At 41.1% G+C, this 261,222-nt stretch overlaps 5 protein-coding genes and 2 non-coding genes across 19 annotated transcripts; 2 read left to right on the forward strand and 5 right to left on the reverse strand.

Moving 5' to 3' along the window:
* Positions 1-441: 441 nt before the first annotated feature.
* On the reverse strand, positions 442-48,399 carry ZNF565 (zinc finger protein 565). The gene is made up of 6 exons (XM_066242205.1): positions 48,155-48,399; positions 20,780-20,830; positions 10,311-10,384; positions 5,308-5,434; positions 4,252-4,347; positions 442-2,033 (listed from the first exon to the last, which is right to left on the reverse strand). The coding sequence occupies exons 3-6, from the start codon at positions 10,317-10,319 to the stop codon at positions 763-765; spliced, it is 1,503 nt and encodes a 500-aa protein (XP_066098302.1). The 5' UTR covers positions 10,320-10,384; positions 20,780-20,830; positions 48,155-48,399; the 3' UTR covers positions 442-762.
* Positions 48,400-48,577: 178 nt separating this feature from the next.
* On the forward strand, positions 48,578-70,979 carry ZNF146 (zinc finger protein 146). 2 transcript variants are annotated; one of them, XM_066242223.1, is made up of 3 exons: positions 48,578-48,722; positions 62,573-62,667; positions 67,932-70,979. In XM_066242223.1, exon 3 carries the CDS (start codon positions 68,716-68,718, stop codon positions 69,592-69,594), a length of 879 nt encoding a protein of 292 aa, XP_066098320.1. In that variant the 5' UTR covers positions 48,578-48,722; positions 62,573-62,667; positions 67,932-68,715; the 3' UTR covers positions 69,595-70,979. The 2 variants fall into 2 exon arrangements, with proteins under 2 accessions (XP_066098320.1, XP_066098321.1); XM_066242224.1 differs by having other exon boundaries at positions 48,607-48,722; positions 62,576-62,667.
* Positions 70,980-101,094: 30,115 nt separating this feature from the next.
* Positions 101,095-101,170, reverse strand: TRNAV-GAC (transfer RNA valine (anticodon GAC)). The gene has a single exon. It is a non-coding gene; the product is annotated as a tRNA-Val (tRNA).
* A 7,213-nt stretch (positions 101,171-108,383) lies between these two features.
* ZNF567 (zinc finger protein 567) lies at positions 108,384-168,455 on the reverse strand. Of its 4 annotated transcripts, XM_066242163.1 has the most exons (7): positions 168,370-168,421; positions 166,633-166,811; positions 164,785-164,857; positions 163,884-164,010; positions 115,322-115,448; positions 114,979-115,065; positions 108,384-110,715 (listed from the first exon to the last, which is right to left on the reverse strand). In XM_066242163.1, exons 5-7 carry the CDS (start codon positions 115,362-115,364, stop codon positions 109,004-109,006), a joined length of 1,842 nt encoding a protein of 613 aa, XP_066098260.1. In that variant the 5' UTR covers positions 115,365-115,448; positions 163,884-164,010; positions 164,785-164,857; positions 166,633-166,811; positions 168,370-168,421; the 3' UTR covers positions 108,384-109,003. The 4 variants fall into 4 exon arrangements, with proteins under 4 accessions (XP_066098260.1, XP_066098258.1, XP_066098257.1 ...); XM_066242161.1 differs by lacking the exon at positions 163,884-164,010 and having other exon boundaries at positions 168,402-168,455; XM_066242160.1 differs by lacking the exon at positions 163,884-164,010 and having other exon boundaries at positions 168,370-168,415.
* A 35-nt stretch (positions 168,456-168,490) lies between these two features.
* LOC136312605 (uncharacterized) lies at positions 168,491-191,153 on the forward strand. Of its 5 annotated transcripts, XM_066242228.1 has the most exons (5): positions 168,491-168,736; positions 169,207-169,294; positions 172,036-172,121; positions 181,034-183,439; positions 190,162-191,153. In XM_066242228.1, the coding sequence occupies exons 2-4, from the start codon at positions 169,290-169,292 to the stop codon at positions 181,543-181,545; spliced, it is 603 nt and encodes a 200-aa protein (XP_066098325.1). In that variant the 5' UTR covers positions 168,491-168,736; positions 169,207-169,289; the 3' UTR covers positions 181,546-183,439; positions 190,162-191,153. The 5 variants fall into 5 exon arrangements, 2 of the variants coding, with proteins under 2 accessions (XP_066098325.1, XP_066098324.1); XR_010727020.1 differs by lacking the exons at positions 169,207-169,294; positions 190,162-191,153 and having other exon boundaries at positions 181,034-184,296; XR_010727021.1 differs by lacking the exons at positions 169,207-169,294; positions 181,034-183,439; positions 190,162-191,153 and adding an exon at positions 172,553-172,804 and having other exon boundaries at positions 168,491-168,654.
* ZNF382 (zinc finger protein 382) lies at positions 185,340-214,922 on the reverse strand. Of its 5 annotated transcripts, none has more exons than XM_066242199.1 (5): positions 214,821-214,922; positions 212,666-212,738; positions 207,482-207,608; positions 207,112-207,207; positions 185,340-187,183 (listed from the first exon to the last, which is right to left on the reverse strand). In XM_066242199.1, exons 2-5 carry the CDS (start codon positions 212,672-212,674, stop codon positions 185,763-185,765), a joined length of 1,653 nt encoding a protein of 550 aa, XP_066098296.1. In that variant the 5' UTR covers positions 212,675-212,738; positions 214,821-214,922; the 3' UTR covers positions 185,340-185,762. The 5 variants fall into 5 exon arrangements, with proteins under 5 accessions (XP_066098296.1, XP_066098293.1, XP_066098294.1 ...); XM_066242196.1 differs by having other exon boundaries at positions 207,482-207,633; XM_066242197.1 differs by having other exon boundaries at positions 214,719-214,848.
* Positions 214,923-223,116: 8,194 nt separating this feature from the next.
* LOC136313759 (U6 spliceosomal RNA) lies at positions 223,117-223,223 on the reverse strand. Its single transcript, XR_010727202.1, has one exon. It is a non-coding gene; the product is annotated as a U6 spliceosomal RNA (small nuclear RNA).
* Positions 223,224-261,222: the final 37,999 nt, after the last annotated feature.

Genomic DNA, 261,222 nt, shown 5'->3' on the forward strand with positions numbered 1-261,222 from the left:
CAGTGCTTAAAAATAAACTGAGGCCTGACCAGGTGGTATCGCAGTGGATAGAGCGTCGGACTGGGAGGCGGAAGTACCCAGGTTCCAGACCCCGAGGTCGCCAGCTTGAGCGCAGGCTCATCTGGCTTGAGCAAAAAGCTCACCAGCTTGGATCCAAGGTCGCTGGCTCCAGCAAGGGGTTACTTGGTCTGCTGAAGGCCCGTGGTCAAGGCACACATGAGAAAGCAATCAATGAACAATTAAGAAGTCGCAACGCTCAACAAAAAACTAATGATTGATGCTTCTCATCTCTCTCTCCATTCCTGTCTGTCTGTCCCTGTCTATCTCTACCTATGTAAAAAAAAAAATAAACTGAGGAACAGAGAAACTGCATCATTTGCCCAATGCTATACGGCTAGTAACTGGTAGAAATGTGATGTTAAGTAAGGTATAAGGCAAAAGGCACATTCACAAAATATTTTAATAGGGTTATTTTCTATTTGGAATTCTCAGAAGTTTAATACATTTTGAGTAGTAAAAGAAGACTTTACATTCACATTAATACTTTTTCACCTTAAATTATCTGATACCCAGTAAACAGTGAGTGTGAGGCAAAAATTGAGTTTTCACGTTTATTAAATTTTCTTCTGGTATAAGTTGTCTGATGTTCCACAATGGAAGTGACAAGTGAAGGTTTTCTGATGTTATACTACATTATCTAATATCAAGTCAGATGTGAACTCCATTTAAAGGCCTTCTTATATCTCTAATAGCCAAAGCTTTCTAACCAGTATGGATTCTGTAGTGTTCAATGAGCTGTGCACCAAGAATAAAGGCCTGGCCACATTCTCTACATTCATAAGGTTTGATACCAGGATGAATTCTCTGATGTTCAGTCAGTTGTGAACTACGAATAAAGGCCATTCCACATTCCCTACATTGATAGGGTTTCTCACAGGAATGAATTCGCTGATGATGAGTCAGTTGTGAAACACGAATAAAGGCTTTCCCACACTCCTTACATTCATAGGGCTTGTCACCAGTATGAATTCTCTGATGTTGAATAAGGTATGAACTACGACTAAAGGCCTTTCCGCAGTCCTTACATTCATAGGGTCTGTCACCAGTATGAACTGTCTGATGTCGAGTGAGCTGTGCATGCTGCCTAAAGGCCTTTCCACATTCCTTACATTCATAAGGTTTCTCCCCAGAATGAATTCTTTGATGTCGAGTAACTTCTGAGCTATGAATAAAGCCCTTTCCACATTCCTTACATTCGTAGGGCTTCTCACCAGTGTGAATCCTCTGATGTACAGTAAGTTGTGAATGCTGTCTAAAGGCCTTCCCACATTCTTTACACTGATAGGGTCTAGCACCTGTATGAATTCTCCGATGAACAGTAAGTTGTGAGCCACGAATAAAAGCCTTCCCACAATCTTTACATACGTAAGGTTTCTCACCTGTATGAGTTCTATGATGCAAAATAAGTTGTGAATGCTGTCTAAAGGTCTTTCCACATTGTTTACATTCATAGGGTTTGATACCAGTATGAAGTCTCTGATGCAGAGTAAGTTCTGAAGTACGTCCAAAAGCCTTCCCACACTCCTTACAGCCGTACGGTTTCTCACCTGTATGAATTCTCTGATGTTGAACAAGGTGGGAGGCTCGGCTAAAGGCCTTCCCACATACCTTACATTCAAAGGGTTTTTCACCAGTATGAGTTTTCTGATGTTGAATAAGGTGTGAGCCACGGCTAAATGCTTTCCCGCATTCATTACATTCAATCGGTTTCTTGCCAGTCTTATTGCTCTGATGTAGAGTGAGGGATGTGTGATGCTCAAAAGTGGGTATGTTTTCATATGTGATTTTCACTTGCTTGAAATAGCATTTCTGGTTTACCTGCTGTCTTTCAAATTGGTGTCTGTATTCCCAATCTTCTCTAAAGCGAGAGCCCTCAAAACCACAGCATGTGAGGCTTTCCATCAGCTCCCAACTGAATGTCTCTACTTCAAAAATATCTTTTTGTGGTAATTTCTCATACCTGGACTTCAGATCTGAAAAATATTTAAGAAAATAAACAAATATAAGCTGTTCTCTTTTAAGAAAAACAACAAAAATTTTACAGTAGACTAGAATAACAAAGTAAAAATAATAACCATAAAAGGTGAAGAGCTTATATTGAGGCAGGATAGAAAGGAATTAGGGGAAACTCCCTCAGTGGAATGAGGAGGTAGCAGTGGACAGCAGTAAGTGCTAGGTCCTCTCACCAGAGCCCCAACTTCCACTCACAGTCAAAGGTAAACGGCTTATGGCAGGAAACCCCGGTAGTGGTCACAGAAGTCAGTACCAATAAGGACTAACACCAATAAGGCTAAAATATAATACCAATACCACAATAAGGCTGAAACTAGATAAATCCAGGATGTAGGAAATATTTATCAGAGAAAGACCCCAAAGCTCATTACACTATCATTATAATGGAAACTGACACCACAAGTAGAAGGGGGACTGAGGAGGAACAATGCCATGACGCTTCTGAAATAACCAGTTAGGGACAAGGTCCTTCCCAACCAGAAGGCAAAGTCAGAATTGGGCACCATAAAGTTCAGAAACAACCTATTCTTGGAAATACACAAAATCCCAAGAACTGACTGACCCAGCATGAAACTCGCTTGTGAGTTTGTCCATGACCATATGGTCATGTGTATTCGCTTCTTTCACAGTTTGCCCTGTGAGACTCAAAACCAGGGAGCAGTGGGCAGCTCAACCCCTGATCCAGTCTCCAGGAATCCACAACCTAGCCTCTTTGTCTCTACCTGAATAAAATTTGCTTTTGCTCTCACTTGAACTTGTGCTTGAATTCTTTCCTGACTGGGTCAAGAGCGTGGAGGTCCCAGACTATGCTGGGGCAGGACCAGCCCTGAGCATAGAACCGGTCCAGATGTCTCTGTGTGATTTCTAAAAAGCACATGAAGACACAAATATGATAGCTTATATGGTGTCAAGAGGGCACAAAAATCCATTAAGCCAGGGATTCTCAATTTTGATAGGGGGCAGCATCATCCAGGAAGCCTGTTAACAATACAAAAAGTCCAAGAACCACTCTAGATTGAATCAAAACCTATAGGAGTGCCTGACCAGGTGGTGGTGCAGTGAATTGAGCATTGGCCTGGGACACTGAGGACCCAGGTTCAGAACCCCAAGGTCATTGACTTGAGCGCGAGATCATAGACATGAATGACCCCATGGTCACTGGCTTGAGCCCAAATGTTGCTGGCTTGAAACCTAAGGTCGCTGGCTTGAGCAAGGGGTCAATGGCTCAGATGGAGCCCCCCCCCCACCGCTGTCAAGACACATATGAGAAATCAATCAGTGAACGACATGCTACAACTATGAGTTGATGCTTCTCATCTCTCTGTACTTTCTGGTTTGTCTGTCCCTCTTGCGCATACACACTCTCTCTTTCCCGCTAAAAAAAGTTTCAATACTGTCTACCAAGTGTCAACTTATAATATTTGCTAACATCTATTTAGTGGTCACGATTGCCTGGCATTGTTGTGGGAATTTTCACATTATTAACAAATACAAAAGCCACACAGTAACTACACATGATACTACTTTTATCCCATTTGCAGAGGAAAAAACTGAAGCACAGAGAATGTAAATAATTTCCTGAAATTCACAAATCTAGTAAGTGGCAAAGCCAGGATTTGAACTCAGGCAGTCTCATGCCAGAGTCTGTCCTCATCCACTTCACATCCTTACCTCTGAAAAGTTAATATATAGAGGAACTGCTGAATTAGGTAAAGTGAGAGAGAAGGGGGTGAGGGAGGGGGAAAGCAGATGGTCATTTCTCCTGTGTGCCCTGACTGGGGGATTGAACCTGGGACATCTGCACGCCAGACTGATGCTCTATCCACTGAGCAAACCATCCAGGGCCAAGGAAATAAGTATTTTTTAAGGGATGAAGAAACTTGCAAAAAAAAAAAAAAAGGGTCCCATGTAAAAAGGCTGCTCCTGGGGAAAATGGGCACAGCCCTCTTTGAAATGGGATGAAAATGTGAGAGAGAAAGAACAGAGCGGAGTTAATGGGAGTAGGCAAGGTTTCTTGGGAGCTGAGGCCGACAAGGTCTTTGATCTTCCTGTCTCGGGCTTTTATTTTCCTGTTTTTGGTGGAGCTTTGCGGGAAGTTGCCCGGCAATAACTCAAGTTACTGTTACCAGCTGACTCATCCACTGGGCTATTATTCCCAATGACCTTCCCCTTGCTCACCTGGGCACCATGGTCCCGTTATATCATTTGCAATCATCCAGGGTTCTTTCCCTTGCTCCAGTAAGGAGATGACATCAGGCTTGGAAAAGGAAAGTCCTATTTATAGGAAGAGAAATGGGGAATGATGACGCTGTTCTAAAGTTCACACATAGTCTCTTGGTAACGAAGGAAGAGAGGCGATTACATAAAGGAAGGCGTTAAGGTCATCCAGAGGATGGGAAGAAAGCACAAAGCAATTCTTTTGGGGACAGAGAGCAGAAATTCAGCTAGAAACTTGTAAGTCTCCCTAGAAATCCACCACAAGAACCAGAGGGCTAGTCTTTTATTTTTTTTTTATTTTTTTTTTAATTCATTTTAGAGAGGAGAGGGAGAGACAGAGAGAGAGAGAGGAGAAACAGAGAGAGAGAAGGGGGGGGAGGAGCTGGAAGCATCAACTCCCATATGTGCCTTGACCAGGCAAGCCCAGGGTTTTGAACCGGCGACCTCAGCATTTCTAGGTCGACGCTTTATCCACTGAGCCACCACAGGTCAGGCCCCAGAGGGCTAGTCTTGAAGTACACTGCTCACAAAAATTAGGGGATATTTTATTGCTTCATATTCATTTTGAAATGTACCTGAACTTTTGTGAGCAGTGTGTTTGGAATGAACGACTACACTGTTTATTCTCCCTTTGGCCTCTCTTTCCCCTCTAAGCCATTCCTTGCTGTTCCTGACCCCGCTCTGTGCCCTGGACAACTTACCTGTAAAGAACTGTATCACACTGGCTATATTGTTTTCAGCGGGTTTGGCAGCTAGAAAGGATCAGCAGCAGATTAGCAGGCAGGAGGAGACAGAGTTCAGGGTATTTGTTACCCTCTCCATCCCTGCTTTGACCCAGGAGATCTGGAAGTTGCTTCAACTGCTGCCGCCAGCCCTTCTCCACGACTCTCCCTCTCACAGTCTCCCCTGGAGTGTTTCCTCCTTTCACTCCTCTGGTCCAAGTGTAGCAGCCCCCCACTGCTGTGCTCCCCGGGAGCCTTTGTTTCCGTCTGGCCCTGTGTGACACAATATCCTTACCTAGTGAGACCAAGTTACTGAAGTTCTCCAAAGTCACATCCCTATACAAGTCCCTCTGGGCAGGTTCCAGACACTTCCATTCTTCCTGAGAGAATTCTATGGCCACATCCCTGAATGTAACCAATCCCTGAAACAATAAACCCATGCATTATTAGTAAACAGAAGAACTTTTTAAATTTCTTTATTTATTACAAAATATTTCAAAAGAGGGACAAATATACAGTGACAGAAAATGATTTGACTTTGGGTGATAGGCACACAACATAATCAACATTGAAATACAATAGAAATGTTTACCTGAAACCTATGTACTCTTTTAAACAATGTCACCCTATTACATTTCTAAATAAAATTTTAAAAAGATTTCAAAATACACAAAAATAGAGAGAATAGTATATATAATGACCCCCCATAAATTCATCACTTTGCTTCAACAATTAACAAGAGTTTGCAAATCTTGTTTCATCTCTTCCCTTCCTTCCTTCCTTCCTTTCTCTTTCTTTCTTTCTTTCTTTCTTTTTCTTTTTCTTTCTTTCTTTCTTTTTCTTTCTTTCTTTCTTTCTCTCTTTCTCTCCTTCCTTCCTTCCTTCCTTCCTTCCTTCCTTCCTTCCTTCCTTCCTTCCTTCCCTCCCTCCTTCCTTCCTTTCCTTTCCTTTCTTTCTCTCTCTCTCTCTTTCTTTTTGTGTGTGACAGAAATAGAAAGAGGGACAGACACAGACAGACAGACAGGGAGAGATGAAAAGCAACAATTCCTCGTTGTGGCTCCTTAGTTGTTCATTGATTGCTTTCTCATATGTGACTTGACCAGGGAACTACAGAACGAGCGACCCCTTTGCTCAAGCCAGTGACCTCAGGGTCTCAAACCTTGGTCCTCTGTGTCCCAGTCCAAGGCCCCATCTACTGCGTCACCGCCCGGTCAGGTCCTTCCATTTTCTACCTCTGGTGTACTTTGAGGCAAATCCCACATACTGAACATCACAGTATTTCATCCACAAATACTTTAGTACCTAACAAATGCGATTTCTTTAAAGCATACCATATCATTATCATACTTAGTAATATTAACAATAATTTTCTAATAACTACATCAAATTTCAAATTGTGCCAACTTTCTCAAAAGTTACCACTGGTTTATTCATATCAGGATTTAAACAAGATCCACATATTACGTTTAGCTGATAGATTCCCTAAAGTCTCATTTTTATTTATTTTTTGTATTTTTCTGAAGTTGGAAACAGGGAGGCAGTCAGACAGACTCCTGCATGAGCCCAACCGGGATCCACCCAGCATGCCCACCAGGGGGCGATGCTCTCCCCATCTGGGGCGAGGCCACAGAGCCATCCTCAGTGATGGCTCTGGGCCATGTTTGCTCCAATGTAGCCTTGGCTGCGGGAGGGGAAGAGAGAGACAGAGAGGAAGGAGAGGGGGAGGGGTGGAGAAGCAGATGGGCGCTTCTCCTGTGTGCCTTGGCCGGGAATCGAACCCAGGACTCCTGCACACCAGGCTGACGCTCTACCACTGAGCCAACCGGCCAGGGCCCCTAAAGTCTCTTAAACCTCTAAGAGTCTCTTCAAAATTTTTATTGCTATCTATTTATTAAAGAAACATTTGAATCAGTAGAATTTCTCACTTTTTGGATTTGGCTGACTGCATCTTCATAATATAGTTTAACACATTCTACTTCCATATTTTCTGTGAAAGGCAGTTAGATCTGGAGGCTTGACTGATGTATTTTTTTTTATTTTTTTTTTATTTTTTACAGAGACAGAGAGTGAGTCAGAGAGAGGGATAGACAGGGACAGACAGACAGGAATGGAGAGAGATGAGAAGCATCAATCATTAGTTTTTCATTGCGCGTTGCAACACCTTAGTTGTTCATTGATTGCTTTCTCATATGTGCCTTGACCATGGGCCTTCAGCAGACCGAGTAGCCCCTTGCTGGAGCCAGCAACCTTGGGTTCAAGCTGGTGAGCTTTTGCTCAAACCAGATGAGCCCGCGCTCAAGCTGGAGACCTCGGGGTCTCGAACCTGGATCCTCTGCATCCCAGTCCGACGCTCTATCCACTGCACCACCGCCTGGTCAGGCTTGACTGATGTATTTTTGAGGATGGCATGAATATGTTAGAGGTGGTGCTGCATAATTCCTGTAGTGTCCTAATAGGAGGAATGTAATGACTGGTTTTCCCATTTTTAATGAGGTTAAAATTGATGAGTACATTCAGGTTTTAACAACCTAATCCATTCAGGAAAATGTCTTTCAGATGGAAAGAGAAGGGTGTTGTAGGAAGAAGGTGATAAAGCAAGCGAGCAAGCTAGGGCTGACTGTCATAAAGGAAGTATAAGCAAATTTATATGACTAAAGGCCTGTATGCTTTTGAATATTCCTGTGGCTAGAGATAAGAAAGACCTCCTTCTTTTTGATTTTTAAAAAAATATTTTTATTTATTCAGTTTTTAGAGAGGAGAGAAAGAGCGAGAGAGAGCGAGTGAGAGAAGGGGAGAGGAGCAGGAAGCATCAACTCCCATATGTGCCTTGACCAGGCAAGCCCTGGGTTCTGAACCGGTGACCTCAGCATTCCAGGTTGACACTTTTATCTAGTGCACCACCACAGGTCAGGTGAAAGACCTCCTTCAAACAGACGGACTCTCTTCTATTTTCCACAAAGTCTGAAATGAGCAAAATCTAGCTGAGGTCTTATAAATTGAAATAACATACAAAACACACAGCTAACATGGGCCTAGAAAATAATAAACTCTTTTAAATTTCATAACTTGCCTGACCAGGTGGTGGCACAGTGGACAGAGCATCGGCCTGAGACGCAGAGGACCCAGGTTTGAAACCCCCAGGTCGCCGGCTTGAGCGCAGGCTCACCAGCTTGAGCACGGGGTTGCCACGTTGAGCATGGGATCATAAACATAACTCATGGTCGCTGGCTTGAAGCCCAAAATCGCTGGCTTGAGCAAGGGGTCACTGGCTTGAATGAAGACCCCTGGTCAAGGCACTTATGAGAAAGCAGTCAATGAACAACTAAAGTGCTGCATCGAAAAATTGATGTTTCTCATCTCTCTCCCTTCCTGTCTGTCTGTCCCTATCTGTCCCCCTCTCTCTTGCTTGGTCCTTCTTGAAATAAACAAACAAACAAATAATTTGCATACCTTTTTATCATTTTTCTTCCTTGAGATAAAAAAGAGAAACTCTAAAACATCTCCTAATCTCTATCCTAAAATATAGGATTTACAGAAATTTAAAATCTATCCTGGAGACTTGAGGTCCTAAGTAGACTGTGGATCTCAAACTAGGTTATACCTTCCCCTTTCAGATGCACTGGGATCATGCAGAGGCTGGTCTAGTCACAATGTTGGAGAAAGTGGGGCTGAGGGGTGGGCAGTGTGCTACTGATAACGCTGACTGGCATCAGGAATCTTAAGTGTCCTCAATTATCTGGGTTAGGTACTTAGGACAGTCCCATACAATAAAGTACTATTGAAAATGACACTAGTGTTCCCACTGCTTCTGTTTGCTAGACATCATGAGCAAAATTTACCTTAGCAATTGGCTAAGGTAAATTTTATAAGAAAACATATGAATTTTAATTTGCTTATGTCCTATAAGATATAATCATTCCATTATTTTGAAGGTAGTTATATTAAACAATATTTTAAAAGTACTGCAATTATTTACCATCCTTCACTGTCTATTTCTTGATCCTAAAATAAGAAAGCTGATGGGGGGGGGGTGTATTTCAGTCACATAAATGTGGCCCACAACCAATGCATCTTGTTCAACCTCAAAATGAACCACTTCACAGTTATTCATCTCTCATAAATTCCCCTGCAAGACTGAACTTTCTTTCTTTTTTTTTTTTTTAGCGAGAAAGTGATAGGCAGGGACAGAGACAGGAAGGGAGAGAGATGAGAAGCATCAACTTGTTTTAGCATATTAGTTGTTCACTGATTGTTTTCTCATAGGTGTCTTGACCAGGGGCCTTCAGGTGACCCAGTGACCCCTTGCTCAAGCCAGCAACCTTGGGCTCAAGCCAGTGACCTTTGGGCTCTACATTGGGTTATGACTGTGATCCCAAGCCCAAGCTGGTGACGCCATGCTCAAGCTGGAGACCCTACACTCAAGCCAAATGAGCCTGCACTCAAGCCAAGGACTTCTGGGTTTCGAATCTGGGTCTTCAGCATCCCAGGTTGATGCTCTATCCACTATGCCACCACCTGGTCTGGCAAGACTGAAGAACTTTTTTTGTGTGTGTGACAGAGAGAAAGAGAGTCAGAGAGAGGGCTAGGGACAGACAGACAGGAAGGGAGAGAGATGAGAAGCATCAATTCTTTGTTGCGGCTCCTTAGTTGTTCATTGATTGATTTCTCATTCATTGACTGATGTGCCTTGACCGTGGGGCTACAACAGACCGAGTAACTTTTTGCTCGAGCCAGCGACCTTGGGCTCAAGCTGGTGAGCCTTGCTCAAACCAGATGAGCTCTCACTCAAGCTGGCAATCTCAGGGTCTCAAACCTGGGTCCTCCATATCCCAGTCTGACGCTCTATCCACTGCGCCACCACCTGGTCAGGCAAGACTGAAGAACTTTTGATAGTGTAAAATATTTTATGATTTTTAAAGAGGGAACTTTAAAAATATTTAATGAACTAAAGATATTTAATGGTAGAAAAAAAAGAGAAACCACCCAGTTTAATAAAATCAATCAAAGTTAATTTTGGCCCATTCAACCATGGTTCTCATGAGGGAGGCTCTCAAGAGAATATATTTTTGCTACGTTGGTGTTTTGGTAGAAGCACTGTGCACACATATGAACACTGTTGGAGAGGGCCGGTACGAGAGGTGAGGCACCATCACTTATTCCCCGGAATGAAGGACCTGGAAGCAAGTCACTGAATGGGGCTCAGCTGAGACAGGGAAGTTTCAGGATAAAGAATACAAATATTCATATAATCAGGAGGGAAGACAGGCTATTTCAAGGATAGAGGGAATTCCAACTTACCTGGGCCATGGCTTTTAGAACTACCTGACCTGCTCAGATCTCTCTAGGTTCTTCTCTTGGGTAAGGATAGAGTCCTGAAAAAGCAGAATAGGGAGAGAAGGGGCAAATCTCTCATAAATTGAGCTTGCCTCAGCAATCCTAAATAGATGAGCTGAAAAACAAGTGAATGCTCAGTGTCCTTGCTCTGCTTCCCTTGCCCTCCCTTTGTCTCGCCACACAACACTAATGCTAAGAAGTACAGAGTTAACAAGATGCAGCCCCTCCTTAAACCCTAGGAAACCAAAAGATGGATTCCAGGCAGATGTGCTCCAGCACTGACACAGAATCCATGTACCTCACCAGGAGGGATCCTGGCCTGAATAGGTCATCTTGTTCCTGCTAATCTATACCCTAGATAGGGCCTAGATATTGTAGTTCCCACCTGTTCCAAGCAAATCTTCCTTTGCAGCTGCAAGGAGGATCATGACGCAGACTCACCCACTTTACACTCTAATGATGAGGACAATGCCAGCATAGCACTGTGCAGGCCAAACCTTGTGAAAAAGGCTGTGTGTGAGTGTGTGTGTGTGTGTGTGTGTGTGTGTGTGTGTGTGTGACAGAGACAGAAAGAGGGACAGATAGGGACAAACAGACAAGTAGCGAGAGAGATGAGAAGCATCAATTCTTCGTTGCAGCACCTTAGTTTTTCATTGATTGCTTTCTCATATGTGCCTTGACTGGGGGCTACAGCAGACTGAGTGACCCCTTGCTCATCAAACCAGTGACCCTGGGTGAGCCTTGCTCAAATCAGATGAGCCCGCGGTCAAGCCGGTGACCTCAGGGTTTTGAACCTTGGTCCTCTGCATCCCAGTCCGATGCTCTATCCACTGCGTCACTGCCTGGTCAGGTGAAAAAGGCATTCTTAAACGAAGTATTCCAGCTTCTGTAGGCTCAACAGGCAAAACCTTTTGGGTACTTTCCTGGCTCTGGTTTCTCTTTCTAAGTCCAAAAGGGAGCCATTACAACTCATATAGTCTTCGTCAAAGCCTCCGGCCCCAGCTGGACTCATCAGACAGGAGCAAGAAAATCACAGTAATATAGGCATCTGACAAGCATACCTGCACATCCAGAATACTGACCTGAGTGGGAACTCAATCTGTAGCAGCCTCTTAGCCCAGCTGTTATTTCCTACTTAAACCTTCCCTATTGCTTTCTTGCAGAGTATCAATCACTTCCTCACGGGCTGACAGTTGCTGAGGCTGGAGTTCTGTGGAGAATGGCCTATACCTCCAGATGAAGAGATCTCAGGGGTGGTAAGTAGGATAGCAAGACTGTGGTTTCTTTTTAAGAGAGAGAGTGAGAGACAGAAAGGGAGAACGGGAGTAAGAAGCATCAACTTGTAGTTGCTTTCGCTTTAGTTGTATGTTGACTGCTTCTCTTATGTGCCTGAATCAGGGCAAGCTAGTGTCCCTTTGCTCAAGCCAGTGACCTTGGGGCTCAAGCTGGCAAGCTTTGGGATCGTGTGGACGATTCCCTGCTCAAGCCAGCGACTCCTGTGCTGATGAGCCCATGCTCAGAGCCAGAGATCTCAGGCCTTCAAACTGGTCACCTCAGCGTTCCAGGTTGATGCTTTATCCACTGTGCCACCACAGGTCAGGCAAGGCTGGTTTTGATTAGAGTGGCAAGAAGCTTCCCATGGTGGGGGTGTCAGAAGGAAGACTAATTTAATCAATGGGGGTGGTATTAAGGAAAATTTCCTATAAGTTATAGAACATGGTTTAGCTCCTGAAGATCAGAATAGACAGAAAAGGAACAGAAGAGCATGCTGAGCAGACAGAAGAGCAGCGGCAGAACAGCAGATCAGAATATATGGTGTTTGAGGAGCAGTGAATAGTTTGGAATGATCTGCATAGCTTGGGAATGGTCTAGACTAGTATGTGCTATCTAACAAACTTTCTGTGATGACAGAAACCTATACTGTCAATAATGTAGCCATTAGTCCCATGTGGCTATGACTGAGGAACTAATTTTTTACTTAGCTTTAATTAATCCAAGTTTAAATTTAATAAGTCCTAAAAGCTAGAGGAAGATAATACTGGAAATGACATTAAGGGCTGATAAATGAAGGTGAATGAATGAAATAAAATAACTCTAAGAGCAAGGACCCAGTCTCATCAGCCTTGTGACTGGCAACTGCCACGGTGTCTGAAGGATATAGGTGACCAATGAATACTGACTGAATATATAAAAGTTTGGTTTTCATTAATTAATAAGTGGAAGGCCACTGAAGAATATAAAGAAGAAAGTGATAAGGCCAAAATGACCAGATTATTTTATCGGAGAGAGTAAAATAGATGTTATGAGTATCAACTGGAAAGTGCCTGCATTTCCCAAACAAACCAAGGATCTGATCCTAGGGGAGTTAGTGACAGTGGAAATGAGAAGGAAGAGGATGAATTCAGGGATAGAAAAGAAAAATCAACTGGCTGTGGCATCTAACCGGATATGGAGGCAGAGAGAGAAAGAGGAGTCAGGAATTCTTTCATATTTACTAAGTTCCTACCTCAACTGACCTGGTCCTATTTGTGAGGAAGATAATAAATCCAGTCCCTGTCCCCGTGGGTCTCATGTTCTAATGGAAAGAGGTAGTAGTGAATACACTGATATTTCTATTTATATGCCAGGTGGCCAGAGTTCTATAAAGAAAAATAAAGACTAAAGGGCTGGAGAGCTTGGAGGAACAGAGGGTAGCCTGAGAAGGTGACAAATAAGACTGGAAGAGTGAGCAATGTGGACATTTAGGGGAGGTACATTCCTACCAGAGGGAGTAGCACTTGCAAAGGCCTCAGGCAGGAGCAGGCTTTCTTTGATCAACAGATAAAGGAGACCAGAGCCTCTGGAAAGAAGTATATAAGAGAAAGAGGGTCAGAGGTTCATTTGGGTCAGAGAAGGAGCTGGATGATGGATCACAGGGGGCTTGTAGGTCATTGTAAGAACTTAGGTTTTCCCTCTTGAGTAAGACAGGAAGCCACTGAAATGTTTTAAGCCAAGGAATGGCATAATCTTATTTACATTTAAAAGGATCAATTATGAAAAATGGACTAAAGAGAACAAAGGGGGCTGACCTTTGGTGGTGCAATAAATAAAGCATCAACACAGAATGCTGAGGTTGCCGGTTCAAAACCCCAGGTTTGTCTGGTCAAGGCACATACAAAGCCTGACCAGGCAGTGGTGCAGTGGATAGATCATCAGACTGGGACACAGAGGACCCAGGTTTGAAACCCTGAGGTCGCTGGCTTGAGTGCGGGATCGCTGGCTTGAGTGTGAGTGGGATCATAGACATGACCCCATGGTTGCTGGCCTGAGCCCAAAGGTCGCTGGCTTGAAGCCTAAGGTCACTGGCTTGAGCCCAAGGTCATGGTCTGGAGCAAGGGGTCACTCGATCTGCTGTAGCTCCCTGGTCAAGGCACATATGAGAAAGCAATCAATGAATAACTAAGGTGCTACAACAAAGAATTGATGCTTCTCATCTCTCCCCCATCCTGTCTGTCTGTCCCTATCTGTCCCTCTCTCTGTCTCTGTCAAAATAAATAAATAAATAAATAAATAAATAAAATAAAAGGCACATATGGGAAGCAACTACTATGAGCTGATTGATGTTTCTTGCTTTCCCCCCTGCCTTTCTCTTTCCCTGTAAAATCAATAAATAAAATCTTTAAAAGAATATTTTAAAAAAGAGGGCAAAGGGTAGGGGAAGCAGGGAGACCAGTGAGAAGGTTACTGTAGTAACCCAGGAAAGGGGTGAGGATGGTGTGCATTAGGATGGTGGTGATAAGAACTGACCAGGGTTTACATAGTCTTAGAAAGTAGAGCTGACAGGATTTGAAAATTTTAGATATATAACAAAATAAAGTCAAGATGACACAAAGGTTTTGGCTTGAACAATCAAAGTATGAAGTCACCATTTTTTAACACAAAGGCAGAGGCAGATTTTTTTTTTTTTTTTTTTTACAGAGACAGAGAGAGAGATAGATAGAGACAAACAGACAAGAACGGACAGAGATGATGAGAAGCATCAATCATCAGTTTTTCGTTGTGGCACCTTAGTTGTTCATTGATTGCTTTCTCATATGTGCCTTGACTGTGGGCCTTCAGCAGACCGAGTAAACCCTTGCTCGAGCCAGCAACCTTGGGTCCAAGCTGGTGAGCTTTGCTCAAACCAGATGAGCCCGCGCTCAAGCTGGTGACCTCAGGGTCTCGAACCTGGGTCCTCCGCATCCCAGTCCGACACTCTATCCATTGTGCCACCGCCTGGTCAGGCAGCAGAGGCAGATTTAACAGCGGGCGCACTGGGTGCGCATCCTGGGCCCCGACTTCTGAGGGGCCCCCCAAAACCCCAACTTGACATTAATGTAAGGGGCGCAATATTTTCTTCTGTGCCCAGGGCCGCAACCGACCTTAATCTGCCTCTGCACAAAGGACTGTGAGAGGAGCAGGTTTTGAGGGACCATTATGAGTTCAGTTTCAGACCTTAACACTTGAGATGATCACTATATACCTAAGTGGAAACGCCAAGTGTCCATTAGGCATTTGGTTCTGGAGTTCAGGATAAAGACCAAATGTAGAAATATAAAATTGGAAATTACTGATGTACAGATGGCACTTAAAGCCCTGAGACTAGATAAATTCACCTACAGAATGAGTGAAAATATGGAAAATACCTGTATCTGTAAAAAATAATATAAACGAAGCCATTTAAAAATTCAGTTAAAGGGGACATCCCAGAGAACTGTCTTGTTGTCTTACTCCTTATTTCAGGATGTTAAAACCGTGTAAAATAGCCTGGTCTGTGCCAGCGCAGTGGATAAAGTGTTGACTTGGAATACTGAGGTCGCTGGTTCAAAGCCCTGGGCTTGCCTGATCAAGGCTGATATGACAAGCAACCAGTGAAAAAGGAAAGAGAAGCAACTATGAACTATGAGTTGATACTTTTCGCTATCCTCTACCTTCTCCCTTTGTAAAATCTATAAAATTTAAAAAAAAAAAGGAAAAAAAACCTGGGTAAAATAACCTTTGGCCTGGGCCTAAAGCAACACTGTATCCCAGACAACTGTTTACAAAGATAACAGAAAAGCAGATATTATGATTACTAGACTGAAAACGAAAATTAGGAAAGAAGAGAGGGAATAGAGACGAGAAGCATCAACTTGTAGTCACTTCACTTTAGTTGTTCTGATTGCTTCTCATATGTACCTTGACAGGGGGTAGTGGCTCAAGCTGAGCCAGATCCCTCGCTCAAGCAGTGACCTTGGGCTGAAAGCCCACAAGCCCATGCTCAAGCTGGCGACCTCAGGGTTGAGAACTAGGGACCTCAGCATTCCAAGTTGAATCTCTCCACTGTGCCACCACTGGTCAGGCTCAAACCATCTTTAGAGCCTGACCAGGCAGTGGCGCAGTGGATAGAGCATTGGACTGGGACGCGGAGGACCCAGGTTCGAGACCCTGAGGTTGCCAGCTTGAGCGTGGGCTCATCTGGTTTGAGCAAGGCTCACCAGCTTGAGTCCAAGGTCGCTGGCTTGAGCAAGGGGTCATTTGGTCTGTTGTAGCCCCCGGTCAAGGCACATATGAGAAAGCAATCAATGAACAACTAAGGTGCCGCAACAAAGAATTGATGCTTCTCATCTCTCTCCCTTCCTGTCTATTCCTATCTGTCCCTATCTCTGTCTCTGTCACAAAACAAAACAAAACAAAACATTCTTTAGAATAAGGAACACTGTTAGGTTATCTGTACCTATAGAAATGCCTTCCTTCTATTGATGTAATTTTTCCCTTTCCCTTTCTCATAAATGCCCTTTGCCTCTGTCTCCTAATCTGAACACTACTTGGGTTGGGTTTCTGCCTGAATCAATGCATTCAAAATAGCTATTCTTTTTTTTTTTTTACTTATTTTTTTATATTAAGCGAGAAGCAGGGAGGCAGATACAGACTCCCACATGTGCCCTGACCAGGATCCACCTGGCAAGTCCCCTACCAGGCAATACTCTGCCCATCTGGGACCACTGCTCTGTTGCTTAGCAAATGAGCCATTTGAGCACCTGAGGTGAGGCCCTGGAGCCATCCTCAGCAGCCGGGGCCAACTTGTGCCAATCAAGCCATGGCTGCAGTAGGGGAAGAGAGAGAGGGAGAGAGAAAGAGAAAGAGAGAGAGAGAGAGAGAGAGAGAGAGAGAGAAAGTGGAGGGGGAGGGGTTGGAGAAGCAGATGGGCACTTCCTCTGTGTGTCCTGACTGGGAATCAAGCCCAGGACATCCACATGCCAGGCCAACACTCTATCACTGAGCCACCTGGCCAGGGCCAATTCTTTTGGATCTCAAATAAAAGCTTGCTGACACTCAGTTTGGCCTTTTATTTTTAGGTTAGCCAATCCAAACCTGGGGGGCTAAAATTCAGTTAGGGAACAGGGATATGAAAAGGAAAAAAAGAGTCTGAAAAGGAGACTCCACTGAGATAGAAGGAAAAAGAGAACGGGGCTTCACTGGAAGACCAGTGAAGAAAGTATACCGAAAAGGAAGGGGACAACAGTGGCCAAAGGAAAAATGAGAATTCTCCATTTGGCATCATAGAGATCATCGGAACTCTTGACAAAAGCTGATTCTCTGGAGTAGAGGACACAAAAGCTTGGCTGGAGTGGGGTTCAAGAGAGAATGGAAGGACAGGGAGTGGAGACAGAGAGCCACTCCTTGCAGGGAGTACGCTGAAAAGAACAGAGAAAACAGAGATAGAGGTGGATACGGGTTCCAGGCAGGGTTGTTTGTTTTGAATGTAGGAGAAATTACAATACATTTTATAGTGATGGGAATAATCCAGTAGAGAGAAATTAATACAGCAGGAACATAGGAAACAAGTGCTAGAGCAATGATTTTGAATAGGAGAGGGGATGGGAACTAGCATCTGGGTGTTGAGGACTGAATTACAGAAGACCACAGATAGCTTATCCCTGGGGAAGGCAGAGTACATAGGTATAGAAACGAACTGCAGGATTCTAGGGTGAAGTGATGTAGTGTTATTCTTTTCACTTACTTTTATTTTTAAAACCACTCTGTGGACTAAATAAAGTTGATTGCATTTCCCACATTATACAGAAGAAAAGCTAGAATGCCTGAGAGGTTATGAGATTCATTCAAGACCACAGAACTAGCCTGACCAGGCGGTGGCGCAGTGGATAGAACATCGGACTGGGATGTGGAGGACCCAGGTTCGAGACCCCGAGGTTGGCGGCTTGAGCAAGGGGTTACTTGGTCTGCTGTAGCCCCACGATCAAGGCACATATGAGAGGGCAATCAATGAACAACTAAGGTGTCACAATGAAAAACTACTGATTGATGCTTCTCATCTTTCTCTGTTCCTGTCTGTCCCTATCTATCCCTCTCTCTGACTCTCTCTCTGTCTCTGTTAAAAAAATAAATAAAACATTAAAAAAAAAAAAAAAGACCACAGAACTAGTAAAATCAGAGATGGGATAAAATCCCAAGTGTTCTATTTTGCTGCCCATGGAAGTTTCCATCAGAGTAAACTGGCTCCCTGTCATTGCTGCCATTAATGAAGAAATAAACAATCAATCCCAAAGCAGAAAAGGGACAACTGAAAGAGTTGGGGGTTAATGGGAGTAGGAAACTAGATCCTTTAGTATGTAAGTGCTTTGCCACAGGAGACAGTTCTGACAATAGTTTCTTCTAAGAATTATTAGAGCAGGTAGCAGAAGTGTTAGAAATTGGGGGGGAAACATTTATGGGTCAAAGCCTAAGAACACTTCAGAATTCAGAAGAAAAAGACACAGAAGAATGAATTCTGAAAATAAAGGTCAGAGATATGAAAAGAGGGATCCAGAAACCTAAAATATGTATAAAAGAAGATAACAGAACAGCTGGAGAAATAATGAATAATATATTTTCCAAAGGAAATTCAATACTTGAACCTTTAAATTAAAAAGAATTCTTGAGAGCTTATAAAATTCACAAAGAGCCACACCTGGATGCAGCCTGGTAATGATTCTGAAATTGTACTAATCTGTAGGACATTCATTATTCTTAAATGTCCATGGACTATTTAGAACTTAGATATAATACTAGGTATGTTCCATTTGGAGGTTTTGTATGTTCTTTCTGGAATGCTCCTTTACTAGGTAGTCATAGAGCTTCCTTTTCCCCTCCATGAAAGTTTTGCTTAAATTTCATTTCTGTTACCAAACTATTAAAATATTACCCATTGCCATCTCTCTAGCTTTCCCTGCTTTGTTCTTTTATAGCTCTCAGTGCTACTAAATATTGTATAGTGCATTTGCACGTCAATTATTGACCTTTCCCACTAAACTTAAATGCAGGGATCTTGTTGGTTTTTTTCATTATTAATTCCTCAAAACATAAAACTGCATGGGAGGCATCAAACGCTGCAATAAATGCACAAAATCACAATGAAAACCTTAAGATTTTACGATAGTAGAAATTTCTCAGCTTCCTTTTTGTGGTCATACTAAAAGCCAAAAAGAAATTCTAACTTGATAAAATATTTAATGTATAAATTAAATAACTGTAAAAGTATTTCAGATAAATATAATGTATATATATTTTTTAGACACATGATATAAAAGGCAGAAAAACATAAAGATATATATTTGAGACTAAGAAATTCTACCCCTAAATACTAAAATCAAAATGAAAAGGCAAACGATAAAACAGAAAAAAATAACTCACAAGTCTGAAAAACAACAAAACCCCTTCATACATAGTGCCTTTAAAATTGAATTTTCAGAAAAAAAAGCAGTAATTTTAGATAAACGAGCAAAGGCTATGCATAGGCAGTTCACTAAATAATAAAGTGGTTCAATCTATCAAAAGTTTTTAAACTTCAGTAATAAAAAAAAATGCACTAGGCCCTGGCTGGTTGGCTCAGTGGTAGAGCGTCGACCTGGCATGCAGGAGTCCCGGGTTCGATTCCCAGCCAGGGCACACAGGAGAAGTGGATCACCCCTCCCCCTCTCCTTCCTCTCTGTCTCTCTCTTCCCCTCCTGCAGCCAAGGCTCCACTGGAGCAAAGTTGGCCCGGGCACTGAGGATGGCTCCATGGCCTCTGCCTCAGGCGCTAGAATGGCTCTGGTTGCAACAGAGCAATGCCCCAGATGGGCAGAGCATCGCCCCCTGGTGGGCATGCCGGGTGGATCCCGGTCGGGCGCATGTGGGAGTCTGATTGCCTCCCCATTTCCAACTTCAGAAAAAATCCAAAAAAAAATGTATTAAAGCAAAAAGAAAATACCATTTTGTAGTTATCAATTTGGCAAACATTTAAAAGACTGATGACACTCCACAATAACATGACATGAAGAAATGGACACACACAGTAGGCTGCAGCTAGTATAAACTTCCAAAGAGACAATGTTAGTAGAAATTAGACCATTTAGATCAGGGGTCCCCAAACTGCAGCCCACCGGCCGCATGTGGCCCCAAGGCCATTTATCTGGCCCCCGCCACACTTCCGGAAGGGGCATCTCTTTCATTGGTGGTCAGTGAGAGGAGCATAGTTCCCACTGAAATACTGGTCAGTTTGTTGATTTAAATTTACTTGTTCTTTATTTTAAATATTGTATTTGTTCCCGTTTTGTTTTTTGACTTTAAAATAAGATATGTGCAGTGTGCATAGGGATTTGTTCATAGTTTTTTTTATAGTCCGGACTTCAACGGTCTGAGGGACAGTTAACTGGCGCCCTGTGTAAAAAGTTTGGGGACCCCTGACTTAGATGTTCTGATGAAGCAATTCCATACCTGAGACTTTATCCAAAAGATCTGTGTGAGGTATATGCTGGAAGCCCTCAAATTGTTGACAATGGGAACAACTTGGAGAGAACTTAAATAGCCTACCAAAGAGGATTGATTTAAATACACTGTGTATTACTGTATCCATATGATGGAAACATTGTTGTCATAAAAAGAATGATACATATTTTTGCTGATATTAAGATGTTAAAAGTAACAATGTTGAATGAATAATGTAGGTAATAAAACTATGTATGTGTAATGAAAACCTATTTTTAAAGAAAAAAATGTATATATATGTATATGCATATATGTATGCATAAAAGGACTGATAAGCTTTTCAACTGATTTTTAAATTTGTCTATAAGTGTGTAATTATGGGGGATCTTTGCTTTTTTTTTCTTTATTTCTAATTTTTTCTATAAGCATATATTTTATAATCAAATAATAAAATTAATCCCTTCCTCCTCAATGGGGGGATATGTTATAAAAGTATGAATGAGTGGTTCATAAGTGACGAGGCAGATGACTTTGGGGACTTGTATGCTGAAGGAGCTTGGTTTTCTCCATAGTGTTAGAGCCCCTGAGGGGAATATTCTCAAATAATAACTCAAAGCGCCTAACTTCCTACAGAGGAGGTGACCTTTCATATGAAAGGCTTCCTGATTTCTTAGTGTCCACACTCACCTGTGCACAGGTCTCCTGTTAACCCTCTCTCCACAGTTCAGGAAGGCCTTGCTACAAAATAAATAAACAAATAAATAAATAAAAATAAAAAATCACACCTAATTTACAGAAGCAACTTCATATACATATAGAAAAAGAAATGGGTTTTAGCCAGTAGATATTACTAATGTTTCATCACCATTATCCAGTTTTCCTCTCCTTTGGCCACACAGAGGACACTTTTCAGCCCCTTATAGTTAGGCAGGGCCATAAACTGATTTTGGCACAGGAGGCCAGTTCACTGTCCCTCAGACCGTTGGAGGGCCGCCACATACAGTGCTCCTCTCACTGACCACCAATGAAAGAGGTGCCCCTTCTGGAAGTGCGGCAGGGGCCGGATAAATGGCCTCAGGGGCCACATGCAGCCCGCGGGACATAGTTTGGGGACGCCTGGACTAGGAGCTGAGGGGATGTGTGTCACTTCAGTCTGAGGTACTGGAAAGACCACACAGTTCCCTAATCTTTCTATTTCCTGAAGTAGCGGCAAAGGAGGCTGTGTGTTTCAGGTGGTACAGCTATAGGTTGGTGGATGGAGTCTCTTTTGGTCTGGGACCCTGTCTATGCTGGCTCAAACTGGACACGTAACATGAACAAGAAATAAAAAAAAAATTACTGTGTAAGCCATTGAGATTTGGGGGTTGTTTGCTAATAGAGCATAACAGCTTGTCCTACCTAATACATTAATTCAGTTATACTCTGACTATATAAAAATTCAGACTCAGGCCCTGGCCGGTTGGCTCAGTGGTAGAGCGTCAGCCTGGCGTGCAGGAGTCCTGGGTTTGATTCCTGGCCAGGCAGGGCACACAGGAGAAGCGCCCATCTGCTTCTCCACCCCTCCCCCCTCCTCCCTCTCTGACTCTCTCTTCCCCTCCCGCAGCCAAGGCTCCATTGGAGCAAAGTTGGCCCGGGTGCTGAGGATGGCGCTATGGCCTCTGCCTCAGACGCTAGAATGGTTCTGGTTGCAACAGAGCAACGCCCCAGATGGGCAGAGCATCGCCCCCTGGTGGGCATGCCGGGTGGATCCCGGTTGGGCGCATGCAGGAGTCTGACTACCTCCCTGTTTCCAACTTCAGAAAAATACCAAAAATAAAAATAAAAAAAATTCAGACTCAGAGCCTTGGTCAATACGAGAAAAAACAATAAAACAATGGCCCTGGCCGGTTGGCTTAGTGGTGGAGTGTTGGCCCGGCATGTGAATGTCCCAGGTTCAATGGATCTAGCTGCAATGGAGCAACAGCCCCAGATAGTTAGAGCATCGCCCCCTAGTGGGCTTGACAGATGGATCCCAGTTGGGGCGAATACAGGAGTCTGTCTCCCCTCCCCTCACTAAAATAAAAATAAAGAAATAAAGAAAAAAGAGGAAGCTACAGAAATAACAGAGCAAAGCTGTCCATTTCCAACTTCTATTATATCTCAACTTCTATTACATCTCAAAGGGATTTTTCACAAACACACAATGTGAAACAAAAGGCCCTAAAAAGGCAGATTAGGAGTTATGAGACAAATTGATCTGGACCTAACAAAACCATGCACTTCTCAATTGCTAACATCAGATCTTTTTACAAAAAAATTAAAATCTTTGTACAAATCCTTCTGAGCAAAGTCTGGCCATTTATACATCATCTAGTAAAGCTCAAAGCTACCTCTCTAGATTTTTCCTATCTCTAAATTGACAGACATTCTTACTCTTCAGAGACCACGGGTCCTACATCACACAGGGCTTGGGCTGGGGACTGGGAGAAGTTGCCAGACATTAAAGTATAGGTAGCTCCACCTATTCCTGAAAGAACAATGTTTCTGAGTGAAACCTCTAACCAGAACCCTTTTCCCCAATATTTATAATGTGAAAAATATAATAAATCAAATATTAACACAAGACCCTCACATGATTTCCTAAAACATAATTAAACACAACAAAATACCTCCATATAAGTAATAAACTATTATATTTGGATGAAAATTTCTTAAAAAACATCACTTCCTGATCACCAAACAATATTAGTTATTAACAGCTGGTTGCTTTGTGTATAATAACATGACCTTTCTTAACAGCACAAAGAGCTGCACACCTCTTTCATTGATATGCCAACCTATAAATTATCAAAATACTTACCTAACTTTGATGTTTTACTAATTGTATTTCTGACATAATTTAAAACTTTTCCTGTATGTCATATTTTTAAATGTATTGATTTATAGATATAAACATAAAATTTTCCAGTGTACACATTAACCAAAAATCAATATAGAGCTATGGAGATTCTTTGGCAATGTTTAGTATTCTGAGTCAGACAACATCACGTTAAATAAAAGATTTCTATAAAACAGCAATTCTGAGTATTTAAAATGTTCAAGATATGATTAGTGGGAAAAAGCAGATTATAAAACAACTGAGCATCATGTGGTCATATTTATAAAATACATGTATATATCAATACAGAGACAAATCAGACCAAAAATGTTGGGAAGTTTCATCCTTAAAGATTTCTTTGGTTATGCTGGATTGTGAGCTTCAATTTTCTTAGTTTCGTTTAAGTATATTTTTTAATAACCATGCATAGTTTTTTTAAAATATTTTTTTATTTGTTGATTTTACAGAGGAGGGAGAGAGTAGGGGAATGAGAAGTATGAACCTAGTTGCCTCACTTTAGTTGTTCAGTCTACGGCCATACCACCCTGAACGCGCCCGATCTCGTCTGATCTCGGAAGCTAAGCAAGGTCGGGCCTGGTTAGTACTTGGATGGGAGACACTTTAGTTGTTCATTGATTGCTTGTAGTACGTGCTTTGACCTGGCTAGCCCAGGGCATACGAACCAGCGACCTCAGCATTCCAGGTTGATGCTTTATCCACTGCGTCACCACAGGCCCCATAAATTAATTTTTAAATGTGTGCTTTTAAATTCTGTAAATATAAGCTACTCCTCTTAAATAGAAGATGAAAAAGAAAATACATACTTTTTTTAGACAGTGTTCCTTTCGACATGAAATAATAGCTCAGGATATCCTAAAGACAGTTGTATTTTTAAAGGTTTTTGTTGCTTTTGTTGTTTTTGTCTCATCAGCTTCCAATAGTTGAAAACTTTTTGATTTGGTAACTAGATTCATATGTACTGGAGTCCTGCCTAGAAAAGAACTAGTAAAAGGCACTTGGCTATGTCCTCTGTATAGTGATGCTGCTCTTCAGCCCTTCTTGCCAGATGGGTTTATTATGTTTCTGCACCTGCCTTATTTGCCTAATGTTCTCCAAACAGCTACAGAATCATCATCCTCTATCCACTGCTCATACTTTGCATTTCTGATAACCAGAAAGAAAACTTCAGGGGACAGAGGTAATTCAAGGAAATGAATGCATCTCCACAAAGTTCTTATGACATCAGTTGACTTGACTATGACAGATATGACAAGAGCTACTCTGGTCATATAAATATCTCCCTCTTAGAAAGTCCACAGCATACTGTCAGGCTAAATTAGTGCCCTTTATCATCTTTTATTTTGGACATTTGTATACAAGTTTTATTTCCTGTATAACATTATTTGGAATTTAAAACTAGTGACTGTGACTTCTTAAAAGTATTTTGTGTCTCTGATTTTTAGTAGATTTTGCATATTTGCAAATTCTTAATAAATATCTAATGCCTGACCCCAAGGAATTCATTATGAAAACTCAATAAGTTATATGCACAGGAACACTTTTGGAACTATTTCACAATTAAAATATAGAAATGAAAATATTCTTTAGTAAGCAGTAAAATGAATACATTAAGGTGCATCTCAATAATGAAATACTATACAGTGACTTTAAAATGTAACAGTACCGCCCTGGCCGGTTGGCTCAGCGGTAGAGCGTCGGCCTAGCGTGCGGAGGACCCGGGTTCGATTCCCGGCCAGGGCACACAGGAGAAGCGCCCATTTGCTTCTCCACCCCTCCGCTGTGCTTTCCTCTCTGTCTCTCTCTTCCCCTCCCGCAGCCAAGGCTCCATTGGAGCAAAGATGGCCCAGGCGCTGGGGATGGCTCTGTGGCCTCTTCCTCAGGCGCTAGAGTGGCTCTGGTCGCAACATGGCGACGCCCAGGATGGGCAGAGCATCGCCCCCTGGTGGGCAGAGCATCGCCCCTGGTGGGCGTGCCAGGTGGATCCCGGTCGGGCGCATGCGGGAGTCTGTCTGACTGTCTCTCCCTGTTTCCAGCTTCAGAAAAGTCAAAAAAATAAAATGTAACAGTACCACAGTCAATGAATTATTAAATGAGGCAGGCAGCTTACAGAATTTATAAAGTGACACCAGAGTGATGTCAGCAGCATGGCTGCATGAGAGGGTCTCCAGCTTTCTGTCCTTGAAATTACAAGTTGAACAACTCTAATTTAGCAAAGGATCCCCTGCTCACACAAACATGTCTGAGAGATAATATCTGAAGGTGGGCATATCCCAGCGAATAGGGGAGGTTGGAGGGCGGAAGGACAGAGAGGGGTGCCACAGACCTGCAGCGTGGAACGTACTGAAGCTCCAGAAAATTCAGAAGCAGGGAAGGAGCTGGGTTACAGCGTACACACTCTGCAGGCCTAGGGAGCAGAGGGGTAAAATCAACATTCCTGCCTGAGTATTCAGCACATGCTGCAGCTGAACCCAGTGACAGGCAGAGAATATAAAGGTGTGGCAGCTGTGGTTCAGTGGCTGCCATTACCAGGCAAAAAACAAAGCCGGAAGGCACTGCTGTCTCCTCCTCCCTCCCAGAGAAGTGGTCCCAGCAGACCCTGTAGCTGCTAAGTGTAAGATTACAGCACACACTCTCTTGGCAGCCCTGAGGACTAGAGAAGCAGAAACATTTCTCCCTGAGTGGCAGATGCATACGGCAGCTAAACCCATTGGCAGGGCCAAAGACACAGAGGTGTGTCAACTGAAGTCTGGTAGCCACCATTACTGGGAGGAGAACAAGGCCACAAATGCAGGAACAGGCCCAAAATGCCCCCGGCCATCGCAGTGGAGCTCAGAGGAGCCACCTGGGACACCTCAGAGAGAACAGCACTGCTGGTGGCATCTAGTTGCAGGAGGCAGCACTGGGGATCTCAGGAGCCCCATCACCCACCACATTTCTCCAGCAGGGTGGAGCCCTGAGACCGAGACAACCTGGTGACCGAGGAGACACCTATCTTCCCAAGGAAATAGGGCATTTTTCACAGCACAGACACCACCACCCTAGAGATCCCAGGAGCCCCAGCAGTGCAAGTATGAGAAAAATAAAACTTGCACCACTTACTGGAAAAACAAAAGAGCGACTTTACTTACCAACCTCCTAAAATAGTGAAGTGTCAAATATGTTTTTAAAAAGCAGATTTCATTCCCATAAAAGCAGAGACATAATCCATCAAATATGTGCAATCAAGGTAACAAGGTAGCTCAGAAAGATAATGAAGATGCTCCAGAAAATAAACTTAAGACATGGAAATGTGATTTAAAGACAGAGAATACAAGATTGCAGTTCTGAAAAGGATTCAGCTAAATACAAGAAAACTCAGGCAGTTTAATGAACTCACAAATAAGGTCAATGAACAAAATGAGTACTTTATCAAAAAAATTATTGAAACTACACAAATAAATCAAATTCTGGAACTGAAGAACTCAATAAAACAGATAAAGAATGAACTAGCAAGTTTAGGAAACAGCAGACCAGAGAGAGAAAAGAATCAGTGATCTCAAAGATAGAGATCTAGAAATGACTCAGAGGAAGAAGTGAGAGAGTTTAGAGTAAAAAAAGAAAAAACTCTAGGAGAAATGACTCCATCAGAAAGAGTAATATAAAAATAATGGGGGAATTGTGCACCTGAAGCCTATATAATTTTAACCAGTGTCACCCCAATAAATTCAATTAACAACAACAAAAAAGAAACAACAACAACAAAAAAGAATACTGGGTAGGTCCTGGTGGGTAGCTCAGTTTGTTAGCGCATCAACCCGCATGTCAAGGTTGCATGTTTGACTCCTGGTCGGGGCACATACAAGAGTCAACCAATGAATACATAAATAAGTGGAACAACAAATCAATCTCTCTCTCGTTTTCTCTATAATTGATAAATTAAAAAATAAAAATATAAAAAAGAATAATGCATATACCAGAAAAAGAGAGAAAGAAGGGAACAGAGAGCCTATTCAAACATATAACCAATGAGAACTTCCCAAACCGATGAGAAGAACTGGATCCTAGAATCCAAGAGGCTGACAGAAGACCTAATTATCTCAAGCCAAAAAAGGCTTTCTCCAAGGTGCATTGCATTAAAACTGTCAAAAATTAATGACAAAGAAAGAATTATCAAGACAGCCAGGGAGAAGAAGACAGTAATCTAAAAAGGAAATCCCATTAGATCATAGGGTTTTTCAGTAGAAACTCTATAAAATCTAAGAAAGAGTGAATTCAAATATTCAAATTACTGAAAGACTGAAATCTTGGCCAAGTATAATTTATCCAGCAAAGTTATCCTTGTTATCAAATCTTGTTCATCAAACCATACTGTGAAAATTATAAGATATCAATAAATGCTACATGAGCCAAAATATCTACAAATAATTATGTAGGGGCCATTGCTCATGAATCAACAAATCACAATCCACTAAAAGATGTAGACCTATGTAACCAGAACTCCCGGGTGCAGAAATAGTGAAAATAATAAACTGAACAATTTTACAGTAAAAAATGAGTATCAGAAAATTGGTTGTATCAAACATTAAAATATACTAGAAAACTTCTATAATTAAAGCTGGGTGGTAGTAGTGCAGAAACAAACAGACCAGTGGAATAGAAGGCTTGTAAATCAATCAGGTATAAATACATATGGAGATTTAGTATATAATAGAGATGGTGACTTCTCAAATTACTGAGGCAAAGATAAAGCTTTATTTAAATTTTTTATAAAGATTTTATTTATTCATTATAGGGGGGGGAGACAGAGAGAGAGAAAGAGAGAGAGAGAAGGGGGGAGGAGCAGAAAGCATCAACTTGCATATGTGCCTTGACCAGGCAAGCCCAGGGTTTTAAACCGGCAACCTCAGCGTTTCCAGGTTGGCACTTTATCCACTGCACCACAACAGGTCAGGCAAGATAAAGCTTTTAATAAGTGGTGCTTGGAAAACTGTGTAGCCATTTGGAAAGTATAAAATTAAATTCATATGTTATACCAAATACACAATTAAATTCCAATGGACAAGGGGTCGAAATGTAAAAGATGAAACAATACAAGTATTAAAAAAAAAAACACAGGTAAATTCCCCTTTAATCCTGGAGTTAAGAAAGACTTTCAAAATCAGAAGCAATAAAAGAAAATATTGGTAAGTCTGACTGGTGGCTCAGTGGATAGAGCGTTGGCCCAGCATATGGACATTCTGGGTTTGATTCCCGGTCAGGCACACAGAGAAGCGACCATTTGTTTCTCTCCCACTCCTTCTTCCTTTTCTCTCCCTGTTCCCCTCCTGCAGCCAGTGAGTCTATTGGTTCGAGCGTGGCCCAGGGTGCTGAGAATAGCTTGGTTGGTCCCAGGGTGTCAGCCTCAGGTGCTAAAAATAGCCCAGTACTCGAGCATCCAAGGTCCCAGATGGGGATGCCAGGTGTGGATCCCAGTCAGGGCGTATGTGGGAGCCTGCCTCACTATCTCCCCTCCTCTCACCTTAAAAAAATTTTTTTAAATTACATGACAAAAATACCATAAAGTCAATAGGGTGATGAAAAATTATTTGAGTTTGGGTGAAGGACACATAACACAATCAGCAGTTCAAATGCTATAGAGATGTTCATCTGAAATCTATGTACTCTTACTGATCAATGTCACCATATTAAATTTAATTTCAAAATAAAAAGTCAAAGGCAACTGACAAACTGAGAGAAAATATTTGGACCACACACCACAGATGAAGGGCTACTACTCCTAATGTTTAAAGTTTTTTTTGTTTTTGTTTTTGTTTTTTTACAGAGAGAGAGAGAGAGAGAAAGGGATAGACAGGGACAGACAGACAGGGAGAGAGATGAGAATCATCAATCATCAGTTTTCCGTTGCGACACCTTAGTTGTTCATTGATTGCTTCTCATATGTGCCTTGACTGTGGGCCTTCAGCAGACTGAGTAACCCCTTGCTCGAACCAGCAACCTTGGGTCCAAGCTGGTGAGCTTTGCTCAAGCTGGCAATCTCGGGGTCTCGAACCTGTTTCTTCCACATCTCCGTCTGACGCTCTATACCCACTGTGCCACCGCCTGGCCAGGCAAAAAATCTTAACATTGAGACAAAGTACCAAAAAACCTGAAATAAAAATAAGAAAATGACACAATTTATAAAAAAGGTATAGAAATGGCCCTTAAGCACATATAAAAAAAGATGTGCATCAACATAGTACTGGAAATCCTAGCCAGAGTAATTAGACAAGGAAAATAAATAAAAGACATCCAAATTAGAAAGGGAAAAGTAAAATTATCCCTGTTTCAGATGACATGATCTTATATGCAGAAAACCTCAGACATGCCACAAAAAACTGTTATAATAAACAAATTCAGCTAAGTTTTGGATACAAAATCAACACAGATCAGTTGCATTTCTTTGTTTTTTAAATTTTTTTTAAAGATTTTATTTATTCAATTTTCAGAGAGGAGAGAGAGAGAGAGAGAGAGAAAGAGAGAGAGAGAGAGAAAGGGGAGGAGCAGGAAGCATCAACTCCCATATATGTCTTGACCAGGCAAGCCCGGGGTATCGAACAGGTGACCTCAGCGTTCCAGGTCGACGCTTTATCCCACTGTGCCACCACAGGTCAGGCTGTTTTTTAAATTTATTGATTGATTTTAGCGAGACAAGAAGGGAAAGAGAGAGAGAGAGACAGGAACATAAACCCGTCTGTATGTGTCTTGAATGGGGGATCAAACTGACAACCTGTGTGCTCTGGGATGATGCTCTAACCAACCGAGCTATCTGGTCAGGGCCACACCAGTTGCATTTCTTTTTTTTTTTTTTTAATTTTTATTTATTCATTTTAGAGAGGAGAGAGAGAGAGACAGAGAGAGAAGAGAGAGAGACAGGGGGGAGGAGCTGGAAGCATCAACTCCCATATGTGCCCTGACCAGGCAAGCCCAGGGTTTCGAACCGGCCCAGGGTTTCATTTCCAGGTCGACGCTTTATCCACTGCGCCACCACAGGTCAGGCCAGTTGCATTTCTATACACTGACAAAAATAATTCCATTTATGATACTGTAGTATCAAAAAGAAAACAATAGTTAGGAATAAACTTAACCAAGAAAGAAAAAGACTAAACATTAAAAACTACAACACATCGCCTGACCTGTGGTGGCGCAGTGGATAAAGCGTCGACCTGGAAATGCTGAGGTCGCCGGTTCAAAACCCTGGGCTTGCCTGGTCAAGGCACATATGGGAGTTGATGCTTCCAGCTCCTCCCCCCTTCTCTCTCTCTCTGTCTCTCCTCTCTCTCTTTCTCTCTTCTGTCTCTCCCTCTCCTCTCTAAAATGAATAAATAAATAAAAAAAAATTAAAAAAAAAAACTACAACACATCACTGAAAGAAAAGAAAGAATGCATGTAAATGTAAAGACATTCTGTGTTCAAGAATTGAAAGACTTGCCTGACCTGTGGTGGTGCAGTGGATAAAGTGTTAATTTGGAATGCTGAGATTGCCAGTTCAAATCCCTGGGCTTGCCGGGTCAAGGCCCATACATAAAGTGACCACCTTTTTTACAATAAAAAGGAGGACAAAGACCACCTTTTTTACAATAAAAAGGAGGACAAAAATAAATTGAAGAAAACAATATCGTAAATTGTAAAGCCAGTAGCCACGGCCAACATCACAGCCGCCTGGCCCGTACAGGTTTGCACTGGATTCGGACAGATGGTAATGAAACAACGGAGCCAAGAACTGGGTGGGCCATTAGCTTTAATCCTAGCTTGCACCTTGAGGCCAAGAAATACACACAGTGGGAAAACACCTCCCTTTCCATTCAGCGCTCCCAAAGCCACTGACTTATCCGAGTTTCCTAGAATCAAAGGGTTCTACCTCACCAAACTTATTCACCCCTGTTCCCCGTCTCCTTCTCTCTGCACAAACTGGCTTCTCCTTCAGCACTCCGCCATCTTGGCTGCTTCTCCTCTCCTCCACATGGCCTTTCTCTGCTCTCCTCTCTAATGTTAATCTCAGGAACTGAGAGAGAGCAAGTTCCTAGTCTGCCCCATTTTATAGTGTAGAAATCAAAACCTTTAATCCAATATACAAACAAGGAAGTCTTTGATACAAAATTACTTAGGGTGGGAAAGGCATTGATCGAATACGGACATTTACAGATTAGTCTTCCAATATCAAAAAGGAGGACATGTAGGAGGACACTTTTCACAAAACTAAGCTTTAGGGCAGGGGTCCCCAAACTTTTTACACAGGAGGCCAGTTCACTGTCCCTCAGACCCTTGGAGGGCCGGACTATTAAAAAACTATGAACAAATCCCTATATGCACACTGCACTTATCTTATTTTTTTTTTAAATAAATTTAATTACTTGGGGTGCGGAGGACCCGGGTTCAATTCCCGGCCAGGGCACACAGGAGAAGCGCCCATTTGCTTCTCCACCCCTCCGCCATGCCTTCCTCTCTGTCTCTCTCTTCCCCTCCCGCAGCCGAGGCTCCATTGGAGCAAAGATGGCCCGGGCGCTGGGGATGGCTCCTTGGCCTCTGCCCCAGGTGCTAGAGTGGCTCTGGTCGCAATATGGCGACGCCCAGGATGGGCAGAGCATCGCCCCCTGGTGGGCAGAGCGTCGCCCCTGGTGGGCGTACCGGGTGGATCCCGGTCGGGCGCATGCGGGAGTCTGTCTGACTGTCTCTCCCTGTTTCCAGCTTCAGAAAAATGCAAAAAAAAAAAAATGCAAAAAAAAAAAAAAAAATTAATTACTTGGGGACAGGGGCCCCTCCCCACGATCCGCAAATGGCAGGGCTGGGAGTAGGAAGGGAGAGCCTGCGAAGAGGGTGGTCTCGGGGCCTCAGAGACCAGCTCCGTGCGGGAGCCGAGAGGGTTCTGGGACCACAGAGGCCTGATCGCCCAGCGCTGGATCTGTCCAAGAGGAACTGAGCCCGGGACCTACAGTGTCTGCGCCACCAGGGGCTTCCCGCCGGAAGCGAAAGGGCACAGGTTGGCTGCCTCCTTCTGCCCTCTGACCGCCCCCCAACCAGAGCTGCACTTATCTTATTTTAAAGTAAAAAAACAAAACAGGAACAAATACAATATATAAAATAAAGAACAAGTAAATTTAAATCAACAAACTGACCAGTATTTCATGCAGGTCCAGGGAACTATGGACCTGCTTTTGGCTAATGAGATGGTCAATGTCAGGTTCCATATTTGTCACTGCTAGCTGTAACAAGTGATATGATGTGCTTCCGGAGCCGTGATGTGTGCGTCCTGCGTCACCGGAAGTACTGCTGTACGTGAGAGACGCCTCGCTTTGCGGTGCTGCCACATACAGTAGTACTCCAGGAGCACAGGATGTGGATGTGCGGATCTCACTGACCACAAATGAAAGAGGTGCCCCTTCCGGAAGTGTGGCAGGGGCTGGATAAATGGCCTCAGGGGGCCGCATGCAGACCATGGGGCTGTAGTTTGGGGACCCCTGCCTTAGGGTATTAACAACCCTGCCTGCTTACAGCCTGTCCTCCACACCCAATGCAAACTATAAGCGAGCAAACCTATATATCATATTTACAACTTATTTGACCAACATAAATAAGAGACATTTTATTCATTGCAACAATAATACACTATAATATGATAAATGCATAATAAAACCATTTGTAATATTTTATATTGTAATTATGCTTACATGCCTATTAATTTTTAATAATTATAAGAAAAAAGTTATCTAAATGAGTACTTTTCCACTGAATGAATATTTTTTGTCAATGTATCATCTTGTAACAATATATTGGAAATATCTGAACAAGAAATATCCTTCATATTGAATTTGATGTGAATTGTGCTTACCTGTCTGATTGAATATTCCATGAGAAAGAAATAATTGTGAGTCTACGATGTCGTATGTGCCGTGTTATGTTTCAGTAAGAAGTACATGAAGCCATCTGTGCACTCGGCATATTGTGTGCTCTCTCAAGGTCTCCCGTGCACTGAGCACTTGCATCTCATAATTGCGTCTCGCTGCACTGTACTAATCCTTGATGAATCATCATGTCAAATACAGATACGTCACATCACATGCAATGGATCGACTATGCATCGATCGAATACGGACATTTACAGATTAGTCTTCCAATATCAAAAAGGTGGACATGTAGGAGGACACTTTTCACAAAAGAAGGACTGTCCTCCCTAAAGGAGGACAACTGGTCATCTTACACATACAGGAAGCCATGACTATGAGTAAACGCTTCCTGCTTCTTCCTCCTCTTTGGCCCTCTCTCTCTTTCTCTCTCTCTCCCCCTCTCCAAAAAAATCAATAAATAAAATCTAAAAAAAAAATGTTGAAAGACTTTAGAGGCAGGCTGGTATGAACTGAATGTATCTCCCTCACCTCTACCCCCATTTATGTTAAAACCCTAACCCTTAATGTCATTGTATTTGGAGATAGTATCTTTGCAAAAGTAATTAAGGTTAAATAAGGTCATAATAGGACACAACAGAATTAGTGTCCCATAAGAAGGGATAGCAGAGATCTCACTCTCTTTCACCACCATGTGAGGACTCAGCAAGAAGGAAAAACCTCACCATAATTCAACTCTGCTGGCACCCTGATCTCAGACTTCCAGTCTCTGTAATTGTCAGAAAATAAATTTTTGTTGTTTGAGCCACCCAGTCTATGGTATTTTGTTATGGTAGCCTGAGCTGACCAAGATAGATGTTAATACTACATCAAATGATATATATATATTCAATGCAATCCTTACCAAAACTCCAACGATATTTTTTGCAGACATAGAAAATTCAGCCTGACCAAGCGGTGGCGCAGTGGATAGAGCGTCGGACTGGGATGCAGAGGACCCAGGTTCAAGACCTCGAGGTCGCCAACTTGAGCGCGGGCTCATCTGGTTTGAGCAAGGCTCACCAGTTTGAGCCCAAGGTTGCTGGCTTGAACAAGGGGTCGCTTGGTTGGCTATAGCCCCCACCCCCAATCAAAGCACATATGAGAAAGCAATCAATGAGCAACTAACGTGCTGCAACAAAGAATTGATGTTTCTTATCTCTCTCCCTTCCTGTCTGTCCCTATCTGTCCCTCTCTCTGACTCTGTCTCTGTCACATAAAAAATGGCTTAAAGAAAAGAAAAAGAAAACTTCATCCTAAATTTCATATAGAATCTCAATGAATCCTTTTTTTTCTTTCTTCTTTTTTTTTTTTATCTTAGGTGAGAGGAGGGGATAGTGAGACAGACTCCCACATGCACCCTGACTGGGATTCACCCAGCAACCACAGTACTTGGGCCGATGTTTGAGACTCGTGCTATTTTTAGCAACTGAGGCTGACGCGCTGGGACCAAATGAGCTATCTTCAGCACTCGGGCCACACTTGAACCAATGGAGCCACTGGCTGCAGGAGGGAAAGAGGGAGAGGAGGGGTAGAGGAAGTGGGAGAGAAGCAGATGGTTGCTTCTCTTATGTGCCCTGAATGGGAATGGAAGTCGGGACGTCCATACGCTGGGCTGATACTCTATCCAGGTTGTGGATAGAGTCACACATTGAGGCCCACCAGTAAGGGCCTCAATGAACCTTGAATAGGCAAAACAACCTTGAAAAAGAACAAAGTTGAAGGTCTCATACTTCCTGATTTTAAAACTTACTACAAAGCTACCGTAATGAAAACAGTGTGATATTGACAAAAGACCAGCTTTCTAGACTAATATACTATAATAGAAACCCTCATATATATGGTCAAATGGCTTCCAACAAGGGAGCCAAGATTATTCAATGGGGGAAAGGACAGTTTTTCCACTGATGGTGTTGTGAAAACTGGGTATCTACATGCAAAAGAATAAAGTTGGTCTTTTACCTAATTATCACATAAAAAACAGCTCAGGCCCTGGCCGGTTGGCTCAGCGGTAGAGCGTCGGCCTGGTGTGCGGGGGACCCGGGTTCGATTCCCGGCCAGGGCACATAGGAGAAGTGCCTATTTGCTTCTCCACCCCCACCCCCTCCTTCCTCTCTGTCTCTCTTTTCCCCTCCCGCAGCCAAGGCTCCATTGGAGCAAAGATGGCCCGGGCGCTGGGGATGGCTCCTTGTCCTCTGCCCCAGGCACTAGAGTGGCTCTAGTCTCGGCAGAGCGACGCCCCAGAGGGGCAGAGCGTCGCCCCTGGTGGGCGTGCCGGGTGGATCCCAGCCGGGCGCATGAGGGAGTCTATCTGACTGTCTCTCCCCGTTTCCAGCTTCAGAAAATTTAAAATTTAGAAAAAGAATTTAGAATAAAAAACAAACAAACAAACAAACAAAAAAAACCAGCTCAAAACAGATGAAACATCCAACAGTAAGAGCTAATACTATGGGCCCTGGCCGGTTGGCTCAGCGGTAGAGCGTCAGCCTGGCGTGCGGGGAACCCGGGTTCAATTCCCGGCCAGGGCACATAGGAGAAGCACCCATTTGCTTCTCCACCCCCCCTCCTTCCTCTCTGTCTCTCTCTTCCCCGCCCCGCAGCCGGGGCTCCATTGGAGCAAAGATGGCCTGGGCGCTGGGGATGGCTCCTTGGCCTCTGCCCCAGGCGCTAGAGTGGCTCTGGTCTCAGCAGAGTGATGCCCCAGAGGGGCAGAGCATCGCCCCCTGGTGGGCAGAGCGTTGCCCCTGGTGGGCGTGCCGGGTGGATCCCGGTCGGGCGCATGTGGGAGTCTGTCTGGCTGTCTCTCCCCATTTCCAGCTTCAGAAAAATACAAAAAAAAAAAAAAAAAAGAGTTAATACTATGAAACTCTTAGAAGAAAACAGAAATAGCTTCATCACACTGTACTTAGCAATGATTTCTTGGATGTGACAACAAAAGCACAGGCAAAAAGGCAAAAGAAAAATAGGTATGTATGGACTTCATCAAAATTAAAAACTCTTATGCCTCAAAAGACACTATTAATAGAGTGAAAAGGCAATCCATGGAATGGGAAGAAATATTTATAAACCACATATCTCGTAAGGGATTGATATTCAAAATATATAAACACTCCAACAACTCAACAACAAAAAAACAACCCAATTAATTAAAAACAGGCGAAGGATATTTCTCCAAAGATATACACATGGCCAACAAGCATAAGAAAGGATGACCAACCTCACTATTAGGGATATCTAAATCAAAATCACGATGAGCTACCATTTCATACTTAGTAGGTCAGCTATTATTTAAAAAACAAACAAACAAAAACCAGAAAATAAGTGTTGGCAAGGATGTCGGAGAAACTGGAACCCTTGTGCATTGCTGATCGGAATATAAAATGGTGCAGCAGCTGTGGAAAATGGTACGATTCCTCAAAAAATTAAACACAGAAATACCATGTGATCCAGCAAGTTCACTTCTGGGTATATACTCAAAAGAAGTGAAAGCAGAGACTCAAACAGATATTTGTACACCCATGTTCATAACCATATTATTCACAAGGGCCAAAAGATGAAAGCAACCAGTTTCATTGATAGATGAATGGATAAACGTGTGTGTGTGTGTGTGTGTGTGTGTGTATCAGGGGGTAGTCAACCTTTTTATACCTACTGTTCACCGGTTCCACAGTAATGGTGGTTTATAAAGTAGAGAAGTAACTTTACTTTATAAAATTTATAAAGCAGAGTTACAGCAAATTAAAGCATATAATAATAATTACTTCCCAAGTACTTTGTGTAGGATTTTCACTAAGTTTGGCAGAATAAATCTTTATAAAACAACTTACTATAGTTAAATCTATCTTTTTATTTATACTTTGGTTGCTCCACTACCACCCACCATGAAAGCTGGAACGCCCACTAGTGGGCGGTAGGGACCAGGTTGACTACCACTGATATATACACACACAACTGAGTATTATTCAGACTTAAAAAAGAAGGAGATTCTGACACATGCTTCAACATGGATAAATCTTTTTTATTGATAGAGAGTCAGAGAGAGGGACAGATAGGATACTCTGTCTCTGTCTCTCTCTCTCAGGCCTCACTAACAAACAGGCCAGAAGGAAAAAAACCCTTCTCTGGCAAACAACAGCAAAAACGGCCCCTCTCAATGATGGCAGGCAATTCACAATCTACAATCTGACGCCCTGAGGGCTAGCACCTGCAGACTTACCTAGACTTTACACATGTGGTGCTGCCCATACTCATGCACCAATCAGGGAAAGTACAAGTGAGCAAGCCTAATATGATACATTTGTTTGCCCAACAGGTGCACAAAATTAAAGTACTAAAAAAATCTTCCAGTCAAAATGGCAGTGTAGGTAAATGCAATACTGTAACCCTACCACAACCATACCAAAATTACAATTAAACTACAGAACAACCATCATTCAGAACCACCTGAAATCTAGTTGATTGGAAGTCCTACAACGGAATGAAAGAAGCAATATTAAGAATCGTAGAAGGGGCAGAGATGTGGAACAGGCTGGTCCACACCCATGTGTGGTGGATAAAAATGGGAAGGGGGGCCCTGGCCGGTTGGCTCAGAGGTAGAGCGTCGGCCTGGCGTGTGGGAGTCCCGGGTTCAATTCCCGGCCCAGGCACACAGGAGAAGCACCCATTTGCTTCTCCACCCCTCCCTCTCTCCTTCCTCTATGTCTCTCTCTTCCCCTCCTGCAGCCAAGGCTCCATTGGAACATGAAGATGGCTCCATGGCCTCTGCTTCAGGCGCTAGAATGGCTCTGATTGCAGCAGAGCGACGCCCCAGATGGGCAGAGCATCGCCCCCTGGTGGGCATGCCGGGTGGATCCCAGTCGGGCGCATGCGGGAGTCTGACTGCCTTCCCATTTCCAACTTCAGGAAGAAAAAAAAATTGGAAGGGGTAACTTGGCTGCACAGCCCACCCCGCTAGGATAGAGGGATACCAGCACCACACCAGGACTCCCAGCCTAGAGTTCCAGTGCCAGCAAGAGAAGTCCTCTTAACTTCTAGCTGTAAGGACCAGCAGGGATTATAACTGACTGGGACAGAGGGCTGCTGGAGTCGTCACAGGCAGTTCTTCCTAAGGACCCATGCACAGACTTACTCAGACTCACTTCCTCTGAGCTCCAGTGCTGGGGCAGCAGCTTGAAAGAAATCAGGGACACAAGGGTGTGGAGAAAAAAGGAGCCACATGCTGAACCTGACAAGCTCAGGGAAAGCCTGCATGGTGGCCTTGCAAACTCAGAGACCTAAGGTAACCACAGGGGATGTTCTGAAATTAAAACTTTCTAACTAAAAGCAATTTACATAGGGTAGTCCTGTCCTAGGGAGGTATTTTTCTCTAACAAAGGTCAATGCTTACCTTTTTTTGTGTGGCAGAGACAGAGTCAGAGAGAGGGACAGATAGAAACAGACAGACAGGAACGAAGAGAGATGAGAAACATCAATTCTTCATTGCGATTCCTTGGTTGTTCATTTATTGATTTCTCATTGCGATTCCTTGGTTGTTCATTTATTGATTTCTCATATGTGCCTTGACCTGGGGGGTGACAGCAGACAAAGTGACCCCTTGCTGGAGCCAGCGACCTTGGGCTCAAGCTGGTGGAGCCTTGCTCAAATCAGATGAGCCCGTGCTCAAGCTGGCGACCTCGGGGTCTTGAACCTGGGTCCTCTACAACCCAGTCCGACGCTCTATCCACTGCACCACCGCCTGGTCAGGTGGTCAATGCTAACCTTAATAGAGCCTGTTGTCTTCTGCATTTACAATACCTAATAACATGCCTTTAAAATGTAAGAGTAATCTTTTCCTGCCCACTCAGGGTGCAGCCACCCCACCAGAGCAGAAATCAGAAATCAGAAATCCCTTCATTGTACCAAGTGTTTTTTGGTTTGTTTTTTGTTTTGTTTTTACAGGACAGAGAGAGTCAGAGAGAGGGATAGATAGGAACAGACAGACAGGAACGGAGAGAGATGAGAAGCATCAATCATTAGTTTTTCGTTGCAACACCTTAGTTGTTCACAGATTGCTTTCTCATACGTGCCTTGACCGTGGGCCTTCAGCAGATCGAGTAACCCCTTGCTCAAGCCAGCGACCTTGGGTCCACGCTGGTGAGCCTTGCTCAAACCAGATGAGCCTGCGCTCAAACTGGCGGCCTCAGGGTCTCGAACCTGGTTCCTTCTGAATCCCAGTCCGACGCTCTATCCGTTGCGCCATGGCCTGGTCAGGCCCAAGTTTTTGTTGTTGTTATTGTTGTTTTTTAGTGAGAGAGGCAGGGGGAAGGAAGGAGAGGGAAGGAGGAAGGGAAAGAGGAAGGGAGGGGGGAGAGAGACAGGAACATCAATCAGTTCCTGTGTGTGCCCTGACTGGGGATCAAGCTGGCAACCTCTGTGCTTCAGGACAAAGCTCTTAACTGAGGAGCTATCCAGCCAGGGCACTATCATGTTAATTAACTATGAACTATCTTTTTTTTTTTTTTTTTTTTTTTTATTCATTTTTAGAGAGGAGAGAGAGAGGGAGAGAGAGGAAAAAGACACAGAGAGAGAAGGGGGGAGGAGCTGGAAGCATCAACTCCCATATGTGCCTTGACCAGGCAAGCCCAGAGTTTCGAACCAGCGACCTCAGCATTTCCAGGTTGATGCTTTATCCACTGTGCCACCACAGGTCAGGCCCAACTATGAACTATCTTATTCCTGTCTATGTAAAAGAAGTTTCAGTGTATACATTTTTACTTTTTATCCAATCCCAGAGATTTTGTGGCTTCACTTTCTCTCACCTCCCTAATCTATCACCAACCAAATCAATTTCATGTAACCCCCTTACATCTCTATATAAAATAAGTGGTGAAACCACCATTTTTCCAGAGCACTTTCTCAATCTGTTGAGACTTTGCTTCCTAGCTATTGTCAACAGTTTGGCTCAAAGAAACTCATAAAAAATGGTTACAGGTTTGGAAATTTCTTGCATTGACAAAAGAAAAAGCTAAAGGAATTCAAAACCACAAAACTAGTATTATTTGAAATGTGAAAGGGTCTTCTTTAAAAATAAGATGAAAAAAAAGACAAAAAAACCCATGAAGTATAAAATGGCAATAAATACATATCAACCAACAACTGAATCTAAAGAAACAAGATAAATGCGCAAGCAGAAGAGTAACAGACTCGGATATAGGGAACACTCTGATGGTGCCAGATGGGAGGGGGAGTTGGGGGTATGGGTGAAAAAAGATGAAGTGGTTAAATACGAATTGGTTGTTACAGAATAGTCATGGGGATACAAAATACAGCACTGGGAATATAGCAATATATATATATATATATATATATTTTTTTTTTTTACAGGGACAGAGAAAGAGTCAGATAGGGACAGACACACAGGAATGGAGAGAGATGAGAGGCATCAATCATCAGTTTTTTGTGGCAACACCTTAGTTGTTCATTGATTGCTTTCTCATATGTGCCTTGACCGTGGGCCTTCAGCAGTCCGAGTAACTCCTTGCTGGAGCCAGCGACCTTGAGTCCAAGCTGGTGAGTTTTTTTGCTCAAGCCAGATGAGCCCGCACTCAAGCTGGAGACCTCGGGGTCTCGAACCTGGGTCCTTCCACATCCCAGTCCGATGCTCTATCCACTGCGCAACCGCCTGGTCAGGCTATATATATATATTTTTTAACAGAGACAGAGAGAGAGTCAGAGAGAGAGTCAGAGAGGGATAGATAGGGACAGACAGGAACGGAGAGATGAGAAGCATCAATCATTAGTTTTTCATTGCGCGTTGCGACTTTTTTTTTTCAATTTTTATTTTATTTATTTATTTTAGAGAGGAGAGAGAGAGGGAGAGAGAGAGAGAGGGAGAGAGAGAGAGAGAGAGAAAGAGGAGAGAGAGACAGGGGGAGGAGTTGGAAGCATCAACTCCCATATGTGCCTTGACCAGGCAAGCCCAAGGTTTCGAACCAGCGACCTCAGCATTTCCAGGTCGACGCTTTATCCACTGCGCCGCCACAGGTCAGGCCATCGTTGCGACTTCTTAGTTATTCATTGATTGCTTTCTCATATGTGCCTTGACCGCGGGCCTTCAGCAGACTGAGTAACCCCTTGTTGGAGCAGTGACCCTGGGTCCAAGCTGGTGAGCTTTTGCTCAAGCCAGATGAGTCCGCGCTCAAGCTGAGCTGGCGACCTCAGGGTCTCGAACCTGGGTCCTTCCACATCCCAGTCCAATGCTCTATCCACTGTGCCACCGCCTGGTCAGGCAGCAATAATATTTTAATAACTATGTACGGTGTCAGATGGGTGTGGGATTTATTGAGTTGATCTCTTAGTAAGTCATGTAGTGTCTAATCACTGGAGTGTACAGCTAAAACTAATATAATATTGTATGTATTATATGTCACTGTAACTGAAAAATAAAACATGATTAAAAAAAATAAAGAGAACACATTCAGATGACACAGAGACTAAATGAAGGGGCTTCCAGTGGCCAAATTTGGGGCAATTTGAGCAACAAAATATTAATAATGAATTATAATCTATAGCATAACCACAAATCCAATATATACTTATATAATTTAGTAAACAAGTAAATGGAGAGGGATGGAGAAGGAAAATCTCTAACAGTAGGATTCTAACTAGTAAAGAAGGAATGATGAAAACAAAAAAAATCACCATTTGGCAAATAGCTGGTAATAACATTTTCAGGCAAGAATTATGTATGGATTAAGATTAGCAGGTATGAGCCCTGGCCGGTTGGCTCAGTGGTAGAGCGTCGGCCTGGCGTGCAGAAGTCCCGGGTTCAATTCCCGGCCAGGGCACACAGGAGAAGCGCCCATCTGCTTCTCCACCCCTCCCCCTCTCCTTCCTCTCTGTCTCTCTTTTCCCCTCGCGCAGCCGAGGCTCCATTGGAGCAAAGATGGCCCGGGCGCTGGGGATGGCTCCTTGGCCTCTGCCCCAGGCGCTAGAGTGGCTCTGGTCGTGACAGAGCGACGCCGGGGGGGGGGGGGGGGGGGGGGGGGGGCAGAGCATCGCCCCCTGGTGGGCAGAGCGTCGCCCCTGGTGGGCGTGCCGGGTGGATCCCGGTCGGGCGCATGCGGGAGTCTGTCTGACTGTCTCTCCCCGTTTCCAGCTTCAGAAAAAAAAAAAAGATTAGTAGGTATGAGAAATAGGATATTTATATAGATTTCAAGTATTTCTCCGTAAGACATTAATTATAGTGGGAAAAATAGTGGAGCCACTACTGTAATCAAGTGATTAAAGCTCACACCACTCATTATGAAACAAACTGACTTCATGGGTCTCCTGAAATGATACACTGAGAACACATTACTTCTAGGGTAGTCTTACCTCAAATGCATAATCTGAATTATTCATGAGAAAGAATTAAACCACCTTAATTTGAGGAACATTCTACACTGCAGAATTTACACAATTCTGTGTAAGTTCAGTGTCAAAGTCATGAAAGGCAAAGAAAGATTGAGGAACTGTGTCAGATCAAGAAGACTAAAGATATTTACTAACTGCAACATATGATTGTGGATTAGATCCTTGTCCAGAGAAAGGACAGAAAGGGACATTGATAAAATTTGAGTAAGGTTTATAGATTAGTTATTAATCATATTAATATTAAAAGTATATGCAATTCTATTTTTTTGCAACAGTTTTAAGTCTACCACTAATTTAAAATGAAAAGCTAAAAAAATTTAAAAATAAACATTAGGGCCTTGGCCAGTTGGCTCAAATGGTAGAGCGTCAGCCCAGCATGTGGAAGTCCTGGGTTTGATTCCCGGCCAGGGCACACAGGAGAAGCACTCATCTGCTTCTCCACTCTTCCCCCTCCACAGCCAAGGCTCCATGGGAGCAAAGTTGGCCCAGGCACTGAGAACGGCTCCATGGCCTCCGCCTCTTTGAAAAGGTAAACAAGATCGATGAACTTTTAACCAGACTCACCAAGAAAAAAAGAGAGAGTACTCAAATAAATAAAATTAGAAATGAAGTGGAAAAATAACTGACACAACAGAAATACAAAGGATTGTAAGAAAACACTATGAAGAACTGTATGCCAAAAAATTTGACAACCTAGATGAGATGGACAAATTCCTTGAATCATATAATCTTTTAAAAATCAATCAGGCCTGACCAGGTGGTGGCGCAGTGGATAGAGCATCGGACTGGGATGCAGAAGGACCCAGGTTCGAGACCCCGAGGTCGCCAGCTTGAGCGCGGGCTCATCTGGCTTGAGCAAAGAGCTCACCAGCTTAGACCCAAGGTCGCTGGCTCCAGCAGGGGGTTACTCGGTTTGCTGAAGGCCGGCGGTCAAGGCACATGTGAGAAAGCAATCAATGAACAACTAAGAAGTCGCAACGTGCAAAGAGAAACTGATGATTGATGCTTCTCATCTCTCTCAGTTCCTGTCTGTCTGTCCCTGTCTATCTCTGCCTCTGTAAAAAAAAAAAAAAAAAAAAAAAAAAATTAATCAGGAAGAATCAGAAAACCTAAACAGACCAATTACAACAAATGAGGTCAAAACAGTTATCAAAAAACTCCCAACAAACAAAAGCCTTGGGCCAGATGGCTTCACAAGTGAATTCTACTAAATATTCAGTAAAGAACTAATTCCTGTCCTTCTGAAGCTATTTCAAAAAATGCAAGAGAAAGAAACATTTCCAAGCTCCTTTTATGAGGTGAGCATAATTCTGATTCCAAAACCAGGCAAAGACAACACAAAGAAAGAAAATTATAGGCCAATATCCCTGATAAATTTAGATGCTAAAATCCTCAACAAAATATTAGCAAACCGGATCCAACAATATATGGAAAAAATCATACACCATGATCAAGTGGGATTTATTCTGGGGAGGCAAGGATGGTACAATATTCGTAAATCAATCAATGTGATTCATCACATAAACAAAAGGAAGGAGAAAAACCACACGATATTTTCAACAGATGCAGAAAAAGCATTTAATAAAATCCAGCACCCATTCATGATCAAAACTCTCAGCAAAGTGGGAATACAGGGAACATACCTCAACATGATAAAGGCCATCTATGACAGGCCCACAGCCAACATCATACTCAATGGGCAAAAATTAAAAGCAATCCCCTTAACATCAGGAACAAGGCAGGGGTGCCCCCTTACCCCACTCTTATTCAACATAGTTCTGGAAGTCCTACCCACAACAATCAGACAAGAAGAAGAAATAAAAGGCATCCAAATTGGAAAAAAAGAAGTAAACTATCATTATTTGCAGAAGATAATATATTATATATAGAAAACCCCAAAGTCTCAGTCAAAAAACTACTGGACCTGATAAATGAATTCAGTAAGGTGGCAGGATATAAAATTAATACTCAGAAATCAGAGGCATTTTTATACACCAACAATGAACTGTAAGAAAGAGAAATTAAGGAGACAATCCCCTTTACTATTGCAACCAAAAAAATAAAGTACCTAGGAGTAAATTTAACCAAGGAGATTAATGATTTGTACTCAGAAAATTATAAAACATGGATAAAAGAAATCAAGGAAAATACAAACAAGTGGAAGCATATACCGTGCTCATGGTCAGGAAGAATAAACATCATTAAAATGTCTATATTACCGCCTGACCTGTGGTGGCGTAGTGGATAAAGCTTCGACCTGGAAATGCTGAGGTCGCCGGTTCTAAACCCTGGGCTTGCCCGGTCAAGGCACATATGGGAGTTGATGCTTCCAGCTCCTCCCCCCCTTCTCTCTCTCTGTCTCTCCCTCTCCTCTCTAAAAAAAAAAAAAAAAAGTCTGTATTACCCAAAGCAATTTATAAATTCAATGCAATACCAATGACATACTTCAAAGATATAGAACACATATTCCAAAAATTTATATGGAACCAAAATGAACACGATAGCCTCAGCAATCTTGAAAAGGAAGAATACAGTGGGAGGTATCACACTTCTGGATATCAAGTTATACTACAAAGCCATTGTACTCAAAACAGCCTGGTACGGCAAAAGAACTGGCATATATATCAATGGAACAGAACAGAGAACCCAGAAATAAACCTACACCTTTATGGACAACTGATATTTGACAAAGGAGGTAAGAACATACAATGGAGTAAAGACAGTCTCTTCAACAAATGGTGTTGGGAAACTTGGACAGCTACCTGCAAAATACTGAAACTAGACCACCAACTTACACCATTCACAAAAATAAACTCAAAATGGATAAAAGCGTTAAATATAAGCCGTGAAACCATAAGCACCTTAGAAGAAAACATAGGCAGTAAGCTCTCCAACATCTCTCGCAGCAATATATTTGCTGATTTATCTCCACAGGCAAGTGAAATAAAAGAGGATAAACAAATAGGACTATATCAAACTAAAAAGCTTTTGTACAGCTAAAGACAATAAGAACAATAAAAAAACAAACTACACAATGGGAGAACATATTCAACAATACATCTGATAAGGGGTTAATAACCAAAATTTATAAAGAACTTGTAAAACTCAATACCAGGAAGACAAACAATCCAATCAAAAAATAGGCAAAAGAAATGGCAATAGATATGTCTCCAAAGAGGACATACAGATGGCCAATAGGCATATGAAAAAATGCTAAACATCACGAATCATTAGAGAAATACAAATTAAAACCACAATGAGATATCACCTCACACCAGTCAGAATGGCGCTCAACAACAAAACAACACAGAATAAGTGCTGGTGAGGATGTGGAGAAAAGGGAACCCTCCTGCACTGCTGGAGGGAATGCAGACTGGTGCAACCTCTGTGGAAAACAGTATGGAGATTCCTCAAAAAACTGAAAATCGAACTGCCTTTTGACCCAGCTATCCCACTTTTAGGAATATACCCCCAGAACACCACATCAATGATTCAAAAGGAGAAATGCACCCCCAAGTTTATGGCAGCATTGGTTCACAATAGCGAAGATCTGGAAACAGCCCAAGTGTCCGTCAGTGGACAAGTGGATTAAAAAGCAGTGGTACATATATACAATGGAATACTATGGGGCCATGAAAAAGAAGGAAATCTTACCTTTTGCGACAACATGGATGGACATGGAAACTATTACGTTAAGTGAAATAAGCCAGGCAGAAAAAGAAAAATATCATATGACCTCACTAATTTGAGGAATCCAATGAATAGTGTGAACTGAGGAGTGGAACTGAGACAGAGGAGGGATCAAAGGGACCAGAGGAAAAGAAGACAGAGGGAAAGGGGATGATAGGATGGGATAATCCTGAAGGAAAGGAGGGAGGGCGCTACGGGGAGGGGGGCAAGGGAGATGTTAAGGGGAATACAGGGGAGGGGGTATGCATTCGGGGCAACACTAGAATCTATGTAAACACAATAAATTAAAATCAATAAAAAGAAAATTCAAAAATAAACATTAGGGCCCTGGCCAGTTGGCTCAGTGGTAGAGCGTCAGCCCAGCGTGTGGAAGTACTGGGTTTGATTCCTGGCCAGGGCACACAGGCGAAGCACTCATCTGCTTCTCCGTTCTTCCCCCTCTCCTTCTTTCTCTGTCTCTCTCTTCTCCTCCCACAGCCAAGCCTTCATTGGAGCAAAGTTGGCCAGGGTGCTGAGGATGGCTCTGTGGCCTCTGCCTCAGGCACTAGAATGGCTTTGGTTGCAGCAGAACGATGCCCCAGATGGGCAGAGCATCGCCCCCTGGTGGGCATGCCGGTGGATCCCGGTCGGGGGCATAAGGGAGTCTGTCTGCCAGTCCAGTCCCCCCTCCTGCCCCCTTTCTCACTTTGGAAAAATAAACAAACAAACAAACATTAGGTGCGCAGTGAGCAGGGAGGGCTTTTTAGTTTACCTCCAGGGCACCCAGTGATTTACCAAATACTAGAGACCAGGTCATGTTGGCATGGGGAGAAATGGTGGCAAGAAGTTTCAGAGGAAGGAAAGAAAATCACCTTTTAAAAAACAAGAAGGGTTTTAGGGAAAGAAGAAAACCTGATGCACCTTGAACTTGGCTTTTGGATGTTCAATACCAATTCTTTCCTTTTCCTCTCAACATCTCTCTTGGAGAAGAGTAAAGAAAAAGGAATCATGAAGGACCAATACATTTTTTTGAAAAATGTTTTAAATTTATTGATTTTAGAGAGAAAGGGAGAGTGTGAGCAAGACAGAGAAACATCAAGTTGTTGTTCCACCCATCCATGCATTGATTGATTCCTGTATGTGTCCCAACCTGGGATTGAACCCACAACCTTGGTGCATTGGGACAATGCCAAGTAAGCTACCTGGCTAGGGCAGGACCAAGATGTTTTTGAAGGGTCATCTTCCTACCCTCCCAAAGAAAGGAAAGGAGATCAGGGAAGACTTACTATCCTGTCCAATCTGTGTTACAATTTAAGGATTAGGTTCTCACTGAGTAGGGCCACAACTGTCCTAATTTCACATGTTCTGCAGTGATCAGAGCACTGGAGTCACAGACACCTCATACCCACACACTTGGTGCTGCACCAATGGTCAATGTCACACAAATACAAACACAACCACACATTCACTCTTGAGACATACAGGACACAACCACACAATCATAGACATCTGCACATCCTTATACACAGAATCTCACACCTACTAGGACACACAGTCACAATCTCACCAGTGACACAAAGTCACTCTCATGTAGTCACAGACTCTCAATACCACCACCCACAAATGCCCCACCCACCCAAAATCACATACCCACTTAGGGGATACAGACTCCAGCCAACTCAATGTTAACCCGTCACAATTCAACATTCACTCTGGAACACACAGTCACACTCACACAGGCAAAGACATACCACACCCGCACACCTCAAGAGGCGCAACTGGGATGTATATGAAGTGTCGACACACAGTCACACACAATTGCACATAGTACCACACACGGCAATAATATTACAGAAACCATACATCCACCTTAAAGACATGCAATCATAACCCAGACACCCGCACCTATCACACATTTATAACCACACTTCCAAGGACAAGGCGTGAGGGCATGTACACAATAGGGACACCAGCAGTAATACCTTCTTCACAGTCACAAGGACCCCACCACGCTCCAACACAGTATCACACATGCTTACAAAAACACAACCACACACACACCCTGGGGACAGGCAAACACAACCGCACACTACAGGAACCCAACCACAGCCACAAAGACTCATTCAGAATAATCTGGCATCGTCAGCCTGCTACAGCCAGCCAGTGCGCCAAGACTCGAGGCTCTGGACACGCCCCATCCCCGCCCCGGATTCCCAGACCCCTCACCTTCTGTCTCCCCAGGGTCGCGTCCGGGTCCCTGCGGAGCTACCGATTTCGCCACCACGTTGAGAGACGGAACGTCGGGATGCTGTAGACTCTGGGAAACGTAGTCCAGATCCCAACCATCCAGATAAGATGGCGTCCTCGGACGTCAAAATTTGAGCTTGGCTCGTTTGCCACTGCACTGGGAAGACTTCAAAGAAGGAGTCCCTGCTCCAACCCTCTCACCAGGCTTGAGCTGATCTTCCTCCAAGGCAGGGCTATTCACCCCGAGAGCGCCATAATCACAGGACAAGGCAGCAAGTTCGCTGAGAGAGACAGAGGCCGATAACCGACCAGCAAAGCCTGAAGGGAAATGTAGTTCGAGGCGGGAAAAGCGGCGTTGCTGTCGATAGAAGTAATCGGATACTACCGGCCCGGGCCTAGCTGTGGTGACGTTGCGTGCTGCGTCGCGGAGACTTATGGGAGTGCTCAGTTGCTCTCTGAATGCGCAGGCGCAAGCATCGAGTGGACATTTTGGTCTTTGTCCGCTGGTCAGTCGGTCTCTGGGTCCACGTGGCGCAAAATATAGGAGGTAGGATATGGGCGTCTTGGGCAGGTGGGGCGCGGGAGGTGAAAGGGAGGATTCCGGATCTATTGGGGTGCGGCTCCGGGGAAGGGGAGTGGATTTAAGAGCTTCTGGCCTACGGGTAGGGTGGGGTTGGGGGCCTCTGAGAAGGGTTCGAGCGTGTGTGACCCTCAGTTTGACCGGATGTTTGAGGTTGAGTGAGAAACTGGGTGCAGGATTGTGTATGGCTGCGTTTGAAAGGGAGCTATAGGAGACCAGCACTGAGGTCTCCTATAAGATTTGAGCCGCATTTCCGTTGTCGAAAGTGCTGGAAATAACGGTGCCATCTTCCTAAAGCATCAATTTTAATTGAAGATTTGAAGGGGGTTGGGAGCAGCTAAGTGGTAATCTTAAAATGGATTTTTATATAAAAACGCATTTCTTTTCAGTTGGGACAGAATGCAAGTCATCATGATTTCTTTTTTTTTTTAATAGCGAAGAGTGTTTCAAAGGCACTTTTTGTTTGAGAGTGCTAGTTTTAGATACTCTCAGATCCCCTGATCTTTAGAGTACTTAAATAGGTCTACTGAGTCCTAGGCTAAATAATCAGTGTTACACTTTGAGAGGCAGTGTGATACAGCACAGAATGCCCAGGATTAGGGAGTCAAGGGTTTGGGTTCCTAGGTTAGACAGAGTTACTTCCGTTCTTTGAAGAAGACTTAGTTATTGCAATCTTTATCTATGAATCTGGACTCTAGAGTCTAGGTGCCTTACTCCTAAATGAATCGAGGTGTTCTCAGATTGTATGGATTTTGTGAAGTAATGGAGAAAATTACTTCTGTCTGAAAAGATGCTTTTTGTAGAGTCTGTTCACAGTTATCCTTCACATAATGTTTAATATAAGAAATTTAAAGTTTTTGGACATCAAATTAAAATAGACAAACAACAGCAGTTAGAAGACAATAGAAGAAAACCTCAATTTACAAAAGCAAAAAAATTGAGTAAATTTAAGAAACAGGCGATACTATTAGAATTTTAAAATACTAAGGGGTGTAACGTAAGGTGTGAACAAATAAATATATTATGTTTTTAACTAGGAAGATGTAAAGAACTGTATGCAAACTTAAGTAAATTTGTTAACTTAATGTGAACCTAATAGAAGTATCTACTGTCTCCCCCCCCTCCCTTGGAACTAGATAAGCTGAATCTGCCTTCATATAGAAAAACAGACAAGCTAGAATAGCCAGTAAAACTGAAAAAGAAAATAAATTCTGTGGGGAGTTGGGAGCCCCTTGGTAACATATTTGAAAATATGTACCCTTGGAAATTAAAATATTAGTAGCATGGAGCCAGCCTAGGAAGGGCATTTTGACACTATCATAATCACAAATTTTTTTTTTTGAACCAGCTATTTCATACTTGAAAATTAATCCTACAAATGTATGTGGATTAGCACGAAATGATACAGGTACATTGTTGCTCATCACATTAGTTTTTGGCAGAGGAAACAATTCTTGCCCTTCATTTAGAAACTGGTTAGATAAAATTATGGTACATCTATATGCAGCTGTACAAAGAAAGATGAGGAAGCTTTTTACTGTGTTTCCCCAAAAATAAGACAGTGTCTTATATTAATTTTTGCTCCTAAAGACGCGCTAGGTCTTATTTTCAGGAGATGTCTTATTTTTCCATGAACAAGAATTCACATTTGGGCCTGACCTGTGGTGGTGCAGTGGATAAAGCATCGACCTGGAAATGCTGAGGTCGCCGGTTCGAAACCCTGGGCTTGCCTGGTCAAGGCACATATGGGAGTTGATGCTTCCAGCTCCTCCCCCCTTCTCTCTCTCTGTCTCTCTCCTCTCTCTCTCTCTCTCTCTCTCCCCCCCTCCCTCTCTCTCTCTCTCTCTCTCCCCCTTTCTCTCCTTTCTAAAATGAATAAATTTTAAAAAAAAGAATTCACATTTGTTAAACAAAAAAGTCAACATTTATTAATATACTGTAGTCATGTCATCACAAACATCAGCATAACCAGCCAAACTGAATTCCTTCAAGAATTTCTTGTGCTTCTTATTTTCATGTACAACAATCTACCCTGTTTCCCACAAATAAGACAGTGTTTTATGTTCATTTTTGCTCCTAAAGATGCGCTAGGTCTTATTTTCAGGGGAGGCCTTATATTTTTAAGCTTGAAAAAAACTGCACTAGGTCTTGTTTTCGGGGAAATAGGGTATATACTAACACTGGAAATAACTCCAAAAATAAATTAAGTGAAAAAAGCAAAATGCAGAATGTATGTATGCCTCATTTGGAATAAGAAAAGGGAGAAACAAGAATATGTTATTTGTTTCTATTAAAAAATTCAACATACACAAAGCACTAATAAAAGTGGCTATCTCTGTTGGGGGTAGTGGTACAGGGATAGAAAGGACAAAGGCAAATACCTTTTTACATTTATTTTGTAGCCATATGAATTTAGTATATATTTAAAAGTCTGTGTGTGTGTTTTTTTTTTAATTTTTTAATTTATTTATTCATTTTAGAGAGGAGAGGGAGAGACGAGAGAGGAGAGAGAGAGAAGGGGGGAGGAGCAGGAAGCATCAACTCCCATATGTGCCTTGACCAGGCAAGCCCAGGGTTTTGAACCGGCGACCTCAGCATTTCCAGGTCTACGCTTTATGCACTGCGCCACCACAGGTCAGGCTGTGTGTGTGTTTTAAAGGAAGAAATAGGCCGTGGAGCCAGACTGCCTCTGTTACCGCCTTCCTCTGCCACTTGTGCCTTGGTGATCTTAGGCAGGTACTTAAACCTTGTGCCTCATTTTCTCATCTAGTAACATAGAGAAAATAAAAGTATTTAATTTACAGTGTGGTTATGCAGATCATGGAGTTCCAAATTCTACACAGTAGTGCTCGGTCTATAGTAAATACTGAGTAAATGTTAAATAGTCCTGTTATGGTATTACTATCTGCAAGTTAATACTTCCTCAGAAATAGTACAGCTATTTGTACTGTTTCTGGTAGAAATTTCTGAAAGATTTAAATGTGTAGATGCTCTTACTTCCTTTTTAAATATATTTTTTTGGGGGACATTTCTTTTTATAACTGGAATGAGGAAATTAGCTTTCTGTGTTCAAGTTACATTCATCTTAGAAACTCATCACCACTGCCTTCATAAAGTTCTTTCTACATATGATGGTTATTTTCTCATGGTTCTAATTCAAAACCTATGATGATATTTTTCTAAAATTCCAATTGTGACTTTTAGGGAGCCTGAATACATATGAGATGATCTTCAAATTATGTAATATCTGAAGAGACATATACTATATGACAGGGCCTCCATTAATGTTTGTATCTTCCTTTTTATGACAAAAATGTAATGTGTGCTGCTTTACTTTGGTACCATACAAAAGTACATTCCCTATCCTTCAATGGGTGGTATTTTTGTTTTGTTTTTTTTTGTTTGTCTGACAGAGAGTGAGTCAGAGTGACAGGGACAGACAGACAGGAAGGGAGAGAGATGAGAAGTATCCATCTGTGTGTGTGTGTGTATTTTTCTGAAATGAGAAGCCGACGGGCAGAGAGACGGACTCCTGCATACACCAGACAAGGATCTACCTGGCATGCCTACCAGGGGGCAGTGCTCTGCCGATCTGGCCTGTTGCTCAGTTGCAGCTGGAGCCATTCTCGTGCCTGAGGCGGAGGCCATGGAGCCATCCTCAGCACTTGGGCCAACTTTGCTCCAGTGGAGCCTTGGCTGCGGGAGGGGAAGAGAAAAACAGAGAGAAAGGTGAGAGGGCAGGTTAGAGAAGCAGATGGGCGCTTCTCCTGTGTGCCCTGGCCAGGAATCAAACCCCGGAGCTTCCACACACTGGGCTGATGCCCTATTGCCGAGCCAACCAGCCAGGGCCTGAGAAACATCAATTCTTTTTATTTTTTTTTATTTTTTATTTTTTATTTTTTTATTTTCTGAAGCTGAAACGGGGAGAGACAGTCAGACAGACTCCCGCATGCGCCCGACCGGGATCCACCCGGCACGCCCCTGGGCTAGGCTCTGCCCCTCCAGGGCCTCGCTCTGCCGAGACCAGAGCCACTCCAGCGCCTGGGGCAGAGGCCAAGGAGCCATCCCCAGCGCCCGGGCCATCTTTGCTCCAATGGAGCCTCGGCTGCGGGAGGGGGAGAGACAGAGAGGAAGGAGGCGGCGGGAGGGGGGGGGTTGTGGAGAAGCAAATGGGCGCCTCTCCCATGTGCCCCGGCTGGGAATCAAACCCGGGTCCCCCGCACGCCAGGCCGACGCTCTACCGCTGAGCCAACCGGCCAGGGCCAACATCAATTCTTTGTTGTGGCACCTTAGTTGTTCATTGATTGCTTTCTCATATGTGCCTTGACTGGGGGGCTACAACAGAGCGAGTGATCTTTGCTCAAGCCAGTGACCCCATGCTCAAGCTGGTGAGCCTGTGCTCAAGCCAGGTGAGCCCATGTTTGAGCTTGCCAGCTCAAGCTGGCAACCTCAGGGTTTTGAATCTGGGTCCTCTGCATCCTAGTGTGACACTATCCACTGTGCCACTGCCTGGTCAGGCTAATGGATGGTTTTAATACAAATAATTCTTGGCTGAATTGGTAATTTCTTCAGGCATTGAAAAATGATAGTTTTCTATTTTCTATTCCTTTTACGTTTATTTGATTGCTACTTCATATTATTTCAAAATTTTCCTGCTTTTTCTTTTTTAAGCTTCATTTTAAAGTTGTGTTCTAATAAGTACAGCTAGTTTTCTTTGCTATAGTCATCACAGTTTTAGCTCAGTCAGGCTGACTCCTGCTTTATTTTGACATGCCACCATTTAACTTGGAGAGCTTCCTTTCACTTACTTAGGCCCACATTGTTTCTTCCCTCCCAGACCTAGACAAGATAGAGAGGAAATCTAATTTAAACCATGTGTTTGTATTAGTATTTCTAATTCAATGTAAGTAGTTCAGATTTTTACCTAATAATTAGCTTTTAGCTGTATTTTATAGTAAACATTCTGAAACAAGTTAACACAGTACTTTTCTTAGCTTTGTACTGCAATATAAAAGAAAACTGGTTTCAATTTTTTTTCAAGATTTTATTCATTTTAGAGAGGAGAGAGGGAGAGAAAGAGAAAGAAAGAGAAGGGGGGAGGAGCAGGAAGCATCAACTTCCATATGTACCTTGACCAAGGAAACCCAGGGGTTTGAAAGGGCAACTTCAGCATTCCAGGTCAATGCTTTATCTACTGTGCCACCACAGGTCAGGCGAAAAATGGTTTCAAAATAACAATACTGGTAGACACATTATTATGTGAGAAATTTCTTTGTAGTTATTTATTTTTTTGTGTGGCAGATAGAGACAGAGAGAGACAGATAGGGACAGACAGACAGGGAGGGAGATGAGAAGCATCAATTCTTTATTGTAGCACTTTAGTTGTTCATTGATTGGTTTCTCATATTTGCCTTGATGGGGGGGGCGGCTATAGCAGGCCGAGTAACCCCTTGCTCAAACCAGATGAGCCCTCGCTCAAGCTGGCAACCTCAGGGTTTCAAACTTGAGTCCTTGGTGTCCCAGTCCAATGCTCTATCCACTGTGCCACCGCCTGGTCAGGCTGTAGTTATTTTTATCCATAGATAGCATCCCACTAAAGATGTGTAGTCAGTTCTCTGTTAAGTCGTTTGAGATAAATAAATCCTTTCTTTGAGGAATTATGTTACCAAATTAACAGTTGTGTTGATTTGTTTCAATTGTTTTCAAGTTCAAAGACTTCTTTTTTAAAAATGAATTTGATTATTTAGAAGAGTAAAGAATGCATTTTTGATTTAACAAACTGTATTTCATAGATATCTTCATTCTACTCCTCTCCTCTATCACATTCTTCATCTTAGTTAAGTACATTTTCTTTCTTTTTTTTTTTTTCTATTCCTGAAGCTGGAAACAGGGAGAGACAGTCAGACAGACTCCCGCATGCGCCCGACCGGGATCCACCCGGCACGCCCACCAGGGGCGGTGCTCTGCCCACCCGGGGGCGATGCTCTGCCCATCCTGGGCGTCGCCATATTGTGACCAGAGCCACTCTAGCGCCTGAGGCAGAGGCCACAGAGCCATGCCCAGCGCCCGGGCCATCTTTGCTCCAATGGAGCCTTGGCTGCGGGAGGGGAAGAGAGAGACAGAGAGGAAAGCGCGGCGGAGGGGTGGAGAAGCAAATGGGCACTTCTCCTATGTGCCCTGGCCGGGAATCGAACCCGGGTCCTCCGCACGCTAGGCCGACGCTCTACCACTGAGCCAACCGGCCAGGGCAAGTACATTTTCTTGTTTCTTGATTATCAGGTGGATATTTTGTTGGGCCACTTGTGTATATTTATTCTTCTCTCCTATTCTCCATCCTCCTTACATTAAAGGTAGCATACTATATACATCTATTCCTCACTTTCTTCACTTAATATGTCCTGGAGATCGCCTTTCTTAATCATTATCTTTTTTTCTTTGTAACTGCTGAACAAGTAAGATGTTATTGTGTGCATGTATCATACTTCATTCAGTTGTTGACATTTGGGTTGTTTCCAGTCTTTTGCTGTTACTAATGGTGATAATGAGTAATTTTTAAAATCTGCTATTTTGTACTTAATGCAGGAGTATCTTTATTTTTTTAGGTGAGAGTAGGGTAGATAGGCACACTCTCCATATGCACCCTTACTGGGATCTACCTGGCAACCCCATTTGGGGCCGATGCTCAGACCAACGGAGCCACTGGCTGTGGGAGGCGAAGTGGTAGAGGAGGGGGAGAAGCAGATGATTGCTTCTCCTGTGTGCCTTGACTGGGAATTGAACCCATGACATCTATATGCTGGAAGGACGCTCTATCCACTGAGTCACCGGCCAGAGCTTTTTTTTTCTCTTCAGATGAGAGACAGAAACAGTGATAGAAAGGGAGAGAGATGAGAAGCAGCGCGTAGTTTTGTCACTTTAATTGTTCATTTATTGCTTCTAATATATGCCTTGGGGAGGAGAAGGGCTCCAGATAAGCCAGTGACCCTTTACTCAAGCCAGTGACCCCACACTGAATCTGGTGAGCCTGCCTGCCGCTCAGGCTGGTGACCTCGGGTTTTCAAGCCTGGGTCCTCAAAGTCCCAGATCAACGCTCTATCCATTGTGCCACCAGCAGTCAGGCAATGCAGGAGTATATTTAAAGTTGATCTGTGGAAGTGGAGTTACCCATGTAGCTAAGTACTTAATGCTCCCATTAGCCAAGTATATGAGCACCTTTTCTCCCAGAATCTTACCATCAGAGTATAGTGTTGAATAGTTGATTTTTTCCCCCAAAAGCATAAGTGAAAGTTGGTATCTCAGTCAGAGTTTAATTTACATCCCTCACTATGAGTGAGGTTGAGTATTTTCCATATGTTTAGGGGATCACATGGGTTTATCTGGGAACTGTTCATATCCCATTCCCCATTTTTCTATGGGGGTGCCTTTTTCTTCTAGGATGTGTTACATTACACTAGAAAGTTTAGCCAAATATGGAATGAGTTGTAATTTTTTTTAAGTTTTAAATTTGTGCTTTGATATTATTCATAGTAGTTTATTTTAACTATGTAGAATCCAGAGGTTTTTATTTTTATGTATATTTATCAGTTTTTCATTTATGATCATAGAATGCCTTTCCCACTCCAAATTTCATCTATATTTTCAAATCCTTACAAGGCTATCATTTTTATAGGGTTTCATTTTCATATTTATATTTTAAATTCATTTAGAGTTTATCCAGGTATATAGTATTAGGTGTGTATTCAGATTTATCTTTTTTCCAGCTGGCTACCCATTTCTTCCAATGACATTTATTTAAAGGTCTTAACTTTACTATTTCAAGATTCCATTTTGATCATATACTGAATTCTCATACGTATTTAGTCTACTTCTGGATTTTATAGTCTCCTCCATCCTACAGACTATACTTATCTCTTTTATTGAGGCTTTATAATTTTGTTTTATTATCTGTTATAGCTAGTCTTTTATTGCTTGTTCTTTGCAGAGTTTCATAGCTATTTCTGCTTATTTTATATGTAAGGGGAAAATCCTTATTTTTATTGCTATTGCATTCAGCTTATAAAATAACTTAGGAGAAAAGGACATTGGATTTTAACTATATTAAATACTACTATCCATGTACATGATATAAACAATTTCTTTTTGGGGCCTCTGGAGGGTTTTAAATTTTTCTTTATATAGGTCTTAGACACTTCTTAATAAATTTATTTCTAGGTACCTTATTTTTTATATTGCTATTATGAAGGGAGTCATTGTTGTATACAGATAGCTCCAGGGTTACAAACAGGATAGATTCTGTATGTTTGTTCTTAAGTTGAATTTGTGTGTAAGTTGAAACAGGTATATTTACCTATTAAATGCAAGGTGTTTGTCATTTAAAAAAATTATTTAGAAATTAAATTTAATGAGGTGACATTGATTAATAAAAGTACGTTGGTTTCAGGTGAACATCTCTATAGCATTTGAACTGTTGATTGTGTTGTATGTCCATCACCCAAAGTTGAATCCTTTCCCATCACAATACATTTGTCCCTGTTTACTCCCCTCTCCTGTACCCCCCTCCACCTAGTAACCTTTATCTGTGCCTGAGTCTGTTTTATACCCCCATATGTGTGAAATCATATAGTTTTTAGCTTTCTGATTTATTTATTTCACTTAGTATAATGTCTCAAGGTCCATCGTGTTGTTGTAAATGGCAGTACTGTATGTCATTATATTTTATGGCTGAGCAGTATTCCATTGTATGTATGTCTTCTTTATCTTCCTTATACAATCCCTACTGAGTGGCATTTTTGTTGTTTCCAAGTCTTGGCCACCATGAATAATATTGTGATGCACTGGGACTCCATGGTAGACAGATGTTTGTCTTAATACAGTATTTGTTTTTACCTTTCTGTGCATATAAATACTTAAACATTTTCATACCTACAGAACCTATCTTGTTAGTAACCCCAAGGACTGCCTGTATAGGAAGCTTGTTGATTTCTATAAATCAGTTTTATTCCCTGGCTCAATTTACTGAGTAATTGTTTGCATTAAATAATAATTGAGGCAGTAGGCATTCTATCTTTATAAGTTAATAGAAAATGCCTCCAATGTTTTTGCATTGGATAAGATGATGACTTTTGTAATCTGATATAGATTATGAGTACCTATCTATGTAGATTACTGATGCTGCCTGGGTTTTTGGAGATGAGAGTAGAAACAAAAAGTTTAAGGCTGAGGCCACTGCCATGTCTCACATACAACAACCAGGAAAGATCATGTTAATTAAGGAAACAACAATCCCTCCAAACTGTGATACTGCAGTCTTAAAGAAGAAATCAGAACAAAAATAAGATGTCCATTCCTACTGTTTTCTCTCTTCCTCCTTTTTATTTTTATTTTTATTTTTTTTTTTATTTATTTATTTTTTTTTTTTTTTCATTTTTCTGAAGCTGGAAACAGGGAGAGACAGTCAGACAGACTCCCGCATGCGCCCGACCGGGATCCACCCGGCACGCCCACCAGGGGGCGATGCTCTGCCCATCCTGGGCGTCGCCATGTTGCGACCCTCCTGGGTGTCGCCATATTGCGACCAGAGCCACTCTAGCGCCTGGGGCAGAGGCCACAGAGCCATCCCCAGCGCCCGGGCCATCTTTTGCTCCAATGGAGCCTTGGCTGCGGGAGGGGAAGAGAGAGACAGAGAGGAAAGCGCGGCGGAGGGGTGGAGAAGCAAATGGGCGCTTCTCCTATGTGCCCTGGCGGGGAATCGAACCCGGGTCCTCCGCATCTTCCTCCTTTTTATTAGGCAGTTTTTCTGTTTGTCTTGTGTTCTTTTTATAGTTTTGTTTGTTTCTTAAAGTTGTTGTGTCTTTAAAAACACTCGTTATGTTGTGTTTCATTTTTTTATCTGCTTTGTGGCAGTATTTTTCAGATGAGTTTATTTAACTGTAGGAAAATTAAATGATGCTGTTCATTTTCACTGTTTATTAGAGTATCCTTTTATGGACACAAATTACTGTTACTCCTGTTTGTATCTGATAGATTTTCTTAGATGAGTATCAGGAAAACAGAGGCATAATAGCATTCTGTGATTCAAAGCTTATGTGCTGCTTCTAATTTTAAAAGCAAGGGATTTGATTTGTGCACCTTCTCTGACTTAATTATCCTAACCTGGTAGAGGCAGACTTCTGTCTTCATCTCTTTCCCATAATTCTTCATAGTACTTGCCTTTTGGGATGACATATTCACTTTTAGAAGTTGCTAAATCTGGGGACACTCCACTCCCTAACTACAGCAGGTCCTGGAATAATGTTTTCTCCTTCAATGTCCTCTTGTTGCAATGTTGGTAAGATGCCATTTGGAACTGAATTCTTGTTTATATCAAATAGCCTGTGGTAAAATTGGTTTCATTATACATCGTTTTGCTCACAGTCAAAATCTATTAATGATGTTAATTAAGTAAGGACTTACTATAGATTTTTTTTCCTTTTTTTTTTTTTTTTTTCCATTTTTCCGAAGCTGGAAACGGAGAGACAGTCAGACAGACTCCCGCATGCGCCTGACTGGGATCCACCCGGCATACCCACCAGGGGGCGATGCTCTGCCCCTCTGGGGCGTCGCTCTGTTGCATCCAGAGCCATTCCAGCGCCTGGGGCAGAGGCCACAGAGCCATCCCCAGCGCCCGGGCCATCTTTGCTCCAATGGAGCTTTGCTGCGGAAGGAGAAGAGAGAAACAGAGAGGAAGGAGAGGGGGAGGGGTGGAGAGGCAAATGGGCGCCTCTCCTGTGTGCCCTGGCCGGAATCGAACCAGGACTCCCGCACGCCAGGCCGACGCCCTACCGCTGAGCCAACCGGCCAGGGCCGGACTTAGTATAGTTTTTAAACCTACTCTTTTTGCTTCCTCCTTTTTTGTTTAATCTAGTTTCTGCTTTCATCGATTACCTTTCGGGGGTGAGGCCTACTCATTCTGTAGGAAATATTACCTGCAGAGTTTTGAACTTTGAAGTCCCTAGAGTTCTCCTCAGCATTTCCGGTTTTTTTTTTTTTTTTGTATTTTTTTTTCTGAAGCTGGAAACGGGGAGAGACAGTCAGACAGACTCCCGCATGCGCCCGACCGGGATCCACCCGGCACGCCCACCAGGGGCGAAGCTCTGCCCACCAGGGGGCGATGCTCTGCCCCTCCGGGGGGGTCGCTCTGCTGCGACCAGAGCCACTCTAGCGCCTGGGGCAGAGGCCAAGGAGCCATCCCCAGCGCCCGGGCCATCTTTGCTCCAGTGGAGCCTTGGCTGCAGGAGGGGAAGAGAGAGACAGAGAGGAAGGAGGGGGAGGGGTGGAGAAGCAAATAGGCGCTTCTCCTATGTGCCCTGGCCAGGAATCGAACCTGGGTCCCCCGCACGCCAGGCCGACGCTCTACCGCTGAGCCAACCGGCCAGGGCCTTTCCGGTATTTTTGAGGTTTCTTTGCAAGTTCCTGTTTCGGCCTCCTGTTTGGTCCTGCCTTGGCAGAGGTAAATGGAATTTTGGAGGTTTTTTTGTCCCTAGTTTTTTTTATTAGAGTTGGTTACAACTTCTCACTCAGAGTGAATCCTGAGTCTGAATATTTGTGAGTTATTTTTGAGTTAAGTCAAGGACTTAGGATTTCTCACCATTATATAGTTTTTCTTGCTATACCTACCACACTATTTTGGTTCTTGTAGAACTTGTGTTATTTTGGGGTGTTTTGGACCACACTCACGTGTAATTTAGAGTTGATATATACGGTCTCTACCAGTTTCATTAAAGAGGTCATGTGTGGATTGGCTGGTTGGTATTATTCCTCCCTGTTATTCTTGATGTTTATGATCCTCTGCTAAGGCAGAAATCACCCTGAGCATAAGCGAATTCAACTAAGATCATTGGGACTAGAATCTTCATACAACATCAGGGTGGTTAAATTTTTTGTGGACTGGCACGAAATTTCTGGCAGATGGTGCTCGGACAGGCGGTTGAAAAACATTCGCCTAATAGATTTATTTGCATGTAAGTTCCTCAGATTTTGACACTCTGAATTTCCAGAATATCAAACTGAATCTTACTCTTGCAGGTTCTCTTCAGCCACTTTACCCTCTCATGTTTCTCGCTGTACATTACTATTTAAATAAGGCTCTAAGCCTTCTATCTCTGCCACAGCCCAGTACAAGTTGGTGAGCAAGCTTTTTCATGGAACATAGTGTAGTGTGTATGTAAATAGTGGGTTTATTTTTAGTATTTTGCGTTTTAAATATTTCAATATCATAGAAAAGTTATAGTAGTACAGAGAAGTCCCATATTTCCTTTATCCAAATTTACCATTTACATTTTGTTTTTTCACTTTATTTTTCCTTCTCTTTCTAAGTATATTTGAGTAATTTTTTTTCTGAAGTACTTGAGAAGTTTCATACATGCTCCCTTTATCTAAAAATACTTCAGTGTGAATATTTAAAGAACAAGGACATTCATTTTTTTTTAATAATTTTATTTTTTTAATGGGGTGACATCAATAAATCAGGATACATATATTCAAAGATAACAAGTCCAGGTTATCTTGTCGTTCACTTATGTTGCAGGACATTCATTTTTATAACCATAATATAGTAGTCAAACTCAGAAAATTTTGCCCTGGCCAGTTAGCTCAGTTGGTTAGAGTGTCGCCGGAAATGCTAAGATTGTGGGTTTGGTCCCTGGTCAAGGCACGTAAGGGAAGCAATCAGTGAATATACAACTAAGTGGAACAACAAATAAATGCTTCTTTCTCACTTTTTCTGTCTCTCTAAAATTAAGCAATAAAAAAAAAGGAAAATTTAACATTGATTTGTTACAATCAATTAATCTAGTCCATATTCAGATTTTGTCAGTTGTCCTTCTAATAACCTTAAAAAAATTTTTTTAATGAATGAACCTTATAGGACATTTCTAATGTATAGTTTCACTCAGAGTATAATGCAAACAAAGTAAATATTAGGGATCCAGGAAATTTTTTTTTTTTTTTAAGATATAGATAGAGAAATGGAGGGACAGATAGACAGGAAGGGAGAGAGATGAGAAGCATCAACTCATAGTTGCGGCACCTTAGTTGTTCATTGATTGCTTTCTCACATGTGCCTTAACAGGGGGCTACAGGAGAGCCAGTGACCCCTTGCTCAAGCCAGGGACCTTGGGCTCAAGCTAGTGACCATGGGGTCATATCTATGATCCCATGCTCAAGCTGGTGACCTCGGGGTATTGAATCTGGGTCCTCAGAGTTCCAGGCTGACACACTGTCCACTGTGCCACCACCTGGTCAGGCCAGGAAAACATTTTGTGACTTGAAAATTCCTGAATACTATCAGAACAACTTCCTATGCATTGTATCCATGTGGCTTAGTTCTGATAGGCAGATGTTGTTATAGTCATAGATAATGAGTATTGAATTCATCCAGGAATAAAAGACATAGTTAAAATTTACTTAGGAACCTATGCAGGAGTGTGGTGCTAGAGAACAATAACAACTAGTCAGGTAAAGTATGAACATCTTTCCTATGTAAGTAAAATTCTGAAAGTTTCCTTTTTTGGATGTGGGGAGGCTTAAATGGTTTAATGAGTATGGCTTTGAAATTCAGAATTCAAGTAGTCTTAGTCTCTTTATTCATATAATTATACTTTAAGGCAAAAGGTCATTACTTTTCTTTTTTTCCACGGGTCCCTTTTTTTGTGCATCCCTGGAAATTGTATCTTCTTTATCCTTCAGAAGGCCCTACGGACCCAGGGCTCAGTCTTAGTTCTAGGATGGTATTTTGGCCCCAGCATTAACATTCTAGTGCTGTGTCATTTCCTCAATAGCAGGTTATAAACCGGCCAAGCTGTTCATGATCCTCTGGTGGAGCAAAAAGACAAACTGGATGGTGGAGAAAGAAGTGGAAAGGAAACTTGTCCAGGTGAGTGAAGGACAACCAGACATGTTGTAGTTGTTCAGTAAGCATTGACACCTCTGAAATGCTTTTAAGGATGTTTTCTTGTAGGCCCTAGTCTTGGAGTATCACTTGGTAAGAATTCTTTAGCTACTTGAATGATATATCCTGTCATTATTTTTTCTGTTGCAGTACTCTTGATTAGATTCTAGAGGCCAGGTTCCCCTATTATTTTTAATCTGAATGTCCAGACTTTGTACTGCTTCTGTGATTATTCATTTATATTGCTTCTGTGATTATTCTGTCTTTCTTTTCTTTTTTTAAAAAAAATTGTATTTTTCTGAAGCTGGAAACGGGAAGAGACAGTCAGACAGACTCCCGCATGCGCCCGACCGGGATCCACCCGGCACGCCCACCAGGGGCGACGCTCTGTCCACCAGGGGGCAATGCTCTGCCCCTCCGGGGTGTCGCTCTGCCGTGACCAGAGCCACTCTAGCGCCTGGGGCAGAGGCCAAGGAGCCATCCCCAGCGCCCGGGCCATCTTTGCTCCAATGGAGCCTCGCTGCGGGAGGGGAAGAGAGAGACAGAGAGGAAGGAGGAGGGGGGGTGGAGAAGCAAATGGGCGCTTCTCCTATGTGCCCTGGCCGGGAATCGAACCCGGGTCCCCCGCACGCCAGGCCGACGCTCTACCGCTGAGCCAACCGGCCAGGGCCGATTATTCTGTCTTTCATTGGTACCTTCAGTCTCATATCCCTCAATGTTTATAAACCAATTGTAGACTTTATTATAACTAAAGGAACCCAGTAAGCACTAGCAGCAATCTTTACATTAAGAACCCTGAAAGAGCTTTGGTTTATAAAGACTTTAGTGTTAATTTACCTTTTTTAAAAGTAAAATTGAAAAACTTGTAAAAAACATCTACTAACTTATTTTAAAGTACCACAGTAATAATTCTATTACATGTAAACTTATATTACATTTCTTAATAAAAATAAGTTGTATTTTTTGTTGTATTTTTGTGTGACAGAGACAGGGAGAGTCAAAGAGAGGGACAGACAGACAGGAAGGAAGGGAGAAAGATGAGAAACATCAATTCTTCGTTACGGTTCCTTAGTTGTTTATTGAGTGCTTTCTCATATGTGCCTTGACCAGGGGGCTACAGCAGACTGGGTAACCCTTTGCTCGAGCCAGCGACCTTGGGCTCTAGCTGGTGAACCTTGCTCTAATCAGATGAGCCTGCGCTCAAGCTGGTGACCTCGGGGTCTTGAACCTGAGTCCTCCACATCCCAGTCTGGCACTCTATCCACTGCGCCACCGCCTGGTCAGGCTAAAAAGTTTCTGAAAATAGGTTATGTAGTGATGAGAAGAGTGACATTGTTTTGCACATTTGTAAATACAGTATTTTTACTGTCTGGCTTGATAGAAAACATCTGGAATCTCATTTCTGTTGTTGTAACTTGGTTTTTTTTTTAGCAAGAGAGAGAGACAGACAGACCGAGACAGACAGGAAGGGAAAGAGAGAAGTATCAATTCACAGTTGCTGACACCTTAGTTGTTCATTGATTGCTTTCTCATATGTGCCCCGACTGGGGAGTTCTAGCTTAGCCAGTGACCCCTTTCTCAAGCCAGTGATCTTGGGGTTTCAAACTTGAGTCCTCAGTGTACCAGGTCGACACTCTATCCATTGTGCTACCACCTGGTCAGTCTGTTGAAGTATTTTTAAAATTTTTGGCTTCATACAAATACAGTGTTTTTTTTTTTGTTTTGTTTTGTTTTGTAACAGACAGAGAGAGGGACAGATAGAGACAGACAGGAAGGGAGAGAGATGAGAAGCATAGAGTCTTCATTGTGGTTCCTTAGTTATTCATTGATTACTTTCTCATACATGCCTTGACTGGAGGGCTAGAGCAGAGCGAGTGACCCCTTGCTCAAGCCAATGACCTTAGGTTCCAACTGGTAAGTCTTGCTCAAACCAGATGAGCCCGTGCTCAGGCTGGCGACCTCGGGGATTTGAACCTGGGTCCTCCATGTCCCAGTCCAACGCTCTATCCACTGCGCCATCGCCTGGTCAGGCCAGATATAGTTAAAAAGTGAGAAGTGCCTGATATGTGGTGGCACAGTGGATAAATCATTGACCTGTAATGCTGAGGTTTCCAGTTACAAATCCCTGATATGCCTGGTTAAGAACCAGCTACTATGAGTTGATGCTTTCTGCTTTTCCCCTCTATGCCCTCCTCCCGCCTTCCTCTCTCTCTACTCTCAAAGAAACCCCAATCAAGTTAAAACTAAAAAAAAACAAAAACAAAACTCCAAAAGGAAGAAGTATTTTAAAATAGCCTTTTCAGGTAATTGTGGATTTTATTTTGTTATTCCACCAACATTTGACAAATAGTAATTATTTCAGGATTAGCCTCCATATGGAATTTGAAACTATATCAAATTTCTTCATTCTCTTACATGCAATCCATGTTGTAAACTTTTGGTCTGTTTTGAAATGGATTTTGTAACATAATACTTTGGTCAATTGAGTTATGCAGAACTTTCAAATGTAGATATATCTCATATCCTCACCATCAATCTCATTAAAATTTTTAAGAATTAAAAAAACTAAAGTTTTTGGAAGCTATCTCGTGGAGGATACTGATTTTCTAAAATTTTAATTTTTTTCATGAAAACTTAGATTTTTATCATTAGCAGCATATACTATTAGTTTTTTTCTTTATAGGATTACCTTACTTTGTTCTCAAGTCTGCATAATTACAGTTTTTAAGGCAGTTATATATTAACTAGAAAGCCCGGCGGTCATACAAAATGACCACTGTTCTAGATATTATAAATTGTAATTAAAATGATTTGTGCAAAGGTGTCTGCTAATTCAAACTGAATTACCCAGGGCAGGCAGCGAGGACACCCCTTTGCTTAGTGCCCCACTGGGTTTCCCCCTTCTACTTGCTTAATTGCTTAGAGTGCAATGAAGGAAACCACTGGTGGTACATTTCTTTTTTTTTTTTTAACTTTTTTTTTTTAATTTTTATTTATTTTTTACAGAGACAGAGAGTGAGTCAGAGAGAGGGATAGGAACAGAGAGAGATGAGAAGCATCAATCATTAGTTTTTCTTTTTTTCTTTTTTCTTTTGTATTTTTTCTGAAGCTGGAAACGGGGAGAGACAGTCAGACAGACTCCCACATGCGCCCGACCGGGATCCACCCGGCATGCCCACCAGGGGCGATGCTCTGCCCCTCTGGGGCGTCGCTCTGTCAACCAGAGTCACTCCAGTGCCTGAGGCAGAGGCCAAGGAGCCATCCCCAGCGCCTGGGCCATTTTTGCTCCAGTGGAGCCTCGCTGCTGGAGGGGAAGAGAGAGACAGAGAGGAAGGAGAGGGGGAGGGGTGGAGAAGCAGATGAGCGCATCTCCTGTGTGCCCTGGCTGGGAATCGAACCCGGGACTTCTGCACTCCAGGCCAACGCTCTACCACTGAGCCAACCGGCCAGGGCCAATTATTAGTTTTTCATTGCGCGTTGCAACACCTTAGTTGTTCATTGATTGTTTTCTCATATGTGCCTTGACCACGGGCCTTCAGCAGACCAAGTAACCCCTTGCTTGAGCCAGCGACCTTGGGTTCAAGCTGGTGGGCTTTTCCTCAAACCAGATGAGCCTGCACTCAAGCTGGCGACCTCAGGGTCTCGAACCTGGGTCCTCTGCATCCCAGTCCGATGCTCTATCCACTGCGCCACCGCCTGGTCAGGCGGTAACTAGTTCTTTTTTTTTAATTTTTACTTAATCATTTTAGAAAGGAGAGAGAGAGAGAGAGGGAGACACACGGGGAGGAGCTGGAAGCATCAACTCCCATATGTGCCTTGACCAGGCAAGCCCAGGGTTTCGAACCTGCGACCTCAGTATTTCCAGGTCGACACTTTATCTACTGCGCCACCACAGGTCAGGCTAACAAAAGAAAGGAATATAATCAACAAGTGTTATCTTGGAGGGACATCCTACTGAGGTATTTAATGGGCCTTTCAGTTTGTCCAGAGAAAGATCCTTTCATATTTTGCTTGGTTGACTTTTTTTTTTTATGGTACCTTAGCTGAATGTGAAAGTCTCACCATATTATATACAGATTTGATCACACTGATTTCAGTATAGTACCTCTCCCCTGACATCTCATTTGCTGAGTGTAACTTCCATTTCACATAAAGGAGTGATACTTTGTCACTGGGATAGTAGGGGCACAGCCGCACTTTATACAATATTTTTTTTCAACCACTATCCTTTATTTCTTTTCAGGTTCAGCAAAAGACTCCCATTTTCTTAGTCTTTTTGATGATTTGTGGCAGAAATTGGCTTGCTGCTTGACCTTGGCCTTCTTTTCTGCAGTACCTTTATTGTGTTGAAAATCTTCCATTTGCTTTATGTTATCAAAAATTTTGTTCATATTCTGTATATTGACGTCTCCTATCATGTTATATCCCTTTTTCTTGTGAGTTTGGCCCTTTTTCCCTTTTGTCATTTAATGGTGTTTAGGGAAGGAACAATTGTTGGTTATTTCCTTCCTTTTCTTAAGCATCGCTGTGGTAGACAGCCTCAATTTTATATGGTCATATTTTTATCTAAGTCATTACATTTATTGAGAAAGATTATTTTTCAAGAGTAATCTGCCTGACCAGGCAGTGACACAGTGGATAGAGAGCATCAGACTGGGATGCGGAGGACCCAGGTTCGAGACCCCAAGGTCGCCAGCTTGAGCACAGGCTCATCTGGTTTGAGCAAGGCTCACCAGCGTGGACCCAAGGTCGCTGGCTTGAGCAAGGGGTTACTCGGTCTGCTGAAGGCCCGCGGTCAAGGCACATGTGAGAAAGCAATCAGTGAACAACTAAGGCGTCGCAACGAAAAACTGATGATTGATACTTCTCATCTCTCCAGTTCTTGTCTGTCTGTCCCTCTCTATCCCTCTCTCTGACTCACTCACTCTTTTCCCTGTGGGGGGGGGAAGAGTAATCTAAGCTTTGTGTATTAGTGAATATTAATTTTCTACCCAGATAGCCTCACAAGGGTTTCCTTCTCAAAATTTAGCTGGAGACTCTGGTCATGAAGCATCTTGAATATTGTGAAATGGGCTAATGGAGTTAATCCCAAAAAGTGCAGTCTGAAATTTTTATTACTAGTAATGGGAAATTCATAAAGATAATATAAAGCTAACATTTATTGAGTACTTAACCACGGGCCAATAACAGTTCTAACCACTTTGTACATTTCAGTTTTTTAAATAATGATTCTTTGTACTCCATTTTAGGAGAAACCTGGGAAGATTCTGAGCAGATAGAGAGGCAACAAGACTTGGGAGTCAAGTTGCACCCATCTTCAGTAAAGTTCAGACTAAGGAAAAAAAGCAGTGAATATAAGAAAATTGGAAAAAATACTTCCTCTGATCTCAGACCTTATATCTTTGAAGGCAACTTTTCATCTTACCCAGAAAGAGTTTGAAACACAATTTAGACTTACTTAATGATGAGAGACATTGTGTAGGAACAAATCATTCATTTTATTAACTTGGAAATCCTGCCACAGCTTATTCTTTGTAGTAATAACCCTCTTGAAGTATAAATCAGTGTGGAAATGCCTTTAGTTAAAGAAGTTTGAACCCCATCTTGTACCAGAATATTCATACTGGATTCATACCCCATGAAGTTGCTGAATGTGGGAAAACTTGCACTTGTGTCACATCTTATGAAATGTACAAGTCAGGCTGGAGAGAAACCCTGTCCTAGGAAATACTGAAAAGCCTTTAGCTAGATGACAGAGCTCGTTGAGCAGAAGAATCATACTAGACAGAAACCAATGAATGTAACAAAACTTCATTGATTATTAGAAAATTTATACTTGGAGAGAGCTTTGAACTCGATATGCTAAAGTTTTCTCTCAAACCTATCCCTTACTTTACATTTGAAAGGTCATACACAGAGAAGCCCTACAAATGTAAGAAATGTGGAAATACTTTCAGCCAAAAGTAAATCCTCATTCATCAGAAAATTCATATTGGAGAGAAACCTTGTGAATGTGGGAAAGCTTCCATTCAGATGTCACACCTCAGTCAACAAAAAATTTGTAGTGGGGAAAACCCCTTTGCCTGTAAGGTATGTGGGAAAGCCTTCAGCCACAAATCCAATCTCACTGAGCACGAGCTTTTTCATAATAGAGAGAAACCTTTTGAATGTAATGAATGTGGAAAAGCCTTCAGCCAAAAGCAGTATGTCATTAAACATCAGAACACACATACTGGAGAGAAGCTTTTTGAATGTAATGAATGTGGAAAATCCTTCAGCCAGAAGGAAAACCTTCTTACCCATCAGAAAATTCACACTGGAGAGAAACCTTTTGAGTGTAAGGATTGTGGGAAAGCTTTCATTCAGAAGTCAAACCTCATCAGACACCAGAGAACTCACACGGGAGAGAAGCCTTTTGTATGTAAGGAGTGTGGGAAAACCTTCAGTGGCAAGTCAAACCTTACTGAGCATGAGAAAATTCACATTGGAGAGAAACCCTTTAAATGCAGTGAATGTGGAACAGCTTTTGGTCAGAAGAAGTACCTCATAAAACATCAAAACATTCACACTGGAGAGAAACCCTATGAATGTAATGAATGTGGAAAAGCCTTCTCTCAACGAACATCACTTATTGTACATGTGAGAATTCATTCAGGTGATAAGCCTTATGAATGCAATGTATGTGGGAAAGCCTTCTCTCAAAGTTCATCTCTTACTGTGCATGCAAGAAGCCATACTGGTGAGAAACCCTATGGATGTAATGAATGTGGGAAAGCCTTCTCTCAGTTCTCAACTCTTGCTCTGCATTTGAGAATACACACAGGTAAGAAACCTTATCAGTGTAGTGAATGTGGGAAAGCTTTCAGCCAGAAGTCACACCACATTAGACACCAGAAAATTCATACTCATTAAAAACCTTGTGCATACCTTGAAAATGGAAAGCATTCATTAGGATTATACATTTCATAGCACATCGAATAATCATGCTGAAGGAAAGCATCGTGAGTGAAATGCAAGCTAAAAACTTACGGGACACCAGACAATTCATACTGAAGAGAAGGATATTTGTATTATAAAATCTTGTGTCCAACAGAAAAACCTACAGCAAAGGTAATGGTGAAACTTTACATGCATTTCCTCTAAAATTGAGAATGGGAAACATGCTTGTTGCTATTATCTGCATAGATCTGAAGATCTTCACCAATGTAATAAACACAAGTTGTAAGTATTAGAAGTAAAAATACTTTTATGGTATTTTAGCAGAACAGAAGAGTTTCTGGAAATACCTATGCATTTATTAGAATTAAGAATAGGATAGAAATAGCATCAGGAGGTGAGAAGATAATGGGACTTTTAAAAGTGACTTTGGAGGTAACTTTTTTCCTTGGGGAAAAAAAAAGACTGAATTATGCACAAAGGGGATTAAAAACGAATATGGAAAAGCTATATAGTAAAACGGTTATAACCTTGGGAGTAGGGAAGCATTTATCATAAGGAGTTGAAAAGTGACCCTAGCATTTGTGCTTTGAGTTTTTATGTTCAGAAAATTTACCAGCCTGTTTACTGAGGCATGATATGTAGTAGCCATAAATTGGAAACAACTTAAATGCCCATCAGGAATAAAGTGGAAAGAACTTAATGATGGGATACTATGTATTTGTAAAATGTAACAAATAAGATCTGCATGTATTACAGAGAAAGATATCAACAATGTTGGGGGAAAAGAGGTTGCAGAATGATACATCTAATACCGTGACATTTTTGTAAATTTGAAGTAAAACTTCTTTCACAAAATGCAGTACTATATATTGGTAACAGATACTTATATGTATGTATGTTTTTAAAATGTTTTTGAAATGGATTGGAAGGATACAGACCAAACTCTTTATGGTGGTTTCCTGTGAATAATTGAAAAGGGAAGGGGATGAGTGTGGGAGGGGTGGAGTGGGGATTGGTAAGGGGACTTCATTTTTATATGTAAACATTCATTTCTCTTTAAAACAAAAGACTGCAAGTAAATATATATCAAAATACTGGATAGTTCTGGATTGTGGTATATGGATATCTTGTCTTATTTTTTTGTACTTTTCTGTATTTTTAAATTTTCTCAAAATAATGGGAGTGAGGATGGGAACACTGTAACTATAGAAATCATGCTCTAATGGATTCATTCCCAAATGCTAAACTTTTTATAGAAAATATTTCTAAAATTTTATCAATGATGAATGGATAGACTTGTTCTCTATGTAGTATGAAATTATCTATTTTATTAAAATTAAAAAATGATAATAGCATAATCCAAATCTGTTTAATTTATTTTTACATGTTATAGTGTATACTAGATAGTTGGTTCACACACTTCTCACATTTTGGGACATCATCATTAAAGCTTAGAAAATTTTGAGAACTTTTAATTAAGGCTACATGTACAGATTTTATATAACTTGTCTTTATAGATAAAGTTTCTGGAATGTCAAATTTCCTGTCCTGTAAATTTTCATGGGAACAGCATATGCATTAAAAAATGCTTTTTATTGTTTAAAATTTTATTTATTGGTTTCAGGGGGAGGAGAAAGAGATTCAGTTCCATTATGTATATGCATCTATTGTTTGATTCTTGTATGTGCCCTTCCAGTGGATATAACCTGCAGCCTTGTAATATCAGGAGGACACTAGCCAACAGACCTACCTGGCGAGGGCCAAGGTAGTTTTATTTTTGAAAATAGAACTATTCAGCTTCCCACAGCTTCCATAATTTGAGCTAAATACACCTAGATCTGTTATAACCTGCAGACTATTTCATTCCTCCCAGCACTTTGACAAATACAGCTTTTAGCCCCTGCCAGCTTTACTGAAGCATAATTGACAAAATTGTAAGAGTATTTAAAATCTACAATGTGATGATTTGATAGATGTGTGAAGGGAATTCCCCCATCAAGGTCCTGTTTGTTTCTATTACAGAGGTATAGTGGATAAGATGGGTATGAGAAAAGTGATTCATGCCCTGAACAGAATTGTATTGTGTAAACCAGGGGTCTCAAACTCGCGGCCCGTGGGCCGCATGCGGCTCGCCGAACAATTTTGTGCGGCCCTCAGACTAATCCACGAAGTTCAAAATATTTTGGATAAAATTAAGTAAGCCCGTGGATTAGTCTGCGGGCCGCACAAAATTGTTCGGCGGGCTGCAAGTTTGAGACCCCTGGTGTAAACCAATCCTTCCTGAAGATGCTTTTTATTTGCTTCATGTTTGTGTAACAATATAGATGATATTATTAAATGTATTCTGGAATAATGGTGAACATCAGCAATACAGCATTTGAAGTTGATTTCAAAAGCTGCTTTAAAAAAATGGGTTTTTTTGACAGACAAAGAGAGGGACAGATAGACAGGAAGAGAGAGAGATGAGAAACATCAGTTCTTTGTTGTGGTATGTTAGTTGTTCGTTGATTGCTTGTTTATTGATTGCTTTCTCATATGTGCCTTGACTGGGGGGCTACAGCAGAGCGAGTGACTCCTTGCTCAAGCCAGTGACCTTGGGCTTTAAGCCAGTGACCTTTGAGCTCAAGCCAGTGACCATGGGGTCATGTCTATGATCCTTAGCTCAAGCCAGTGACCCTGTGATCAAGCTGGTGAGCCTTGCTCAAACCAGATGAACCTGCGCTGAAGCCAGTGACCTTGGGGTTTTGAACCTGGGTCCTCCGTGTCTCAGTCCGATGCTCTATCCACTGTGTGACTGCCTGGTAAGGCTGTTTTTGTTTTTTTGTTTTGTTTTTTTTAATTTTTAAAATTTACTTTTTTTTTTCTTTTAAGTGACAGTAGGAGAGATAGAGACAGATTCTTACATGTGCCCTGGCTGGGGTCCACCTCGCAATCCCATCTGGGGCTGCTGGCAACTGAGCTATTTTTAGTGCGTGAGGTGGAGGCACCTGGTTTGATGCACTCAAAACAATTGAGCCATGGCTGCAGATGGGGAAGAAGGGGGTGGCAAGTAATGGGAGGGAGAAGCAGATGGTTGCCTCTCCTGTGTTCTGTGATCAAACCCAGGACTTCCACTTGCCAGGTCAACGCTCTACCCACTGAGCAAATTGGCCAGGGCCAAAATTCTTGATTGTAGGGGGAGAGAGAAACATTGATTTGTGTTCCACTAATTTATGCATTCATTGGTTGATTCTTATATGTGCCCTGACCAGGGATCTAACCCAAAACCTTGGCATATCGAGATGACACACTAACCAACTAAGCTACCTGGCCAGGGCCAAAAACAGCTTTAAAACATGTTAAATGCCACAGCATAACTTTATATCTCTGTTATCCTTTTTGGAGGATTGACAGGTAATTATATACCTAGTTATCTGAATGAAACAGTTCGTTCTAGGCCCTGGCTGGTTGGCTCAGTGGTAGAGCGTCAGCTTGGCATGTAGAGGTCCTGGGTTTGATTCCTGGTCAGGGCACACAGAAGTGCCCACCTGCTTTTCCATCCCTTCCCCTTTCACCTCTCTCCTCCCCCCCCCTCTCCTGCAGCCATGGCTCGATTGGGAAGTGAGCTGGCCCCAGGTGCTGAATGGCTCCATGGCCTCCACCTCAGGCACTGAGAAGACTGCTGAGCAATGGAGCAATGCTCCAGATGGGCAAAGTATCACCTAGTGGGCTTGCTGAGTGGATCCTGGTCGGGTTACATGTAGGAGTCTGTTTCTGCCTCCTCTCCTCTCACTGAATATAAAAAAAATAAAAAATTTAGTCCTTTCTAATACGGAGTCCGTCACCCTTTTAAAACGGGTTCCCACTTTTTTTTATTTATTCATTTTAGAGAGGAGAGAGATGGGGAGGGAGAGAGAGAGGAGAGAGAGACAGGGGGGAGGAACTGGAAGCATCAACTCCCATATGTGCCTTGACCAGGCAAGCCCAGGTTCTCGAACCAGCGACCTCAGCATTTCCAGGTCGACGCTTTAAACCACTGCGCCACCACAGGTCAGACCCCCACCCCTTTTTAAAAAGGATGTTGTTATATACTTAATCTTAGAAATTGCACCAGATGTTTGTACAACTTTTAAAAATTGCCTGCATTTATCACTCAGTAGAAAAAACAAAGATTTAGTCAAAAGATAAATTTTTCTAAACTGCTTTTTTCCCTTATCTCTTATGCTTCACTTAGCTCTGAACTCTGCTTTTGTATTTGTGCAGCTTTGGAGTTAACAGAATAAATGTGTGACTGAAGACAAAATCAGGGAATATCTTAATGTGTATAGTTTTGGGTCATTGTCTAGCAGTGGTCCGCAAACCGCGGCTCACGAACCATGTGCGGCCCTTTGGCCCCTTGAGTGTGGCTCAAAGGCCAGCTTAGGTGTATCCTAATTAAGTTATAACAATGTACCTACCTATATAGTTTAAGTTTAAAAAATTTGACTCTCAAGAAATTTCACTCGTTGTACTGTTGATATTTGGCTCTTTTGACTAATGAGTTTGCCGACCACTGGTCTAGGGTTCTCTCCCCTGCCCTGCAAGAGTGGTTGTCTTGGCCTATGGAGAAAAGTAGAGTCAAATTCAGAATTATTTTACTCGGCATGTCAGTAGGCAGATGATCCAAACCCTCTAAGTTCATCTATCTTATTCTACTCTAATTAATAGAATGTAGATGCAAGTGACTCGAATGTTGGACACCAAAATTGCCAGTCAAGATTTGTAGGATAAATCTTAGGACCACAAAATAGCCTCTTTTATTCTTACACCAAGCCCAACAAAATCTGTAGTGTCCAAATGCAGGTCATAATCTAGGCAGTTGTGTCCGTTACGTAAGTGATATTGTCTGCTTTTTTTTGCTTGACTACATATGTATTTCATATTTAAGATGTTTTTTGTTTAAAATATTATGAACCGCCTGACCTGTGGTGGCACAGTGGATAAAGCGTCGACCTGGAAATGCTGAGGTCGCTGGTTCGAAACCCTGGGCTTTCCTGGTCAAGGCACATATGGGAGTTGATGCTTCCAGCTCCTCCCCCCTTCTCTCTCTCTGTCTCTCCTCTGTCTCTCCCTCTCCTCTCTAAAATGAATAAATAGTTTAAAATACTATGAACATCCAAGCTATTTTTTGAAAAACCTGACTTTGTAATTTTATTACCACTGGTAAATAACAAATTTTGTTATATGAGGTTATAACTTGGCATTTGGCTCTTTTTTTTTCAGCGTGTTTTAAACCTTAGTGTTCGTTAGAATAACCTGGAGGGCTTGTTGCTGGGCCCTACCTCCAGTTCCTGATGCAGTAAATCTATGTTGGGGGTTGAGAATTTATTTCTAAGAAGCCCCTGGGGTGATGCTGCTGCTGCTGTGCCAAGGACCACTCTTTCAGAACCGATTTTCTAAACCAGTGGTTTTCAACCTTTTTTCACTTGGAAATTGGTGAAAATAGAATTATTTTGGGGACCACTAAGGCAGAAATCACTCTGAGCATAAGCAAATTTGACTAAGATCATTGGGTTTGTAATCTTCACACATCAGGATGGTTAACTCATTTGACTAGCAGTGGTCCACAGACTGTTGGTTGAGAAACACTGCTCTAAACCATTGTATCTTTCGAATAGCTCTATTGGGTAGTAGACTGCATTTTTAAAATTAATTTATTGTGTTTACATAGATTCCAGTGTCCCCCCGAATTCATCTTCCCCTCCCCCGTGTTCCCCAGTACATCCCCCCTGTCCCCCTCCTTGTAACGCCCTCCCCCCTTCCCTCCAGGATTTGCTTTTCTGCTCTCGTCCCATCCTATCACCCTGTCATCCCCTTTCCCTCTGTCCGCTTTCCCTCTGGATCCTTTGATTCCGCCTCTGTCTATTCCACTCCTCAGTTCATATTGTTCATAAGATTCCTCAGATGAGTGAGATCATATGATATTTTTCTTTCTCTGCCTGACAATATGTATATTATGTCTTCACTTTATACTGGGAAAAACAAGGGGTGACAAGCTTACTGTTTTACATCTACTTACTGGGAGAGTTAATGGCTATTTTGGTGTAATAGATGGGAGAAAAAGCTGCAAGCTTTTTGGACAAATATTGGCTTACTTACTACTTATTACATGCCAGAGATTTGATATATAATGAATATCAAAGCAAAAGCAACATGTTGCTGTTCTCTTGAGATTTTATTAGTGCTCTTGTAAATGATGAGGGCAAGAGTTAAATTTTTGTTTTGTGAAAAACTGCATCAGTAAGAAAGGGAAAAGTGGGATGTAGTTGAAGATACAAGTGTGGAGCACATGCTGTATGTAGGGATGTAGGCCATTATGTAGAACTTGAGGATTTTATTAAGTGCAATGAGACTTGGGGATGGCAGTGATATAACTGACATTTGACAAGATCACATGAGGCTTTGTGAAGAGTGATTGATACGGGAGCAAGATTAGAGGAAGGGTGTCCATTTTAGCAGCTGGAAAGTCACTTAGGCAAAGTGATAAAGGTTATAACAGAATCTACATTGGACATAGTTGGAAATGAATAGTCCTGAGATTTATTTGTAGGTAAACTAACAGGTCTTTGAGATGTATGATAAAAGACATCAAGTACTATGCCAACTATTCGAACTTTGACAAATGGCTAAGATGTTCTAAGCTATCTTTGGAGAGAAGCATTTTGGAAGCAAATAGAATAATTAGTTTGGGGTATGTTAAATTTGACAAGCTTATTTTTGACACTAAGAGCAGATAACTCAGTACCTTTGGAATCATAAACCTCTAGATAGTATTAAAGACGAGATAGCATATGACAACTTAGGGAAAGGATATAGACAAAATGAGAAAGCCTAGGTTGGAGCCTTGGCCCTGCAGTGTAAGTCATGTAGAGGGAAAATGCTGCCAGTCTCCTAACAAAACAGGTAAGATGTCATAGGCAAGATAGTGAGGTGTATGAAGATAGCTAATACAAAATGGGGTAAAATGAGAACAATGTCCTTTAGATTTGGCAATAAGGTGGCCATTGTTAACAAAAGCCTTTTTGGTGCACTGTTGTGGTCATAAGCTGAATTGGAGCAGCGGAGGTTAAATTCATAGGAGTATAGCTCTGCTATCAGCCTCCCTGGATTTGCAGTCTGGTCCTACCATTATTTTTGAGGCTTTATGCAAGTTTTATAACTTTTGTGTCTGAATTGCCCTCTCTCCAGTGCATCTCATAGAGTTGGACTAAATCACATTTTAAATATCTTAGAATAAAGAAAAAATAACATCCCAACCAGGCGATGGCTCAGTGGATAGAACATTGGACCAGGGTGCCGAGGACCCAGGTTCAAAACCCCGAGGTTGCTGGCTTGAATGCAGGCTCAGCTGGCTTGAGTGTCGGATCATAGACATGACCCCATGGTTGCTGGTTTGAGCAATGGCCACTTATTCTGCTGTAGCCCTGGTCAAGGCACATATGATAAAGCAATCAATGAACAACTAAGGTGCCACAATGATGAATTGATGCTTCTCATTTTCTCCCTGTCTGTCCCTATCTGTCCCTTTCTCTAACTCTGTCAAAAAACAAAAACATTCTTAGAATAGTACTTGGAACATAATAAATGCTCAGTAAATGTTTATCATTTTTCTATTTTTTAGCCAGAGGGACAGAGACAGGAAGGGAGAGGAATGAGAAGCATCAACTCATACAGTGTGTCCGTAAAATCATGGTGCGCTTTTGACTAGTCACAGGAAAGCAACAAAAGACAATAGAAATGTGAAATCTGCACCAAATAAAAGGAAAACTCTCCTAGTTTCATACCTATTCAGTGCAGTTTGATGTGGGCTCAAGCACAGATTTTTTAGGGCTCCTTAGGTAGCTATTCCGTATAGCCTCTACAGACTCGTCACTGACTGATGGCCTCAACGGGGTTTCTCCACCAAACTCCGGTTTCCTTTAATTGCTTATCCCTCCGAGTAATGTTATTCCTATGTGGTGGCACTTCGTTATAAATGTGCCAATATTCACGTTGCACTTTAGTCACAGATTCAAATTTAGCGAGCCACAGAACACACTGAACTTTCCTCTGTACCGTCCACATCCTTTTTTATTTGGAAAACACAGAGTATATTTATATTTGTACAGAATACATTAATGACCAAATAAGATAATTTTATGGCAAAGGCATTTGAGAAGCCAAGAGAGGATGAGCCATTGCATAGGTGACCCAGTTACTGGTTAATAGGAACTTGGTTACTTTTCTTTGTGAACTGGAGAAAAAGAGAATGTACGTGTTAGTCCAAGCAGATTTGAGAAGTTAGTGGTGGAGAGAACAAAAGTTCCTATCTGCTTAATTGTTATTGAAATATCAGATGAATTGTTTGGTTAGAATGAAAGAGGAGAAGGAAATGTGCAAAAGTTGAGAAGATAAAAGGACATGTTACACTTATGTGTTAAAGTATGCTTATAAGGTCTCCAAGAAAATATATCTTGATTAAGACTCAGATTTTTCAGTAAAAATTTCTTTTTCCTTATCAGGCAACCCACATTCAGACATCCTCACGAGTCGTGATCGCTCACGAGTTAACTCAGGGGTCTCAAACTCAACTCAGCATGTGGGCCGCAGAGCAAGATCACAGCCGTTGGGCGGGCCGCACTAGGTCTACAAAAGGCAACTGTTACGCAACACTTTTCTCACTGCAGTTGAAAACAAAAAAAAATCAGTACAACAAGCACAACCGTACATGCAGTTTACTCAGTGTCACAAAACGACCAGAAACTGTAGTTCGCATCACAACTGCTGTTAACTAAGCTAATATCTAGCTAGGATGCTAGAGAAATGAAAAATACAAGTAGGCTCCTAGGCTTACTTAATTTTATCCAAAATATTTTGAACTTCGTGGATTAGTCTGTGGGCCGCACAAAATTGTTCGGCGGGCCGCAAGTTTGAGACCCCTGAATTAACTCATGTTTGCACTTGCATTGGCTATTTCAATTTTTGAAACTCAGGGTAATATAGGATTATTGTATTTGTGACTCTTCGCCCTGAGGGTCAAAGTTCAAAAAATAGCACACCGTTCTATATTCTCATGCGGACTCCTTTTCTTCCCACTCCTCCAGGCGTGAGACCGCAAAAGCAATCACAGTGTCGAGCTGTCTAAACTTGAACTATCCTAACCGCTCACAATTTGAACATACATATCAAGGGTATTGTTAAACTCTTTCTTTCTGTTCAATGCAACTAGAACGTGTCAAGTGTGTGTTTCAAAAGGAAAGCACAACAAAACCAGATATATTTGCAAAACGTTGCATACCATTACACATAGGTGATTGCTATACAGTATACCACACCAAAAAAATTACTAAAATATATAATATGTAGTAGATATGTACACAGTTTCATTTAAATTCATTATGTATAAATAAAGTATACTGAAGTATTTAGATTATTTCACTTTCATACTCAATTATGAAAAAATAGCCGGTGACATAAAAGAACTTTTGCATAAAATTGCCAGTCAACAATGTGTTAAGATGTGTTCTTGAACTGCATGCCTTGGGGATTTTTGGAGTTTACCTAGAATGTACTAATGGTGGCTTTTCTCCAGTGATTATTTTTTTACCCTAAGATGAATGTTAGACTTGAGAGACTTATTTAGATACTCTGTCACATAAAAGGAATTTTGAGAGTACGTTATTGAATGAAAGTTCTATATTATGAGATTATCATCCTACAGACCTGAAGATAAAATGCAGATGGCTGGAGGAGTGAACTTTAAGGCAACGCTGCGTTGTTTGTAGAATTAATTAGCAATGGGCTCAGAGAATTCCTGGCAATACTACATCAGGAATCTTCTAGAAAATAGGTTGAGGTGGGTCCAAGATGGCCACAGACTAGGTATGTGTTACACTCACCTCCTCCCAGGACCAAACTAGAGTTATAACTAAATTTAAGGAAAATCATCCTGAAAAACCAACTCGAGCCTAAAGGAAGAGAAGTCTTATAACCAAGGATTCACAGAAGGCGCCACATTAAGACTGCTAGGAAGGGCAGAGACAAAAGGGCTGGTCCCACTCCCTCGGGCTGCGGCTGAGGTTCTGGAGGGATAGTTCAGCTGTGGGGAGAATTTCCCCTGAGAGGTATGACATAAACCACAAGCTGGGCTCCCCATCCTAGAGCACCAGGCTGTGAAGAGACAGCAGTACAGCATTTGGCTGTGAAAAATGGCAAAGTGTCCAGAGAGCTGGGAGTCTTGCAGAGATAATGAACACCCTCTTAAAGGGATTATGCACAAAACCTGGTTCACAGCCACTTGCCTGGGGCTAAGCAGACTAGAGATACTTAAGGAGAGTCTGAGGTTAGCAGCTCTGGGGAGAGAGATGTTGGGGACAGCCACCAGGTCTCCTGTGCTGAGTCATTCTCCAATACCATAGTTGCCATCTTGGGCAGAGCACTACCCTCTGTGCAGCATCAGCCTGAGGGAAAGCATCTGCCCCACAATTGGGAATTTCTCTCCTCACCCTGTGGAGATTAGGTCTTGCTGGTGGTCGGCAGCCTTTGTTGGTGATTAGAGGTCTGGACATATGGGGTGGGTGACAGTGACTTGGTTGTCTGACTTTGAGGCAGGAGCTGTTCCCCCCCACTTTCTTGAGAGTCTGGTGCTTCCACCTCATGGGACATTCAGTGGAACCACTGTCCTGGCTGTTCGCAGGCCAGATCTCTGGGCTCCAGAGGCCCCGTGCCCAATTTCTGGTGGGCTCTGCCCTGCTGAGGCTGGAGCAAAAGTATGGGTCAGACAGACCTGTGGTTCTCGGATAAAGGCTACACTCACCACCTTTCCTGAAGCCTGACAGGCAGCTCCTCCACTGGGGAGATCCATTAGCACCACCTGACTCAACCAGGAGTTTGTTTAGTGGTCAAGCCTAACAAACAACCAGCAGATGGAGACAGATCTTAGGTTGCCATGCATCTTTTGCTGACTTTCCCCTGGGCCTGGTGCTGGTAAATGCTGGCCTTGGTGTGCAGCTTGGTCCTTGTGCACCTAAGCCAGCAGAGGAAGCCACAAATTGTGGATTGCTTGTAGCTTCAAACAGGTTGCTGAAGACCAGTCACAGGTTGTATTTTACCCTGGCCTTAACCAGGTTCCCTCCAAAGAGACTCACAACGAACACACCCAGTGGCCAGCTTCGGACAACATCAGAGCACGATCCAATTAGCTTTACAAGTAGCATATCCAAAGGGAGAGCTGGTCAGGCACCAAACCCAGTTGAAGTGAATTCTGCTTCCTGTGGTTAGCACCTGCACAACAGCTTGCACACATTGGTAAAGGTAAAGCTTCAGAGTCAACTAGCTTAGGGTCGATCACACACACAAGGGGCCAGTAGCAATCAAAACTCAATTACAGCCTGACTGGGTGGTGGTCCAGTGGATAGAGCATTGGACTGGGATGTGGAGGACCCAGGTTCGAGACCCAGAGGTCGCCAGCTTGAGTGCGGGCTCATCTGGTTTGAGCAAGGCTCACCAGCTTGAGCCCAAGATCACTGGCTCGAGCAAGGAGTCACACAGTCTGCTGTAGCCCCCCTCCCCCCAGTCAAGGCACATATGAGAAAACAATCAACGAACAACTAAGGTGCCGCAACAAAGAATTGATGCTTCTCATCTCTCTCCCTTCTTGTCTGTCCCTCTCTCTGTCTCTGTCACTAAATAAATAAATAAATAAAATTAAAATGCCTAAAAAAAAGGAATTTTAAAAAACGACTCAATTATAATAGGAGGGCCCATATAACCCACACAAGGGACTTTCCTGGAGCAAACTCAGGTGATCAAGGAGTCTGCACCACTGGACCCAACAGAACATCTATACTACATAACATAAGGACAGCCCATGAAGACTGGGAATCAGAGATCTATCTAATACATAGAAATAAACACAAAGAGGCAGCCAAAAATGGTAAGAAAAAGGCCCCAAATGACAGAAAAGAAGAAACCTCCAGAAAAAGCTACCTGAAATGTAGATTAGCAATTTAATGAGTATAGAGTTTAAAGTAATGATTATACAAATGCTCAAGGAACAAAGGAAGAACTTCAACAAAGAAATAGTAAGCATGCCTGACCAGGTAGTGGTGCAGTGGATAGAGTGTCATACTGGGATGCAGATGACCCAGTTTTAAAACTCCAAAGTCACCAGCTTGAGTGTGGGGTCATTGGCTTGAGCATGGGATCAAAGACATGACCCCATTGTTGCTGGCCTGAACCCAAAGGTCACTGGTTAAAGCCCAAAGTTGCTGGCTTGAGCAAGGGGTCACTCACTCTGCTGTAGTCCCCTGGCCAAGGCACATATGAGAAAGCAATCAATGAACAATTAAGGTGCCGCAACAGAGTTGATGCTTCTCATTTCCCTTCCTATTTATGTCTGTCCCTCTCTCTGTTAAAAAGAGAGAGAGAGACAGTAAGCATGAAAAAGAACAAAGAAGTATAAAAAGGAACCAATTAGGAATGAAGAATACAATATCTCTGACATCAAGAATGCAGTGGAAGGAATAGACAGGTTGGATGAAGCAGAGAACAAAATCAGCAATTTGGAGGACAAGTAGAAAAAACACCCAATCACAAGAACAACAGAAAGAATGAGGATAGTTTAAGAGACCCTTGGGACAACATGAAACATAACATCCATAATGTAAGGTTACCAAGAGGGAAAAGAGAGCAAGGGATCAAGAACCTATTTGAGGAAATAACCAAAATTTTTCCTAACCTGGTAAAGTTTGAAAAAGACATACAAGTCCAATAAGGAGAGTCCCAAACAAGGTGGACCCAAAGAGACCCAGGATAAGACATATAATGAAAATCGCAAAGGTTAAAAGTTAAAGAGACAATCTTAAAAACACCAAGAGAAAAGCAATTAATTACTTGCAAGGGAGCTCCCATACAGCTGTCAGATTATTTCTCAACAGAAACATTTCAGGCCATTAGGGACTGGCATGAAATAAGGTGATGAAAAGCAAGCACCTAAAACCAAGACCACTTTACCCAGCAAGGCTATTATTTAAAATGGCTAAAGGAGTTTGTTTCCACCAATCCAGTATCACAAGAAATGTTAAAGGGCCTGCTAGAAGAAGAATGACTAGTAGGAGGAAGTGTAAAGAAGAAGAAAGAAGAAGGGGAAGAGGAGGAGTAGGTGTAAGGAAAGAAGGAAGGAAGAAATGGAGGGAGGGAGGGAGGAAGGAAGGAAGGGGGGAGGGAAGAGTAGAAAAAGAAGAGGAGGAGGAAGAGGAACATAGTTAAAAGGATAAAATGGCAAGAAACACATACCTATCAATAAACACTTTAAATGTAAATAGCTTAAGTGCTCCAGTCAAAAGACAGGGTAGATGAATGGATAAGCAAGACCCATATATGCTATATGTACTAGAACTCCACCTCACAATGAAAGATGCACACAGTCTACATGTAATGGATGGAAATAGATATTTCATGGAAATGGAAAGGAATAAAAAAGCTGGGGTAGCAATACTTACATCTGACAAAATAGACTAAAACAAAGGCTATAGTGAGAAATAAAGAAGGACATCACATAATAAGGGAGAAAACTAACATTACATAATATATAATAAGGTTACAATAACCCTGGTAAACATATTTTTTCCTAGTAAAACATTTACACACTCAATGTAGGAGACCTGAATATGGAAAGCAAATCTTGATGGACATAAGAGAGAGACTGACAGCAATACAGTCATAATAGGGGATTTTAACACCCCATTGACATTAATGGACAGATCTTCCAGACAGAAAATCAGCTAGGAAACAGCGGCCTTAAATGACAGTAAGTCAGCTGGATGTAATTGATCTTCAAGACATTTGACCACAAAGTAGCAGAATATACATTCTTTTTAAGAGCACATGGAACATATTCTAGGATAGACCACATGACAGGATACAAAACAAGTCTCAATAAACTTAAGATTGAAATCATATCAAGGAACTTCTCTGAAATAATAGTGTGAAACTAGAAATCAATCACAATAAAAAAATTGAAAAGCACAGAAAGACATGGAGAAAATATGTTACTAAACAATGACTGGGTTAACAATGAGATTAATGAACAAATCAAAAGGTACCTTGAAAGAAATGAAAATGAGAAAACAACAATCCAAAATGTATGGAACACAGCAAAAATCTCAAGTGAATAATCTTTTTAAAAAATACTTATTTTAAAGTAAATCAGAAAAAAACAGGAACTGCATTATTCCATACGTAGGTGGGACATAAAAGTGAAACTAAGAGACATTGATAAGAGTGTGGTGGTTACAGGGGGAGGGGGGAAAGGGAGAGGGAAAGGGGGAGGGGGAGGGGCACAAAGAAAACTAGATAGAAGGTGACAGAGGACAATCTGACTTTGGGTGATGGGTATGCAACAAGTTGAAAGACAAGATAACCTGGACTTGTTATCTTTGAATATATGTATCCTGATTTATTGATGTCGCCCTATTAAAAAAATAAAATAAAATAAAAATACTTATTTTAGAGAAGGTGAAGAGAGAGAGAGGGAAGGGAGGAGGAACAGGAAGCATCAATTCCCAAATGTGCCTTGACCAGGCAACGTCCAGGGTTTCGAACCTGAAACCTCAGTGTTCAAGGTTGACGCTTTATCCACTGCACCATCACAGGTTAGACTCAAGTGAATAATTTAATCTTACACTTAAAGGGATTTGAAAAAGAAGAACAAAGCCCAGAGCACAAATAAATGAAATAAAGAGTAAAAAAAACCCCACAAAAGACCAATAAAACCAAGAGCTGGTTCTTTGAAAAGAAAAACGAGATTGGCAAACCTTTAACGAGACTCATCAAAGAGGGGGGGAGAGAATTCTAGTAAATAAATCAGATTTGAAATATGAAAAGTAACGATACCAAAGAAATACAAAGCATTGTAAGAAAAACTACAAACACTGACCTGTGGTGGCGCAGTGGATAAAGCATCGACCTGGAAATGCTGAGGTCGCTGGTTTGAAACCCTGGGCTTACCTGGTCAAGGCACATATGGGAGTTGATGCTTCCAGCTCCTCCCCCCTTCTTTCTCTCTGTCTCTCTCTCTCTCTCTTCTCTAAAAATGAATAAATAAAATATAAAAAAATTAAAAAAAAAAAAAAAAGAAAAACTACAAACAACTATATACCAACAAGTTGGACAATCTAGATGAAATGAATACATTTTTAGAAACATACAATCTTTTAAAACTGAATCAGGAAGAACCAGTGAATCTGGATAGACATATTACAGCCAGTAAAATTGAAGCAATAATTAAAAAAAAAAAATCCAACAAACAAAAGTCCTGGATCAGATGGCTTCATAGGTGAATTTTATCAAGCATTCAAGGAAGTAACACCTATCCTTCTCAAACTATTCCACAATATTCAAGAGAAAGGAAGATTCCTCAGCTATTTTACAAGGCCAGCATTATTCTAATTACAAAGCCAGATAGAAACATGAAAAAAAGAGCCTGATCAGGCAATGGTGCAGTGGATAGAGTGTCGGATTGGGATGCCGAGGACCCGGGTTCAAAACCCCGAGGTCGCCAGCTTGAGCGTGGGCTCAACTGGTTTGAGCAAAACTCACCAGCTCAAGCCCAATGTCACTGGCTTGAGCAGGGAGTCACTTGGTCTGCTGTAGCCTCCTGGTCAAGGCACATATGAGAAAGCAATCAATGAACAACTAAGTTGCTGCAATGAAGAATTGATTCTTCTCATCTCTCTCCCTTCCTGGCTGTCTGTCTCTATCTGTCCCTCTCTCTGTCTCTGACACAAAAAATAAAAAACTAAAAAAGAGGATGACATCAGAGTAATGGCAGCATGGGAAATACTCTTGATTTCTTCCTTTGAATTTGAACATATTTAACTGCTATAATGCAGTGAAGCAACCCAGACTGGGCTTGTAGGTTTGCCTGAAAGATCTACGCACCAAATGGACTAAAGGTGCGAAGGGTTGAGAAGGGGGACTGAAGATAAAGTGCACTTGTGGTGGGCTCTGGAGAGAAGAGAGGCCTGGTCTGTCAGGTATTTGCCTGCAGGGGCTCTAGAGAGGGTAGAAGCCTGGAGTGACTGAGTTTTTCCTTTCCTGCCATGGCTGCAGAAAGGAAGGAAGCTCAAATTGTCTGGGTTTTGTCTGCAGGATCTCTGGAGAGGGGAGAAGCCCAGAGCTACTGGGTCTCCTGCTGGTAGGAGTGAAAAGGTTGAAGGGCAGAGGTGGAGATAATAAACCAAAGCGGCAGCAGAATGAGGGGTCATAGCCCGCATTCCTGTGGATTGCCTGCAGCCCGCACTTGGTGCAGAGACAGGATAAAGTGAGCTCCCCCCCAGCCTCACAGATTCCGCCTCTCTCAACTCGTGAGTATGGAGAGTGGCAGAGACAGACACCACAGCTAACTCTCCAGAGACACTCTCTCCCCTGAAGAACAGAGGTGCTACATGTCTGGTCCCCTGACCTGTTGAGACATGGGGAGGAGTGGTCAGAGTCCTGAGATCACCATTGCCAAAACTGTAAAGCCACACAGCCTTCTTAACATGTCCCATCCACCAACGCAATTGCAGCCCTGCCTACCTCATTGCAACAACTTAGCAGAAGGAAGCCCAAAAATTTCACAGAGCTAAAATGTGTTATACAGCACCACTGACTAGAAGAAAACAGAACTTCTATTTTTTTTTGTTTTGTATTTTTCTGAAGCTGGAAATGGGGAGAGACAGTCAGACAGACTCCCGCATGCGCCCGACCAGGATCCACCCGGCACGCCCACCAGGGGCTACACTCTGCCCACCAGGGGGTGATGCTCTGCCCCTCTGGGGCATCGCTCTGCCGCGACCAGAGCCACTCTAGCACCTGGGGCAGAGGCCAAGGAGCCATCCCCAGCGCCCGGGCCATCTTTGCTCCAATGGAGCCTTGGCTGCAGGAGGGGAAGAGAGAGAGAGGAAGGGGGGGGGAGTGGAGAAGCAAATGGGCGCTTCTCCTATGTGCCCTGGCCGGGAATCGAACCCGAGTCCCCTGCACGCCAGGCCGACGCTCTACCGCTGAGCCAACTGGCCAGGGCCAAAACAGAACTTCTAAAAACTGAAATTCCTTTCTCTTTTTTTTTCCTTTTCTCTTTTGAATTTCATTTTTTTAAAAATTTTATTATTTTATGGGTGTTTTGTTTTTTATTTTTTTGGATTGTGCTCATAGGGGGTAGGAACAGGAAGCACCAACCCCCACACATGCCCCAACCAGGCAAACCCAGGGCTCTGAACTGGCGATGTCAGCCCTCCAGGTCGATATCCCATCCACTACGTCACCAAAGATAAGTCTTTAACTTGTCATTTAAAAAAATTTTATATTTTTCATTGCATTCTTTACTTTTATTTTTCATTTTTTAGTTATTTTTTGCTAGAGTTCTTAACAATACTACTCTCAAATGCCATCAAGGCAGAAAAATCAAATACCATGGCTACACAGGAAAGAAACATAGTTCAGAAAGAAAATGAAAAATCTCCAGAAAGCAATCTCAACATGGAAACCTTGGAGTTAAACTATAGAGAAATCAAAACTAAAGTTCTGAAAATACCCAATGAGATGAGAGAAAACATGATAGGCAAGTTAATGAGCTCAAAAAACAAATTAATGAATAAAATGAGTACTTCACCAAGGAGATAGAAACTTTAAAAACAGAGATGAACTCAATGCATTAACTGAAAACTGAGGTTGCAAGTTTAGCTAAGAGAACAGACCAGATGGAGAAAATCAGTGACACTGAAGATGGGCAACTAGAGAAGCTAAAGAGAGAAGAAAGCCACTCATGAAAAAAAAAAAAAAAAGTTGATGGAGCTATATGAGAATTGTGTAACTCCATGAGAAAGAAAAAAATAAGAATAAGGGGTCTCACAAGGTGATGGCGTAGTGGATAGAGCATCAGACTGGGATGCAGAGGACCCAGGTTCAAAACTCCAAAATTGCCAGCTTGAGCACAGGCTTGAGTTCAGGCTGACCTCGCTTGATTGTGAGCTTACCAGTTTGAGTGTGGGATCATAGACATAACCCCATGTTGCTTGAGCCTAAAGGCCACTGGCTTGAAGCTCAAGGTCGCTGGCTTGAGCAAGGGGTCACTCGCTCTGCTGTAGCCCTCTGGTCAAGGCACATATGAGAAAGCAATCAATGCACAATTAAGAAGCCAGAACGAAGAACTGATGCTTCTCATCTCTCTCTCTTCCTGTCTGTCTGTCCCCATCTGTCCCTCTCTCTGTCTCTGTCACACACACACACACACACACACACACACACACACACACAAAAGAATAATGGGTATATCCAAAAGGAAGAAGGAGAAGGGAATGGAGAGCCTATTCAAACAAATAATTGATGAGAACTTCCCAAGCCTATGGAAAGAGTAAAAGCCTTGAATCCAAGAAGCAAACAGAATTCCTACAGAATTCAAACCAAACAGAACTCCAAGTCACATGATAACAAAATTGTGAAAAATAAATGACAAAGAAAGAATCCTCAAGACAGCTAGGGATAAGAACATAACATATAAGGGAAATCCCATTAGGTTATCACCAGACTTCTCAGCAGAAACTCTACAAACCAGAAAAGAGTGGACCCAAACATTCAACGTACTGAAAGAGAGGAATTACCAGCCAATAATACTATATCCATCAAAGACATTCTTCAAATATGAAGGAGAAATAAAAACTTTTGCAGATATACAAAAGCTGAGGGAATTTATCACCAGAAAACCCCCACTGCAGGAAATACTCAAGGGAGTATTTGACCAGACACAAAGAACAAAAGAAATCTAAACTACAAGAGAAAACTCCAACAATAAAAACAAGGATAATTTTTGACAACAGTAACATAAAAGAGGAGAGGATAAAGATCTGCAGGACCAAAGGAGGATAGAGTGCAAAAGCGTTCACAAGACAAAGGAGTCTTATATCCATAAAATTTTTTCTCTTAATTACCTAATGGTAACCATCCATTAAAAAAAATTGAAACGCATAGCTTAAAAAAAGAAAAAACAGGAGAAAGAAGTATGGAATGCCACCAAACAAAAATAACTGAGAGCAACATAAAAGAGAGGAACTAAAGGAGACACAGAGCTACCAGAAAACAAAACATAAAATGGCTATAGGAAATCCTTAAGCCTCAATAATAACATTAAATGTACATGGGCTGAACTCACCAATAAAGAAGTAGCAGATTGGATCAAAAAGCAAAACCCAACCATATTATCTGAGCAAAAAATACCTAAAGAAAAGTAGGTGTAGCCATACTAGTATCTGCTAATGCTGACTCCAGGACAACAAAGGTAACAAGAGACAAAGATGGACACTGCATAATGATAAAGGGGACACTGTATCAAGAAGATATAACACTTCTTAATATATATGCACTAAATCAGGGAGCACTAAAATATATACTAACTGATCTAAAAATAGAAATGGACAAAAAACACAATCATACTTGGAGAACTCAACATACCATGGATGGCGTTAGATAGATCATCCAAACAAAAAAATCAATAAAGAAATATCATCCTTAAATGACACATAAGACCAAATGGGTATAACAGACACAGGATATTTTATCCCAGAACATCAGATTATACATAATTTTCCACAGTGCATGGAACATTTTCAAAGTTAGACCATGTGTTGAGCCACAAAACTAACATCAACAAATTCAGGAAGACTGAAATTATACTAAGCATATTTGCTAACCATAAAGCTTTGAAATTAGAATTCAACTGTAAAAAGTAAAGAAACCCACAAAAATATGGATATTAAACAACATAATTCTAAAAAATGCCTGAGTTGAAGAAGAAATAAAAACAGTTCAAAAACTATATAGACAAATGAGAATGACAACATGACATATAAAAATTTGGGGGATACAGTGAAAGCAGTAAAAGGAAAGTTTGTACATTACATGCTTATATAAAGAAACAAGAGACATCCCAAGTAAACATCCTAACATCACCTTTTAAAGAAGTAGAAAAGGAAGAACAAAGGCAACCCAAATTCAGCAGAAGAAAGGAAATAGTAAAAATTAGAGCAGAATTAAATGAAATAGAGAACAAAAGAATCTATAGAAAAAATTAATACAACAAAGAGGTGGTTCTTCGAAAAGATCAATAAAATTGATAAACCACTAGCTAGACTCACTAAGGACAAAAGAAAGAACTCATGTAAATGAAATCAGAAATGGAAGAGGAGAAATTACCACAGACATCATACATAAACAAAGGAACATAGCAGAATACTATGAAAGATTATATGTCACCAAATTCAACAACCTAGGAGAAATGGATAAATTCCTAGAACTATACAATCTTCCTAGAATGAGTCCTAAAGAAGTGGAAAACCTAAACAGACCCACATAAGCAGGGAGGAAATGAAACAATGCTCAAAAACCTCTCCCAAAATAAAAGTCTAGGACCAGATGTATCTACTAGTGAATATTACCAGACATTCCAAGAAGATTTGGTACCTATCCTTCTCAAAGTCTTCCAAAAATATTGAAGAGGAAGCAATACTTCCTAACACATTGTATGAGGCCAACATAACCCTGAGGCCAAAATCTGGCAAGGACAACACACAAAAAAGGAAAACTACAGACCAATATCTCTAATGAATACAGATGCAAAAATCCTAAACAAAATACTAGCAAGTCGAATACCACAATCTATTAAAAGATAATACATCATGATCAAGTGGGAATCATTCCAGGAGAACAGGGATGGTTCAACATATGTAAATTGGTCAACATAACACACATCACCAAATTAAAGAACAAAAACTATATGATCCTATCAGTAGATGTAGAAAAGGGATTTGAAAAGATGTAATGTTTCTTTCTGTTTAAGACATTCAATAAATTGGATATAGAGGAAAAATACCTCAACATAATAAAGGCCATATAGGATAAATCATTAGCTAATATACTATATAGTAAATGGTGAAAAAATGAAGGCTTTTTTTCTAAAATCAGGAACAAGACAAGGCTGCCCACTTTCTCCACTCTTATTCAACATAGTTCTGGAAGTATTAGCCAGAGTGATCAGGCAAGAGAAAAAAATAAAAGACATTTATATCAGCAAAGAAGAAATAAAGGTATCACTTTTTACAGATGACATAATCCTGTATATAGAAAACCCAAAATAATGCACAAAAAAATTTATTAGAGCCTGATCAGGTGGTGGCGCAGTGGATAGAGTGTCGGACTGGGATGCAGAGGACCCAGGTTCAAGACCCCGAGGTCGCCAGCTTGAGTGCGGGCTCATCTGGTTTGAGCAAGAGCCCACCAGCTTGAACCCAAGGTTGCTGGCTCTAGCAAGGGGTTACTCAGTCTGCTGGAGGCCCACGGTCAAGGCACATATGAGAAAGCAATCAATGAACAACTAAAGTGTTGCAACGCGCAATGAAAATCTAATGATTGATGCTTCTCATCTCTCTCCGTTCCTGTCTGTCCCTGTCTATTCCTCTCTCTGACTCACTCTCTGTCTCTGCAAAAATAAAATAAAATAAAATAAATAAAATTAAAAAAAATTTATTAGAAACAATAAGCCAATACATTAAAGTTGCAGAATACAAAATTTATAAAAGTCTTAGTTTCCTCTATGCCAGTTATTAAACTTCAGAAAATGAACTCAAAAATATAATTTTTTTTTACAATAGCAACTAAAACACCTAGGAATAAATTTAACAAAGTATGAGAAAGACCTATATACTGAAAACTACAAAACATTCTTGAAAGAAATTGAAAGACACAGAATGAATTGGGAAAATATTCCATGGTCATGGATTGGAAGAATCAACATAGTTAAAATGGCCATATTATCCAAAGCAATATACAAATTTGATGCAATCCCCATCAAACTTCCAGTGTCATTTTTAAAAGAAACCATACAGAAAATCACCAGGTTTGTATAGAACCATAATAAACCCCCAAATAGCCAAAGCAATCCTGAGGGGGAAAAAAAGTAAATATGGAACTCTCGAGAGGTATTAAACTACCTGACTTCAAATTATACTACAGAGCCACAATGATCAAAATAGCATGGTATTGGCAGAAAAACAGACATACAGGCCAATGGAACAAAATCAAGACCTCAGAAATAAAGCCACATATATATGGACAAATAATCTTCGACAAAGGAGCCAAAAACACACAATGGAGAAAAGAAAGCCTCTTCAGTAAATGGTGCTGGGAAAATTGGTAAGCCACATGCAGAAGAAGGAAGCTTGACTAAAGTTTTTCCCCTGCACAAAAATTCAAAATGAATCAAAGACATAAATATAAGATCTGAAACAATAAATTACATAGAAGAAAACAGGTACTAAACTCATAGACCTTGGCTGTAGAGAACAATTTATGAATTTGAGCCCAAAGGCAAGGGAAGCAAAGGCAAAAATAAATGAATTGGACTATATCAAACTAAGAAGCTTCTGCACAGCAAAAGAAACTGAGAACAAAACAAACAGCCAACTAAATGGGAGATCATATTTGCAAACAACAGCTCTGATAAGGGGTTAATATCTAAAATATTTAAAGAACTCATAAAATTTAGCAACAAACAAGCAAATGATTTAATTAAAAAATGGGGAGAGGACATGGAACAGACACTTCTTCCTAGAAGAAATACAAATGGCCAACAGATATATGAAAAAATGCTCATCTTCACCATCTATTTGAGAAATGCAAATCAAAACAACGAGATATCACCTCACACCTGTTAAGATTGGCTATTATCAACAAGATAGGTAATAACAAGTGTTGGAGAGGCTGTGGAGGAAAAGAAACCCTCATTCACTGTTGGTAGAAATATAAATTAGTACAAACATCATGGAAGAAAATATGGTGGCTCCTCAAAAAATTAAGAATACTGTATGACCCAACAATCCCTTTAATGGTTATCTACCAAAAAAAATGCAAAAACATTGGTACATAAAGACAAATGCACTCCTATGTTCATTGCAGCATTACTCACAGTCGCCAAGACATGTAAACAACCAAAGTGACCTTTGATAGAGGATTGGATAAAGAAGATGTGGTACATATACAATGGAATACTACTCAGACATAAAAAACGATGACAGAGTATTATTTATGACAACATGTATAAACCTTGATAACATTATACTGAGTGAAATAAGTAAATCAGAAAAAGCTAAAAACTGTATGATTCCATACATAGGTGGGATACAAAACTGAGACTCATGGACATAGATAAGAGTGCAGTGGCTACCAGGGGTAGGGGGATATGGGGGAAGTATATAAAGAGGGCTACAAACATAAGGTGACAGGAGGATGATTTGACTTTGGCTGATAGATATACAACATAATCGACTGTCCAAATGATATGGAGATGTTTACCCAAAATCTATGTACTCTTGTTCTTCAATGTCACCCTGTTAAATGTAATTTTCTAAATAAATAATTTAAAAAACCAGATAGTCACCAAGGTAGCTAAGTGAGTGGCCAATAAGTACAAAAAGTTACTGGTTCCAAGCAAGTTCGAAATCCAACAGAGCAAATTCTATTAGTTTTCAATTCCTGTGGCTTGAGACTTTGCCCTCTAGTTGAGTTTCATCCCTCAAGATCCTCAGCTCCTCAGGCCCCTGCCTCTCTGTCCAAAGTCATTTTTTCTTTTTCTTGAAGTGTAGTACCTGTTTGCAATCAATTATCCTTATTAGCCCATTTCTTGCCTCTGTCCTTTTCAGTCCATGGTAGTAGTGTTTCTGCTGATCTAACATTAAAAAGACTTGGTGGGCCTGACCTGGTGGTGGCGCAGTGGATAGAGTGTCGGACTGGGATGCGGAAGGACCCAGGTTCAAGACCCCGAGGTCGCCAGCTTGAGTGCGGGCTCATCTGGTTTGAGCGAGGCTCACCAGCTTGGACCCAAGGTCGCTGGCTCCAGCAAGGGGTTGCTCGGTCTGCTGAAGGCCTGCGGTCAAGGCACATGTGAGAAAGCAATCAATGAACAACTAAGGTGTTGCAACACGCAATGAGAAACTAATGATTGATGCTTCTCATCTCTCTTCGTTCCTGTCTGTCTGTCCCTGTCTATCCCTCTCTCTGACTCACTCTCTGTCTCTGTAAAAAATAAATAAATAAAATTAAAAAAAAAAAAAAAAAAAGACTTGGTGGGTTTCCTGTTTGTCACAGGGATCCACAAAATTAGGAGGATCCTCCAGAGATCATTCTTGGTTGGATAAGCCTATTTCTAGTGTTTCTGCTGAAATGGTTGATTGGATCTGTGAGTCCCACACCTAATGCTTCAGAGAAAGATTGTCCACACCCTCTCTTCTGAGCAAACTTTCTCCAGAGCGAATCTCCTAATTTTAGCATCCTTTACAGTTTAGAAAGGCAGAAAATTTCCCTAATGATCAAGTTTGATTCCCTTTGCTTAACAGTTCCTTCCTCAAATTCTCTTTTCTCTCACATTTTATAATAAGCAGCAAGATAACTGGCCTCACCTTCAGCACTGTCTTTAGAAATTCCTTCCCATAAATATCCAGGTTCTTCAATTACAAGTTTGCTTTTCTGTGCAGATGTGGCTGTAAACAAGTCAACTCCATCTTTGTGTCTTGGATTTCATGCTGTGACCTTTAACCAATCTTACTGTCCTTAGCAAGCATACCAAAGCCTCCTAGTTGAAGATTATCTGTGCTCCCTAAACTTGCACAGTGTAGCCATAAATATTTTTGTTAATAACAGCCAGAAAAGCATGACAACCAAGATAAATATCAAACTGGTGATAGTATCAATTATAAACAGTCATCCATCACAAAACCATAAGGAGGTATGGCCTCTGGCATGTACTGCATTCTTAGTCCCTTTGACATGTCAATCAATTGTACCCAAATTATATCAATATATACTATAATTAAAAAGTACTGTATTATTAGGAGTCTGCTAGTGAAGAGTGTTATGTTGTTTATCTGCTTCAATCCTACAACCCTGTTAAGTAAATTATCCTATAATAAATTCATTATATTCTATGGAGGTACCTGCATCGTTTTTCAGTGTTAAGATACCTTTATGGTAGCATCTTTGCCCAATTATCTGACACTTCACACAACTGTAGGATAGGGATCCAGCCAAATTTTCTGCCCCTATGTAATAAGCATAGTCTTTCCTCCAGTTTCCAATAAATTTTGTCATTTCTTTCTGAGCTCTCACCAGAAGTACTGTTAAATGTTAATATTTCTACTAACATTCTGTTCATTATGAGAAACTTACTCTATCTTGCTCTTCTTCCTGATATTGCACCATAGGCACATTTAACATTCATAAATCTAATAACAATCTAGGCATTTATTGTCACATGGCTTAAACTCTAGCCTCTACCCATTACCAATACGTAAAGGCACTTCCACATTTGTAGGTCTTTGTTTCAGCAAACCCCACTCCCGGTACTAAAATATGTATTAGTTTTCTGTGGATGATGTAACAAATCCCCACAAGTTTTGTGGTTAATAATAGATACAGGAATTTACCAGGAATTCCAACTGCCCTTTTGATGTTCCACTTATCTGTCAGACCTCACTCTTACTCACTGGACTATCGCCCCTGAGACAGAGGAATTCCAAGAAGCTGACCAACCGCCCAAGGAAGAGCATTCCAGAAAGCTGAAATCCTAAAACCGTAAAAGGGAACATACCAGAACTTTTGACACAGTACCCCCCTCAGGCTCTCCTAAACCCTATAAAATTCGCCCCTAATCTGTAACCGGTGCCCTTCTCCCTGGAGAAGTGCCTGTCAGGGTTCCTTTCTTTCTTTCACAGGGTTCCTTTCACTTCCTCTCGCCTGTTACTCTGGTCTTTTCAGACTCCCATGGATTCCAACATTTGGTGCCGAAACCCGGGGCAGGGTAATAATTGCCTGGACGATCCCTCTTTGCCGTCCAAACTTACAACCAGGGGAGCAATGTGCAGCGGCAGCTTGTCCCAGGCTTACTCCCTGATTCTGTTTGGAGGTGTAACTGTATGTTGATTGGCCAGCGATCTGTCCCTGTCCTGAACCCCTGCCGGACCAGAGAAAGGTAAGGAGTTTCTCCCTTCCCTTTCCCCGGTAGGCTTCTATTTTCCACAAAATCTTCTCTGGTTGGACGGTTTTCTCTGACACGCCTCACATTTTGAGGGGTTTTACTTTCAGTCTCAATAGATTGCACAGAAGACTAGGCGCCTAGCCAAACCTTTCCTCTCTCTCTCTCTCTCTCTCTCTCTCTCTCTCTCGGAACTCCCTGACAGGTGGTGCTGACCTCTTTCAGGGACGATTGCCCCAATTGGAGATTTTCTTCTCTTGGGACAGTGACAAAAGGCAGGGATGCCCCCTCTTGCTCACCTGTCTCCATGGTTCTTCAGAGTCTAAGCCTTCCGACCAGACCTTTCTAGGATGTCTCATAAAAAAACCTAAGTTGGGCCTCTCTGACCTTAAGCCAAAAAAACTCATTTTCTTCTGTAACACAGTGTGGCCCCAATACAAGTTAGACAATGACTCCCATTGGCCTAAAAACAGGACATTCGATTACAATATTCTGAGAGATCTAGATAATCTTTGCACCGGACTGGGAAGGTCTCAGAGATTCCTTACGTGCAGGCTTCCTTCTACCTTTGCTCCTGTCCTTAATTTGTGCCACTTGTTCTACACGGAGGCCGTTTTTGGCAAAGAAACCTCACCCTAAAACCTCTGCTCCTAATCTTTCCTTCTCCATGGACTCCTAACTCTCTTTCCCTCCTGCCTGACCCCCGGGGCACCCCTCTCTTGGGACCCCTCTCTGGTCCCTCTGCAAATCTCTTCCACTTGAATCTCTTCCCTCCAGAAAGCCCCCTCCCCTCCCTGCTGAATCCTCTTTTTCATTCACCTGCAAATACCATTCTCTCTTTCTCCTCCCCTACTGGCCAGGGGCCCCTCCCTTCTCCACTGTGTTCTTAAACTCCTCCTCCCTCCTTTCAGATGGGCGGCTCTGTCTCTTTTTCTTCTTCGACCCATCCTCCAACCCTCCTCAGAGACTGACTGTGCCTTCCAATACCCTCGTCCTCTCCCCTCTCCTCAGAGCTCTAAATCTTTTTGACTCCTCTGACCACGTGGGGCCACCGCCAGCATTTTAATCTCCTCCTCCTCCTGCAGATTCTGACCCTCCTTCTTTCCATCCAGCTGTTCACACTGTCCATCCGTTTGCTTTCTCTCTTCCTCCCCTCTATGCTGACAACTCCCTGCCATCTCGAAAAGCTTAAAAAAGCAGTTGTCTATTGAGCTGTGTGAGTAATCTGTTTTGTCTCTTTGTCTGAAAATATCTCTAGTATAATTTGAATTGAAACAAGTAAAGTGCACTCATTTAAATTCCTTAATTCATCATTTGTATGTGAAGTCTTTGTTTAATGTGTAACTCTCTGTTTCTAAGGCCTTTAACCAATAATTACCCACCTCTTAAACCAGGCTTACTCATCCCCATGGACTCTCCCTGCAATACCCCCATCCTTCCTGTTCGAAAACCTTTCAGGGGCTTATCACCTCGTACAAACTTTACACCCAATCAATGAGGCAGTAATTCCCCTTCATCCAGTAGTCCCTAATCTCTACAAGTTACTGTCACACATTCCCTCAAACACCACTCACTTCAGGGTCCTAGACCTCAAGAATGCCTCCTTCTACCATTCCTCTACACCCTGACTTTTACTTTCTGTTTGCCTTTACCGGACACTAATGCAGCCCAGCAACTTACATGGACTGTCTTACCCCAGGATATCAAAAACAGCCCACACCTGTTTGGGCAGGCACTAGCTAAGGATTTAGCATCATGCTATCTCAAAACTAATACTCTCTTACAATATGTAGATAATCTACTCCTCTGCAGCCCCTCCCTGCCTGCCTCAAGGAGACACACCGCCGCCCTTCTTCCTCATTGTGAAGGAATATCACGTCTTCTCTGCTAAGGCTCAACTTCACTCTTAGTCCATAGTCTATCTGGGCATTGCCTTAACCCCCACCACTTGAAGTCTCACCCTAAATCGAATTCAGACCCTCTGCAGTATCCAACCACCTACCACCACAAATCAAATCCTTTCTTTCCTTGGTCAATAGGCTTCTTAGACACTGGATTCCCAATTTTGTTCTCTTAGTCAAGCTCTTCAGTGAGATCTTCTGAGCCTGGCTTTTAAGGTCTATAATGGCCAACGGAGCAACAGAAAAGGCAAATAAGGCCCAAAAGAAGTCAGGAAATACTAGCTTTTGGCATATGCTCTTAAAGGCTCCAGCGCCCTAAAGGGCTTCATAGGATTCCATCAGGGCCCTGCTCCAGAGTGGAAAGAAAGGTCATTGAACTGAAGCCTGCTAGGCTTCCTGGCCCTATCAAGGAACACATCATTGCTGTGGAAAGAGGGACATGAGAAAGGAAGCTGCCCCCTTGCTCTATGGAGGGAGGGTTCAGTCTCTTCTAGCCCTGCTCCAGCTACCTGTGACCTGACCTTGCCCAGCATGCTGGGAATTGCCACTGAAGGCCCAAGGACATTGTTCACGAGCCTAAGGTATTTCTTCCAAGTAGCAGATAAGCTGATTTCATTTCTTGTAAACACAAGGGCCATCTACTATGCCTTGCCAGAATGTTTGATTTTTATTTATCACTCAAAGATCTCTACTGTGGGTATTGACAGTCTGATTTTGTTACTTTATTTAATGTATAGTATCTCCTTTATTCCTTTTGTCTCAATGCCCCATGCCTATTGTAGGCTGGGACCTGCTGCTAATTCCAGCTAGAAGTAGTACACTAGGACTTGAACTGTAACTACAAAATGTAGAAATGTAACCACCTTTTCCCTAAGTACTTACAGGATGTACAGGTTACTCAGCAACCTGTTCAAAGACTGTCCAAGAGGCGCTACCAGCAGTACATCACCCAAGGACTGACTTTCACGTGGACAGGTCCACACACCATGATGCTGACAACTCCCACTGCTGCTAAGGGAGACTCTTTCCTCCACCCTGACCATCTGGAGCTCAGAAACAGAGAAACGAAACTGACCCCTTGTCCTTCTATTCTCTATTCACCTCTCAGCCTGCCTCAGGGGCTGAGAGGTGAATAGAGAATAGAAGGACAAGCCCCAATCAGGGGCTTTCTACTCGTGTGGGACCAACACCTATATGTGTTTCCCTACTAATTAGACAGAAACCTGTACCCTAATCTACCTCACCCCAAATATCAACCTAATCCCACTCCAAGAGCCTCTTCCAGTTCCTAGTACACTACCTGTCAATCTAAGGAGCAAACGAGCTATACGGGTAATTCCTCTCCTTGTTGCTTTAAAATTTTCTATAAAAATAGGTCTAGGGGCAGGGGGACTGGCCACTTCCCTGTCTTATTCCTACTCTCTCTCTCTCTCTGAAGCCCAGCGAATTCATAAACATGGAATTAGTGGTTTCACACAAACAGGGTGTCTTGACTATTGCCTTTCATTAGTCCACTCTCCTATTTTTCTAACTTGTGGACCTTGCCTCTTACGTTTGTTCACTAGTTTCTTACAGAATGGCATGCAGACCTTCGCCAATCAGAAAATTGGAAAAATCTTACCTAACCCTACACACCAACCCTGAAACCTGCCCTCGTGAAACAGAAAAATCTGGAACCCCATAAAACCACCCCTACTCCAAACAATGGTGGAAAAACCCCTTGTTCTCGATGCCAGCACCAATTATAAGACCAATTCTATTTTTTTTTTTTTGTATTTTTCTGAAGATGGAAATGGGGAGGCAGTCAGACAGACTCCTGCATGCGCCTGACCCGGATCCACCCGCATGCCCACTAGGGGGCGATGCTCTGCCCATCTGGGGCATTGCTCTGTTGCAACCAGAGCCATTCTAGCACCTGAGGCAGAGGCCATAGAGCCATCCTCAGCGCCCAGGCCAACTTTGCTCCAATGGAGTCTTGGCTGCAGGAGGGGAGGAGAGAGACAGAGAGGAAGGAGAGGGGGAGTGGTGGAGAAGCAGATGGGTGCTTCTCCTGTGTGCCCTGGCCAGGAATTGGACCGGGACTCCTGCATGCCAGGCTGATGCTCTACCACTGAGCCAACCGGCCAGGGCCCCAATCCTAATTTTGTGCCTAATTTTAATGCTTGCCTCTTTCTTTATCAAGTTCCTGCAGGCTCGAGTGAGAGAAATCTCCAGGATTACCTACAATCAAATGCTTTTACAACCCCTACTCCAATTACCCAATAGGGGGGTTCACAAAGGAGGCCCCAATAGGGATAGCAGGAAGTAGCTCCAGAAGATAGCTGGTCTGAGATAAACCTCCTTCCTGAACCCCATACTTTTTCATTCCCCCCACCTCTTTTCCTTTTTTATCATACAACAGAGTTGAGAAATGATAGATACAGGAATTTACTAGGAATTCCAACTGCCCTTTTGATGTTCTGCTTATCTGTCAGACCTCCTCACCCTTACTTACTGGATAATTGCCCCTGAGGCAGAAGAGTTCCAAGAAGTTGATCAACCGTCCTCTGAGGAGCATTCCAGAAAGCTGAAATCCTAAAACCGTAAAAGGGAACATACCAGAACTTTTGACTCAGTACCCCCTCAGGCTCTCACAAACCCTATAAAATTTGCCCCTAATCTGTAACCGGTGCCCTTCTCCCTGGAGAAGTGCTCAGCAGGGTTCCTTTCTTTCAATAAAGTCTGTTACTCTGGTCTTTTTGGACTCCCATGGATTTCAACAGTTAAATCGTCAAACTGTGGTATATTAAAAAATATATATGATATGTGAATTTTTCTTGATTTAATGATTTGAGCAGGGGGAGAGAGAGAAACATCCCTTTATTGTTCCACTTATTTATGCATTCATTGGCTCATTCTTCTTTTTTGTTTTAAAAGTTATATGCTTTTAATAACATAACAATATAACATAACATAACATAATACAACATAACACTACTTTCACCAACATCTTTCACATTATTCTCTTCTTGACATTTCAAAGAATGTTTTTAAATCTCTGTACTTAAAAACAAACATGTTTAGTTTTATAGGTTGAGGTGAATCACAACTTAAGGGGCTTATCAGAGATGGGAGGTTTCTGTGAATGAATAGATCATTGAAAAGCACATTCTATTGACTGCCTTGAGGCATTAGATAAGTACAACTTATATAAGGTGTATTTCTTTTGTTTTTTATTTTCTATTTATTTTTATTTTTTACTTTTTTGAAGCTGGAAACGGGGAAGCAGTCAGACAGATTCCCGCATGCGCCCGACCAGGATCCACCCGGCACGCCCACCAGGGGGCGATGCTCTGCCCATCCGGTGCGTCGCTCTGTCGCGACCAGAGCCACTCCAGCGCCTGGGGCAGAGGCCAAGGAGCCATCCCCAGCGCCCAGGCCATCTTTTTGCTCCAATGGAGCCTCGGCTGCGGGAGGGGAAGAGAGAGACAGAGAGGAAGGAGGGGGTGGGTGGAGAAGCAGATGGGCGCTTCTCCTGTGTGCCCTGGCCGGGAATCGAACCCGGGACTCCTGCACGTCAGGCCGACGCTCTACCACTGAGCCAACCGGCCAGGGCTATATGTAAGGTGTATTTCTAATCCATCCTTGAAAGTTTTGAAGTTTTATTATGATTTCAGAGATATATTAATGTACACTCAGTAGCCCTTAATATTTCTTAGGGCATTAAAAGGTAATTAAATTGGAAAATGCAGTTGTTTATTTAGGATCTAAATTAGTGGATTATGTGAAGGAAATCAAACCAAGATTTTAACAAAGATAAAAATATGTCTCAGCTTCTTTATTAAGTTTTTTGAGCATTTTGTATATTAGGTGTTACAAACATTATTTCATTTATTCTTCACCAGGCAAGGCTTATTATTCCCATTATACAAATTCAGCATTAGACTAAATATAACCCATGGTATTTAGTGCCTGGAAATGCACAATAACTCATGTCTCCTGAGCACTGCCTTGGCTCTCTCTCCCTAGGTGACATGTTGTCTAAATGCCACTGAGTTCAGTTTGAGATGTCTGAGTTTGTTTTGAGAACTAAAAGATGTTAATAAGTATGCAGATTATAAATGTAAGATTTCCTAGAATGATACCATGCACTGGTATATAAGAAATGCAGTGTTGCAAAAATGACTTGAGTTTCACAGGTCTGGTTGCTTGTCTATCTTAGGCAGCTGTGAGCCCTATCTGGGACACTGGTGATCAAGAGAAGCTAGTGTGGGATACCTAGCTTCTGATTAAATCTTGTATCCTTAGTTAACTAAGTTGAGAGCATAAATTTCATGTATCTGTGTTTGTGAGTGTATGAGCACATGTGTAGTCTGTGCTTCTGTGTGTGTTTGATGTGTGTGTGGTGGATTCTGTGCACATCATTTTGTGGACATGTATGATCAGTACATCATGTGTGGGTGATATGTACATGCATGTGGTTGTGTATGTGTCTTTGTAGTAAGGTACCTAAAAGTTGCAAAATTAATATTGATATTTTAGGAGGAAAGGTCAGGCTTTCCTGTCCTGTCCTTTCTTTGGGGAGGGGAGCGAGAAGAATGTAGAAGTTTCTGGCTTGCAAGGACAATAGGTCATTTAGTTTTAACTATAGAATAAAGGTTGTCTGAGGAACTTCTTTTCTTTTACAATAAGAGACAGAATTTACATACCACCCTACATTGATTTCAGTTCTTTCTCCATTCCTGTAATCCTGAGAGTAACATACCTCTAGGCAAAAGAGGGGAGATAAATACTAAAAGATTTGTAAATGTCTTTGATTGTGTTACCTTAAAAGTTTTAATGTTTCTATGGAGTCCCTAAACAAATGTTATAAGCTTGTGCCATGATGTCATGCTCCCCACAGCCTGTATGTGATCAAAGGTATAGAACCAGCCTCTGAGTTGTATTTGACACACGATTTGGGCCTGCAAATGCCTTGTGTCAGCCATATGCAGCCGGCATATTTAATAAATCTCCTCCTTTAATAAAATCCTTCAAAATTCATCTGGACTTGGTGTCTCTACCTAAACCCGCGGAATTGAGGTATGGGTATTTTACAACATCTTTTCCTCCCTTTCTGTAACCAAATTCACTTTTGTTGAATATATTCTCTGCTAGCTTGTGCATAATCACTTGGCTCTTTTGTAATTTTTGCAACCCTTCATCGAGAGCACTAACTTCTCCCTTTTCTCTCTGTAAAGCCAGGAGCCACGGACATTATTGGACCCTTACCAAAGTCAGAAGGGTACAAGTATGCAGTCACTTGTGTAGATACTGCCACCAGGCTGCTTGCTGCTTACCCTGCTCGTAACCCTGACCAGAGGGCAGTCATACAGGCTCTGGACCGCCTGAGTGCTGCATACGGGCGACCGCTGGTCCTTGAAAGTGACAATGGTACCCACTTCACTGGTTCAATGGTGAGGCAATGGGCTCAAAAGCTGGGGGTGGACTGGAAGTACCATGTTCCCTACCACCCCCAGGCTGCTGGTATCATTGAGCGGTATAATGGACTCTTAAAGCAGGGACTGCGACAGGAGGGGGGCACCGGCTCTCTTACTGGATGGACACGCCGCTTATGGACAGTACTCCGGATTTTGAATGAGCGACCTCAACGGGGGAGGCCAGCTCCAGTAGAGGCCCTCCTGCATCGGACAGCTGCCCCCATTCAGTTGCAGATACGCACCAAGGACATTTTACTCAAGCCAGGTTTCGGACAGCAGGGCAACGTGCTCTTGCCTGCTCCAACAGCCCTTCTTAAAGGACAACGGCTTCAATGGACTTGGCCCTGGACTGTACAGGCCCCCCATCTGAGATGGGTGGCCTTGTTGGCACCATGGGGAAAGGGGCTAGAGGTGGACCTCCAGTTAACTCCTTGGGCAACCAGCACCTGGCCACCTAGGGTAGAAGTGTATTATCCCTTGAGCGCTCAAGGGGACAGCATTTTGAAGGGCACCTTTGTAATTTCTTTATGGCCAATAATGAGTTCTCCTATTTTACTACACATAGAACCAGCAGATGCTGGTGTATTGGCCAATAAGGTTTCGTATGCCCGCTCAGGGCGGCCTCTGGTGCCAGCTACGGTGCTGTCTGCAGACAAAACTCTGGCTTGTATTCTGCCAGAGGGAAAGGATTTGCCTCTCTTGGTGCCACTGACAGCTCTCTCATTTCGCCCAGTTTTTGATCTGTTAATCCTATTGCTGTAGTTGGTACTATTTCTGTTTAGGCAATGTATCCCACCCCTTTTGCTCGCTTTACAATCTAAACCACAGGCATCTTCCATGATAGTCACTGTGCAAGGAGTGGGATGCCAGTTTGTGTAGAGTTTGTATCTGGGATAAGGAAGGAGATGGGGAACAGAGGTGAATAAGTCTGGTGAGCTAGAAACCTTTGATTCTAGGAAACTCGGATAAGTCAGTAGCTTTGTGAGCATTGAATGTGACTGGGTTTTGGAGCCCAGTGTATGTTTTTACTTGCCCGCCGGGTGCAAGCTAGAATTAACGAAAATGGCCTATCAGTTTTTGGCTCTGTTGTTTCTTTACCGACTGTCCGAATCCAATGCGAACCTGCCTGGGCCGGGCTGCTTTGATAGTGGTGGCCCTGGCCGTGCCTCCTGGCTTTACACTCTCCCTTATTTTTCCATCCTAATTTTTAATTTTCTGCTTATTGTCAAACTGTAAAATAATGAAAAGAAGGAAAGTTCAAATCATTGGCTCTTTCTTGTATGTGCCCTGACCTGGGATTGAACTCACAACCTTGGTGTATCAGGACGATGCTCTAACCCAGTGGTTTTCAACTGTTGGTCCATGGACCAGTGCTGATCTGCCAGAAATGTCAGTCCAATTCGTGAAAGTTAACCATGCTGCTATTGTATGAAGACTGTCATGGACTGGCATGAAATTTCTGGTGAACTGGCATCAGTCCATGGACTGGTGGTTGAAAACCACTGCTTTAACCAACTGAACTACCTAGCTAGGGCTATATTTTTAAAAGTTGTATATATTTATAAAATTAAATTTGACACACTTAGCTTTAAATGGAATAGCTAAAAATTAAAAAACAAAAGTTATCCAGAAAACTTCATATCTGCCACTTCTTTGTGTTTTTTTCAGGAACCCCCTCAAGTAGAATAACTTTTTGTGGCCAAACGTTTGTGGAATGTCTCTTCATTGCTCATTTCCACCTCAGCTGAGATTATGTACATAATATATTTTATACATTAAAAGTATATACATTATATATAAAAATATAGTTTATATATACTGCTCACAAAAATTAGGGGATATTTCAAAATGAATTATGAAGCAATAAAATATCCCCTAATTTTTGTTAGTATATTTATATATAGTTTGTATATATAAAATATATAATGTATATTTAAAAACATATATGTTAAGCTTCAGAGATTTGCAGGGGGAGGGTTAATATAGAATTTGGGAAATAACAGAAATATAAAATGTAAAAATAGGTTTAGGATATTTCTTGTCTGCTCTAGGATGTCCGTGACTGGCTTGAATTTAAAAAAAATTTGTTAGAATGAATACAGTAGTAATGTAACCAGGAATAAATATGCTATATTGCTGATTTACTATTAGTCTGACTAGCCATAAAATAGAACTAAATAAGAATGTACTAAGAAAGCTTATAAAGAGTTCCTGTAAAATGTTAAATAGAATGTCCTTATAACCATGGCTCAACATTACTATAGTGTTCAGTAATCCCAGTTATGTATTCTGTAACAAATCAAAAGTATATAATCGATCCTGTACTTTCACTTCTGACCAAGCTCTCACTACAGTTAAAAGGCCTGTCCCCTCTGGCTGATGCACATCAACGGTTAACATCTGAGCAAAATAAACAAACATAGGCAGAAGCCGTGTGCACCTCAGCCTCCTCCTCTTTCTCCTCACTCCCACCATCCTAAAGCTTGCAATTCTGATTCTTGCTCAAGGCCAAGACAACCTGCCTCTGAAGATTTGGGGATACTTGTTTCATAAAATGAAAACCCTAATTTATAAGCTACTTGCTAGCTTCAGTTCCTGTAACAACCAAGGGAAGGACTTGAATTTTCAGATATGCCAGTTCTGGAAGATGTATGGCCTTCAACCTGTTACTTGAATACAGTGAGCTGGTTTGCATTTAGTCCCCCTTAGCAAAGAACTCTCAGCCCCATCCTTTCCGTTCCTTTGTTCATTCTCATTTCCTTCTGCCTTATAAAAAGATAGGTTTTTTTGAGGACGGAGTCCCCCATCTTTCAGTTAGTAAACACCAGAATAAAACTCTTTCCCTCTTATCAGCACCTGTGTGTGTAACTGGTTTTCATGGCGACATGCAGCCAGACCTTTGGGTTATTTTTCCAGTTTCAGCAATGTGTCTCTTCCAATAACACCACATCTTCTTCCTTCCTGTAAGTAATATATATTTTGGTGGGTAAAGTAACTATAATAGGAGAGTAAAAATTAAGTAATTGGGAAACAGCTAAGAACATAAATATAGAGAGATACCTAATGATTACTACACAAATACTTTTATAACTTGTCTACAGAACTTCCTATAGTATAGGACTATACTAACAGTTCTCTTAGGCAAGAAAACAGCCTAATCATATGTGAATTTATCATTGTAATTATAAGTTTAGTTGTTTAAAAACTGTATATTAGTATACCATACTTTCTAGTGCCTCATACACAAAACCTACAAAACATAAATGTTATGTCCTACATATAAAAAATAAAGTAACATATATGCATACAATGTTCTACTGCAAAAACATGGCTATTTTCAGGATAGAATCAGTAAATCAGGAAGAAAAATAGCACATGTTAGGGAAACCAGATAATTTATATTTTTGTGACAATTGTGGAAATACCTAGGAGGGCAAAAACAAGAAAGCATAGAATGTTCAAGTGAATGTGATCACACATTTCCAGTATCTTTGTGGGTTGAAGCTAGAACAAACAGATGCAGTTAGATCATACCTCCCACTTACTATATACCCAGGAAAAAGAGGAAGGCTTGCATTTGGGGTCATCAGTGGTCATAATAATTCTTTTGTTGGCCACCACTGTTGGCATATAATAGTATTTGCTCACCTACAAATAGACTTATTCAAATGAAATAATTCCTAAGTTTTCATAGTTCTGAATATAGAACCTGTAATCTTACCTAAGTGTTGTAGTTATTTTACTATGTTTATCCTGCCTACACTCTTTTTTTTTTTTTTTTTAATTCATTTTAGAGAGGAGAGGGAGAGACAGAGAGAGAGAAGGGGGGAGGAGCTGGAAGCATCAACTCCCATATGTGCCTTGACCAGGCAAGCCCAGGGTTTTGAACCGGCGACCTCAGAATTTCCAGGTCGACGCTTTATCTACTGTGCCACCACAGGTCAGGCATCCTGCCTACACTCTTAAAGTCTCTAAGCATAAATAGGAATTATTAGTGAAAGCTAAATTTCACAAAGTTCTGTCCAGTCAGAAAAGGCATGATATCTTTTATCTTATGTCCCTTTCAAGTTTAAATTTTTATCATGTGTGATTTCCCTCATCATTGTTCTTTTATGCTCTGAACTTATCTGTAAGACCAGGACTGACAAGGATGTTTCCATTTACTATCCACTGGCATTTGCTGCTGCTTTCTATAGGCCAGAGGGCTTGTTAAACATATTTTGTCAGATATTTGAACTACCAACCATTTTCGTGCTTACTTAGATCTGGTTTACAGTTCTACTAATTTGGGATAAAACTTTCTGCTTACTTTAATTTTCACAAAATTTTAATACACACAATAATTGTATGTAGTAAATAGGGATTAAAATTAACCTCAAGAAGAACACTTAGTCACATTGTCAAAGTTGCTGCTGAGCTTACTATTTTCATAGAAAAGATGCCACAGATGCTACTGTTTTAGAAGATTTCCAATTCTCAAACATCAAAACCTCTTCAGTGAGTTTTCATTTGGAATTTCCAGAGATCCACATGTTCTATAAAATAAATCGAGCAACAAAAGGCTTATTTTATACAGTGGTACCTTGAGATATGAACCGACCAACATACGAATTTTTAAAGATATGAGCTGAGAATCGGTCCACATTTTTGTTCGAGATCCAAGTCATGTTTCGGGAAGCTGCCGCTAGTTGGCGCATTGGCCCACGGGTCCAGTATCGGCAGTTTGATAAACGAGTTGACTGACTTACGAGCTCGATTACAGAACGAATTAAATTAGTATCTCAAGGTACCACTGTATAGGCTTATTATATTAAATTAGGGTTGTTTATATATTTTTCATAGTAGTGTCTACTGTGACTACTATACTTCCAAATTTTACTCACCTATGTCCCTTCTTAACCTCCTTTTCTCTAGTATGAACTCTTTGATATTGAATAAGGTATAAACTATGGCTAAAACTACCCTTATAATCATGACAACTATAGGATTCCCTCTAATAGAATTGTGGAAGGTTTCAGCCAGTTAAAAGATCTTTCTGCATTAATGACATTCATATATATATTCATGACTAACAATATTCTCACAATTATGACATCATAAGGATTTATTTTTAGTAGGAATTCTCCAGTTGAATGATTGCTAAAGAGCTTTCTCCACATTGATTACAATCAAAATTGTTACTCATGAAAGAAAATCATTACATGTTGAGAAAGGTCTGAGATGTTTGGCAGCATCCACCATAAGCTGAAAAAGCTTACATACACCCTTGGGTGGAGTAATTTCAGTCCTAGTATAAAATTAAGAGAAATACATACAAACAAATACAAAATATATGCAAGAATATTTATAGCAGTATCTTTATTAAAACACAAAATTATAAAAAATACAAATAACCATCAAGAGGATAAAGAACAATATATTCTTAAAATTGAATAATATACAAAATGAATATGAAAACACTACTGCCACATGCAGTAATGTATGAATCTTCAGAATGTTGAGTGAAAAGGGATGCAAAAGAATTCATGATGTATGATAAAAATATAAAGTTAAAGACATGCAAAAACTACTTCATGATATATAAGCCAGGGAAGTGATAATCTTTGAGGAAGTAACAACTACATTTTATTTCACTAGGTGCAACGAAGAATATAATTCATATTTTATTTGTTATGAAGACTAATGCTTATAACCATTTTTAAAATCTTGCCTCTCCACGTATTATGTATTAAAAAATAAACTGAGTCAGCAGAACTTGAAAACTTAAAAAATTAGATTCACTGCTGATAAAGTTCAGTAACAATAGTCATATCCATTTTTATGATAGTAAACAGTTATGATGTATGGTACTTTAAATTAATAACTATTATTACATTTGTGATTAAAATTACCTTATTAGCATGCTTAAAAAAACTAAAATTTTACAATAACTTGGGAAGAAAGGCTTCCTAAGGAAATCACATCATTTATTACATTTCCATGTTTTCTCCTTTGTGAGTTCTTTGATGGACAATGAGGTTTCTCTTATAGCTGAAGGATTTACCACACTCATTACAAATATAGGGTTTCTCTCCTGTGTGAGTTCTCTGATGTACAATGAGATTTGTCTTCTGGCGGAAGCACTTCCCACATTCATTACATTTGTATGGTTTCTCTCCTGTATGAGTTCGTTGATGATGAATAAGATATGACTTTCTGCTAAAGGCTTTCCCACACTGAGAACACTCATAGGATTTCTGACCTGTATGTATTTTCTGATGCACAGTGAGGGTTGCTTTTTGGCGAAAGGACTTCCCACATTCACTACAAATATAGGGTTTTTCCCCTGTATGAATTCTCTGATGTAGATTGAGATTTGTCTTTTGACTGAAGGATTTTCCACATTCATTACATTCATATGGTTTCTCTCCTGTGTGAGTTCTGTGATGATCAATGAGGTATGACTTCATTCTAAAGGCCTTCCCGCAGTGAGCACATTCATAAGATTTTTCCCCAGTATGTGTTCTCTGATGAGCTACAAGGGTTGTTTTCTGGCGGAAGGATTTTCCACATTCATTACAAATATAGGGTTTCTCCTTATTATGAGTTTTCTCATGAAGAGCAAGGGTTGTCTTCTGGGAGAAGGACTTCCCACATTCATTACAAATATAGGGCTTTTCCCCTGTATGAGTTCTCTGGTGTACAGTAAGGTTTGCCTTCTGGTGAAAGGACTTCCCACATTCTATACAAATATAGGGCTTCTCTCCTGTATGAATTCTCTGATGTAGAGAGAGTGTTGTCTTCTGGCGGAAAGACTTCCCACATTCATTACACTCATATGGTTTCTCTCCTGTATGAGTTCTTTGATGACGAATGAGGTGTGACTTCAATCTGAAGGCATTTCTACATTGTGGACATTCATATGATTTCTCCCCTGTATGTGTTCTCTGATGATCAGTGAGGGCTGTCTTTAGGCGGAAGGACTTACCACATTCATTACAAACAAAGGGTTTCTCTCCTGTGTGAGTTCTCTGATGATCAATCAGATACGACTTCCTTCTAAATGAATTTCCACATTGATGACATTGATAAGGTTTCTCCTCTGTGTGAATTCCCTGATGCAGAATCAATACTGACTTCCGGCAGAAGGACTTCCCACATTCAATGCATATGTGTTTTTTTTCAATATTGGTTGCTCGTCTCCTTTTATTACATTCAGACCAGTTTTCATTTCCATAAGCTCTATGGTGTGTAAGTAAACCTTTTTTAAGCAATAATTTCTCACAGTCATTATATCCAAATGACTGTGCTGGCATTTCCAATTTATGATATTGCATAAGCACTTCATTATGACTGAGAGCCCTACCATGCTGATTGGATTTGACTCCATAGTGACGTGTCTCTGGTTTAGTACTGAAGAGTGATTTCTCATATCCATTATATTCACTATGCCTCTTTCTTGCAGGACTTAGATTACTAATAATTAATTCTGAAACATTTTTAAAAATATTTCCATGACTGTCATATTCAGGAATGAGATTTTCTGAATATATAGGGTTTTTGCTTAAAGAAAATGTCTTGTCATATCCATTACTATTCTCTTTAATCAGTTTTTTGTGACTGATGAATAGGACTGATCTAGAATACTTATCTTGGTGTTTCTTGAAATTCACTAAAAAATCTTCGGCTTTCCAGTTTTTTTCTAGAAAAAAAATAATAACAACTTATGAATTTTCCCAATCTTGTTATAAAAATGAATTAAACTGGGGATTATTATAATATATAAGATCCAAAAAGACTCAAATTACTCCCTGCCTTGGACACAGTAGCAAAATAAAATTTCTGCTTTGGTGTGGAAAAGAAATTTTCAAAATAAGCAATGAATGCTAGTAAGTTTTCCACTTTGCACCAGAACTTCATACATAAAGTGGACCAAACACAAGAATCAGTAAAGAGAAGATAAAAATGGTGGAAGAGGGATTGATGCTTGAATAGGTTGATTCAGAGGCAATGAATTGAATCTTTTAAGTAAGATGGACAAGATTAATATATTTTATAGGGAAAATATTAGAGGAAGGATTAGTTCTGGAGGACACAGATCAGAGCCTACACTTTAATTATTACCCCTAGACTGCAAGGTAAAACATTGCCCATTGTTCTATCATCCCCATCTTTGTAGCAATCAATTAATAATTACAAGCATCAATTAATTTCCTAGTGTTTAGGAAAACTGTCCTACAGTCTAGGCCTAATACTCCATATAGCTGGGAATAATTTTGTCTTGTGACAAAGAACTACGAAAATACAACAGAAAATGTAAAGTAAACTAGGGGTTTATTCACTGGTATATCAGACTATTACTATCAATTCTTTCAGAACTGTTCCATTAAAAAACTCTCATGACTATCAATTATAACTATCTTTCATTTCAATTGTTGACTTACTCTTTCAGGTTTAAAGAAAGACTGTTCAAGTGATTTCCCCAATACAGTAACATCCCCTAACTCCAGATGAGTTGTTCATTTCTGCTCTAGATCATTCCTCAACTTTAACCTTCAGTTCTGTTATAAGTTTAGAGCTATATTTGACTTCTGTTACTTTGCAATCATCCAAATCTAGTGGAACAATGTTAAATCTAGGCTAAAAAAAATCTTCTGCCTTGAGTCCATTACCAGCAATACTAATATACAAAGAATTTATCCTGTAAACAAAACTTACACCCCCTAGTATCACTCTTTATATTCAAACAAGTTTTAAGGGTTGTTCCCATATTTGACAAATCGCAGCCATAAAAAGGTACACTAAACTGTGTATTACAGGCAGTGTTTAATAGAAACCAAGCACTTCCATCACAATGTATATAGCATGGCCTAAACAGGTATATCTGAAAGGAACATATAAGTACATGCTTTCTGAAAAAACAGATATCTCTCCTGGATAGCTCCACACACACTTTATGACACAACTACAAAATACCTAACAGGCTATATCCTACAGCAAAGAAGACTGAAACAGGGGATCTTATCATTGAGGGAAGGAATACTTAAGTATAAACCGTGTAAAATTACATAATCATATCCAAGTACTGTGTGTGTTATAATTCGTGAATAGCAAGGGAATTCACAGAAAAAAAAACAGTGAATATAATGTGGAGTAGTAAAGTAGTTCATGGAGAAGAAATCTCAAGACTGAACCAAAAGATACATAGTTTTTGAAAAGGGAACACAATGCTATGAAAAGTATGGATATTATGACAAATCCTACATCTTTAAAGAAAAGTTAGAAGACTGCATCAAGTGGAATTAGCAAGAATTTCTCACAAAAGAGAAAAATAAAGTTGAAATGATAAGTCCTTAAATGATAAAGAATTTCAATTTCATATAAGAAAATAAATAGGTAACAAGTGATATATCTTGTAGAAAAGAAACTAGAAATTTAAAAGACTATGAAAAATGATAGCAAAGTTAAACTTCAATTACAATAATTAAGACAAAATAAGATATTGCTAATTTGTATAATGTCAATGAGAAATGAAATATGGGATGATGTAGATATATTTCATAGGCTGATAAACAACACAAATTGTAAAGAGAATCATAAAAATGATGACAGGGAGAAAAGAATCATGTGGATATCAAGTAGAAACAGTTAGAAATAGATAATAAAAAAGATTTTAAGAACTAGGAAAGTGCCTGATCAGGCTGTGGCACAGTGGATAGAGCGTCGGACTGGGATGCAGAGGACCCAGGTTCGAGACTCTGAGGTCGCCAGCTTGAGCATGGGCTCATCTGGCTTGAACAAAAACTCACCAGCTTGGACCCAAGGCTGCTGGCTCAAGCAAGAGGTTACTCGGTCTGCTGAAGGCCCGCGGTCAAGGCACATATGAAAAAGCAATCAATGAACAACTAAGGTGTCACAACGAAAAACTGATGATTGATGCTTCTCACCTCTCTCTGTTCCTGTCTGTCTGTCCCTATCTATCCCTCTCTCTGACTCTCTGTCCCTGTAAAAAAAAAAACAAACCCAAAAACTAGGAAAGTTAGTGAATTTAGTGAATTTCACATCCAACATATTGTCACAAAATAGGTGTAGAATTTCTAAAAGACTAGAGTGAAGGTGGGAAAAATATGATCAAGCCCATTTTGAAGCATCAACAAAAACAAAGTGTTAAGTCCTGAGAATGTATGAGATTATTATAATTGAAAGGTTTATTCCTTGAGGACATATCAGACAAATACGACTGGAGAGTCCAGTAAAACGTTAAAAAAAAAAATTTGTAGCCCTGTCTTGCCCAGTGGATAGAGCATTGGCCTGGCATATGAACGTCCCAGATCCGATTCCCAGTCAGGGCACAAAAGAGAAGCGACCATATGCTTCTCTTCCCCTCCCTCTCCTTCTTCTTTCCCTCTTCCCCTCTTGTAGACAGTGGCTCAGTTGGTTCGAGCACATCAGCCTCAGGCGCTAAAAATAGTTTAGTTGATTTGAGCATCAGCCCCAGACAGAGGCTGCCAGTAGATCCCAGTTGAGACGCATGCAAGAGTCTCTCATTATCTCCCCTCCTCTCATTTAAAAATAAAACAAACAAACAAAATACCCCCCCAAACAAACAAAAAACACTTTGTGACTACTCATGCCAGCCACTGTTTCTGGCAATATGGCTACAGTGGTAAAGAAAACAGATCAAGGTGGAAATAATCACTCAGAAAATCAGGATAAGAATGACTTAGTGGCCTGACCTGTGGTGGCACAGTGGATAAAGCGTCGACCTGGAAATGCTGAGGTCGCCGGTTCGAAACCCTGGGTTTGCCTGGTCAAGGCACATGTGGGAGTTGATGCTTCCAGCTCCTCCCCACCTTCTCTCTCTGTCTCTCTCTCTCCCTTTCTCTCTCCTCTCTAAAATGAATAAATAAAAGAAACCCCCCCCCCAAAAAAAAAGAGCACCTGTTTAAAAAAAAAAAAAAAAGAATGACTTAGTGTTTTACACAAAGTGTTGACTTAAAGAATGATGATCAGTCAAATAAAATGAACCACAAAGTTTAATGAAAGAAAATACTAACTGTGAAATTATCAGTCTGGACCAAGGCATGGGAGTTTTAAAATTAATAAGATGTAACCAGTGGTGGCGCAGTGAATAGAGAGTCAACCTGGGACACTGAGGTCCTAGGTTTGAAAACTCAAGGTCATTGGCTTAACTGTAGGCTCGTCTGGCTTGAGGGCAAGCTCACCAGCTTGAGCACGGGGTCACTGGCTTGAGTGTGGGATTATTGACATGACCCCATGGTCACTGGCTTGAGCCCAAAGGTCACTGGCTTGAGCCCAAGGTCTCTGGCTTGAGCAAGGGGTCACTGGCTCAGCTAGTGTCCCCTAGTCAAGGTATGTATGAGAAACAATCAATGAACAATGAAAGTGCTACAAATATGAATTTATGTTTTTCAGCTGTTTCCCTTTCCTTTTCTCTCTTTCTAAATAAAAATAAATAAATAAAATAAAATAAAATAGCTAGGTTTATGGTGAGAATGGGAACTTAGACAAGCATAAAAAACAAGAATGAAGTAAAAAAGAGAAAGACAATGGGAAGCAACTAGAAAGACAAGCATTAACCAAAAGTTTTCTCTTTTTTAAAGATAGATTTAGGAATTCCTGAAAGAAATCCAAACAATCGCAGTGACAGAAAGGGCTGAGAATGCTAGAAAAAGACATATAAAAGATTAAAGGAAGGAAGGCTTTTGACTAAGTCAAGAGTGGCAACTATCTCCAGTAACATCAAACTACTATAGAAAAGAATATATAGGGAGAGTGATACTAGAAAGTTTGCTTTAAGTTAGCAGGCACAGTGGTCATTTCAAAGGTTAAGAGCCTTTTAAAAGACACTCCCAAAATATTTCAAAGTCTCCACCAACCCCATAACCAAAAAAAAAAAAATTATTTTTCACTAGTTTCATCTGCCCGAGAGTGAGAAACTCACCTAAGCGGGTGTGACTTGTCAGTGGTGTCCATGGCTCCTCTCCTCGTTCCAACTTGAGGATCACATCAGGCTTGGTCATGCAACACCCTGACAAGGGAAGATTGGATTAAGTTGGCTTTAATCCACTTGGAAAACTAGTAAGATTCATTTTCAGTACTGCAAATTAAGATACACCTTCACGTAACAATAAACTTAACACCTTGTACCAGGCAAGATACAATCATTCTGCTAACCAAGAAGGATTCATCACCTCTTATCCTTGAAATCCAAGATCATATACTTGAGGTAATTTAAAAGAAAATAAATTTCTGAAATTTACTGAAAGTTTCAGAAATTCTCTCACCCACAGAAATGAGGTGGCAATAGTTTTCCAACATCACATCCATGTATAGAGTCTTCTGAGCAGGATCTAGGTGCTGCCATTCCTCCCATGTAAAGTCCACAGTCACATCTTTGAATGACACTGATCCCTGCAATAAATAGGAACTATGATTAAAACAAGTTGACTAGACATTGGGGACTAGTGCTGATCCTGTTTCTTGGTGACATTCATAGGAAAATTTGTAAAGAAAGCCTATCATTTTATTTTTTGTTTTGTGATTTACATTGTGAGGAAAACAAAAATCAAAGTATAAATATCTGCCACCAAATTTATTTAATAACTCATTCTAAAACTATTTACTATGAAGCCAATTGTACCCCAAAACTGCATTCATTCACTGGGATGTCAAGACATACAAAACACTGTCCCTGATTACAAGAAGTTAGAGGCTTAAAGCATGTAACACCAAGTGTGTGTAAACATAAATCTGAAAAGAGGTGTTAGAGGTAGTACAATAGAAGTATGTACAAGGTGCATGTATATGAACAAGTGCCTGACCAGTGGTGGCACAATGGATTGCGTGTCATCCCAGGATGTTGAGGGCCTTGGTTTAAAACCATGAGGTTGCCAGCTAGAGCGTGGCTCATTGGCTTGAGCGTGGGGTTGCCGGCTTGAGCATGGGATCACTGACATGATCCCAAGGTCACTGGCCTGAATCCTAAGGTCACTGGCTTGAGCCCAAGGTTGGTGGCTTGAGCAAGGGGTCACAGGCTTGCCTTGAGCCACCTGGTCAAGGCACATATGAGAAGCAATCAATGAACAACTAAAATGCAGCAATTATGAGTTGATGCTTTTAATTTCTTTCCTCCTCAACCATATCTCTCTCTTACAAAAAAGCAAAACAATAAAACAGCAGAAGCATTTGTTCAGCCTTCACCGAGGAGGTACTGTGTAGTGCAAGAATATGGTTTTAAAACACATGGGAATGATTTTCAGTATCCAGTGATCATAGTGAATTGGCCAGGGAAACAATCTCAGATAATAATTATAAAATCTGAATATAATATATAATAACCAACTAATAAATGGCACTGAAAAGCAACCAAAGCTAGCAGAAATATCTTTCAAAGACAGCAACTGCAATGGGTAAGCTAATGGCTTTTTTGCATGAAGTAATGAAGTGCAAAACCCACGGCTCTTAAGGCAGAAAACCATAGAGTCCTTCCTTAAAGGTGGAATAGAACAGAAATGCATGGCAGATGAATGAGACATTTATGGATAAATTCTGAAAGTGAGAGAACTATAGAATGGATGAGACCTAAAATTTGAGTATAAACTCTGCCAGATTCTAGGTTGAGAATTAAACTAAGCAATTTTTGGAGAGCTCACAGAGGGCCTAGGAAAAAACAGACAAAAAGATACTAGAATAGAGTTTGAAAAAATAAAAGTGGCCCTGGCCGGTTGGCTCAGCGGTAGAGCGTCGGCCTGGCGTGCGGGGGACCCGGGTTCGATTCCCGGCCAGGGCACATAGGAGAAGCGCCCATTTGCATCTCCACCACCCCTCCCCTCCTTCCTCCCTGTTTCTCTCTTCCCCTCCCGCAGCCAAGGCTCCATTGGAGCAAAGATGGCCCGGGTGCTGGGGATGGCTCCTTGGCCGCTGCCCCAGGCGCTAGAGTGGCTCTGGTCGCGGCAGAGCGACGCCCCAGAGGGGCACAGCATCGCCCCTGGTGGGCGTGCCGGGTGGATCCCGGTTGGGCACATGCGGGAGTCTGTCTGACTGTCTCTCCCCGTTTCCAGCTTCAGGGAAAAAAAAAAAAAAAAGAAAAAAAAAGTGCACCTAGTGATATTGAAATTTCTGTATTTTTTTCTATTTTTTTATTATTAATTTATTGTGTTTACATAGATTCTAATGTCCCCCGTGTTCCCTAGTACATCACCCTGGTCCCCCTTCCCATAACGCCCTCCTCCCTTCCCTCCAGGATTTGCTGTTCTGCTCTCGTCCCATCCTATCACCCTATCATCCCCTTTCCCTCTATCCGCTTTCCTTCTGGATCCTTTGATCCTGCCTCTGCCTCTATTCCACTCCTCAGTTCATATTGTTCCTCGGAATCCTCATATGAGTGAGGTCATATATTTTTCTTTCTCTGCCTGGCTTATTTCACTTAACATAATAGTTTACTTTTCCATCCAAGTTGTCACAGAAAATAATATTTCCTTCTTTTTCATGGCCCCATAGTATTCTATTGTGTATATGTACCACTGCTTTTTAATCTACTCGTCCACTGAAAGACACATGGGCTGTTTCCAGATCTTGGCTATTGTAAACAATGCTGCCATAAACATGGGGGTGCATTTCTCCTTTTGAATCATTGATGTGGTGTTCTTGGGATATATTCCTAAAAGTGGGATTGCTAGGTCAAAAGGCAGTTCAATTTTTAAATTTTAAGGAATCTCCATACTGTTTTCCACAGTGGCTGCACCAGTCGGCATTCCCACCAGCAGTGCAGGAGGATTCCCCTTTCTCCACATCCTGGCCAGCACTTATTCTGTGTTGTTTTGTTGATGAGTGCCATTCTGGCTGGTGTGAGGTGATATCTCATTGTGGTTTTAATTTGCATTTCTCTAATGATTAGTGGTGTTGAGCATTTTATCATATGCCTATTGGCCATCTGTATGTCCTCTTTGGAGAAGTGTCTGTTCATTTCTTTTGCCCATTTTTTGAATGGATAGTTTATCTTCCTGGTGTTGAGTTTACAAAGTTCTTTATAAATTTTGGTTATTAACCCCTTATCAGACGTACTGTCAAATATGTTCTCCCATTGTGCGGTTTGCCTTTTTATTTTGTTCATGTTGTCTTTAGCTGTGCAAAAGCTTTTTAGTTTGATATAGTCCCATTTGTTCATCCTGTCTTTTATTTCCCTTGCCCATAGAGATAAATCAGCAAATACATTGCTGCGAGTGATGTCAGAGAGCTTATTGTGTATGTTTACCTCTAGGATGCTTATGGCTTCATGACTTACATTTAAGTCTTTTATCTATTTCAGTTTATTTTTGTGAATGGTGTGAGTTGGTGGTCTAGTTTCATTTTTTTGCATGTAGCTGACCAATTTTCCTAACACCATTTGTTAAAGAGACTGTCTTTACTCCATTGTATGCTATCACCACCCTTGTCAAATATCAATTGTTCATAAAGGTGCAAGTTTATTTCTGGGTTTTCTGTTCTGTTCTATTGATCTATATGCCTGTTCTTATGCCAGTACCAAGCTGTTTTGAGTACAATGGCCTTGAAGTATAACTTGATGTCCGGAAGTATGATTTCACCCACTTTATTCTTCGTTTTCAAGATTACTGAGGTTATTTGTGTTCTTTTTTGGTTCCATATGAATTTTTTGGAATATTTGTTCTATATCTTTGAAGTATGTCATTGGTATTTTAATAGAAATTGCATTAAATTTATAAATATAGACATTTTAATGATGTTTATTCTTCTTAGCCATAAACACGGTATGTGCTTCCATTTGTTTGTATCTTCTTTGATTTCCTTGATCAATTTTTTTTTTTGTATTTTTCTGAAGCTGGAAACGGGGAGGCAGTCAGACAGACTCCTGCATGCGCCCGACAGGGATCCAACCGGCACGCCCACCAGGGGACGATGCTCTGCCCCTCCGGGGCGTTGCTCTGTCACAACCAGAGCCACTCTAGCGCCTGGGGCAGAGGCTAAGGAGCCATCCCCAGAGCCCGGGCCATCTTTTGCTCCAATGGAGCCTTGGCTGCGGGAGGGGAAGAGAGACAGAGAGGAAAAATAGGGGGAGGGGTGGAGAAGCAGATGGGCGCCTCTCCTGTGTGCCCTGGCCGGGAATCGAACCGGGGACTTCCACACGCCAGGTCGACGCTCTACCACTGAGCAAACTGGCCAGTGCTTGATCAATGTTTTTTAATTTTCTAAGTCTTTAACTTCCTTGGTTAAATTTACTCCTAGGTATTTAATTTTTTTGTTGAAATAGTGAAGGGGATTGCTTTCTTAATTTCTCTTTCAGACAGATAATTTTTAGTATATAAAAATGCCTTTGATTTCTGAGTATTAATTTTATATCCTGCAACCTTGATAAATTCATTTATCAGGTCCAGTAGTTTTTTTACTGCAACTTTAGAGTTTTCTAGGTACAGTATCATATCATCAGCAAATAACGATAGTTTTACTTCTTTTCCAATTTGGATGCCTTTTATTCTTTTTTTTTTTTTTTTGTATTTTTGTGAAGTTGGAAACAAGGAGGCAGTCAGACAGACTCCAGCATGTGCCCAACCGGGATCCACCAGGCATGCCCACCAGGGGGCGATGCTCTGCCCATCTGGGGTGTTGCTCTGTTGCAACCAGAGCTATCCTAGCGTCTCAGGCAGAGGCCATAGAGCCATCCCCAGCACCTGGGCCAACTTTGCTCCAATGGAGCCTTGGCTGCGGGAGGGGAAGAGAGAGACAGAGAGGAAGGAGATGGGGAGGGGTGGAAAAGCAGATGGGCACTTCTCCTGTGTGCGCTGGCCGGGAATTGAACCTGGGACTCCTGCATGTCAGGCCAACGCTTTACCACTGAGCCAATCGGCCAGGGCTTATTTCTTTTTCTTGTCTGATTGCTGTGGCTAGGGCTTCCAGAACTATATTGAATAAGAGTGGTAAAAGGGGGCCCTCTTGCCTTGTTCCTGATCTTAAGGGGATTGCTTTTAACTTTTGCCCACTGAGTATGATGTTGGTTGTGGGCCTGTCATAGATGGCCTTTATCATGTTGAGGTATGTTCCGTGTATTCCCACTTTGCTGAGAGTTTTGATTATAAATGGGTGCTGGATCTTCTCGAATGCCTTTTCTGCATCTATTGATATTATCATGTGGTTTTTGTCCTTTTGTTTATGTGATGAATTACACTGATTGATTTGCAAATATAGCAGCCTTGCCTCCCCAAAATAAATCCCATTTGATCATGGTGTATGAATTTTTCATGTATTGCTAGATCCGGTTTGCTAATATTTTGTTGAGAATTTTAGCATCTAAATTCATCAGGGATATTGGCCTATAGTTTTCTTTGTGTTGTCTTTGCCTGGGTTTGGAATCAGAATTATGCTCGCCTCATAAAAGGAACTTGGAAGTTTCCCCTCCTCTTGAATTTTTTGAAATAGCTTGAGACGGATAGGAGTTAGTTCTTCTTTGAATGTTTGGTAGAATTCGCCTGTGAAGCCATCTGGCCCAGGGCTTTTGTTTGTTGGGAGTTTTGATAACTGTTTTGATCTCATTTGTTGTAATCAGTCTATTTAGGTTTTCTGATTCTTCCAGATTGATTTTTGAAAGATTATATTTTTAAAGGAATTTGTCCATTTCACCTAGGTTGTTTAACTTTTTGGCATATAGTTAGTTCTTCATAGTATTTTCTTACAACCCTTTGTATTTCTGCTGTGGTCATTGTTTCTTCTCCACCCTCATTTCTAATTTTATTTGAGTCCTTTCTCTTTTGTTTTTGATTAGTCTGGCTAAAGGTTCATCAATCTTGTTTACTTTTTCAAAGAACCTGCTCTTGGTTTCATTGATTCTTTGTATTTTTTTTTTTTTTAGTCTGTCATTTATTTCTGCTCTGATCTTTATTATTTCCTTCCTTCTACTTCCTCTAGGATTTACTTGCTGTTCTTTATCTGGTACTTTTAGTTGCAAGATTAAGTTGTTTATTTGAGCTTTTTCTAGCTTCTTAAGGTATGCCTGTAATGCTATGAACTTCCCTCTCAGGATTGCTTTTGCTGTGTCCCACAGATTTTGAGTTGTTGTTTGCTCATTTTCATTTGTTTCAAGGAAATTTTTTATTTCCTCCTTGATCTCATTGTTGACCCATTCATTATTTAATAACATGCTGTTTGGTTTCCAGGTGTTTGAGTATTTTTCAGTTTTCCTATTGTAGTTGATTTCTAGTTTCATGCCATTGTGATCAGAGAAGATGCTTGATATTGTTTCATGCTAGATATAGTTTCAATCTTCTTAAATTTGTTGAGACTCATTTTATGCCCTAATATGTGGTCTATCCTAGAGAATGTACCATGAGCACTTGAAATGAATGTATATTCTGTTGCTTTAGGGTGGAAGGTTCTGAAGATATCTATTAAATCCAGTTGATCTAGTATGTCTCTTAATTCTGCTGTTTCTTTTTAAATTTTCTTTCTTGAGAATCTATCCATTGATGTTAGTGGGGTATTGAAATCCCCTACTATTATAGTATTGCTGTTCATCTCTCCCTTTATGTCCATCAAAATCTGCTTTATATATTTAGGTGCTCCTATATTAGGTGCATAGGTATTTATAATGGTTATCTCTTCCTGTTGGATTGCTCCCTTTATCATTATGTAGTGACCTTCTTTATCCCTTACTATAGTCTTTGTTTTAAAGTCTATTTTGTCAGATATAAGTATTGCTACCCCAGCTTTTTTTTCATTTCCATTTGCATGAAATATTTTTTTTCCATCCTTTTACTTTCAGTCTATGTGTATCTTTTGTTTTGAGGTGCGTCTCCTGTAGACTGCATATGTACGGGTCCTGTTTTCTTATCCATTCAGCTACTCCATGTCTTTTGATTGGAGCATTTAATCCATTTACATTTAAGGCTATTATTGATATGTAGTTGTTTATTGCCATTTTATTCTTAAAGTTATATTCCTGTTTTACTATATTCTTTCCCCCCTTTGTTCTTTTTACAACATGCCCCTTAACATTTCTTGCAGCATTGGTTTGATTGTAATGAATTCCTTGAGTTGTTTTTTTTTTTGTCTGGGAAGCTTTTTATTTCTCCTTCAATTTTAAATGATAGCCTTGCTAAATAAAGAAGTCTTGGTGTAGGCCAGCGGTTCTCAACCTGTGGGTCGCGCCTAAAGCCATCGGATGGCTTTAGGCGACCCCTGTGTTTTGGTCGTTCGACCCCCGCCGGGGTCGCGACCCACAGGTTGAGAACCGCTGGTGTAGGCTCTTATTCTGCATTATGTGAATATGTCTTGCCATTCCCTTCTGGCCTCAAGTGTTTCTGTTTAGAAGTTGAATGTCATCCTTATGGGGGTTCCTTTGTAGGTGATAGCCATTTTTTCTCTAGCAGCTTTTAATATTTTCTTTTAGCTTTGGTATTTTAATTATGATGTGTCTTGGTATAGATTTTTTTGGGTTTCTCTTTAATGGAATTCTCTGTGCTTCTTGAACTTGTGTGACTTTTTCCTGCATCAATTTAGGGAAGTTTTCAGCTAAGATTTCATTGAACAAGGTCTCTAATCCTTGTTCTTTCTCTTCTTCAGGAACGCCTATATGTAGATGTTGTTTCTCTTTCAGTTGTCACAGAGGTCTCTTCGAGTTTCTTCAGATTTTTTTCAGTCTATTCTTTTTGCTGCTCCGCTTCCGTGCTTTCATTCACCTTGTCCTCTAAGTTGCTGATTTGATCCTCTGCTTCACCTAGCCTGATTTTAATTCCTTCTAGTGTAGTCATTTCTGATATTGTGTTTGTCATTTCTGTCAGGTTCTTCTTTATGATTTCCGTGTCCTTTTTGATGCTTTCAATTTCTTTATTGAAGAGTTCATTAAGTCCATTCATTGTAGCTTTGAGATCTTTAAGCATCCTAAAAATCAGTATTTTATACTCTGCATCTGGTAATTTAATTACTTCCAATTCGTCCAAGACTTTTTCAGAGGATTTATCTTGTTGAAGCATAAGACTTAGGCTTCTCTGCCTACTCATTATTCTCTATGACTTGTAGGCGTCTTCCAGCTGTGATCTCCTTACCTAGTAGATCCTCTTTGAAGTCTTGATTTGTTTTCTTCTCAGTTTTCTTAACTCAGTGGTAATCTTGTTTACTGATCTCAGCAGGAAGCTTATTTGAAACTGTATCCAGGAATGCGGTGGGTGTAACTTGAGATTCTGAAGGCCCGATCTGCCAACTTCTCTCCGGGGCCGGGTTGCTTTCTCCATTTCAGGAGATCTGAGTTACTGCCCCTCCACCCCAGTTCCTGTTTTCGGCTTTGTCTTGTTGCTCTGATTGGAGCTGGAGAGCTTTCTGGAGGTGGGTCACCCGGAACCACTTTAGGCTTGTGCTGTGTTGAGGGATCAACCCATCTCCCAGCTATGCGCGCCTCCACACTAGATGAGTCAGCTTCTTAGGCCATCCCATTGCATTCCTCTGCCCGTCACCATCTGTCTCTCTCTCCCCACTTTCATTTGGAAGACAAGCCAGCCCTCTCAGCAGACCTCATTCCCAGATCCCCAGGCAAGTGGCTGTGATATTTTCTGCTCTTCTCCTTGTAATGAGAGCCCTTCTGGGCTATCAGTCTCACCCCACCTTCACTCCTGGAAGCAGGGGAGCCCCTGCACTGTGGCTCAGAGATCCCTAACAAGCTTGGTGTGGCTTTTTCTTTGCTCCTTGGTTTTTGAGACCTGTTCTTTTAATCCAAAGTTGGTTTTTCATGCTGATTGTTCCTATATTAATTTGTAATATAGTAATCCAGTTTGGTGGTGTGAGCTGGGAGTCTGTGTGTCTGCCTACTCTGCTGCCATCTTGGTTCTCCCTCTTATTTTTTTTTTAAATGAAACAAGTATTTGAGCATAGGTCGATGTGTCTCCAAAGCTTATGGTCTTTACTTTTTAAATTGAATTTATGGGGATGACATTGCTTTACATAAACATACAGGTTTCAAGTGTACAACTCAACAAACCACCATCTGGCCATGCCATTGTGCGCCCTCTGCCCCGAGGAGTATCTCTCTCTGTTCTGATTTTCCCCACCTCTGCCCATCTTTACCTAGTCCCCACCCCTTTTCCTTTAGGCCATTAACACTTTTAACTGTGTCTATGTGTTATGTATGTTTTTTTGACTAATCTTTTCACTTTCTTTCATCCAGTCCCCCCTAGCCAACCTCCTGCTAGCTGTCTGCCTGTTTCATGTGTCCATGCCTCTTAATATTTTGTTCATCAGATTCAACACATGAGTGAGATCATATGGTATTTTCTCTAATTAGCTTATTTTACTTAGCATAATAATCTCCAGGTCAGTCCATGCTGTCACAAAAGATAGGATTTCCTTCTTTTTATTATGACTACATAGTACAGATGTACCACAGCTCTTTTATCCACTCATCTACTAATGGGCACTTGGGCTATTTCCAGAACTTGGCTATTGTAAAAACACTATAATGAACACAGATGTGCATATATGCTTCTAAATGAGTGTTTCAGGATTTTTAGGATATATTCCCAGGAGTAAACCAAAAGGCACTTCCATTTTTAATTTTTTGAGGAAACTCCATACTGTTTCCCACAGTGGCTGCACCATTACCAGTCTGCATTCCCACCAATGAACAGCATGAAAGTTCCCTTTTCTCCACATCCTGGCCAGCACTTGTGTGTTGATTTGTTGATGACAGCCATTCTGGCAGGTGTGAGATAATATCTCATTGTGGTTTTAGTTTGTATCTCTGTGATGATTAGTGACTTTGAGCATTTTTTCATATGCCTATTGGCCATCTGTATGTCCTCTTTGGAGAAGTGTCTATTCAAGTCCTTTGGCAATTTTTCCAATGTACAATTTTTTAAAATTTTTTATTTATTCATTTTAGAGAGGAGAGGGAGAGACAGGGAGAGAGAGAGGAGAAACAGAGAGAGAAGGAGGGAGGAGCTGGAAGCATCAACTCCCATATGTGCCTTGACCAGGCAAGCCCAGGGTTTCGAACCGGCGACCTCAGCATTTCCAGGTCAACGCTTTATCCACTGCACCACCACAGGTCAGGCAGTCCTTTGGCAATTTTTAATTGAATTGTGTATCATCCTGGTGTTGAGTTTTATAGGTTCTTTAAAAGTTTTGGATATTAACCCTTTATCAGATGTATCAGCAAATATGTTTTCCTACTCAGTGGACTGTCTTTTCATTTTGTTGATGGTTTCTTTTGCTGTACAGAAGCTTTTTAGTTTGATGTAGTCCCATTTGCTTATTTAGTTCTTTTTTTCTCCTTTGCCTGAGGAGCTATATTGGCCAAAATACGGCTACAAGAGATATCTGACAAGTGTGGTGATTGGTGGGATGGAGTGAGGTGGAGGCAGGTATGGGGGCATAAATGCTAATGGTCAAAGACTTGACTAGATGGTGTAAACACATGGTGGTATACTGTAAAGAGAAGTGTAAAATTGGGTACCTGAAACCTGTATTTTATTAACTAGTGTAATACTAATTTAAAAAACAATAAAAATATCCAATTAAACATTTAAAAAAAATTTTTTTTCTTAAGTAATAAGTGGCAAGGCAGATAGACTCCTGTATGAGCTGGCAATGCAGACTGGGAGCCGGCAATGAGACTGGGATCCACCCGGCAAGCCCAGTACTGGGAGATGCTCTGCCCATTTGGGGCCGTTGCTTGGCAACTGAGCTATTTTAATGCCTGAGGCAAGGCCATGGAGCCATCCTCTGTGCTCAGGGCCAACCTGCTCTAACTGAGCCATGGGAGGGGAAGAGAGAAAGAGAGAGAAGGGGAAGGCGGAAGGATGGAGAAGCAGACAAGCGCTTTTCCTGTGTGCCCTGACCAGAATTGAACCTGGGACATCCACACGCCAGATACTCTACCAATACTCTACCACTGAGCAAACTGGCCAGGGTAATATACATCAATCTTAAAACATTATAGATCTGTTTACTAACCTCTCAACTTTTGTTTTTTTTGACACGTATGAGATTCGTATATTTGTAAATAATTGGTTTTAGAATGCTTACTATAAACCAATGGCCTACAGCAATGGTCCCCAACCCCTGGGCTGTGGACTGGTTGGGCCATTTGGTACCGGTCCACAGAGAAAGAATAAATAACTTACATTATTTCCATTTTACTTATATTTAAGTCTGAACGATGCTTTATTTTTAAAAAATGACCAGATTCCCTCTGTTACATCCATCTAAGACTCAACCTTGATGCTTGTCTCGGTCACGTGATACATTTATCCGTCCCACCCTAAAGGCCGGTCCGTGAAAATATTTTCTGACATTAAACCAGTCTGCAGCCCAAAAAAGGTTGGAGACCACTGGCCTACAGCACACAGGCCAAATCCAAACTGATGTCTGATTTTGTACAAACTTTGAGAAATGATTTTATAGTTTAAATGTTTAAAAAATGAAAAAAACAAAATATTTCTTATCTATGAAATTCAAATTTCAGTGTCCATACATGATGTTTTACTGAAACACAATTTGCTCATTCATTTTACATATTGTATGGTTGCTTTCATGCTAAAACAGCAGAAAATGTTTATCAATACCTACTTTTAAAGAAGGAAATGATATATATATATATAGTCTTTTATACATACTGTATTTCATCATGTACAAGAGGCACTTTTTTCAAAAAACTTGGGGTGTAAAAACCTGGGTGCGTCTTATACAGTGGTTGAAGTTTTTTTACTTGCATTTCCCGCTTTTTTGCACTTGTTTTTGCGCTCATTGTTGAAGACTGACTCATCATCAGACACAGATAAGGACAAGCTAATGGATGGGAGTTTTTTTTTGTTTGTTTGTTTGTTTTTAGTTTTGTTTTTTTTTTTCCATTTTTCTGAAGCTGGAAACAGGGAGAGACAGTCAGACAGACTCCCACATGCGCCCGACCGGGATCCACCTGGCACGCCCACCAGGGGCGACGCTCTGCCCACCAGGGGGCGATGCTCTGCCCATCCTGGGCGTCGCCATGTTGCGACCAGAGCCACTCTAGCGCCTGAGGCAAAGGCCACAGAGCCATCCCCAGCGCCCGGGCCATCTTTGCTCCAATGGAGCCTTGGCTGCGGGAGGGGAAGAGAGAGACAGAGAGGAAAGCGCGGCGGAGGGGTGGAGAAGCAAATGGGCGCTTCTCCTGTGTGCCCTGGCCGGGAATCGAACCCGGGTCCTCCGCACGCTAGGCCGACGCTCTACCGCTGAGCCAACCAGCCAGGGCAATGGATGGGAGTTTTGACAGTGATCAGGAGCTATATGAATTTTATGATGAATAAAACTTGAGTTCAATAACTTTATGTAATAAATTTTTTCAAATTTCAGGCCTCAAAATTAAGGTGCATCTTATACATGGGAAAATATGGTACTTTTTCTCATCCTCATCATTCCTTCCTAAAGATCTTAGTTATTGCCCTGGCTAGTTGGCTCAGTGGTAGAACATCAACCTGGCGTGTGGATGTCCTGGGTTCAATTCTCAGGGCACAAAGGAGAAGTGACCAGCTGCATCTACTTCTCCACCTCTCCCCTTCCCCCTTCTCTCTCTCTCTCACTATCTCTCTCTCTCTCTTCCTCTTCCACAGTCATAGCTCAATTGGTTCTAGCATGTTGGCCAGGGCTCTGGGGATAGCTCTGTGGAGCCTTTGCCTCAGGCACTAAAAATAATTTGGTTGCAAGCATGGCCCCAGAAGGGTAGAGCATCGGCTCCAGATGGAGGGTTGCTGGGTGGTTCCTGGTCAGGGCGCATGTGAGAGTCTGTCTCTCTATCTCCCCTACTCTCACTTGGAAAAAGAAAAAAAAAAAAGATCTCAGTTATTGTTGGGTGACATTTTTACGTTCAATCTGAAGAACTTCTTTTACCTTTTTTTTTTTTTTTTGGTATTTTTCTGAAGCTGGAAATGGGGAGAGACAGTCAGACAGACTCCCGCATGCGCCCGACCGGGATCCACCCGGAATGCCCACCAGGGGCAGACGCTCTACCCACCAGGGGGCGTCGCTCTGCCGAGACCAGAGCCACTCTAGTGCCTGGGGCAGAGGCCAAGGAGCCATCCCCAGCACCCGGGCCATCTTTGCTCCAATGGGGCCTTGGCTGCAGGAGGGGAAGAGAGAGACAGAGAGGAAGGAGGGGGGGGGGGTGGAGAAGCAAATGGGCGCTTCTCCTATGTGCCCTGGCCAGGAATCGAACCCGGGTCCTCCGCACGCCAGGCCAACACTCTACCGCTGAGCCAACCGGCCAGGGCCCTTTTACCATTTTTGATGGTTCAGTATTGCTAGTGATGAATTCTCTCAGATTTTACCTGAAAATAGCTTTATGTTGCCTTTATTTTTAATAAATTATTTTGCTAAAAATATAATTCTTTGACTTAATTTTTGACTTTGGCAATTTGATTAGGATTTTACAAGGTGTGATTTTCTTTGTTTTTTATCCTTTTTATTAAGCTTTTTATTTTTTATTTTTTCATTTTTCTGAAGCTGGAAACAGGGAGAGACAGTCAGACAGACTCCTGCATGCGCCCGACCGGGATCCACCCGGCATGCCCACCAGGGGCGACGCTCTGCCCACCAGGGGCGATGCTCTGCCCACCAGGGGGCGATGCTCTGCCCATCCTGGGCATCGCCATGTTGCGACCAGAGCCACTCTAGCACCTGAGGCAGAGGCCACAGAGCCATCCCCAGCACCTGGGCCATCTTTGCTCCAATGGAGCTTGGCTGCGGGAGGGGAAGAGGGAGACAGAGAGGAAAGCGCGGCGGAGGGGTGGAGAAGCAAATGGGCACTTCTTCTGTGTGCCCTGGCCGGGATTCGAACCCGGGTCCTCCGCACGCTAGGCCGCTGAACCAACCGGCCAGGGCTATTAAGCTTTTTTGGTATGTAAGTTAAAGTTTTTACTGACTCCAAATGTATTAAGCCATTATTACCTTAAAATTTTTTCAAATATTTTTTTCTCTTAGAACACTAATTGTATCTGTATTGAATTATTCTGAGATTGACTCACAGATCTCTGTGACTCTATTCATTTTTCCTTATCCTATATTTTGCTATTCAGATTGTTTAATTTTTAATTTGTCTACAAGGTATCTGATTTTTTGTTTCTTGTCTGCTACTGATAATATACAGTGAATTTTTCATATCAGTTCTTCTACATTTAGCTCTACAATTTTCATTTGGTACTTTTTTTACACTTTACATTCTGGTACTCTATGACGTTTTCCATTACTTCTTTGAAACATTTAGAACAGATGATTTGAAGCTTTTGGGGCAAAATCCAACATCAGGACTCACTAATTAGTTAATATGACTTTTTCTGAATATGGGTCATATTCCCTCTCCTTTGTTTTGATTTATTTACATGTCCAGTAATTTTTTTTTAAGAGAAAAAGAGGGACAAACAGGGACAGAGAGACAGGAAGGGAGAGCAATGAGAAGCATCAACTTTTGTTGCAGCACTTTAGTTGTTCGTTGATTGCTTACTCATATGTGCATTGACTGGGGGACTCCAGCTGAGCCACCGGTCCATTCCTCAAGCCAGTGACCTTGAACTTCAAGCCTTTGGGCTCAAGGCAGTGACCCTCCACTCAAGCTGGTGAGCCTGCACTCAAGCCAGCAACCTTGAGGTTTCCAACCCGGGTCCTCAGCATCCCATGCTGATGCTCTATCTACCGTGCCACCACCTGGTTAGGCACATATCCAGTATTTTTTTTTTTATATCCAGTAATTTTTACTCGAAACTTTGACATCATGAATAATATGCTATAGTAATTTAAAATCTTTTATATTGATTGTTCTGAAAATTATTGGGTTTTTTCTAGCGGGTGATTAACTTAGTTGGAATCAAGCTTCACACTCTGCTTTACTGCCTCTCCCTTCAAGTATGAAGCAGCTGATATATCTTAATTTTTTAAGTTTCAGGCTGAAACATTTTATCCCCTGAGGGGACATAGATTTTCCTTTCTGTTCATGTTCTTTGGCTCTCAGGCAAGGAATTGGTGAATGCTTATACATAGATTTTGGAACTTACTTTCTAGTTATTTTTTCTTCTTCGGTGTTTTACCCTGTATACCAGTGGTTTTCAACCTTTTTGCACTTGAGGATCACTGAAAATAGAATTATTTCAAGGACTACTATGGAAGAAATCACTGAGCATAAGCTAATTCAACCAAGATCATTGAGTCTGTAATCATCATATAATATCAGTGTAACTCTTTCTCAGGACTGGCACAAAATTTCTGGTGGCCTGTCAGCAGACCGGCAGTTAAAAAACACTGCTTTAGGGCCTGGCTGGTTAGCTCAGTCAGTTAAGAGCATCCTCCAAAAACAAGATTGCAGGTTTGATCCCCAGTCAGGGCACACATGGGCAGTAATCAGAAAATACACAACTGAGTAGAACAACAAATGCTTCCCTTTCCCCTCTCCTTTCTCTCTTTCCCTCTTGCTGCCTCTCTAAAAATCATTAAAAAATTAAGTCCTGGCCAGATAGCTTGCTTGGTTGGTTGGAGTGTCATCCTGGAGTACGGAGGTTGCAGGTTCAATTCCCCCATCAGGGCACATACAGGAACAGCATGATGTCCCTGTCTCTCTCTCTCAAAGAAAAATAAAGAAAAAATAAAGAAAAACACTGTTCTATATTATCCTGTTATTTTGTCAGCCCAGTTTTTGATACCTGTGTCTGTAAGGCTTGTTTTCTTCTGCTTGAGCTATCAGTGGTTTGTGGAATGCTGGTAATAAAAAACGTACAAATCTCAGATGAGTCCAAGATTGCTGCAGAGTAGGAGGAGCTACAACTACCTGCTCCCAGCCCCAAACCAGAGTTACAGCTAAATTGTGGAGCAGCCAACCTGAATAACTAACTGATGGCTAGCTGAACTGTAATATTATTTTAAAGAGTTTGCAGAAGAAACATAGAGACTGAAAAGAGGAGCAGAGATGCAGAATGGGCTACCCCTGCGCCCTGGTGGCAGGACTCTTTATCCCCCTCAGCATGGGGTGTCAATCCCAAACAGGGATCTGTGGCCCAGGGCAGCAGAGACAGGAAAAGGAACCTACAAAGCATTTGGTGATGAAAATCAGAGGAGATTCAATCTGCCTGGGAAACCCACCACCCCTTTCCCAGGATTGAGCAGTTGTGTTGTTACAGCATCAGCCTGGGTAGTGCATTACCCATCATGTACTACTGGCATGGTTACTCTGCCTTGCTTGGTCCTGAAGAGGGGTCTACTAGCTATAGTCAGCAATGACTTTAGGGTTGCTCTCTTTGGGAGGAAGCTTTTGGTGGAGATACAGACAGTGACTGGACAGTGAGGCTTTGGAAAAAGGACTAGTGTTCCCTACCTCAAGCACATAGCAGGCTCCCTTTCTCCCACATGCTGGGTGGTTTGGCTAACCTGGTATGTCTGAGTTCTGAGTTTGCCAGGTGTAGAAAGTCCAGAGTGTGGCACGGAGCTGGGACTTTCCATAGTATGGAAAAGAGCTGGTTCCTCCACCTCAAGCACACAGCTGGTGCCCTTCCTCCCCACCTTTTGGCTCACTTGGCCCAGTAGTGTGGCTTACTTCACAGTACACAGGGAAACCAGAGTGTGGTACAGAGCTGGGACCTTCTGTGGTCTTGGAAACAAGGCTGGTCTCCCCAACCTTGAGTGCACAGTAGCTTGGTCCTTTTACAGATCTTCCCTCAGCTCTAGGCTGGAGGAAGCTAGCCCCTACACATAGATTGAACCCTGCCACAGATACCTGATCCCATTAGATGCAGCCACAAAAACCAAACAGTGTGATACCTGTAGACAGTAGCCCAAGGCTGGTTATATACATTGTCTGATTTCAACCCATACCTGACCCCACCCAAGTAGACTCAGAACCAACATAACCAGTGGAGGGCTTCAGACCTAATCAAGGATTAACCCAACTAGTCACACAAGCAGCACATCCAGAAGGGGATACCAAAAGGTACCAGACCCTTCTGGGAACAATTCCACTATGGGGAACAGTGATAAGGATTACCCTTAAAGTCACCCAGCCTGAAGGATTAATTCCATCCACAGAAGGGCCAAAAGTATTCAAGGTTCAATTACAACATTCCTGGAGCATTAAACTCAGGTAATTTGGATGATTTTGCCACTGGGCCCAATAAGACAACTTCAACATAAAGACAGCATAACAAGTTTAGGAGTCATAGGAGATCTACCTAATACTGTACACAGAAACAAAATGGACAAAGAAATATGCCCCAAATGAATAAAAAAAGTTCTCAGAAAAAGAATTAAATGAAGTAGAAGCAACCAAAATGCCAGATGCAGAGTTTGTTTGTTTGTTTATTTATTTATTTACAGAGACAGAGAGAGTCAGAGAGAGGGATAGACAGGGACAGACAGACAGGAACGGAGAGATAAGAAGCATCAATCATTTAGTTTTTCGTTGCACGTTGTGACACCTTAGTTGTTCATTGATTGCTTTCTCATATGTGCCTTGACCAGGGGCCTTCAGCAGATCGAGTAACTCCTTGCTGGAGCCAGCAACCTTGGGCCCAAGCTGGTGAGCTTTTTTTTTTTCTCAAGCCAGATGAGCCCGCGCTCAAGCTGGCGACCTCAGGGTCTCGAACCTGGGTCCTTTTGCATCCCAGTCCAATGCTCTATCCACTGTGCCACTGCCTGGTCAGGCCAGATGTAGAGTTTTAAAAATGGTTATAAGGATGCTCAAGGACTTTAGGGGAAGAATGAATAATCTCAGTGAGAACTTAAATAAAGAGATAGTAAGCATTAAAAAAAATACATAGGGACTACAAAGAAGAACCAAGCAGAAGTGAAGAATACACTAGGAGGAAAATAGAGTTAGGTGGATGAAGCAGAAGACTGCATCAGCAATTTAGAGGACAAGGACAAGATAATGGTAAGGATCCAAGCAGAACATCTGAAAGAAAAGAGAATTTTTTTAAAAAATGAGAAATGTTTAGGCCCTGGCCAGTTGGCTCAGCGGTAGAGCGTCGGCCTGGCATGAAGGAGTCCAAGGTTCGATTCCTGGCCGGGGCACACAGGAGAAACGGCCATCTGCTTCTCCCCCCTCCCCCTCTCCTTCCTCTCTGTCTCTCTCTTCTCCTCCCGCAGCCGAGGCTCCATTGGAGCAAAGATGGCCGCCCGGGCTCTGGGGATGGCTCTGTGGCCTCTGCCTCAGGCGCTAGAATGGCTCTGGATGCAACAGAGCGATGCCCCAGAGGGGCAGAACATCACCCCCTGGTGGGCATGCCGGGTGGATCCCGGTCGGGCGCATGCGGGAGTCTGTCTGACTGCCTCCCTGTTTCCAGCTTTGGAAAAAAAAAAAAAGAGAAATGTCTAAGAGACCTGTGGGACAACATGAAGCATAACATCCATATCATAGGTGTACCAGAGGAGAAGAGAGCAAGCAAGGGATAGAAAATTCTCCTTGAAGAAATAATGGCTGAAAACTTGCCCAACTTGGAGAAAAAAGGCATACAAGTTCAGGAAGTAAAGTCCCAATCAGGATGATCCCAAAGAGACTCACATAAAGGCACACCATAATTAGAATACGAAAGATTAGCCAGACCTGTGGTGGCACAGTGGATAAAGTATCAACCTGGAATGCTGAGGTTGCCAATTTGAGGCCCTGGGCTTGCCCAGTGGAGGCACATATGGAAAAGTTGATGCTTCCCCCTCCCCACCCCTGTCCCTTTCTCTCTGTCTCTCTCTCTCTCTTCTTGCTAAATAAAGAATCAATAAAATACTTTTAAAAATGCCACAGATTAAAGACAAAGAATCTTAAAAGTTGCAAGAGAAAAGCAATTAGTTATACCCACAGAAGAGCTCCCATAAGGCTGTCAGCAGATTTCTCAACAGAAATACTTCAGACCAGAAGGCAGTGGCAAGATATGTTCAAAGTGATGAAAAGCAAGGACCTAAAACAAGACTACCATATCCAGCAGGGCTGTTATTTAATATTGAAGGGGAAATAAAGAGCTTCCCAAACCAAAAAAAATAAAGGAGATCATCATCACTAAATGAGTATTCCAAGAAATTTTAAAGTGCCTACTCTTAAGAAGAGGAAAGAAAAAAAGAAATCAAGACAGAGCAACAGAGGTATAAAGAATAAAATAGCCTGACCAGGAGGTGGCGCAGTGGATAGAGCGTCGGACTGTGATGCGGAAGGACCCAGGATGCGGAAGGATCCAGGTTCGAGACCCCGAGGTCGCCAGCTTGAGTGCAGACTCATCTGGTTTGAGCAAAGCTCACCAGCTTGGACCCAGGGTCGCTGGCTCAAGCAAGGGGTTACTCGGTCTGCTGAAGGCCCGCGGTCAAGGCACATGTGAGAAAGCAATCAATGAACAACTAAGGTGTTGCAACGCGCAATGAAAAACTAATGATTGATGCTTCTCATCTCTCTCCATTCCTGTCTGTCTGTCCCTGTCTATCCCTCTCTCTGACTCACTCTGTCTCTGTAAAAAATAAAATAAATAAAAATTTAAAAAAAAAGAATAAATGGGGGAAATGTTACATATTGATAATAATCTTACATTTAAATATAAATGGTTTAAATGCTCCAATCAAAAGATATAGAGTAGCTGTATAGATAAGAAAGCATGATCCATATACATTGTGTCTGTAACATCATGGTGCACTTTTGACCAGTCACAGGAAAGCAACAAAAGATGATGGAAATGTGAAATCTGCACCAAAGAAAAGGAAAACCCTCCCAGTTTCTGTAGGATAATGTGGCAGCATATGTGCACGTGCTGATGATGACGTAACACCATGTATACAGTGGAGCAGCACACGGCCATGCCAGTCAAGATGTGGATGGTACAGAGGAAAGTTCAGTGTGTTCTGTGGCTCACTAAATTCGAATCCGTGACCAAAGTGCACCGTGAATATCGGCGCGTTTATAACGAAGCGCCACCACATAGGAATAACATTACTCGGTGGGATAAGCAGTTGAAGGAAACTGGCAGTTTGGTGGAGAAACCCTGTTCTGGTAGGCCATGTCAGTGACAAGTCTGTAGAGGCTATACGGAATAGCTACCTAAGGAGCCCTAAAAAATCTGTGCATGAGCCCACATCAAACTGCACTGAATAGGTATGAAACTGGGAGAGTTTTCCTTTTATTTGGTGCAGATTTCACATTTCTATCATCTTTTGTTGCTTTCCTGAGATGGGTCAAAAGTGCACCATGACTTTATGGACACACTGTATATGCTGTCTACAAGAGACCCACCACAGAACAAAGGATACATACAAACTCATAGTGAAGGGATGGGAAAAAAATAGTCCATGCAAATGGAAATGAAAAAAAGAAAGCTGGGGTAGCAATTCTTATATCAGACAAAATAGACTTCAAAACAAAGGCCGTAACAAGAGACAAAGATGGTAACTGCATAATACTTAAGTGATCAATCTAACAAGAAGATATAACACTTGTAAACATATATACACCTAACACAGGAACACTTAAATATATAAAGAAAATCTTGGAGGACATTGAGAGACTGACAGCAATACAGTCATAGTAGGGGATTTTAACACTGCAGTGTCATCAACGGATAGATCCTCCAGACAAAAAATCAGTAAGGCAATAGCAACCTTAAGTGACACATTGAATCACATGGACTTAATTGACATTTACAGAACATTTCATCTGAAAGCAGCAGAATATACATTCTTTTCAAGTGCACATGAAACATTCTCAAAGACTGACTACATGTTAGGACACAAGAAGTCTTAACAAATTCAAGAAGATTGATGTCATACCAACCATCTTCTCTGACCACAATGGTATGAAACTAGAAATCAACTACAATTAACCCTCCCCCCCCAAAAAAACTGGAAAACATTAAAACACATGGAGGCTAAATAGCATATTATTAAACAATTAATGGGTCTATAATGAGATAAAGGAAGAATCAAAAATACCTGGAAACAAATGAAGAACACATAACAACCCAAAAAGCTATGGGACACAGTGAGGGCAGTCCTGAGAGCGAGTTTCATACCATTACAGGCCTACCTCAAGAACCAAGAAAAATGTCATATAAACACACTAACCCAACACTTAAAAGAACTAGAAAAAGAACAACAAGCAAAGTAAGTATAAGAATGAAATAATAAAGATTAGAGTAGAAATAAATGACACAGGTTAAAAAGACAATAGAGAAGATCAGTGAAATCAAGAGCTATTTCTTTGAAAAGAGAAACATGATTAACAAACCTTTAAATAGACTCATCAAGAAAGAGGACCCAAATAAATCAGAAATGAAAGAAGAGAAGCAATAACTGACACCAAAGAAATACAAAGGATTCTAAGAAAATACTATAAACAACTATATGCCAACAAACTGGACAACCTGGGTAAAACAGTAGATTTCTAGAAACATACAGTCTTCCAAAACTGAATAAAGAAGAATCAGAGAACCTGAATACACTGATTACAACTAATGAAATTGGAGCAGTAATCAGTATACTCCCAGCAAACAAAAGTTCTGGACTGGCTGGCTTCACAGGCAGATTTTACCACACATTTAAAGAAGAATTAAAATTAATACCTATCTTTTACCACTATTCCAAAAAATTCAAGAGGAGGGAAGACTTTCAAGCTCATTTTACAAGGCCAGCATTATCTTAATTCCAAAACCAGATAAAGACACTACAAAGAAAGAAAATTATAGGCCAATATTCCTAATGAACATAGGTGCTAAAATCCTCAACAAAATATTAGCAAACCAGATCTCATAATACATTAAAAAGATACACCATGATCAAGTGGAATTTACTACAGGGATGCAAGATGGACACAATATTTGTAAAGCCATAAACATGATACAGCAAATAAACAAAATAAAGGATAAAAATGATATGATCATGATGCAGAAAAGATTTTGATAAAATCCTGCACCCACTTATGGTAAAAGCTCTCAGCAAAGTGGGAATAGAGGGATCATACTTCAACATAATAAAGGCCGTATTTGACATACCTACAGCTTACTTCATACTCAATGGGCAAAAACTACAAATGTTTGCCTTAAGATCAGGAACAAGACTGGGATGTCCACTTTACCACTTTTACTTAACATAGTATTATAAGTCTTTGCCACAGTTAGACAAAAAGAAAAAATAAAAGGCATCAAAATTGAAAAAGAAGAAATAAAACTGTTATTATTTGCTGATGACATGATGCTGTATATTGAGAACCCTAGAGATTCCACCAAAAAACTACTAGACCTAGTAAAAGAATTCGGCAAAGTACCAGGATTCAAAGTTAATATTCAGAAATCCGTGACATTTTTATACACCAATAACAAACTATCAGATACAGAAATTAAGGAAACAATTCCATTGACTATTGCAACAACAACAGCCAAAATAAGGTACCTAGGAATGAATTTAACTAAGGAGGTAGAAGACCTGTCTCAGTAAATAATAGAACACTGAAGAAAGAAGTTAAGGAAGATTCAAAGAAGTGGAAGCATATACTGTGTTCATGGATTGGAAGAATTAACATCATTAAATTCATGATACTCAAAGCAATCTATATAGATTCAGTACAATTCCTATAGTGATACCAATGGCATATTTCACAGATCTAAAATAAAAGTTCAAAATTTTATATGGAATCAGAAAAAGACACTGAATATCCTCAGCAATCTTGAGAAAGGATAACAAAGTGGTAGCTATCACAATACCTGATATCAAACTATACTAGAAGACCATTGTAATGAAAACAGCCTGGTACTGGCATTAGAACAGGCATATCAATAAACAAAATAGAATAAAGAACCCAGAAATAAATCCATGCCTTTATGGTCAATTAATATTTACAAAGGAGGCAAGAGCATACAATGGAGTGAAGACACTCCCTTTAATAAATGGTTTTGGGAAAATTGGACAGTTACATGTAAAAAAATAAAACTAGACCACCAACACACACCATACCCAAGAATAGACTCAAAATAAATAGAAGGCTTAAATGTAAGTCACTATACCATAAAAATCCCAGAAGAGGCAGTAAAATCTCAGATATCTCTTTTTATTTTATACTTACACATGTTTAATAAATATTTAAAATACTTTAGTTGTTTTTTAACTGAAGTTATAAAAAAAACTCAATGAGATATGAAAAGACAGCAATAGGCAACTTAATGAGCTCTGAAAACAAATTAATGAAACAGAACACCTCTCCAAGGAGATTGATATTTTACAAACAGAGATACAGAAGCTGTGGGAATTTATCACCAGAAAACCCTCACTACAGGAAATACTCAAGAGGATTATTCGACCAGAGACAAAGAACAAAACAACTCAAAACTACAAGTAAAAGCTCCAACAAGGTCACAATAAAAACAAGGATAATCTGTGACAACAATAACATAGGGGAGAAGATAAAGATCTGCAGTAGCAAAGAAGAATGGAGTGCAAAAGCACTCATATGACAAAGGACTCCTGTAGATATGAACATTTTTTCTTAACCTAATGGTAACTACCCATAAAAAAGCCACTACCAAAACACACAGCTTAAAAAAGAAGAAACAGAGGAAAGAAGTATGGAATACCACCAAACAAAAACAATAGACAGAAACAAAAAAGAGAAGAACCAGACAAGACACAGAGCTACCAGAAAACAAAACATAAAATGGCTATAGGAAATCCACAAGTATCAATCATTACCCTAAATGTAAATGGACTGAACTCACAAATAAAGAGGCACAGAGTTGCAGAATGGATCAAAAAGCAAAACCCAACCACCATATGCTGCCTTCAAGAGACACATCTAAACTGTAAGAACAAAGTAGATACATAGTAAAAGGTTGAAAACCAATTCTCCAATCAAATAATAACCAAAGAAAAGCAAATGTGGCCATCCTAATATCTGACAATGCTGACTTGAAGACAACAAAGGTAAGCAGAGACAAAGATGGACATTTCATAATGATAAAGGGAACATTGTATCAACAAGACATAACAGTTTTTAATATGTATGCACCGATCAAAGGAGCACCAAAATATGTATATAAAACATCTACTAACTGATCTATATACAGAGCAGACAAAAACACAATCATACTTGGAGATTTCACCACACCATTGACACCTTTTAGATATATTATCCACACAGAAAATTAATAAAGAAATATCACCCTTAAATGACAATGGACCAAATGGACATAATAGACATTTATAGGACATGTCGTCCAAGATTATACACTCTTCTCCAGTGTGCATGGAAGATAGACCATATGTTAGGCCACAAAACTAACAACAAATTCAGGAAGACTGAAATCATACCAAGCATATTTTTTTATCATAAGGCTTTTAAATAAGAATTCAACTGTAAAAAGGGAGTAAAGAAATCCACAAAAATGTGGAAATTAAACAACATACTTCTAAAAATTGACTGGGTCAAAGAAGAAATAAAAGGAGAGATAAAAAGATATATACAGACAAATGAAAGAGATGACACAACATATCAAAATTTCTGGGATGCAGTAATAAGGAAGTTTATATCATTACAGGCTTATATCAAGAAACAAGAGAGATCCCAAGTAAACACCCTAACATCACTACTTAAGGAACTAGAAAAAGAACAAAGGTAACTCAAAGTCAGCAGAAGAAAGGAAGTAGTAAAAATTGGAGCAGAACTAAATGAAATAAAGAACAGAAAAACTATAGAAAAAATTAATACAACAAAGAGCTGGTTCTTTGAAAGGATCAATAAAATCTACAAACCACTGGCTAGACTCACTAAGAAAAAAAGAAGGACTCATATAAACAAAATCCTAAATGAAAAGGAGAAATTCCTATAGACACTATAGATATACAAAGGATCATAGTAGAGTATTATGAAAGATTATATGACACCAAATCAACAACGTAGAAGAAATGGATTAATTCCTAAAACTGTACAATCTTCCTAGACTGAGGCATGAAGAAGTGGAAAACTTAAACCTATAAACAGGGAGGAAATAGAAACAACTATCAAAAATCTCCCCAAAAACAAAAGTCCAGGGTCAGATGGTTACACCCACTAATGAATTCTACCAAACATTCCAAGAAGATTTGGTACATATCCTTCTTCAAGTCTTCCAAAAAATAGAAGAAGAAGCAATACTCCCCAACACATTTTATGAGGCCAACATAACCCTCATACTAAAATCTGGCAAGAACAACACAAAAAAAGAAAAATACAAACCAATATCTCTAATGAATACAGATGCAAAAATCCTAAACAAAATACTAGCAAATCAAATATAGTAACACATTAAAATATATAATACAGGGGTCCCCAAACTTTTTACACAGGGGGCCAGTTCACTGTCCCTCAGACCGTTGGAGGGCCAGACTATAAAAAATACTAAGAACAAATCCCTATGCACACTGCACATATCTTATTTTAAAGTAAAAAAACAAAACGGGAACAAATACAATATTTAAAATAAAGAACAAGTAAATTTAAATCAACAAACTGACCAGTATTTCAATGGGAACTATGAGCCTGCTTTTGGCTAATGAGATGGTCAATGTCTGGTTCCATATTTGTCACTGCTAGCAGTAACAAGTGATATGACAGGCTTCCGCAGCCGTGACACGTGTCCCGCATCACTGGAAGTAGTACTGTACGTGAGCGACGCTGCGCTGTGCTGACCACCAATGAAAGAGGTGCCCTTCCGGAAGTGAAGTGCGGCAGGGGCCGGATAAATGGCCTCAGGGGGCCGTATGCAGCCCACAGGCCGTAGTTTGGGGACCCCTGATATAATACATCATAATCAAGTGGGATTCATTCCAGGAGACAAGAATGGTTCAACATATGGAAATCAATCATTGTAATACACCACATCAACAAAACAAAGAACAAAAACCATATGATCCTATCAATAGATGCAGGAAAGACATTTGATAAGATATAATATCCCTTTATCTTTAAAATACTCAATAAAATAGGAATAGAAGGAAAGTACTCAACATAATAGAAGCCATATATGACAAACCATTAGCTGATATCATATTATAGTAAATGGTGAAAAAAAGAAGGCTTTTCCTCTAAAGTCAGGAACAAAACAAGGCTGCACACTCTCTGCCTTCATACTCAATATATTTCTGGAAGTTTTAGCCAGAGCGATCAGGGAAGAGAAAGAAATAAAAGGCAACTATATGGGGAAAGAAGTAAAGATATCACTTTTTGCAGATGACATAATCCTGTATATAGAAAACCCAAAAGACTTCTCTAAAAAACTATTAAACAATAAACCTGTACAGTAAAGTTGCAGGATACAAAATCAAAGTACAAAAGTCCACTGCTTTCCTATATGCCAACAATGAAACATCAGAAAATGAACTAAAAAAAAAATTCCTTTTACAATTGCAATAACAAATTCAAAATGGATCAAAGACCTAAATATAAGATCTGAAATAATAAATTACACAGAAGAAAACATAGGCACTAAGCTCATGGACCTTGGCTATAGAGAACTATTTATGTATTTGACCCCAGGTGCAAGGGAAGTAAAGGCAAAAATAAATGAATGGAAGTTTATCAAACTAATATGCCTTTGCATAACAAAAGAAACTGACAATAAAACAAATAGGCAGCCAACTCAATGGGAGATAATATTTGCAAACAACAGCTCCCATAAGGGGTTAATATATAAAAAACTCACAAAGCTCTGCAACAAACAAGCAAACAATCCAATTAAAAAATAGTGAGAGGACCTGAACAGACACTTTTCACTAGCTATTTGAGAAATGCAAATCAAAACTCAATGAGATATCACCTCACACCTGTTAGATTGGCTATTATCACAAGAGTTGGAGAGGCTGTGGAGAAAAAGGAACCCTCATTCACTGCTGGTGGGAATGTCAATTAGTACAACCATTATGGAAGAAAGTATGGTGGTTCCTCAAAAAATTAGAACATAATTAAACATATGACCCAGCAATCCCTCTTCTGGGTATCTACCCCCAAAACTTGAAAACATTGATATGTAAAGACACATGCACCCCCATGTTCATGGCAGCATTATTCACAGTCACCAAGACAATGGAAACAACTGAAGTGTCCCTTGATAGAGGATTGGATAAAGAAGATGTGGTACATATATACAATGGAATACTACTCAGCCATAAGAAATGATGACATAGTGACATTTACGACAACATGGATAGATCTTGATAACATTATATACCACATGAAATAAGTAAACCAGAAAAAGCTAAGAACTGTATGATTTCACACATAGGTGAGATATAAAACTGAGAATCAGGGACATAGATAAAAGTGAAGTGCTTACCAGGGGGAAGGGATATGGGGAAGGGCGATAAGGAGGGGGGTTCAGAGTTGCATATAAAGAGAGAAATATAAGGTTATATAATAGAAAATGATTTGACTTTAGATGATGGGTATACAACATAATCAACAGTTCAAATGCTATAGAAATGTTTATAGGAAACCTATGTACTCTTACTGATCAATTTCACCATGTTAAAGTTAATTTTCTAAATAAAAATAAAAAATAAAAAAAAATCCATGAAATCAAGAGCTGTTTCTTTGAAAAGATCAAGACCAATGAACTTTTAGCTGGAAATCAAGACAAAATGAAGAAGACCTCAATATATAAAATCAGATATGAAAAGAGGTGAGAACTGAATCTATAGTAACACAAAGGATTATAAAAAAATACCATGATCAAGTCCATGGCAGCACACTGGAAAACCCGGAAGAAATAGATAGATTCCTAGAAAAATAGAAAAATACACTCTTTCAAGACTTAAGAAGAAACAGAAAATCTGAACAGACTGGTTATGACCAACAAACCAAATCAGTACTCAAAAGAATCCCCACAAACAAAAGCCCTAGACTGAATGGCTCTACAGGTACATTTTACCAAACATGCACAGAAGAATTAAGTTATCCTTCTCAAGATATTCCAAAAAATTCAAGAGGAGGTAAGGCTCCAAAGCACATTTTATGAGACCAGCATTACTCTGATTCCAAAATCAGACAAAGACATTAACAAAATAAATAAGGAAAGAGGGAAGGAAGGAAGGAAGGAAGGAAGGAAGGAAGGAGGGAGGGAAGGAGGGAAGGAAGGAAGGAAGGAAGAAAAATATAGGCCAATATCCCTGATGAACAACAGATGCAAAAATCCTCAATAAAATACTAGAAATACATTAAAAATATCATACAGCATGATCAAGTGAGATTTATTCTAGAGATGCAAGAATGATTCAATATCTGCAAGTCAATTAATGTGATAAAAATCACATAAACAAAATGAAGGAGAAAATTCACAAACATATCAATAAATGTAGAAAAAGCATATGACAAAATCCAGCATCCATTTATAAAATCTCTCTGCAAAGTGAGCAGAGAGGGAATGTACTTCAACATTAACACTATATATGAAAAACCCACAACTAACATTATATTCAGCAGGGAAAAGCTAAAAGCATTTTCCTTAAGATCAGGAACAAGCCTGACCAGGCGGTGGTGCGTGGATAGAGCATTGGACTGAAATGTGGAGGACCCAGTTATGAAACCCCAAGGTCGCCAGCTTGAGCGCGGGCTCATCCAGCTTGAGCGTGGGATCTATGGTCACAGTCTATGATCCCACATCACAGCCCAAAAGTTGCTGGGTTTGAGCCCAAGCATTGATAAATGAATTCAATAAATTAGCAGGATAACTTGACCAGGCGGTGGCGCAGTGGATAGAGCGTCGGACTGGGATGCAGAGGACCCAGGTTCGAGACCCCAATGTCGCCAGCTTGAGCGTGGGCTCATCTGGTTTGAGCAAAATCCCACCAGCTTGAGCCCAAGGTCGCTGGCTCCAGCAAGGGGTTACTCAGTCTGCTGAAGGCCCATGGTCAAGGCACATATGAGAAAGCAATCAATGAACAACTAAGGTGTTGCAACACGCAATGAAAAACTAATTATTGATGTTTCTCATCTCTCTCCGTTCTTGTCTGTCTGTCCCTGTCTATCCCTTTCTCTGACTCATTCTCTCTGTCTCTGTAAAAAAATAAATTAAAGTTAAAAAAAAATTAGCAGAATACAAAATTTATATTCAGAAATCAGTTACAGGCCCAGGCCAGATAGTTCAGTGGATAGAGTGTAGTCCCAGAACCCTGAGGTTGTGGGTTCAATCCCCGGTCAGGGCACATCTAAGAGGCAATCAATGAGTGTACAACTAAAAATGGAACAATGAGTTCGATGCAGCTATCCCTCTCTCTCTCCATTCCTTTCTCTCTCTCTCAAATCAATCAAAAAAGACTAAAAAGAATCAGTTGCATTTTTACAAGCCAATAATATACTATCAGAAAAAGAAATTAGAAAACAATCCCATTTACAAAGCCATCAAAACATAAAATTAAATACCTAGGAATAAATTTAACCGAGGAGGTAAAAGACCTGTACTTGGAAGAGTACGATATTGAAGAAAGAGGCTGAAGAAGATACAAATAAATGGAAGCTTCTACCATGCTCATGGATAGGAAGAAGTAACCTGGGATGAATGTGCATACTACCCAAAAAGTAATCTAGAGATTCAATGCAATCACTATCAAAATACTAATGCATTTTTCACAGAACTAGAACAAATAATCCTAAAATTCATATGGAACCTCAGCAATCTTGAGAAAAAAGTACATAGTTGGAGGTATCACGCAGTCTAATACAAACTATACAAGGCTATGGTAATCAAAACAGCATAATACTAGTATAAAATCAGACACAAAGATCAATGGACCAAAATAGAGAGCTCAGAAATAAACCCACGCCTGTGAACTCAATTAAGTGATTACAAGAGTCTAGAATGCACAATGGGGTAAAGACAGTCTCTTAAATAAATGGTTTTGGGAAATTGGACAGTTATATGCAAAAAAAAAAAAAAAAGAAACTACACCACATTCTTACACCATAGACAAGAATCTACTCAAAATGGGTCAAAGATTTCATTCATTCATTCATTCATTCATTCATTCATTCATTCAGTGAGAGGAGGGGAGGCAGAGACAGACTCCTGCATGTACCCCAACCGGGATCCACCTGGCAAGCCCACTAGGGGGAAATGCTCTGTCCATCTGGGGCATTGGTCTGTTGCTCAGCAACTAAGTTCTTTCTAGCACTTGAGGTATAAGCCATGAACCCATCCTCAGCACCTGGGGCCAACTTGCTCCAATCAAGCCATGGCGGTAGGAGGGGAAGAGAGAGAAGCAACAGGGGAAGGGGTGGAGAAATAGATGGGTGCATCTCCTGTGTGCCCTGACCAGAAATTGTTTTGTTTTTGTTTTGTTTTTTTGTATTTTTCTGAAGTGAGAAGCGGGGAAGCAGAGACACAGACTCCCACATGCGTCTGGCTTGGGTCCACCTGGCAAGCCCAGCAGGGGGCGATGCTCTCCCCATCTGGGGCGTTTCTCCATTGCAACTGGAGCCATTCTAGTGCCTGAGGCGGAGGCCATAGAGCCATCCTGAGTGCCCGGGCCAACTTTGCTTCAATGGAGCCGAAGAGACAGACAGAGAGAAAGGAGAGGGGCAAGGGTGAAGAAGCAGATGGGTGCTTCTCCTGTGTGCTCTGGCTGGGAATCAAACCCGAGATTTCCGGCCTAGCGTGCGGAGGACCCGGGTTCGATTCCCAGCCAGGGCACACAGGAGAAGCGCCCATTTGCTTCTCCACCCCTCCGCCGCGCCTTCCTCTCTGTCTCTCTCTTCCCCTCCTGCAGCCAAGGCTCCATTGGAGCAAAGATGGCCCGGGCGCTGGGGATGGCTCTGTGGCCTCTGCCTCAGGCGCTAGAGTGGCTCTGGTCGCAACATGGCGACGCCCAGGATGGGCAGAGCATCACCCCCTGGTGGGCAGAGCGTCGCCCCACGGTGGGCGTGCCAGGTGGATCCCGGTCGGGCGCATGCGGGAGTCTGTCTGACTGTCTCTCCCTGTTTCCAGCTTCAGAAAAATGCAAAAAAAAACAAAAAAAAAACCAACAAAAAAAAAACCAAAAAAAACCCCCTGAGATTTCCACACGCTGGGCCAACGCTCTACTGCTGAGCTAACCAGCCAGGGCCCTGACCAGGAATTGAATCCAGGACATCCACATGCCTGGCTGATGCTCTACCACTGAGCCAACCGGCCAGGGCTTAGGTTAAAGATTCTAAGACCTGAAAACATAAAACTCCTAAAAGGAAACATAGGCAGTAAACTCTCTGATGTTTGCCTTACCAATATATTTTTCTGATATAACTCCTTGTACAAGGGAAGCCAAAGAAAAAATAAACAAATGGGACTACATCAAACTAAAGTTTTTAGACAGCAAAGGAAGCCATCATAAAACAAAAATACAACCTATTGAGAGAAGAAGATATTCACTAAAAATATATCCGATAAGGGGTTGATATCCAAAATCTATGAAGAACTTGACAACACCAAAAAAAACCCCACCACTTAAACAACACCAAAAAAACACCAATTAAAAAGTGGGCAGAGGGGCCCTGGCCGGTTGGCTCAGTGGTAGAGCGTCGGCCTGGCATACGGGGGACCCGGGTTCGATTCCCGGCCAGGGCACATAGGAGAAGCGCCCATTTGCTTCTCCACCCCCACCCCCTCCTTCCTCTCTGTCTCTCTCTTCCCCTCCTGCAGCCAAGGCTCCATTGGAGCAAAGATGGCCCGGGCGCTGGGGATGGCTCCTTGGCCTCTTCCCCAGGCGCTAGAGTGGCTCTGGTCGCAGCAGAGCGACACCCCGGAGGGGCAGAGCGTCGCCCCCTGGTGGGCAGAGCATCGCCCCTGGCGGGCATGCCGGGTGGATCCCGGTTGGGCGCATGCGGGGGTCTGTCTGACTGTCTCTCCCCGTTTCCAGCTTCAGAAATTAAAAAAAAAAGTGGGCAGAGGCCCTGGCCAGTTGGCTCAGCGGTAGAGCGTCGGCCTGGCGAGCGGGGGAGCCAGGTTCGATTCCTGGCCAGGGCACATAGGAGAAGCACCCATTTGCTTCTCCACCCCCCCCTTCCTCTCTGTCTCTCTCTTCCCCTACCGCAGCCAAGGCTCCATTGGAGCAAAGATGGCCTGGGCACTGGGGATGGCTCCTTGGCCTCTGCCCCAGGCGCTAGAGTGGCTCTGGTCACGGCAGAGCGACGCCCCGGGGGGGCAGAGCATCACCCCCTGGTGGGCAGAGCGTCGCCCCTGGTGGGCGTGCCGGGTGGATCCCGGTCGGGTGCATACGGGAGTCTGTCTGTCTCTCCCTGTTTCCAGCTTCAGAAAAATACAAAAAAAAAAAAAAAAAAAGTGGGCAGAGAGAAATGGTGCTATTAGGAGTGCTCCTGATACCTTTCCCTGAAACTTCAACAAATTCAACTAGAGACAGAAAAACAGTCTCAGAAGCATCTGAAATACACATACATCAAACAAAGGTACGACTGGGCGAAAAGGTGGCTGAATATAAATAATCCACTCTGAAAGAAATAAGACGAAAAATGGAGTATTCCGCTTTCCTCACTGACCTGAGCAAGGGCTGCTTTCACTTGGAACTGAGAGAAAGCAAGGGCTAGGGGCGCGGAAAAAACCTGGGCTAGGGCAGAGACGTTCAAGCCAAGGAGAGAGTGTGCCCATGGCTCAGCCCATGTGGAGGTAACACCAGCGGCAGACCCCAGCAGAGGTGGGCGAGCAGTTGCCTGTTTACTCCCGGTATCCCGGTCGGCGAGTGTGGGCACTGTGCGAGTGGATCCACCTGGTGCTTTGGGTGTGGGTGCCCGCATTCCCAGAAGGAGGGGCTGGGTCGCAGACTGTCAGTAGTGACCCTCTGTGTGGGCTGTGACCAGAGATTCTTAATAATCTCAGCTTCCCAAACAACAGTGGGTGGGAAGTGCATGAAAGCCAGCTTCCCTACACCAGGACTGTCTGGGCGCAGCACCTCCACCAGCCATATAGGCTAACAAAGCAACTCCTGGGAAAGAGAACTGCGGAAGTGGTGGGAAGAAGGATGCACAGGCAGCTTGCAGGATGCCTCTGGGGAGCAGACCTGCAGAGTGCTGAGGCATGCTAGACATGCCCGGAGGTTCATAGAAAGATACCTAAAAGGCAATCGGCTCCCGGCCCTGCCTGATTACTCTGGTGGCTCTAGCTGGCAAAGCCTTACCCAGAACCCTGTGTTGAGTGGGGATAGAGGGAGGATTTGCCAGCTCTTAGAGCCTCTTGCCCTCCAGGCAGTGGCTGGGGCAACTTCACAGCTGGGTCCCCAGGCTGCTGGTTCAGGAAGGAGAAATTTGGGGAGTGGCTCTGGGAAAACGGACTCTCCTATTGTCAGAGCCTGCAAGCGCTAACAAGCCCTGCCTACCAATGGGACTGAAGCCTAGTTTATGTCACCACCATAGTGAAACAACAGCAAATCTCTGCCTAAGAGTGCCACAGGGGTTGAACCTGGGATACTGTGCCACTGGCCAGAAAGAGAGAGAAGAAAGAAAAAGGAAGAAGTTAACTTCTCAAAACCAGGAAAAATCCACAGTCTTTATAACCTTTTCCATTTTTTTCTTGTATTTTTTCTTTTTTCCCCTTCCACCTTGCTCATTTTATCCTCCTTCCATTATATTCTTTTCTTTTCATTTTGAACATTATTATCCATAGGTGTTACATTTTCCATTCTTTTTTTTCTATGAGTATAACATTCCAAAAACCTTAACTCAATTTTTTTTCTCTCTCTCCTTTTTGTTTCTTCTTTTCTCTCACTTTTTCTCTCATTGGATCTCACCCACAAACAAATTATTTTATTCTGGATTCAAATTTTTTCTTTGTGGTATTTTGTGTGCTTTTTACTTCACTTTTTATCTCCTTAGCATTTCACCCAACTCTGGCTCTCCATTCTATAGTTAGTGTGCCACTTAATATAACAGAATTTTCATTTTTCACTGTATTTTTTCTTTTTTTTTCATTTTCTTACACAATTTCTCTCATTTGACCATCATTTACAAACAAATTATTTTATCTTGATTCAAACGTTTTACTTGTGGCATTTTGTGGGTTCTTGCCTTGTTTTTTGCCTCTTTGTCACCCTCCCCAACCCAGGCCCTCTGTTCTACATATTTTTGTTCCACTTAGCACAATAGAATTTTCAGTTTTTCACTACATTTTCTCAAAAAAATTTTTTTTATCAACTCTTATTAGTGTTATTAACAATACCACTCTTAAACGCCATTAAAGAAGAAGAAATTGAATATCATGGATACAAAAGACAGTGATGTAGCTCAGATAGATGAGGAAAAATCTATAGAAAAAAATTTCAATAGCCTAGAAACCTTGAAGTTAAATGACATTTTAAAATTGAAGTCCTAAAAATACTCAGGGATATACAAGAAAGCACAGAAAGGCAATTTAGGGAGCTCAAAAAACAATTCAATGAATAGAAAGAATACTTCACCAAGAAAATTGAAACTATGAAAACGAGTCAAACAGATGAAAAACCTAATTCATGAACTGAAAAACGAGGTAACAAGCTTAGCCAACAGAACAGGCCAGATAGAGAAAAGAATTAGAGAAGACAGGCAACTAGAGGTACTACGGAGAGAAGAGGAGAGAGACTCACGAATTTAAAAACATGAGATAGCTCTACAGGAATTCTCTGACTCCATCAGAAAGAGCAACGTAAGAATAATAGGTATATCAGAAGGAGAAGAGAGAGAAAATGGAGTAGAGAACATATTCAAACAAATAATAGAAGAGAACTTCCCAAACCTGTGGAAAGAACTAAAGCCTCAAATTCAAGAAGCCAACAGAACACCTAGTTATCTTAACTCTAACAAACCTACTCCAAGGCACATAATAATGAAATTGGCACAAACCAACGACAAAGAAAATATTCTCAAGGCAGCCAGGGAAAAGAAGAATACAACATATAAAGGAAGGCCCATTAGATTATCAACCGATTTCTCAGCAGAAACTCTACAAGCTAGAAGAGAGTGGACCCCAATATTTTAAGTTCTGAAAGAGAGGAACTTCTAGCCAAGAATACTATATCCATCAAAGCTATCCTTCAAATACAAAGGAGAAATAAAAACATTCACAGATATAGAAAAGATGAGAAAATTTATCACCAGAAAACCCCCACTTCAGGAAACACCAAAGGGGGTTTTCTGACTAGACACAAAGAACAAAACAAAACAAAAGTACAAGTAAAAGCTCCGTTAAGATCGCAATAAAAACAAGATTAATCTGTGACAAAGAAACAAAAAAGGGGAGCAAACAAAGATTAACAGTAGCAAAGGAGGATGGAATGCAGAAGCACTCATGAGAAAATGTACTATAATGAACATGATATGTATGCTTTCCATTACTTAATGGTAACCACCCCTGAAAAAACCAACACAGAAGTACATGGCTTTAAAAACAGAAGTAACAGAGAAAAAAAATATGGATTACAACCAAACAAAAACAAATGATAGAAAAATAAAAGAGAAGAACCAAACAAGATACAAAACTATCAGAAAGCAATATATAAAATGGCAATAGGAAACCCTCAAATGTTACGCTAAATGTAAATGGATTGAACTCACCAATAAAAAGACACAGAGTAGCAGAATGGATTAAAAAAGAAAATCTAACTGTATACTGTCTACAAGAAACACATCTAGAGAGAAGATGGCAGCGGAGTAGGCGGATGCACAGACACCCAGCTCTCAACACCAAACTGGAATACAAATCAATTTAGAAAAAATCAGCATGAAAAACCAACACTGAACTGCAAGAACAGCTCTCAAAAACCAAGGAGCAAAGAGGAAGCCACAATAATCCTGGTAAGGAGTGCCTGAATCTCCTCTGCTTACAGGAAGGGAAGGAGGGGGGTGAGGCTGAGAGCCCAGAGAGGATTTCACAGAGGAAAAAGAGCAGAAACTACTGCTCACAGCCACTTACCTGGCGACCAGGGAGCAAGGTGGGTTGAAAAGACCAGCTTATCTCCCAAGTGGAAAAGACAGGGAGAGGGACAGACTGTGAGGGGCTAAGGTATGCAAGAAACAAAATAAAAAAGCTGACTCATTCGTGCTGGAGGCGGCCATAGCTGGGGGAGGGACTGAACCTTTCACAAAACAGAGCTGAAGTGCTTCCGGATCAGAGATCTCCGGATATCTATCCAGCTCCAATCAGCACAACAAGACACAGCTGAAAACAAGAAGTGGGGAGGAGGGGCAGTAACTCAGGTCTCCATGGAGATCTGAGATACACCTCCCCCTACTGAAGCTGAGAGAAAAAACCCTGCCCCCCAGTGAGATTAGTTGGAGGAAGAGACCTTCAGCTCTCAGGTTACACCCACAGCATTCCTGGATACAGTTTCAAGGAAGCCCCCTGCTGAGATCAGTTAACAAGACTATCACCTGTTAAGAAAACAAACAAATCAAGACTTCAAAGCTGCCCAAATCCGAAAGTGGATTACAAATAATAGCTGATACCAACCCACGAAGACCTAAAAATAACACAACTGAAAACTGGAGGCAGACAACACCAAGCCTAGACTCAATCAACTCTACAAATAAAAAAAAAAGAAGAAGAAGATGAGAAAACAAAGGAGTGCAATCCAAATGAAACCACAAGAGACACTTTCGAGAGATGAACTGAGTGATATGGAAATAATCAAACTTCCAGATGCGGAGTTCAAAATAATGATTGTAAGGATGCTTAGGGATCTTAGAACAACAATGGAGGGGGAGTTTGAAAACCTAAATAAAGAAATAGCAAGTATAAAAAAGAATCAGTTGGAGACGACAAATACAATATCAGAAATAAAGACCACAATGGAAGGAATTAAAAACAGGATAGATAGAGCAGAGGATCGAATCAGCGAGTTAGAAGACAACTGGAATGAAGGCATGAAAGCAGAGAAGAAAAGAGAAAAAAGACTCAAAAAGTCAGAGGAAACTCTTAGAGAGCTCTGTGACAACATGAAGAGAAATAACATCCGCATCATAGGGGTTCCTGAAGAAGAAGAAAAAGAACAAGGGATAGAGACTTTGTTCAATCATATCATAGCTGAAAACTTCCCTAAATTAATGCAAGAGAAACTCTCACAAATCCAAGAAGCACAGAGGACTCCATTAAAGAGAAACCCAAAGAAACCTACACCAAGACACATCATAATTAAAATACCAAAGCTAAGCGATAAAGAGAAAATATTAAAAGCTGCAAGAGAAAAAAAAGTTATCACCTACAAAGGAGCCCCCATAAGGATGACATCTGACTTCTCAACAGAAACACTTGAGGCCAGAAGGGAATGGCAAGAAATATTCAAAGTAATGCAGAACAAGAACCTACAACCAAGACTACTTTATCCAGCAAGGCTATCGTTTAAAATTGAAGGAGAAATAAAAAGCTTCCCAGACAAAAAACAACTCAAGGAATTCATTACAACCAAACCAATGCTGCAGGAAATATTAAGGGGCCTGGTGTAAACAGATAAAGTGGGAAAAGAATACAGAAAAAAAAAAAAGAAAAAGGAATACACCTTTAAAGAAGAAAATGGCAATAAACAACTACATATCAATAATAACCTTAAATGTAAATGGATTAAATGATCCAATCAAAAGACATAGGGTAGCTGCGTGGATAAGAAAACAGGAACCATACATATGTTGTCTACAAGAGACACACCTTAGAACAAAAGACACACACAGATTGAAGGTAAAAGGATGGAAAAAAATGTTTCATGCAAATGGAAATGAAAAAAAAGCTGGGGTAGCAATACTTATATCAGACAAATTGGACTTTAAAACAAAGGATATAGTAAGAGATAAAGAAGGCCACTACATAATGATAAAGGGAGTAATCCAACAGGAAGATATAACTATTATAAATATCTATGCACCTAATATAGGAGCACCCAAATATATAAAACAGACTTTGATGGATGTAAAGGGCGAGATCAACAGCAATACTATAATAGTAGGGGATTTCAATACCCCACTAACATCACTAGATAGATCCTCAAGAAAGAAAATTAACAAAGAAACAGCAGACTTATTGGAAACACTAGATCAACTCGATTTAATAGATATCTTCAGAACCTTTCACCCTAAAGCAGCAGAATATACATTCTTTTCAAGTGCTCATGGTACATTCTCTAGGATAGACCACATGTTAGGGCACAAAAGTGCTCTCAACAAATTTAAGAAGACTGAAATCATATCAAGCACTTTCTCCGATCACAACGGCATGAAACTAGAAATGAATCACAGCAGAAAAGCTCAAAAATTCTCAAACACATGGAAACTAAATAGCAGGGTGTTAAATAATGAATGGATTAAGAATGAGATCAAAGAAGAAATAAAGAAATTCCTAGAAACGAATGACAATGAGCATACAACAACTCAAAATTTATGGGACACAGCGAAAGCAGTGCTGAGAGGGAAGTTCATAGCACTACAGGCACACTTTCAGAAGCTAGAAAAAGCTCAAATAAACAACTTAACCCTGCATCTAAAAGAATTAGAAAAAGAACAGCAAGTAAAGCCCAAATGTAGTAGAAGGAAGGAAATAATAAAGATCAGAGCAGAAAGAAATGACATAGAGGCTAAAGAAACAATACAGAGGATCAATGAAACTAGGAGCTGGTTCTTTGAAAAGGTAAACAAGATTGATGCACCTTTAAGTAGACTCACCAAGAAAAAGAGAGAGAGGACTCAAATAAATAAAATTAGAAATGAGAGAGGAGAAATAACAACTGACACAACAGAAATACAAAATATTGTAAGAAAATACTATGAAGAACTGTATGCCAAAAAACTAGACAACCTAGATGAAATGGACAAATTCCTTGAAACGTACAATCTTCCAAAAATCAATCTGGAAGAATCAGAAAACTTAAACAGACCAATTACACCAAAGGAGATCGAAACAGTTATCAAAAAACTCCCAACAAAGAAAAGTCCGGGGCCCGATGGGTTCACAACGGAATTCTACCAAATATTCAAAGAAGAACTAACTCCTATCCTTCTCAAACTATTTCAAAAAATTCAAGAGGAAGGAAGACTTCCAAACTCCTTTTATGAGGCGAGCATAATTCTGATTCCAAAACCAGGCAAAGACCACACAAAGAAAGAAAATTATAGGCCAATAATATCTCTGATGAATATAGATGCTAAAATCCTCAACAAAATATTAGCAAACCGGATCCAACAATATATGGAAAAAATCATACACCATGATCAAGTGGGATTTATTCTGGGGAGGCAAGGCTGGTACAATATTCGTAAATCAATCAATGTGATTCATCACATAAACAAAAAGAAGGAGAAAAACCATATGATAATTTCAATAGATGCAGAAAAAGCATTTGATAAAATCCAGCACCCATTCATGATCAAAACTCTCAGCAAAGTGGGAATACAGGGAACATACCTCAACATGATAAAAGCCATCTATGAGAAACCCACAGCCAACATCATACTCAATGGGCAAAAATTAAAAGCAATACCCTTAAGATCAGGAACAAGGCAGGGGTGCCCCCTTTCACCACTCTTATTTAACATAGTCCTGGAAGTCCTAGCCACAGCAATCAGACAAGAAGAAGAAATAAAAGGCATTCAAGTTGGAAAAGAAGAAGTAAAACTATCATTATTTGCAGATGATATGATATTGTATATAGAAAACCCTAAAGTCTCAGTCAAAAAACTACTGGACCTGGTAAATAAATTCAGCAAGGTGGCAGGATATAAAATCAATACTCAGAAATCAGAAGCATTTTTATACACCAACAATGAACAGTCAGAAAGAGAAATTAAGGAAACAATCCCCTTCACAATTACAACCAAAAAAATAAAGTACCTAGGAGTAAACTTAACCAAGGAGACTAAAGACTTGTACTCGGAAAATTACAAAACATTGATAAAAGAAATCAAGGAAGATACTAACAAGTGGAAGCATATACCGTGCTCATGGTTAGGAAGAATAAACATCATTAAAATGTCTATATTACCCAAAGCAATTTATAAATTCAATGCAATACCAATTAAAATACCAATGACATACTTCAAAGATATAGAACACATATTCCAAAAATTTATATGGAACCAAAAAAGGACACGAATAGCCTCAGCAATCTTAAAAAAGAAGAATAAAGTGGGAGGTATCACACTTCCTGATATCAAGTTATACTACAAGGCCATTGTACTCAAAACAGCCTGGTACTGGCATAAGAACAGGCATATAGATCGATGGAATAGAACAGAGAACCCAGAAATAAACCCACAGTTCTATGGACAACTGATATTTGACAAAGGAGGTAAGGAAATACAATGGAGTAAAGACAGCCTCTTTAACAAATGGTGTTGGGAAAATTGGACAGCTACCTGCAAAAAAATGAAACTAGATCACCAGCTTACACCACTCACAAAAATAAACTCAAAATGGATAAAAGACTTGAATGTAGGCCGTGAAACCATAAGCATCTTAGAAGAAAACATAGGCAGTAAGCTCTCCGACATCTCTCGGAGCAATATATTTGCTGATTTATCTCCACGGGGAAGTGAAATAAAAGACAGGATAAACAAATGGGACTATATCAAACTAAAAAGCTTTTGCACAGCTAAAGACAACAAGAACAGAATAAAAAGACAAACTACACAATGGGAGAACATATTTGACAATACGTCTGATAAGGGGTTAATAACCAAAATTTATAAAGAACTTGTAAAACTCAACACCAGGAAGACAAACAACCCAATCCAAAAATGGGCAAAAGAGATGAATAGACACTTCTCCAAAGAGGACATACAGATGGCCAATAGGCATATGAAAAAATGCTCAACATCACTAATCATTAGAGAAATGCAAATTAAAACCACAATGAGATATCACCTTACACCAGTCAGAATGGCGCTTATCAACAAAACAACACAGAATAAGTGCTGGCGAGGATGTGGAGAAAAGGGGACCCTCCTGCACTGCTGGTGGGAATGCAGACTGGTGCAGCCACTGTGGAAAACAGTATGGAGATTCCTCAAAAAACTGAAAATCGAACCGCCTTTTGACCCAGCTATCCCACTTTTAGGAATATACCCCAAGGACACCATAGAACGGCTCGAAAAGGAGAAATGCACCCGCATGTTTGTGGCAGCATTGTTCACAATAGCAAAGATCTGGAAACAGCCCAAGTGTCCGTCAGAGGACGAGTGGATTAAAAAACTTTGGTACATATATACTATGGAATACTACTCAGCCATAAGAAATGATGACATCGGATCATTTACAATAACATGGATGGACCTTGATAACATTATACGGAGTGAAATAAGTAAATCAGAAAAAAAACTGAGATGAATCCATACATAGAAGGGACATAAAAATGAGACTCAGAGTCATGAATAAGAATGTGATGGCAACAGGGGCGGGGGGGTTGGGGGAGGGGGGAGGGGGTGAAGAAGGAGAGAGGGGTTAGGGGAGGGGAGGGGCACAAAGAAAACCAGATAGAAGGTGACAGAAGACAATTTAACTTTGCGGGAGGGGTATACAGCACAATCAAATGTCAAAATAATCTAGAGATATTTTCTCTCAACATATGTACCCTGATTTATCAATGTCACTGCATTAAATTTAATAAAAAAATATTAATATTAAAAAAAAAAAAAAAGAAACACATCTAGCCTGACTGGGCAGTGGCACAGTGGATAGAGCATCGGACTGGGATGCGGAAGACCCAGGTTCGAGACCTCAAGGATGCCAGCTTGAGCGAGGACTCATCTGGTTTGAGCAAAAGGTCGCTGGCTTGAGCAAGGGGTTACTCGGTCTGCTGAAGGCCTGCGGTCAAGGCACATATGGGAAAGCAATCAATGATCAACTAAGGTGTCACAATGAAAAACTAATAATTGATGCTTCTCATCTCTCCGTTCCTGTCTCTTCGTCCCTGTCTATCCCTCTCTCTGACTCTCTCTCTGTCTCTGTAAAATAAATAAATAAATAAAATTAAAAAAAAAAAAAGAAACACATATAAGCTACAAGGATAAAAACAAATTCAAAGTGAAAGGTTGGAAAATAATACCCCAAGCAAATAACATAAAAAAAAGCAGATGTAGCAATACTCATATCTAACAATGCTGACTACAAGACAGCAAAGGTAATCAGAGACAAAAACGGTCATTTCATAATGATAAAGGGGACACTGAATCAAGAAGACATAACACTTCTTAATATATATGCACCAAACCAAGGAGCACCAAAATATGTAAGACAGCTACTGACTGACCTAAAAACAAAAACCAACAGAAATACAATCATACAATCATACTTGGAGACCTAAATACACCCCTGATGGCTCTAGATTGTTCATCCAAACAGAAAATCAATAAAGAAATATTGGCCTTAAATGAAACACCAGACCAATTGGATATGATAGACATCTATAAGACATTTCATCCCAAAGTGCCAGAGTATACATTTTTCTCTAGCATACATGGAACATTCTCAAGAATTGACCATATATTGGGCCACAAAAATAATATCAACAAATTCAGAAAGACTGAAATTATACCAAGCATATACTCTGATCATAAATCTTTGAAACTAGAATTCAACTACAAATAAGAGGTAAACAAACCCACAAAAATTTGGAAACTAAACAATAATACTTTTTTTTTTTTTTGTATTTTTGTATTTTTCTGAAGCTGGAAACGGGGAGAGACAGTCAGACAGACTCCCGCATGCGCCCGACCGGGATGCACCCGGCACTCCCACCAGGGGCGACACTCTGCCCACCAGGGGGCGATGCTCTGCCCCTCCAGGGTGTCGCTGTGCTGCGACCAGAGCCACTCTAACGCCTGGGGCAGAGGCCAAGGAGCCATCCCCAGCGCCTGGGCCATCTTTGCTCCAATGGAGCCTTGGCTGCAGGAGGGGAATAGAGAGACAGAGAGGAAGGGGGGGCGGGGGTGGAGAAGCAAATGGGTGCTTCTCCTATGTGCCCTGGCCAGGAATTGAACCCGGGTCCCCTGCACGCCAGGCCGACGCTCTACCGCTGAGCCAACCAGCCAGGGCTAACAATAATACTTTTAAAAAATGAGTGGGTCAAAGAAGATACAAAAGATACAGAGATCAAAAGATACATACAGACAAATGAAAATAACAATACTACATATCAGAATCTCTGGGATACAGCAAAAGCAGCAATAAGAGGGAAGTTCATATCACTACAGGCCTATATGAACAAACAAGAGAGAGCTCAAGTAAACCACTTAACTTCACATCTTAAGGAACTAGAAAAAGAAGAACAAAGACAACCCAAAACTAGCAAAAGAAAGCAAATAATAAAAATCACAGCAGAAATAAACGAAATAGACAACAGAAAAATTATTAAAAAAATTAATAAAACAAGGAGCTGGTTCTTTGAAAATATCAACAAAATTGACAAATCCCTGGCAAGACTCACCAAGGAAAAAAGAGAAAGGACTCATATAAACAAAATCCAAAATGAAAGAGGCAAAATCACCACAGATATCACAGATATACAAAGAATTATTGTAGAATACTATGAAAAACTATATGCCACCAAATTTAACAATATAGAAGAAATGGATAATTTCCTAGAATGATACAATCTTCCTAGACTGAGTCATGAAGAACCAGAAAGCCTAAACAGACCCATAAGTAGGGAGGAAATAGAAACAACTATTAAGAACCTCCCCCAAAATAAAAGTCCAGGGCCAGAGGGCTCTACTAGTGAATTCTATCAAATATTTAAAGAAGGCTTGGTTCCTATTCTACTCAAAGTCTTCCAAAAAATTGAACAAGCAGTAATACTGCAAAACACATTTTATGAGGCCAACATAACATTCATACCAAAACCTGACAAAGACAACACAAAAAAAGAAAACTATAGACCAATATCTCTAATGAATAGAGATGCTAAAATACTAAACAAAATACTAGCAAATTGAATACAACAACACATTAAAAAAATAATTCATCACGATCAAGTGGGATTCATCCCAGAATCACAAGGATGGTTCAACATATGTAAAACGGTTAACATAATACACCATATCAACAAAACAAAGAACAAACACCATATGATCCTATCAATAGATGCAGAAAAGGCATTTGATAAAATACAACACAATTTTATGTTTAAAACACTCAATAAAATGGGTATAGAAGAAAAATATCTCAACATAATAAAGGCCATATATGATAAACCATCAGCTAACATCATATTAAATGGCATAAAACTGAGGACTTTGCCCTAAAATCAGGAACAAGACAAGGTTGCCCACTTTCTCCACTCTTATTCAACATAGTGCTGGAAGTTCTAGCCAGAGCAATCAGACAAGAGAAATAAATAAAAGGCATTCATACTGGGAAAGAAGTAAAGGTCACTTTTTGCAGATGATATGATCTTGTACATCGGAAACCCCAAAGACTCCACAAAAAGGCTACTAGAAACAATAAACCGATACAGTAAGGTCGCAGGATCCAAAATTAATATATAAAAGTCCATTGCTTTACTATATGCCAACAATGAAACATCAGAAAACAAGCTAAAAAAAAAAAACAATCCCCTTTGTGGTTGCAACAAAAAAAATAAAATACCTAGGAATAAACATAACAAAGAATGTAAGGGACCTATATAATGAAAACTACAAAGCATTGCCAAGGGAAATCAATGGAAAAATATTCATTGTTCTTCGATAGGAAGAATAAATATAGTCAAAATGACTATATTATCCAAAGCGATATACAAATTTAATGCAATTCCCATCAAAATTCCAATGTCTTTTTGTTTTTAAAGAAATGGAACTATAGAAAACCCCAAAAAGCCAGAGCAATCCTAAGGAAAAAGAACAAAGCTGGGGGCATTACAATACCTGACTTCAAATTATATTATGGAGCCACAATAATCAAAACAGCATGGTATTGGCAGAAAAACAGACACTCATACCAATGGAACAGAATAGAAAGCCCAACAATAAAACCACATGTATATGGTCAAATAATTTTTGATACAGGTGCTAACAACACACAATGGAGAAAAGAAAGCCTCTTCAACAAATGGTGCTGGGAAAACTAGAAAGCCATATGCAAAAGAATGAAATTCGACTACAGTTTGTCCCCTTGTACTAAAATTAATTCAAAATGGATCAAAGACCTAAATATAAGACCTGAAACAATAAATTACAAAGAAGAAAACATAGGTACTAAACTCATGGACCTTAGTAACGAAGAGTACTTTATGAATTTGACTCCAAAGGCAAGGGAAGTGAAGGCAAAGATAAATGAATGGGACTACATCAGACTAAGAAGCTTTTGCACAGCAAAAGAAACTGACAACAAAACAAACAGACAGCCAACTAAATGGGAGATGATATTTTCAAACAACAGCACAGATAAGGGCCTAATATCCAAAATATACAAAGAACTCATAAAACTCAACCATAAACAAGCAAACAATCCAATAAAAAAATGGGAAGAGGACATGAACAGACACTTCTCCCAAGAAATACAAATGGCCAACAGATATATGAAAAGATGCTCATCTTCATTAGCTATTAGAGAAATGCAAATCAAAACTACAATGAGATACCACGTCACACCTGTTAGATTAGCTATAGTGTGTCCATAAAGTCATGGTGCACTTTTGACCGGTCACAGAAAAGCAACAAAAGACGATAGAAATGTGAAATCTGCACCAAATAAAAGGAAAATTCTCCCAGTTTCTGTAGGATGATGTGGCAGCATGTGCGCATGAGCAGATGATAACGTAACACCATGTATACAGTGGAGCAGCACACGGCCATGCCAGTCAAGATGCGGACAGTACAGAGGAAAGTTCAGTGTGTTCTGTGGCTCGCTAAATTCGAATCCATGACCAAAGTGCAACGTGAATACTGGTGCGTTTATAACGAAGCGCCACCACATAGGAATAACATTACTTGGTGGGATAAGCAGTTGAAGGAAACCGGCAGTTTGGTGGAGAAACCCCGTTCTGGTAGGCCATCAGTAAGTGACGAGTCTGTAGAGGCTATACGGGATAGCTACCTAAGGAGCCCTAAAAAATCTGTGCATGAGCCCACATCGAACTGCATTGAATAGGTATGAAACTGGGAGAGTTTTCCTTTTATTTGGTGCAGATTTCACATTTCTATAGTCTTTTGTTGCTTTCCTGTGACTGGTCAAAAGTGCACCATGACTTTACGGACACACTGTATTATCAACAAGAAAGGTAATAACAAGTGTTGGAGAGGCTGTGGAGAAAAAGGAACCCGCATCCACTGTTGGTGGGAATGTAAAGTAGTACAACCATTATGGAAAAAAGTAGGGTGGTTCCTCTAAAAATTAAAAATAGAACTACCATATGACCCAGCAATTCCTCTACTGGATATAATACCCCAAAACTCAAAAACACTGGTACGTAAAGACACATGCAGCCCCATGTTCACTGCAGCATTATTCACAGTGGCCAAGACATGGAAACAACCAAAAAGCCGTTCAATAGAGGATTGGATAAAGAAGATGTGGTACATATATACTATGGAATACTACTCAGTCATAAGAAATGATGACATCGGATCATTTACAACAACATGGATGGACCTTGATAACATTATACTGAGTGAAATAAGTAAATCAGAAAAAACTAAGAACTATATGATTCCATACATAGGTGGGACATAAAAATGAGACTCAGGGACATGGAAAAGAGTATGGTGGTTATGGTGGGGGGGCACAAAGAAAACCAGATAGAAGGTGACAGAAGACTCTATGACTTTGGGTGATGGGTATGCAACATAATCAAATGTCAAAATAACCTGGAGATGTTTTTTCTGAACCTATGTACCCTGATTGATTAATGTCACTCCATTAAAATTAATTAAAAGAAAAAACTGGGCAGAGGAATGGAATAGACATTTCTTCAAAGATGGCCAACAGATATATGAGAAGATGCTGAATGATAGTAATCATGAAAGAATGTAAATTAAAACCACAATGAGATATCATCTCATACCTGTCAGAATGGCTATTAGGAAATCAACAAGTATCGATGAGTATGTGGAAGAATGGGAACCCTCATGTACTGAATGCAAATTGGTACAGCCACTGTGGAAAACAGTATGGAAGTCCCTCAAAATATTAACAAAAAAATCACCTTATGACCCAGCAATTTTACTCTTGGGAATATATACGAAGAAACCCAAAACACTACTTCAAAAGTTATATGCCCTCCCATGTTCATTATGGCATTGCTTACAATTGCCAAGGTATGGAAGCAACCCAACTGTCTGTTAATAGACAAGTGCATAAAAAAGAAATGGTACATATATACAATGAAATATAACTCGTCCATAAAAAAGAATGAAATCTTACAATTTGGGATGACATGGACAGAGATAGAGGGTATCATACTAAGTAAAATAATTCAGACAGAGAAAGATGAGTACCCCATAATTTCCCTTATATGTGGACTCTAAAGAATAAAATAAACAAACAGTACAAGAAAGGAAGCATAGATGCAGAGAACAGACTGATGGTTGCCAGTCTGTAGGGGATACAGGGGCGTGCTCTGGGTGAGAAAGCTGAAGGGATTAAGAAATACAAGTGGTCATGGGGATGTAAAGTACCCCATAGGGAATACAGTCAATAAATTTTAAACTATGTAGGGTGCCAAGTGGGTACTTGACTTATCAGTGGGGATCACTTCACAATTATATAATTGTCTAAACATTATGCTGTACACTTGGGAGTACTATAAAATAGTATTTGTCAACTGTAATTGAAAAATAAAAAATTCTGGAAACAGAGGTGCTGGTTATACATCATTGCAACTGTATTTAATGACACTGAATTATACACTTAAAAGTGGTTAAAATGGTAGGTTTTTATTAAAATATTATGTATATTTTACCACAATTTTAAAAAAAAGTTAAACAGAAAAGTGTAATAAACACAAAGATTTGTGAGTCTTGGAGGGAGTGCTTAAAGGACTGGAAAAGGAGCAAATATGTTAAGTGGAAAGACAAGCGACTGCTATGAAAGAGGCGCCCAAGTAAAGATGGGCATCATGGTGATGAAGGAATCTGTGGTAGAAGGAATAAGATTCAACACTAGCCTGACCAGGCAGCAGTACAGTGGATACAGCGTAGGACTGGGACGTGGATGACCCAGGTTCAAAACCCCAAGGTCGCCAGTTTGAGCAAGGGGTCACTCAGTCTGCTGTAGCCCCCCAGTCAAGGCACATATGAGAAAGCAATCAATGAACAACTAAGGTGCCACAAGGAAGAACTGATGCTTCTCATCTCTCTCCCTTCTTGTCTATCCCTATCTGTCCCCTTCTCTGTCTCTCTCTCTCTGTCAAAAAAAAAAAAAAAAAAAAAAAAAAAGGCCCTGGCCGGTTGGCTCAGAGGTAGAGCGTCGGCCTGGCGTGCGGGGGACCCAGGTTCAATTTCCGGCCAGGGAACATAGGAGAGGCACCCATTTGCTTCTCCACACCCCCCCCCTTCCTCTCTGTCTCTTTCTTCCCCTCCCACAGCCAAGGCTCCATTGGAGCAAAGACGGCCCGGGCGCTGGGGATGGCTCCTTGGCCTCTGCCCCAGGCGCTAGAGTGGCTCTGGTCGCAGCAGAGCGATGCCCCAGAGGGGCAGAGCATCACCCCCTGGTGGGCAGAGCGTCGCCCCCTGGTGGGCGTGCCGGGTGGATCCCGGTCGGGCGCATGCGGGAGTCTATCTGACTGTCTTTCCCAGTTTCCAGCTTCAGAAAAATACAAAAAAAAAAAAAAAGATTCAACATGAAATGGTTGTGCAGTGGAAGAGAAACATCTAACTCAAGTTAGCTGTATTAGCAGGTGGGCTGGGGCCATATGTAGATTGGGAAAAAACCCTCAAAAAGATAGGACAGGGAGGAGTTGATGAAGTAAATCTTGAACATGTACCTGAATTATCTGTAGAACGATGCAGCGGGTTGGTGATATCTATTTGGAGATTGGATATGGTTTTGACACCCAGAATGGCAGTTTACAATTAAAATTATTTGAGCATCATTAGAATAATTGTGGCAAGCTGTAAATAGGAACAGAAAACTGTAAAGAGAAGAGAACCAATACAGAATCTGGACAACACCAGTATTTTCGAGGTTCATGTATATTGAATGTTCAGAAAGAAAACATGAGAAATATCTTTGAAACCAAGAGCAGAATATTTCAAGAGTTATGATACTAGCTCAGTAGGTGACTGAAACAAATACATTAACTTCTCCTGCATCTGCATATAAAATTAGAAGAAATTTAAAAACAGAAGTTAATCTGTAACACTATTAGCATATTGAGGGAGTGATACTGGTAGGCCACAGATTCGTAGGAATTGTTAGCAGCCATTAGCAAAACTGAAGTATAAGACAGGAACAATATTGAAGACTCAGTTTTATGTATAATCTGTCAAGCACAGCTGTATTTTCAAAGTTTCAAAATAGGATTTCTTGTCACTTAATAATGGCCATTTGTCAATTCCATCTTCATTTTGACTGTTTTTATCTATACAAGACAGTCTCATTTAATTTGAGGAAATGTATATTTGTCCCAGCATTGCTTCCAGGAGACTGAGAAAGATGATGAATGATATACCCATTTAATGTGTAAACATTAGTTAAAATTAAAAGAAGAAGGAACACGTGTAGAAGATAAAGGCTTATCTGGACAATATGGGAAGAAACAGGGACCACCTCTCTGAAGGGAAAGATAGGCAGAAGGATTTAATACAAGAAAAGCAAAGGCTCAAATGTCCTTAAAAAAAAAAGAAAAGACTACTTCAGAAGGGAGAGAGAAACCATCACCTCACCTGAGCCATGGTTTTGAGATTTGCAAGAGATGACCAGTCTTCCTCTGGGATCCTCTTTGGAAAGGGGTGGTTCCTAAGAAGGCAAAGCCAAGATGAAAAGATGTCACACAAATGCCTTATAGCTCTTATGACTCTATTAAAATTGCCTGTTTCCCTTGTTTTTATCCTTGTCCACTCAGTGCATCCCACCTAAATAAACGGGGGAGGGGGGGGAGTAAGCTAGACAAATCTTATTTTATCCTCATAGTAAGAGATACGGGTTCTTAGGGTAACAAGTTAAATTTTGGGAAAGCTCTCCTCCCCTCTAACACCATCTTTTCATGCCTAAGCAGCCTACTGCTATGAACTACTTCTATGATGCTATCTCCCTTAAGGCTCTACCATTTACACTGTCATCAGTAATATATGAGAATCCCTGTCACCCGATGAAAACCGCTGATATGAATTTCTTGATGCTTGCATATCTAATAGGTATAACTTGTGTTTCTAGTTTTTATTTTTCTTACTATGAGGAGAGAATATAAGATTTTTTCATAAGTTTAAAAACCATCTTTAATTCTTGTCTGTGAAGGGTCATAAATTCTTTCGCCTTCTATTAGGTTATTTTTTTCTAGACTGGTATTAGATCTTTTTTAAAGGAAGGAAATTAATCCTGTATTACTTAAAATAATATTTTAAACTTTCTCATTTGACTGTTTTTTTTTTCTCCTATGTGAAAATAGCTGGAAAAAAAAAGACTTTGGGCCGTTTGCTTTAGTACCAACAGGTATTCAATAACCTGTATTTCCTCCACTAGTTCTGGACTTTATACTTAGTTCCACTGATGTGTTCATTTTAATTGCCAAGATCATTCTGCAGTTATAGTTTTAAAACACATTTTAGTATCAGGTAAGGCTACTTCCCCCTTCATTACTTTTCTCTACCAGAATTTCTAGATTGTTCACTTTCTCCTAAGAACTTTAGAAAGTTCAAAATTTTTAATGAAATTTTGTTTTTCATTGGTTGATTCTTTTATGTGCCCTGACTGTGGATTGAACCCACAACCTTGGTGCATCAGGAAGATGCTCTAACCAACTGAGCTACCCGGGCAGGGCTATTATTGAAATTTTAATGGAACTGCATGAAATGTTTAAGAGTTTGGACACTGTATCCTGCTGTCTTAAAAATTTGAACATCTCATATAATACTTTGTATCTCATATTTGTGATGGCCACTTTCTCTTATATAGATATATACATACATATATATATATATCAGTTATCTGTAGAAATGAGTATATATGTGAGTATGTGTGTGTGTATGTATATATATATATATACACAAGTACCTACACAGATATAAATGTACATATACATATATAAATATACATATACACACAGACACACCCACACATCTGTGCCTTGCTAATTTTTTTTCCAGCAAACCTCTGAGTTTTCTAATTGTTGTCATTGTTCATTTTTAATAGGATGGTAACTCAGAAAGCTTTCTGTCTCAGTCTCAGCAGATGTCCCAAAGATGGTGAATGAAACAAGCTTCTGAATATCACTCATTCTAAAATAAAGTCTTGTAAAGCAGCTGACTATAAAGTTTTTGCTACCATAAATTTAAATCCTACTTCAAGAGGTTGGAGAGGCTGAGAGAAGGGAGTGTCTGTATAAGGCAGTAAATCATTTTTTAGAACATAGTTTCCCAGGAAGAAGAAAAGTGGGTGCTTCTCCCTTCCTTATAATATAGAGGAGACCTTCACACACTGATTCTACTGGAACCAAAGTGATGAGACAATCTGTGGGAAAACTGTACATGTTTCAGGATTTGGAAGGGCAAAGTGACTATGTAGCTAATTCTCACCTGAGTTCTAGATGGGGAACCCATGGATGGAGCCTGTCTGAGATGGCTTGGATGCTTCTGTCCAAAACCAGTGACTGGAGAGATAAGACCCACCAGAGCAGATGGGCCACTGCATATCCAGAGTAAGTACTGGGGAAGCAGCTGGAGAAGTGGCTGTGCCCATGAGAAGAAAAGTGTATCTGGAAGTAAAAGAGGACTTACACTAAATTATAATGGTACCAGTCATGTTAGCTTCTTCCCTTTTCCAGATCCCAATCTATTCTAGATGTAGGCTACCCATCCGAGAGAGAGAGAGAGAGAGAGAGAGAGAGAGTAAAGAAGAGACAAAATAACGGTTGAGGAATTAGAGAAGAAACTGTACGCTTCCAGCAGAAGGATGTGAAATAAGCTTCTAAGTGCTTTTTGCTTTTAAAACAAGTTTGAGGCCTGACCTGTGGTGGTGCCGACCTGGAACGCTGAGGTTGCTGGTTCAAAAGCCTGGGCTTGCCTGGTCAAGGCACATACTTGAGTTGACGCTTCCTGTTCCTCCCCCTCTCCTCTCTCTCTCTTTCTCTCTACTCTCTCTCTCTCTAAAAATGAATAAATAAAATCTAAAAAAATTTTTTTTTAAAGTTTAAAGTATTAATTTTTACAATGAATATTTTATTTATTATAAGATGGGACTGATTTTGTGTTTAAATGTCCCAACAGCCTTTTTATTATCTTCAGAATGACTTAAGAAATTATTAAATTTGCCCAGGAATTCATCCAGCAACAACAGCAAAAAGTTAAAAATATCTTAAATCCCTAACATATTGGATTAGTTGATAAGGGGTTTCCCAATAGACTATCTTACCATCTGAAAATTATTTTAATTTTATCTCAAGTTCTCTCTATTTTTAAAAAATCTCTATTTATTTTACTTGTCTAATTGCTACAGAGTCAAATTCTACAGGTATAAAAAATAACCAATATTCGAATAATGTAAACAATACATATTTAACTAGTCATGCATCCATTGCTCAAGCGCTCCATCTCAGTTACACAATGAGCCATTCATAGTTGCCGCCACCTGTGCACACAAAATACTTTAAAAATTAGACATATGTACAGTTATAGCACCCACCACACAATCACAATCCCACAGGCACACGTCATGCATAATCTCACGGAGTGCATAAGAATATGTTTTCATAAAGTAGCAAAATTTCATTCACAACCCCCTTACTGGCGCCTTTCCAAAGTCGCATAGAGTCTCAAACAAAAATCGAATCGAACCTATTTTAAAAATTAGACACACGCAGAGAGAGAGAACCTATCACCTTCACAAACACTCGGTGCCACAACGTCACACGTTGTAACAGCGTGCCCACACAAGGACAGGCACAAAAAAGCTGCACTAAACCTCCCTAAACGGAACACCCGTGTGTGCCAGGCCGCGTTCCTAGAGCTTGGGTTACCTCACAGCGGGGAAGAGAATCAGACGAAATTCCTGCCCCCGCTAAGCTCAGACCCGCCTCCGGCTTCCAGTTCCCTCTCCGCTCTCTCCAGCCTGGACCCTCGCCGGCCCCCGCTCCCTGTTCCCTCCTCGGCGTTCCCGGCCTTGGCTCCCGGCTTCTTCCTCTCCTAGGTTCTCGCTTTCTCTAGGTCTAGCTTTCCTCCCGGCCTTCTGATCATAGGTTCCCTCTTCCTTTCTCACTTTCCACAGCCCAGGTCCCGGTCGCCCTCCTCAGCATTATCCCCGGGTCCCGCCATCACCTGCCTCCCGCTCGCTAGCTGCACAGCCTCACCTCTGGTCCCTGGCCGACCGCCTGCGCCTGCGTACTCCGCGCCGGCTGTACCGCCCAAGAGTCTCCGCGGCTGGGTCGCCGCAGCCGAGGCTGTACATCCGGCCTTTCGGCTTTGAACTACATTTCCCACTGTCCCCGGGATGCTCTGGATAAGAGCTTTGATCTTGGTTCATTTCTGGTTCCCCTGCAAAAGTCGTCAAACCCTCGCATTTCTAGTGGTAACCGAGCAGTCCGGGCCCGGCAGGCGCTCCTGGTGAGGTAGCCCGCGGCACCTAGGGCGCAGTCAGGGATGAGGACTCCGGAGCGCAGGCCTGTGTGCGCGGGTTGAAATGAGTGTAAGCATTTGTGACTATGACAAGTGGGGTGTGTGTGGTGATGAGGCCGGTAAGAGTGTGTGATTGTGCTTGTGTGTCTGTGCCCCGGATGCCGAACTTTTTGAATGACCGTGGTTAGCTGTCATGTAGTGTATGGGACCGGGTGGGATTTGAGACCACCCATCATAAGACAGTGCGACGAGAAAGGCTTTTAACTCTGTGATCGGTTAGTAGTTTGGTTGTGTCACTGGAGTGGAGCTTCATATCTGCACTTCTGGTCTTAACAGTTGGGACTGAGAGTTTCTGTTGCAGATCTCCCTGAGAGTATGTCTGTCCCTGAAAATAAGGATGCCTGTGTTAACCAGAGTTAACCTGTACTGAAACCAGGCCTGAGCTGCCTTAGTCATGGCACCCCCAACCTCCAGTTCCCAGCATCCTACTTAACACAGTGTCAATGGAGTGAGTGTCCCTGGCCCACGGGCCAATTTTAGGGCCAGTTTTAGGTTCTCTCCTTTGTTAAGATTTCTATTCCGGGGTTCCTGCTGCTTCCTTTTCTTCTGCTTCTCTCAGAATAATGAGGTAATTAAATGCTTTTTGTTTTAAGCCGCAAACTTTTGGGGTGGTTACACAACAATCAGTAACTGAAATAGGTGTTTAACTCTAGAGTCTTTTTTCTATCACGTTTTATTTATATAATCATATTGATCATCCTGTTTTGTAAAGTGAGTTCTCTACTGATATTGTATCTTATAAATATTTTATATCTTTCATTATTTTCTACAATTCTGCATTTGTCTTAGTATTCTATTCCATGGATATTTTGTAATTTATTTAACCAAAAACTTTCCTGAGCAACTTTCTCCATGTTGTCCACCTCCAGTGTCTTTACCAAACTTTACATTCCCTTCCAGGACCGTATAGGGACATGGGTTCCAGTCATTTTAGGGGTCTGTAGACTCCGGAGTGTGGCATTGACTTCTGTTGAGTTACCTCATCCCAGTCAGAGGTATTTGTTCAAAGGTGTGATATGCAGTGGTCCCCAACCCCTGGGCCGCAGACCAGTACCGGTCCGTGGGCCATTTGGTACCGGTCCGCAGAGAAAGAATAAATAACTTACATTATTTCCGTTTTATTTATTTTTAAGTCTGATGTTTTATTTTATTTTTTATTTTTTATTTTTTTGCATTTTTCTGAAGCTAGAAACAGGGAGAGACAGACTCCCGCATGCGCCCGACCGGGATCCACCCGGCACGCCCACCAGGGGCGACGCTCTGTCCACCAGGGGGCGATGCTCTGCCCATCCTGGGCGTCGCCATGTTGCGACCCTCCTGGGTGTCGCCATGTTGCGACCAGAGCCACTCTAGCGCCTGAGGCAGAGGCCACAGAGCCATCCCCAGCGCCCGGGCCATCTTTGCTCCAATGGAGCCTTGGCTGCGGGAGGGGAAGAGAGAGACAGAGAGGAAGGCACAGCGGAGGGGTGGAGAAGCAAATGGGCGCTTCTCCTATGTGCCCTGGCCGGGAATCGAACCCGGGTCCTCCACACGCTAGGCCGACGCTCTACTGCTGAGCCAACCGGCCAGGGCTGATGTTTTATTTTTAAAAAATGACCAGATTCCCTCTGTTACATCCGTCTAAGACTCACTCTTGACGCTTGTCTCGGTCACGTGATACATTTATCTGTCCCACCCTAAAGGCTGGTCTGTGAAAATATTTTCTGACATTAAACCGGTCCGTGGCCCAAAAAAGTTTGAGGACCACTGTGATATAGGACCTAAATGCATTTATTTAATCAATTGTGTCTCCCTGATTACAATAGCTCTTTTCCCATTCCCAATTCAAAATTTGCATTCTGGAGCCATTTTACTTTCTTCACTGTGACTCATTAGGGATTGTACCTCTTTATTTAAGGTTCTTAGTTAACTTTCTGAAAGGTTGGTTTAAGATTCCTAGAGGTGGAAATGGGCATCCCGATCCTTCACATTACTTTTTTTTTGTATTTTTCCGAAACTGGAAACGGGGAGAGACAGTCAGACAGACTCCGGCATGCGCCCGACCGGGATCCACCCGGCACGCCCACCAGGGGGGACGCTCTGCCCACCAGGGGGCGATGCTCTGCCCCTCCGGGGGGTCGCTCTGTTGCCGACCAGAGCCACAATAGCGCCTGGGGCAGAGGCCAAGGAGCCATCCCCAGCGCCCCGGCCATCTTTGCTCCAATGGAGCCCCCGGGAGGGGAAGAGAGAGACAGAGAGGAAGGAGAGGGGGAGGGGTGGAGAAGCAGATGGGCGCTTCTCCTGTGTGCCCTGGCTGGGAATCGAACCCGGGACTTCTGCACGCCAGGCCGACGCTCTACCACTGAGCCAACCGGCCAGGGCCTCACATTACTTTTTCAACTTCCTTTTCTACCTGAGGATCAAGGGAATGGTCTGAATTTCTGCATAGCCGCATCAGGCCTAAGTACCATTTCTCTTGCTATGTGCAGGGTTTATTAATTAATTAATTTCCAAAGCAGATATTTCCTTGTTGGAACAATGGTTGGTGTATAGGTTGGTAACAAGAAGTCTGAGCCTAGGTAAGTAAGGGCTAACCAGTACAAGAGATCCATTGTGTATAAAATCTTAGGATTCAAAATTTAGGATCTTTTACGGTAGTATTTGAGTCACTCATCTGAAAGGCTTCACATCTAGGAAGAAAGTTCAGGTCACTTTGGCTAGAATTCAAACTGCCACCATAGCACACTCCATGTGGCATACACACATCTCCTATTATTTCTTCTGCCCTCAAAGAAGGAGAGATTAGTTGTTATTTTTTTCTGTTAAATTCGTAAAATCCTTAATTCAGAAATTTAGAGAATACAGAAAAGCTTAAAGATCACCTAGAAACAGCTTCTTTGTACATTTTTTTCCCAAATCTTTTCACCTGTTTCTCTGTGAACTGACACATGGTTACATAGGCATATAGGATTTTCTCATTCAAAACAGAATCATACCACAATACTGTTTCATAATCCACCTCTTCATCTAACAAAATACATCAAACAACTCTTCATGTCACCAAATTAGAAACCGTATCATAATTTTTTGACTATATTTTTTCCTTGATGTGCTATCATTTATTTAAACATTTCCTTATTGTAAGGTATTTAAGTTTTTTCCAGCATTTCCCTCTTATTATACAGTGTTTTGCTGCATACTCCTTTTTGTGCACATGTATAATTATATCTTTTGGACAGAGTCTCAACAATATGGTGAGAATGAGGCTTTCATAGTTTAAACCTGCTTATACATCTTTATCAATTGTTCTGCTTAAATTCTTACCAACAGCCTGACCTGTGGTGACGCAGTGGATAAAGCATCAACCTGGAATGCTGAGGTTGCTGGTTCAAAATCCTGGGCTTGCCGCGTCCAAGGTACATACAGGAAGCAACTATGAGTTACTCCTCCCCCTTCTCTCTCTCTCTCTCTCTTTCTCTTTCTCTCTCTATCTCTATACTCTCTCTAAAATTAATAAATAAAATCTTTAAAGAAGTTCTCACCAACATGCAAGATACTACAAGAGTGTCTATTCTACAATATTGGGTATCACCAATCTTTTGAATCTATCAGTATAGTGGAGGTGTGTTAATTTAAATGAATTGCTCATGTTCAGGTTTCACTAAATATAATAAAATATGGGCTTCTGTGGCAAAAACCAGGATAGAAAGAGAAGTGGTATTATAGTTCAAAAAATGTGAATTCAAAACATAGATCTGCCATTCTGTGAGTGTGTAATGTCTTTTTGGGGGGGCGCAGATTTTTTGTTTTTAAATATTTTTTAAAAATTTTTATTGATTGATCTTAGAGAGAGAGGAAGGGAGAGAAAGAGAAGCATCCATCTGTTCCTGTATGTGCCCTAACTGAGGATCAAACCTGCAACCTTTGTGCATGGGGATGATGCTCCAGCCAACTGAGTCATCTGGCAAGAGTTGACCATGTGTAATTCCTTTGCCTTCATTTTTAATAAGACTGTTGTACAATATATAGCACAGATCTTAAAATCACTGCTCGATGATTTGTTTTATAAACCCATGCTACAATCATTTGATAAAAACTTTTCAACATACCAAAGTCTCCCTCATGTCTATTCCATTTCATTATACCTCAGAGTTAACTATTATTTTGACCTCTATCACAATAGATTAGTTTTGTCTGGTTTTGAACTTTTTATAAATGGAATCCCAGTGATATGTACTTTGGTGTGTGTCCTCTTTTATTCAACATTGTACCTATGAGTCATCCATATTGTTGTACTTAGCAGTAATTGCAATTTAACATATATTTTACTTTGAATATACCAGACTTTATCCATTTTCCTGTCGATGGTTTATTTTGGTTGTTTCCAGTTTTTGACCATTGTGAGGAAAGCTGCTATGAACATTTTTGTACCAGTATTTTGGTGAATATATGAAATTGAATTGCTGGGTTAGAAAGTACACATATATTTAGCTTTAACAGATATTGCAAAATAGTATTTGAAAGTGATTTTTGCAACTTATACTCCCACCTACAATGTATGAGAATTCCAGTTGTTCTACATCATTGAGATTATTATTGTTAGTCTTTTGAATTTAAACCATTCTAGTGGGCATGTAGTGGTACATTTAGATTCAATTTGCATTCCACTCATGACCAATGATGCTGCAAACATTTTTTTTTTTTTTTTTACAGAGACAGAGAGAGTCAGAGAGAGGGATAGATAGGGACAGACAGACAGGAACGGAGAGAGATGAGAAGCATCAATTATCAGTTTTTCCTTGCGACACCTTAGTTGTTCATTGATTGCTTTCTCACATGTGCCTTGACCATGGGCCTTCAGCAGACCGAGTAACCCCTTGCTTGAGCCAACGACCTTGGGTACAAGCTGGTGAGCTTTGCTCAAACCAGATGAGCTCGCGCTCAAGCTGGCGACCTCAAGAACTCAAACCTGGGTCTTCTGCATCCCAGTTCGATCCTCTATCCACTGCACCACTGCGTGGTCAGGCAAACATTAATTCTTATGGACAGTGGAATAATTTCTTTAGCCACGAGCTAGAATGAACAAAATTGAAATAAGTGACATTTCACAATAAAAAGTAAGTGCATAGCTTCCCATACAACCCAGTAACTGCAGTCTTAGCCATTTATCCCACAGAATTGCAAACTTATATTTGCACAAATGCCTATAGATAATGTTCATAGTAGCTTTATTTGTAATAGTCCCAACAGCTGGAAATAACCCAAATGTCCTTGAACAGGTAAATGGTTAAACAAGGTAGGGTATATCTATACCATGGAAAAGCTCTTAGCAATAAAAAGGAATGAACCACTGAGACACAACAACTTACATGGATCTCAAGGGAATTATGCTGACTGAGAAAGCAAATCTCATAGTTACAAACTGCATGATTCCATTTATATAATGTTCTTAAAATGACAAAAATATAGAGATAGAGAATGAATTAGAGGCTGCCAGGGGCTAGGGGAGAGGAGGTGGTATGGCTATAAAAAGGTAGCACAAGGGATCCTTGTAAATCATGTGAATCATGATGGAGATGATCACATGACTCTACACATGTGATACAATTGCACAGAACTAAATATATACAGACATACAAACAGGTGCATGTAAAACTGGCAAAATGTGAATAAGGTCTGTGGAGTGTATCAATATCAATGTCTTAGGTCATGACATTGTAATACAGCTTTACAAGAGGTTATTGAAGGGAACTGGATGAAGGTGATATGGGAATCTATATTATTTCTTTAAATGGTATAAAAATCTATAATGATCTCAAAATAAAAAAGTTAAAACATAACCATACGGGGAAAGTGGTTTTGCATTTGGAAAAAAAAATTTTTATACCACAAGAATAAACTCCAAATAGATCAGGGATATAAACATAAAAAATGATACCAAATAAGTCCTAGAGGAAATCATGGGTGAATTCCTGTTTAACCTCAGTATAAGAAAGAACTTTCTATGACTCAGAGAACAGATGAAAGAAAAGAAAATATAAAACTAAAATAGTCAAAGATTTGACTACATTAAAAATATAAAGTTGGAAGACAACTTACAAATTGAGAGAAAATATTTTTTTTTGAGAGAGAGAGAGACAGGGAGAAAGATGAGAAGCATCAACCCATAGTGGCATCACTTTAGTTGTTCATTGATTGCTTCTCATACATGTCTTTACTGAGGACTCCAGCTCAGCCACTGACCCCTTGCTCAAGCCAGTGACCTTGGGCTCAAGCCAGTGACCATGGGATCTTGTGGATGATCCCACACTTAAGCCAGCAACCCTGTGCTCCAGCTGGTGAGCCTGCATTCAAGCCGATGACCTTGGGGTTTTGAATCTGGGACCTCAGTGTCCCAGGTTGACACTCTACTGCACCACCATGAGTTAGGCCAAATTAGGAGAAAATACAGTCATCCCTCGCCATATCACAGTTCACTTTTCTCGGTCTCACTGTATTGCAGATTTTAAATTGTATATATCTAATTTATTTTTATTGATTTTAATTTATTGTGTTTACAGAGATTCAAGTGTCCTGCTGAATATATCTCCCTCCACACCCGTGTTCCCCTTGACACCCCTCTTGCCCTCTCCCCCTAACGCCTTCCCTCCTTCCCTCTAGGATTTGCTGTCCTGCTCTCTATAATGCTGTGTTATGTATTCAAATATCACTAATTTCTTTCCCTTCTCTGATCCCATCCTCTCATCCCTTTTCCCTCTGACTGCTTTCCCTCTGGTCCCTTTGATCCTGCCTCTGCCTCTATTCTGTTCCTCAGTTCACATTCATTAGATTCCTCAAATGAGTGAGGTCATAAAATATATTTTTTTCTACCTGGCTTATTTCACGTAGCATAATAGTCTCCAGGTCCATCCATGTTGTTGTGAAAGGTAAGATTTCCTTCTTTTTCATGGCCATCTAGTATTCCATTGTGTTTATGTACCACTACTTTTTAATCCACTCGTCCCCTGACAGACACTTGGGCTGTTTCCAGATCTTGGCTATTATAAGCAATGCTGCAGTAAACATGGCGGTGCATGTCTTCTTTTGAATCAGTGATTTGGTATTCTTAGGATATATTCCTAAAAGTGAGATAGCTGGGTCAAAAGGCAGTTGCATTTTTAATTTTTTGAAGAATCTCTATACTGTTTTCCATAGTGGCTGCACCAGTCTGCATTCCCACCAGCAGTGCAGGAGGGTTCCCTTTTCTCCACATCCTCGCCAGCACTTATTCTGTATTGTTTTGTTAATGAGCGCCATTCTGACAGGTGTGAGGTGATATCTCATTGTCGTATTTATTTTTCTTTATTAATTTTAATGGAGTGACATTGATAAATCAGGCTACATATGTTCAGAAAAACATCTCTAGGTTATTTTGACATTTGATTATGCTGCATTCCCATCACCCAAAGTCCAATTGTCTTCATTGTGGTTTTAATTTGCATTTCTCTAGTGATTAGTTTCATTGAACATTTTTTCATATGCTTATTGCCATCTGTATGTCCTCTTTGGAGAAGTGTCTATACATTTCTTTTGCCTATTTTTTGATTGGCTTGTTTACCTTCCAGGTGTTGAGTTTTAAAAGTTCTTTATAAATTTTTGTCATTAACCCCTTAGCAGACGTATTGTCGAATACGTTCTCCCATTGTGTGGTTTGTCTTTTTATTTTGTTTATATTGTCTTTAGCTGTGCAAAAGCTTTTTGGTTTGATATAGTCCCATTTATTCATCCTGTCCCTTATTTCACTTGCCTGTGGAGATAAAGCAGCAAATATATTACTGCAAGAGATATCGGAGAGCTTACTGCCTATGTTACCTTCTAAGATGATTATGGTTTCATGACTTACATTTAAATCTTTTATCGATTTTGAGTTTATTTTTGTGAATGGTGTAAGTTGGTGGTCTAGTTTCATTTTTTTTGCAAGTACCTGTCCAGTTTTCCCAACATCATTTGTTAAAAAGACTATCTTTACTACATTGTATGCCCTTACCTCCTTTGTCAAATATCAATTATCCATATAGATATGGGTTTATTTCTGGGTTCTCTGTTCTTTTCCATTCATCTGTATGCCTGTTCTGATGCCAGTACCAAGCTAGGGTTTGTGTGTGTGTGTGTGTGTGTGTGTGTGTGTGTGTGTGTGTGTGTGTGTGACAGAGACAGAGAAAGTCAGAGAAAGGGACACAGACAGACAGACAGGAAGGGAGAGAGATGAGAAGCATCAATTCTTCATTGCAGCACCTTAGTTGTTCATTGATTGCTTTTTCATATGTGCCTGGAATCAGAATTTTGCACACCTCATAAAAGGAGCTTGGAAGTTTTCCCTCCTCTTGAATTTTTTGAAATAGCTTGAGAAAGATAGGAGTTAGTTCTTTGAATGTTTGGTAGAATTCACCTGTGAAGCCATCTGGCCCAGGGCTTTTGTTTGTTGGAAGTTTTTTGATAACTGTTTCAATCTCATTTGTGGTAATCAGTCTATTTAGGTTTTCTGATTCTTCCAGATTGATTTTAGAAAGATTACATTTTTCAAGGAATTTGTCCATTTCACCTAGGTTGTCAAATATTTTGGCATACAGTTCTTCATAGTATTTTCTTTTTAAAAAAATTTATTTTATTTTATTTTTTTATTTTTCTGAAGTTGGAAACAGGGAGGCAGTCAGACAGACTCCCGCATACGCCCAACCGGGTTCCACCTGGCATGCCCACCAGGGGGCGATGCTCTGCCCATCTGGGGCATTGCTCTGTTGCAACCAGAGCCATTCTAGCACCTGAGGCAGAGGCCATAGAGCCATCCTCAGTGCCTGGGCCGACTTTGCTCCAATGGAGTCTTAGCTGCGGGAGGAGAAGAGAGAGACAGAGAGGAAGGAGAGGGAGGGGGGTGGAGAAGCTGATGGGTGCTTCCCCTGTGTGCCCTGGCTGGAATTGAACCTGGGACTCCTGCACGCCAGGCTGACACTCTACCACTGAGCCAACCGTCCAGGGCCCTTCATAGTATTTTCTTACAAATCTTTGTATTTCTGCTGTGTCCGTTGTTACTTCTCCACCCTCATTTCTAATTTTATTTGAGTCCTTTCTCTTTTTTTCTTGATGAGTCTGGGTAAGGGTTCATTGATCTTGTTTACTTTTTCAAAGAACCAGCTCTTGGTTTCATGATCCTCTGTATTGTTTTTTTAGTCCCTATATCATTTATTTCTGCTCTGATTTTTATTATTTCCATTTTTCTACTTCCTCTAGGATTTACTTGCTGTTCTTCTTCTAGTTCTTTTAGTTGCAGGATTGTTTATTTGAGCTTTTTCTACCTTCTTAAGGTATGCCTATAATGGTATGAACTTCCCTCTTAGGACTGCTTTTGCTGTGTCCCACAGACTTTGAGATGTTGTATGCTCATTTTCACTTGTTTCAAGGAAATTTTTTATTTCTTCCTTGATCTCATTGTTGACCTATTCATTGTTTAATAACATGCTATTTAGTTTCCAGGTGTTTGTTTTTCAGTTTTCCTATTTTAATTGGTTTCTAGTTTCATGCCATTGTGGTCAGAGAAGATGCTTGATATGGTTTCAATGTTCTTAAATTTGTTGAGACTTGTTTTATGCCCTAATATGTGGTCTATCCTAGAGACTGTACCATAAGCACTTGAAAAGAATGTATATTCCACTGCTTTAGGGTGGAAGGTTCTGAAGATATCTATTAAATCAAGTTGATCTAGTGTGTCTCTTAATTCTGCTGTTTCTTTGTTAATTTTCTTTCTTGAAGATCTATCCATTGATGTTAGTGGGGTATTGAAATCCCCTACTATTATAGTATTGCTGTTGATCTCTCCCTTTATGTCCATCAAAATCTGCTTTATATATTTAGGTGCTCCTATATTAGGTGCATAGATATTTATAATGGTTATCTCTTCCTGTTGGATTGCTCCCTTTATCATTATGTAGTGACCTTCTTTATCCCTTACTATAGTCTTTGTTTTAAAGTCTATTTTGTCAGATATAGGTATTGCTACCCTAGCTTTTTTTTTCATTTCCATTTGCATGAAATATTTTTTCCATCTTTTTACTTTCAGTCTATGTGTATCTTTTGTTTTGAGGTGCATCTCCTGTAGACAGCATATGTACAGGTCCTGTTTTCTTATCCAGGCAGCTAGCTACCCTATGTCTTTTGATTGGAGCATTTAATCCATTTACATTTAAGGTTATTATTGATATGTAATTATTGCCATTTTATTCTTTAAATCTACATTCCTCTTTTACTAGATTACCCCCCCCCCCTTGTTCTGTTTACAACAGGCCCCTTAACATTTCTTGCAGCATTGGTTTGGTTGTAATGAATTCCTTGAGCTTTTTTTTTTTTTTGTCTGGGAAGATTTTTATTTCTCCTTCAATATTAAACAATAGCCTTGCTTGATAAAGAAGTCTTGGTTGTAGGCTCTTGTTCTGCATTATTTGAGTATGTCTTGCCATTCCCTTCTGGCCTCAAGTGTTCCTATTGAGAAGTCAGATGTCATCCTTATGGGGGCTCTTTTGTAGGTGATTGACTGCTTTTCTCTTGCAGCTTTTAGTATTCTTTCTTTATCTCTTAGCTTTGGTATTTTAATTATGATGTGTCTTGGTGTAGGTCTCTTGGGTTCCTCTTTAATGGGATTTTCTGTGCTTCTTGAACTTGTGTGACATTTTTCTGCATCAATTTAGGGAAGTTTACAGATATGATTTCTTCAGTCAGGTTCTCTATCCCTTATTCTTCTCTTCTCCTTCAAGAACCCCTATGATATGGATGTTGTTTCTCTTCATGTTGTCACAGAGCTCTCAGAGTTTCCTCAGGCTTTTTTAGCCTTTTTTTCTTTTTGCTGTTCCACTTCCGTGCTTTTGTTAACCTTTTCTTCTGAATTGCTGATTCAATCCTCTGCTTCATCCAGCCTTTTAATTCCCTCTAGTGTAGTCTTCATTTCTGATATTATATTTGTCATTTCTGACTGGTTCTTTTTTTATGACTTCAATGTCCTTTTTGATTTTTGTTCTCTCTTTATTAAGGTGCTCATTATGTCCATCCATTGTTGCTCTAAGATCTTTGAGCATCCTAACAATCATTATTTTAAACTCTGCATCTGGTAATTTATTCCTATCTCATTCAGTTTTTTTTCTGGGAATTTCTCTTGTTGATTTGTTTGGATTGCATTTCTCTTCTCATTTTGTCTGTGTATAGATAGACTCCTCCTTTGGGTGTGTTGTGTAGCTAGCTGAGTCTAGGGTTGGTATTGTGTGCCTCCAATTTTCAATTGTGTGGTTTCTAGGTGTTCTTGGGTTAGCATCAGCTGTTGTTTGTAATCTGCTGTGGGCTACTTATCTGCTATCACTGTTCTTTTTGCTATTTGTGTCGGCATTTTCTATGTCTTAGCTGGGTCAGGTGTGAGGAGCCTTTCCTTAAGCTACCACTCTTACAAGGGTTGTTAAGTCCTGAACTGATGCTCTCCGTATCTGGCCACTGGATGTGCCTGCCCTTGACCTTCCTGGTTGGAGCCTGGCACAGATTAGTGGGGGTCACTGCCTATGATGGGCTCTTATCAACCTTTTTGGAGCTACAGGTGATCCAGATCTTGTGGTTGCATCTGCTGGGCCCACCCAGGTGCCATTGTAAATATCAGCTGCACTTCTAGGCTAGCTTTTTTTCTACTGTTGGCCTGGAGGAAATTCTTTTTTTTTTTTTTTTTTTTTTTCATTTTTTTTTTTTTTTCATTTTTCTGAAGCTGGAAACAGGGAGAGACAGTCAGACAGACTCCCACATGCGCCTGACCGGGATCCACCCGGCACGCCCACCAGGGGCGACGCTCTGCCTACCAGGGGGCGATGCTCTGCCCATCCTGGGCGTCGCCATGTTGCGACCAGAGCCACTCTAGCGCCTGAGGCAGAGGCCACAGAGCCATCCCCAGCACCCGGGCCATCTTTGCTCCAATGGAGCCTTGGCTGCGGGAGGGGAAGAGAGAGACAGAGAGGAAAGCGCGGCGGAGGGGTGGAGAAGCAAATGGGCGCTTCTCCTGTGTGCCCTGGCCAGGAATCGAGCCCGGGTCCTCCGCACGCTAGGCCGACGCTCTACCGCTGAGCCAACTGGCCAGGGCTGGAGGAAATTCTTTTAAAAGTTCAACTGAGATCCACTTTCTGCTGCTTCTTATTGCTGGCTACTTGTTGGGCTCAGTACTGTAATTCAGTGATTAGGTATAGTATTGGATGTGGCTTGCCCCTTAAGGAGCCTCAGGTGTCATTCTATCCAGAATTCTATTGTATTTTTTTTTTTTCTTCTTTTTCAGCACTCAGAAGAGTGTGGCCACAAGGGTCCGGTGGGTGCGGTCTGTCCGCCAGCCCACTGCTGCTGCTGCTGCTCCTGCCACCGCTTCAGGCATTTGGGCTCTGGCGCTGCCGGCACCAGCCTGCTTCCACGGCTGCTGTGGCTTCTGCCTCTGTGGCCAGCCTGCGCAAGCCTGCGTGGACTGCCTCTGCGGTCGCTTTGGTCTTGGGCTTGAGCGTGTGCACTCGGGCCACAGTTGCAGCCTCCACAGCTTCTACCTCCGCAGGAGGACTAGCGCGTGCCTGCTCATACTGCCTCCGAGGTCGCCCAGGCCTCAGCTGCCGGCAAGGGAAGGCTTGCACCGCAGGTGGGATTGTGTGTGAGCTCAGATCTCTGCAGCGGCCACTGCAACTGCTACCTCCTCAAGCGGGCCCTTGCATGCCTACTTGGACCGCCCCTGCAGTTGCCTTGACCTCAGGCTTGTACGTGCCTGCTCGGACTGCCTCCGAGATTGACGGCCTCCACCACTGCTAGGGGCAGGTTTGTGCCACAGGCGGAATTCTGCATGAGCCCAGACCTGTGCAGCGGCCACCCTGGCTTCCACCTCCACTGGCGGCCCATGTGCCAGCTCGGACTGCCCTCGTGGTTGCCTGGGTCTCCACTGCTTCCATGACTGGGCTCAAGCCATGGGTGAGATTGTGCCCAAGCTTCGACCTCCACAGCAGCTGCTGCAGCTTCCGCCTACACGGGCAGGCCCATGTGCACTTTCTTGGACCACCCTGACCCCTGCAGCTGTGCTCCCTGCCCCCCCCAAGCACTCAACAGTGTGGGGGGTGTAGCACAGACCTCAGCACTCACTACCTGTGTCCCTAAGGTACTGCCTGCCTCTATGCGCCTCTTTATTCTGACTGGGGCAGGAGAGCCTCCAGTAGGCGGGGTAATTTCTTCCCTTTGCTGGTGTTGTTGCTCCCAGGAAAAATGTTCACTTTAAATTTGGGGAGTGTCTCAGTCCAGGTGTTAGGATGGCCATTCCTCAAAGTGTCTTTCCCTTTGCCTCTGAGACTATATTCTCCCCTGGCAACTCCAGTCATCCAGTGCTCCCTGCTCCTGGAGCCCTGGGCAGGTGGCTGTGAGCGAGGCTGTGTGGTCCCTTTAAAACAGAGTCCGAGAGTTCTGTCTCCTCTCAATCAGTATCTAGTCTCTTTTCTCAGCCAAATAGTCCATAAACCCCTTCCAGGCTCCAAGGCTATAGGCTGGGACTCCAGTTCTGGGGCTGAGGACCCAAAAGTCGCCCGGCAACCCTCCCCACTGCGAGAGTCCCTCCAGGCCGCCACTCGCTCCCAGTAGTGGGGAAGCCCTTTCCATGTCTCTACCTTTCCTACCAGTCTCACTGTGGCTTTGATGTTCCTTGGCTATAGAAACCTCTTAGTTAAGTCCAAAGTTGGTCTTTCAAGATGACTGTTCTTAAAATTAAGTTGTAACCCACTTTGGTTCTGGGATGTGGGAGTTGGAACATCTGCCTACTCCGTGGCCATCTTGTTTCCTCCCAGCAATGACATGTTTTATATCTGGGCTTTCAGCAAAACTTAAAGAAAACTGGCATTCAAGACGTACATCAATCAGCAGTCTCACTAAAAAGCATCGACTTCTATGACCTGACCATAATCTACTGGAAAACTTTAGCCTTACTGTCAGCATGACCATTGTGAAAAACAGTACATTTGATCCCAGTTTGCCATTGTTTTTGAAGATCTGAATGCCATTCAGTGTTTTGTTATATACTGAGGTTCCTTGGCTGTCAGAACACAACAAAACACCTGTATTCAGTGGAATTTATAAACAGAACAACAGATTTTGGAACACCAATGACAGAAAAACCCTGATTTTGGACCAACAAAAATTTTTTCAAAAATTAAATCTTTTAGCAGAATTAACACACTGAACACCAACATCCCCACTGCTCATTTTGAAATACTTGAAGCAAAACTTACCAAAATCCAGCCACAGACTCATGCTGAAATGTGTACTTTTCTTGGTCAGTCCTTGGGGAGATTTGTGAATATTTCAAGAAAAAAGGGGGAATCCAGAACTGCTGATGCATTCTTGACCTTGTTTTCAAAACCTGCCTGTGGTAGCCTTGGGGAAGAATGTGTTCACACTGATGTTCAGTCCTCAATGGAAGAACTTCAAGAGGATTCTGTAGAACTCAGTTCAGCTAGAAACTTCCAGATCAATTTCAGAGAAATTTGGATGTAAAATTTCTAAAATGAGAAAACTTCATTCCATTCATTATTCCATTTTCTACTTACATTTAAAAGGGATTTTGTTGTTGTTTTTGGTTTTTACATCTAGAACTGCAACCTTGAATTAAGCTCCTCCTATCTTGCCATCTGAGCCACCAAGTTTAGAGAAGTATTCAGTTGCACAGGTAAGCTAACCAGGTTCATAAGTCTAATTTACTTCCAGAAAATGAGAAAGAAGAAACATATATGGATGCTTCATTTAGCTATTTAGGTATGTAATTGTTAACTAAAACTATAGCCAAATCTTTCATTGACTTTGTTCATGCACCAAAATCACCTAGTAGTCACCACACTGTTGCTAATTGACTGTGGAATCCAAATAGTCATAACTTTATTTTTATAATATAAATAGATACTAACAAGATTTCCCCCTTTCTTTTAATCTATAAGATTTAATTCAAAAGCTGTAACCATTTTCTAGTCGGGAATTGGAGAAGGCTTCAACAGAGCAGTTATTGCTTGGGGTCTGTCCTGTGATTGCAATTGGATGCCAGGCATCTGAAGACAACTAGAGGCCCAAGTTGGCTCAGTAAGATAGTCACTGGGACCTTAGCTGAGGCTATTGACCTACAGATTCTAGCAGGGTGCCTACAGATTCTAGCATTATAATCTCGGTGTGGTTGGAATTCTTTCATGGAAGTAGCATTTCCCAAAGTTAAAATCCTCATCTGTTCCCCTTCAAATTTTCCTTTCTTTAGCATGAATTGTTTGGTGGTGTATAAACAGATATAGTTAAAGTTATTCTTAAAAGAATTTCATCTGAAGAGTGCCCATCTAACGTGAACTTCCTGCAGTTGTGTAAGATTTAAGCTATGGCTAACTTTTTCATATTCATGGTGGGTTTTTTTTGTTTTTTTTGTTTGTTTTTTTTTTTTAGTATTTTTCTGAAGCTAGAAACCGGGAGAGACAGTCAGACAGACTCCCGCATGCGCTCGACCGGGAACCACCCGGCATGCCCACCAAGGGGCGACGCTCTGCCCACCAGGGGGCGATGCTCTGCCCCTCTGGGGCGTCGCTCTGCCGTGATCAGAGCCACTCTAGCGGCTGGGGCAGAGGCCAAGGAGCCATCCCCAGCGCCCGGGCCATCTTTCCTCCAATGGAGCCTCGGCTGCGGGAGGGGAAGAGAGAGAGACAGAGAGGAAGGAGAGGGGGAGGGGTGGATAAGCAAATGGGCGCTTCTCCTGTGTGCCCTGGCCGGGAATCGAACCCGGGACTTCTGCACGCCAGGCCGACGCTCTACCACTGAGCCAACTGGCCAGGGCCATATTCATCATTTTTATATAACCAGTAAGATACAGGCCATAAGGCAAAAATTATCCCCTACACCTTTCATTTGGTTCATAGGGTTTTTCTCCAGTTAGAATTCTCTAACGTTGAGCAAGGAAGATGCTAGGTACCTCCCTTTCTCTAGTATAACTCTGATTTCAAAAGGCATTATTGTGGCTAAAGGTAATCTCACATTACATTTGTCTGATACTAAGATTTGGACTGTGGCCAAAGCTTTTGTATATGTATTATATTCCCAGTTTTCACAACATTCAGAGTTTCCCTCTACCATAAATTCTCTGGTTTGAACCATCACCATAATGATAACATTCAGTTGTTTCTCCTAAGAATAAAATATCTCATACTGTGAAAGTTCTGAGTTGTTTGGTAGGATCTACCAAAGCCAGCCAACCAAAGATATACCTGAGGACCCTGAAATTCCACTCATAAGTATATACATGAGGGGAATAAATCTATGTATACCAAAAGACAAAATATTCATAGAAGCCTTATTTATAATGGCCCCACCGTAAACAAAGAAATAGCCCATCAACAATAGATTGGATAAATTTTGATATACTCATATAATTAAATTCTATCCAGAATGAAAATACATGAATTTCTGCAACATGCACTAATGATGAGTTTAAGACACAAAATGATGAAAAAAGCCAACTATGGAAAATACATGATATATAGTCCAATTTATATAAAAGTTTCTAATATGCAAAAACTAATTTATAATGTTAGAAGCCTGAGGAGGTAACAACTAATTTTTATTCCATTATTTGCAACAAGAAATACAGTTCACACCTTGTTTCTTTTTAAAAGTCCTTTGCTTGTGGTTCATATACCAACTATATATTACTGGTTCACAACATGGTAGGTATTGAAATGGAAGATAAAATGTTTGTAGCAACTTGACAGAGGAAGTTTATGTCTGATGAATCTAATCATAAAAAATTAGGTTTGTGTATTTCAATGACATTGTTTTTTCAATGGATCTTGTAATTTAACTTGTCTAGTCATTATTGTCTGTGTGTTTCATAGGCTAGCAAACAGTAAGTAAGTATGTGGTATAGAACCTTAAACTGTTAAATATTATTATACTTGCAAGCAACATGGCGTACTGGGTTTACTATGACTTTGAGTTTTTACAAAAAAAAAATGTCACATCCTTTACTATATTCCCATGATTTCTACCTTGTGAGTTTTCTGATGGACAATGAGATTTGATTTACAACTGAAGAATTTTCCACATTCTTTACATTCATATGGTTTCTCTCCTGTGTGAGTTTTCTGATGGCGAATAAGGTTTGATTTCCTACTAAAGGCTTTCCCACACTGAGGACATCCATTAGATTTCTCTCCTGTATGTATTCTCTGATGAACAGTGAGAATTGCCTTCTGGCGGAAGGACTTCCCACATTCATTACAAATATAGGGTTTTTCCCCTGTATGAATTCTTTGATGGAGAGTGAGGGTTGTCTTTTGGCAGAAGGATTTTCCACATTCATTACAAATATAGGGTTTCTCTCCTGTGTGAGTTCTTTGGTGTACAGTGAGGGTTGTCTTCTGGATAAATGCCTTTCCGCATTCATTACATTGATATGGTTTCTCTCCTGTGTGAGTTCTCTGATGATCAATAAGATATGACTTTTTTCTAAAAGCACTTCTACATTGAGGACATTCATAGGCTTTCTCCCCGGTATGTATTTTGTGATGTCTAGTGAGAGTTGCCTTCTGTCGGAAGGACTTTCCACAATCTATACAAATATAGGGCTTCCCCTCTATATGTGTTTTCTCATGAAGAGTGAGGGCTGTCTTTTGACGGAAAGCTTTTCCACATTGATTGCAAACGTAGGGTTTCTCACCTGTGTGAATTCGCTGATGTTCAATGAGATAGGACTTCCTTCTAAAGCTATTTCCACAGTAAGGACAATGAAAGGGTTTCTCTTCTGTTTGAGATCTCTGATGTATAATAAAAATGGACTTCCGGCAGAGGAATTTCCCATATTTGCTATATGCATGGGGCTTCTTCTCCATAAGATTTTGTGGATGGACATTGGGATTTGACTTTTCAATGAAAGCCATTCCATCATTATTGTAGTCAAAGAGTCTTTCTCCTCTGTGAGTTCTAGTATTCGTAAATAACATTCCTTTCATAAGGAAGGAATTTTCACACTCATTATGTTCAAATGATTGCTCTGGAGTTTGACACTTCTGATGTTGAATAAGCTGTTGATTATCACTCAGACTCCTTCCTGTTTGTTTATAGAGATTCACTGCAGTATGAATTTTTTCATGCTTAGTATGGAGCAGTGATTTCTTCCATCTATTACTTTCACCAAACTTCTCTCTTACAGGGCTTATATTTCTAATGACTAATTCTGAAATATTTTTCAAAACCTTTCCATCAGATTCATATTTATGTAGTGTTGTTTTTGAAATAATATAATTCTTGCCTACAGTAAGTGTTTTACCCAAAATATTACTTCTTTCCTTAATTAGTCTTTTGTGGTTGATGAGTACAGCAGATCTAAAATGCCTATCTTGGTATTCTTTAAACTTCATCAAAGCATCTTCAGCTTTTCCATCTTCTTCTAGAAAGGAATATAATGAAAAATGCTGTAAGTCTTCATATAAATGTTATGAATTAGATGCATATGCAAACAACCCATTGTGGGACTGTCTGTCTCATTACTGTGATCTATAGAAAAGCCAAAATAAATTACATCTTAGGAGGGAAAATGCATAGAACATAAACACAAATCGTGTTACACTGTTAAAATGAGGAAAAATTGGCATAAGCAAAGTACACTCATATCTTTGGCATGTTGTAAATATAAACTATAGTACATTAAGGTCTTATAAAACAAGGACAAGTAAGCAAAGGATGGTGAAAGTGGTATTATTCTTGTAATGGACAGGTTCAGAGATAATGGAGTATCTATCAAGAGTACTAAATAGTAAGCAAGGAAAACTGTTCATGTGGACATGAAAGCCTATATATTTATTTCCTCATGCCTAAATAAGTGTTATAAAATATTCCTATTTGTTTCTTCTTCACTGTCATTTATCCCACCCCTGGTAAATGAAATTTATCAGGCACTTATTTCCTAGTTTTGAAAGGATCACTAATCTATAGTCTAGGCCATAGCTCTCCTTATAACATTGATTTATTTTTCCCTGAAAGTGAAGAATTAAGTTAACATTTTCACTAGGAATTATACACAGAGGAGAAAGCAAACCTGCAACATGAACATAATCACTGATTGCTGCTACAGTAATTTATTCTTCCAGAGGAATGGTCAATAACTAAATTCCCTTGACCATCAATTCTAATTTTTTCTCCTTTCAATTTACTGAATTACTTTTTCATTATTAGAGAAGTATGGGTTCAGGTTTTCCTTCCTACCTTAAGCTCTGCTATTCCCTACTGGGACTATGACAGACTGGACTCTTCAATGTATAATGTATAGCACTGATTGACCTTACCTATTGTATTTCTTATAAATTCTTGGCTATATCTTAATACTGTTACCTTACTATGACCAATATCTGGAGGAGCAATTTTAAAGATGTGTTCATTTTACCCATGACTTGCCTCTTACTTACAATAGGCTTAAATTGGAAATAGCCCAATTACCCATCAAAAGGTAAAAAGGTAATATTGTGTCATGTAATTATACAATATAATACTCAGCAATAGAAAAAGAAAAAAAAAACCTATTGACAACAATAGGGATAAATTGCCAAAACAATTTTTTCAGAGAAAAGCTTTATACAAAAGAGTAAATATAGTACATTTCCATCTGTGTAGTTCTAGAACATGCAAAACTCATCTGTATTGGTAATTGAAGTTACATTGCCTTCCTAAAAACCTCAAACACCTTCAGGGACATGCTACTACTCAATTTATCCAAGCCTTCACATATTCTTTCTATCCTTCAATGTCTAATTTGTTTTAAATTAGAATATAGTGGTACCTTGACACATGAGTTTAATTTGTTTCATGGCCAAGCTTGTGATCAATCTGCTCGTGTGTCAAATCGAATTTACTCATTTAAATGCATGGAAATGCAATTAATGCATTCCATCCCCCCAAAACCACACAAAATTTTTGTTTTATATGCTTTAAATAAGAAAATGTACTTTATAAATAACAAATATATATATGTGTATATGTATATATATATACATATACACATACACACAACACACACATAATAAGAGAGAATGTAAAGAAGTAAATCGGTTTATGAAGTGTCTTTACCTTCAAGGTCAGGTGAAGATGCTGGCAGAGGGGAAGGAGACATTAGCATAACACTGGCCCTTCCCAAGCAGGAAGGTAATTAGCAATTTCACAGATAGCTGCCCAGTGCTATTTTTAACAATAAAAGTGAGCAAACTCAATAAACACAAATTTTACAAACTCATTTGCCCAACATTCATAATTCAAATAGCCACTCATGACTTAAAGCAAAAAAATCCCACGAGTGACTGCTCGTCTCTCAAATTGCTCGTGATTTAAAGTGCTCGTGTGTCAGTACCACTGTATAATTATAGTCTGGACTACCCATTTTAAGAAATCTTATAACAGTCTCCTATTTTAACATGAACATTCTATGTAAAATGCTAACTTTGAAAATATTACCTTCCCAATGTAACTTAGGTTCTTAAAAGTCAATATTTTATTATTTTCTTTGAAACCTTCTGAGTCTACATTAAAACACTTCTGTGAGGTAAAAGGATGTGATCTTGGCATGAATATCTAAAAAGAACTTACCATTAAATGAGTTCTGAATGGATGAGAAAGATGTTTTCCTTAACTACTGAATATCTAGCCTTTGTTATAAGCTACAGGAAGGAAAAGTAAAAGAGAGGACCTTATTTTGAGGGCATTATTAATCAGATGGGGAAAGAAAGCTCAGATAGAACACTGTTGAATCAGTACCAAAATATTAGGTCACATCAGAGGATATGTCTCTTTTGCACATTACAATCAGTGGAGTGTGAGTGCAGAGAAAAAGGAAATGACATGGTTTGCAGTAGTCAAGAAACATTTCACATGGGAAATGAAACCTAATCTTTTAACTGAAGGATATGGAGCACTGTGTGGTAAAGAAACCTTGTTCAATGAGAGGTCTGACATTTGCCTTTGGCTTCTAGAAGGTAATCTCTAAGCCCATGGAATGTCATCACTGACAGGAGTATATCTGCTTGTTTGGGAGCCTGTGGCCAGCCAGAAAGTATGACTTAGGGTGGGGTCTTTGCGCCACACCAACAATGTGATTTAGGGTGAGGGATTTAGGTCACACAATACCAGCTTGACCTCTTAAGGAGCTGGAAACTTAGATTAGGCATATGAACAATCAATTAAGCCTATGTGAGGGAGCCCCAATATAAACTCTGGATACTAGACTTGAGTGAAGCCTCCCTGGTTGGCAATATTCTGTTATGTTGTCTGTAACTCCACAGAGAGAGGACTACTCAAAGCTCCATGTTTGGTACTTTCCTGGATTCTGCCCTATGTACTTGGCTTGATTTTAATCTGTATTTTTCCTCATAACTCTCGCAGCGACAATGTACTGTCCGGAGACCCAATGTTCCGAGGGGCCAAGATGAGGCAACATCCCCAGTCTGCAGACTGAAGGACTGAAGCCTGTCTCCAGCCTTACTCAGATATTTATTAGCAAGTACAAATAACTCAAGAAAACTGAAGAGGTTTTCAGGAGTGTGAAGTAAAGGAAAAGGAACAGGCTGACTTTTAATCTCTCTTCTGAGAGTCTAAATATTTCTGTTACTGAATCTTATCCTGCTGTTCTGCTGTTTCCAGCATGGGGTCAGCGAGGCCCTGGACTCTCGTCCACCAGTGCCTTCACCCTAAGACGCTCTCTGCCTCAAATTGTTTACTCTAACTCTGCATATTTTCATAGCATGTTCCTACACATAACATACTATAACTGTGGGTGCTACAGTTTTCAGTAAGTTCTTTGAGTCCTTCTAGCAAACTACTGATACTATTAGTAGTCTTGAGGACCCCAAAATTTACAATTGCTGTAAAAAATGAGGGGTGGTCTTGCCTGACCAGGTGGTGGCACAGCGGATAAAGCAGTGGAGTGGGACGTGGAGACCCAGGTTCAAATCCTCAAGGTCACCGGCTTGAGTGTAGGCTCATCCGGCTTGAGCACAGGCTCACCAGCTTGAGCGAGGGGTTGCTGGCTTGAGTGTGGTATCATAGACATGACCCCATGGTTGCTGGCTTGAGCCCAAAGGTTGCTGGCTTGAACCCAAAGTCAGTGGTTTGAGCAAGAAGTCACTCGTTCTATTGTAGCCCCCCCTGCCCAGGGCACACATGAGAAAACAATCACTGAACAACTAAGGAGTAACAATGAAGAATTGATGCTTCTCATCTCTCCCCCTTTCTGTCTGTCTCTATCTGTCCCTCTCTCTGACTCTCTCTCTGTCTCTGTCAAAAAAAAAAATGGGTAGTCTTATATGTACTACTGTACCCTTTAATTCTGTAGTTGGCTAACTTTGCAAGTATGCATATGGATAGACAGCAGCATATGGGGAGTCACATAATGAAAGGCTCAGTGTAAAGAATAAAATAAATTGCATGGAGTACATTTGGGAGACTAGAATAAATAGAGGTTAGCAAAAGTTTTCAATCACAGAGAAATACATTTGAAATGACCAGATGGGATATTATTTTGTCAGCTCTTAAAAAAAGGGGGGATTTAAAATTTTTTATGTGATATCATTTTAGCACACTGACAATATAAATGGAAAGGACTGGGGGAAAAATCATGGCAAAGCCAAATAGTAATTACAGCAGCGCAGACCTAGAATAATATAGCTTTTCATTTTGTAAGATGTCAGTGGCAAATGAAAATCTGTAAAGTTATTTCAGAGTAAAATAACATAACAAAAGTTGTGGAGAGATTATTAAAAATGTTTAACAGGTGATGAAATCAGCCTGCAACTACAAGGGGCTGATTATGGGAAGAAAAGGATATAGAAAAAATCAAGTTACGGTAAAGATAATGACTATTACTTCATATACATTAGTAACCAAAAGGATGAGACAACTAATTGTTGCATTGCTGTAGGCAGATTACAATTTAACACTAGAGATCAGGTAGAAGAAATGGGCTAAAAATTACTTGAAAGCACATAAAACAAGGGAATCACAAGTTGAGAATGGATAAAATTAATACAGCCTATAGGACTTTCATAGTGACAAGCACTGAGGATGAAGAAAGAGCTTTTATGCCAATGAGAACCTATGGAAATAAAATCCATTTATCCAACAAATATTTATTTTCCCAGGCAATGCAAACAAAGGAAAGAAAAGCAGCCAAGATGTGAATGGGCACTCAGGGACATACAATGATAATGAGTATTTTTCACCCAAATCTAGGTGGGCAGATATCAGGAAACTGAGCATTATGATATGACATATGGAAATTTATTGGAAAAATAGTGATACTGATATTATTACTTTGGTCCAAGGCCTATGGATTTTGGTATCTGATGGCAGGGCTCAAGGTGAGGGTAGAATGTGAGACCGAGTAAGTACAAGTATAAGGCATTATACAAGGGAAAAAAGAAAGAAAATGAAAACTAAAAGGAAGATAAATATTAGACAATGATTTCCTTTTTTGTCTTTTGGATAGATTTAAGAATACCTATAAACAGGAGACCATAGCAAAAGAAAAAATAAGGTTGAAATATTAAAGAAAGAGATGAAAAACGAGAAAGACCTGAATCACCAAAATGTGATTCATGAACTTTATGCTACCTGAGACCCTTATGGGAGGTCCACAAAGTCAAAACTATTTTTTGTTAATAATAACACTTCAATTGTCTTTTTAACTGTGTTCATGTTTGCCCTAATGGAGCATTAGTGTCTTACTTGTACTCATGATATTTTAACTTATGGAGGTGGCTGAATGATGACAAAGAAAAGCTAATGACTTAGAAGACTGTAATTATCTTCATTCCCTGAGAGAAAGGAGCATGCCATGCCACGCAGGGTCACATGTGGTCAGGAAGCAGAAAGGAGTGAGGAGAAAGTCTAGACCAGAGCCATTATTGGTGCCTGCTTGCACAAAAAAGGCAAGGCAGAGAATGGATAAAAGCTTAGGATGGGCTAGTTTGAATACTGTTGGCAGGCTATGGGTCACAGGGTTAGTCTCTAGTTGACTGGAATCTGATCTTGGGTGAGTTAGGGCAGGGGATATATTGGCTTGGTGTTTGAAAGTGAGATAAAGCAGGTGGTTGAGGGGATGGTCTTGGGATTGGTTGGTTTGTGTATGAAAGGTGGGGTCACCAATAAGTTGTTTACTGTCTCTAGGAATAAACTAGCTCTTGGAGGGGCAGTGTCTCCCATTAACCCTTTGAGTAGTTAGTTTTCTTTATGTTTGCTGACCCCAGGAGTGAGTTTTTCTTTTCAAAAAACATAATTAGTTCCAGTTTTATTAACTTAAAATTATATTTGTTTGAGAACCTATTTATGGAAACAAGAAGACCATACATTAGCCTTTTTATTTTTATTTTTTATTTATTCATTTTAGAGAGGAGAGGGAGAGAGAGAGAGAGAGAGAGAGGAGAGACAGAGAGAGACGAGGGGAGGAGCTGGAAGCATCAACTCCCATATGTGCCTTAGCCAGGCAAGCCCAGGGTTTCGAACCGGCAACCTCAGCATTTCCAGGTGGACGCTTTATCCACTGTGCCACCACAGGTCAGGCTAGCCTTTTTTTAATGTTCCCTTACACATTTTTAAAATAAAAATTTTTGTTACGATTGTACTCTGGATGGTCAGGAGTCACGAGGCATACATAAACGTCTGTACCACTCAAAGGGTTAAGACCCCCGAAAAATCTCAAAGTGTCATAAAATATAGAAAATAAAAATATGATTAATACAGTGGGCAAAATGTTGACACATCACCATAAATCAAAACTGGCACCAAACTATAAAAGTAATCACTGCATTTCTAATTGGCACATACCACAGGGAAAAAGAATGTTACACTTATGTAACATGTGTGACTGTTATTTTGTTTTAAATAAAAAAATATTTTAATTTATTGATTTTAGTGAGAGAGAGACAGGAACATATGTTCCTGTATCTGCCTCAACCAAGGATTGAACTGGCAACCTCTGCACTTGGCTATCCAGCTAGGGTAAGACTGCTTTTTTTGTTTTTTGTTTTTTTTGTATTTTTCTGAAGCTGGAAACGGGGAGAGACAGTCAGACAGACTCCCGCATGCGCCAGACCGGGATCCACCCGGCACGCCCACCAGGGGCAACACTCTGCCCACCAGGGGGCGATGCTCGGCCCCTCCGGGGCGTCGCTCTGCCGCGATCAGAGCCACTCTAGCGCCTGAGGCAGAGGCCAAGGAGCCATCCCCAGCGCCCGGGCCATCTTTGCTCCAATGGAGCCTCGGCTGCGGGAGGGGAAGAGAGAGACAGAGAGGAAGGAGGGGGGGTGGAGAAGCAAATGGGCGCTTCTCCTATATGCCCTGGCCGGGAATTGAACCCGGGTCCCCTGCACACCAGGCCGATGCTCTACCGCTGAGCCAACTGGCCAGGGCCAAGACTGTTCTTGATAGAGCAGAAAAATATTACTTTTATTAGATCTCCACCCTTGACTACCAGAGTATAATGTATTTTGTGAAGAAAAGTGCTGGTGTAATTAGTAAGTAAACAACTGAATAATTACTTTGTGGAACAGCATTTTTACTTGAAAGTACAACGGACTATTCAGACATAAGTATCTTGGTAGACATTTTTTTGAACAATGTGAGCCTGTCAATTCAAAGAAAACATCTGCCAATGTTTGTTACCAATGATACAATTCAAATTTTCAACTAAAAATCATTATGTTAGAAAGCTTATATTTGCTATTGTGTCAGTTTCCTAATACTTAATAGGTTTTTTGGTGAATTACTGGTGATATTAATAAATGTGAGTTTGAATATACACACACACCTACATATGGAAATGTGGCAAAATTTGGGACCAATTCATAGTATTACCCAAAAAAATGCATGAATAAAAAATCTATTTAAGTAAATGACTAGATTTTTTGTAATAGTGTACAAAACTTCAGTGTTATGGTTTCAGAATCCATATTGCAACTGTTTAGGAACTAAAAATTGAGTGTGGTATTAATGAAGAATGTCCACAACAATCTGAAAAAGCTTTAAAAATACTTATATTTTGGCCTGACCTGTGGTGGCACAGTGGATAAAGCGTCGACCTGGAAATGCTGAGGTCGCCGGTTCGAAACCCTGGGCTTGCCTGGTCAAGGCACATATGGGAGTTGATGCTTCCAGCTCCTCCCCCCTTCTCTCTCTATGTCTCTCCCTCTCCTCTCTAAAAAAAAAAACAAAAAACAAAAAAAACCCTTATATTTCAATTAGAACAACAGATTGAATGCAGAATCAGATGTGAAAATTAGCTGTTTTTTTTTTTATTAAGGAAGACCTTGTATAAATTTCAATTATGCAACAATGCTACTTTTCTTACCATTTTATTCCCTTTGGCACAAGTTATTTTTTGTAAAAAAATATGATTTTTATGTCAACATGTAATGAGTTTATTATTTTTATATTTTAAAATGACTTAATAAGTGAATATTTAAAATTTTTGTTTTAATTTCTAATAGGGTACACACAGAGTTCTCTTAATCCTTAGTAATTTTAAGACTATCAGTAAGTTCCAAAACTAAAAAGTTGATCTAGACATCCAGATTCTGGTAATGTAAAAGAAGTTTGTGTCAAAACAACCTTCCAGTTGATCAAGTGATAAACTCTGAGCCAACTGGAAAAAAACACAACTCATTTGATAAAGAGTGATCAAAAGCAGGCATAAACTGTAGTGGATACAACCTTTGGAAGAAAGACAACACACTGCATAAGATCTACATTTATCCAGGTTTTCCACTGTGTGCCTGGGTAGTTCATGCAGCACACAGAGAACAGATCTCAAGGAGAAAGCAGGAGTCATCTGTGCAGAAAAATCAGAGATCACAGTTTCAGGCTATGAGAATGGATGTAAAATGAGGACAAAATTTGAGAATGAAGATGTCACACAAAGAAAAAGCACAAAAGTTAGCATAACCTCCTCCTCAAAATGTTGGTTAACTGCATTTCTGCAGGGTAAGATTGCACAGAGCATAAAGGAAAAAGAAAGCTGGAGCTCTGAAAGAATTTAAGCAAAGGTTTCAGCAGTTACTTGACCAAGTTAGAGAAACCTGGTTAATCCAATGGTCTTTCTATTGGATTATTCTAGGGCTATTCTAAACCCTAGAATAGCCATGTATTAGCAGTAAAGGCTGATTCCCAGGATTCAGAGAACACTATAAAACTAAAAGAAACCCTGAAACTGATATATAAATCATCTAAAAAGCTTAAAAGCAATTTGATGAAGGAATCAACATAAACTTTCAATAACTTAACCCCCTACCAGATTAAAACTAAGCAATCTTGAATGACATCAGAGTAATAGCGGCATGAGAGATACTCCTATCTCTCCCCTTGAAATTCAGCAAGTTGAGCAGCTATGGCACAGTGAAGGAACCTGAGCTGGGCTCACATGCATGCCTGAAAGATCTGTGCTCCAAATGGACTAAAGGTGGAACGGGTTGAAAAGCGGGGCAGTAGATAAAACACACTCGTGGTCAGTTCTGAAGAAGAGACAAACCGGAGTGACTGGGATTTCTTTTCTCAGCTGGACTATGGGGAGCAGGGAAACTCAGGCTGTTTGGGTTTTGTCTGAGGGGTATGGAGAGGGAAACCCAGAATGACAGGTTCTCATTCTGCTGGGAGGAGCAGTGAGATAGAGGGGCAGTGGGAGAAATGAACCAAAGCAGCCAGAGCCCAGGGTCGTGGCCAGTGTTCCCACAGTCTGCACTTAGCAGAGACAGAGAAAACTAAAGTACGGCCCCCCAGCCTACCAGATCCTGCCTTCCACACCTCTCAGTAGGACAGTGGCAAGGACAAGCCCCACAGCTAGATCTCCAGGGCCAATCTCTTGCCTGATGAAGAGGTGCAACATGTCTGGTCCCCAGATCTATTGAGACAAGAGGAGGGCTGCCTGTAAGCCTAAGATAGCCATTGCTAGAGCCATAAAGCTGGAAAGCTGAAGCCATAAAGCCTTCACAACACACCTCACTCAACAAATGTGACTTCAGCCCCACACCTACATCATTGGGACAGCAATATCTCAGCTAAGGACAGCCCAGAAACTTCACAGAGCTAAAACCTGTAATTCAGTGACACTTACTGGAAGAAACCTCTCAAAACCAAAATTTATTCTTCATTCTTTTTCTCATTTTTTCCTTCTTATTCTTTTTTTCTATTTTGAATTTCATTTTCTTTAATTTTACTTTTTTTTTCCCGGGGTGTTTTGTATTTAATTTAATTTAATTTTTTGGTTTTCAATCTTTGATTTTCTGGAATTTCCCATGTTGACTTGTCATAATCTTTAAATTTTTGTATTTTATTGTTTTGTTATAATTTTCAAATATTTTAGTGTTTTTTTGTTAGGGTTAATAATACCACTCTCAAATGCCATTGGGGAAAAAAATTGAATGTCATGGCTACGGAAGACAGAGACTTATTTCAGAAATAAAATAAAAGATCTCCAGAAAAAAATCTCAATCAGTCCTGGCCGCTTGGCTCAGTGGTGGAGCATTGGTCTGGCGTGTGGAAGTCTCAGATTGGATTCCTAGCCAGGGCACACAGGAGAAGCGCCCATCTGCTTCTCCACCCTTCCCCCTCTCTTTTCTCTCTATTTCTCTCTTCCCCTCCTGCAACCCCGGCTCCGTTGGAGCAAAACTGGCCCGGAAGCTAAGGATGGCTCCATGGCCTCAACCTCAGGTGCTAGAATGACTCCAGCTACAACAGAGCAACGCCCCAGATGGGCAGAGCATCGCCCCCTGGTGGGCTTGCCGGGTAGATCCCAGTCGGGTGCATGTGGGAGTCTGTCTCTCTGCCTCCCCACTTCACACTGCAGAAAAAAAAAAAAAATCTCAATCACATAGAAACCTTGGAGTTAAATGATAGAGATTTCAAAATTGAAATTCTGAAAATATGTACTCTACGGATGTGAGAAAACAACAATAGGCAACATAATGAGCTTACAAAAAAAGTTAACGTGCGCTTGTCAAGGCGGTGGCGCAGTGGATGGAACACTGGACTAGGACACATAGGACCCAGGTTTAAAACCCCAAAGTCACAAGCTTAAGTGTAGGTTCATCCAGCTTGAGCATGGGCTCACCAGCTTGAAAATGAGGATGCTAACTCGAGTGTGGGATCATAGGCATGACCCCACGGTCACTGGCTTGGGTCCAAAGGTCAGTGGCTTGAAGCCCAAGGTTGCTGGCTTGAGCAAGGGGTCTTTCGCTGTGCTGTAGCCCCTTGGTCAAGGAACATATGACAAAGCAATCAATGAACAACTAAGGTGCTGCAACAAAGAACTGATGTTTCATATCTCTCCCCCTTCCTGTCTGTCTATCTCTATCTGTCCCTTTCTCTGACTCTCTCCCAGTCTCTGTAAAAACAAAAAAGTTAATGAACTAAACAAATACCTCACTAAGGAGACTGAAACTTTAAAAAAAGAGATGAAGAACTCAATACATGAACTGAAAACTGAGGTAGCAAGTTTGGCTAATAGAACAAGCCAGATAGCAGAAAGAATCAGTGACATCAAAGACAGGCAACTATACATGCAACAGAGAGGAGAAGAGAGACTCACAGATGAAAAAAACTGAGAGAGCACTACAAGAATTGTCTGACTGCATCAGAAAGAGCAATAGAAGAATAATGGATATATCAGTAGAAGAAGAGAGGAAGAAGGGAACAGAGAGCCTATTCAAACAAACTGATGAGAATTTCCCAAACCTATGGAAAGAAGTTAGAGCCTCGAATCCAAGAAACAAATAGAACGCCAAGTTACTGAAACTCAAACAGACCTACTTCAAGGCACATCGTAATAAAATTGTCAAAATCAATGACACAGAAAGAATCCTCAAGGCAGCCAAGGAAAAGAAGAACGTAACATATAAAGGAAAGCCCATTAGGTTATCATTAGACTTCTCAGCAGAAATTCTATAAGCCAGAAGAGAGTGGACCCAAACATTCAAAGTACTGAAAGAGAGGACTTACCGGACAAGAATTCTATATCCATCAAAGTTATCCTTCAAATATGAAGGAGAAATAAAAACTTTTACAGACATACAGAAGTTAAGGGAATTTATCACCAGAAAACACCCACTGCAGGAAATACTCAAGGGGGTTATTCAACTAGAGACAAAAAACAATACAAATCAAAACTACAAGTAAAAGCTCCAACAAAGTCACAATAAAAACAAGGATAATCTGTGACAATAACATAAAAGGGGAGAGGATAAAGATCTGCAGTAGCAAAGGAGGACGGAGTGCAGAAGCACTCATATAACAAAGGACTCTTGTATATATAAACATCTTTTTCTTAACCTAATAGTAACCACCCATGAAAAGCCACTACTGAAACACACAGCTTAAAAAAGAAGGAACAGAGGAAAGAAGTATGGAACACCATCAAGAACAATTGACAGAAACAAAAAAGAGAAGAACCAAACAAGACATGGAGCTACCAGAAAACACAACATAAAATGGCTATAGGAAATCCTCAAGTATCAATCATTACCCTAAATGTAAATGGACTGAACTCACCAATAAAGAGGCACAGATTGTATCAAAAAGCAAAACCCAACCATACACAGCCTTCAAGAGACACACTGAAGCTGCATGGACAAAAGTAGAGTCAAAGTGAAAGGTTGGAAAACGATTCTCCAAGAAATAATATCCAAAGAAAAGCAGGTGTAGCTATAGTCATATTTGACAATACTGACTTCAAGACCACAAAGGTAACTGGGACAAAGATGGACATTTCAAAATGATAAAGGGGACATTGTATCAAGAAGACATAACACTTTTTAATAGTATCTATTCATTGAACCAGGGAGCACCAAAATATATAAAACATCTACTAAGTGATCTAAAAATAGAAGCAGACAAAAACACGATCAATACTTGGAGATGTCAATACACCTTTGACGGTTTTAGATAGATCAAAACAAAAAAATCAATAAATAAATATCAGCCTTAAACGACACTCTGGACCAAATGGACATAGTAGATATTTATAGGACATTTCATTCCCAAATGTCAGATTATACATTCTTCTCCAATGTACATAGAACATTCTCAAGGATAGACCATATGTTGGGCTACAAAACTAACATCAACAAATTCGGTAAGATTGAAATTATACCAAGCATACTTTCTGATCACAAGGCATTGAAGTGATAATTCAACTGTAAAAAGGAAGTAAAGAAATCCACAAAAATGTGGAAATTAAGCAACATATTTCTAAAAAATGACTGGAGTCAAAGAAGAACTAAAAGCAGAGATAAAAAGATATATAAAGACAAATAAAAATGATGACAAGATATCAAAATTTCTGGGATGCAGCAAAAGCAGTAAAAAGAGGGAAGTTTATATCATTACAGGCTTATATCAAGGAACAAGAGAGATTCCAAGTAAACAACCTAATATCACACTTTAAGGAACTTGAAAAAGAATAACAAGGGCAACTCAAAGTCAGCAGAAGAAAGGAAATAGTAAAAATTAGAGCAGAACTAAATGAAATGAAAAAAAAACCTATAAAAAATTAATATATTAAAGAGCTAATTCTTTGAAAAGATCAATAAAATTGACAAACTACTGGCTAGACTCACTAAGAAAAAAAGAGGAAGGCTTCATATAAACAAAATCCTAAATGAAAGAGAAATTACCACAGACATCATAGATGTACAAAAGACCAGAGTAGAATATTATGAAAGATTATATGCCATGAAATTCAACACTGTAGAAGAAATGGATAAATTTCTAGAACTATACAATCATTTTAAACTGAGCCATGAAGAAATGAAAAATCTAAATAGATCTATAAGCAGGGAGAAAATAGAAAAAACAATAAAAAAACCTTCCCAAAACAAAAGTCCAGCAGCAGATGGTTACATTAATGAATTCTACCAAACATTCAAAGAAGATTTGGTACATATCCTATTCCAAGTCTTCCAAAAAACAGAAGAAGAAGCAATACTCCCCAACACATTTGATGAGGCCAACATAACCCTCATACCAAAACCTGTCAAAGACAACACAAAAACAGAAAACTACAGAACAACATCTCCAATGAATACAGATGCAAAAATCCTAAACAAAATATTAGCAAATGAAATACAACAACACATTAAAAAAAATAATACAGTCTGACCAGGCGGTGGCGCAGTGGATAGAGCATTGGACTGGGATGCAGAGGACCCAGGTTTGAGACCCCGAGCTCACGAGCTTGAGCGCAGGCTCATCTGGTTTGAGCAAAAGCCCACCAGCTTGAACCCAACCAAGGTCACTGGCTCCAGCAAGGGGTTACTTGGTCTGCTGAAGGCCCACGGTCAAGGCACATATGAGAAAGCAATCAATGAACAACTAAGGTGTTGCAACGTGCAATGGAAAACTAATGATTGATGCTTCTCATCTCTCTCCATTCCTGTCTGTCTGTCCCTGCCTATCCCTCTCTCTGACTCACTCCCTGTCTCTGTAAAAAAAATAATAATAATAATACATCACCATCAAGTGGGATTCATTCTAGGAACACAAAGATGGTTCAACATACAAAAATCGATCAATGTAATATACCACATCAATAAAACAAAGAACAAAAACCATATGACCTGTAAATAAATGCAGAAAAGGCATTCGATAAAATACAATACCCCTTTATGTTTAAATCACTCAATAAAATCAGAATAGAAGGAAAATACCTCAACATAATAAAGGCCATATATGACAAATCATCAGCTAATAGCATACTAAATGGTAAAAAAATGAAGGCTTTTTCTCTAAAATCAGGAACAAGACAAAGTTGCCCACTCTCTCCACTCTTAGTCAACATAGTTCTGGAAGTATTAGCCAGAGTGATCAGGCAAGAGAAAGAAATAAAAGACATTCATATTGGGAAAGAAGAAGTGAAGGTATCACTTTTTGCAAATGACATGATTCTGTATATAGAATATCCCAAATACTCCACCAAAGAACTATTAGAATCAATAAACCAATATAGTAAAGTTGAAGAATACAAAAGTCTATTACTTTCCTACATGCCAGCAATGAAACTTCAGAAAATGAACTAAAAAATACAATTGTTTTTTACAATAGCAACAAAACCACGTAGCAATAAACTTAACGAAGGAAGAGAAAGACCTATATACTGAAAAATAAAAAAACATTATTGAAGGAAATTGAAAAAGACACAACAAAATGGAAAAATATTCCACGTTCATGGATTGGAAGAATCAACATAGTTAAAATGGCCATATTACCCAAAGCAATATACAAATTTAATGCAATCCCCATTAATATCCCAATGTTATTCTTTAAAGGAATAGAACAAAAAACTACTACGTTTGTATGAAACCATAAAAAACCTAGAATAAACAGAGCAATCCTGAGGAAAAAGAATGAAGCTGGAGGTATCACACTACCTATTTCAAATTATACTATGGAGCCACGATAATCAAAACAGCATGGTATTGGCAGAAAAACAGACATACAGACCAAAGGAACAGAATTGCGAGCTCAGAAATAAAACCATATATATATAGATAAATTATCTTCCACGAAGGAGCCAAAAACACACAATGAAGAAAAGAAAGTCTGTTCAATAAATGGTGCTGGAAAACTTGGAAAGCCACATGCAGAAGAATGAAACTTGACTACAGTGTGTCCTCCTGCACAAAAATTAATTCAAAATGGATCAAAGACCTACATATAAGACCTGAAACTATAAATTACATAGAAGAAAATAGGTACTAAGCTCATGGACCTTGACCACAGAGAACAATTTATGAATTTTACCTCAAAGGCAAAAAAAATGAATGGAAGTATATCAAACTAAAAAACTTCTGCACAGCAAAAGAAACTGACAGCAAAACAGCCAGCCAACTAAATGGGAAATGATATTTGCAAACACCACTCAGATAAGGGATTAATACCCAAAATATATAACAAACTCACAAAGCTCAGCAACAAAGCAGCAAAAAATCCTATTAAAATATGGGATTGGATCTGAACAGACATTTTTCCCAGGAGGACATACAAATGTCTAACAAATATATGAAAAGATGCTCATCTTCACTAGCTATTTGAAAAATGCAAATCAAAACTACAATGGGATACCACCTCACACCAGTTAGATAGGCTGTTATCAATAAGACAGATAATAACAAGTGTTGGAGAGGCTGTTGGAAAAAAGGAAGCCTCATTCACTGCTGGTGGGAATGCAAATTAGTACAACCATTATAGAACCATATGACCCAGCAATCCTTCCTCTGGGTATCTACCCCAAAACTTTGGTATGTAAAGACACATGCACCACCGTATTCATTGCACCATTATTCACAGTCACCAAGACATGGAAACAACCACAATGTCCCTTGATAGAAGATTGGATAAAGATAATGTGGTACATATATACAATGGAATACTACTCAGCCATAAGATATGATGACATAGTGACATTTAAGGGTGGACCTTGAAAACGTTACACTGAGCAAAATAAGTAAGCCAGAAAAAGCTAAGAACTGTACGGTTTCATACATAGGTGGGATATAAAACAGACTTATGGGCATAGATAAAAGTGAAGTAATTACCAGGGGGAGGGAGATGTGAGGGAGGGGAACTTGACAGAGAAGGTGTAGGGAAGGGTGTAAAGAGGGACAAATGGGCCCTGGCTGGTTGACTCAGCGGTAGAGTGTCAGCCTGGCATGCGGGGGACCTGGGTTCGATTCCCGGCCAGGGCACATAGGAGAAGTGCCCATTTGCTTCTCCACCCCCCCCTTCCTCTCTGTCTCTCTCTTCCCCTCCTGCAGCCAAGGCTCCATTGGAGCAAAGATGGCCCGGGCGCTGGGGATGGCTCTGGTTGCGGTAGAGCGACCCCCTGGAGGGGCAGAGCATCGCCCCCTGGTGGGCGTGCCGGGTGGATCCCGGTCGGGTGCATGCGGGAGTCTGTCTGACTGTGTCTCCCCGTTTCCAGCTTCAGAAAAATACAAAAAAAAAAAAAAAAGAAAAAGAAAAAGAAAATAAAAAAAGAGGGACAAATATACAGTGACAGAAAATGACTTGATTTTGAGTGATGGGAATACAACATAATCAACAGTTCAAATGCTATAAAAATGTTCCCCTGAAACCTATGTACTCTTACTGATCAATGTTACACTGTTAAAGTCAATTTTCTAAATAAAATTTAAAAATTAAACACAAAGGCTATACCGAGCAATTCTACTTCTGGGTATTTATCCTAAGAAACTCAAACCATTAATTCAGAAAAGACACTAGATGAATGGATTAAAAAGAAGTGGTACATATATTTAATGACATATTAATCAGCCAAAAAAAAGAATAAAATCTTGCCGTTTCATAGATGGACTTTGAGGGTATTAGGCGACGTGAAATAAATCAGACAGAGAAAGACAAATATCTTATGATTTCACTTCAATGTGGATTTCAAAAAACACACAAACAAAAGAGAAACAGAATCATAAGACACAGATAACAGACTGATAGTTGCCAGGGGTGGGGTGGGGGTGAAAAAAAGGAAGGGATTAAGATGCACAAATTGATAATTACAAAATAGTCATGGTGATATAAAGTATAGCATAGGGAATTAAGTCAACAGTATTGTAATAACTATGTATGGTGTCAGGTGGGTGCTAGATTTATTGGGGGGATCACTTTGTAAGTTATATAAATGTCTAATTACTATGTTGTACACCTGAAACTCACATACTACCATATATCAACTGCAATTGAAAAATAAAGATAAGCCCCGGCCGGTTGGCTCAGCGGTAGAGCGTCGGCCTAGCGTGCGGAGGACCCGGGTTCGATTCCCGGCCAGGGCACACAGGAGAAGCGCCCATTTGCTTCTCCACCCCTCCGCCGCGCTTTCCTCTTTGTCTCTCTCTTCCCCTCCCGCAGCCAAGGCTCCATTGGAGCAGAGATGGCCCGGGCGCTGGGGATGGCTCTGTGGCCTCTGCCTCAGGCGCTAGAGTGGCTCTGGTCGCAATATGGCGATGCCCAGGATGGGCAGAGCATCGCCCCCTGGTGGGCAGAGCGTCGCCCCTGGTGGGCATGCCGGGTGGATCCCGGTCGGGCGCATGCGGGAGTCTGTCTGACTGTCTCTCCCCGTTTCCAGCTTCAGAAAAATGAAAAAAATGAAGAAAAAAAAAAAGAAAAAAAAAAGAAAAATAAAGATTAAAAAATATTAATATCGGCCTGACCTGTGGTGGCGCAGTAGATAAAGCGTCGACCTGGAAATGCTGAGGTCACCGGTTCAAAACCCTGGGCTTGCCTGGTCAAGGCACATATGGGAGTTGATGCTTCCAGCAACTCCCCCCGTCTATCTCTCCTCTCTCTCTCTCCCCTCTCTAAAATAAATAAATAAAAATAAAAAATAAAAAAAAGAATGTCTGTTTCTGAAAAACTTACTATGTTTAAGAAAAAAAAAATTAATATCTTTGAGATAAACTTAATAAAAGATGCATTAAGACCTCTATACTAAAAATTAGACAGCACTGCTTATAGGAATTAGAGAAGCTAACTCAAATGAAAAGGTATAGCCTGACCAGGCAGTGGTGTAGTGGATAGAGCATTGGCCTGGGATGCTGAGGACCTAGGTTGGAAATCCCGAGTTTGCTGTCCTGAGCACCAGCTCATCTGGCTTGAGCACAGGTTTACCACTTCGAGTGTGGGGTTGCCGGTTTGTGTGGGATTATAGACATGACCCCATGGTTGTTGGCTTGAGCCCAAACATCGCTGGATTGAAGCCCAAAGTCCCTGGCTTAAGCCCAAGGTTGTTGGCTTAAGTACTGGGTCACTGGCTTGGATGGAGCCCCCAGTCAAGGCACATATGAGAAAGCAATCAATGAACAACTAAGGTGCTGAAACTATGAGTTGATGCTTCTCATCTCTCTCCTTTCCTGTCTGTCTGTCCCTGTCTGTGTATCCCTCTCTCTCTCTCTTTCAATCTCTCTTGTTAAAAAATAACAAACATACAAAAACAACAATAACAAAAAAACTCAGTATATTAATAAGATGGCTACTATCAATAAACACCAGAAAATAATAGGTGTTGGAGAAATCCTTATGCACTGCAGCCACTATGAAAAACAGTATGGTAGTTCCTTAAAACTTTAAACAATTATTAGACGCTCTAGTAATTCTATTTCTGGTTATATATCCACCAAGCAAATGGAAAACAATGACTTAAATACATAGTTGTACAACTATGTTTGTAGCAGCATTATTCATGGAAGCCAAAAAGTGATGGCATCCAAATGTGCACTGACAGCTGAGTGGAAAAGCAAAATGTGCATTATACATACAATGCATTATTCAGCCTTATACAGGAAGAAAATACAAACTACAACATGGGTGAACCTTGAGAATATTATGATAAGTTAAATAAGCCAATCACAAAAAGGACAAATACCATATCATTCCACTTACATGCAGTACCGATAGATTTACAAAGAAAGAAATTAGAATGGTGGTTGTCAGGGGCAAGGGGGAAAAAGTAATGCGAGTTATTGTTTAACGAGTATAGCGTTTCAGTTCTGTAAGATGAAAAGAGTTCTGGAGAAGGATGGTGAATCTAATGGCACAACAATATAAATGTACTTACCACAATTAAAAAAACATATATATACCTAAAAACATTCAAAGGTGTCATCTACCTGCGTCTACTGGCCTTTATCTATACCAGTGGTTCTCAACCTTTCTAATGCCGTGACCCTGCAATATATAGTTCCTCATGTTGCGGTGACCCCAAACCAAAAATAATTTTTTTTCTTTTTTTTAAAATTAATTTCCGAAGCGCGAAACGGGGAGGCAGTCAGACAGACTCCCGCACGCGCCCGACCGGGATCCACCCGGCATGCCCACCAGGGGGCGATGTTCTGCCCCTCTGGGGCATCGCTCTGTTGCATCCAGAGCCATTCTAGCGCCTGAGGCAGAGGCCACAGAGCCTTCCCCAGCGCCCGGGCCATCTTTGCTCCAATGGAGCCTTGGCTGCGGGAGGGGAAGAGAGAGATAGAGAGGAAGGAGAGGGGGAAGGGTGGAGAAGCAGATGGGCTCCTCTCCTGTGTGCCCTGGCCGGGAATCGAACCTGGGACTCCCGCACTCCAGGCCGATGCTCTACCACTGAGCCAACCAGCCAGGGCCCCAAAAAATAATTTTGATGGCTACTTCATAACTGTAATTTTGCTACAGTTATGATTCGGAATGTAAATACCTGATATGCATTATGTATTTTCCAATGGCTTTAGGCGACCCCTGTGTTTTGGTCATTCGACCCCTGCCTGCCGGGGTAGTGACCCACAGGTTGAGAACCGCTGATCTATACAGACTCACCTAAACAGCTCTGATTTGAAAAAATATTCTCAGCGGTCCATAGTTCTTCTCCTTCTTCCAACTTGCGGATCATATCAGGCTTAGTCATGTGAAACCCTGATAATAAAAAATGAGACTTAATCTAATCTCCTTGGTCTTCAAAACTAGAATGAAGAGAAAGATATAGCTTCATGACAACAGACAAGGTATACATTAACATCTTAACCAAAGTTAATACCTTACACCAAGCAAGTAAAAACATAATCATACTTTCTCCTAACAAAAAGAGATTCATCACCTCTGTTTCCTGAAATTCAATGTTCTATTAAATTTCAGAAACTCTTGAAAGGAGATGCATAACAATGAAAGATTCAAGGATTTTTTTTCTTACCCACAGAGATCAGGTGGCAATAGTTTTCCAACATGACATCCCTGTAGAGGGCCTTCTGATCAGTATCCAGTTGCTGCCACTCCTCCTGGCTGAAGTCCACAGTCACATCCTTGAATGACACTGATCCCTGTAAGGGCATACTCTAGTTCATCCTAGAGTGATTGGAACTAGTGAAAACTAGATGTTGGAGACCTGGTTGTGACCATGTTCAGTGGTCAGACTAGTTTTCCTATTTTGTTTTATGTTGCAGAACATTCTCTCTGAAAAATACATTCATCTGTATTTATTTATTATCTCATGCTAAAGATATATGAGAATATACTATTTGCCTTGAATGTGACTGGTTGCCTGGTGGACTAAAATGAATAAAGCTCTGACCACAATAATGAGAAGTTGCAAGCTAAGAGAGAGACATTGCATGTAAATACGTACACTCAATTGATATTACATATGCAATGACAGAAATATATGCAAGGGAAAGTGCTACAAAATGAAGAAATATTTCATTTTGTATTCCAAGGTTTTATTGAGGACATAAAAATTTTGAATTCCCAATTATTTTTTGTAGGAATTCAGGGCATTGGCTTTTAAAATTCATGGAGAGATAAAAAAGTAAATTCAGGAAACAGCAAAAGACAGTTTGTTAAGAAAGAGTGTTTGAGCTCTAAGGAGAAAATAGGTACATGGGCGTAGGCAAAGGGTATATTGTTTTGTTTTCTTTTGTTTTTTCTTTTAACAGAGACAGAGAGAGAGTCAGAGGGATAGATAGGGACAGACAGACAGGAACGGAGAGATGAGAAGCATCAATCATCAGTTTTTCATTGCGACACCTTAGTTGTTCATTGATTGCTTTCTCATATGTGCCTTGACCGCGGGCCTTCAGCAGACTGAGTAGCCCCTTGCTTGAGCCAGCGACCTTAGGTCCAAGCTGGTGAGCTTTGCTCAAACCAGATGAACCTGCACTCAAGCTGGCGACCTCAGGGTCTCGAACCTGGGTCTTCCGTATCCCAGTCCGACACTCTATCCACTGTGCACTGCCTGGTCAGGCGGCAGTGGGTATATTTATGAAACAATACTGGACTTTTTCCTTTAGAGAAGTGGCCTAAAAAAAGTACTGAGCACAGGCCCAACAGATTAGTATTTATTTATTTTCCCCCTTCTTTTCCAAGTGAGAGGAGGGGAGATAGAGAGACTCTGAAATGCACCCTGACCAGGATACAACCGGCAACCCCATCTGGGGCTGATGCTCTGCCCATCTGGGGCCATGCTCTCAACTGAGCTATTTTTAGCACCTGAGGTTGAGGCTCCATGGAGCCATCCTCAGTGTTCAGGCAGATGCACTCAAACCAATCGAGCCATGGCTGCAGGAGGGGAAAAAGAGAGAGAGAAAGAGAGAGAAAGAGAAGGTAGACAGGGAGAGATGGGGAAGCAGATGGTTGCTTCTCCTGTGTGCCCTGACCAGTAATCGAACCCGGACATCCACATGCCAGGCTGACGCTGTACCACTAAGCCAACCGGCTAGGGCCCAATTTTATTTATAAATCATCAGTAGGCTTTAATAGCAATCCATATTATTAATGACTACTGCTCTTAAATGCTTTTAAATGTAAACTGTAGTATTTTCTTCCCTTCCATATACTGTCTTATACACTGTAATGTATGTAATATCAACTCCATTTTGGATCTGCCACTTTATGGAATATATAAAGAAAATGAAGAAACTTTAAGTCAACACGTATGTTATATGATAAATTTTGTACTTTAGAGCAGGGGTCTCAAACTCAACTCAGCATGTGGGCCGCAGAGCAAGGTCACAGCCGTTAGGCGGGCCGCACTAAGTCTACAAAAGGCAACTGTTACGCAACACTTTTCTCACTGCAGTTGAAAACAAAAAAAAATCAGTACAACAAGCACAATCGTACATGCAGTTTACTCAGTGTCACAAAACGACCAGAAACTGTAGTTCGCATCACAACTGCTGTTAACTAAGCTAATATCTAGCTAGGATGCTAGAGAAATGAAAAATACAAGTAGGCCCCTAGGCTTACTTAATTTTATCCAAAATATTTTGAACTTCGTGGATTAGTCTGCGGGCCGCACAAAATTGTTCGGCGGGCCGCGAGTTTGAGACCCCTGCTTTAGAGGCAATACTCTAAAGCAGGGGTCCCCAAACTTTTTACACAGGGAGCCAGTTCACTGTCCCTCACTGTTGGAGGGCCAGACTATAAAAAAAACTATGAACAAATCCCTATGCACACTGCACATATCTTATTTTAAAGTAAAAAAACAAAATGGGAACAAATACAATACTTAAAATAAAGAACAAGTAAATTTAAATCAACAAACTGACCAGTATTTCAATGGGAACTATGGGCCTGCTTTTGGCTAATGAGATGGTCAATGTTCGGTTCCATATTTGTCACCGCTAGCCATAACAAGTGATATGATGTGCTTCCGGAGCCGTGACGCGTGTGTCCTGCATCACCGGAAGTAGTACTGTATGTGAGCGACTGCTTTGTGGGCCACCACATACAGTACTCCAGTACGCCACATACAGTACTCACTGATCACCAATGAAAGAGGTGCCCCTTCTGGAAGTGCGGTGGGGGCTGGATAAATGGCCTCAGGGGGCCACATGTGGCCCATGGGCCGTAGTTTGGGGATCCCTGCTCTAAAGTATTAAAGACTAGAGAAAGTTCGAGGTGTTTTAGGTGAAAAAAACAATTTAAGTAACTACTGTTAGAGATGTCTCCGAGATTAAGGTGTTATTAGTGGTCTAGAGAGGAGACTGGTTGCCATGATGAGTTGTAACAGAATTAGTCATAACTGGTTGCAGAGTGGAAAAATAGAGGAATAGCTCTTAGTTATTTGCATAAGCAACTTGGTAGGTGTTGGGACTAGAAAATGGAAATGGGAAACAGAAAAGTGTAACCTGGACCAGAGGAGGTAATGAGGCGAGCCTTGGGAATGTACTTGAAGTGACCATGGAACATATACTGTACTTCCCCATGTCTAAGACGTACCTTTTCCTAAAAAATTTGGGGTCTAAAAACTGGGTGCATCTTATTCAGTGGTTGTAGATTTTTTTACTTCCATTTCCCACTTTTTCGCACTTGTTTTTGTGCTCATTGTTGAAGACAGCGATTCATCATCAGACACAGATGAGGATAAGCTAACAGAATTTTATGAATTTTATGATGAATAAAACTTGAGTTCAATGACTTTGTGTAATACATTTTTTTCAAATTCTGGGCCCCTAATTAAGGTGCATCTTATACATGGGAGCGTCTTATACATGGGGAAATATGGTAGGTGGTGACAGCTACTCGAGATGGTATATATGGTTCTGACACTCTGGATAGAGGTCTAGGACGGAGAAAGGTTTGAGAGTCACTAGAAACAGATCAGTATAGAGCACTGGTTTTCAAATGCCAGTCCAAAAACTGCTCCACCAGAAATTTCATGCCAGTCTGTGAAAAATTTAACCACCCTGATGTGGTATGAAGATTAAAGACCCAATGATCTTAGTTGAATTTCATTTATGCTCAGGGTGATATCTGCCTTGGCAGTCCCTAAAATAATTCTCCTATTTTTACCAGTACCAAAGTGTAAAAAAGTTGAAAAGCACTTCTTTAGAGTGAATCTGACTGTGAATAGAGAAAAAGAGATGGTGAAGAGAAATGAACCAATCAGCATCTTGAAAAACCAGTATTTTAAAGATTGGTTGATGAGGATAAATTTTTTGAAAGAAAAATATGAAACAGACAGTGTACCACCTTTGATTCAAGAGTAGAATATTTCAAGAGTGGACTAGCATATGCACTTTCACCTCTTGCACTCACATATATAAAATTAGAAGAAACTAAACCAATATAGTAAGTCTAAAATAGCACTGGAATATTGGAAAGGTTTTCACTGACAGGCCACAGTTTGTAGAAATTGCTGGCAGACATAGATAAGGAACATTGGCAAGGAGAATGCAAAATCTCAGTTTTCTGATGAGCGTACAAGTAAATCTCTATCTTAAAAACCTAACATGCCTGACCTGTGGTGGCGCAGTGGATAAAGCGTCGACCTGGAAATGCTGAGGTCACCGGTTCAAAACCCTGGGCTTGCCTGGTCAAGGCACATATGGGAGTTGATGCTTCCTGCACCTCCCCCCTTCTCTCTCTCTGTCTCTCCTCTCTTTCTCTCTCTCTCTCCCTCTCCTCTCTAAAATGAATTTAAAAAATAAAAATAAAAATAAAAAAACCTAACAGAACAAGGCATCTTGCCACAAACTAATAATGCAATACATCACTGCAAAACCTACGTCAGCGGGGGTTATCAAGATTTTTCCATGTCTGCACATTTGCTCCTTACAACATAAATCCCAAATCAGTGTCTAGACTAGACTCAATTAAGTAATATATATATATATTCTCATTTAAAACAAGATAATACATTTGTTTCAGCAGTACTTTTGTGAAAAGCCAGAAAGGAAATGAAGATATGTCCAATCTATATGTGAACATTAGCTACAACTAGAAGCTGCACTTAGGGAAAGCTTAAATCTATCTGGCGTGCGGAGGACCCAGGTTCGATTCCCGGCCAGGGCACACAGGAGAAGCGTCCATTTGCTTCTCCACCCCTCCGCCGCGCTTTCCTCTTTGTCTCTCTCTTCCCCTCCCGCAGCCAAGGTTCCATTGGAGCAAAGATGGCCCAGGCGCTGGGCATGGCTCTGTGGCCTCTGCCTCAGGCGCTAGAGTGGCTCTGGTCGCAATATGGCGACGCCCAGGATGGGCAGAGCATCGCCCCCTGGGGGGCAGAGCACCGCCCCTGGTGGGCGTGCCGGGTGGATCCCGGTGGGGCGCATGCGGGAGTCTGTCTGACTGTCTCTCCCTGTTTCCAGCTTCAGAAAAATGAAAAAAAAAAAAAAAATCTATCTGGCTGGAAAGGAGTAACTGGGAACAGAGCTGCAACAATAGTGAGGCAGGCGAGGAACCAAGGGTACAAAATTTAGAGATGCACAGCTCTGAGAGTACTCCTTCCAATTTAGCACTTAGGCTACTTGCTTGCCTCGCCCAGTGTGGGTCCTACTGGACAGGAGTTTCATGGAAGCAAATCCCAATATGCAGGAAATTTAAGGATAGGAAAGTAAATGTTCATATGACCTGGGTATTTCAGAAACATGATCTCACTCACCTGAGGCATAGCTGCAAGATTGGCAAAAGATGAACCTCCTCTTCTGAGCTCTTCTTTTGTAAAAGGAAGAGTCCTTAGAAGGCAGAGATGGGAAGATATAAGGAACCACGTAAAACCATATTTGACTTATATCTCCCAGAATAACTAGTTAAATCTACATCAATTTTCAGTTTCAGCACTTGTCTACTCTAGGTATCCCTCACAAACCCGAGACACAGAGTAGTGGGAAAACTGGACAAATCCTGCTTCCACATCAACACCAGAAACCTGAGCTCTCTGGAATAGAATAAATTCTGGGGAATCTGTTGTGGATTGGAGAGAGGGAACATTGTGCTTTTTCCTCTACAGATCTACCTTCATCTCCCACAGAGGATGGGTTTATTATATATTTCTAAATTATTCTCCATGGACTTTCTACCAATTTACACTGTCACCATCAATCAATACATGATGGAAACAGCTATTGACAATAATTTTTAAATCTCTGCTATTGATATAATTCTAATTTACACATTCCTTATTCTGAGTAAGAATAAGCTTCTTTTAATAAGTTTAAAGAAGCTTTTATTTCTTTTCCGTGATGGCATCTTCTTATAGTCTTCCTTTTTATCATGGGTTTTTATTCCTAATTGGTTTGTATTACCTTTTAAAGTTTAGTAAATTAGCACTTTTACCTATTTAAAGTTGCAAATAATTTTCTTAGTTATTCACACGACCATTAAAATGTTTTTGCTTTGTGAAGACTTTCCAGGGTTTTGTTTAGCAATACTACATAACATATAATCATACTTTCTCAACTGATGTGAAATGCCAACTCGATCATATATCACATATCCATTTATTCTTGAGAATATCTAGACTTTCTCTATTTCATTTCTTTATTGATTCATGTTTTACACTACTTAATAAGCACAGTTAATTATTAAAAATTAACTACTGATTAATTTACTAGTAGCTGCCTTAAATATTAACTAGTAAACAAAACTTTTTAGTAGTATACGTACCGAAATAGAAATTTATCTTTCCACTCTGTAGGCTTCTAGGCAGAAAGCATACTATTTTGCTAATTAGAGCCTGAAGTATTGACTGATACAGTGAATATTTTAATTTGCAAAGTAAATATTTTAATTACTAAAATGAGATTGGCCTTGTGGTTAAAAGTGTACCAAATACTCTTTATTATCTTAGAAAGCCTGAAGGAGCTATTAACTTTGCCATCAATTTCATCCAGAAGCAGGAAACTTCCCATATATCAGTTTTGAAAGCACTGATTATGGGTAAAATTGTTTTTTGCTGCATCCACATTGGTTTTGGTTCTTATGGTGTTTCCCTGCAATGAATCTTAGCATCTGGAAATTATAAAATTGTTAAACCTTCCTTCCCAATACTTATACCTCTATTTTATTTGCTAAATTGCTATTGAGTTACAATTTTGGAGGCAGACTTAATGAACACTAGTCAGATAATCAAATCTTACATACCCAACTACTATAGACAGTGGTCATTCAGAGTTTCCCCATCACAAAAAATAATAGTGAGTTACAAACACATGCATAGTTTATATTCAATGAAACTTACTTCAGAAAACTAGCAACTGATAGCCCCCACATAGCATTCACATCTCAGACAGCACATTAATGACATAATTCCAAGCAAAGTCACAAAATCAAATTACAAATCACTTTCCTTTCTCCATCATCACCTAGTCTCAAACATGACTCACACCGAATCTAAAAATAAACAAAGGCAGAAGAAACCACACCGAACACTACTCCGTCCACTTTTCACACTCAGTCCTCCCTAACCTCTCGCAGAGTAGCAGGCACCCAAAATGCAGCTTTCTGGAACAGAAGGCCGCCTTATTCTGTACACAGACACACAGCGCCCTCCATGTGAGGTCCCCGTTCACTGAGATGGCGCTTCCTCAGAGTCAAAACAGACAAAATTCCGCCCTCGGGAAGCTCACTCCAGGACACACTCGATTGTCACCCTCAGGGTCACGCCCACGAACCACGCCCGAGGCCCCCACTCGCACAGATCTGAGTGTAGTTACCGCCGACCCAGTTCTGGTTCCCTTCTTAGAATGAACAGACGGAGTTGGGACTTCTGGTTTCCTCCTTGGCCTCCCCTCTGGGTCCTGCTTCCCTCGACTGACCTCTGGACCCTGAGCTTCCAGGTCTCGCTTCCTCTAGACTAGAGCCCCCGAGTCCCACGAGCCGAGAGTCTGTCGTCTGCGCCTGCGCACTCCCGCGTTGGCTGGCACTCCCAGGAGGCCTTGGGGCAGCCGATTAGGATCGATGAGGATCCCAGCTGTGGCAGCTCAGGTCTGACTGTGTCAACGTCCGCATTCTTCCGACTTGAACTTCGACCTCTGGTTCATTTTACACTAGCCTTGCTGTCACGTAGCCTGTGTGGTGAGTTAGGTGACGCGGGGTCGGGGTTGAGGAAGAGCTCAGGAGACCTAGAATTTTCCAGGTGCGAGTACAGCAAGTGAAGGCGGGAACCTCACTCAGGCCTGTGTGAGTCACCTGCTGAGGAAAGTGATAGTGGGTGTGTGTACGCGATTATGTGACTGCGTCAGTATGGGACGGGATTATGAGAGTGGTGTGTGTGTATGAATGAGATAGAGAGAGAGAGAGAGAGAGAGAGAGAGAGAGAGAGAGAGAGAGAGAGAGAAAGAGAAAGAAAGTGCTGGACCCAGGTTTTCTGTGTAGTGGGGATGGCCTTGATTGGCCTGGGTTAGGCTCCTGGGACTGTGTATGTGGGTGTGGAACCTTGTGAAAGAGAAATTGAATATGAGACCTAGAATAATGGTTCCAACTGAAAAAGCACAGCCCTGTGTTTATTATAGCAATTTTAGAGCTAGGATTTCCTCCAAGTCCGGGAAAATATGATAGGGAGGCACCAAGAGCAGGATTCCTTCTTCTTAAGGTTCCCCTTCCAAGTTCTCTGGGGGCAGGCCGCACGTTGCAGATCCACAGCTTCTTCATAGCTCTGTTAACAGGGAAACAGTTGAGCCCTGGCTGGAGAGCTCTGTTGGTTAGAGCATCGTCCTAAAGTGCGGAGGTTGCCAGTTCGATTTCCTGGTCAGGGCACATACAGGAAGAACAGATCTACGTTTCCCTGTCTCTCTCCCTCTCCATCTCTCCCTCCCTCACACCCTCACTAAAATCAATAAAATAAATAAATAAATAAATGAAAAAGGAAAAGAGAAGAACAGGGAAACAGTTAAGAACATGGAAATTCATTCCAGTCTCATTCAGTGCACCTGACTTTTCTTTATGACACAGGGAAGGGTCAACAGTATTCCATTCTTTCTCACACTTCCATCTTCGTGTGTTTAATATAGATAAGGAGGACTAGCTAGTGCTACCTAAAAATAAAAAGCTTGTTAAAGTGAGAGGCAAGAAACATTTATTTTAGACCAATAAGAATAGTTAGTTGAGAATTAGTAATTAAGGCAGAATCTCAAATAATGTTTCTATTAGTAACAGAGGTAATGCATATTTATGAGAAAGGGAGGGGAAACAATTAGATCTTTCGTATTAGTGCAGATAACATAATGACACTAATTCTAAATCATGTGTTTAATTTTCAGTTCAGTAGTCATAATAATAACTGCTTTATTGTTATCTTTGCAGATATCAGGTCTACCGGAAAGTTCTGTCCGTTTCTATCACAACAAGTTTCGACACGTAAGCACTTTTATTTGGCGCATGTGTGCCTCTCTATTTTTATCACTTAATATATACATACTGACGTAGCAAATTCACTAAAACAAAGTTGATTCATGTTAGTCTTTTGTGTGAAGCGATAGTATACCCATGGCTACTGATAAAGTTCATTTACGCCACTGTATTTTATATGAATTTCAACAAGGAAGAAATGCTACAGAAGCATGTAGAAATTTATTGAAAGTGTTTGGTGAAGGTACAGTTTCTGATAGGACATGCAGAAGATGGTTCGAAAAATTCAAAACAGGTGATTTCGACCTTTCTGATAAGCCACGTTCTGGGCGACCTTCTTTGATCGATGACAGTGTTGTTACGACCATGTTGGAGCAAGATCCTTTTCTGACAACATCGGAAATCGCAAAAAGGCTTAATTCAGCTCAACAAACCATTTCGGACCATATTCGGAAGATAAGATTGGGTGGAAATATTCAAGATGGGTGCCACATGAATTAAGTCAGAAGAATTTGGATGATCGAGTCGTCATATGCACATCTCTGCTTGCTTGGAACAAAATCGAGCCCTTCTTGAACCAGATGATAACTGGGGATGAAAAGTGGATTACCTATGAAAACATCATAAGGAAAAGGACATATTGAGAACCCGGAAAACCTAGCCCTTCCACCTCTAAACCAAATTTGACTCTGAATAAGAGAATGTTGTGTATATGGTGGGACATTTGAGAACCAATACATTATGAGCTTTTAAAACCGAACAAAAAGCTCAATTCGGAGAAGTATTTTCAGCAACAAAAAGAGGCTGGTGATGTTCAATAGGAAGAACATCATACTGCATCATGATAATGCCAGGCCACATGCTGTTTTGGGGACTCATCAAAAAATTGCAGAACTAGGCTGGGAAATTCTGTTGCATCCACGATATTCCCTGGACTTAGCACCCTCCGACTATCACTTGTTTTTGTCCTTACAAAATTTTTTGAAGGGCAAAAAATTCAAAAATGAAGAAGATATCAAACAAGCACTGGTTCAATTTTTCACATCAAAAGATAAAACACGGCCTGACCTGTGGTGGCGCAGTGGGATAAAGCGTCGACCTGGAACACTGAGGTTGCCGGTTCGAAACCTTGGGCTTGCCTGGTCAAGGCACATATGGGAGTTGATGCTTCCTGCTCCTCCTCCTTCTCTCTCTCTCACTCCTCTCTCTCTAAAAAAAAAAAAAAAAATCAATAAATAAAATATAAGAGAAAAGATAAAACACCGCCAGGGCACACAGGAGAAGCGCCTATCTGCTTCTCCACCCCTCCCCCTCTCCTTCCTCTCTGTCTCTCTCTTCCCCTCCTGCAGCGAGGCTCCATTGTAGCAAAGATGGCCCGGGCGCTGGGGATGGCTCCTTGGCCTCTGCCCCAGGCGCTGGAGTGGCTCTGGTCGCAACAGAGCATGGCCCCCTGGTGGGCAGAGCTTCGCCCCCTGGTGGGCGTGCCGGGTGGATCCTGGTCCGGCACATGCGGGAGTCTGTCGGACTATCTCTCCCCGTTTCCAGCTTCAGAAAAATACAAAAAAAAAGATAAAACATTTTTCAAAAATGGGATATACAAATTGCCCTCATGCTGGCAAGAAATCATTAATAATAATGGCAATTATATTATTTAATAAAGTTTATTGACGGTAAGAAAAATTTTGCCCTGTTTTATTATTCCAAGGTTTGAGGCATAAGGCTCACAAGGAAGTTCCATGGCAGCTCCATCTCCATTTTAAACTGGCTTTGTATTAGTATTATTTGCACTAGTAATGAAGAATGTGTTCTTATTTTTAGCCTGTCTGGCCTCTAAGAAAAGCCTCCATGTCATGATTTCCTTTTCCTGAAAAGTTTTGCAGTATTACAAAAAATGAGCCATGAGAGGAGAAAAGCATTGCAGTTGCTCATCTCAAAGACAAGCCAGAGGTCATTTTCAGTTTTTTCTTTGTTTAACAAAATGCCTTTTTTTCTCAGGATATAGAATAACTTCATCTGAAATGCCCTGCCATATAGTGCCGTACCCATTTATCTGGTCTCTAGGCCTTCTGTTCCTAGTTAATGATGGTACCATGAGGGTGGATCCCCTTCTTTCCCAGTGCCTCATCAATAGTTCTACAGTTACTTCCTACAGTTACCTTTATATAATCCCTTGACAACACCTTCCCTTTGTGCTGTTTTGGTCTAAGCATTCTCATTATACAGAAATAATCATTTTTTATCTGAAATGTTTAGGGAAAGACCAATGCTTAGGTAGAATTACATATTAGATATCTTAGATATTTTTAGAGATATGATTGGGAAGATGGCAAGGCAGGGGATGGCTTGAATGATTTCAATAAATAAGTCTGCTTTGGAGGCCTTTAGGAATAAGAGTATTATTGAGGTGTATGCAGAGAGATCTCTGTCAGGAATTACAGGAATGTATTTCACAGGCTATATATTTTAGGAGATTTATGTTGTACCAGTCAGTTTTTGTATTGATTGAAGATCTGGAAGCATTTGTTTTAAAAATTATTTTTTAATTACAATTGACATTCAATATTATATTAGTTTCAGGTATACAACATAGTGACAGATATTTATATAAAGTACAAAGTGATCACCTCAATACGTGTAATAACCACCCGACATAATTAATACAAAATTATTGACTATATCCCCTATGCTGTACTTTCATCCCCAAGATTATTTTGTAATTGCCAATTTCTATTTCTTGATCCCTTCACTATTTTCACCCATTCCTGTAACCCACCTTGCATCTGTCAACGATCAGTTTGTTCTCTGTATCTGACTTTCTGGTATGTTTTATTTATTTTGGTTTTTAGTTTCTGCATATAAGTGAAATCATGTGGTATTTCTCAGTGTCTGACTTATTTCACTAAGCATAACACCCTCTAGGTCCATCCATGCTGTCACAAATGGTTATATTCCATTGTATGTATGTATCACATCTTTGTCTATTCATCTATTGGTGGACACTTAGAATGCTTTTAGATCTTGGCCATTGTAAATAATGCTACAATGAATACAGGACATATATATTTTTTGAATTAGTGTTTTGAATTTCTTCTGATAAATATCCAAAAGTGGAATTACTGGGTCATATGGAAGTTCTATTTTTAATTTTCTGAAGAGCATCCATAACACTTCCAATTTTCTCACATGCTAACAGTGCATGAGGCTTCCCTTTTCTCCACATCCTCACCCAAATTAGTTGTTTGTTGATACATTCATGATAGCCATTCTGACAGGTGTGGAGTGGTATCTCATTGTGGTTTTTGTATTTTTCTGATGATTAGTGACATTGAACATCTTTTCATATGTCTATTGGTCATCTATATGTCTTCTCTGGAGAAATGTCTAAAGGTTCTATGAAAGGTCTTCTGCCCATTCTTTTTTTTTTTTTTTTGTATTTTTCTGAAGCTGGAAACGGGGAGAGACAGACAGACTCCCACATGCGCCCGACCGGGATCCACCCGGCATGCCCACCAGGGGCGATGCTCTGCCCCTCCCGGGCGTCACTCTGCCGCGACCAGAGCCACTCTAGCACCTGGGGCAGCGGCCAAGGAGCCATCCCCAGCGCCTGGGCCATCTTTGCTCCAATGGAGCCTTGGCTGCGGGAGGGGAAGAGAGAGACAGAGAGGAAGGAGGGGGGAGTGGAGAAGCAAAATGGGCGCTTCTCCTATGTGCCCTGGCCAGGAATCGAACCCGGGTCCCCCGCACGCCAGGCCGACACTCTACTGCTGAACCAACCGGCCAGGGCCTTCTGCCCATTCTTAATTTGATTGTGTGTGTGTTAAGTTTTGAGAGTTCTTTATATTCTTTGGATATTAACCTCTTATCAAATGTATCATTGGCAACTTCTTGCCTTCACTAGGTTGTGTTTTAATTTTGCTGATAGTTTCTTCTACTGTGAAAAACTTTTGAGCTTGATGTAATCCCATTTCTTTCCTTCCTGTTTTTTCCCCCCCCTCTTGCCCAGGGAGACATATCCCAAAACATATATTACTAAGAGCAATGTCAAAGAGCTTACTGCCTGTGTTTTATTTTTGGAGTTTTATAGTTTCAGGTCATACATTTAAGTCTTTAAGTGAGTTGAATAAGGTCACAGAATACAAGATTGACATACAACCTCAACTGAATTTTTATATACTGACAACAACCAAAATGAAAATACCATTTACAAATGCTCCAAAGGAAAAAAAAATACTTAGTTAAAAAAAACCTAACAAAATATTTACAGATTTTGTGTGATAAAAATTATAAAATGCTAATAAAACAAATTAAAGAAAAATACCTGGAAGAACATGCTGTGTTCATGGATTGAAAGACTCAACAGAGTTAACTTCATCTATTGGTTTAATATAATTCCTTGAAAATCTCAACAAGCTTTTTGTAAACAGACAAGCTTGTTCCAAATTTATATTTTTTAAAAAGGCTCCAAGGATAACCAAAAATTTTTGAAAAATAACGGGTGGAAAGCATTACTCTAATACTGAGTTATGGCCCTGGCCGGTTGGCTCAGTGGTAGAGCGTCGGCCTGGCGTGCGGGGGACCCGGGTTCGATTCCTGGCCAGGGCACATAGGAGAAGCGCCCATTTGCTTCTCCACCCCCCCCTTCCTCTCTGTCTCTCTCTTCCCCTCCCACAGCCAAGGCTCCATTGGAGCAAAGATGGCCCGGGCGCTGGGGATGGCTCCTTGGCCTCTGCCCCAGGCGCTAGAGTGGCTCTGGTCGCGGCAGAGTGACGCCCCGGAGGGGCAGAGCATCGCCCCCTGGTGGGCAGAGTGTCGCTCCTGGTGGGCATGCCAGGTGGATCCAGGTCGGGCGCATGCAGGAGTCTGTCTGACTGTCTCTCCCCATTTCCAGCTTCAGAAAAATACAAAAAAAAAATACTGAGTTATACGATATAACTGCAATAAGTATGGTACTGGCAGGGATAGTCATAAAGATCAATGGACAGTATAGAAAACTCAGAAATAGAGCCAGGCAAAATGTGCCCAACTAATTTCTGAGAGGGGTGAAAAAGCCATTCAATGGAAGAGGGATAACTTTTGAAATAAATGGTAATAGAGCATAAAGTACCTAGGAGTAGATTTAACCAAGGAGGTAAAAGACTTGTACTTGGAAAATTATAAAACATCGAAAAGGGAAATGAAGGAAGATACAAACATAACAAGAATGCACAACTATAAAACTTTTAGAAATGAAACAGAAGGAATTTTTGGGGAGTTAGGACTAGGTGGAGCGTTCATAGACTTGACCAGAAACAAAAACAAAACAAAAATAAATAAAACCCCTCACACTTCATGAGATTAAAAAATGGATAAATAAGACTTTGGTGCTTTACCAAAGGTTGAATGAATGAAAAGACAAATTGGAGACTTGGAGAAAATATTTAAGTTACATATCTTGAATACATAAAGAACTGTGAAAATTCAACAACAATGAAAAACAAACAGTTAAATTAGAAAATAGACAAAAGATATGAATAGATGCTTAACTGATACACAAGGGGATACACAATGTGGTGTAGAAACATAAAAGGGGCCCTGGCCAGTTGCTTAATGGATAGAGCATCAGCCCAGCATATGGACATTCCAGGTTCTATTCCCTGTGAGGGCACATAGGAGAAGTGTCCATCTGCTCTTGCCTCTCCCCTAGCCATTGGCTTGCTTGGTTTGAGCTGGCCCTAGGCTCTATGGTGCTCAACCATTGCCTCTGATGGAGTTGTTGGGTGGATTGCAGTTGGGGTGCATGCAGGAGTCTGCCTCACTGTCTCTCCTACTCCCACCTAAAAAAATAAAATAAAAAAGAAAAGAAAAGAAAAGAAACATAAAAGGATGTTTAATATAACTTTCCATTAAGGGAATTCAAATTAAAACCAAATGGGATATCACTACCCACTTATAAGAATGGCTAAATTGAAAAATGCTGGCTAGGATTCAGTGAAACTGGATCACCATTGCTGTTGAGAATATAAAATAATACAACTGTTGTGGAAAATTGTTCAGCAGTTCATTTCACACTAAAAATGGGCTTATCATACCACCTAGAAATCACATGCTTGAGCTTTAGCCCAGACTTATTTTTACATATAAACTTACATAAAAGTAAGAGCATATGTAAATATACATATATATGTATTGTTCATATAAGCATATCTTCCTTAAATGTAAATACATGAGATAAAAGAAAAAAGCCAATTTCAAAAGGACAGAAACTACAGGATTCTGTTTATGTAACATTCATAAATACAATAACTATGTAGATATAGAACAGATTAGCTGTTGCCAAAAATTAGGAATAAGAGAGAAAAGGATGGGTGTAGCTATATACTAAAGAAACATGAGAGGGAGTCTTTTTGTGATTCTACTGTTTAGTATTTTGACTACTACAATGGTGATACAAGGCTATATATGGCACACACACACACACACACAATAATGAGTGAAATCTGAATAAAGTTCTATGAATCATACCAATACCAGTTTTTTGGTATGATACTATATTTGTATAAGATAGTAGGTGGAGGGTGGAGAAAGGGTAACTGGGACTTCCCTGTATATTTCTTTGTGACATTCTGTGAATCTGTAGTTACTTCAAAATAAAAACTTATTTTTCATTTTGCAGATTGCCTTACATGATTATTTTTTATAGTGAAATGTCATATTTTGCTATTGAGTGCTAAACATATTTCTTCTGATCTAATCAAAGGGTATGAGGACCCCCACCAGGGCACTGCACTACATATGGAACGCTTCATGAATTTTTGTGTAATCCTTGAGCATGGGCCATGCTAATCTTCTCTGAATCATTCCAATTTTAGTTCATGTGTTGCTGAAGTGAGCACTCAAAATAAAAAGGTTTAAAAAAGAAACTGCTGGCCCTGGCCAGTGTTTCAGTGAATAGGGCATTGGCATGACATATGGACATCCGGTTTTGATTCCTAGTCAGGGCACACAAGAGAAGCGACCATCTGCCTCTCCCCTCTCCATCTCATTCTTCTCTCCCTCTTCCCTTCCTTCAGGCAGTGGCTCAATTGATTCAAGTGTGCCCCAGGCGCTGAGGATAGGTCCATTGGAGTGCATCAGCCTTAGCTGCTAAAAATAGCTAGGTACTCAAGCATTGGCCCCAGATGAGGTTGCTGGATAGATCCTGGTTAGGGTGCATGTAGGAGTCTGCCTCACTATTTCCCCTCTTTTCACCTAAAAAAAAGAAAAAGAAACTGCTACATCCATGCAAAAGGAAAGAGCAGGCATCATAAATACCTGTTCTGGAGCACTATAATGAGTCACAGACACTGTCAAAGACTTCTAAACTCTAAAATGGACCTCCAGAACCCTACACTTCCCTAGATGAACTTCTTCCTTCCCAGCCCCTCTGCCATCTCTACCTCCCTAATGTAGTTGTTTTCTTTAATGTTCTCAATTTCTAATCAATCTTAATTTTTTCCTAACTATTCTGTTAGAACATCTATTCATATGTTCATGATCCACAACTAGATTGAAAATGTCATTATAACACTTAAAAAATGCATTCCCATTACCTAGAAGGGCAACTTATATGCATTTTTAAAAGAAATCAATAAACACTGTGTTGATTGTATCTTTTGATGAAACATTTTAAGTTTTAATGTACTCCCATTTGTCCATTTTTGCTTTGGTTACCTGTGTCTTGGTGTCATATTTCAGAAATCATTGCCCATCCATGCCATACGTCCTGCCCCCATGTTTTCTTCTAGCTGTTTTAAAGTTTTGGCTCTTTCATTTAATTCTTTGATCTATTTTGAGTTACTTTTTGTATATGTCATAGGTAAGGATCCAACTTTATTCTTTTACGTGTGCTTAACCAGTTTTACCAACACTATTTGTTGTCACAGTTTAAATTTGATTTTATTGTGTTCTTGGTGGAGCTTTTACTTGTGGTTTTGTTTTGTTTTGTTCTTTGTATCTGGTTGGATAACCCCCTTTAGTATTTCCTGAAGTGGAGATTTTCTGATGATAAATTCCCTCATCTTTTCTGTATCTGAATGTTTTTATTTCTCCTTCATATTTGAAGGATAGCTTTGATGGGTATAGTATTCGTGGCTGGAAGTTCCTCTCTTTCAGAACTTTAAATATTAGGGTCCACTCTCTTCTAGCTTGTAGAGTTTCTGCTGAGAAATCTGATGATAATCTAATAGGCCTTTCTTTATATGTTGTATTCTTCTTTTCCCTGGCTGCCTTGAGAATTTTTTCTTTGTCATTGGTTTGTGCCAATTTCATTATGATGTGCTTTGGAGTAGGTTTATTGGGGTTAATATAACTTGGTGTTTTGTTGGCTTCTTGAATTCGAGGTTTTAGTTCTTTCTATAGGCTTGGGAAGTTCTCGTCTATTATTTGTTTGAATATGTTCTCCATTCCATTTTCTCTCTCTTCTCCTTCTGATATACCTATTATTCTTATGTTGCTCTTTTTGATGGAGTCAGACAATTCCTGTAGGGCTTTCTCATTTTTTTTAAATTCATGAGTCTCTCTCCTCTTCTCTCTGTTGTGCCTCAAGTTGCCTGTCTTCTATGTCACTAATTCTCTCTTCTATCTGGCCTGTTCTATTAGCTAAGCTTGTTACCTCATTTTTCAGTACATGAATTGAGTTTTTCATCTCTGTTTGATTTGTTTTCATAGTTTCAAGTTTCAGTTTCCTTGGTAATATATTCTTTCTGTTCATTGATTTCCTTTTTGAGCTCCCTAAATTGCCTTTCTGTGCTTTCTTGTATATCTCTGAGTATTTTTAGGATTTCTATTTTAAATTCTCTGTAATTTAACTTCAAGGTTTCCAATCTATTAAAATTTTTTTCTATAGATTTTTTCTCATATATCTGTGCTACATCTCTGTCTTTTGTATCCATGATATTTGATTTCCTTTTCCTTAATGGCATCTGAGGGTGGTTTTGTTAATAACAATAATGAGAATTAATAAAGAATAAGAAGTTTAAAAAAATAATTTAAAAATTATTATTTCTTTTTTTTTTGAGAAAATACCGTGAAAAACTGAGAATTATATTATGCTAAATGGAACAAAAACTACCTAGAACAGAAGGCCTGAGTTGGGGAGAAGTGACAAAGGGGCAAAAATGAGGTAAGGACCCACAAAATGCAAAAAAGGAAAAAATTTGGATCAAGAATAAAATAATTTGCTTGTAAATGATGGTCGAATGAGAGATATAGTAAAAGAGATAAGAAGAAAACAAGAAAAAGAAAGAAAGAAAATACTATTGTATTAAGTGCAACAAAAACTACATAGAATGGAAAGCTGGGGTTGGGGGGAATGCTAATGAGTTAAAAAGCGAAGTAAAATGCACACAAAATGCCACAAAGAAAAAATTTGAATCCAAAATAAAATAATTTGTGAGTGAGGATCAAATGAGAGGAAAAGTGAAAGAGAAAAGAACAAACTAAGAGAAAGGGAGAAAAAAGAAAAAAAAAAGGAAGAGAGTTAAGGATTTTGGAGTGTAACCCTCAGAGAGAAAGAAAAAAGAAAAGAAAAAAATGGGAAATGTAACACCTATGGGTAATGTAGTTCAAGATGAAGAGAAAAGAATAAGATAAGAAGGGGATAAAAGGACCAAGGTGGAAGAAAAAAAAATAAAGATAAGAAAATGAAAGAAACAAAAAAAAGTGGAAAAAGTTGTAAAGATTATTCTTGATTTTGAGAGGTTATCTTCTTCCTTTTTCTTTCTTCTCCCTCTTCCTGGTCGGTGGCATTGTACCTCAGGCTCTGCCCCTGTAGCACCCTTACATAGAGATTTGCAGTTGATGTATTGCTATGGCGATATCATATACTAGGCCTCAGTCTCATTGTTAATCAGGGCTTGTTAGCGTTTGCAGGCTCCAACAATGGGAAAGTCCATTTTCCCGGAGCCTGTCTCCAAGTCTCTCCTTCCTGAACTAGCAGCCTGGTGATCCAGCTATGAAGTTGCCCCTGCCACTGCCTGGAGAGTAAGAGGCTCTAAGAGCTGGCAAATCCCTACTCTATCCCCACTCAGTACAGGGCTCTGGATAAGGCTCTGCCAGTCAGAGCTGCCAGCATAATCAGGCAGGCTGGGAGCCAATTACTCTCAAGGTGTCTTTGTATGAGCCTCCAGGCGTGTCTAGTATGCCTCAGCCCTCTGTGGGACAACTTTCCCCAGGTTTTTTGCACTTTGTAACCTGTGTTGGCTGGCAGGAAGATGTCCTAGTTGCTGCCTGCAGAACAAGAGGTCTTAGAAGCTGCCAAGTCCCTCCTTTTAGTGCACAGCCCTGAGTATGAAAACTCTGCCGATCAGAGCCACCAGCTTGAGCAGGCAGGGGCGCGTGTTGACTTCTGTTCAGGCTCCTTTCTAAGGTTCCCCGGGTATGTCTGGTTAAATTTGCCTTAGTGTTCTGTGGGATTGCTCTCTGCAGGCTTCTCCCTTATTGAAAAGCCTACAGCCTAGCCTGCCCAACTTCTGCAGTGTTCTCTGAGGTCTGCTCCGTAGAAATGTGTTTTTCACCCTGTATTGGCTGGCAGGAAGTTGCCCCAGCTACTTTGAGCAGAGCAAGAGGCCCTAAAAAATATCACGTCTCTCCATTGAGTTTTCTTAGATCACTGACTTGAGAAAGAAATCTTGTCAGCCAGAGCTGCTGCTGGCGTAAGCCAACTGGGCAGTGAGCAGACTGTGGGTTAAGCTAATTTCAGCGATTGGATCCACAGATCTGCTCCGGAGAGGTCCGGGCATAGGGAAGTCAGCTTTCACGCACTCCCCCCACGCTGTTGTTCGGGGAGCAGGGATTACACCGAGACTCTGGTTGCAGCTCACACAGAAGTCTACTGCTGACAGTCTCTGCCCCTGCCCCTCTGTCCAGGAACTAGAAGGAACTACTCGCACACTGTCTGTGCTCACCAACCAGGATATCGGGAGTAATGAAGGCAACCGCTCACCCGCCTCTGCCGGGATTCGCCACCAGTTCTAGCTTGCGTGGGCTGAGCCACCATGGGCACACTCTTTCCTTGGCTTGAATGTCTCTGCCTCAGCCCAGCTCTTTCCATGCCCCCAGCCCTCACTTTCTCTTAGTTCCAAGTGAAAGCAGCCCTTGCTCGGATCAGTGAAGGCAGAGTGTTCCGTTCTCCATCTTATTTCTTTCAGGGTTGATTATATATTTAGCCATCTTTTCGCCTAATCGTACCTTTGTTCAGTGTGTGTGTCCTTCAAATGTTCCTGGGATCATTTTTCTGTCTCTAGTTGTCGAACTTGTTGAAATTTTGGGGAGAGGTATCGAGAGCCCTCCTCATAGTGCCATTTCTCTAACGTCACCCCACCAACACTATTTGTTAAGGATACAGCCCTTTCCCCCACTTGAGTATTCTTGGCACTCTAAAATTAGTTGGTCACATGTCCTACAGTTTATTTCCAGGCTCTATTCTATTCCAATGATCTATATTTCTGTCTTTATGCCAGTACACACTGTTTGATTACTCTAATGTCGTAATAAATTTTGAATTGGATTTTTCCTGATTATTCTATTGCATAACTTTGTCAGCCCAACATTCTGACCAGTTGGCCTACTCTTTGCACTGGCTTCCTGCTTTCTGATCACTGCTCACTTCCTGATCGCCTGATCACCATCCTCCTGTCACTTCCCTCACAACCACCCAGGGCTCCTTCCCTTGTTCCAAAGAGAAGATTACAGCCAGCTTAGAAATACAAAGTCCTGGTTATAAGAAAGGAAGTGGAGCCTTGGCCGGTTGGCTCAGTGGTAGAGCGTCGGCCTGGCGTGCAGAAGTCCTGGGTTTGATTCCTGGCCAGGGCACACAGGAGAAGCGCCCATCTGCTTCTCCACCCCTCCCCCTCTCCTTCCTCTCTTTTTCTCTCTTCCCCTCCCGCAGCGAGGCTCCATTGGAGCAAAGATGGCCCGGGCGCTGGAGATAGCTCCTTGGCCTCTGCCCCAGGCGCTAGAGTGGCTCTGGTCGCAACAGAGTGATGCTCCGGAGGGGCAGAGCATCGTCCCCTGGTGGGCGTGCCGGGTGGATCCCAGTCGGGCACATGCGGGAGTCTGTCTGACTGTCTCTCCCTGTTTCCAGCTTCAGAAAAATACAAAAAAAGAAAAAAGAAAAAAAAAAAAAAAAAAGAAAGGAAGTGGAAATGAGGTGGAAATTAAAGCACCCAAATACTGTGATTCAGAATAGATTACAAATAATAAACTATAGGACAAAATAGTACTTGATAAGGTCTACAGGAGAAAATATATTTGAGTGAACTCAGTATCATAAAAAACAAACAAATAGTTGATAAAATGCTATTTAAATTTATATAAGCTTGCCTTATTTTGTTAAAAGGAAAAAGAAGCTTCATGGACTACTTATTTTCAGATATCTTTTCAATGTTAAATATTGTTGTATTGGAAGAGCAAGAAACAGACTTCCTGCCACACAATCAAGAAGCCAAATTAAGAAATTAGGTAGTCTTTATTAGCCAGCTGCGCGACGGCATGGAGACCAAAGCCTGTCAAATCACGCGGTCCCGACTACAGTCTGGGACTAACTTTTTTTTTTTTTTCTTTTCTTTTTTCTGAAGCTGGAAACAGGGAGAGACAGTCAGATAGACTCCCGCATGCGCCCGACCGGGATCCACCCGGCACGCCCACCAGGGGCAACGCTCTGCCCACCAGGGGGCGATGCTCTGCCCATCCGGGTGTCGCCATATTGCGACCAGAGCCACTCTAGCGCCTGAGGCAGAGGCCAAGGAGCCGTCCCCAGCGCCCGGGCCATCTTTGCTCCAATGGAGCCTTGGCTGTGGGAGGGGAAGAGAGAGACAGAGAGGAAAGCGCGTCAGAGGGGTGGAGAAGCAAATGGGCGCTTCTCCTGTGTGCCCTGGCCGGGAATCGAACCTGGGTCCTCCGCACGCTAGGCCGACGCTCTACCGCTGAGCCAACCGGCCAGGGCTGGGACTAGCTTTTAAAGGCAAAATTACACACTGATTGAGGAATGGGGAGGAGAGGAAGCATAGCAGTAGGGCAAAGCAGTGAAACAAGCTTTCTTACACTGTTTATCTATGGGGTTAATTCAGAGAGAAATATTCTGAGAACACCTGCAACCTTGCAAAGCTAGCCCAATGCTGCAGTGTGTGAGACCAGCCTCAAGTCCAGGAATAGAAGGTCTTTAGAAAAAGTAAGTTTGCTAAGAGTCTCTTTGTTTTAGAGAAAGTAAGTTCTGCCAAAAAATTGTTCATGCTAAGAGCCATTCTTTTCTATATTTAATATAAACTTCCTAGAATGTAACTTTTAAATGCAGTGTTTAAAAGAGAGCATATTTAATATAGGGAATGGAATAGTATACATTTGAGCTGTAAATAGTAAATGCTATTTCTTGATCCAGCCTATCACTACATTCACTGGGAAGGTTAAAGAGCTTCATACCCAGAACCCATATGTTTAGTTTTAATCTACGCTAGTGCACCTGCAGGTTGGGTTTAGTACAGTGCAAGTGAAACAAAAGACAAAGCCTTGTTTCTTTGTGTACTGCTTTAAATGGTACAGAATTCCAATTCTGATTTTTAACCATCAAGTAAGAAAGTCAATTGTAAGAAAGAACCAGAGGAAGGTGTGAGGATGTGGAAAATGAAGGTGTACCTCCATCTAGCTGTGCTCATTTCCACACAAAGAGAAGATTCATCTTGTTATATGAAAGGCAGCCCTAAAATTCATAATGGAGAAAGCAGAAATCATAGGCAGACAACATTACCTGGTAAAACCAAGTTGCTAAGGTTCTCCAACATCAAATCTTTGTACAGATTCCTCTGGAAAGGGTTCAAACATTCTCATTCCTCCTGAGAGGTGACTGTCTTTAGCCACACCTGTGAATATCATTGACCCCTAAAATGATAAATCACAGTACTACTTATGGAATAAGAAAATTATTTCAAAAGGAAGAAGAAGTGCTAAAAGAAGGTAGTGCAAAACAGAGACAGTATGTTAAATGACTGTATAGGCCAGGGGTCGGGAACCTATGGCTTGCGAGGCAGATGTGGCTCTTTTGATGGCTGCATCTGGCTTGCAGACAAATCTTTAATAAAAAATAATAATAACGTTAAAAATATAAAATGTTCTCATGTATCACAATCCATTCATTTCCTACCGCTCATGTTTATGGTTGTGGGTGGCTAAAGCCAGTCACAGCTGTCTTCCAGGACACCACCAAATTTTTATTGGATAGTGCGTAATGTACATGGGTCATTGTATGGCTCTCACAGAATTACATTATAAAATATGTGGCATTCATGGCTCTCTCAGCCAAAAAGCCTCCCGATCCCTGGTATAGGGTAAAGTTTGAACCTTGTAAAATGGGTCAGAAAGGAATTTAGTGGGACAGAAGCAGAATGCCTACATGTTATTAATGCTGTTTCTGCAGATACATCCTTTTGTAAAGAACGGAAAACTTGTTAATCAGTCATCAGGAAATTAGAAGCCTGACCAGGTGGTGGTGCATTGGCTAGAGCATTGACCTGGGACACTGAGGACCCAGTTTTGAAACTCTGAGATCACCAGCTTGAGCATGAGGTCACTGGCTTGAGCATGGGATCATAGACATGACCTCATGGGCCCCAAGGTTGCTGGCTTGAGCCCAAGTTTACTGGCTTGAACAAAGAGTCACTAGCTCATATGGAGCCCCCCCACCCCAATCAAGGCACATATGAGAAGCAATCAGTGAACAACTAAAGTGTCACAGCTATGAGTTGATTTTTTTCTTTCTCCTGTCTCTCTTGCTAAAAAAAATCTTAGAACAACTTCTAAAACAGCAAAATAGTAGAAATAGTACAGTTAATAATCATATAATGAAAATAAATTGGAATATTAAAAAATAGTGAAGCTAAATGGAATACTAAAAAAGGAAAATTAGTCCAAAAGAAGGCAATACCAAAACAAAAAACAAAAACCCCAAACAGAACCAAAACAAAAAAACCAAAAAATCAGATTATACTACAGAGCCATGATAAGGAAAACAGCATGGTCTTGGCAGAAAAACAGACATACAGACCAATGGAACAGAATTGAGAGCCCAGAAATAAAATTGCATATATATGAACAAATAATGTTCAACAAAGGAGCCAAAAACTCACAATGGAGAAAAGAAATCCTATTCAATAAATGGTGCTGGGAAAATTAGAAAGCTATATGCAAAAGAATAAAACTTGACTATAGTTTGTCCTGATGCACATAAATTAATTCAGAATGGTCAAAAACCTAATTATAAGATCTGTAACATTAAAGAAAATATAAGTACAGTACTAAACATAGACCTTGGCCATATTATGTGACCATTTTATGAATTTGATCCAAAGGCAAAGGAAGTAAAGGCAAAAATAAATCAATGAGACTATATTAAACTGGAAAGCTTCTGTATATAGCAAAAGGAACCAACAACAAAACACAAAGGTAGCCAACTAAATGGGAGATGATATTCACACACAACAGCTCTGATAAGGGATTAATATCACAAATATATAAAGAACTCACAAAGTTCAGCCACAAACAAGCAAACAATCAGTGGGGAGAGGATCTGAACAGACACTTCTCCCATGAAGACATACAAACAACAAATAGACATATAAAAAAATGTTCATCTTCACTAGGTATTAGAGAAATGCAAATCAAATCTACAATGAGATGCCACCTGACACCTGTTATATTGGCTGTTATCAACAAGACAGGTAATAAGTGTTGGAGAGGCTGTGGAGAATAAGGAACCCTCATTCACTGCTGGTAGAAACATAAACTGGCACATTCATTATGAGAAAAAGTATGGTAGATCCTCAAAAAATTAAGAATAGAACTACCATATGACACAGCAATTCCTCTACTGGGTATCTACCCCCAAAACTCAAAAACATTGGTACGTAAAGACACATGCACTCCCATGTTCATTGCAGCATTATATATGGTGGCTAAGACATGGAAGTAATGCTCTGGCAGGTTGGCTCAGTGGTAGAGCATCGGCCTGGCGTGCAGAAGTCCCAGGTTCGATTCCCGGCCAGGGCACACAGGAGAGGCGCTCATCTGCTTCTCCACCCCTCCCCCTCTCCTTCCTCTCTGTCTCTCTCTTCCCCTCCCGCAGCCGAGGCTCCATTGGAGCAAAAGATGGCCCGGGCACTGGGGATGGCTCCTCGGCCTCTGACCCAGGTGCTAGAGTGGCTCTGGTTGCAACAGAGTGATGCCCCGGAGGGGCAGAGCATCGCCCCCTGGTGGGCAGAGCATCGCCCCCTGGTGGGCGTGCCGGGTGGATCCCGGTTGGGCGCATGCGAGAGTCTGTCTGACTGTCTCTCCCCGTTTCCGGCTTCAGAAAAATACAGGAAAAAAAAAAAGCCATGGAAGCAACAAAAGTGTCCCTCAGTAGAGGACTGAATAAAAAAGATGTGATATATATGTAATGGAATGCTACTCAACCATAGGAAATGATAACACATTGCCATTTACAACAACATAGATGGACCTTGAGAACATTATACTGAGTGAAATAAGTAAATCAGAAAAAGCTAAGAACAATAGAATTTCACACATAAGTGGGATATAAAACTGAGACACATGGACATAGATAAAAGTAAAGTAGTTACCAGCAGGAGGGAGTAAAGAAGGAAAAATATATGGTGATGGATGATGGGCACACAACACAACAGTTCAAATGCTATAGAAATGTTTACCTGAAACCTATGTACTCTTATTGATAAGTGTTACCCCATTAACTTTGATTTCTTTTTTTAGTGCAAGAGTCAGGAAGGGAGAGAGATGAGAAGCATCAACTCATAGTTTCGGTACTTTAGTGTTCATTGATTGCTTCTCTGTAGTGGAATAACCCATTGCATGGCCTTGGATGGGAACACAGCCAACAAGAAAAGAATGTTTTGCCAAGAGAATTTTTTTGTGACTTGAAGGTGGGTCACTGAAACAGGTCTATGTGACTGAAGGCAGTTGCTGGGCTTTTTTCTCAGTAAAACATTCTCATAAGATTTCTGTTCCTTTCAAGGTTATCTCTTGAGATAAAGAGAGGAATGTTGTGGAAACCATAGAAGCAATAGCAATTAATGCCTTTTGATATTATATTGTTATTAAGCTATCATGCAGGTGTGCTGCATGTATCTTTAAGTAAAAGTTATGCTTATGTTATGCCAATTTCTCAGTAAACAAGCTTTTTGAAGTCTTATGAATAAAAATAGGACACAGTGTGAACTCGGGGCCATTTGCCTGAGCAAGTGGTAGTCCTTTGCTAGTCCACAATAATTTTATCTGCTGATCTCTCTCTCTCTGCGTCCCCGACTCACATCAACACTTCTCATACATACATTGACCAGGGAGCTTCAGCCAAGCCAGTGACCTCTTGCTCAAGCTAGCAACCTTGGGCTCAAGCCAGCAACCAGAAGCTTCCAGCCAGTGATCATGGGGTCATGCCTATGATCTCAAGCTCAATCCAGTGACCCCATGCTCAAGCTGGTGAGCCTGCACTCCAGCTGAGTGAGCCCATGCTAAGCTGATGACCTTGGGGTTTCAAACCTGAGTCTTCAGTGACCCAGGTTGATTCTGTATCCATGGCGCCACCACCTGGTCAGGCCCATTAAATTTAATTTCTAAATAAATAATTAAAAATTTCAATCATGAGACAGATACAAAAAGGCAGAAAAAGAAAACAAACAAAAACCCCCAAACGGATGATTTATTTTATTTATTTATTATAATTTTTTTTGTATTTTTCTGAAGTTGGAAACGGGGAGAGACAGTCAGACAGACTCCCGCATGTGCCCAACTGGGATCCACCCGGCATGCCCACCAGGGGGCGATGCTCTGCCCATCTGGGGCGTTGCTCTGGTGCAACCAGAGCCATTCTAGCGCCTGAGGCAGAGACCATAGAGCCATCCTCAGTGCCTGGGCCAACTTTGCTCCAATGGAGCCTTGGCTGCAGGAGGGGAAGAGAGAGACAGAGAGGAAAGAGGGGGGGGGTGGAGAAGCATATGGGCACTTCTCCTGTGTGCCCTGGCCGGGAATCGAACCTGGGACTCCTGCACGCCAGGCCGATGCTCTACCACTGAGCCAACTGGCCAGGGCCCGGACCATTTATTTATAACAGTTGGAATAAGTTATTCTGGGGTGGGGAGTTTAGGAAAGCAAAACATTTTAGACACATGGTTTTTAAAAGCTTTCTTTTTCCATTTTTTCCCTTTTGGTTTGTTTAGTCTCAAGCAGTTGTGGGATATGTTTACATTTATGATTATCTGTAGGAGACCTTGGAAAATATTGAGGAGGCTTTAAAAAATGACCAGACTTTTATCTTTGCCAAATTTCTAATCACAGAGTTTTTAAAAACTTTATATATTTTATCAGGTTTCAGGCAGGACGAGCAGTAGGAAATTTTAAAGTAACTGGTATGACAATCAAAGTTTATTTCAGGATTCTTTTTGAGAATTCATTTTGTCTTATGGAAACTTCTGCTTATCAATCAAAGAATGAATTCCATTGTCTTTGAGACGTTTGTATTCCACTCCTTATTAAATCTTTCTTATGAGAAACAACAGAGACAAGTAAAGGAAACAAAATAATGCACAACCAAATGAGTACTTATCCACCAGCAATAAATCCTTGTGAGCTGTTCAGCCTCCAGAGCACTTATTACAAGTAAGAACTGTAAACTTTTTCCTGACAAAACTATTGTAATTTCTTTCTCTTGTGATTTCAAACTTTGCAGCAGCAGCAGGTTGACACTAGAACAATCGTCCCTAGGGCAGTTTTCCCCTGGAGGGGGAGGGAACCTTTCCTTTTTTTTTTTTTTTTTTTGTTGTATTTTTCTGAAGCTGGAAACGGGGAGAGACAGACAGACTCCCACATGCGCTCAACCGGGATCCACCTGGCACGCCCACCAGGGGGCGATGCTCTGCCCCTCCGGGGCGTCGCTCTGTTGCGACCAGAGCCACTCTAGCACCTGGGGCAGAGGCCGAGGAGCCATCCCCAGGGCCCGGGCCATCTTTGCTCCAGTGGAGCCTCCACTGCGGGAGGGGAAGAGAGAGACAGAGAGGAAGGAGGGGGGGAGGGTTGGAGAAGCAGATGGGCGCTTCTCCTGTGTGCCCTAGCCGGGAATCAAACCTGGGACTTCTGCACGCCAGGCCGACGCTCTACCACTGAGCCAACTGGCCAGGGCCGGAACCTTCCCATTTTTAAATGAAGGCAATGCTTTCAACCAAAAATAAATAAATAAATAAAAAATAAAAAGAGATCTGAAGCTAAGAGTGCTTTATGATCAGGTAGGCATCAGTTCATGAAGCAGTGAGCATTAAAATAGGCTTTGTTGGTACCATATCCAATTCCAGAGAATGCCAGTTCGTAAAAGCGAGGCTAGTTTAAACCAATTCTGACACTAAATATGTATGTTAGCCGAAAAGTAAAAAGCAAAAGAGACAACAAGCATTTTTTTGAAGTCAAAAAGACTATCTGTGAAGCACTGATTCCAGGAGAAACCCAAATAATGTTCCAATTAAGAGACAAAGGCCAGGGGAAGTTATGAGAAATGGAAGGGGAACAATTACATCAGTAGAGGAAAGGCATTTCTTTTGGTGCATATAAACTAACATGGTGACATTAATTTTAAATCATGTTTTTAATTTTCATTCCAGTAATCATCAGTCTGATAGTTATAACATCTACTTTTTGTTATCTTTGCAAACAGTTCCTTGAACACAATGTTGCTGGAGGCCCAGTCCAAAGGTTACATTGCTCTGTTTTAACATTCCAAAGGTTTGAGTAAGATGTGCAAAGCAATTCCTTTGTGATGGCAGCTCTGACACAATTTTAAAGTGGCTCCATTTATATTATATTTTTCACTTCAGATGTTGAATCCACTGGAGTATACTTTAACTCTCTGTTTATTAAATAGTCTAAATTGATCTTTACCTTTTAATTAAGAAGTTCAGGATAAAATGGAAAGCATGTGTTTACTTCAGCTTTAATTTGTCAAAGCAGCTCAGTTACACCCTAAATAAGTCACCTAAATAAACCACCACTAAGATTACTAATTTTCAACTCTGGCAAATAAAGTCTCCTAAACAAAATAAAAACCGTGTAGTTTCTTCTATTATTTTAAAAATCCAGGACATTGGGGAGGGGAATTGTTAAAAACTTAAGGACTTAAGCACCTTCAGTCCTCTAGCTAATCTCTCCAATGTCCTCCTAAATCCCATGTCAGGGTTCCAGAGCACTACAGGGGCTCATCCCAATTCTCTATCTTAATCAGCTTGGAGAAACTACATTCAAGATTAGGAATTAATTTCTCTATGTCCTTATTGACAACAGAGCCACACACACAGTGCTCAACCCCACTGCTATAAAGCAGTCCCCAAGGAACCTCAACAGGCTCTTGTCTCTGAATCTATCCCTTTTTGCATAGGAGTTTTGAGAGATGCCCCCCTTTTCCCTTAGTTCCTCTGCCCATATTCATTTGCTGGGCCAAGACTTCTTAGACAGATGTCATGCTGAAATTTATTTCTCCTGAAAGAGGGAAATAATTCTAGAATTTGACAGTAACAATCAGAATAGTCAATTAGTTAAATGATCTTTTTACATCTTTTTTTTGTGTATTTATCTGAAGTTGGAAATGGGCAGGCAGTCAGACAGACTCCTGCGTGCGCCCGACTGGGATCCACCCAGCATGCCCACCAGGGGGGCGATGCTCTGCCCATCTTGGGTGTTGCTCTGTTGCAACCGGAGCCATTCTAGCGCCTGAGGTAGAGGCCATAGAGCCATCCTCAGTGCCCGGGCCAACTTTGCTCCAATGGAGCCTTGGCTGCGGGAGGGGAAGAGAGAGACAGAGAGGAAGGAGAGGGGGAGGGGTGGAGAAGCAGATGGGCTCTTCTCCTGTGTGCCCTGGCCGGGAATCAAACCTGGGACTCCTGCATGCCAGGCCGACGTTCTACCACTGAGCCAACTGACCAGGGCCCTTTTTACATCTTTTACTTGCTCCACTATAGCTGAATGTGAGGACACTGATAATTTGTTTCCATTAAATAAGCTATCTTCCTCTTTATGCATAAAATCTTCACCTGATATTAGCAGACTCTACATTGCACTTCCTATCAAGATTCAAATAGGTCCTTCATAACTTCTCTCAAGAATTATTCAATAAATAGTATATAAATAAAGAAGCCCTTCAAGGCCTCATTATTTTCTGTACTAGTCTCTGCAATACTCCTACTTTGCCTGTGAGAAAACCCATTGCCGAAGGGTGGAGGTTTCTTTAGGACTTACAAGCAATAAACAACATTGTTGTCCCTCAACACCTTGTTCCTTCTAGGCGCTGCAAACTACTGACATCCATTTCCACTAAAAACAAGATTTTCACTATAATTGATTTGTGCAGTGCATTCTTTAGTACACCAGTTGATAAGCCTAGCCAATACCTTTCTGCTTTCACTTAAGAATAAAGGTAATACACCAAGAGGGTAATGCCCCAAAATTTTATAGAAAGTCCCTCTCACAAATCTTAAAGGCTGATTTGGATAACATAAAGATTTCTGCAGGCTCTCATTTGTTACAATACATTGATGATTTACTTATCTGCTTCCCTTCTGAAACCTCTTCACAGGAAGACAACTTCCACGTGTCAAAACGTTTGGCCTTAAAGTGACCTAAAGTTTTGGAAGGAAGCCTGACCAGGCGGTGGTGCAGTGGATAGAGCATCTGACTGGGACATGGAGGACCCAGGTTCGAGACCCTGAGGTTGCCAGCTTTGGGCTCATCTGGTTTGAGCAAGGCTCACCAGCTTGAGCCCAAGGTCACTGGCTCAAGCAAGAGGTCACTCGGTCTGCTGTACCCTCCCCCTACCCCCGTCAAGGCACATATGAGAAATCAATCAATGAACAACTAAGGAACCACAATGAAGAATTGATTCTCATCTCTCTCCCTTTCTGTCTGTCTGTCCCTCTCTCTCTCTCTGTCTCTGTCACACACACAAAAAAAAATTTGGAAGGAAAATTGGTTTCTTTACTCAAGTTCAACACCTAAGACACCTGATTTCAGAACAGGATTAAGTTTGGATCTAAGTAGTTTTTTTTGTCTCCTCAACTTTCCAAAATTCTAAAGCTAACTGCCAAATAGAAGGTTTTCTCAGGTTAGTTGGCTACCATCAAACTTGTCTCCAAATTTGCCCCTGTACGTTTTACTAAAAAATTAATAAACCTGACATTATTTGGAAGGACTGGGATGATGTAGCCTTTGAGAGAGACCTTAAGAAAAGCTTAATGAGACTATGTAAGGCCGGGCAGGTCTACATTGGATTTCGGCAGACAGTAGAAGAACTGCTGAGCCAGAAAGCATTGGGTCATTCCCGTTTATTAGATTCTCGCAACAGCAGGTGAGCAAACAGGAAAACCACCCCTTGCAGTGGTGGGCAAGTGAGCCACACCAAGGGAAAGCACCTGTAACCTAACATAGGCTATATACACGTGGATCTGCCACATCCTTATGCACTAATCATGCAGAGTACAAGCGAGCAAGACTAACACAGCTGTTTCCCTACACTTCACCCCTTTGGGGCTGCTCGCCTCACAATCTATGCAACAGATAATCTTCCTGCAATGGTCTGTGTGAGAGGAGTGAGGTACATTACATAAACAGACTACAGCAATAGGCTACTAAGGCACTGTTATACAGTACCGCACCCCAGATTCTGAAAGGCACTGTACCTCATTTCATTGAGTTCACGTAGAGAGACCTGTTGGCAGATAAAATATATTATGTTCACTTTGTTAAAGATGGTGCTGCCCACTTGGAGGCTCATCGCTCAGGTGATATTAATGTGTGTTGGGGGTGAGCTGTGGGCAGGCAGGATCCTTGTATCCTGGGGCTTTGTTTCAGGACTAAGTCTTTCCCACCCTTTTTGATGTGGGGTGGTACAATCCCATCATGCCTCAGATAAGTGACTTTGTATTAGAGACTTCCCTATTTTGTATATTGGATTAAAGATTTTGATTTTTACACTTTAAAATGGGGGCAGAATGGGAGCTTGCTCTCTTAGTTCCTGAGATTAGCATTAGAGGAGACAGCAGAGAGCAGAGAATGGCCACGTGGAGGAGGCCAGGAGAAGCAGCCAAGATGGCGGAGTGTTGAGGAAGAAGCCAGTTAGTGCAGAGTTTGTGCAGGGAGAAGGAAGGAGATGGGAAACAGAGGTGAATAAGTCTGGTGAGCTAGAAACCTTTGATTCTAGGAAACTCGGATAAGTCAGTAGCTTTGTGAGCACTGAATGAGTGGGTTTTGGAGCCCAGTGTGTGTTTTTACTTGCCCGCTGTTGGGCAGAGTATTATGCTCACTTTGTTAAAGATGGCGCTGCCCACGTGGAGGCCGTTGCCCAGGTGATATTAATGTTTATCTCTGTGGGTTGTGGGCAGGCAGGATCTTTGTAGCCAGGGGCTTGGTTTTGGGATTCAGCCTTTCCCACCCTTTTTGATGTGGAGTGGTACAATCCCATCATGCCCCAGATAAGTGACTTTGTATTAGAGACTTCCCTATTTTGTATATTGGATTAAGGGTTTTGATTTCTACACTATAAAATGAGGGCAGAACAGGAGCTTGCTCTTGGTTCCTGAGATTAGCATTAGAGAGCAGAGAGCAGAGAAGGCCTCATGGAAGAGGCCAGGAGAAGCAGCCAAGATGGCGGAGTGTTGAGTGAGAAGCCAGTTTGTGCAGTTTGTGCAGGGAGAAGGAAGGAGATGGGGAATAGAGTAAGTCTGGTGAGCTAGAAACCTTTGATTCTAGGAAACTCGGATAAGTCAGTAGCTTTGTGAGCACTGAATGTGAGTGGGTTTTGGAGCCCAGTGTGTGTTTTTACTTGCCCGCCAGGTGCAAGCTAGGATTAAAAATGATGGCTCATCAGTTTTTGGCTCCATTGTTTATCGACTGTCCGAATCCAATGCGAACCTGCATGGGCCAGGCAGCTGTGATGGTAGCCCTGGCAACTGGCTTTACACCCGCTGGGTGCAAGCTAGGATTAAAGATGATGACCCATCAGTTCTTGGCTCTGTTGTTTCTTTACCGACTGTCCGAATCCAATGCAAACCTGCGTGGGCCAGGCGGCTGTGATGGTAGCCCTGGCTACTGGCTTCACAACACCCAGTCCAGATGAATTTTGTAGAGTTTTATTAGAGGAGGAGATTTATTAATATGCTGGCTGCATATAGCTGACACAGGGCATCTGCAAGCCCAAATCGTGCAGTCCCAAAAATAGTTCAGGGGCTGCTTATATACCCTTGCTCACACACCTGTGTGTGTGGGGGGAGAGCATGACATCATGGTACCAGCTGACAACATTTGTTTAGGGGATATACAGAAACATTAAGACTTTCAAGGTAACACAAGCAAAGATACTTACAAATCTTTCAGGGTTCCTCTTCCCTCACTAGCCTAGAGGTATTTTACTCTCAAGGTTCCAGGGAGGGGGAGGAACCACAATCAATGCAAGGTGGTATGTAAATTCTGTCTCCTATTGAAAGAGTAGAAGTTTCTAGGTTAACCTTTATTTTAGATTTAAAATAAAACTAAATGACCCATTGTTCTTGCAAGCCAGAAACGTCTACATTCTTCTCCCTCCCCTCCCTAAAGGAGGGAGGGGATAGGAAAGTCTAACCTTTCCTCCCAGACTATCAATATCAATTTTCAGCTTTTTGGTACCTTACAACATTCCTCACTGGTTCTATTTCCTAAGTCAAATCCTTGACTTAATTTACAGAGGAGTATGAGGCTGTTGTCTAGGGTTATTAACTTATAACATGTAACAGATATTTAACCAACAGAATTAATAGCATTAAAGTTTACTAAAGAAACAAATATTACTAATTAATTTCCTATAGACTGTACAATTTCCTTTCTACTCAGAACTCTTGATTTCAAAAATCTTAACCTTTAATGATTAAGTTGGCTTTCGTTTAACCCTAGTTTCCCTTTTTCCAGAGTCTGATAAAAAGAAGTCCTTTGTGAGTTTTTCATACATTCGCCGGTTAGAGTAGGGCACGCCATTTTTCTACCTTAGCAGCAGTGGGAGTTGTCAGGATCATGGTGTGTGGACCTGTCCACATGAAAGTCAGTCCTTGGGTGATGTAATGCTGGAAGTGCCTCTTGGACAGTCTTTGAACAGTTTGCTGAGTAACCTGTAAATCCTGCAATTACTTAGGGAAAGGGTGGTTACATTTCTTTTATTATTTGATTCATGTATTTTACTTGCCTGGACCTTTTGGTACCTGTGAGCACAGTGTAACTTCAAATTAGTTTCTAATTAATATTGGGTTTCCTTTCTGATAGATATGTGTATTCCAAACTGCCCTCTTGATGTTCCGCTTATCTGTCAGACCTCACCCTTACTGGACTATTGCCCCTGAGACAGAGGAATTCAAAAAAAAGCTGACAAGTGCCCCAAGGAGGGGCTCCGGACATACCAGGACTTTTGATTCAACACCCACATGCTTGAAGCCCCCCAAGGAGGAGCATTCCGGATATACTAGGACTTTTGCCTCAGTATCCCCTCAGGCTCTCCCAAACACTATATAGCTCGCCCCTAGTCTGTAACTGGTGCTCTTCTCCCTGGAGAAGTGCCTGGCAAGATTCCTTTCTTCCTTTCAATAAAGCCTGTTACTCTGGTCTTTCAGACTCCCATGGATTCTTACACTTCCCTGTTGGCCAAATCCTTTATCTAATTGGTTTTGAATATACCTTTGGCAATAAGGGCCCCAAGACCCCACTGGTTCTGGGTGGCATCAAAGTCTGAATTACTATGTTCAGACTTTGAGGCAGACTGGAAAAATATACAATTAACAATAAAATTCAAATAGCTAATGTTAACAAATACTATAACAAGCATCTTAATACAATAAAGTAATTAAAGCTTACTAGATTAAACAAAAATAAAATTCTAGCTAATTTAACAGGATTTAAAATAAAATTTTTATAGTCACAAATGTTCTTAATATGTTAACATAATTTCATTAAGTCTGAGAAATGTCCCAAAAACAGGAGTTACACATATTCAGGAAAAGTCCACAAGGCATTGAAGTTGTGGTCACATTCTGTACTTTGCAGCTAGAGTTTAAGTCCTAGTGACCACTGCTTCTAGCTGGAATTAGGAGCAGGTCCCAGCCTATAATAGGCATGGGGCATTGAGACAAGAGGAATAAAGGAGATACTATACATTAAATAAAGCAATAAAATCAGACTGTCAATACCCACAGTAGAGATCTTCGAGGGATAAATAAAACTCAAATATTCAGGCAAGGCATAGTAGATGGCCCTTGTGTTCACAAGAAATGAGATCAGTTTACCTGCTACTTGGAAGAAATACCTTAGGCTCGTGAATGATGTTGTGAGATGGGGCCAATGGCCAGCCTTGGGCACCTTTTAGCCTTTGGTGGCAAATCCCAGTATGCTGCTGGGCAAGGTCAGGTCACAGGTAGCTGGAGCACGGCTAGAAGAGACTGAACCCTCTCTCCGTGGAGCAAGGGGGCAGTTTACCTTCTGGTGTCCCTCTTTCCACAGCAAAAACATGCCCTCTGTATTGGAATCCATGGGAGTCTGAAAGACCAGAGTAACAGGCTTTATTGAAAGGAAGAAAGGAACCCTGCCAGGCACTTCTCCGGGGGAGAAGAGTGCCGGTTACAGACTAGGGGCGAGCTATATAGTGTTTGGGAGAGCCTGAGGGGATACTGAGGCAAAAGTCCTGGTATGTCCAGAATGCTCCTCCTTGGGGGGCTTGCCAGCTTCTTGGAATTCCTCTGTCTCAGGGGCGATAGTCCAGTAAGGGTGAGGTCTGACAGATAGGCAGAACATCAAGAGGGCAGTTTGGAATTTACATATCTATCATTTCTCAACTCTGTGGTTACATATAAAAGAAAGGCATTAATTAATTTTATAATATACTGTGAGGGGTGACAAGGAGAAAAGAGAAAAAATTGGAAAATTATTGCTTCTTCTGGAGAGAACTCAAGAAGGGAACCTTGCCAAGCCAAGTCCCCCATCCAGTTAAGGAGGTCGTCAATTTCTGTGCTGTAAGGTCTGAACCAGACGATGTCCTTGAAAACCTGAGTGAGGAAGTAAAAAATTTTGCAAGGTAATAATTGTTAGTTACTTGCTGCGAGTGCCAAGTGGACAGAGTGACATGGTGATACATGGCCTCCTGGCTGAGCCTCGTGAGACGTGCCAGTCTGGTTCCTCTCAAATGGGATGACATGTGGAGATTTTTAGAGACAGGGAACCTGTTGTAAGTTTTAGAAGGACTGAGTATGTGTGGTTTAAAAGGAAGGGGGTTTGGAGAACATTCAGGAGGGAACTTCTTGGCCTGAGGGGTGGCTTCGTCCTGCTGTCATTTCTACCTATTTGATATTTCCCTTGTGAAGTTCTCCTTGGAGTATTGGGGAATAGGAGTGTAGGAGCATTTGATTGTAGGTAATCCTAGAGTTTTCTCTCATCTGTGCCTGTAAGAACTTGATAAAGAAAGAGGCAAGTATTTGGAGATCAGGAATGCATAGATAAGGAAGGTTGTATACTGGGGGGTGAAAGTTCTTCCATGGTAAAATTAGAGATATTTTTTCCTGGCAGCCCTAAAGGGAGAGCAGTTAGCTTGAGCTAAAAGAAATGTTTCATCTCTCTTTGTAGGCTCTTCTTCAGACAGGAAGACCCAGTGATCTTGTCCCCTTACTATGTGAAGGGTAAAAAGATTGAGAAGTGTTAAGAGGTGAATGCTATTCATTCTCCTAGTTCTTCAAGGATATGGGAGAGCTTTAGGGTTAGGGGACCTGTAGGGGTTGGAAGATAGGATTTAGGAGGCTTGCTGATATAGGATTTCAGATTTTTCTGTTTCGCAAGGGCAGGTTTCAGGGTTGATGTGTAGGATTAGGTAGATTTTTTCAATTTTCTGATTGGCGAAGGTCTGTGTGTGGTTCTGTAAAAAACTAATGAATAAATGTAAGAGGCAGGGTCTAAAAGTTAGAAAAATAAATAGGAGTGGACTAATGAAAGGCTATAGTCAAGACACCCAGTTTGTGTGAAACCACTGATTCCATGTTTACAAATTTGCTGGGCTTCAGAGAGGGAGAAAGAGAGAGAGAGAGAGAGAGAGAGTAGGAATAAGATAGGGAAGTGGCTAGTACCCTGCCCTTAGACCTACTTTTGTAGAGATTCCTAAAGCAACAAGAAGAGGAATTACCTGTACAGCTCGTTTGGTCCTTAGATTGACAGGTAGTGTACTAGGAACTGGAAGAGGTTCATGAGGTGGGATTAGGTTGATATTTGGGGTGAGATAGATTAGGGTACAGGTTTCTGTCCAATTAGTAGAGAGACACATATAGGTCCAATTAGTAGGGAGACACATGAGTAGCAAGCCCCTGATTGGGTGAGGCAGGCTGAGAGGTGAATAGAGAATGAAAGGACAAGGAGTCGGTTTTGTTTCTCTTTTTCTGAGCTAAAGATGGTCAGGGTGGAGGAAAGAGTCGCCCTTAGCAGCAGCGGGAGTTGTCAAGATCACGGTGTGTGGACCTGTCCACGTGAAAGTCAGTCCTTGGGTAATGTAATGCTGAAAGCGCCTCTTGGACAGTCTTTGAACTGTTTGCTGAGTAACCTATAAATCCTGCAAGTACTTAGGGAAAGGGTGGTTATATTTCTACACTTTGCAGTTAGAGTTTAAGTCCTAGTGACCACTGCTTCTAGCTGGAATTAGCAGCAGGTCCCAGCCTATAATAGACATGGAGCATTGAGATAAGAGGAATAAAGGAGATACTATACATTAAATAAAGTAACAAAATCAGACTGTCAATACCCACAGTAGAGATCTTTGAGGGATAAATAAAATTCAGATATTCAAGCGAGGCATAGTAGATGGCCCTTGTGTTTACAAGAAATGAGATCAGTTTATCTGCTACTTGAAAAAAATACCTTAGGCTCGTGAACAATGTCCTTGGGCCTTCAGTGGCAATTCCCAGCATGCTGGGCAAGGTCAGGTCACAGGTAGCTGGAGCAGGGCTAGAAGTGTCGGAAGCCAATCCACAACTGCTGGCTGACAAGGTCACAACAGGAGAAGATCCACAACTGCTGGCTGACAAGGTCACAGCAAGAGAAGATCCACAACTGCTGGCTGACAAGGTCACAGCAGAAGATCCACAACTTCTGGATGACAAGGTCACAGCAGAAGAAGATCCACAACTGCTGATTGACAAAGTCACAGCAGAGAAGACCAATGGCTGCTGGTTGACAAAGTCACTGCAGTGAAGATCAATGGCTGCTGGTTGACAAAGTCACAGCAGAGAAAAGGCACAACGATACTTCCCCCTTTGACCTTTTGAATTAATTTGGCCGTATATCTCCCCTCTTCTGGGTGTGTGCTATCATTTATGGCACAGGGATAATAGTACCATGCTTTCCCTGTAGATTCATAGTAATTTCTTTGGAAATGAGACAGGGTGTGAGTTCCACAGAAAAGCCTGTAAGCCCCTTTGCCTGGGCTCATAGATATAAGAGACTGGCTATGATATCGCTCAAAAAGGGCTAAGTTTTTAGGAGAATTCCTTCTTATTAATCATGTTAGAAAAAATAGATTGTGACTTATGAATAGGTAGGAAACAGTAACTATACACAGAAGCACATTTCAGCCTTCACTTAATTCATCACTTTACCTCCCTAGACTTTTCATGTGGTAGAGTAGAGAAACTTTCCTTTCTTCTTGCATACCTGACCTGCAGGTGGTGGAACACTCTGAGAAAAATAAAGTTAGAACTTAACTAGTGTATGAATATAGTAGATAAATAAAATTTGACTAGACAATAGGATCTTAGGTAAGGTAGAGTTATTAATTAGTATTGACCTTTTAGAAGTTTGTACCAATATTGTTATTGCTATTCACGTTATTGTATAACTATACTTTGAATGACTTACCACCTGATTTATAGCTTATAGAAATGAATTAACTGTTACCTAGAAATATGTAACCATAGTGAAACAAAAACAATGATTAATCAATGTATTCTGAATACCATGTGATTGTAACTTAGTGTGTGTGTATAAAAATAAAGCTAGACCAGCCATTGGCAGAGTTACCTGGCAGTAAATGCTAAAGAGAAAAAGGAATCTGGCTCTCTCACTTGATTCATGCCAATGCCGTCTCTTCCTGTGGGACCCCTGGATTCCCCCCGGGGGCTGGACCCTGGCATAGAAGAGACTGAACCCTCCCTCCATGGAGCAAGGGGGCAGCTTACCTTCTTGGGTCCCTCTTTCCACAACAATGATGTATCAACCGGTGGGGTTGGAAAGCCTGGCAGGCTTCAGTTCAATGAGTTTTTTTTTCCCACTCTTGAAGTAGGGCCCTGATGGAATCCTATGAAGCCTTTTAGGGTGATGGAGTCAAAAGCTGGTATTTCCTGACCTCTTTTGTGCCTTATTTGCCTTTTCTGTTACTTCCTTGGCCATTATAGACCTTAAAAGCCGTGCTCAGAAGATCTCACTGAGGGGCTTGACTAAGAGAGCAAAATTGGGAATCCAGTGTTTAAAGAAGCCTATTAGACCGAGGAAAGAAAAGATTTGATTTGCAGTGGTAGGTGGTTGGAGACTGTGGAGGGTCTGAGTTTGATTTAGGGTGAGACTTCAGGTGGTGGGGGTTAAGGCGATGCCCAGATAGACTACGGACTGAGAATGAAGTTGAGCCGTAGCAGAGAAGACATGATATCACTTCATAGCAAGGAAGTTAAGAAGAATGGCAGTGTGTCTCCTTGAGGCAGGCAGGGAGAGGCTGCAGAGGAGTAGATTATTTACATATTGTAAGAGAGTACTAGTTTTGAGATTGCCTGCTGTTAAATCCTGAGCTAGTGCCTGCCCAAACAGGTGTGGGCTGTTTTTGATACCCTGGGGTAAGACAGTCCAAGTAAATTGCTGGGCTGCATTAGTGTCTGCATAAAGGTAAAGAGAAAGTAAAAGTCAGAGTGTAAAAGAAGGCATTCTTGGCCCTGGCTGGTTGGCTCAGTAGTAGAGTGTTGGCCTGGCATGCAGGAGTCCTGGGTTTGATTCCCGGCCAGGGCACACAGGAGAAGCGCCCATCTGCTTCTCCACCCCTTCCCCTCTCCTTCCTCTCTGTCTCTCTCTTCCCCTCCTGCAGCCAGGCTCCATTGAAGCAAAGTTGGCCCAGGCGCTGAGGATGGCTCTATGGCCTCTCCCTCAGGTGCTAGAATGGCTCTGGTTGCAACAGAGCAACGCCCCAGATGGGCAGAGTATCGCCCCCTGGTGGGCATGCTGGGTGGATCCGGTTGGGCGCATGCGGGAGTCTGACTGCCTCCCTGTTTCCAACTTCAGAAAAATACAAAAAAAAAAAAAAAAAGGTATTCTTGAGGTCTAGGACCTGTAGAGATTAGGGACTATTGGATGGAGGGGAACTACTGCCTCATTGATTACATGTAAGGCTTGTACGAGGCGGTAAGCCCCTGAAGGTTTTTGAACAGGAAGGATGGGGGTATTGCAGGGAGAGTCCGTGGGGATGAGTAAGCCTGGTTTAAGAGGTGGGTAATTATTGGTTTAAGGCCTTAGAAACAGACACAGTTACACATTAAACAAAGACTTTACATAAAAGTTATGAATTAAGGAATTTAAATGAGCATGCTTTACTTGTTTCAATTCAAATTATACTAGAAATATTTTTTGACAAAGAGACAAGATGGATTACTTACTCACATAACTTAATATACAATTCTGTTTTTTTAAGTTTTTCGAGATGGCAGGGAATTGCCAGCATAGAGGGGAGGAAGAGAGAAAGCAGATGGATGGACAGTGTGAGCAGCTGGATGGAAAGGAGGGTCAGAATCTGCAAGAGGAGGAGGAGATTAAAGTGCCACATGGTCATAGGAGTCAAAAAAGATTTAGAGCTCTGAGGAGAGGGGAGCAGGTGAGGAAAAAAGAGGCACAATCACAGTTTGTAAGGAGGGAGGAGAGATTGGAGAAGAGACAGGCACCGCAGTCAGAGCCACAGCTTCTAAGGAGAGCAGAGGGGATGAAAAACACAGTGGAGAAGGGAGAAGCCCCTGGCCAGCAGGGGAGGAGAAAGAGAGTGTGGTATTTGCAGGTGAATGAGAAACAAGTTTCTGCGAAGGGAGGGGGCTCTTGGAGGGAAGAGACTCAAGTTGAAGAGATTTGCAGAGGGACCAAAGAGGGGTCCCAAGAGAAGGGTGCCCTCAGGGGTCAGGCAGGAGAGAGAGAGTTGGGAGTCCGCGGAGAAGGAGAGATTAGGAGCGAAGGTTTTAGGTGAGGTTTCTTTGGCTAAAAATGGCCTGTGTGTAGAACAGAAGGCACAGAAATTAAGGACAGGAGAGAAGGGAGAAGAAAGCCTGCACGTAAGGAATTTCTGATGCCCTCCCTGACTGGTGGCAGAAATTGTCAAGATCTCTTAGGATATTGTAACTGGATGTCCCGTTTTCAGGCCAATGGGAGTCATTGTCTAGTCTGTACTGAGGCCGTGCTGTGTTAAAGAAGAAGATTAATATCTTTGGTTTGAGGTCTGAGAGACCGAGTTTGGTTATGAGACATTCTAGAGAGGTCTGGTCGAAAGGCTTAGACTCTGAAGAGCCCATAGTGGAGACAGGTGAGCAAGAGGGGGCGTCCCCGCCTTTTGTCACTGTCCCAAGAGGAGAGAATCTCCATGTGGGGGAGTTGTCCCTGATAGAGGTCGTCACCACCTGTCAGGGAGCTCTGAAGATGAGAAGTCCGAGAGAGTGGAGAGGTTTGGCTAGGCGCCTAGTCTTCCGTGCAGTCCACTGAGACTGAAAGTCAAACCCCTCAAAACGTGAGGCGTGTCAGAGAAAACCATCCGACCAGAAAGGGGTGTTTTTAGAGAGAAATTTAGAGGCCAACCGGGGAAGGGGAAGGGAGAAACTCCTTACCTTTCTGGTCCAGCAGGGGTTCAGGACAGGGTTAGACTGCTGGCCAATCGACGTACAATTACACGTCCAAACAGAATCAGGGAGTAAGCCCGGGACAAGCTGCTGCTGCCCATTGCTTCCCTGGTTGTAAGTTTGGATAGCAAAGAGGGATCGTCCAGGCAGTTATACCCTGTCCCAGGTTTCGGCACCAGATGTAAGAATGAGATGGCACTCCATCACCAGATGTGCAGGCTTTATTAGAGGAGAAAGACCTGCTGGGGCACTCCTCCAGGAAAAGTGCACCGGGTTACAGACTAGGGGCGAGTTATATAGAACCTGAGGGGATACTGAGGCAAAAGTCCTGGTATGTCCAGAATGCTCCTCCTTGGGGGGCTTCAAGCATGTGAGTGTTGAATCAAAAGTCCTGGTATGTCTGGAACCCCTCCTTGGGGCGGCCTGTCAGCTTTTTGGAATTCCTCTGTCTCAGGGTCATTAGTCCAGTAAGGGTGAGGTCTGACAGATAAGCGGAACATCAAGAGGGCAGCTTGGAATACACATATCTATCAATTACAGAACTAAAACTTGTTTCAGGAGAATCTAAGAATTAGTGCACCAATAAAACAAAAATATAAGACAGATAGTTAACTAGCACCCAGAATAAGAGGGTGTTTGACTATAGAGATAGTAATTATTACACAAGACAAGGGGAAGAAGCCAACCAAAGAGAATAATTTCCTTCAGGGGAGAAGTCAGACAAGAGTGCCCTGAAGATAGATTTTGAGAACAAAGAAAGTCACTTAACATAGCTTTTAGTCAGAAGCTTCCAATCTTGACACAAAAGACTCAGACATATTTAGACATTGAACAAAGGACTTATACACAAAAAATGCGTGCCTATTTCATTAAATAATACCGGATAATTTGATGAACAAAGACAAAGCCTCACAGATGAGGTAAGAGCTCCCATTGTGGTCTCTCAGGTACATGCAGGTCGTGGCACCAGAGATTTCTTAACCAGGGGTTTTAGAGACAGAAACATTAAAATAAAGACTGAGATCTCACCTGGTGCAGTGGATAGAGACCCAGGTTCGAGACCCCGAGGTCACCAGCTTGAGTGGGGGCTCATCTGGTTTGAGCAAAAGCTCACCAGCTTGCACTCATGGTCGCTGGCTCAAGCAAGGGGTTACTTGGTCTGCTGAAGGCCCGCAGTCAAGGCACATATGAGAAAGCAATCAATGAACAACTAAGGTGTCGCAATGCGCAATGAAAAACTAATGATTGATGCTTCTCATCTCTCTGTTCCTGTCTGTCAATCAATGAACAACTAAGGTGTCGCAATGCGCAATGAAAAACTAATGATTGATGCTTCTCATCTCTCCGTTCCTGTCTGTCTGTCCCTGTCTATCCCTCTCTCTCACTTTCTCTCTGTCTCTGTTAAAAAAAAAAAGACTGAGATCTTGACAAACACAAAGATGTCTCAGATGTCTCTTGGAAGTCTTGGGTTGGTTGAGGTTAATCAATCCATCCAGGTTAGCTCAGCCTCCACTGATTCAGTAAGATGCAAGACTGATTAATCCTGGATGAACTTAACCTCCATTAGCCCTCCTAGAGATAGACGCATGTCCCCACTTCTGGCATTCTACTGAGAGCGCAACTAGAACCCAAGGCAGGACCACTAAAACTCCCCATTGACGTCTTACGACCACGTCTGGTCTGTTTTGCAGCAGATCCAGTTTAAAACATAGAAACCATAGACTTGTTACAACTGGCAAAACAGTTTTGAAAGCCCTTCCTACCCCACCAGGGTTCCACATCCCCAGAGTCACAACTCAGCAAAGCCCCCAAATCCACTCTACCTACATTCTAGTCCAACACAGAGTACAAACTAGTTACAAACATAAAAGTGAAAGTAAGAGTTCAAAGGGAAGCCAAAAAGTTCAGTAAAGCAAAAAGAGTTGCTCTACCTTCTCCTTGATTTTCTCTGCCGAATTATCCAAATCGTTGAATTTGGGAACCGGAAGGCATCTACCGCAGAACTGTCTGGACCCCACATGAAGACCAGGAGCCCTGGAAAGTCCCAGATGGCACGCCTCTCCTCGAGATTCAAACGGGGTCAGGCAGCTCAGTGGAGAGTTCGTCCAATTTGGGGTGTCTCGATCCTGTGACGTGAAACACCGGATCCCAGACGAGCCCCGCTTTATATGTTATAAATACCGCACCCCAGATTCTGAAAGGCACTGTACCTCATTTCATTGAGTTCACATAGAGACACCCAGTCCAAATGAATTTTGAAGAGTTTTATTAGAGGAGGAGATTTATTAATATGCCAGCTGCATATGGCTGACATGGGGCATCTGCAAGCCCAAATCGTGCAGTCCCAAAAATAGTTCAGGGGCTGTTTATATACTCTTGCTCACACACAGGTGGGGGAGAGCATGACATCATGGTATGAGCTGGCAACATTTGTTTAGGGGATATACAGAAACATTAAGACTTTCAAGGTAACACAATCAAAGATATTTACAAATCTTTCAGGGTTCCTCTTCCCTCACTAGCCTAGAGGTATTTTACCCTCAAGATTCCAGGGAGGGCCTGACCGGGTGGTGGCACAGTGGATACAGTGTCGGACTGGGATGTGGAAGACTCAGGTTCGAGACCCCGAGCTTGCCAGCCTGAGCGCAGGCTCATCTGGTTTGAGCAAAAGCTCACCAGCTTGAGCCCAAGGTCACTGGCTCGAGCAAGGGGTTACTTGGTCTGCTGAAGGACCGTGGTCAAGGCACGTATGAGAAGGCAATCATGAACAATTAAGGTGTTGCAATGCACAACGAAAAACTAATGATTGATGCTTCTCATCTCTCCGTTCCTGTCTGTCTGTCCCTGTCTATCCCTCTCTGTGACTTTCTATCTCTGTAAAAAAAAAAAAAAAAAAGATTCCAGGGAGGGGGAGGAACTACAATCAATGTAAGGTGGTATGTAAATTCTGCCCCCTATTGAAAGAGAAGCAGTTTCTAGGTTAACCTTTATTTTAGATTTAAAACTGAATGACCCATTGTTCTTGCAAGCCAGAAACTTCTACATTCTTCTCCTTCCCCTCCATATAAAGGAGGGATGGGACAGGAAAGCGTGATAGGAAAGCTTGATCTTTCCTCCCAGAATATCAGTATCAATATCAATTTTCAGCTTTTTGGTAACTTACAACAGCACCAGCCTTTTTATTGGCAACTTCTGTAGCCACCCACTTCCCCTGCTTTTTCAGTGGCTCTGTTCCTGCTTAAGATGCAACCAAAGCTCCAAAAGAACTTTATTAGATTTGCCATCTAAATTCTCCCTATTTGCCCCAGCCACAATCAAATCTACCCACATCTATGGTCAGGTAACCTTTATAAGTCTGATTTTCTTTTTTTGTTTTTTATTCATTTTAGAAAGGAGAGAGAGAGAGAGAGAAGGGGGGAGGAGCTGGAAGCATCAACTCCCATATGTACCTTGACCAGGCAAGCCTAGGGTTTTGAACCGGCGACCTCAGCATTTCCAGGTCGACGCTTTATCCACTGCGCCACCACAGGTCAGGCCAGTCTGATTTTCTTGTTAGTTGGGGGCTCAGCATGGGCCAGCAGCCTTCATGCTCGTCTGGTGCCGTGCTGCTTCTACCACCCTCAGTGGTACACCTGCCAGTGTCTGTGTAACAGTGTTGATGGGCTGCTCCACATAGGGGTTCAGGATAGCCACTCATGACCCAAAAGAAGCTGATGTGGTGCTACGGAGAATAAGGTCCCTCATCCCTGCTGTAAATACTTCCTCTGGCCTACAGGATCTCAGGTTGAAAGCAGCATTCCTCATACCCAGTTGACCATATGAGTTGGCCACTGTCACATCATAAGGTTACATTATCACACTTCAAACATAAGTCACACATGGGCTTGATAGGGTTGATAGATGGAGTTATCAGAAAAGGGAGCAAACCCATTACACCTTAGTAATCGGGCCTTACATAGTGGGCTTTAATGTAAAATACAGTTAATCACATTAATTCACACACACAGTTGAAACATATGGAGTCATTTCAAAAGGGCATAACTGGTTACACCTAACTCACTCATAGTTTCCTTTTTACATTTTATATTCATTTGATTTTTTTTTCTTTTTTTTTTTTTTTTATAATTTTATTTTTTTAATGGGGTGACATCAATAAATCAGGATACATATATTCAAAGATAACAAGTCCAGGTTATCTTGTCATTCAATTATATTGCATACCCACCACCCAAAGTCAGATTGTCCTCTGTCACCTTCTATCTTGTTTTCTTTGTGCCCCTCCCCACCCCCTATCCCTCTCCCATTCCCCCCTCCCCCCCGTAACCACCACACTCTTATCAATGTCTCTTAGTTTCACTATTATGTCCCACCTACGTATGGAATAATACAGTTCCTGTTTTTTTCTGATTTACTTATTTCGCTTCGTATCATGTTATCAAGATCCCACCATTTTGCTGTAAATGTTCCGATGTCATCATTTCTTATGGCTGAGTAGTATTCCATAGTGTATATGTGCCACATCTTCTTTATCCAGTCATCTATTGATGGGCTTTTTGGTTGTTTCCATGTCCTGGCCACTGTGAACAATGCTGCAATAAACATGGGGCTGCATGTGTCTTTACGTATCAATATTTCTGAGTTTTGGGGATATATACCCAGTAGAGGGATTGCTGGGTCATAAGGTAGTTCTATTTTCAGTTTTTTGAGGAACCACCATACTTTCTTCCATAATGGTTGTACTACTTTACATTCCCACCAACAGTGTATGAGGGTTCCTTTTTCTCCACAGCCTCTCCAACATTTGCTATTACCTGACTTGCTAATAACAGCTAATCGAACAGGTGTGAGGTGGTATCTCATTGCTGTTTTGATTTGCATTTCTCTAATAGCTAAAGAAGATGAGCATCTTTTCATATATCTGTTGGCCATTTGTATTTCTTCCTGGGAGAAGTGTCTATTCATATCCTCTTCCCATTTTTTTATTGGATTGTTTGTTTGTTTGTTGTTGAGTTTTATGAGTTCTTTGTATATTTTGGATATTAGGCCCTTATCTGAGCTGTTGTTTGAAAATATCATTTCCCATTTAGTTGGCTTTCTGTTTATTTTGTTATCAGTTTCTCTTGCTGAGCAAAAACTTCTTAGTCTGATGTAGTCCCATTCATTAATTTTTGCCTTCACTTCTCTTGCCATTGGAGTCAAATTCATAAAATGCTCTTTAAAACCCAGGTCCATGAGTTGAGTACCTATGTCTTCTTCTATGTACTTAATTGTTTCAGGTCTTATATTTAGATCTTTGATCCATTTTGAGTTAATTTTTGTACAGGGGGAGAGACTGTAGTCCAGTTTCATTCTTTTGCATGTGGCTTTCCAGTTTTCCCAGCACCATTTATTGAAGAGGCTTTCTTTTCTCCATTGTGTGTTGTTGGCCCCTTTATCAAAAATTATTTGACTATATATATGTGGTTTTATTTCTGCACTTTCTATTCTGTTCCATTGGTCTGAGTGTCTATTTTTCTGCCAATACCATGCTGTTTTGATTGTTGTGGCCCTGTAATAGAGTTTGAAGTCAGGTATTGTTATGCCCCCAGCTTCATTCTTTTTCTTTAGGATTGCTTTGGCTATTCGGGGTTTTTTATAGTTCCATATAAATCTGATGATTTTTTGCTCTATTTCTTTAAAAAATGTCATTGGAACTTTGATGGGAATTGCATTAAATTTGTATATTGCTTTGGGTAATATAGCCATCTTGATTATATTTATTCTTCCTAGCCAAGAACAAGGTATATTCTTCCATCTCATTATATCTTTTTCGATTTCCCTTAACAATGGTTTATAGTTTTCATTATATAAGTCCTTTACATTCTTTGTTATGTTTATTCCTAAGTATTTTATTTTTTTTGTTGCAATCGTGAAGGGGATTATTCTTTTGAGTTCCTTCTCAGTTGTTTCATTGTTGGCATATAGAAAGGCTATTGACTTCTGTATGTTAATTTTGTATCCTGCGACCTTACTGTATTGGCTTATTGTTTCTAGTAGTCTTTTTGTGGATTCTTTGGGGTTTTCGATGTATAGGATCATATCATCTGCAAAAAGTGATACCTTTACTTCTTCTTTTCCGATATGGATGCCTTTTATTTCTTTGTCTTGTCTGATTGCTCTGGCTAGAACCTCTAGTACCACATTAAATAAGAGTGGAGAGAGTGGACAACCCTGTCTTGTTCCTGATTTAAGGGGGAAAGCCTTCAGTTTAGTGCCATTTAATATGATGTTAGCTGATGGTTTATCATATATGGCCTTTATCATGTTGAGATATTTTCCTTCTATACCCATTTTGTTGAGAGTCTTAAACATAAAATTGTGTTGTATTTTATCAAAAGCCTTTTCTGTGTCTATTGATAAGATCATGTGGTTTTTGTTCTTTGTTTTGTTGATATGGTGTATTACATTAACCGTTTTACGTATGTTGAACCATCCTTGAGATTCTGGGATGAATCCCACTTGATCATGATGTATTATTTTTTTAATATGTTGTTGTATTCAGTTTGCTAGTATTTTGTTTAGTATTTTAGCATCTGTATTCATTAGAGATATTGGTCTGTAGTTTTCTTTTTTTGTGCCATCCTTGCCTGGTTTTGGTATGAGGGTTATGTTGGCCTCATAAAATGTGTTTGGAAGTATTGCTTCTTCTTCAATTTTTTGGAAGACTTTGAGTAGAATAGGAACCAAGTCTTCTTTGAATGTTTGATAAAATTCGCTGGTATAGCCGTCAGGGCCTGGACTTTTATTTTTGGGGAGGTTTTTAATGGTTTTTTCTATTTCTTCTCTACTGATAGGTCTGTTTAGGCTTTCTGCTTCTTCTTGACTCAGTCTAGGAAGGTTGTATTTTTCTAGGAATTTATCCATTTCTTCTAGGTTGTTGAATTTAGTGGCATAAAGTTTTTCATAGTATTCTACAATAATTCTTTGTATATCTACGGTGTCCGTGGTGATTTCTCCTCTTTCATTTTGGATTTTGTTTATATGAGTTCTTTCTCTTTTTTCCTTGGTAAGTCTTGCCAAGGGTTTGTCAATTTTATTGATCTTTTCAAAGAACCAGCTCCTTGTTCTATTAATTTTTTCTATAGTTTTTCTGTTCTCTAATTCATTTATTTCTGCTCTGATTTTTATTATCTCCTTTCTTCGGCTGGTTTTGGGTTGTCTTTGTTCTTCTTTTTCTAGTTCCTTAAGGTGGGAAGGTAAGTGGTTCACTTGGGCTCTCTCTTGTTTGTTCATATATGCCTGAAGCGATATGAACTTCCCTCTTATCACTGCTTTTGCTGCATCCCATAGATTCTGATATGTCGTATTGTCATTTTCATTAGTCTATATATATATTTTGATCTCTGCACTTATTTCTTCTTTGACCCATTCATTTTTTAAAAGTATGTTGTTTAGTTTCCACATTTTTGTGGGATTTTTTTCCTCTTTTTTGCAGTTGAATTCTAGTTTCAAGGCTTTATGATCAGAAAATATGCTTGGTACAACTTCAATTTTTCTGAATTTGCTGATGTTGTTTTTGCAGCCCAACATATGGTCAATTCTTGAGAATGATCCATGTACACTGGAGAAAAATGTATACTCAGTCACTTTGGGATGAAATATTCTGTAGATGTCTATCATATCCAGGTGCTCTAGTGTTTTGTTTAAGGCCACTATGTCTTTGTTGATTCTCTGTTTGGATGACCGATCTAGAGCCGTCAGCGGTGTATTGAGGTCTCCAAGTATGATTGTATTTTTGTCAGTTTTTTGTTTTAAGATCAATAAGTAGCTGTCTTATATATTTTGGTGCTCCTTGGTTTGGTGCATATATATTAAGAATTGTTATGTCTTCTTGATTCAGTGTCCCCTTAGCCATTATGAAATGGCCATTTTTGTCTCTGAGTACTTTTCCTGTCTTGTAGTCAGCATTATCCGATATGAATATTGCTACACCTGCTTATTTTTTTGGATGTTATTTGCTTGGAGTATTGTTTTCCAGCCTTTCACTTTGAATTTGTTTTTATCCTTGTTACTTATATGAGTTTCCTGTAGGCAGCATACGGTTGGATTTTCTTTTTTAATCCATTCTGCTACTCTGTGCCTTTTTATTGGTGAGTTTAATCCGTTTACATTTAGTGTAATTATTGATACTTGTGAGTTCCCTATTGCCATTTTATATCTTGCTTTCTGTTAGTTTTGTGTCTTGTTTGATCCTTCTCTTTCGTTTTTCTATCTTTTGTTTTTATTTGGTTGTATTCCATACATCTTTCCTCTGTTGCTATCTTTTTTATCTCATGTGCTTCTGTGGTGGTTTTTTCAATGGTGGTTACCTTTGAGTAATGAAAAGGGTCCCTACCCTGTTCATTGTAGCGAACTATTTTGTGAGTACTTTTGCACTCCATCGTCCTTTGCTACTGTTAATCTCCATCTTCTCCCCCTCTTTCTTTTTGTTGTTGTCACAGTTTAAATTTGGTTTTATTGTGTTCTTCTTGGAGCTTTTACTTGTGGCTCTGTTTTTTTTTGTTCTTTGTATCTGATTGGAGAACCCCCTTTAGTAATTCCTGGAGTGGGTGTTTTCTGATGATAAATTCCCTCATCTTTTCTGTATCTGTGAATGTTTTTATTTCTCCTTCGTATTTGAAGGATAGCTTTGATGGGTATAGTATTCGTGGCTGAAAGTTCCTCTCTTTCAGGACTTTAAATATTGGGGTCCACTCTCTTCTAGCTTGTAGAGTTTCTGCTGAGAAATCTGATGATAATCTAATGGGCCTTCCTTTATATGTTGTATTCTTCTTTTCCCTGGCTGCCTTGAGAATTTTTTCTTTGCTGTTGGTTTGTGTGAATTTCATTATGATATGCCTTGGAGTAGGTTTGTTGGGGTTAAGAAAACTTGGAGTTCTGTTTGCTTTTTGAACTTGAGGCTTTAGTTCTTTCCACAGGCTTGGGAAGTTCTCATCTATTATTTGTTTGAGTATGTTCTCCATTCCATTTTCTCTCTCTTCTCCCTCTGATATACCTATTATTCTTATGTTATTCTTTTTGATGGAGTCAGATAATTCTTGTAGGGCTATCTCATTTTTTTTAATTTTTGAGTCTCTTTCTTCTTCTCTCTGTTGTGCCTCAAGTTGCTTGTCTTCTGTTTCACTAATCCTCTCTTCTATCTGACCTGTTCTATTAGCTAAGCTTGTTACTTCGTTTTTCAGCTCGTGAATTGAGTTTTTCATCTCTGTTTGATTTGTTTTTATAGTTTCAATTTCCTTGGACATATATTCTTTGTGTTCATTGAGTTGTTTTCTGAGCTCCCTAAATTGCCTTTCTGTGTTTTCTTGTATATCTCGGAGGATTTTTAGGATTTCTATCTTGAATTCTCTGTCATTTGGCACCAAAGTTTCCAATATATTAAATTTTTTCTCCATAGATTTTTCCTCATCTAGCTGTGTTACCTCTCTTTCTTTTGTATCCATGATATTCGATTTTCTCTTCCTTAATGGCATCTGAGGGTGGTTTTGTTGATAGTATTAATGAGATTTAATAAAGAATAAAAAGTTAAAAAAAATAAGAAAAATAAAAAATCGAAGAGTTGTTTTTTAAAAAAAATTAATAATGAAATAAAGAAAAATAAAATAAAATAAAAATTAAAAAAAAAGGAAATTATTCCCCCCCTCCTTTTTTCCTCTCCTCTCCTCTCCCCTCTTTCTTGAGAAAATCTTGTGGTGGAATGTGAATTATAACAAACAATGCCTGTGATGGAGGGCCTGAATTGGGGAAAAGTAATAAAGGGGCAAAAAAAAAAAAAAAAAAAAAAAAAAAAGGAAAAAAAAAAAAGAAAAAAGAAAAAAGAAGAGCGTATGGACCCACAAAAACCAAATAAGGAAAAAATTTGGGTCAAGAATAAAATGATTTGCTTTTAGGTGTTGGTTGTCTAAGAGTTAGGATGAGAGGAATAAGAGGAAAATGGAAAAATGGGGGGACAAATTAAAAAATTACTATTGTATTTAGTGGAACAAGAACTAGATAATATGGAGAGCCAGGGATGGGAGCACTGCTAGTGAGTTAAAAAGGTGAAGTAAAACCCCCCCAAAATGCCACAAACATAGGTTTGAGTCCCAGATAAGATAATTTGTTTGTTATTGAGGTTTGAATGAGAGGAGATGTAAAGGAGAAAGGAAGAAACTAATATAGAGGGAGAAAAGAAAGAGAGAGAGAGAAAAAAAGAGGGAACCACTAAAAGAAGAAAAAAGAAAGGAGAGAGAGAGAGAGAGAGTTAAGGGTTTTGGAGTGCAACCCTCATAGAGAGAAAGGAAGAGAAGAGAAAAGATAATGGGAGATGTAACACTTATGGGTAGTGTAGTTCAAGGAGAGGAGAGAGTAAGACCGGTAGAGAGTTAATCGGCCAAAGTGGAGGAGGAAAAAAAGTATCAAGAATGAAGATAAGAGAAACAAACGAACAAATATAATAAAATGGGATAGGTTATAAAGTCTGCAGATTATTCTTGATTTTGAGAGGTTATCTTCTTGCTTTTTCTTTTCTCTCCCTCGTCCTGGTCGGTGACTCTGTACCCCGGGTTCTGCCCCTTTGGCACGCTCAGGTAGAGGTTTGCAGTTGATAAGTCTCTATGGCAATGTCATGTATTGTGCTTTAGTCTCGTTGGCAGTCAAAGCTCATTAGCATTTATAGGCTCCGACAGTGAGAGAGTCCGTGTTCCTGGAGCCTTTCTCCTAGTCTTTCCTTCCTCAATTAGTAGCCTGATAATCCAGCTATGGGGTTGCTGCTGCCTCTGCCTGGATAGTAAGAGGCTCAAAGAGCTGGCAACTCCCCACTCTATTTCCACTTAGCACAGGGCTCTGGGTAAGGCTCAGTTAGTCAGAGCTGCTAGCATAATCAGGCGGGCTTTCCGCCCACTCAAAGACCTCTGGCTCTGCCACTCTGTCCGGTAACACAAGCGGGCGCCCACTTCCGGGGCGCTTGGAGGAAACTCTCACTCACTGTCTGCGACCAGGATATCCGGCCAGCAGTCTCACGCTCTGAGTGAAACCCCCAACCGCAGGGAAAAGTTGCAGCGTTGGAATTGAGTCTCGCTCCGTCCCCGTGCATGGCTTTTGCAGGGTGCTGGGGCGGCCCGAGATTCCGCTTTGGCCCACACAAAGGCCCCTGACTCTGCCCCTCTGTGCGATAACACGGGCGCGCACTGCCGAGGCACTCGGAGGAATTGCTCACTCCTTATCTGCGCGCGCACACCAGGATATGAGGCCGGCCACGTTTCCCTCTGAGTGAAACACCCTCCAGCACGGAAAATCTCCACCGTTGGAATTAGTTCTCACTCCCTCCCATGCGTGGCTTTCCCAGGGCGCTGGGGCTGCCCAGAGACTCTGCCCTCGGCCCACAGAAAGGCCTCTGACCCTGCCTCTCCGTGGGGCAACACGGGCACCCACTCTCGGAGCCTAGGAAGAAATTCTCACCCACTAACTGCGGACCGACCAGGAGACCGGGTAAAATGGCCGCTCCGCTTGTCTTTCTTTGTTTGGGTTTGGCGCAAGTGTTAGCTTGTATTGCCTGGGTTGCCACAGGATCAGATTTTCCTCGGCTTGGATCTCCGTGCCACAGCCTGGTTCGGCCGTTTGTGCCGTGGCGGCCTGGATTTATTCACCCCCTTTGCCCACCTCAGTTTCTATATTCACAGTTACCAGAGAAAGCCTCCCTGTTTAGGTTAGTGAGGAAGGCGGAGCATTTCTTACTCCCTATTTCCTTCGGGGTTTGGTTATATATTTAGCCAATTTTTCACTCAATCATACCTTTGGGTGTATTGCGAAGCATCTGGAAGCTCCAAGTATAGGTTTTTCTGTTTCTGGTTGAAGATCTTGTTGAGTTTTGGGGGAGATTTATCGGTATCGCTTCCTACCCCGC

The sequence above is a fragment of the Saccopteryx bilineata genome, chromosome 9, assembly GCF_036850765.1.
Source record: "Saccopteryx bilineata isolate mSacBil1 chromosome 9, mSacBil1_pri_phased_curated, whole genome shotgun sequence".
Lineage (NCBI taxonomy): Eukaryota > Metazoa > Chordata > Mammalia > Chiroptera > Emballonuridae > Saccopteryx > Saccopteryx bilineata.

Coding starts and splice junctions, on each gene's coding strand:
- ZNF565 (XM_066242205.1), bottom strand. Junction 4,348..5,307: donor CAGTAACTTGGTCTCACTAG/GTAAGGATATTG, acceptor TCCTATAAATAG/GACTTTCCTTTTCCAAGCCT. Junction 2,034..4,251: donor AACGGGACCATGGTGCCCAG/GTGAGCAAGGGG, acceptor AATATTTTTCAG/ATCTGAAGTCCAGGTATGAG.
- ZNF146 (XM_066242223.1), top strand. CDS start 68,716: ATGTCACACCTCAGTCAACAAAAAATTTGTAGTGGGGAAAACCCCTTT.
- ZNF567 (XM_066242161.1), bottom strand. Junction 115,066..115,321: donor TTGCCACCTCATTTCTGTGG/GTGAGAGAATTT, acceptor TTCCCTTGTCAG/GGTGTTGCATGACCAAGCCT. Junction 110,716..114,978: donor GACAAGTCACACCCGCTTAG/GTGAGTTTCTCA, acceptor TTTTTTTTCTAG/AAAAAAACTGGAAAGCCGAA.
- LOC136312605 (XM_066242227.1), top strand. CDS start 168,542: ATGCTCTGGATAAGAGCTTTGATCTTGGTTCATTTCTGGTTCCCCTGC. Junction 168,655..172,035: donor GGGCCCGGCAGGCGCTCCTG/GTGAGGTAGCCC, acceptor TCTTACCAACAG/CCTGACCTGTGGTGACGCAG. Junction 172,122..181,033: donor CTGGGCTTGCCGCGTCCAAG/GTACATACAGGA, acceptor CTTCTTTTTCAG/CACTCAGAAGAGTGTGGCCA.
- ZNF382 (XM_066242196.1), bottom strand. CDS start 207,620: ATGCCCTTACAGGGATCAGTGTCATTCAAGGATGTGACTGTGGACTTC. Junction 207,208..207,481: donor TTGCCACCTGATCTCTGTGG/GTAAGAAAAAAA, acceptor TTTTATTATCAG/GGTTTCACATGACTAAGCCT. Junction 187,184..207,111: donor TTCAAATCAGAGCTGTTTAG/GTGAGTCTGTAT, acceptor ATTCCTTTCTAG/AAGAAGATGGAAAAGCTGAA.